The sequence below is a fragment of the Peromyscus californicus genome, unplaced genomic scaffold, assembly GCF_007827085.1.
Source record: "Peromyscus californicus insignis strain IS unplaced genomic scaffold, ASM782708v3 Scaffold_5__1_contigs__length_169319896, whole genome shotgun sequence".
Taxonomy (NCBI): domain Eukaryota; kingdom Metazoa; phylum Chordata; class Mammalia; order Rodentia; family Cricetidae; genus Peromyscus; species Peromyscus californicus.
Genome location: NW_026294573.1, coordinates 4,086,620 through 4,322,249, shown reverse-complemented (window position 1 = coordinate 4,322,249; position 235,630 = coordinate 4,086,620). Strand labels below are relative to the sequence as shown.

Below are 235,630 nucleotides of genomic sequence, written 5' to 3'. Positions count from 1 at the left end.
TGTTTTAGAACAGGATGCTGACGATTCTGATTACCCAGACTGGCTGGGTGGGGGATGGGAGAGTGCCATGGACTTGAAGGCCTGGGGCTACCAAACCAAGAGACCAGAAGTGAAGGATGTAAGGGCTGGTGGGTAGATAGATGCTCCAGTGCCTTTGTCCAAAGAGACGGTATCACCACGTGAACAAGGACATTGGGAAGTGCTTGAGGGTCCAGGCAGGTCCAGTGCTTGAGGGTCCAGGCACAAACCACCCTACGGGCCATGGCTGGAAACAGGTCACAGGAACTGGAGGAGGCAAGGTCTGCGGGACCGGAGCAAAGGCTCCAGGAGGGGATATGCAGGCTGTGGGAGCGCAGCTAGCCTATCGGGCAACCTTGAAACAGCTTGCGTTCTTCCTCTTCTCCCCCACGCAAGCGGAGGTCTGTCGGAACCCAGCCCCATTCCCGGCCGATGTTTCAATCCGTGCCGAACTCCTACCAGCCAGGGAGGTGCTGGAAATGTAGAAGTTGTTTCCAGAACGCGGAATCCTGGAGTTAATCTCCTGGGCAGTCTCAGATACCGTTTCCGTTTTCACCACACGGTGGCGCCATGCACAGTGCGCTCAAATTTCGGGGCGCGCTCAAGTGAGTTTCCAACCACTTCTGCCCACATCCGCCTAGCTGGTGAGGCCTCATTCCACCATAGGACCTGCTGTTACTTTCCAGATTCCTTACTGTGTCATAGCTATGCCTGAAGCTATATCCAGACAGGCAGGGGCCCCCAAAGGGCAGGAGTATCCAGACAGGCAGGGCCCCCCAAAGTGGCAGGAGTATCCAAACTAAGATGGCTGGACTCGGCTTTCACTCCCCTGTGCCTCCTTCGTGACTCCTTCGTGACAAAGCTCCTGCAGTCCTTCCACCCTGTGAGGTCGCTGCCTTGACCCTAGACACCATTGCTTCTGAGTCATTCCCAAACTCAGCTGTGTGACACGCACACAAAGCCACGTGTTAATACACACCCTTGCTAACCAACACTCAGACTGGGAGCCAGGGCTTTTCAGCTGTGCCTGTCTGTCTGTCTGTCTGTCCTATCTGGGCTCTTCCACTCCACTGAATCCTCTCCAGCAGTTTTTGTTTGTTTCTTTTTTTAGATTTATCTATTTATTCATTATGTATACAGTGTTCTGCCTGTATGTACTCCTGCAGGCCAGAAGAGGGCACCAGATCTCATTATAGATGGTTGCTGGGAACTGAACTCAGGACCTCTGGAAGGACAGCCAGTGCTCTTAATCTCTGAGCCATCTCTCCAGCCCTTCCCCACCAGTTTTAAAGAGCCCCATCAGTGATGTCCCAGGTATAGATCCCTTACCACTAACCAAGCATGGTGTGATGCTCTTCATTAAAATTGTTAATTTTTTTTTGTTTTTCAAGACAGGGTTTCTCTGTGTAGTTTTGGTGCCTGTCCTGGATCTTGCACTGTAGACCAGGCTGGCCTCGAACTCACAGAGATCTGCCTGGCTCTGCCTTCCGAGTACTGGGATTAAAGGTGTGAACCTCCACCGCCCAGCTTAAAATTGTTGATCCTTACAGGAGGTTTTTTTTTTTTGTTGTTGTTGTTGTTTTGTTTTGTTTCGGTGGCTGGTTTTGAACTTGCTGTTCCTCCCAGGCTGGCCTTGAACTCCTGAATCTCATTTCTTCTTTATGATGCTAGGATTACAGGTATGAGCCACCACAAGTGGTTCAGAAAGGGATTCAACTCTCATTTTATAGATGTGGAAACAGAGGCATGAGGAGTCTGTATTTATTCGTGTGTGTGTGTGTGTGTGTGTGTGTGTGTGTGTGTGTGTGTGTGTGTGTGTTGGTCCCAATGTGTGTGGAATGTATGTGGGGTCAAAGGACAACCTGCAGGAAGTGGTCCTTTCCTCTCACCAGGTACATCCTGGGAGCTTACTCAGGTCATCATGATAGCGGCTGGTGCCCTTACCCATTGAGGCATTTCACAGTCTTTGTTTTTTAAAGCCTGGGGTGACACAGATGGGAAGCAGCAACTCAGACTGTCCAGCTGTGCTTTCTCTCTCTGCATCTCAGGATGGATTCCCTCTCCCCACAGTTCCCTTCTGGCTGCCTTAGGGGCTCCATCCTCTGAAGGCCTCTTCTCATCCCTCTGCTGGGTGAAAACCAACCCTCAGGCTTCTCTCCCAGCCAAAGACTAGCACATGTCTCAATACCCCACACAGGACAGGGAGAGAGTGTGTCTCCATGGCACTGTAGGTTGTCCCAGAGAACCTGAGCATCACTCTCTGAACACCCCAAGTTCTGCTTTTAAAGGACTCCATCTTCCAAATCTTTTTCTTCTCAGAGTCTTTTGGTTGAAGGGAGGGGTGCATCACCTGGTTAAACTCCTTTACAGTGGGGGTGGGGGAGAGACACCCACTGTAAAGTTGAGGTAAGCGGCATAGCAAAGGGGATTTGCTTCTCTGTCGTCGGGTCTTCAAATAGTGGTCTCCAGCCCTGGAAAGGGATGTTCCCACCCTTCACCCTAGGGGCGAGTGTCAGTCTGTCTCCAGGAATTTGGTCAGTGTAGGGTGAGCTTGGGGACACTGAACCGAATGAACCAGCAGGGGAAGGGACTCCACACTGTCCTTTTTATCTTTTTCATTTTTTATATTTTGTTTTTTTGAGGTTTATCTTATTTATTATGTATACAGTGTTCTGTCTGTCTGTATGCCTGCTTGCCAGAAGAGGGCATCAGATCTCCTTATGGTTGTGAACCACCATGTGGTTGCTGGGAATTGAACTCAGGACCTCTGGAAGAGCTGCTAGTGCTCTTAACCACTGAGCCATCTCTCCAGCCATATATATGAGACACGTGTTTCCCTGGCTGTGGTTGATCTGGAACTCACTGTGTAGACCAGGCTGGCCTCAGACTCAGAGATCTGCCTACCTCTGCCTTCAAGTGCTGGGATTAAAGGCATGCGCCACCACTGCCCTGCCACAAAGTCCTTTTTTAAAAAGAGTTTTTAACTTTTTTTTTTCAACTCTGTGTGTGTGTGTGTGTGTATGTGTCCATGTGTAGGTTTGTGCATATGACTGCTATGCCTGAGAAGTCCAGAAGAGGGCATTGGATGCCCTCAGAACTGGAGTTACAGATAGTAGTGAACCATCTGTCATGGGTGCTGGGAACCAAACTTGGGTCCTCTGCGAGAGCAGGCTTACTCTTAACCACTGAGCCCTACAAAGTCCTAAAGTCCCTTTTAAGCGCTCTCTCTCTCTCTCTCTCTCTCTCTCTCTCTCTCTTGTTTTTGAGACAGAGTTTCTCTGTGTAGCCTTGGCTGTCCTGGAACTCGCTCTGTATACCAGGCTGTTTTTGAACTCACAGAGATCCGCCTGCCACCACCACCCGGCCGGTTTTAAGCTCTTAAAGAATAATTAATGACTGAATGTGGTGGTACACGTCTCTAGTCCCAGTACTCGGAAGGCAGAAGCAGGCTGATCTTTGTGAGTTCAAAGCCAGTCCGGTCTACATAGTGAGGGGCTAGCTCATAGACATGCTAGACTAGCCTGTGGGAGAGAACCAGAGAATCAGACATCCCAAGGCCTGCTAGGACAAATCCTCATAATTAGGACTGTTGGGTTGATGGACGTGAAGAAATAATGGTCTGAGCTTGCACAAAGTAACCCCTTGGTGGTGGTCGTGGATCCTTGTATTCCATAGATAGAAGAGGGAGGGCTGAGCTTTCCTGTCCAGGCTGCCCTGGGTCCCCTTCCTGGTGCACTATAGTTTACGAATGCCTGCTGTGGGAGCGCTTCCAGGGACTTGGGGCTAGCGAAAGGAATGGGGCTCAAAGGCAGGAAGGAGGGGTCTTTCCAGTACCCTGGACAGAGCCTACCCAGGCTCCGCCCCACGAGCGCCTCCTACTGGCTCTCGTTGTGCGGGCCTCGCTTTCCGTGCCTGAGACTTCCCCAAAGCTGCAACAGGGTCGGAGGAGCCGGCCGTTGCCCCGCCAGCCGACCCAGGGAGGGGAGCCCGCAGCAGATGGGCGGGGGACGCCTGCCAGTTTGCGCAGCAACGGCCACGCGTTGTGGAGGCGTGTCTGGGCCCGCTGGGACACACACCCCGGACCGCCCCCCTCGCCTGTCATGTGACCTCCGCTGTCCCACAGGTGGAATCCGGAGCCCAGAGCCGGTTGAATTGAAAATGAACTCCGAAGATCCTGGGTTGCCTCTTCTTGGGGAGTGGAGCTCAGGTTTCCTTTTCACAACCTAGGGCCAGGGAACCAGGTGATTTTTGAGTCAGTGGGGTGCCCTAAATCCTATGGAGTGTTAAGCGATAGGTGTCCAGTGACGTCAGTCCTGGTTCTGGCAGCCAGGCCAGAGAAAGAGTGGATCTTGCTAGGACTGGTTTGCACGTCCAGCTCGGAGCCGTTGGTGGAGCGAATCTCTCCTTTTAAACCTTGTTGGACCTCCCTGAGGTTCGGGCTCCGTAGCTCTGCTAGAGCCCTTGCGGCCCAGGGAGGGGCGCGTAGCCCAGTGGGCGTGAATGAAGCCACAGAGTGCTGGAGAGGAGTCAAGGCCTGGCCCCACCCACCCTTCCTGTGCGGGGGTCAGCGCCCACACGTCGCGCGACCCCACCACAGATGGGACTCTAAGGCCAGAATGGCATCTCTGGGGGACAACACTGGCTCGTCCTCTCCAGCCCCACCCTGTGCAGGGACGGAGGCGGGAGGTGGGAGTGGCGGCTGGCGGGACTCCGGGGGGCGGGGCGGAGCAGGGACACAGCCTCCTTAAAGCCCTGCCGCTGGCTGGGCGCGCACTTCTTTGGCGCGAGCTTGGGCTAGGCTTTGAACTTGGTTCCTGGCTTCGTTCTTTGCTCTGCCTTGCTACAGGGGCAAGGATCCTCCACCCCGCGGTACCGAACCCTGTGAGCTCTTCGCTTTCCCTCGGAGCATGAGACTGCCTGGAAGAGTAGGGGACGCGGCGGAGCTGCGCAAGGTAGGAGCGGGGAATAGGGACTCGTGGCGTGTCGGGGTGGGCGATCGCGACCCTCCTAACTGCGGCCTCTGCGCCCATTCTCTTTCCGACAGAGCTTGAAGCCGCTGCTGGAGAAGCGCCGGCGCGCACGGATCAACCAGAGCCTGAGCCAGCTTAAGGGGCTGGTATTGCCGTTGCTGGGTGCGGAGGTGTGTGTCTGGGAGCTCGGAAAACCGAGGTGGAGAGTCCTGGGGCACCCAGTGAGGCGGGTGGGCCAGCATGGTTCCGGGGCTCCGTGGGGATCCGAAGACCTCCTGGTGGGATCTGAGAGGTGGAGTGGACCGCGCGACTGGCGAGCACCTGGGTGCAAGAGCGAAGTGCCCTGCTGCCCGGTTTGTTATGGGGTGTCTCTCTTGTCTGGTCTGGCGCAGACTTCCCGCTATTCGAAGCTGGAGAAGGCGGACATCCTGGAAATGACCGTGCGCTTCCTGCAGGAGCAGCCTGCATCCCCTTACTCCACTGCAGTGCCGGGTGAGTGACCAAGCTCCCCGCTCCTCGTGTGCCTGGCAGTTTGCACGGTGCTCAGCACCTGAGCCTCACGTTCCTCTCTGTCCACAGGGCCCTTGGATAGCTACCTTGAGGGTTACCGAGCCTGTCTGGCGCGCCTGGCCCGCGTGCTGCCCGCCTGCAGCATCCTGGAGCCGGCCGTGAGCGCGCGCCTGCTGGAGCACCTGCAGCAGAGGACTGTCAGTGGTGGCCCGCCCTCACAGACGCCAACACCCGCCCCTGCTCCAGCTCCCTCTCCGCAGGTGCCTCCTCCCGGCAGCCCTGGCCTATGGCGGCCCTGGTAGAGTCCTGGATGTTTCAGGTCAGGGGCCTGGATGGGCTAGCTGACCAAGTAAGTTCACGGTGGTGACAGCATCTCCTTCACTTTGAGAACAGTCTAGCATCAGCACCCCAGCAAGAATCTGATGCTTGTGACCTATCTGCGTAATGAAGACCTCAAGGGCTCGGCTGGAGGGAAAAGAGAGTTTCTGGGCAGGGAGAGAAAGAACAAATAAATGTCTGCAGGGTGAGGAAGAAGCCCAGGCTTGGACTCAATGGTTCTGGCACTGGGCCAGGCAAAGCTGCCTCATCAGGGACACACCTGCCCTAGTGTGGGCAGTAGACCAAGCTCTGGCCTTAGAGTTCACCGGGCCACCTGCTCTGATGGGTCGCTGCGTTCCCAGCCACACCTGGATATACTTCCAGCTCAGCTGGGCTTGTGAACCTCCCCATAAACAGAACAATGACCTGCAAAGCACTGAGCAGGGAAAAGGGACACCTAGGGCTTGGCAGTCACCTCCTCCATCCTAGGCTTCCCCTCCCAGTGATCTCTTCTGCAGGTGGTGAGGACTTCCTAATTTAACGCCCCGCAGCATTATTTTTCCCACACAGCAGGCCCGTGGTCTTCAGAAGTGAGGAAAGGGTGAGACAAGTGTGAGGCTTCCCTGTGGCTTTAAGGAAGCTGGTGGCTTTGGAGGAATGGAAGCCAGCACAGACTGCAGAGCTAAAGCCTCGGAATGGCAGGGACCCAGGAGGTAGCAGCAGGTGAAGGAACATGAACCACCTCGACTGCTTTGTTTGTTAGTTAAATCACTCCCTGAACCCAGGCAGTTTGCCTACTAGAAGCAACCTGTTCGAAAGTTATTTCTCCCAAATGGAAGCGGGAAGCCCATGAAGACTCAGGGAAGAGGCTTCAGATCCCAGGAGTGGGTGCTCCAGAGAAAGTAGGAGAATTTGAACCATGGTCATTCCAAGTCCATGGGGATTTGCTGAGCACTGCAGCGAGCCTGCTTCTCCCTCTGCCTGTGCTGGGGACAAGGACACTAAAGCCAAGAAGACGGACTGACCAGGGAAGGGGCAGTCACTGATCTGCCTTGAGCATCTGTGGTAAATCTGGGCACTGATTTGGGTGGCAGGAGGTCGGGAAGTCGGAGGCATTCTTCAAAAAGAAAGAAAATCAACGTGAAGACGGCAGGGGCTCCCAGCAAGGCGGTGCTGGACCTGCCTGCCTAGACTGTAATTCTGAGAAGCAGGCTGGACAGAGTACACCTGTGTGTCTGTGAGGCCCTGGGCACACAATGGTGCTCAATAAACATGATGGATTAAAGGGTTTGATGTGACCGACTCACACTGTGATAAACTTTGGACAGCTGGCTTTTGCTCTGACCACCACTCCATGTTCCTATCACAGTGGTTCTCAATCTTCCTAATGCTGTGACCTTTAATACAGTTCCCCATGTGTGGTGACCCCCAACCCTAAAATTATTTTCCTTCCTACTTCATAACTGTAATTTGGCTACTGTTATGAACTGTAATATAGATATCTGTGTTTTCTGATGGTCTTAGGTAACCCCTGTGAAAGGGTCATTTGACCCCCAAAGGGGTTGTGACCACAGGTTGAGAACTGCTGTCCTAGGTTCACCAGATGTTTGTCCCACCAGGGCTCGTGTGCAGTCTGTTTTCTCGTTCTTAGTGTAGCCCGTAGAGGCAGAGGAAAAGGCAACCCTGGCCTGAGCTCATCAGATAGGCTCTGGGCTTCTCCTTGGATCTAAAGGGACAAGGAGATCTATCTGTCGCCACACATAAGAACTCTCAATACTGGTTTGTTTATACAGTGAGTCCCACTCCATATTTCCCCATGGAGTGAGGCTCTGTCTCAAAGGTCCAAAACCAAGGGCAGCAGCAGGAAACAAAACAAAACAAAATCCCTAAAAACCTCAAAATGAGCAGGCACAGTGGTACAAACCTATAATCCAACACTGGGAGGAAACGAGAGTATGGAGTTCAAGGCTAGCCAGGGCTACCACAGCATGACCCACCTCAAAAAAGAAAACAAAACGCTCTCAACACAGATGCTTTATTTTATTGAGATTCACAGTTATCCTCCTTCCTCCACTTCCTGAGTGCTAGGATTAAAGGTGTGCACCACCACCCCAGTTTATATTTGCTTTTGTTGATTTATTCATTTTATGTGTGTGGGTGTTTTGCTTGCCCCACATGGGTGCCTGGTGTCTGAGGAAGTCAGAAGAAGGCTTCAGATCCCCTGGAACTGGATACGAGTGGTTGTGAACCACCACGTGGGTGCTGGGAATCAAACTCCAGCCTCTGCAAGAGCAACAAGTGCTCTTAACTGCTGAGGCATCTCTCCAGACCCCCATTTTTATTTTTGAAAGATGATCTCACTATGTAGTCCTGGCCTGTAACTCACAGAGATCCACCTGTCTCTGCCTCTCTAGAGTGCTGGGATTAAAGGTGTGTGCCACCCCTCCTGGTCCTCCACACAGGTTTAAACTCTATGGGAACTGACGGACCAGAGGCCTCCTTTAACCTCTACTTCCTGCTTCTGAATGTCCATCTTGTTTTCTAGTTCCATGATGTGTGTTGACCTGGCCTCAAGTTATCAGGCAAGCAGCTATGGAGTGGTGTGTGTACGGATAACTGGTGACTCATAGGGTCAGGTGCTCTGGAGAACCCCGGGCCCTGGCATGCCCAGGTGGGTGAGGTCCTCAGCCTGAGGCAAGAAGTCAGCTTCTCAGTGGAATGTGCTGGAAGACATGGAGGGTTTAGGCTGGTGTTCCCAGCTGGGCTGGGGAAACAGGATACTCTCCTCCTCCTCCTCCTCCTCCTCCTCCTCCTCCTCCTCCTCCTCCTCCTCCTCCTCCAGAAGATGCTGTGACTCCTCTTCCTGGCAGCTCCTTCACTGTACCCAGAGACCTGTCTGTGGTGGTCCAAGGTGAGCAGGGCTGTGGCTCTTTCAGTGTAAAGAGGTTGCTTCAGAGAGGCACTTGTGTGTGAGTGTGAGTATGCACATATACATGTGGAGGTTGAGGGTCACTCCTCAGGTGCCTTTACCTTTTGGTTGAGATAAGGTCTCTTATTGGAACTTTTCCATATGGGTTAGACTAGCCAGCTGCCAGGAATCCACACTCTCTTCCATCTGGCTGATTATAAGTGCCTGCTATGGATCACAGCCAAGCAGACATTTCATGACCCTAAACAAGTCCATAGCTGACCAAGAGCCTTTCAGATGCCTGTTCTGAGCATGTGGCTGCATGCTGAATCTGACTGGACATCTCGCCAGCTCGAGAAAAGGTCCCTAATGTCTCTCATAAGTCCAGTGGCAGAGATGAGTATGACTCAAGGGTACTGAGCTGCCTGGGAACCCACTTTTGCTGAGATGCACACTTCTGAGGAGACCCAGGCTTTGCACAGAGCCTCACTTGCCCCTCTGGCACCAGGCAGTGAGAAGAGGTGGTATCTGCCTTCCGTATGCATGAGGGTAAAGGGCTGTTTGCTGTGGATGAAGCCTCTCCTGCAGTATTTGAATTGCTCTGCCCCACCTGTGAACTGATGCCGCACCAGGGAGATGCCACTGGTTCACTTGGGATGAGCAGAATGAACAGAATTTGCAGGAACACCTGGAAGAATCTGGGCCCTGTAGAATCCCGCTAAGCCCTCTCTGTGCTGTGGGGTAAATGGGCTTGCAACGGAGGCTATTGAGGTTGGACCCAGTACCCAGGCAGCCCTAAAGAGCCAGGTTTAACCATTCGTCCTCAAGCCAAATAAAGGGACAATCAGCTCACTAAGCAAAGGCTTTTGCACGCAAGACTGGTAACCTGAGTTCGATCCTCAGATCTCATGTAAAGGTGAACAGAGAGAACCAACTCCACAAAGTTGTCCTCTGACCTCTACATGCAGTCCATGGACACCCGCACTCTCCACATAATAATTAATAATAACCACCACAACAATGGTAATAACATTAAAATAGACTAATAGTGCACACCTTTAATGCCAGCACTTGGGAGGCAGAGGCAGGTGGATCTCTTGTGAGTTCAAGGCCAGCCTGGTCTACAAAGTGAGTTCCAGGACAGCCAGGACTACACAGAGAAACCTTGTCTCAGACAGAGAGAAAGAGAGAGAGAGAGAGAGAGAGAGAGAGAGAGAGAGAGAGAGAGAGAGAGAGAGAGAGAGAAGAGGAGAGGAGAGAGAGAGATGAGCACGGCAGTGTGGACACACTGGGAGAAGCAAAGCAAACCAGTGACTTGCAGTAGTCCATCTTCCAGGTCATAACATGAGGGGAGACAAGAGGTGTGTGAACTGCCAGGCGGTGGTGGCGCACACCTTTAATCCCAGCACTCGGGAGGCAGAGCCAGGCGGATCTCTGTGAGTTCAAGGCCAGTCTGGTCTGCAGAGCGAGATCCAGGACAGGGACCTAGGTGTGGGCCCACCCCACCATAGTCTCAGCTCCTGTCTCTCCAGTAAGGTGGTCTGGTGTTGTCAGAACTGTGTGGAATCGTCTGGCTGGCACCAGGCTTCAGCCCTTTCTGCCTTCCAGGCTCAGCATGAGATGACTGGGGAAATTCTAATTCACTGGGTCCATTGTTCAATAGCTGGAGAGCCAAGGGGTGTCTGTTCACAATTTCTGCCCTGGGAGGTAAAGTCTCAGGCAGTTTTGCCCAAGCATACACTTACAACTTGTACGCCATCCCGATTCCGATTATTTTTAACCTTTTGCATATTGACTTTCCAGAGCATGTCAGATGGTTTGAATTGGTGCAGAGAACAGCTGGCCCGGCCTATGGCCTTCTTTCCCCAAGCCTTAATTCCAGTGCGGGCAGCCGACATGTGTGGCATTCTCTGCCTGCACATCTCTGGGCTGGGCCTGCCTCTCTAAGAGCTGCCTGGGCATGTGATATCTGAGAGAAGGCAGCCACCTACCGAGGCTTCCCAGTGAGTAATTAGTTTCACTTGGGGTTTTCAGAGCCCGGGCAAAGCCTCGAGCATTGAAAGCAGCTCCAATAAAGCATGAATAATAATTTTAGGAGCGTGAGAAAGGTGCTGGGGGACACACCCCACGCACAGGGCAGCTTGTTGTGGAACATCCACTAGGGGGCAGCAAGGAGCAGAGGCCTGTGGATTGTCACAGGACCTGGCGGCAGGTTTGGCGGCATAGGAATGAGGAGGGTGAAGGGAGAGGACGACAAGCTGAGTGTGTGCCTGCTGAGGTTTCTGCTGTAGGCGGTTTGCCCAGAACTCTATCTCCTTGAGTTCTTTTTAAAAAAATAATTTATTTATTTCTATTTTATGCGCACTGGTGTAGCCCAGACTGGCCTGGAACTCACAGAGATTCCCTTGCCTCTGCCTCCTGAGTGTTGGGATTAAAGGCTTACATCACCATGCCTGGTGGTTTTATTTTTTAATTGTGTGTGTGTGTGTGTGTGTGTGTGTGTGTGTGTGTGTGTGTGTGTGTATGAGAGAGAGAGAGAGAGAGAGAGAGAGAGAGAGAGAGAGAGAGAGAGAGAGAATGGGCATGTAAGTGCAGATGCCCACAAGAGTCAGAAGAGGGCATCAGAGCCCCCTGGTGTGAGCTGCCCCAGGTAGGCTGGGAACAAATACAAGTCTCCCCAAAGGGGCTGTTAGCTGCCTAGATGTGCCCCCATCCCCTAGAGATTAAACAAACCCAGCCAACCAACTAACCAGCCAACGGAAAAAACAAACTGCAGAATGCTATAGATTCTCAGCGGTGAATGGTCACTACGAGTGATAACATTACTAAGAGGGCAAATAAAAATTATAAATGTGTAGGTGCTGAGTAGGTGCTGAGTAGGTACTGAGTAGGTGCTGAGTAGGTGCTGAGTAGGTGCTGAGTAGGTACTGAGTAGGTATTGAGTAGGTGCTGAGTAGGTGCTGAGTAGGTGCTGAGTAGGTACTGAGTAGGTATTGAGTAGGTACTGAGTAGGTGCTGAGTAGGTACTGAGTAGGTACTGAGTAGGTGCTGAGTAGGTACTGAGTAGGTGCTGAGTAGGTGCTGAGTAGGTGCTGAGTAGGTGCTGAGTAGGTACTGAGTAGGTATTGAGTAGGTACTGAGTAGGTGCTGAGTAGGTGCTGAGTAGGTACTGAGTAGGTACTGAGTAGGTATTGAGTAGGTGCTGAGTAGGTGCTGAGTAGGTACTGAGTAGGTATTGAGTAGGTATTGAGTAGGTGCTCAGTAGGTGCTCAGTACTTGGGCTTCAAAATGCAAGGTGCAGCCGGGCGGTGGTGGCGCACGCCTTTAATCCCAGCACTCGGGAGGCAGAGCCAGGCGGATCTCTGTGAGTTCGAGGCCAGCCTGGGCTACCAAGTGAGTTCCAGGAAAGGCGCAAAGCTACACAGAGAAACCCTGTCTCGAAAAAACCAAAAAAAAAAAAAAAAAAAAAAAATGCAAGGTGCAAAAGCACAACTGGGGACTGAGGCTGCAGCTGGGGTAGAGCATGTGCCTAGCATGTGCTCAGCCTCAGGTCTCAAGTACCTCACCCCTGCTCAGCCTCAGATCTCAAGTACCTTACCCCTGCTCAGCCTCAGGTCTCAAGCACCTCACCCCTGCTCAGCCTCAGGTCTCAAGCACCTCACCCCTGCTCAGCCTCAGATCTCAAGCACCTCACCCCTGCTCAGCCTCAGGTCTCAAAAGTCTTTATGCCACAGCATAAATCCCCAGTACTCCTTTTGCCCAGTACAGAGAATATTTAACTGGAAAAAAAACAGTTAAATGACGGGAGCCATAAGCCTAAGTGGCTCTTGACACACATGCCGCCATATTTGGGTTTCTCTCCTCTTTTCTTAGATCTAGGCCTTGCTTAAGTCTCCATAGCACCAGAACCTCTTCCCACAGGTACCAGAACCTCTTCTCAGATATCAGGTGAATGAGCTGCAGTTAAGCAATTAGGCAGTTAGACAAGGGTAGATAGATAACCTTCAGAGCAACATTCCCTGCTGGCCGAACAGCCCATAATTAAGTCCCTTCCTGCTTGCAACCCCCATAATCAAGTCCCTTCCTGCTCTCAACCCCCTTTGCCTACCTATATATGCCTTGAGAGAAGAATAAAATTTTAGAGCTTGATCAGACGTCCTGTCTTGCTCTCATTCTTTGTGTCTCTTGTTCCTCTCATTCGCCGGCCCTCCCTTTAGGTCCCCATTGAAGACCCCGCTGGCTGGGGCAGTTAAATGCATAATTATAGTTGAAGATGTAAACCTTTTTCTCTAAGTGATTGATAAACACACGCAGAAAATCAGTAGAAGACTGGAAGATTATCAATAAACTTAAACCAACTGGTCCTCTGCAGCCATCAGCAAAATAAACATCATGTCAAGAGGTCATAGAATGGTTGTCAAGGAGACCATCTGCTGGGATGTAAGACAAGGGTCTGTAAATCTAAAGGAAATGAAATTATAGAGTCCTTCAACCACAACAGAATTCAGTTAAAAATCAACAACAGAGGGGGATGCGGGCGGCCAGAGAGGCTGTGGATGCTGGGGCATAAAGACTTTTGAGACCTGAGGCTGAGCAGGGGTGAGGTACTTGAGGGGCTGCGTGTCTCAGGTGAGAAGGGCAGTAGGCTGGTACTGCAGGTGCTGGGCTGTGGAGGCAAGCAGGATTTTCCTCGCAGACTTGTACATAGATAGGGTAAGCAGGCAAAAGGAGCAGATCTGGGAGCCGGAGAGGTGGCTCCAGCCATCTGGTGAAGAGCACTGGCTGCTCTTCCAGAGGCACCAGTCCCGTTCTCAGCACCCACACGGTGGCTCACAACCATCTGCATCTCAGGTTCCAGGGGCTTCAACGTCCTCTTTTTTCTTTTTTAAAGATTTATTTATTGATTACGTATACAACATTCTGTCTGCATGTATGCCTGCAGGCCAGAAGAGGGCGCCAGATCTCATTAAGATGATTATGAGCCACCATGTGGTTGCTGGGAATTGAAAGAACAGCCAGGGATCTTAACTGCTGAGCCATCTCTCCAGCCCTTCAACATCCTCTTTTGACCTCTTCCGGCACACACACATTTTATGAACATGCACACAGGCAAAGCACTCATACACATAAAGCAAAATAAATCTTTAAAAAATCTGAAGCCTAAGCCAGGTGTGGTGGCACATGCCTTTAATCCCAGTACTTGGGAGGTAGAGGAAGGTGGATCTTTGAGTTCAAGGCCAGCCTGGTCTATCAAGTGAGTTCTAGGACAGCCAGGGCTACACAGAGAAACCCTGTCTCAATCCCTGCTCCCCCAACTCCCACAAAAAACCCCAAAACAAACAAACAAAACCAAAAAAACAAAAAACAAAAAACAAAAAACCCTGAAGCCTGAGAAGTAATCTTGAGATTAGCAGATGGGATGGAGCTGGTGTATGGGTGTTGATATATAACCTGGTTGGCCTTAAATTTAAGATATTCCTGCCTCAGCATCCTGAGTTTGAGGATTATAGACATCACTAGACCCAGCTATGACCTAACAATTCTACTCCAAGATATACACTCAAGAGAAAAGAAATGTATTTACACAAAGCCTTGACATGAGTGGTCACAACAGCTTTATTATAAAGCCAAAGGTTGGAAAAAATGATCACCAGGTAGTGACAGATAAGTCAACATATCTGGGTGAAAGGCATTTAGTAGTCCTTTGGAAAGTTATGTATCAGTCCTCTGGGAAAAAGACTTCACCAAAGACACACGTTCCCTGTCTGATCAGGGATGGAAAGGCTGGTGGGGAGCAGGTACCACTTACTCCACTGCTGTTCCAAGGAAACGAAGATTGTGGAGAGCATGTAGAAGTGACACTAGCCATCTGTAGCTAGTGACCCACCAGAAAGGCCAACAGAAGGGTGGGGTATGGTGGTACACACCCTTGGTCCCAGCGCTTGGGATACAGAGGCAGGCAGATCTCTCTGAGCTTAGGGTCAGATCGGATCTATATATTAAGTCCCAGGTCATCCAGGGTTACATTGCCAGATCCTGACTTAGGAGAGTAGGGAGGGAGGGAGGGAGGGAGGGAGGGAGAAAATAAAACCCACCAGAGTCAACAAGAAGGCTCTTAAGGACCATTAAGAGGTAAGCAGCCGGGCTGGAGAGATGGCTCAGCCGTTAGGAGCACTGGCTCTTCCAGAGGTCCTGAGTTCAATTCCCAGCAACCACGCGGAAGCTCACAACAATCCGTAATAAGATCTGGTGCCCTCTCCTGGCCTGCAGGTGTACATGCAGGCAGAACACTATACATTGTAAATAAATCAAATCATCAAATCATCAAAAAGAGAGGCGGGGGTGTGTAGCTTGAGTTTTCCTGACTGGCCCACAGTCAGGACAAATCTCTGTCACCCGCCAGTCCCACAGCCACTCAGACCCGACCAAGTAAACACAGAGACTTATATTGGTTACAAACTGTATGGCCGTGGCAGGCTTCTTGCTAACTGTTCTTACAGCTTAAATTAATCCATCTCCATTAATCTATACCTTGCCACGTGGCTCGTGGCTTACCGGCATCTTCACATGTTGTTTCTCATCATGGCGGCTGGCAGTGTCTCTCTGACTCAGCCTTCCACTTCCCAGTTTTATTCTCCTCCTTGTCCTGCCTATACTTCCTGCCTGGCCACTAGCCAATCAGTGATTTATTTATTGACCAATCAGCAACACATTTGACATACAGACCATCCCACAGCAGGGGTGCTAAGTGTGAGGTTTCCTGGTGGCTGGACCCAGCAGGACTGCATAAGAGGTTGACTGGACCCTGGGCCTGGGTACCAGGTGACTGTAACTAGCAAGGGGGAGGTCTTTTGCCCCTCCTCTTGGCATTGTTATAAATGGACCTTTGGAATAAAGTTCTGGGCCGGTGGATAAGGATCCAGGCCCACTTGAGTCTGTCCTGTGTTTTCTTTCTGTTTTCCCTCCCCTCTCTATTTCTAACTAAGTCTCTTGTCTCTCATTCCTCAAGAGTTCCTGGGGTATATAATGGTGGGGGCTGGTCCCCTGCAGGTAAGCAGCCCGGCTAGTTGGCTGATCTGCAACAGTTCTCAATTTATAATTGACAGCCACAGTCAATTATAAATTGAATCCAGGCAGCCTGGGGTTGTAGCTCAGTTGGGAGTACTTGCCTAGATGCATGAAGCCCTGGTTTCATCTCCAGCACCGAATAAGCCGACGGTGGTGGTGCAAACCCGTTATCCCAGCACTCAAAAGCTCTAGGTCTTCCTTGGCTAAACAGTTTAAGGCCCAGCCTGGGCTCCATGAGACTGTCTTTAAAGAAGAGAAATGTAACGGCTAAAGTGAGCAAATCCCCAAGGTCTCCACAGATTAAATCAGCCCAGTGTACACAGTGTACACAGGCCCGGGGGACCAGAGAGATGAAAGAAGGGACATCTCAGTCCTCATAATGATCTGTTCTTACCCGGAGGGACCAGCAGCGTGGAGCAAAGGAATTATGCCAGTGTGCAGGGAGGAAGGTGTGGAACTCAGACACAGAAGTGAGCTTCCTTGTTTAGATCTGTGTTTGGTCAACGGTGTTGGAGTGAAATCTTCACAGCCTGGTGGCAGCCATGTCAGCTCTGCTGAATCCCAGAGTAACTGAACTTAACTTCACTTGGCCGACCTCCAGCTTTACCCTACTGGGAGCTTGACGGCTCAGCTGCAGCCGTGCATCCCTGTCAGCCTCCTACAGAAAGGAGAGGTAGGAAGCAGATCCCTGCTCAGCCACAGCTCGGGTCCCTCCTTTCTCCTGTCTTCCAGCTGCAGTCATCTGACCCTGTCCCGGGACCCTTCAGAGACATCTTCTAATACTTTTTTTTTTTTGGTTTTTCGAGACAGGGTTTCTCTGTGTAGCTTTGCGCCTTTCCTGGGACTCACTTGGTAGCCCAGGCTGGCCTCGAACCCACAGAGATCCACCTGGCTCTGCCTCCCGAGTGCTGGGATTAAAGGCGTGCGCCACCACCGCCCGGCTAATACTTTTATCTGACCCAGATATCACTCAGCTTGGGGGAGGAGGGGGTTATAACCTAGTAGATCCGTAATAACTTGAGAAACCAGCAAGTCAAAAATGTATTAAATATTCATACTAAGCATTTGAACTTAGCCCAGACCACGTTAAATGTGCTAAAAACAAACAAACAAACAAACAAATAAACAAACCCCCAACATTAGCCCAAAACTGAACAAAATTATGTGGCATAAGCATTTTTTAAAATCAGATTTATTTTAGCTGGCTGTGTGGTGGTGTGCGTCTTTAATCCCAGCACTTGGGAGGCAGAGGCAGGGAGATCTGTGTAAGTTCAAGGCAAGCCTGGTCTACACAGTGAGCTTCAGGACAGCCACAGCTATATAGAGAGACCCCATCTCAAAAATAAGTAAATAAATAAACAAACAAACAAATAAATAAATCCCACCCCACCTGTGGTGATATACTGTGGATCAAAGAAAGCTTGCCTGAGGATCAGAGGACAGAGCCAGCTACTAGATTAAACATAGAGGTCAGGCAGTGGTGGCACACACCTTTAATCCCAGTACTTGGGAGTCACAGGCCTTTAGTCCCAGCACTTGAGATCTCATGCCTTTGCTACCAGTATTTGGGAAGCACACATGCCATTCATCCCAGCACTCAGAAGGAAGTGATATGGCTGGGCAGAGAAAGGCATATAAGGCACGAGGAGACAGGAACTAGAGGCCTTTTTGGCTGAGGACTCAGAGGTTTTCAGTCAGAGGATTCATGGAGATAGAAGTTTCTCTAGTGGCTTGTTCCTTTGTCTCTCTGATCTTTCAGCATTTACCCCAACATCTGGCTCTGGGATTTTACTGTAAGACCATTTAGATTTTGAGCAACACCATCCCCCCCAAACCCAGGTCCTCTGCAAGAACAAGTGAGCCATCTTTCCAAACCTGCAGTCGCTCCACCTTATATTTTGAGATAGGGCCTCTCTGGAGCCTGGGGCTCACTGTGCCAGCTGGAGTGGCTGGACAGTGATCTACCCGCCAGTCTCCATCCTTGGCGCTAGCCACAGACACACATCTGAGGTTTTGCTGATGATATGAACTCATGCTTACACAGCAAGAGTTTCACCCACTCCATCTCCCCCAGAGCCTATTACCCTCATTTCACTGAAGCACAGAGAGGTTAAGGCACTTACCTGAGGCCACACAGGTAGGAGGTACCGGGAGACGGATTCATGCTGCATGGCTCTGGATTTTTTTCTGTCTTGTTGTCTTTTGCTGGGTATAGAGCCCAGGACCTCTCTGAATGCTGGGTAAGTGCCCTGTCACCAAGTGACACCCTATCCCTCTCATCTTCTCACTTCCTCATCACAGGAAGTAACATCTTTGTGGTTTCTATTCAGAGGCGGGAACAGACTCCCCAGGCTCTGGGGTTCCTTCTGCTGCTTTTCTTTTTCCTCGGTTTACCCTTCCCTTCTTAGGTCTCTCTTTTTGTGGGTGCAGGCCAGAAGTCAGCCTCATTCCTCAGTCACAGCTCACTTTTTAAAAACGTGTAGGAGTGTTTTGCCTGCATACAGGAATGTCCTCCACTTGGGTGCAGTGCCCTCAGAGGGCGTTAGAGATGGGGCACTGAGGATCGAACCTGGGTCCTCTGCAGGAGCAACAACTGCTTTTAACCACGGAGCCATCCCCCCAGCCCTACAAAAGTCTTTTTTTTTTTTTTTGACTTGAGGAAATGTTTCTTCTGTTTGCTACGCCATCCGCAGGTGGGATCTGGCCTCAGTGTGCTGCCAGATGTGTGGAAATTTACTCTGCCTCTAGATGGCACTACAAGGCCACAAACCCAGAGCCCCGCTGCTTTGAGATTCTAAATCAAGGATGTCAAGGAAAATGGACCTTGAAGCTGTCTCCTCTGTCAATTTTCAGGCACCAGAAATGACAATAACTCCAGATTTAAAGTCTGGTTTCTATTTTATTTTACTTTATGCATATGGATGCTTCGTTTGCATAAATGTAGGTGTAACAAATGCATGCAAACCTACAGAGGCCAGAAGAGGGCGTCAGGTCCCCTAGAACTGGAGTTACAGGGTTGTGAGCGGCCATGTGGGTTCTGGGCACTGAACTCGGGTTCTCTGGAAGGGCAGTCAGTGCTCTTAACTGCTGACTCAAATCTCCAGTCCTAAGAAGTGATGTCTAAAGACTTCTTTCAGGAAATGAATATGCTCCCATTCCAGACTCATGGCTGTTTTTCCTCATGTAATACCTCTTTATACTTCTCCTCTTGGCAACAAGTCTTATTTTGAAGAGTCCTTTATTAATCTTAAGTTTCTCAGGGTGGTTTGTGCTTGGGGCACAGGATGTGACTCTAAAGATTAAGTTAGGAGCTGGGTGACATGAGGTCGGGGTCCTCCCTCCCAGCAGCGTGTGTGGGGAAGTCCTCCAATGGTTACATAGATTTCCTGTTGGCAGCATACTCGGGGTCTTGCCCAGTAAGTACTGTGGACAGGAGGCACAATCTCGAAGCAGGGGTCTTTCTGGGGTCCAGCTCCCTTTCAGTCACTCATACTCTCAGAGTTCAGTCTAATTTGGTTGTTGGCACAAAGTCGTGCACTCACCTTGTGAAGCCAACAGCGTGGCCGTATTCTGCAGTTAGGCCTCTGCCTTGAGGGTGAGCTGTTGAACCGCACAGGTAGGCTAAAGACCTCGTGCTCTGGAAGGTAAAAGTGGCGCTGGCCAGCTCATTGTCTCAGCCTCAAGACACTCAGCAGGTTCTCAAGAGAATGATCCGAGGACGAGAATAAACAGACGTCATAGAAGCTGCACAGATCCGAATCTGGCATGCCCAGGAAGCTCTTCGTGGTGTTTACACAAACAGTTGAACATCGAGAGTGTGCAAGTGGGAGGGTTGCTTTTTGAAGTTCCTCAGTGCCGGAACTCTTATCTCAAATGCAAACACCAGCGCTTGAGCAAGGGGGCTTCAAACAGGTGTGGGAAATCGCGTTTCAATAAATGTTTCTTCCCGTGTGTCTCCATTCCCTCCTCGTTCTCCACCTCATCCCAACACATAACTGCTCTGAGATGAGAGAAAAAACAAACCTACAAACTGAAGAATACAACTTACACTGAATAAGACAGATAAGCAGCATGTGGGCAGGAAGGCCAGGGCCCCTCTCCTGGCTGCCTCCTCTGACACGCAGGACATGGCAGGTCCTGGGAGCCTGCAGCATCCTTCTCCCTTCTGAAGCTCAGCTTGAATCAGGCAGCATCAGGGAGGGTCTTCTTCCTGGCCTAGGCTCTTTGAATCCCATCCTTTATCAACACATCCCTGCGGCTCCAGACTTCAGTGCAGCCAGGTTTACCAGCAGGCTCACATAGCCCCATGGTTTCTCTGTACCAGGTCCCTTTCCAAGCACCTAAAAATGTCCATCCAATTATCCTTAGCACAACCCTATGGACAGGTCCTCTGGGCTCTCCACACACTAAGGGAACTGGGGTGCAGCTGGCTGAGAGCTCTCCCAAGGCTACATACACATATGTAGGGCTCATTTTCTCTTAGTTCTGTCCCTGGTGAAATCTTGGTTCCAGAAGGTCTCTGGGCTCTCCAATTGTTTGGCTCCCCAGGGGGCCTTAATGAGACTTTCACACACAGGCTGACTGGGTGCTCCTCTAGGCTCTCAGAGGTCCTGCACTCCAGTCAAAGATGGAAACAAGCTGAATGGAAGGATCTGCACACATTCCTGGAATCCCTTCTTGGGTCCTGGAGCTTGGCTGTCACTCAGGTCAGGAGTGGATCAGATAGACATGCCACATGGTCACACTGACTATTCCCAGGACACATGCTCATTTGGTGTTTTCTATGGCAGAAACATTGTGAGTTCAAACTTTTACAAGGACCAAATCTTTGGCCTACAGTATCTACTGGTTACAAGTATAGTTTGGTGGTAGTAGGCTTGTCTTACACACTCTTGACACTGGGTTTGAGCCCTATCAGCACATTCCAGAGCACGTGTGCACACACACACATCCTGCTTAATGTAGTTAAGTATGTGTTAATTGTCAACTTGATGGGATTCAGAATCGACCTGAGACACACACCTCTGAGTTGTGTCTTCGAGGGCACTCCAGCAGGGCAGCCCAGATAGTCCAAGGGAAAAAAATTGATGTTGCTGGACTGTTTTCACTTCTTCCTGGGAGAGGAGGGTATGCTTCTGCTGCTGCCACCCTCCAGTGACATCAGGCTCCAGTGACATCAGGCTCCAGTGACATCAGGCACCAGCTTCCTCAACCTTCCAATGTGAACCCAAGACTGGCAGCTTTGGATTGGGACTACTGAAGCACCCAGTTTCACGGAGTGAGCAGCTCCCAGGCTCTCTGCTCCTCTAGCATGCAGACAGCCATTGGTGGACCATCCAGGCAACCCCCATCACAAAATCGAACCCAACAAATCTCTTTACACATTATTGAATGTATGGGTGTCTTCTGGGCATGTCAGTAAGCCCACCAAGTGAGTGCGATGCATAAGGAGCCCAAGAGAGGGCCCTAGATCCCCTGGAACTGGAGTTAGAGATGGTTGTGAGCCACCCCGTGGGGGCTGGGAACTTTGGAAAGAGCAGCAAACGCTGGTTGCAGCTGAGCTCTTTCTCCAGGCCCAACAATGTGGTGTGGGCCTGGGTCTCAGCATTTGGAAAACTGACACAGGAGGATGGAGAGTTTGATGCTGGCCTGGATTACATATTGATACTGTTTCAATACTTAAAAAACATAAAAATTGTATAGTAGTACTTTTTTTTTCTTGGCACTGACAGCCCACAAATAATGACATGTAGACTTATTATTAATTGTAAAAGCTCGGCCTTAGCTTAGGCTGGTTCCTAACTAGTTCTTATTACTTAAATTAACCCATATTTTTTTTTAGTCTACATTTGTCCACAAGGCACGTTACCTCATCTCTGTACTGCCCATTCTGCTTCCTCAGAGTCTGGCTGGCGACTCCTCCTTTCTTCTTCCCAGAGTTCTCTCTCTGCCCAGAATTCCCACCTATACTCTCCACCTAGCTATTGGCCATTCAGCTTTTTATTACACCAATCACAGCAATACATCTTCACACAGTGTACAGATATTCCACAACAAAAATGGAATGAAACACCTTTCCCAATATAGTCATATGGATCTGGAATTTGGTGGGGACAGGCTAGGCTGGCTGGAGCTATGTGCCATGTAGAGGAGAGTTAAATCGTGCGACAGGGAGAAGCAGAAGGCTGTTCTGGGGCGGGAGGAAGGAGAGGGAGCAGAAGACAGCATAGCAGAAGGAGGAATTTGGCCATGGGGGGATGATACAAGTGTGGGGTGTGGGGAGAGCCTGGAAGAGACAGAAGTGCTCCCAGAGCAGAGATCAGGGCTCGGCTCTGCTGAGTCAGGAAGATGGCTTTTCACAAGGAATTTTAGGGCTTATCGAATGGGAAGCAATTGAGGAAGTGTTCTGGTAAAGAGAAAATCTAGATGACTGATCCCAGTGGAGACTGGGAGGAGAGGAGGGCAGGGACTGAGTTTGCAAGCAGCATTTCTGAGAAGTTCTGCTGACACTGAGGGATAGAAAGGGTCTAGGAGTTTGAGAAGAAAACGGAAAACCATCTCAAGAGGAAAGTGAGGCCACAATGACCAGAGCACACCCACCAGCAGCACTGTAGCAGCAACAGAGGGCGTTTAGCTCAAGGATGGATCCCCTACAACTGTCCTCGCCCCACAGACACGTCCACAGACCACTGTGATGGAGACCATTCCTCAACTGAGCATCCCTCTTCCCAGGTGACTCTAGTTTATGTCAAGTTGACAAAGATTAACTAGCATGCTATCTCTATACCCACCCTGGAATCCTTTATTTCTTTGGTGCATTCAAAGTGGGTTTAAGCTGCAAGAACAGTATTCCAGAGTGTAGCTGTGCTAGAATCCATATCTGCTCACAATACTTTTGTGTGCCAGCAATGTGACAATTTTTTTGAAAAGTTTATACACAGTTCTAATGATATATATGTATGTATGTATATTCTTTGGATCTATATTCCGTGAGCTTTGAAAAACTTAAAACCCTATGTGATGGCTACTCTTGGTTGTCAACTACATCTGGAATTAACTAAAACTCAAATATGGAAGGCACACCTGTGAGGGATTTTGCTTCATTTGCAGTGGGAAGATCCACTTCTAATATGGATCATTGAGGTAGGAAGACATGCCTTCAATTCAGATCTTTTGAGATGGGAAGACCTACCTCTGATCCAGACCATGCCTTTTGCTGGTAGCTTATAAATATGGACATTGAAGGAGGAAGCTTTTGCTTTGTCTGCTTGCTCTTGCCTCGCTATCAAGTCCATTCCTTCACTGGCATTAGAGCCTACTTCTTTGGGATTCGGGTATATACTGAAGGTCAGTTGAGACATCCCAGCCTCACAGAGTGAATAACTACTGAATTCTTGGACTTTCAGTTCATGGGCAGCCATTGTTGGATTAGTAGGACTACAGCCTGTAAATCATTCTAGCAAATCCCCTTTCTATATACAGAGAGGGCTTCATTCTCTAAGTTCTGTTACTCTAGAGAACCCTGACTAACATACTCTAGAAAGTCATGGACTATTATCATCACTCCAGGGACTGCCCTCACACCTCTTTCCAGTTTTTTCTTCCTCCCTGGCAAGGCTAGTTCTGTTTCCACCATAGCTTACAACTTTTAGAACCTTATATAAATGGCACTACGCTATTTTGTACTGTATAATTGCACATAACAAAACCCTAATGTATTTACATTTTATAAAATTTTTGTGTATGTTAGTGTATGTATGTGCATGAACCGGAAAAGCTCAAAAGAGGCATTGGGTCCCCTGGATCTAGGGTTGCAGATGAAGCATTATTTGGGCACTGGGAACTTCATCTAGGTCCTTTACAAGAAGAGCAGTGAAGTTCTGAGGCATCTATCTAGCCCAGAAAACCCCACTCACTGTATTATCCAGCCAGACCCTGTATATTCATGAGGTCACTTAATGCTCACAGAGGTTTTGGGGGGAGGGTGTTGTCAGACCCAGTTAGTAAATAAGGAAAGTTCTATGTCTAGCTACAGCTTCTTCTCAGATCTGGTCCCTGTAAGGGGAAGTAGTGATAATTTAATAGTACATAAACCCTGGAGAGCTTGTTGAATTCATACTGGAATGCTGGGAGGAGAATAGAGGGTGGAAGCCTCCACACTAACCCTCTACCTCCAGCCCTAAAAACTGAATTCTTTGAATAATAGTTGTGAAATCCCAGGGAAGGCTGGGGTGCGTAAACATGGCTGCCAGGCAAGTCCCGTATCACTAAGCTCCTGCTGGCACCTGCTAATGCAGGGATGACAGCCCCCTCTGGGCCAGGGCTTTAGTGTAAATGGGTAGAAGTTCCGTTAACGGGTCGGGGTTAATTTCAAGAAAACCGCACGGGCGGCAGAAGCTCTCTGCAATGACAGTATGTAGGAGTGTCCCAACTTCCCTTCTTTGGTGGCTTCTGTGGCCTGCAACGTGGATGGACTCGATTCCCAGGCATCGTAGGCAGCTCTGGGGCGGCAGGTGCACCCAAGCTTGCACTTGGGGTTCCCGGGGTGGGGGAGGGTCTGCGGCCGGCAGGGGTCGGGGGTCGATGGTCTTCGGCGTCTACCGCCATCAGGGTCCCATGGGTTCCGGGTCGGAGGCCTAGGCCGGGCGCCGGGGTCGGCGCGCGGCTCGCGGGCACCGTTCCCGTCCGGGTCGGGCCTCCCCCGGTGACCTCATCGGGTGGCCGGCCCGGCCGGGCAGCGAATCGCCGCGCGGGCGCGCAGGACCGCCCCGTAGACACCCGGCCGCCGCCAAGGCCACGCACGCGCTCCGGGGACGCTCCGCTACTCGGCCTCCGTCCTGCGTGGTCTCTCGGCCGCGGGCCGCTGGCCTGTTCCGCGCCGGCGCGTGCGGTGTGAGCGCGCGCGCGTGCGCGCCCGCGCGCCACCCAACCGCCATCGAACCTTCTGGAAGTGGAGTCCCACAGCCGCCCCCGCTGCCGACCGAGCTCGCCGCCCCCGCCGGCGCCTACCGCCCTGGAGGCCTCTGGGCAGGGCAGGGGGGAGGGGCCTAAGCGTGGGCGGGGCCTCCGGGGGGCGGCCCTGTGTGATTCGCCGCCTCCGCGCAGGCCCCGCCTCACCGGCGCCATGGCCCCGCCCCCTTCCTCCCCCTCCATGGCGCCTCCCAGGCTCATTCATTCGGCGCCGGGCCTGCTAGACACCTGTTCTCAGCTCCCGCTGCCGTCCACCGTCGCAGATAAGATGTCAGGCCCCGCCACGGACACACCGTCCGCCATCCAGATCTGCCGGTAAGATGGAGGCATCCGGAGCAGACCCTTCCCTGCTCGCTCGCACCGGAGCCGTACTTAGGCTCGGCTCATCTTGGGCGGCCCTGCCCGGCTCCACGCTCCCGGGACTCCGGCCCTGGAACCCGCCCTGTCTCTGGACCAAGGCCCAGAACTCTCTCCCGGGACCCCGCCCTGGATCCCTTTCCCTGGACACCCGCGTACCCTCTTCAGGGATGCTCCCCGCCATGCTGCAGAATCCGGCCGCCTCGCCGGCTCCTCCCACCGGCCTCTGGCTGCATCCCAAGGGCGGCGGCCGCAATCCTGAGGAGGCTCGGTTTAGGAAGCCCGGCAGGGACATTGGACGTTAGACTGGCAAAGGGTCTGTCCGCCGTCCTCTTGTGCGTCCTACAGGGCTCGCCCCACCCCGGGCTCGGCGCCTTATAGTCTGAGCCCAGCCTCCTGCGGGTTTCGGAAAGGATAACTCAGGCTCAGAGGGTGGTGGGGAAGATGCCTGAGCAGTGGGAGCATAGATGGGTGGGTGCCTCGGTGAGAGCAGGCCCAGACCCTCTGTGCCCTCAGAGCCCTGCCTCAGCTGTGAGGAGAGCAGGTGTTGGAAGGAAGAACTCACCCTTTCAACGCTTTATTGTCCAGGAAGGGAGTGAGTGGGCCAGCTCACACAATAGGGGCAAAGGATTGTTCTAATCTACGCACCCTCCCCAGCCTTGCTCCACTGGGGGTGCTACTTAGATGTGGGTCCCCAGAGGAAGCTGGAGCTGATGAGCAAGCTCATTTCCCGAGAAGGCAGAGAGGGCAGCCTCAAGGTTACCCTGCGGTTTCGTTCATAGAAGTGGAAGCATAGGCAAGCTGACATACACCAGCTCAGTAAGGGGCGGGAATGGGGGCCACTGTGCCCGCTGGGCATCTGCCCTGTCTGACAGGCTGCCAAGAGTGAGAGTTTGGACGTTGGGCATCACACTGACCTTGTGTCCAAGCCATACTCAACAGAGGCAGGCTCCTTTCCTGTGGATGTTGCTGCTGGATAACTGTAGCTCTTTGCTCTCAACCTCAAGTTCTGGCCTGACAGAGGCCGTTTCCTGACCTCAAGGTCAGTTTTGACCTCCTAGAGAGAGTATGTTTAGGGGAGCCCTGCTTCTCTTGCTTCCTTATTGGCTGTGTGGCTGCTGCACTGGGCCTTGCACTTGAACTCTCTGGGGACCAAGAGTGCATGTTACTGATATTTGGAGATAATAGAGGTCTTTGAGACATGCTGGCTGTTGGGGCTCTTGGGCCTCATTGAACAGGAAAGAACCTGTTCCTGTCCCATCTTACCTTTCCTGGAAGGCTGGATGGTAGTATCCTTCATCCTGCTGTGTGGAGGAGAGAACTGAGTAACTCAATAAAGCCGTCCAGCTCCAGGAGTTTCAGAGTCAGCTCCTCCTTAGGTCTGCTTAAACCAGCATGGCTCTTACTTAACATCATCGGCATGGTTGACTCTTTTTTCCCACTAGCTTCTAACAGCTAATGGATTTTTATGTAGCTTGGGTACATACATTCATATGTTTATAAATGTCTTGTGTGTGGCTTTTCTGATTGTACCCCACAGGGCCATCTCTAGCTGTTAGAGTCACAATTGCGTATTTTTCCTAAGTGACAAAAGGGGTTTGTGGCCAGGAAGCCTGGCTGAGATGTGACTGCCAGCGGAGGTGGGGCTGTGAAGTGGACTGTGGTCATTTGGGTTTGGAGAGTGGACCTAGCAGAGTGGAGAGCCCTTTAAGGACATGTGAGCTAACACATTGAAAGAGGAGACTTCTGGCCTAGCACATCCAAGCCATGAATTTAACAAGACTTCACCAGACACCTCCAAGGAGCAGGCACTGGGAGGGACACTGAGCAATGGAAAGTTTTGTCCTCATCTTAGGAGAGACACAGTGTCGCATCGATGGGTGCCTATCATCCTAGACTAGTCGAGCGACCATCGGCTTTCAGTTCTGAAGCTGTTGAAGGAAAGCAGCTTTAAAGACAGAGGCTGGGGAGATGGGACCTGAGTTCAGGACCCATGTGAAACCAGACAAGATAGTGTGTGCCTGTAACTCCAGTGCTCCTACAGCAAGATGGGAAGGGGAGACAAGAAAATTCCCGGAAGCTCAGGTGCCAGCTAACCCAATAGACATTGTAGTGACCCTGATACTGCAGTGAGACCCTGTGTCAGTACAGGTGACATGTGAGGACTGATGCCTGAGGTGATTCTCTGACCTCCGTACTCATGCTATGGCATGAGTACACCTGTGCACACACACTCTGAAAAGATGAAAGTAAGTGTGGGATGTGGCTATAGGTCTGGGGTGAATTGGCCTCTGCCCTTGGTAACTGAGTGACCTGGAAGCCACTGCTTAACTTTCCTGTGTCCCTGTTCTCTTATGGGTCTGAGTATTGAATAAGAGTCAAGCCGGGCGTGGTGCTGCACACCTTTAATCCCATCATTTGGAAGTAGAGACAGGCAGAAAGATCCTGAGTTCAAGGCCAGCTTGGTCTACAGAGTTCCAGTGCAGCCAGGGCTACACAGAGAAACCTTGTCTCAGAAAATGAAATAAGAAAGAGAGAAAGAAAAGAAAGGAAAAGTATAGCCAGACCTGGTAGGATGGCTAGCACCTCAGTCAGTGTGCAGTCTTTATGTGGAAATTGGGACACCAGCTCAGGAGGCTGCCAGCCCGGGCTCCACTCCCATGTCTGTCTCTTCAGGTTGCTTGTGTGGTTTACATCATTTCCCTAATCTCACAGCACCTTGATTTTCTTATCTGTAAATTGGAGATAGTACAATGCCTATCTTCAGGTCACTGTGAGGACTGATACCTTTGTCCCATTTCCTGGTAGTATAAACATGATCTTACAAAGGGAACCCTTTGAGAACCAGCTCTTCGAGTGCTCACTCAGGCCACAGCGGGTCACTGTCATGCCCTGTCCTTTGATCTGCTGCAAATAGTCAGTCAACTTTCAAGCAGTGTACTGGTGCAAGATGGCCTAGCAGGCCCATAAGCTTGGAACCTTCTGCATTCGTTCATGTGGGTACACATGCTTGTGTATGTGGAAGCAAAGACATCCATACTGGGTGTCTTTCTGAATTACTCTCCATCCTATTTATTTCTTACATTTTTGTATTTATGACATCTATCTTTTAGTGGTCTTTGGTTTTGTTTTGTTTTTTGTTTTTTCAAGACAGGGTTTCTGTGTAGCCCTTCCTGTCCTGGAACTCACTCTGTAGACCAGGATGACCTCAAACTCAGAGATCCACCTGTCTTTGCTGGGATTAAAGATATGCGCCACCACTGCCTGGCGCCCTTATTTCATTTCTTTACTTCTTTCCTTTTTTGAGGCAGAGTTTTACTTTGTAGCCCATGCTAGGCTTGTCCTTGGCATTCTGCCCCAGCCTCATGAGTGCTGGGATATCGTGGCTTTGGAATCTGTTTGGGGTTAAGAATGTGACGTCTGCAGGTCTGTCTCACTTTGCTTTTCCTGCTCTCAGATACTGATCTGCCAAGCATTTTCCTGGGAGCTGGGATGCTTTGTACCGTGAGGACAGTGAACACCTGCAAGGCTCCAGCCGATATTAGTTCAGTGGATGGGAATTTCTCCCCTTGCAGCTTGGCCTTTGGCTTGAAGGTGGAATTGATGAAAACATAGAATCTGTTCTGGCACATTCCATAGAACACAGTGCTGGCTCTGTTCTGGGAAGATGTGTGGACCCTGATGAAGAGGCCTCTCTGCAGCTCAGTGGCCTGTGGTGGAGGTGGCCTAAGTCTACCATTGTCCTGTTAGTGTTCAAGGTGGCCTGCTGTCACTCTGGCCAGTACCCTGGTGTCATCCAGGCCAGAAGGTGCCTTCTCTTATTTATTTAAATTTTATTTACTTATTGTTATGAGTATGGATGTTTACCTGCATATATGTCTTTATACTGTATGTGCCTAGTGCCAGAAGAGGGCATTGAATCCCCTGGGACTGGAGTTACAGACAGTTGTGAATTTCAACGTGGTTCTGGGATCCAAATTCAGGTCCTCTGGAAGAGCAGCCAGTGTTCTTAACCAGTGAGCCATTTCTCCAGCCCAGGTGCCTTCTTCTGAAGAGGACCCATGTGCCCATGTGAAGGGTTGGCCCTGTTCAAGTGGGTTCTTGTCAGGGCTGTCGACACAGGTGCCTTGACCTCCCATCTTGGTGTTCTTTTTCACTCTTGGAGGCTTCCTGGGAAGGGAGTTATTATGTCACCCTCCTCAACAGCTACCTGTTCGCAGATCACTGGGGAGGCTGTTCACCATTGCAGATGGCAATACCTGAAAATAACATTTCAGTAGAGAGTCCACAGAATGCAGATTTTAAGTATTTAGGGATAGTTCCTTGAAATCTGGGCAGTGTAGCCTTTAATCCATAGACATAGTCATTCCCTCAATTGAAGATGAGGCAGGAAGATTGAGTTCATGGCCAGGCTGGGGTACATGGTAATTCCAGGTTCATCTAGACAATAGGAAGACTGTCCCACAAACAAACAAACAAACACCCTCTTATACCAGAGAGAATCCTTTTTTTTTTCATTTTTCTTTATTAAGAAATTTTTCACTCATTCTACATACATCCACAGATCCCACCTCCTCCCTCCTCCCACCCCCCAGCCCTCTCTCCCAAGCCACCCCACATCCCCACATCCCCCAAATCAAGGTCTCCCCATGGGAGAGAGCCTGGCACACTGAGCCTAGGCAGGTCCAAGCCCCTTCCCACTGCACCAAGGCTGCACAAGGCGTCACACCACAGGCACCGGATTCCCAAAAGCCTGCCCATGCACCAGGGACAGATCCTGATCCCCCTGCCTGGGTGCCACCGGAGAGAATCTTAGAAAAGAAAGAAAGAAAAAAAAAATCTCTTGGGGCTAGAGAGAGAGCTTAGTGTTAAGAATGCTCGCTGAGCTGGGCGGTGGTGATGCACACCTCTAATCCCAGCACTTGGGAAGCAGAGCCAGGCGGATCTCTGTGAGTTCGAGGCCAGCCTGGTCTACAGAGTGAGATCCAGGACAGGCACCAAAACTACACAGAGAAACCCTGTCTTGAAAAAACAAAAAACAAAACAAAAAACAAACAAAAAAAGAATGCTTGCTGCTTTTCTACCCAATGCTAGTTCATTTCCTAGCAGCCATGTCAGCTCACAACTACCTCTAACTCTCTACCTTGAGAAAAACCAATGCCTCTGGCCTCCTCTGGCACCTACATTCACATGCAACCCCCCACATATACACATAAAAAATATTAAAATAAATTAGAAAAAAAATCTTTTTTTTTTTTTTTTTGGTTTTTCGAAAAACCAAATTCAGCCCAGGTGCCTTCTTCTGTGTAGTTTTGGTGGCTGTCCTGGATCTTGCTCTGTAGACCAGGTTGGCCTCAAACTCACAGAGATCCGCCTGGCTCTGCCTCCCGAGTGCTTGGATTGCCACCACCACCCAGCTCTAGAAAAAAATCTTAGTGTGAGGTGATGCACACCTGTCATTCCAGAATGTGGCAGGCAGAGGCAGAAGGCCAGCTGGACTGTGTGATGAGACCTTCTCTCTCCCTTTTTCTTTTAAAGTGTAATTAATGTTTTAAATGCTAGGGGAGACCAGTGAGGTGGCTCAGCTGAAGAAGGTGCTTACCTGTTAAACCTGAGTGATTTTAGTTTGGTCCTTGGACCGAGGAAGGAACCAGCTCTTGTAAATTGCCCTCTTACTTCCACTCACCTGTGATATCCAGGCAGTGGCGAGCCCATCGCTTTTCTATAAATAAATGTGTGGGAAAAAATTGCTCCCACACCCCATGCTCCACCAAGAGATTAAACCCAGGGCCTTATGTATGCAGGTAAGCACTGCCACGGAATCACAGCTTGCTGGTTGTCACTTATTTACGTGTTTTCACACACACACAAATCTATTTTTTATTTAATGTGCTTTAGGTGTGTTTGCCTGCATGTATGCTTGTGTACCATGTGCATGCAGTGCCTGTGGAGGCCAGAAGAGGGCGTCAGATCCCCGGGGACAGGAGTTACAGATGGTTGTCAGCTGCCATGTGGGTTCTACTAACTGAACCGAGGTCTTCTGCAAGAGCAAGTGCTCTTAACCACTGAGCCATCTCTCCAGCCTTCTCAGTTGTCGTTCTCTTGTCCTTTGCTGTTAAAAAATATTTATTTTAAGTATTTATAAAATAGTTAATGTCTTTCTGCAGGGACTCAAGCTCAGGGCCTGTACCTGGCAGCTGAGTGCTTTCCCACAGCGTCAGTTCTAGCTTGAGCTCTGCTTTTGTAAAAACCTTGTTGGCATATAGATACAATTAAAAAGACACACACTCCATAAAACCATTCTGTATAAAATGCATCTGCGTTAAATGTACATTTCACTGAAGTTTGTTTTGTTTTGTTTTGAGGCAGTCTCATGTAGCCCAGGCTAGTTTCAAATTTGCCGTGTGTGGAGGATAGCCTTGAACTCCCGATCCTCCTGCTTCCATCTCCCAAGTCCTGAGATTACAGGTGTGAACATTTCATTGTGTTTTGACAGGTGTGTGGGTGCCTGTGTATGACCATCTGATTATGACACAGAATATCCTCATCACATCTGATAGGGAGGGGCTGTTATTCGAATCTTAGATGGTCTTTTAATAAAAAACCCAGAGCCAGATATCAGGGTGAAAGTGAAAGATCAGAGAAGCAGAGCAGCCAGCCCCTAGTTCTTACCTCTACGACATCCTCAGCCTAAAGAGAGTGAGTTCCTGTTTCCTCACAATTTATATACCTTTCTCTGCCCAGACATCACTTCTTGGGATTAAAGACGCGTGTGCTCCCCAAGCAAAGGCATGAGATCTCAAGTACTGGGATTCAAGGTGTGTGCCACCACTGCCTGACCTCTGTGTCTAACCTAGTGGCTGGCTCTGTCCTCTGATCTTCAGGCAAGTTTATTAGGGCACACTGTTGGTTATGCCGCCGAGCTGCCCCTCGTGGCTGGTCACCGCCCGCGGCGGCCGTGCCCGCGGAGGAGCGTGCTGATTGAAAGAACCATAGCCATGGTTACCTTTTTAGAGCTTTATTGGGGTGGGGGAGAGACAGAGAAAGACAGAGAGAGAGAGAGAGAAGGGGGGAGAGGGAGAGAGGGGGACCGACGGGGGGAAGGAGCGCAAAGGAGAGGGGACAGAGAGAGCCCACAGAGGGCCCAACCGCTTTTTAGGCTGGGAAGCCGGCGAAGGCTGATGACGTAATTAAAGGACGTAAATAAGGACCAAAACCTTACACACACAATACATCACCGCAGGGCAGTTACTTCCTTCCTTAACCATTGGCACCCAGAAGCAGATCAGTGGTTTTCTTTCATGGAGGTTTGTTCTCCGATTGCCTGGGGAGGACATCACACTTAGCATAGTGCCCGTGAGCCTCACCCGGGTAGGTGCTGAACTTGCCCTGCACATCCAGCTGGCTCATCTCTACAGTCAGTGAGCATCTGGGATTTTAGCAGTTGTGAATGTACTTTACAAATGTGATTTCACAGGCGTTGGGATGTAATCCAGGGCATGGGAACAGCCACTGGATGTTTGATGAGGTGGAGGGATTTTTGTTATATGTTCTAGATGTATTTACTTATTCATTCATGTATTTACTTATTTAAAAATGGGAAGCTAGGCCTAGTAGTGCATGGCTATAATCCCAGCACTTGGGAAGGCAGAGGAAGCCTGGGGAATCTGTGAGTGTGAGGCCAGCCTGGCTTACATCGGTGAGTTCCAGGTGAGCCAGGGTGACATAGTAAGACCTTGTCTTTAAAAACCAAACCAAACCATGTGTGAGGCTTCACTGTGTTGCCCAGGCTATCCTGAAATTCTGTGCTCAGGAGAGCCCTTTCTCTGCTTCCTAAGCTCCCTAGCAAATGGGAGGTCAAATGCCACCTAGCCTGTGGTGGATTTGAGAAGGAGCCTGTGTTTTAGAGAGGATGCTGAAATGTTTATGGATGCCAAGCCATGTTGTCTGGTATTTGCTGCAAGATAACCTGGCATTGGAGAGTACTTGGAGCAAAGAGAAAACCAGGGGTGGCTAGGAGGCAGGTGAATTGACTTTTTGTTTTGGAGCCACAGGGTGGGGACAGGTGACTAAACTGGGCCTTTGGTTCTTTCCACAATAGAGTAGAGAACACCACCTCTGGAGCCTCCTCCCCCTTCAGAATGTGAGGGCGGAGTCCAGCCCTGTGTTTGCCTCTGTGGTCCAGCTCCATTGCAAGCACTTTCTTGTCCTCCGGAAGAACTTCCGCTGCCTTCGTGCTGAGCCAGGACCTCTGCCCTACTTGGCCGCCCAGCCTGACTGAGGATCTTTTGGCCCAGGTGCCACAGCAGGGACCTGTGCCTGAGCTTGGCAAAAACCACGCAGGCGAAGCTTGGCTTCAAGTTCTTGGAGATGGGGGTCCTAGAGGGAGCTCTGTCACCCTGCAGACAGGCGGTGCCTTTCTCTCTCCTCCGCATTTCCTCCCTCAGAAGTAAGGCAAGGCTGAGTGACTCCACACACCCTCCTGAGCTGCTTGCATCACTGGGCTCCAGGAGCAGACCCACCAGCTTGCCTGCTTGCTCATCAGTCATTTGCAAACTCATTGGTGGTGGGAAGAGGAGCTGGCTGGGTCCCCTTGAGTAGGCCCCTTTGCTAAGCTGGGTACTGGCGGGTGCACACAGCAGCTAAGTCTCTTGCCGAGACGGAGGATAAACGGGTTGTCCCACTCCCAGGATGAAGCTGCTTGCTAGCAGCCTGCGCCTCTGGGAGGCGGGCAGGCAAGTAGCCTCCTGGAGCCTGGTGACAGGCCAGGGGTGTTTGGGGATCAGGGAAAGAAGATGCTGGGCTTCCATGAGGGCTCTCGGAGCCAGAGCAGATCACCAAAAGTCTGGACATTGCCTCATCGCCATGGGAAGGTAGGGATGACTGTCGATATTCTGTTCCCTCGGGACTTTGCCCCAGGGCCTCAGGCTGGGAAACAGAGGATGTGCTGTAAGTCCTTAGGAATGGGGGTTGGGTGAGCTGCCTCGTGTCAATAGGTAGTTTCAATTGAGGTTTGTCATGCTGTTCTTTTGGGGACCATGAGGCTCCTGGGCTCCAGGCTTGGCATCTCCAGGCTGTAGGAAGCCAAGCCCTTTCTAGTCATAAATTCCTTTGGGTGTGGTTGGAGATCACCACCTCCTATGAACTAGCAGCTGTGCTGGCCCAGGCATTCTCCCAAGCTGCTGTTCCAGGTGGCTGAGAGACGCTGCAGCTTCTATCTGGTTCCGAATGAATGGGCTTTTATTTTCCCTGAGCTTTGCAGAAACTTTGTTGGGATGTAATTCACATGCATACATTTTATCCATTCAAGTTCACAACCTGGTGGCGTTAGCACCTTCCCTGAGCTGTGTCACCATGAGTTGCCTCAGTCTCCCCCCCCCCCCCCCCCGCCCCCCAGGGTTTCTCTGTGTAGTTTTGGTGCCTGTCCTGGATCTCCCTCTGTAGACCAGGCTGGCCTCGAACTCACAGAGATCCACTGGCTCTGCCTCCTGAGTGCTGGGATTAAAGTCGTGCACCATTGCCACCCGGCTATAAGTTGCCTCGGTTTTGCAAGCTATGACAATAAAGGGTGTTTGTTGGAATGGAGGTGGTGGTGACAGGAATGTCTTTGTATGCTAATGAGGTGACTGGGGGCTGGCCTCTTGAAAGACTGCCTGAACTTTTGGCTCCCTCCCATTATATGCTACTCTGGGGGTGGGAGAGGTTCTTGGCTTGAGTTAATCACCCATGACCAATGACTTGATCAGTCATGAAATCCCCTTAAAAGCTCTTGATGCTGACTGAGGTTAGCATTTATTTTTGAGCTTATTGGCAACCACTACATCAATTTGGCTGATCCTGGTTGTGTCCTTCATTTAAAAAAGAAACCTTTTTTTTTTGAGATAGAGCCTTACTGTGTACTCCAGGCTGTCTCCAAACTCTCCATTTTCTGCACCTGTATCCAAAGCACCAGGATTGCAGCAGAGTGCCCAGTGCCTGGGGTCCTGGCCTTGGTAATGAGCCTGTAGTAAGTCAACCTGTGTCCCCCACCTCCCACCCCAGTTAGTAGATGGAGGAGGGGCTTGTGGGAACACTGATTTGGATGACTGTGAGGAATGGGACTTGTATCTGGTGTCTGAAGCGGGTGGTCTTTGGGGACTGACCAAACCCTTTTGGCCGTTGGGGTTGGTTGCAGACCCTCACTGAGTTATAGGACCTGAGCTGAAGAAGTGGAAAGATCACCTGATGTTTGTCAACAGAGGTGGTGTGCATGGAAACAGCTCATTTGGGAGCAGACTTTGAATCCCCTGGTAACTCCCAGTTAACCTTGGAGGCATGCAGGGTGGCTTCCACAGGACCCAGGTGTATTAACGCCTCCCAGCATGTAGGAGGGTTCAGTGTCCCACATCCTGTCCAGCACTTGCTTTTTCATGGGTGTGAAGTATTGTCCACTGCAGGTGTGATTGGCACTCCCTTGAGGACTCAGACTTCCCTTCTTTCTTTTTCTGAGACAGGGTTTCTCTGTGTGACAGTCCCGGCCTGAAACTTGCTTTTGTTTGTTTGTTTGTTTCTTTGACTTTTTGTTTTTCATGACAGGGTTTCTTTGTATAGCCCCGGCAGTCCTGGAACTAGCTCTGTAGACCAGGCTGGTCTTGAACTCCCAGAGATCCGCCTGTCTCTGCCTCCCAAGTACTGGGATTAAAGGTGTGCGCCACACTTGGCTTCTTTTCCTTTTTCAAGATTTATTGTTTTTAATTTATGTATATATGTGTGTGTGTGGGGGTCATGTGTGTAGGTCATGTGTGTAGGTGCCCACAGAAGCCAGAAGAGCTGTTGGGTCTCTTGGACCTGGTGTTATAATAGGTTATGACTGCCATGTGGTTGCTGGGAACTGAACTTGGGTCCTCTGGAAGAGCAGCAAGCATTTTTAACCAATGAGCCAACTCTTTATCACACTTCCCCTGACCCCTCCCCACCCTTTGAGAGATCTCACTATATAGCCTGGGTTGTCCTGGAATTAGTTAGCTGTGTAGACCAGACTGGCCTTGAAATCACAGAGCTCCCTCTGCTCTGCCTGTGCTGGGACTAAAGGCGTGTGCCACCACTGCCCGGCTCTTTTGGCTTTCTTGAAATAGGGTCTAATATCACAGTCGAGCCTCAAACTCACTATGTTGTGGAAGCTGGCCTTGAACTCCTGATCTTTCTGCCTCCACTTCCTGAGTGCTGGGGTTGTAGGTATGCACCACCACACTTGATCTTAGCCTGCTTTCTGGTAGGCTTGTTTTTCATTAGTTGAGTCATAAAAGTTCTTTATACATTCTAGATACAATTTCCCTTCTTAGACATTTTTTTCAGCTCCCAAAATGTGTTAAAGTACAGGTAACATCACATTTGTGAACTTAACTGTTTCGGAGTGTGCGTTCAGTGATGTTAGTGACATCCATACCACGTTGTCTGCAGACGAAAAGCTAGTCTGGCCTATCAGACTGTCCCCATCCGCCTTCCCCCGTCTCTGGTAGCCTCTTCTATGGTAGAAGGCTGGACTCCGAATCTGACTGCTCTGGGGCCTCAGGCGGGTTGTACAGTGTCTTGTGATAGTGTGTTTATCAGTCAGGGCCTTGTTCCTTCATTCCTGGACTGCACTCTGCCAATGGCACTGGGTCGTCTGTCCTCAGCCTCTTTCTTCCTCTTTTGAGACAGGGTTTCTCTGTGTAGCTTTGGAGCCTGTCCTGGAACTCACTCTGTAGACCAGGCTGGCCTCGAACTCACAGAGATCCTCCTGGTTCTGTCTCCCGAGTGCTGGGATTAAAGGCGTCACCACCACTGCCGGGCTTCTTTCTTCCTCTTGTAAAGGCGGGGTAATGTTCTTCATGAGGCTAGGACACACTTCCTGTCTACTTGCCTGGTGATGGGCTGACTATGACATAATGCTGCCGTGAGCATGCCCCATTGGGATAGTCTTGTGTGACTGTTCCAACCGGATGTACACGCAGAAGTGGTTCACCAGATAATAAGGTCATCAGTTCCATTTCTAATTTTTTTTTTTAAAGATTTATTTTTTTATTTATTATGTATACAGAAGAGGGTGCTAGATCTCATTATAGATGGTTGTGAGCCACCATGTGGTTGCTGGGAATTGAACTCAGGACCTCTGGAAGAGCTGCCAGTGCTCTTAACCTCTGAGCCATCTCTCCAGCCCTCATTTCTAATTTTTTAAGGAGTACACCATTTATTTACCAAGCCTCTGAGCAGTGCGTAAGTCCCAGCCTCCACACCAGCAGACTCGTTATTTTCTCTTGTTTTTAGGGGGGCAAACTTTGGTCATGCTGTGTCACCGAGCTGGTCCTCTAGCTCCTGTTTCTTTCCTCTTGAGGCAGCGTCTCATTGTGTCTTCAGACCATACACTGCACAGGCCTCCTCTGCTTTGTGAATATTGGGTTTAAAAGTGTCCCATGCCTGACTTGCTTACTTATTTGTTTATTTATCTATATTTTTATTTTATTTTTTTATCTATAAGGTTTATTGCACAGTTTTGGGGGAGGTAGCAAAGTTAACAACAAATTCCTTGTCATTGTCGTCATTCCAGGCAGTAGTGGATGGACAGGGCATGACAGCCTTCTGTGGTGTTGGTGTCAAGACTTTATGTGCTGGAGTCTCCCATGCTTGAGCCAGTTACTAAGCAGAGAGGAAAAAGCTGTTCCGTGATGTTCTGAGTGGACAGTGTCTTCAGTTTCACTTGGTGTAGTGGTCTTGCTGTTCACTCTCTGGTCCTCTGGTGTCCACAAACACCTGGGACGCAAGGAAGAAGGGTCAGGTAGCCTATCACCCCATAGGCTTCTGGGTTCTCTCTTCTCCAGCAGCCACGGAAGGATGTTCCATAAGACATGACTGGGGCTCATGGGATGCTTGAAAAGCTAGGCCAGAATAAACCCCTCAAGGCAAACTTTGTTTCTGCCTCCCTTCCATAAACCTCTGAGGATACTGCCCGGTGCTGGTGGAGGGCACTCGGGGAGACTGCTGTCAGTAGCCGTGAGAAGCAAGATGTGTTAGAAAGCACCAGGAGCTGGCCAGTACAGGGTGGACCTTCCAAACCTGGGGAAAGGCTTTTGGCATCTTTTCCCTGCAGCATGAGTGACGGGGCCTGGGCAGCCCGCAATCACTTTTGAATGCAGGCATGGCCTATTTCACGTCCATTGCACGTTGTGCAATGTCTCATGTTTTCTTTTTCCCGCCCCCCCCCCCCCCGTATATATATACATATATATAATTTTTTCCCCTCTCCCTCCCTCCCTTCCTCCCTCTCTCCCTCCTTTCCTTTCTTTTCTTTCTTTCTTTTTTTTTTAAATTTAGCTGGCCTCCCATTTATTGTGTAGCTTGGAATCCTTTATTCTCCTGCCTCAGCCTCCAGAGAGCTGGGATTACAGGTGTGCACCATCGTGCTGGGCTCTTGTACTTTTGATTTGTCTTTCCGTTAGTGTGTGTCTATTGTATAAAAAAGTGACACATTATTACGCAGTTGTAGCAGCAGGGGCCTTGTACACACCAGGTGCACTTTGCATGGCTGTGCTGCACACTCAGCCCTTCCTAGTGTGCTTGTTGGTCACCCGTGTGTCCCTTTGGAGGAGTCTACTTGGTTTTGCATTTTTTTTTTAGATGTGGCCGTGTTGGCCTTGAACTCACTATGCAGCCGAGGAAGATCTTGGACTCCAGATCCTCCTGCCTCCACGTTCCAAGTGCTGGGATCGCTGGTGTACCCCACCATGGCCAGATATTTGCCAGTTGAAAAGATTATGTATTCTAGCTATTAATCCCCGCACAGGGGAGGCAGAGGCAGGTGGATCTGTGTTCAAGACCAGCCTGGTCTACAGAGTGAGCTCCAGGACAGCCAGGGCTACACAAAACCAAAAAAGCTGCTCTGTGTTTCGGATACTAACTCTTCATTGGGCACATGATTTACAGATAGCTTCCCCTTTTTGTGCCCTGGCTTTAGATTCTGTTGATACTATTAGTGTAGAAAATATCTAAATTTTGTGAGTTAATTTGCCTACTTTTTCATGCACAAACCCCGTGTCAGGAATTGTCCTTGCATTTTCTCCTCAGGGCTCTTACATTTAGGCCTGAGGTCTGTTCTGAATGACTTTTCATATGCTCTGTAGGTGAGGGACAGCTTTATTCTTTGCATACTCTCCCATTACTGCTTAAGGCTGTTCTTTCCCTACAGTGTTTTTGGTGCCTTTGTGATAGATTGTGTGTGTGTATGTTGGGGTGTGTGTGCATGTGGGTGTATGCATGTGTGTGTGTGTGTGTTTGTGTGCCTGCATGTGTGAATGTGTGTGCACGTGTGTGTGTGTGTGTGTGTGTGTGTGTGTGTGTGTGTGTGTGTGTGCCACTCCCTTTGGGGGCCATTTTCTTTCAAACCACCACAGCCAGACTCAGTTTCTCCTTTTGAACCTTGACTCCGCAACCTTGTCTTCAGCAGATGGTGACTTTGGAACTCATGCTGGTGCTTCCAAGGTGGGAGGAACCTGGCACAGTGTTGGGTCTCACCCTCCAGGGACCATCAGCTCTGCCATCACCTCTTACAGGCGAAGACACTTTGGTTCCAGGGGTTAGTGATGACGTGGGGTGTGGTTGTGTCACCACTGGAGCACTGGCCGGGCTGCCGGACCCCTTTGCTCTTGGCACTTTCTCCTTGCCTCTCATGGAGGTACCTGTTTGTGTGTGTCAATCTGTCTCCACAGGCCATTTCTCTGTGTGTCTCTTGATACTCAGAGTGAGACTGGGTGACTTCATACTTGAGATTGTTCTGGGGATACACTCCAGCCTGCTGCTTTGCCCATGGGCCATCCCTGCCTGTCCACATGGTTGTAGGTATATAAATATAAATATCCCTTACCTGGGACAGCTCTCCCTAAGTAGCCCTGGCTTGCCAGCAATTTGCTTTGTAGACCAGTCTGGCTTTGATGGGCCTGCCTCTGCTTCTCAGCTGCTAGGATTGCATGTGTGTACCACTGTGTCCAGCCTTCTGGGGGCCACGTACCAACGTGGTGTCTGTTAGTGCAAAGCTGCATTGTTCTCAATCATGAGACCCAGAGGGCTTGGAACGCTCTGCTCCCAGCCCAGGTACCCAGTCTCAGTCCCTGTGACATAATTACACTTACTGAATTGGGCTGAATTCTGGGAGCACACCCAGGGTTAGCGTGTCAATCCAAAGCCAAAGGTTCCTGCCAAGAACATAGGATTCTGTAAACGGACAGTGGGAGTGGAGTTGGCACTTGTTTAAATTACTTTATTGAGGTGTGTAGCTGAAGTTTTCCTGCCTGGCCCACAGTCAGGATAAATCTCTCTCACCTGCCAGTCCCACAGCCGCTCAGACCCGACCAAGTAAACACAGAGACTTATACTGGTTACAAACTGTATGGCCGTGGCAGGCTTCTTGCTAACTGTTCTTACAGCTTAAATTAATCCATTTCCATTAATCTATACCTTGCCACATGGCTTGTGGCTTACCGGCATCTTCACATGCTGTTTCTCATTGTGGTGGCTGGCAGTGTCTCTCTGACTCAGCCTTCCACTTCCCAGCTTTATTCTCCTCCTTGTCCCGCCTACACTTCCTGCCTAGCCAATGGCCAATCAGTGTTTTATTTATTGACTAATTAGCAACACATTTGCCATACAGAACATCTCACAGCAGAGGTGTGTAATTTGTATAGTTGCACCGACTTATTTGCTCAACTTTGACCCATATGCATACATGCCTGCAAGACCAGGCCATTGTCAAGATGAGGAACAGGCCGTCACCCTTGGGAGTTTCCTCCAGTTACATTTTATTCCTCACCACCTGTGGTGGTTTAATAGTAACCCTCATAGGCTCATGTATTTGAATGCTGGTCATTGGGGAGTAGGGCTAGGTGAGAGGGGTTAGGTGTGGCCTTGTTGGAGGAAGTGCGTGGCTCACCTCTCTCTTCCTCAGCCCTCAGATGTAGAACTCTCAGCTTCTCCAGCAGCATGTCTGCCTGTGTGCTGCCACGCTTCCTGCCACGACAATGGTGGGCTGAGTCTCTGAAACTGTGAAGCAAGCTCCAATTAAATCCTTTATTTTCTAAGAGTTGCTGTGAAGAGACGCCATGACATCTGACCTGGACACCACCCTCCAGCCCCCACCCTCAGCATCTGCAGGCTGGTTTTCTGTGCTGTAGTTTTGATTTTCTAGGATTTTATAGAAATGGAGTTTGGTGATGTGCATCTGTAACTTGGCCCAGGCAGCAGTGTCACAGATCCAAAGCTAGCCCAGACTGCCCAGTGAGAACGGTCTCAAAGACCAGCTAAGACCCTCACTGCTTTTGCAGAGGATCCAGGTTTGGTTTCCAGAACCCACATGGGACACCTGGCAACCACCTGAAACTCCAGCTCCAGGGGATCCACTCCCCTCTTTTGGCCTTCACAGCACGCGCGCGCGCGCACACACACATACACACGCACACACACACACACACACACACACACACACACACACACACACACACACACTACCTAGCCCCTAGCATGTGCAGGGGCTGAACTTCATCCATGTGGTTTTGTGTCTGTATTTGTCCTTCTCTGTGGCTGGGTGGCACTGTACCATGAATGTACCATTACATGACAGATGAATGGATTCTTCCGGGGGTTTTGGCTCTTGTATAGAAAACTGCTGCGAATTCTTGACCTCAGACTCATCAGTGCTGTGAGTAATTGTAGGGACAGGCATACAGCAGGTGGATGGAGGTTGGTGTATTTAGCATTGGTCCTTGAATAATACACATGCTCTCAGGACTACATCTGCTCCTTACATAGTCACTCAGGGCTCCCTCAGCTCCCCACAGTCTTGCTGGCCCTAAGCTTAGAGCAGATGAATACATTCAGATGTCTCTGCAAAGACAGAATAATTAAATACGCAGTGCCTGGTATCCTTAGATGTGTGTGTGTGTGTGTGTGTGTGTGTGTGTGTGTGTGTGTGTGTGTGTGTGCGTGTGTGCGCACGCGCGCACCACATAACAGGTTCAGCACTGTTTCCCACATTGACCTATTCAATCTGTAAGCATCAGGTCTCATCTCTCCCTTCAAGTCACACTGCTGAGGTTCTTTGCTTAAATGTCCTAACAGTAGCTAGGGATGAGCCAGGGATGATGGGGATTCCAGTCCAGGTGTTGGGGTGTTCTTCTCTATGGAAGGCTGTAAGAAGTGCAGAGAGGTGAACATCTCAGACTGTAATTCCATTTTCCAAGTCTTCAGTGTTCTCACTGTTTTCCTTAACCCTTCAGGCAGTAGCTGGAATTTTCTGGGTTAGCTTGCTGAGTTCTTATGAGTCTGTGGCCTCCTGCCACCTTGTGCTCAGCTTTCGAAGTCTGATAATTAGCTGTGGTGTACACATGGTGATCTCTCATAAGCTAACATTTTTCTTGGAACTCAGATTCAGAACTTAGCCCACTGTCCACTGGGTGGAAAAATATTGGGGAACTGGTCACGCTTGTGAGGGACTATGTTAAAGATAAGTGTGGCTTCCTTGCTGTTTCTTTTTTTTTCTTTGTGTGTGTGTGTGTGTGTGTGTGTGTGTGTGTGTGTGTGTGTGTGTGTGTGTAGGAGTTCTTTTCACTTATTTCTTGCTTGGACAGGGTCTCTGGAGGCTCACGGACACAGTTTCAGAGGTATCAGCCCATTGTTGCTGGGAGGGCAGAGCAGAAGAATTATGCCACCATGATCAGGAAGCCTGAAGCACAGGCTCTCAGAGGTCATTTTATTTGTTATAGTTAGGATATAGAATAGTAGGTTTCATTATTCATTTTTCTTTTCCTTTTTGGTTTATTTTATTGTTTTATGTGTTTTGCCTATATGCATGTCTGTGTACCATGTGCATGTCTGGTGCCCGTGGAGCTTAGAAAAGGAGTCAGATCCCCTGGGACTGGAGTTACAGGCAGTTGTAAGATACCATGTGGATGCTGGGAATCGAACCTGGGTCCTCTGGAAGAGCAACAAGTGCCTTAACCACTGAGCCAACTGTAGCCCATCATTAGACTTTTTTTTTTTTTTTTTTTTTTTTTTTTTTGGTTTTTTCGAGACAGGGTTTCTCTGTGTAGTTTTGCGCCTTTCCTGGAACTCACTTGGTAGCCCAGGCTGGCCTCGAATTCACAGAGATCCGCCTGGCTCTGCCTCCCGAGTGCTGGGATTAAAGGCGTGCGCCACCACCGCCCGGCTCATTAGACATTTTAATACACATGTACCATTGTATTTTGTTTGTATTTGCACACCCATCATCTTCCCGTCCCCTTCCGCCCTCTGCTGCTCTCCCCTTCCATCCCACAAATGGTTCTTCTTCTGTTCATGCGTGCGTGCACGCGCGCGCGTGTACACACACACACACACACACACACAGAGTTTCTGAGATATCTTTATGGGGTCTGGATCAAGCTTCCTCTGGCAGGAGGGGATGAGCTGTAGAGGGAAGGAGCATGGCCTGTGTAGGGGATGTGGGTGTGTCATGTCCTGAAAGTCCCTGCCGAGGCCCTCTGTAAGCTAGCCTATTGTTCTTTTGAGTTACAGGTGCCTGGATGGCTCACTACCCACTTCTCTGTGACTCTAGACCTTGGTGCTTGGTGAAGTCTCTGACTTTTTGGGAAGAATGCTTTTCCATGCTGTTGAAAGCTGCAAAAGGCAGTGGTCTATATTCTCTGGAAAAACACCAAACACAAAGGGAGGTATGGGTTTGGCCTGTTCCTAGGGCCCTAGCTGTTTCTCCTTTGTCTGTTAGTCTAGAACCACCAACACCAGCTAGCTGGGTGGGTCTGTCTGTCTGTCTGTCTGTCTCTCTTTTGAGACAGGCTCTCTTGAAACTTGCTCTGTAGACCAGGCTGGCCTTGAGTTCTCAGAGATCTGCCTGCCTCTGCCTCCTGAGTGCTGGGATAGCAGTCATATGCCACCATGCCTGGCAGCTGTTTGTTTTGCTAAGTCTTGGGAGTGCCTTTCTGAGTCAAGGGTGCTTTTTTTAGGGGTTCTCTCAGAGCATTGTTCACACAGCCAGCTCTGGAATGGGGAGGCCAGCTTATGTCCATGTGGCTTCCTATATCCATTTTGCTGTTTATGACTTTTTTTTTAAAAAAGTGTTTTGAGACAGGGTTTCTCTGTGTAACAGCCCTGGCTGTCCTGGATCTCATTCTGGACCAGGCTGGCCTCGAACTCACAAAGATCCACCTGTTAAAGGCGTGTGCCACCACCGCCCGGCTATTTATGACTTCTTTGAAAAGACTTATAAACCACAAAGTTTACCCTTCAGGCTATAAATACAGTCCCTAGATGTTTAGTAAACCCAAATATTGTGCAACTTCCGTTCCCCTGGCACTTTTATCATCTACAGAAATGGACCTGTGCTCCATACAGTTGCCTTCATCCCCCTGCCCAGGCCCTGGTAGCCATCAATCTACTGTCTGGCTGCTGCTGCTGCTTCTGCTGCTGCCGCCTCCTCCTCCTCCTCCTCCTCCTCCTCCTCCTTCTTTTTGGTTTTTCGAGACAGGGTTTCTCTGTGTAATAGTCCTGGCTGTCCTCGAACTCACTCTGTAGACCAGGCTGGCCTTGAACTCACTGAGATCCACCTGCCTCTGTCTCCCAAGTGCTGGGATTAAGGGCATATGTCACCACCTAGTACTATCTGGTTTCTTTTACTCTATTCTTCTTTCTGGTTTTTGGTGATATAACCCAGGGCCTATGGATGCAGGATGAGTGCTTAGTACTGAGTTATGCAGCCCTTGGCTGCTGCTGCTTCTGCTTCTTCTGCTTCTTCTGCTGCTTCTTCTTCTTCTTCTTCTTCTTCTTCTTCTTCTTCTTCTTCTTCTTCTTCTTTTTAAAAGATTTATTTATTTATTATGTATACAGTGTTCTGCCTGCATGTATGTCTGCAGGCCAGAAGAGGGCACCAGATCTCATTATGGATGTTTGTGAGCCACCATATGGCTGCTGGGAATTGAACTCAGGACCTCTGGAAGAGCAACCAGTGCTCCTAACCACTGAGCAATCTTAAACCCTTTGTTTCTCTGAGAAAGACTCTCACAGTATAGCCATTAGCCTTAGAGTCACGCTCTTTCTGCCTCAGTTTTATGAGTGCACAGGCTGGCCCACCACTGCCACCTGCTTACGATACCTTTGGTGTGTTCATCCTCATGTGTGTAGTTCCCTCAGTCCTTTAAAAAATTCATTTGTTTATTTATTGCTGTTGGTGTGTATGTGTGGCATATGCATGTGTGTGTACATGTATATGCAAGTGTTTGTGCCTGTGTTTGTGTGTGGAGCCCAGAGTCCCTGTTAGGTGTTTTCCTCCATAACTCTCTGTAGCTGGAGTTTTCCTGGTCCTGCCTGGCCCACGGTCAGGACAAATCTCTCTCACCCACCAGTCCTGCAGCCACTCGGACCCGAGCAAACACACAGAGACTTACATTATTTATAAACTCTATGGCCATGGCAGACTTCTTGCTAGCTAGTTCTTATATCTTAAATTAACCCATTTCTATTAATCTGTAAGTTGCTCGTGGCTTACTGGTACTTTACATCTGGCTTCTCATCACGGCTGACAGTGTCTCCTCCCTCCTCCTCAGCCTTCCTCTTCTTAACAATTCTCTTCTCTGTTAGTCCCACCTATACTTCCTGCCTGGCTACTGGCCAATCAGCACTTTATTTATTAACCAATCAGAGCAACACATTCAGAGCATACAGAACATCCCACAGCAACTCTCCACTGGTTTGTTGTTGTTTTATTGGACAATGTCTACACTCAGCCAGAACTTCCTGATTTGGCTAGACTGGCTTGCTCTGCAAATGTCTTGTGGTCCTCGGGCCTGTTCCTGCCAGCTCTGGGATTACACCACCACTGAGCCTGGCTTTCTGTGTGGGTGCTGAGAATGCAACCTCAAGTCCTCTGAGTCACCTCTCCATCTCCCTGCCAATCCTCTTTATGGTCAAATGATGTTCCATTTATGGACTTAGCAGGAGTGATGGACATGAGGGTTGATTCCACTTTTTGGTGCGTGAGTGCTGCTGCTGTGAATGCTCCCAGACATCTGCCTTTGTCAATTAGGTGACTTCTGGCTAACTTAGCAGGTAGAAGCATCAGCTCTGACTGTTCATTTTTGGAATTATTCACTCATGTGGCTGAACCATGGGCCAGTCATCCTCTGTCCATGGCCCAGCCACCATTACTGTGGAGGTGCCTTACCTCTTGGGGTGGGTAGTGTGCCTGATACAGCTGGGGCTGGGGCCAGGCATGGAGAAGCTGGGGTTGCTTAGGGAGGGAGCAATGCCTACCTGGAGTGAGGGGGGCAAGTCCAAAGGGCATAGCTTTGGGTGCCAGGACTGTTCCCTCACTTGCTTTTGGCTTCGGCTTCTGGAGGGAGCAGAGAGGGAGAACATGCTCCTACTGCAGCGAGCCTTGTCTCTCCAGGTCTACAGAAAGGGAGTCACCGAGGCCTGCCTCAGGGAGAAGGTCAAACAGTGAGTTAGGAACTGGGGGGAGCTGGGGGTCCCCAAGTGGTAGAAGGATGTTGAGACTTACTTTGATACCTGGGTGGTCAGAATCGTGGTGTCCAGCCATGGGGTCCCGGGCTGCTTTCGTGTCCTTTCCTCTGACTTGAAGGTAAGAAATGAACTAGAACCAGTGAGGCCCTGGGGTCTTAGGGTGTCTGCTGCTTGTAGCCTTGATGCCTGGTCACAGGTCCTTTGGAAACAAGGCTTCTGTCTCTTAATTCAGGAGAGGGGAGTGGGGTAATGGCCATCCTTGCATGCTGGCCAGGTGCCAGAAGATTTTTGACTGACTCAAGGGGACCCATCTTGACTAGTGTACAAGGTGTGGGGGAGACTTGTGTGGTCCTGTCTTGTATGTGACTTACTCAGATCTGACACATTCATGGTACTTTGCCTGGATAGGCTACAGTCAGGTCTGGGGCATCACAGACTTGTCCATGGTGCTCTTGCCAAATGAAGGCATTTCTCCTCAGGAGAAAGTGCCCCTTGGCAATCAAAGGCCCAGGTTCTGCATCCCAGGGAGGACTCCTGGCAGGCTGTGTGGGTGGGGAAGGCTCTGAGGGCTCTGGTCCCTTGCTTCCCCTCTGGGGAGATATTTGGTGTAGTTGGGGAACCTTGTTTAGAACCCTCTGACCTCTGCTTCCAGGCATGCACTAGCCCTTGGCTGTCAGACCAGGCAGGGCCAGGGAGTCCAGGGAGGCAGGGCTGCACACCCTCTCCCTAGGGCCTAGTTCTTGTGGTGATCATGGGAATAGGGTTACTGTCCTCCTTCAGGGCGGCTGGCTCACAGTGGCACCTGTAATAATTTACCTTGGCTGCTTTTATCAGGTAGCTACTAAATGAGGAAGTCCTCCAGGGCTGTGTCTGTCAGGAGTGGACGTTGGAAGCAGGTCCTTTGATAGGGGCAGTCTGCCGGAGCAGGACTGGCTGCCGCTCTTTGACTGCTGGGCTCTCTGGCCTCAATCCCTGTGACAACAGACCCAAGGCCCAGGGCCAAGTCAGGATGCTCATCCTGGGAGGTCACTGTAGGAGTAGCCTACAGGTGACATGTCCACCAGTCGTGGTACAGCCTCGTCTGCATGGCCTGGCGGCGGTGTGCTGGAGTTTGCATTTCAGGTCTGGTTGCAGATTTATGGAAAGCAGTGCTGCTGAGGGTGGTTTGGGAAGTCATGTGAGGTCTGGTCACCTCCCCGGGGACCAGCATTGCACTTGTCTCTGGCCATTGTGGCTTTTGACTTCACCAACCGGTAGAGAGAAGGTGGGAGAAGTATGGTCATGGTGGGGGGCACTGGGGGACTTGGGGTGGCTGGTAATTCTAGAGCTTTCATGTCTGAGGAGTGGTAGGAGGAGATTGTGAGGCCCAGATAGTTACCATGATCTCTGGCAGGTGAGGGGGGCTAGACATCTGTCTCCTTCCAGCTGTCCCTTAGGCCCTGGTACTAGAGACAGAACTTAGTTTCAGTGGCATGCAGGCTCAGCCCAGGAAGGCTCCTCTCTGCCTTCAACCGTCCTAGCCTCTCAGGAGGTCTAGATGACTGGCAATAGGTTCTGGCTGCGGCTCATTTTGTCTGAGCAAGGCTGGGGAAGGGCAGAGCCTTCAGATGTCCTCCTGAATACTGCTCAGTGGTGACACCTCTGCTCCCCGCTCTCCTGGTAGAGTTGCTTCTGTTGTAATGATCTGTAACACAGTTTCTATGACAACTGGCTTTGGTTGCTACAGCCTCTTCCTGTTTAGATTAAGCAGTTCAGGAAGCCAGCAGGTGGTCTGGTCAGTGGTTTGCTGAGATGGTGCTGGGCCAGGCCGGGCTTGACAGGCTGGGAAATTCTGGCTACCGTTATCCTGTTTTCTTCTTTTCTTCTTTACTCTTCTTCCCTCCCTCCCTCCTTTCTCCTCCTCCTCCTTCTCCTTTTTTTTTTTTTTTTTGAGACAGGGTTTTTCTGTGTAACCTTGGCTGTCCTGGAACTCTCTCTGTAGACCAGGCTAGCCTTGAACTCATAGAGATCCGCCTGCCTCTGCCTCCCAAGTGCTGGGTGGGATCAAAGGCGTGCACCACCACTGCCTGGCTATTTTTCTTCTTCTCTGAGCTTGTAGCAGGGGAGTGTAGCTACTCATATACCCTTGACTGAAAACAGGTCCTCCTTTATTCAGGGAAGCTCATTCTCTTCCATCAAGAGCACTGAGTGCCTGGCTTTGGGGCGGATGCGCATGAGGCAGTGAGGAGAAAGAGGACACCTACCAGCCAGATCAGCCGCATCAACCCTGGTGATGGAGTGGGTGACAAATGTCACAGCCAGATTGCCTTCATATCCTTTTTTTTTTTTTTTGAGACAGGGTCTCACTTTATAGCTCTGGCTGGCTTGGAACTCGCTATGTAGATGGTCTCGAACTCACAGAGATCTGCCTGCTTCTGCCTCCTGAATGCTGGGACTAAAGGTATCTTTCACCATGAGGGCTATCTTGACCCCTTCTGAATCCCATTTTGGGGAGTCCTGGTTTCATGGCTTCCTTGCCCAGCAGGTTTCATCACACACAGCTCTATCCAGTGCCAGATTGAATGTCTGGGGGACACTTGGATGTGTCTCCTGTGCCTGGCAGCTTGACTAGCTTTGTGTAGCCAGGGAGGCCATCAGGAATACCCTGGTCCTGTGTCTACTTACCCTGGACATTAGGTGGTACTCAAAGCTAAGATAGGAAATGAGAGGACCAGAAGTCAGCACAAGACACCCCAAGACCAAGTTCTCAGCACAAAGGAGATTTATTTGCTTCAGAGGGACAAGGGCAGGGAATAGAGACAAAGACAGGGATAGAGGATGAGGGAGAAGGGAAATAAACAAGGGAGAGGGATGTTTGCCCCAGAGGAACAAAGGACTGCCTCTGGACAGAGAGGAGACAGGCGTGCCCCATAGGCAAATGAGTTTATAAAAGGAAAAAGGGAAACCCGTGTTAGGATGAGGTGGTTGATTTTGATTGGATATGTTAATCAGGGTAGTCATAAGGGGGCTTTTGAGTGCTGGACTTCAATATTCTGATAGCTGGACCTTGGTAGCCAGCCTCAGGGGGAGGATGTGGCCAAATAAGGGAATAGACCTTGGTGGCTGGCTTTATCAAGGCAGAGGGAATGGGGGAGAAGGGCAAACCTGTCAGGGACATGTTTGCAGTGTTCAGGCCTGCTAGAGCGCTTCCGGAGTCCAACCCCAATGACCTGGCTCTGGACAGGGGTCAGAATGTTCCCCATTTAGAGCCTCTGGGGATGTGGATGGGTCTCTAGTCCCAGCCTCACCCCTGCTCCCTCTCTTCCCCACACCCGCTGGAGTGGGAACCCATATTCCTGGTTGATTGCTGGAGGCTGTTGGGTTTCCCACCTGCCTGTGTCAGACTCTGTTCTTGATGTTGTGGGTGCTGGTCCTTGGGCCACCCATGGAGTCTGTGGTTATTTCTCTTCCCCAAGCATGTGTGAGGTTGGGAGTTTGGGAGGGGATTATTGGTTCCTTTCCCCTCTGCTCTGGGGTCTAGAACGCCCCTAAAACTTTTTCTTGATTTAGATGTTTCTCCTATCCCTGTCCTCTTATGGGGTGTGTAGTGTTGTTTCTGGCTGTGGCTGGGAACACACACATCCTCTACTTGTTTTCTGGGCACCTGCTGAGACCCAGGGGGCTTCTGGCCCATCTGTGCTGTTCTTGGAGCTAGTGTGGCTCAGCCCCACCCACACCCCAGGCAACAGGCTCAAGGGTCCTGTCTGTCTTTGGGTGCCACCCAGACCTGACAGTGCTTGGTGGGACCACCTCTGTTTTAGTCCTTTCAGCTTTCTCTGTGAAGTGGAGGGAGTCAAGCACACTCCTCCCCAGTTGCTATGGTTTCCACATAGCGGTGTTTTAATTTTAGCACTGACATTTTCAAGGCGGATTTAGAGATACTGGCCGCATTCTTAGTGGGCTGCAGGAGGAGGAGACAGTGGTCATCTCCCTTCCCAAGCTGCTGCCAGAATGGGTGGTGGGGTCACTACCATTCTGAATGGCTCACTAGTGCCACACACTGTTGCCTCCCAGGATGAAGGAAAGGCATCTGAAGCGGGTAGGACAGGATGGATGGGGGCGTGGCACTGCTGGCAGGAGTGACTTAGAACAGCAGAGGTGACAGGTCTCAAATCCAGGAGTCAGTGGCCGTGAGGGAGCTTTCCTGCCTCCTAGTTTCTACTGGCTTCCGGGATCTCTGGTGTTTACTCTATCTGCAGTGGCTTTTCTTTGTGTCTCACTCAGAATTCTCTGTTCCTGTAAGGGCATTAGAGCCCATTTTGGATATGAGCTCCAAAAAGCTCATGTATTGAAACCTGGTCCCTGATGCAAGAGGTGGGGCTTTGGGGAAGTGACTGGTCCTGAGGGCTCTGCCCTCATCAGTGAGTTAGTTCATTGATGGATACAGACCTGGAATAGAAGTGCGTGCGTGTGTGTGTGTGTGTGTGTGTGTGTGTGTGTGTGTGTGTGTGTGTGTGTGTTGGGGGAGCATCTGGAGCAGCAGGTCACTGGCTGTGTGACTCTGAAGGGTCTGTCTTTCCCTCATCCCTTCCTGTCTTCTCTCTACTTTGTAGGCCACAGTTCTTGACACACAGGAGGGAAGATTGGGTCCGGCTCCTGGTTTCTTTCCTTCAGTCCATGTTGGTGGGGAAAGCAAAGCACTTATTAGTGGTGGGAGGGAGCATGCAAAGGAGGCTGTTCATATCATGGTGGCCCAGGAAGCAGAGAGTGAGGCAGAACCAGGCCTACCCCTGGTTCTGCCAAGGCCGTCCACCCCATTCTCAGAATCTCCCAAACTACTGCTCTCCGCTGGGGAGCAGCGTCTAAAGCATGGGCCTGCTGAGGACATTTCATCCCCACTGTGACAGGTGAGCAGCCTCTGCGGGCTGCTCCACCCACATGGTGCTCTGCCACAACTTGGCCTCTAAGCCTTGGCTCCTGATGTCCCTGGACTCAAACCTCTGGAGCCATAGGCTGAAATGCATCTGCCCTGTTTTTAAATTGGTTCAGGTATTTCTCACAAAGTTTGGCCACAAGCAGTACGGGTTAATTAATACCTTGGAAGGTCTAATTTCAAAGACAGCCACTTTCCTAATTACTAGGTGGGGCTTGGGCATAGAAGTAAACTAGGTTCACCGCAGGTTATGGGTTCCATGCAGGCCTCTGGCCTGGGGTCTATCTACCTTAGAAAGATTCCAAGGAGTTTGTGACCAGGTGTAGTCAGGACAGGTGTGGCCAGAATGCCTGCTGTGAGGCTGTGGGTAAGAATGGCTCCCCCTTGGCTGGAGAGATGGCTCAGAGGTTAAGAGCACTGGCTTTTCTTCCAGAGGACCCAGGTTCAATTCCTAGCACCCACATGGCAGTTCACAGCTGTGTATATAACTCCAGTTCTGGGGGATCTGACACCCTCACACAGACATACATACAGGCAAAACACCAATTTACATAAAATAAGAATAAATAATTCCTTTAAAAATGTTAAAAAAAAAAAAAAAAAAGGGCGGGGGACTGAAGAGATGGCTCAGAGGTTAAGAGCACTGGCTGCGCTTTCAGAGGTCCTGAGTTCAATTCCCAGCAACCACATGGTGGCTCTCAACCATCTGTAGTGAGATCTGGTGCCCTCTTCTGGCCTGCAGGCATACATGCAGGCAGAACACTGTGTATGTAATAAATAATTTTTTAAAAAAAGTTAAAAAAAAATAGCTCCCCATTCCCCTGGGGTGATGGCACATTCCTTTAATCCCAGCACTCTGGAGGCAGAGGCAGATGGATCTCTTGAATTCAAGGCCAGCCTGGTCTACAGAGTGAGTTTCAGGACAGCCAGGGCTATACAGAGAAACCCTGTCTTGAAAAACAAAAAAGCAAAAACCAAAACAACAAAAAAGAATGGCTTCCTCGACCTTGGTCCTTCTCACTTACTCTGATGCCTGCTTTTTGCTTTAGAACAGCATTCTCCTGCCTCACATCTGCCCCCTGGACTGCAGGGAAGGTGGGCTGCACACTGAGAATACATCTGTAGAGTGCTCCAGGAATGCCTGGGCCCTGGCCAGTTCACAAGTGAGGAGGAAATGGCCAAGGATGCCAGGAGAAGTTATTTGTTAGGCTGTTAGGCTGATGTGATTTCAAACTGAAACCAAATCCCCATCCAGTTGACATTTCCTTCTCCGGGGGCAACCGAAGCTCCTGGTTGGTCACTCTCCAGTGTGCTTCCAATTCAGATTGTCCCCATTATTATTATTCATTCTTTCTGAGACAAGGTCTTGCTATGTTGCCCAGGCTAGCCTTGAGCTAATGTTAATTCTCCTGCCTCAGCTTCCTGAGAGCTGGGATTACAGATGTGAGCCACTGTGTCTGGCTTTGTACCCATCATTCTTTTTTAAATTATTGTTGTGGGTATGGAGAAATGATGTAGCAGTTGAGAGCACTTGCTGCTCTTCCAGAGGATGTGAGTTCAATTCTCAGCACCTACATTGGGTGGTTTACAACCATCTATAACAGCTCTAGGGGATCTGACACCCACTTCTGGCCTTCAGAGATACCTGCACGCATGTGGCATACACTCATAGAGACACATAAGTACAAATAAATCTTTAAATTATTGTGCGTGTACACATACATGCATAAATAGCTTTTTATCAGCTATATGTGTGTAGTCATTTGTAGGGAAACTTGCTAAGTCTGACTCCCTCTGCTTAGCATCCACCAACTGCCACTACCGCCTTCAGCTAGGCGTGGGGATCATCACCCCTGCCCAGGTCTCCCCTTGGCTGCGGCGCTGACTGGCTTGATCTTGTGATGCAGGTCTGGCAGGCACCTGAGGCTGCTGTGAGTCCCAGCATGTCTGGATGACATTGCTTTGTCCAGTCTTCCTCAACCCCTGCGTCTTACAGCCTCTCCCTGCCTCTTCTATGATGCTCCTTGAGCATTTGGGAGAAGGACTATGATGCAGCTGTTCCAAGTTTGGCTAATTTTGGCCAGACACTAATTTTTTGTACTTTGATTATTTAGGAGCTTCTGAGAAAAACTCAAATGAAGGTTCTAAAAGCTACCTTCCTAGTCTGGGACTCCGTGTGCATGTTTGTGCACGCTAAACCTCACGTTACCATGACGGTGTGTGTGTAGCCACCCTGTGGCTTCTCACCCTGGTGTCAGGCAGGATTGGTTGCTGTATACCGTTTTGCTTGGTGAAGGAGTGACTTTGAAGGTGGGTGGCATCAAAAGTGTTTGCACATACTGCTTAACATGTGCTGGGTGCCAGCTGTGCACAGTCACCTGGCTGAGCCGCATGGCCCTGGCATGCTTCCAGGCTCTTTGTCTCCCTGTTGTCAGCTGAGGCATCACTGCTGTGACATCTGTCCATTTTACAGGTGAAGAGTCGAAGGAATGATTAATCCAGTTAAGTCATTGATTGGCAACTTGTCCTAGATACCCAGAGCTCAGAGCTGGGGCCAGACCTGCTCTCTTAAGAGTCTTCACTTGCTGTAAGAAGACTTGGCAGCTCTCGGCCTGAGCATGCTGGTCTGGGACCTTACTCAACAGGAGTGAACCACAGACAGTGTTAGACACATAGGCATGCACCCATTACCTGTCACCTGAGAAGGGACATGTTATGAGTGACATGGGTATCTGGGATGTGGCCAGTGCTGCCGGGGCAGCTTGTGGTAGTACCAAACTGACTTGTTGAGAGCCCTAAGGTTTTGTGTAGCCTGAGTGGCTAGCTGCCCACAGGAAGTACAAAGTCTCTCTTCTGGAAGAATGAGCTAGTGTTTCTATTCTCCTGGCCCTGAGAGCTCTCAGCTCCCAGCTCCCAACCTAGGGTCCTTGGTACTACCTTGCACCTCTTGAGGATCTCCCTACTCGTGGGCAAGCGAGAAAAACAGTGGGCCTGTGAGTGTTTAGTCTAGAGATCTTTTTTTTTTTCGAGACAGGGTAGCTTTGGTGCCTGTCCTGGATCTCGCTCTGTAGACCAGGCTGGCCTCAAACTCACAGAGATCCGCCTGCCTCTGCTTCCTGAGTGCTGGGATTAAAGGCATGTGCCACCACCGCCCGGCAGTCTAGAGATCTTGAAGCTGTGGCCTATACCTCATTTTCAGAACAGCTGCAGCTACCCTCTGCTCTGGGTCTCCTGATAAGTTCTGCTCTGGGATTTGTTCCTGGGGCTCAGTCTGCCTTTTGTGCTTGCTCAGCTCAGCTGTAATCAGAGCTCTGGCCCATGGTGGCCTGACACATAGGCTCTGAGGGACTTCAGCAGCTCAGCCACCTCCTTGCCTAGTGGTCTTGGGAAAACTGCTGCTGTCAGTCCTTTGAGGACAGGTGGGCTTCTCCCTATGGGCACCTGTGGCCTCAGGAAGGGAAAGTCCTCTGTTTGCCTTCTATCCTCTAGAAAGAGGACTGTGAAGCCCTTCCGTGCCTGTTAGATTAGCCTTGACGGACACACTATATTGAGGGAGAGCCAAGATGTATGGGAAGTTCTTGTCCTTCCTGTGGGAGCCAGCCAGCCTGCTGGGGCTCTTGCTTCTCTCCCCAGGGGTCACTGTCATAGTAGTGTCCTCTTGAAAGGCTTATCTCATTTCTCTTACCTGCTGTAGGATCATGCGGCCAGATGATGCCAACGTGGCTGGCAATGTTCATGGAGGGACCATTTTGAAGATGATTGAGGAGGCAGGGGTCATCATCAGCACCCGGCACTGTAATAGCCAGAATGGGGTAAGTGCCTGGGCCCTTGTTCTTATATACTGGGATTACCCATAAGATTCTGGACTCCATAGCGCTATAACAAGTGTGGGGGTCTGGAAAGCAGATCACGTGGAGGCCAGATCTGTAGCATACTTGCCTTGCCTGCTAGGTCTAGGTCTCTGGAGGCTCTGGCGTGGTGAGCCCTGCTTGGGGCCCCAGGGAATAAGGTTTGGCTTTGGCTTCATTGTGGAGGTGGGAAATCAGCAGAGACAAAGCTGCTAGACAGCTGAAGGGCCCTCTCACCATGCTGGATCCTTCAGGAGCTGTGGCTCGCACAGGGCCCCGTCTTGAGCCTTGCTAGCTCCTTGGTTGTGGTCAGAAATATGGTATGAAATGTGGTGTGGATGTGCTATCATATTTAAGAACTGATGTGTGGGTGACAGGCTGCCTGAGTCCCTTTCTGTCCCTGACTGAAGTCTGGTGCTTGTGGGCAAGGGCTTGGCTTTCTGTGTTTCTGCATCGTGCTGGGGCCAGTGTGTCACTTACTCAGGAACTGTGCAGTGGGAGGTGTCTCTGCAGCTATTTGGGGGCCTGTAGGACAGGCTCTCTGGGTTTAGAACCTCAGGGTCTCTGTAGGCTGTCATAAAATGACAGCCAGAAGGACCTGACATTTTTTTCTGAAGGCCAGCCAGTGACAGATAATCCGCCTTGACAGCTGCATGTTGTGATAGGTGCAGAGATGGGCCTGCAGGTAGTCTGCAGTGCACAGAGGTGGGTCTGCAGGTAGTCTGCAGTGCACAGAGGTAGGCCTGCAGATAGTCTGCAGTGCACAGAGGTGGGCCTGCGGGGTGTCTGCAGTGCACAGAGGTGGGCCTGCAGAGAGTCTGCAGTGCACAGAGGTGGGCCTGCAGGTAGTCTGCAGTGCACAGAGGTAGGCCTGCAGAGAGTCTACAGTGCACAGAGGTGGGCCTGCAGGTAGTCTGCAGTGCACAGAGGTGGGCCTGCAGAGAGTCTGCAGTGCACAGAGGTGGGCCTGCCGGGGGGGGGGGGGGGGGCTGTCTGCACAACCTCTGTGGACTGTGGGTTTCAGCTAGTGCCCTGGGCAGAGAGGAGGAAGACCCCACCTCACTTAAAGAAAAGTGGGTAGATACACAGGACCCCTCTATTAGCTGATGTGAACATAGGGTCTATTCAAGCCAGGGAACCCAGAGAGGCACCATGTATTTTGACCTGGCCAAGCTGGCAAGCTGGAATAAGAGACGTGCTGGCCTGCCTGTGCAGCCTGCCATAACAAGGCACAGATGCCTCATGCTGCACTTTGTTTATTGTACTCCATATATATTGTCCTTTCTTCAAATGAAGGCCTGTGGCAAACTTGCATTGAATAAATCCATTGATGCTATTTTAGCGGGAATGTCCTGGCGTAGGTATGTGTCTGTGGCACGTTTGATAATTCTTCAATTGTTCACATTCTTTGATAACCACATCTGCTATGAGGATTTATGCGCAGTGGTCCCCCCACCCCCACCTTGCTCCCAAGCACCCAGTACTGATGAAACCTTGGTGTTTTGTTGCTGTGTTTAAGATTTTTAAATTTTAAAAAAATGTATATATGTGTGCCTATGTCTTGATATGTATACATGAGTGCAGGAACCATGGAAGGCAGAAGAGAGTGTCAGGTGCCCTGGAGCTGGAGTCGTAGGCAGTTGTGAGCTGCCTAACATGAGTTCTGGGAACAGGATTCTGGTCTTCTGTACAAGCAGAACATGCTCCTAACCATCTCTCCAGCCCCAGTACCTGGGTCTTGTGTACCCAGGTCTTAGGCAAGTGAGTGATACTGCAATTCTGATCAGTTATTACTATGGTAATTGTTTTAGGGTGTTGGGAACTGTTCTCATCGAGGTCAGTCCTGCTGGTTCCCTTTTCTCTCTCCCTCTGTGGGTCTCTTCATTCCTTGAGACACAACATGATTGAACCTAATTCTATAGTCACCTCTCAGTACTCAGCCAAAGGGAAGAGTTTTGTGACTCTCACTTTAGTAATGTTTTGGTTTTTGAGATAGGGTCTTACGTAGAGCTTGGGCTGGCCTGAATTTCCCATGTAGCCAGTGATGAATTTGAACTTTCAGTATTTTTTACAGTTATTTATTGGCGAGGGGAAGTGTGTACTGTGGACAACTTGGAGGAGTGAGTTCTCTTTCTTCACTGTGTAGTTCCAGAGAATGAACTTAGGTCACTGGGTTTGTTAGCAAGCATCTCTACTGGCTAAGGCCTCTTGCTGGCCTGACTTTGAACTTCTGATCTTCCTGTCTTCACTTTCTAAGTGTTGGGATTGTGGGTATGCACCTGGAGGCTCTGGCACAGTGAACCCTGCTTGGGGCCCCAGGGAATAAGGTTTGGCTTTGGCCTCAGTGTGGAGGGTGGGAAATCAGCAGAGACAAAGCTGCTAGACAGCTGAAGGGCCCTCTCACCACACTGGATCCTTCAGGAGCTGTGGCTCGCACAGGGCCCCGCCTTGAGCCTGTGGTCAGGTGAGCCCTAGCCTCAGGTCAGAATAATGGTGCCTGTCTGGGGGTTCCCTGTCCTGAATAGACCCTGTGTTCACATTAGCCCACAGAGGGGTCCTGTGTATCTACCCACTTCCTTTAAGAGAGGTGGGAATCTTCTTCCTCTCTGCCCAGGCACTAGTTGGATGTAGTTATGTATCACCATGTCTGGTGTATGTGGTGCTGAATACTAACCCCAGGGCCTCATGCATACTGGGCAAACACCCTACCAGTTCCTAAAACCCTACATGGTTTTTTGTTTGTTTGTTTTTTTGAGACAGGGTTTCTCTGTGTAGTCCTTGCTGTCCTGAAACTCGCTCTGTAGACCAGTCTGACCTTGAACTCAGAGATCCACCTGCCTCTGCCTCCAGAGTGCTGGGATTGAAGGGGTGCGTCACCACCACCCAGCTTCCAGTGACTTTCATTAGATATCAAACATTAGAAATGGGGAAGCTTTATGAGGAAGGAGCATCAAAAGCTGAGACAGACTAAGGCCGAGCCAATCTGTGAGCTAGAGGAAGGATTCTTGGCAGGCTTTAGAACTATTGCTCCAGTGAACATGGGATGATAAGAAAGACAGCAGCTTGATGGTTGATGCGCAGGAAATTTCCTGGTCTGGAGATAAGATCAAGCTAGCCACAGCAGTCAAAGCGTTGTCCAGAGCCAGGCCTGCCCCGACTCTCTTTAGTTCCCTCCAGGTTGAGGGAGCAGAGTCAGCAGAGGCTACTGCAGAAGGGCGGTTGGAGGCTGCTGTGAGACCTAAGAGAGGACACATTGCTGCGACATAGGTGAAGCAACAGGTGCCACTGGTGACGCCTCATCGAGTCACCCAGAGGGTCTAGAGCAGGGTTCTCAATCTGTAGGTCTTGACTCTTTTAGGGGTCAAATGATCCTTTTATAGGGCTTGCCCAAGACCATTGGAAAACACAGATATTTACATTATAGTTCATAACAGTAGCAAAATTACAGTTATGAAGTAGCAATGAAAATAATTTGGTTTTTTTAAAAATAAAATATTTGAGGGTTGGGGATCACCACAACGATAGAATAATTGGGGTCACCACAACATGAGAAACTGTATTAAAGGGTTACAGCATTAGGAAGGTTGAGAGCCACTGGTCTAGAGACCTCTGGTAGCAAGTGGCCCCAGCAGATAGCAGACTTATGGTGTAGATGAAACAGCCTTCTACTGGACAATGGCATCTGGGACTTTGACAGCTGGAGAGGAGAAGCCAGTGCGTGACTTCAAAGTGTTACAGCACGGGTGGCCTCTCCTGTGAGGGCTGAGGCAGCTGGTGACTTTAAGGGGAAGCCAGTACTCCCTGACCATTCCAGAACCCCAGGGCTCCTAAGAATGAGTGTTCTAAGTCCATTCTGCCTGTGCTCTCTGAAGGCAGCAAAGCTTGGGTGACCACACACCTGTTTCCTGAGTGGACTGCTAAATACTGTAAGCGTACTGTTGAGACCTGCTGCTCTCAGAAAGAGATTTAAAACAACCCTGGCCTACCATCTTAGCTACTTGTGAGGCTGAAGCAGGGGTGAGTTCAAGGCCAGCCTAGATAATTCTGTGATATAGCATCTCAAAATAAAAATGAAAAAGAAGACCTGGGCCATAGTGTAGTGGTAGAGTGTTTACTTAGAATGTGAGAGGCCCTAGGTTCAATGCTCAATACTGCATAAAACAAACAAAACTGCTTTTCATTGGCCATGTACCTGGCTACCCAGGAGCTCTGATGAGTGTGACTGTACATCTGCTGACGGTGGGTCAAGGGGTATTTCCAGCTCTCAGGTGCCACCTGAGAAGCATATTTCAGTATCTGTGTCTGCCACAGTGATTTGTCTGATGGATCTGGACACTATAAACTGGAAAATTGGAGAAGACTGAGTCTTCATTGTTGGTGGGACGAGGGTACAGCATTGGAGTGAACAGGGGTCTGGAAGCGGTGGAATTCGCCATCTTGGATGACTTAGGGATAGAGACTTCTGTGGAGGAAGAGCCTGTACGTGTGATACGAACAGCACGAGAAACTGAGTTGGAAGTAGCATCTGAGGATGCCACCTCAGGGCCACATTTAAGGCGGAGGAGTTGACCCTGTGGATACACAAAGCCAGTGTATGTCTCCATGAGTGGGATTCTCCTGGTGATGATACCAGGAACAGGGCTGTATCACCATGAGTTTGGATGTCACAGAAACTGAGCAGCGTGATGGCAATTTTGGGCGGTTGAGCCCAGACTTGAAACTTTTGCTGTGGGTGTTATTTGATTAGAGAAGGGCGGTTCTACCTCAAGCTTCATTATCATACTTGAAGAGAGTCTTCAGTACTTACCATCCTGGCTAGCCAGCAGCCATCCACATGGAGGCAAGACCCATCAATAAGTTAGAACTTGCTGAAGGCTTAGGTAATGGCTAACAGATTTTCAAGGCAGTACCAGACTTTTGAACCAGGGTCTTGCTGTGTAAGTGTTCCTGGAGTAAGGCTAGTTTTGGCATCATACTGTCACACACTTGGTACGCTACTGCAGTGTGAGCAGTTTCTCACAGAAAGTCTCCGGGTTACTTGCCTATATTTGCTTGGTTATGGTGTCCTGGCACCTGCCATGTCTGATAGGCTACATAAACCCAGGACAGCCGATGAGCAGCAGAAGCTGATCTCCCACTGGCGAATTGTCTGGTGAGGGCCTGCTCCCTGGATCATTGTTGGTGTCTTCTCATGGTTGAGTCCGTGTGAGACCTCTGTTTGTCTGAAGAGCACTTGCCTCATTTGAAGGCTGTGCTCACAGGCCTCATGACCCAGTCACTGCCCAGAGGCTCTACTCCCTGGTCCTATCACTTCAGCAGGTAGAGTTTACACGCATGAATTTTGGGGCTCACCGACATTCAGACCACAGCACAGCATTCAGTCTGATCGGGGAGCCACCTGTCTCAGTGGAAAGGCAGGAGCTTGGGTGTGAAGAATGAACCACGCCAGCCACAATGCGTAGGAGATGGAGTGGGACTACCCTGTGAAGCTGGCTGCCTTCTGTAGGAAGGTACTGCCCTTGGATCTTGGTGCATCAGGGTGCCCTCTGGTGGCTGTAGGTGTGATGTGACAATCTCAGAGGCTGCCCTTTCTGTAGAGGAGCTTTAAAAGCAGTGTGCATCTCAGGAGGGCATGACAAGAGAGTGGACTTGGGAAGAAGCTCCCCGGGCTTGGGGATGAAGGAAGAGGAGGACTTGGGAGGACAAGTGGGCAATGATGCCAGTAAAAATTGTAGCACTCAGGCTAGGCATGGTGGCACATGTCTTTACTACTAGCACTCAGGTGGATCTCCATGAGTTCAAGGCCAGTCTGGTCTACATGGTGAGTTCCAGGGCAGCCAAGGCCCTGTTTCAAAAAAAAAAAATTGTAGGAATAACGACCGTCATCCAGTAAGAAGCGCTTTAGCTCATGTGATCCTTATCTCACTCCTAAGAAGTGTGGTGGTGACATTGTCACTGCTGCTATCTTTGAGGGGCTGTGTCATAGAGAGGTATGGGCCGCCTAAGGAGTCTGGTGGCAAGTCTGGTCCATGGATCTTGAGTCCCTGCTTCCTCAGGATCCAAATCTGAAGCTCTGTTTGGATATTGTTTTCTCATGCCATTGACACTGGCCATAGGTAAATCCTGGCCTGAACAACCTGATCAGTAGTGACACTTCCTGCCCTGGGACTGCTGGGACAGCCTCTTGGCAGAGTGCCTTTTTGGTCATTGCCCACCTCCTGTGGTGTCTATACCCTTTAGATGTAACTGGAGTACACCATTCACTCTGCAGCAGGCACTAGCTCTGGAGTCTAAGCCCAGTCCACCCATGTCTCCCTACTCTGGACCTTATTTCCTGTGGCTCTTTCTCCTAGCCTGCTCTGGGTGTGCTCCTGCCTCAGGGCCTTTGTTGTGCTCTCTTCCCCTGTCTGAGCTCCTCTTCCCTAGACACCTGCAGGGTTTTTTCCCTCTGTGGACAGGGCTACTGGGGACAGAGAGGGAGCAGGGGCTGCAGACTGGGCTAGAAGCAACCAGGAGACTCCTGAGGTCCATCCTGGGGACAGCATAGGTGGAGGTCTGTGTTTTCCTCCTGCTTCAGGGCTTCAGTTAGCATCCTCCTTCACTGAGGAGACTGTCCTTGCTGAGAGCTTGAGGGAAGATTCAAAAGGGAGGCCAGCCTCTGTGCCTCCCTCCCCAGGGGCGCTTGGTCTGCCTTGGACTCCAACTCTCGTGACTTCGCTTCTGGCCTTGGGTCTCCCTCAGGACTGCTATCCTTGATGATCTGGTCTGTCCCTCCCGACCTTCTGTCTCCCAGCTTGTCATCTGGGTTTTAGTCTAGTGTCCCCTCATCTGACCTTGTCTATGTGCTGCATCCCCACTGGGACTTCTGAACACCTAACTCTGGGTGTGTGGCCTCAGTTACTTATGTGTCATCTTCCCTACTAGCCCCTGGGCCCCAGGACAGGCTCTCTGACCTGTCCCACCGGAGGTGGCCCTGAGGATGGGGCCTACCTGGTCTCCATGATTCAGGTGAGAAGTGGCCTTGGTATGCTAGGTAAGGAGTGGAGCAGTTGAGCTTTGAGGCTCCTGCCTGTCAGACATGAACATGTGTGCGAACTTGGGCCCATGTTTTGTCTGTGTTGAGATCTGAGTTAACCTTATTCTCCAGTAATTCTACTAACAGTGCATGGGTAGTTCCACGAGGTAGTATTGTCACACTCAAAGTGGTGCCTTTGCTTTCCTGGCTCAGCCTAGCCTTTGCCTTTCCAGCTTCTGCCAGTGGGTGGTGCCCCAGTCATGAGAATGAACTTGAGGGCACACTAACTCCTCCCTGGTCCTTTTTCATTTTGAATAAGTAGGCAGTGTAGTGGGTGGGAGGGCATGACGCCCTGCAGATCCAAGTCGGGAAGTCCAGGGTGGGAAAACATACACCCTCTAGAACTTTCTGTTTAATGCCCAGTCTCAGTTGCTTTGCTGAGATCTGTCTGTGTGTGTGTGTGTTGTCTCCAGCCTGTTCGTGTGAGAATTACCTGGGAAAGCGTTGAGCAAGGTTCTTGGTCATGTTTCCAAAGAGGTGGGTCATAGGAGGGAGGCATGCAGCTGACTCCTCTCCTCATCTGCCAGGGAGCAGGTGAGTTCTCAGGCAGGTAGGAGATGGCAGGTCGGAGAGGCAGGGCTGGGGAGATGGCTCAGCAGGTAAGAGCACTTGCTGTGCAAACTGGAGGACCCGAGTTTGGATCCCCAGCCCCCACATAAAGCTGGGCCTGGCCACATGCGCCTCTAATCCCAGTGCTGGTAGGGGTGCAGAGTAGGGAGGCTGGTGCTTCCTGACCAGCCTGCTCCAAAAACAGTGAGTTCCAGGTTTGGTGAGATAGCCTGTCTTGAGGTAAAAGTTGGAGAACCATGTGCTGCCGGACTTGGATACTGAAACCCTGACTAGGGGCATCGGGAATGAAGAAAGGACAGACACATGTACAGGAAAGCTAGGGTCAGGTGGGGACGTGCTCACTCTGATGGAAGGCACCTCTCCTCCCCACAGCATGTTATTAGGTACAGCACAAGGGGAGTGGCTAGATAATCTCTGGAGGAGATCTCTGTTGGTGAGCAGTCTCAGGCATGAACATCTGGGAGAGGGAGGAAGAAGCTGTAGTTGTTAGTCTTTGCACACACTGATTACTCACTCACACTTGGACTCTGGAGGGAAGCTTTGTCATCCCTCCTGAACCTCTGCTGGCTTTGCCACTCCTGTAAGGCTGAGGAATGCAGTAGTCGTCGACGTGACTGTACCCTTGACAACACTACTGTTCTCTCAGGGCTTTAGTCATTCAGGGGCTCCTCCGTTCCCTGCAGTGGAGACTGATAGAGGATGCCATGCCTTCCTCTGACCTATCCATGTGTGCACACATTCATAAAGCATATATACACACACGGGGGATACAGCAAGGGCCGGAACTCTTCCCTGCCTGCTGGGCAGCCGTTGGCAGCTGTCCTTCCATCGTGGCTCTTGGCAAGGGCTATTGTGAGGATTGGCTGAGAACTGACACCAGAGCTGCTTATGTCCTCGTCAGCCTAGTGGCAGCCCTGGTGCTGCATCCCGAGAAAGCTGCTTGTTCCAGTGGATGGTCACAAAGTGCCAAGGACTCTATGGAAAGTGATGGCTCACAGTGCCACTGCGAGGCACCAGACCATCTTGCCATTGTATTAGCAAGCATGGAAGATAAGCTGATTCAATAAGGGCACTCTGAGGTGCCTGTGGCCATGTGGCTCACTGCTAGCCTTTTGAAGAGGTCTTTGGGAATGTATATGAAAATACTGACTCTGGAAGTGCAGACCATGTTGGATGTGAGAGGTTGTCCACACAATATTGCTTATACTACACCACAACTGAAGTTGGCACGTGTCTAACAAAAGATAGAGAGTCCTATTCTGTCTGAGCATTAAAACACTTGTGCAGTGGGATCCTGGGAACAGGTTGAGGAAGTTCCTCCAGTACTGCCATGGACTCAGTTCATCCTATAAGGTGAGGGTTGTGGAAGGCCAAGCTCTTCAGGTGACTGGGTGGGTCTTCAGCTTTCATGAAGGGCTCAGCCGCCCTATTAATTAATTAATTAATTAATTAATCTATCTATTTATTTATTTAGTCTTTTTGAGACCGGGTCTTGTTTTGTACTCTAAGTAGACTTCAAATTCCCTGTGTAGCCCAGGCTTGCCTTAAAACCCTCCCCTCCCTGCCAAGTCCTCCTGTCTTACTTAGTGCTGGGACTGGAGGTGCGTGCCAGCAGGCCCTGCTCAATGGCCTTATGTTAAGAGACAGTAGTGTTTTCTTGGTCTTTCAACTATGAACCCGGAAGAAGGGCTTCATCAGACTTGAGTACACCTGTATCCTTATCTTGAACTTACAGTCTGAGAAATGGAGAGATGAACTTCTGTTGTTTATAGCCCAGCCAGCTTTTTTTCTGTTTCAGCAGCACTAACAGACTAAGAAAGAGCCTGTAGGGCTGTCTAAATGAGACTGTGAGGGATGGCCTTTTTGGGGTGAAGGGCAGTTAGTCAGCATGCTTGCATTACTATCTGGGCCTCACCATGGGGTTGAGACTGTGTCCCCAGGGCTCGCAGGTGACTCAGGGACAAGATGACTGGAGGCCACCTGGTGCCAGATGCTCTTTTAATAATTTTGAATCATGAGACTGGGTTATCTGTTTAAAGGTTGGGTGAGGAGAGGAATGAGTGTGTGTGTGTGTGTGTGTGTGTGTGTGTGTGTGTGTGTGTGTGTGAGAGAGAGAGAGAGAGGGGGGGGGGGGGGGGGGGAGGGAGGGGAGAGTCTGTTAGTGTCTAGTGCCCTGGAGATGCCATTTCCCTAGGTGGCCTCTCCTGTCCCCACGCCCCCTGTGGGCTGGCCCTCCTGGCAGCCACATTTGGCAGATGGATAACGTAGTGACAGTAGGCAGGTTATTCTCCCTGTGGAGTGAGGAAGGTCAGAATGTGAAGGTGTATCTAGGAAGTGCACGGCCACCTGAGACTAAAGCTTGCTCAGGAAGAGACAAGGCAGCCAAGCCCTGTCCTGAGGAAGATGCCCGGAAAGACCCAGGTGGTAACTGCTTCTCTTAGGAAGGGAGTGATGTTGCCCCTCTCCACCTCTCTGTGTGCTTTTTTGATATTCCTTTGGAAGCAGTACGTGTTACTATAGAAAAACAAGAAGAAATGACCCTGTCCGTGTATGACCCCAGTCCAGTCAGTGGCCCCTCTGAGGTGTTTGCTGCTGTTCCTCCACACTTAGGCCAGTGCTGTCAATCAGCCACATTCTTTCACAGTGAGGAACCGAACAGGCAGTTTTGAGGGAGGGGCTCTATGGTAGGGACTTGCTGGCCTGGGCTGATGGCTTTCTGTGGTCTTTGCAGGAGCGCTGTGTGGCTGCCCTGGCCCGGGTGGAGCGCACTGACTTCCTGTCGCCCATGTGCATCGGTGAGGTGGCTCATGTCAGTGCAGAGATCACCTACACTTCCAAGCATTCTGTGGAGGTCCAGGTCCACGTGATGTCGGAGAACATCCTCACAGGTAACTCCCAGGAGTTTCTCACCAGGCCACCTTGGCTCAGTGTCAATGTTCTGCTTTGCTTTTTTGTTGCTGTGATGAAACATGAGCCAAAACTAACTTGGGGAAGAAAGCCTTTGTTTCAGCTTAGCCATCACCTGGGGGAAGCCATGCCAGGAATTTAAGGTAAGAGCCTGGAGGGAGGAGCTAAAGCAGAGATGGTGGAGGAACGCTGTTTACCAGCTCCCCATCTCTGGCTTGCACAGCTACCCTTCTTACACAGCCCAGGCCTACTGTCTACATCAATTAGCTGCTAAGAAAATGACTCCAAGACATGATCACAGGCCAGGCTGATCTGGGTAATTCTGTAGGTGAGGTTTCATCTTCCCAGGTGACTCTAGGTTTGTGTCAGGTTGACAGCTGAAGCTGACTGACACACAGCTTGCTTATTCTTGGAGGGCTGGCCATGCCCAGGGGCTGGCTACATCTCTGTATGACCTCTTTGGTCCTTATGCACCTGTGGGCAGATTTTTCTTTACCCATGTTTTTGCAGTTTGCAGATGGAGCACTGGTGGGTTACAAAGTATACCTGAGTTCCTCTCCAGCCAGAACAGGATTCCTAGCCTGCTCCCCCTCCTTCTTGAGACCAGCTAGTCCATGGCCACCATCCCCTGCCTCTGTATCTACCTGTTCTTCTGGACCATGGCTTGTATGGCTATGCAGAGGTTGCTGGAAAAATCTGTCCTTGCCCATCTAGAAACCAGGCTTTTTTTTTTTTGGTTTTTTCGAGACAGGGTTTCTCTGTGTAGGTTTGCGCCTTTCCTGGATCTCGCTCTGTAGACCAGGCTGGCCTCGAACTCACAGAGATCTGCCTGCCTCTGCCTCCCGAGTGCTGGGATTAAAGGCGTGCACCACCACCGCCCGGCCGAAACCAGGCTTTTATAGATGCTGTTGGGTAAACCTTTGCCTTGGTTCTTCTGAGTCTTTTTCCTTGGCTATGGTAACCATGGAAACCCTTCTCCTCTTCCCCATTGGCACCACAGGAGATCAGAGCTCCTTCTCATGAAGTGCTTATGTTTCTTTTATAACCTGGCTGTTGATTGGAAAGACAGGCCCTTATCGCACTACCACCCTATGGTCCCACGTGCCTTAGAGGCTGGACTGGTTTCTTCCTTTTCTCCTTTCCCAGGTCCTCTGCAGTGGTGACCCCATGGAATGATGGCTCAGGGCTGATTAAGGGGCTCAGGCCATCCTGGGAAGGGCTAAGAACACAGTTGTCCATCTGGAACATTCTGATGACCTCAGCAGGGATAGATTAGAATGGGCTGTCATCTCAGCCACTATGAACTGAAAGACTGTGAGTGAGGCTGCTCTTGCTCCTCGGCCTGTGGGACCCTTTGGCATTAGAGGGTGCTTTGGATGCTGGTCTCAGGCTGTGGCACAGGAAGGGACAGCTGTGCACCACTAGGGGAAGGCAGGCCCAGTGCAGGGGGGGCCGCTGTCTGTCCTGTGGGCCCTCCTCTGTTGGGCCTAGCTGGGGGCTAGTCACCCTGAGCAGGAGGGAGGCTCTCGGAGCCTCTTGGTCTTCAGGCTGGTAGCCAGCCAGCAGACCTTTTCACTGCTAGAGTCCTCAGCTTCAGAACCGTGGGGCCCACTTAAATGGGATCCTAAACAGGCGGTGGTGGTGAGAGCTTTAATCCCAGCACTGGGGAGGCAAAGGCAGGCAGATTCTGTGAGTTCGAGGCCAGCCTGGACTATAGAGCAAGTTTTAGGACAGCCAGGGCTGTTACATAGAGAAACCCTGTCTTGGGGGTTGAGGGAAGGATTCCTAAGGGCTGGATAGATGGGTCAGTGGTTAAGAGCTCTGACTGCTCTTACAGAGGACCTGGGTTTAATTCCCAGAACCTACATGTTGACTCACGTCTGTCTGTCACTCTAGTTTCAGGGTATCTGGTGCCCTCTTCTTGCCTCCAAGGGCACCAGATGTACACATGGTACACATACATACATGTGGCAAAACATACACACAAAATGAATTAAAAAACAAGAGCATATTTCTGCCTCATCTGAAATAAAGCTTCAGCCCCGTGGCCAGAGGACACTGCATTATGAGTCAGGGGAGCGGCAGAGCACGAAGGTATTCTGCAGCTTTTGGAACTGTGAGGACGTGCGTGTGGTGCACAGACATACGTGTAGACAAAATACTCATACACATACAATAAATATTTTAAAATAATACAAATAATTCTTAAATCAAAGAGCCGGATGCAGCAGCCCTGCCCTTTGCATTTACCCCCATAGACCTTCCTTCCGTAGAGTCCCCTTCCCTGAGGGGTGGGTACAGAAGGCCTGGCCTGCCAAGGAGGCAGAGGGACCAGCCTTGAAGGGCAGACACAGTGCTGGTACAATCTCCCAGGACATGGCACAGGCATGTTTACTCTTGGTGCTCAGGGGAGGCGGTGCATGGCAGCTTTTCTCAGTGGGGCTGGGCCATTGCCTCGGGTCCTCCTGTTCCCTCCTTCCTGGACCATGGATGGGGACAGTCTGCTCTCAGAGCAGGAAGGGCTTCGAGTCTTCTCTTCATGTCTTGGTTGTCTTAGCCCAGAGCCCACTGTTGTAGACTGGACTCTGGCTCTCCAGGGTTCTCTGCTGTTTCCCTGCCCATATGTCGGCTGGAAGGAGAGCCTGTGATTCCTGCTTCAAGCCGTCTGATCCACACCACCCTGACCACATGCCCTGGCCGAGTGGATGAGTGACGGGAACACTGGGGCTAGGGGAGCTAGGTGCATACCCAGGGCTGTAGCCCATGGGAAGGCCAAACTTGTTATTAGCATGACCTGACCACAAGAGCAGGGACCCCAGTCACCACATTCCCTTTTGTTGGGTTGAGCTACAGTCCAGAGTCCACTGCACGAGCACAAAGCTGCTCAGTATCCTTAAATCTGCCCTGGAGATGCCACACATCCATTCATCTCTCGGACATTAGAATATTAGGCTAATGGGGGTCATTGCTGCGGGCTGCTTTGGCGACTAGCAGAGGTGCTTGTGCGCTTTGAAGATATTTGTGATGCAGCAGTCCTGACGTGTTCCACGGGAGGGTGGAGATTGCACAATTAGTGTGTTTGCCTCATTTTGCTCAGTGCTGTTCATTTAGGTTTAGCAGGCCACTTGGGTTTCCATGGAAACCAGCTCTTCATGCTGGCTCTGAGTCCAACAGGAAATTGTTATTCCCAAAAGCAGGTTGTCAGATTCATTCAGTCAAAGTGTGGGGAAAATATTTTCCCATCGTGTCTGGGTTCCCAGGCATGGGAGCCCACAGCCTTGTTCTAGGGGTGCCATGTGTCTGGGTGGGGTTGTGAGCCTGCCTTTTTGGAATAGGAGGGCCCTTGTGAGCCTGTCTTTTAATCCCTGCCCCCGCCCCCTCACCCTCCTGCCCCCCGCCCCCCGCCCCCCGCAAGGGGGAGCTTGACTGGGAGCCTGGGCTGTGTTTGCTGTAACCTTAGGGGTGCCCTGGGTGCCTATGGGAAGGTGCTCTAGAGGTAGCTGGAGGCAGCCTCTTCTCCAGGGTGGCGGAGACCACCGCTGCTGCTCCTGCCCCCCTTGTCTCCTGTCTCTTACTGTCCCTGCACTACCCAGGAGTCTTTCATGTTGTCAAAGCCACTTTTTAAAGGCACATTCACATATTTTCTAAAGTGCCTGGAACTGGAGAGCCCGGGTGTGTACTTAGGTATCACCAAGTTGCCAACTGACCTTGGTCAAAGCTCTTGACCTCTCTGGGCTTCTAGCTTCCTACGATAAGCAGGGGCATAGGCCAGTGGACTGTGAATTCCTTTGGCACCAAAGGCCATGAGCTGTGGCTCTCCACCCAGACAGCTTTCCTGCTTTGGGAGCTTCAATCTGCTCCATGTCTGAACTCAATGTCCCAAGTGAGTCTGAGCCCATTGCCCCTCTTGTGGCAGAAGCTCTGGATTGGACTATATGGGGGAGAAGATGGGGAGAAGCAGCCTGCCTGTGGGCACTGGGCCTGAGGAGCTGACCCAGGCCTCTATGCTTTGGGTGGTGGTTGGTCTCGTGCCGCCTCAGGGCCTGCTCTGCTCTGCAGCCTCCATATGCCATGAGGTTTGGCTGTATGCACCCTTCAGGCTGTCTACCATTTATTTATTTATTTATTTATTTACTTATTTATTTATTTATTTATTTATTTATTTATTTATGTCTCCTGCTGGCGAGAGAATTCTTACAGCATCTGGACAGGTGAACAGAATCTTCTGAAAGATCTGTACTAGTCGGACTGAGGATGTCAGATCCTCAACAGGCAATGGCAGTGTCTGCTGGTGGGGACTTGGGCCAGCTAGCAGCTTGGCCTGGCCTCATCAGCCTCCTGCGTCTGACAGGTCCTTGCTCTGCCGTCTGATTCCTTGCCACACCGTTTCTGTGAAGCCAGGCTGACTTAGCTTAGAGCCTACAGTCTGAGGTCCTTCCTCTGTAAGGGGGAGGCTACCACAGATGCAGCTCCTGGGACTACATGGGACTCTGGTCCCATACATCCATGATGGCAGTGCCCTCAGGGCAGGAGGCTAGACAGGACCTTGGGGGTTGGGAGCCAGGGGTGACGGCATTGCAGCTCTGGCATGCTGAGGGCTGGTAGAAGTACCTACCCAGTGTAACCAATGAGGCACCACTCATGTGGTTTTCTTCTCTTAAGGTTCCAAAACGCTGACCAATAAGGCCACCTTGTGGTATGTGCCCCTGTCACTGAAGAACGTGGACAAGGTCCTCGAGGTGCCTCCTATTGTGGTAAGATTTCCTTTCACTTGTCTCTGGGTAAATGCAGAGGCTGGGCCTCTCCGAGTTGTGGGAGGCCCATTTAGCCACAGAGCAGCCCAGAGGATCATGGGCTAGACTGTAGCTCTAGGGCCCCTTGGGAGCCTGGCAGGAAACTCCCTGGATGGGTGAAGGAACATGAACCTCATGCCCTGGGGAGCACTGGTTTTGCAGTGCCTGTAACTCCTGGAATGCCCCTGTCAGTGGCCCACATCCCACGGTAGGGTGTCCCTCTGTGTCACACTTGCTCATGGAAAAAAAGCCCATGATAGGACTGTCTGTAATGAGTGCTGGGTCCTGCTGAGAGCAGGCTGACTGGGCCAAGGCAGGCCACTCCCTGAAGCTCATGAGAACAGGATTTCAGCTCAGCCTCTGAGGCACCTGTGCTAGGACTTGGTCTTATGTGAGCATTTCTTTCCTCTCTGCGGCCTCTACTGGCATCTGCCTCTTCTTTTGGGTGTCTCTCAGTGTGTGTGTGTGTGTGTGTGTGTGTGTGTGTGTGTGTGTGCGTGCGTGCATGCGTGCGTGTGTGCGTGTGTGTGTGTGTGTGTGACTTAGTAAGATGAGAAGAGTCTGTGGTGTTTGTCTCTGGAGGGGTCCCACTACAGGCAGGCTGTCTAGGGCAGTGTTGTGTGACAAAACTTTTGCTGAGGAGGTGCAACAACACACAGATCTGCTCACTCCAGACAGGGATCCCATGACGGACCAAAGTATGGATAACCCCCAGAGGCCAACGTAGTGAACCAGGGAGTTTTATTGGGGTTACTTACAGGAGCAGAAATGACTCAGACAGCTACATCACCAAAACCTACCCCAGCATGTGTGATGGCTCACAAAGCTAGGAACCTGGAGCACACTGCACAGCCTGCAGGCTCACAACTCTCAACAGGTTGGAGAGTGTCCTTCCCAAGTGACTGGGCTGGTGTAAACCTCTCCCGAGCAGCTCCGCTGGTTTCTGCATCTTTCAGGCAGCTAGTCTGCTGTCAGAGTTGTCTTTGCTCAGAGTTGTCTTTGCAGCTTGGCTCTGCCCTTCTGAGGAGGATGTTCAACGTTTATTGCTTCTTTGGCAAGGAGGGGCCTAGTGAATCTAGTCAGTTTCAGGGACTTCCTGAAGCTACTTATGTTGTTTACCTTCCTGTTTAGTGAACTTCCCTGTAGGGTGGCATGTTTCAATGTCAGAGGAAACTGTTACGCAACTGGCAAGCCCAGTGGATGCTGTTAGAGACTCAGGTATCCGTGACCAGTTCTTCCCAACTGTGTTGGCTGCCTTCCTGTACCAGGAAAGAGTGTTGACACTTAGGGGCTTCCACCTGTGGTGAACATTTATGTAGAATGTGCCTTTAAGAAAGATGAACTGGGAGCCAGGCATGGTGGTGCACGCCTTTAATCCCAGCACTCGGTAGAGCCAGGCAGATCTCTGTGAGTTTGAGGCCAGCATGGTCTACAGAGTGAGTTTCAGGACAGGCTCCAAAGCTACACAGAGGGGAAAAAAAAGATCAACTGGGAGTTGGATGGTTAGGATGGGCCTGCCCTCGGCTTGCAGACCTACCAACCAGAGATGGGCAGCGTTGACACCCACAGCCCTTATTCCTTTTGGGTGTCTTCTCGTCTTCACAGGTGCAGGGGGGCTTCCCATGGGTGAGACAGTTCTCCATCTGTTTTCTTTCCACTGGATCTGGGTAACTTGGGCCAGTGGAGACTTACTCCTCATCATCACTCAGGGGTGTCCCCAAAACTGGCATCTCTCCCATCATTGCTCAGTGGCCAACTGGGCTTGGGTAGCAGGTCAAGGTGTGGTTGGATACATCTGTGATTTGATATACCCTTTCCCCCTGCTCTGTAGCCTCACCATCCTCCTGTCTCAGCACCACTCCCTCTCACAATGTGCTAGCAGTACTGGTATGCACCACTACACCTAGCTACTCTTTTTTATTTTTATTTTTTATTATTGTTGTTTATTTAGTAAGGGTGTTGTGGACTGGAAGGCTTGAGACAGGATCTTATAGTCCAGGCTGACGTATAGAAATTGTTATGTGGCTCAGGATGACTTGAACTCCTGATCATCCTGCCTACACCTCCCAAGTGCTGTGATTGTAGGAGCTACCAAATGCAGCTTTATTTAGTTTTTTTGAGACAGGGCCTCACTCTATAGCCCATGTTAGCCTATAACTTTCCATGCAAGCTAAGCTGACCTTGACCTTGCCATCCTCCTGAGTGTCAGGATCCCAGGCATGTTCCATCAGTTTGACTAAGCTAGGGATTTTTAAAAATGATTTATTTGTGTTTATTTTATGTGCATTGGTGTTTTGCCTGCATATATGTCTGTGTGAGGGTGTGGGATCCCCTGGAACTAGAGTTCCAGTCAGTTGCAAGCTGCCATGTGGGTGCTGGGAATTGAACCCAGGTTCTGCAGAAGAGCAGCCAGTGCTCCTAACCACTGAGTCACCTCTCTAGCCCCCAGTCTAGGGTTTTGTTGTTGTTGTTTTTGTTTTTAAGTCTAGGTATTTTTGAGAACACTCTGGTGACAGAACCTCCCTGCTTCTGAGAAAGGGCAGCTCAGCCTCGGCCTGGCTGTGCTGGTGCTGGTCACCAGCTGTGCTAAGCAGGTCTCTCCCTGTGAGCAAAGCAGAGGAAGGTGGTCCACAGTCCTGTCTGGGTCACTGTCCTGAAACTGCTGTGACCAAGTGGTTTAAAAACTAAGAAGAGCTGGGTGGTAGCAGTGCTCGCTTTTAATCTCAGTACTAGGGAGGCAGAGGCAGGGGCAGGCTGATCTCTGTGAGTTCAAGGCCAGCCTGGTGTACAGAGTGAGTTCCAGGACAGCCAGGGATACACAGAGAAACCCTGTCTCTAAACACCCACCTCAGAGAAAAAGTAAAAATAAAAACTAAAGAAGGCCAGGCGTGGTGGCACATGCTTTTAATCCCAGCACTTGAGAGGCAGAGGCAGAGGCAGGTAGATCTGTGAGTTCAAGGCCAGTCTGGTCCACATAGAGAATTCTAGGACAACTGGAATAGAGAGACCCTGTCTCAAAAATAAAATAAAATAAAAATTTAGAACTATAGAAGATTATTTTTTCACAGGTCTGAACGTCAAGCCTCAAATTCATGTGCGGCCAGGGTCGCATGCCCCGTGGAGCTCCAGAGGAAGTTTCCATGTCCTGTTTTAGCTCCTAGTGGTGCAGGCCTAGGGTGGCATCACTCAGTCTCTGCCCATCTTTCTCACCTTCCCTTTGGTTGTGTCTTAGAGACCATACAAAGGCTTAGGACTTAGGGCTGCCCCACTCCAACTGCATTTGCAAAATCCATTTCCAGAACTGTCCCCACTGAGGTTCCAAGGTTCTCTTTCATAGCCCTGTTCCACCCTGGGTGTGCTCCTGGGCCGCTCTCCCTTGTCTTGCTTCCTCCCACCCTCCTAGGCTGGGCTTCTCTGCCAGCTTCTTAGACTAAGCACATGACTGCTTTTTCACACGCCAGGCCCCTAAAGGCTCTGGCCAGTTGCATGGGTGATCCAGAAAGTCCTCACCACAGGGACCCGCCCTCTGCACGCTCTTCTGCAGTCCCGAGTGCCCACCATGTGCCGAAGGAGTCCTGCAGCCTTCTCGTTTGCTTTGTGTGTTGGGGTTGATGACGCATAAGTACTAGTTGGGCTTCACAGAGGAGCGTGTTGAAACTGGGCCACCAAGCTGAGGCCAGGGGGCTGAGGAAGGAAGCACACCAGCCCCAGCTGCAGCAGCTGCTGGGGTGATCCGGATTCTTCCCACAGATGCCAAGTGCGCAGAGTGGGACCCGTCAATTCCCTGGGGGTGTAGGCCCCTGTGTGCCCTGGCAGGGTCCAGCAGAGACCTGTCCTGACCCTGGAAATGGTGGCTTCCTTCCTTGTTCTAGGAGGTCTATGTACTTGGAGCTTGAGCTCAGGCTTCAGATGCCATGAGCATCCTCCTACCAAGTTTTCACAAGTAACATTCGTTCAAGAAAGTGTATGGCTGTCTGTAGCTATGTGTAGTACACACACACACACACACACACACACACACACACACACGTTAGTTACCAGGTATGGCTGCTCACTGTGGTCACTTTGTCACTTTAGAGTGTGACTTGTCCCACCTCCCTCCTCAGCCTAGCAGAGCACAGCATTCCCCATGGTTATTCAAAGAAGTCAGCAGGTGGTTGTGCCAGGAGGCCCTGGTATCGAACAGAGCAGCTTTTCTGGAGGGTTTTGGTGTGCTTCCTTTAGGAGGCCCATAGGTCTGAGCATTTGAACTGAGCTGTCTGCTCCTTTGAATCAGCTGGGTCTGCAGGCCCTTGGGGTAGGGTGAAGGGCCAGCCTTACATTAGAATGTGCTAGCAGTTTGCCAGCATGTAAGGCAGCTGGGCCTCTGTCTGTGAGGCTTGGGTCCAGGACTAGGCCCTCGGGCTCCATGCACACATAGCTCAGACAAGTCTGCGGGCACTATGAGGGTTTGAGATGCAGTTGTGTGTGTGTGGGGCGGGGGTTGGGTGAGGGGGTGGCTCTTATTAAACAGCCATTTTTCCTCTTTATTTTTGTTTATTTTACTTTTTAAATCATGTGTGTTATATTGTATACATGTGGACATGAGCATGTACGTCATAGCATGATTGTGGGGCTAGAGGACAAGCTGCAGGAGTCAGCCCTCTCTCCCTCCCTGTGGGTCTAGGGACCAGACTCAGGTTGTCAGGCCTGGCAGCAAATGCCTTCACCTGCCAAGCCGTTCTCTGCCTTCTTGGTTTTGTTTAGGGTAAGATCGTGTTCTGTAGCCCTGGCTGGCTTTGAACTTGGAACAATCTTCCTGTCTCAGTCTCCTATGTTCTGAGATTACAGTTGTGATACCTTTGTGCTTGGCCTAAAACTTGGTTTTTTGAGATTTTATTTTTATTTTTTATGTATGAATGCTTGCTTGAATGTATGTCTGTGCACCACATATGAGCAGTGCCCTGTGTAGGCCAGAAGAGGGTGTGGGATCCCCTGGGACTGGAGTTACGGATGCTTACGGGTCCTCCTCAAGGGCAGCCAGTGCACCTCCCCTGAGCCATCTCTCCAGCCAGTGCTCGGCTTTGTTGTTGTTTTTCTGGTGTTGCGGAGGGAACCCAGCGCCTTGTGCGCTGAGCTACAGCACCGTCCCCTCTAAAGTCTCTGGAGGGCATTTTTTGAGGATGTGGGAGTCCGGCCATTAGTTCTGGGTGATGGGCCAAATACAGGCAGATGCTGCTCTCGCCATCGAATGCTGGGCATGAGCATGAGGAACTAATCAGCTCGTGGAGGGGAAGGTTGAGTACCTCCTGCAGTGTCAAATGCTCCTTGCAGTAGGGGTTGGCTTTTTTCTTTTGAGCAAACCTCTCAGCTCCCTCCTTGGCCTACTTTGAAGAGGCATATCCAGTTGAAGGGGATGGGTAGTTAATCCCCACAGTCCTGCTCAGCTGCTCAGCCAAGCCTGAAGCAAGAGCATGTCTTTAGAAAGGAGGTCTAAAGCTGCCATCTGACGTGAATTTATGGTCAGAGAGGCTTTGACAGGTAGAGAGGAGCCAGAGGGCTTGGCCAGAAATGCAGGCTGAGTGAGGAAGCAGAGGTGAGGTTGACTTCTGGAGAATGCTAGGCAGGGGTCAGCATGGAGGGCTGGGTTGAGGGGAGAATGGTCTGCCTCTGGTGGCTCAGCACAGGAGGCTTCTGAGGGCAGGTAGACAATAGACTCGGTACACACCTAAGGCTAGCACCCAGCACCCCTAGGATCCCAGGGAGGAAGTGAGGCGGTGTGCTGTGTCCCCTTTATGGCCAGGAAGTGTTGAATGTCCCATTGATGTTGCAGTGAAAAGCCCATATCCCCATCATTCTGGGCTTGTGGAATAGATTTTATTTTTATTTATTTGTTGGTTTTGGGACAGGGTTTCTCTGTGTAGCCCTGACAGTCCTGAAACTCACTCTGAGAACCAGGCTGGTCTCTAACTCTGAGAGACCTGCCTCTGCTTCCTGAATGCTGTTGGGATTAAAGGCATGCAATATAGTAGATTTTATGTTCACACTTCCCGGACCAAAACGTCTATGATCCATCAGGAGTGCCTTGTGGGCTGACATCCTTGGCTTCCGGGCTGCAAAGGTCCTGCGTGCTGATTGGCTGGTGATTAGCAAAGATGGCAGGAGGGGTGGTTGCACTTGTGACAGGATGTAGTCAAGAATCTTCTGAATGGTGTCATTGTAAGGGCAGAGAGGGCCATTGCTAAATGACCATCAGTCTCATGGACTGTGTTGCAGTGAAATAATGAAGCAGTGTTGTTCCAGCTCTCATGTCCAGTGGTAGTACTTTTTTTTCTCTTCAAGACAGGGTTTTTCTGCATAGCTTTGGAGCCTGTCCTGGATCTTGCTCTGTAGACCAGGCTGGCCTCGAACTCACAGAGATCCACCTGCCTCCACTTCCCGAGTGCTGGGATTAAAGGCATGTGCCACCCCCACCCGGCCAGTGATAGGACTTTTTATATATCCACAGATGTACAGATATCTAGCTTTGAAGATTGTCTCTGGTGAAGGGCACACCGAGAAACTTTCATCTGGCCTGTATTCTTATTATGTAGCAGTCATGTCATCAGAAGAAAGGGGACAGTTCCTATTACAGAATGCTGGAAGGGAGACCTGGAGTCCCAAGGGTATGGAGGAAGGCTGTGTTCCCACCGTACCTGACCCTCTATCTGGCTTCCTTTCTACAGTATTCACGGCAGGAACTGGAGGAAGAGGGTCGGAAACGCTATGAAGCCCAGAAGCTGGAGCGCATGGAGACCAAGTGGAGGAACGGGGACATTGTCCAGCCTGTCCTGAACCCAGGTAGAAGCAAGCTGGGGAAGGGGAGGGGGAGGCTGATACTTGGGTAGATGCCATTCCTCAGGGGCATCTTCCTGACCTACCCAAGGGCTCACCAGTATACTTCACTATCCTCTGGGCTCTTGGGTGTTGAGTTCTCTCCTGGAGTCAGGCTTTGTCCATTGTCCTGCCCTGAGCACAGCTGGCAGGGAGAGGTGGCATTAACAGCTCCTGAGAGTGAGTCTGGGTGGGTCCTGCCATACTAGCTCCTTCCGGTCTCAGCAGAGGGCCACTGGCTCGTGTAGAGCATTTGTTTTGTTGACACTCTGAGTTTGCTTAGGAGCTTGTTTTTGAGCAAATGTCCATATCAGTAGCAAAAAGGTCTAGGGTCAGGAGATGGTCACAGATTTAAGTGCCATTTCTTCTCAGGCTCCCATGGGTAGACATTTGCCTCTGAGTAGCTCTGTCATCCTCACTATGCCAGTGACAAACTTCAGCTCTCCTTGTGGGAGTGTTCCTTCCCTTCTGCTGTCCCCTACCAGGCTGGTATGTGTTTTCATGCAGTGTCTGTCCAAAAACTAAACAAGGCCTCCCCAGGTTCCTCAATGACAGCCAGGGCAGGAGTCTTGGCGTGTGTCTGACCCTTCAGGAACTCGTGAGGGATTGTGTGGACCCACCTTTAGAGGGAGGTTTTCCTGGTGATGCTTGTGACTCTTTGCACCCCTGCACATACAGTTGCCATAGTACGCAGAGGATACGTTCTTTCTAGAATGTACTAGGAGCTTCTCCATCTTGTTGGAAACAGCCTAGATTCATTGTAATACTCGTGATTCTGTGCTGGGTTCCATGATGTCCCTGAGTAGAGGACTTCCTGACCTCCAGTGCCTCAGGCCCCTGGGGGTGGTGGTGGAAGTTTGTCTCTTGGCTCTCTCAGTCTGTGTGGCCTGAGCACACTCTGGCACTGTGGTGAAGTGGCCCTGCTGGGCACAGGGCGTCTCAGCCAGTGTCTACCTGAGTGTCTAGCGGTTTGCCTGTCATTCATCCTCCTTCCGCAGCTCCCTCAAACTGGAACTCTCGTCATCTGAGGCCGGTGGGGTATGCAGCCTCTAAAACCTTTACAGTTTGTTGGGCTATTTCCCCTACATCTGCTTTTAACAAAAGAGAAAGGCGGTGGGGGGTGGGGGGTGGGGGTGGGCAGTGCATGACGACTGAACTGGGCGTGGTGGTCCATTGTTGGCTGACAGTGACCGAAGTTGGCGTGTGAACTCGGGGCTTTCTGGTGGAGTTTTACGATCTGTTTTTCTGTGTCTTGTAAAATACATCTCCCTCAGCTGATTGGACTTGAGATGCAGCTCTGAAAAGTGTGTAACAGGAGTCACATGCCCAATCGTTACTTTTTTTTTTCCCCTTGGGTCGTGAGGATTGAATCCAGAGCCTCCCACAAGCTAGGCAAGTGTTCTGCCATCAAGCCCTCCTCACAGTCTCTGATAACTGCGTTTCTGACTTCATTTCCTGGCAGAACCATCCCTGTTCTCTTGGGTCCCCTGTGCCTGTCCTTCTGCCTGTGTGGTGGGCTCTCCTGGGTGAGCGGGCTGGTGGGGTGCTGTGTCCACAAGGAGCAGTGTGGACAAGGTTTGTGTCTTTCCAAAATGTAGCTGTGTGTCATCTTTCCTGGGGAGCTAGGAACACACATCTCACCCTAGATAGAGTACCAGCAGTGGAAGAAGGAGAGACTTTCTCCCACGTCTCGCTTGGTGAGCCAGTCAGTTTGACTGAAGTTGCTTCCAGGAATGTAGGTGATGGATTGGTGGTTTTCAGGAGTATTAACAGCTATACCCCTCTCTCTCAGCAATTGTTGTATACCCTGGCAGGAAGGGGCCACACACCACCTAGTGAACAGTCTTATGAATTCCCTCTCCCTTCACTAGGGAACTTTGTGGGCAAGGGTCCAATGTGGGTCATTAGAGCTACTTTTACTTCAGGGTGGCCGTGCCCATGTCATTCTTGGAGGACAGAGCTCTACAGTGTAGCATTCATGTTTCCCTTCCCCCACTACATTCACCTTTTGGCCTCACCCCTAACCACTTGTGCAGCTAGAACCTGGGCTCAGACAGTGTTGCCTAGCAACCTCTGGGCCACCTGTCTTTAGGTAGGTGTCCTTAGGGAGTCTGATACTTCTTTAGAAGGCAGCTTTCTGTGTGGTTTTCTCTGTCCCACAAGAGACAGGTTACTTTTGAGCTGCCAGGTTCATGACCATCAGCTGCCTAGCTTTAACACTGTGGTGATTCAGACCACAGGACCCTGTTTCCAGGTCTGTTGGGTTTATGATGCAATCAGCATCACCTCAGACATGACCAAGTGCTGTCTTCACATGTGCTTGAAATAGTGTCCACTTCCAGGCTGCCTCAGGCAGAGCAGCAGGGAGCCTCGGCAGGCCAACAAGCTCCTGTCCTGGAATGAGATCTGCCTTCCAGGGTCAGCAGTGCCCAGGCAGGTCTGCCTAGAGCCACCCCCTGGAGAGCAGAGGCAGGCCAGCCTGGCTTTTGGACCCAGTCCTGAATCTGAAGTGCCTCTCTGATGTCCGTGACCATCCAGCTTGGCCATGATCCTGGTTCCTTCAACTCTAGTCTTGGGGGAATTTGGTATGTGAAGACAGGGAGGGAAGGTTCTGGAGCTTGCTTGGCTTTCTATCCCAGTTCTCTGGGCATCTGATCCTCACTTTCCTTGGTGGAAACAGACAAGGCAGCCACTGAGCTGCAGGCGTGTGGGGTGAAAGGGCGCTGGGTGTACATGGAGCAGGGAAGGACTCCTGGCAGGTGGATGGGCTCTGAGAAGGGAGTGTGTCTGGAACCTATGAAGCCTTGCCGGAGCTTCCCTGGGAGCTTCACTAGGGGTCCCCACATAGTTTGGAAACTTCAGGTTTAAAGGTTAGGGTCATAGTAACTGCTGCAGCAGGTAAACCCAATATGTTAGTGCATAAATCGGGGTGCAGTTCTTGCTTAGGCAGACTTGAAACTGGGTTCCCCTGAGGGTGGTTCTCCTCCAAATGGTGGAGACTGGGGGACTCAGGCCCTTTGTTCCTGTAGCTTCGTCATCTGTTTGATAAAACTGAATGTAGTTATCATATACAATTCAATACTGTGAGTGTGTGTGTGTGTGTGTGAGTGTGTGTGTGTGTGTGTGTGTGTGTGTCTGTCTGTCTGTCTGTATGTATGTATGGTGTCTGTCTTTGGCATCCATGGGGAGGGTTTCCAGAATCTGAGGATGCATAAAATCTCATGTATAAAATGGAGTGGGGCTTGCATATAACCTCACACACTGTATACACACAACCTCCTGTGTACGTTAATTCTTTGAATTACTTATAATACCTAACATAATGTAAATGCTATTAAACAATAGTAATTAACCTCTGTTATTTAAGAAATAATGACAAAAGCTCCTCTATGTATGCACATACGGACATACTCCCCTCCTCCCAGTTCTTCTCAGACAGGGTCTCACTGTGTAACTCAGGCAGTCCTTGGACTCAGCAGCCTTCTGCCTCAGCCTCCTGAATGCTGGGATCACAGATGTGCACGGCTGCTTGTGCTGCAAGTGTGTTTTGGTTTTTTGAGACAGGGTTTCTCTGTGTAGACCTGGCCATCCTGAAACTCACTATGTAGACCAGGCTGGCCTCAAACTCAGACATCTGCCTGTCTCTGTCTCCTGAGTGCTGGGATCACAGGTGTGCACCACCATCACCCGGCTGTTGCAAGTATATTTGATTGGAAGTTGGTTGACTCCATAGATATAGAAGGCTGTCTGCCTATTGTGGAAGCTAATTGAACTGTTACCGTTCACCATCACTAACAAGTGGCTTTGAAGATCCTCTTGGAAGGGTCATTGCATGGGCTCACATTCCAGATGTTGGATAGGTCAGGTTTAGAAGCAGCCCACAGCTCTTCTGAGACTCATGAGTAGTGTGGCCATCCCCCTTGCCCCACAATGAAGCTAGGCAGGCGTGGTCCTCTGTATGTGTATGTGTGTGGGACAGGGAGAAAACAGGCCTGACAGTCAGTTGGCTCTGCTTGCCCTGCCTTCTGCTCCCATCATCTCCATCTCAGTGTCTTTGCACATGGAGAAACCTTATCTCAAGGACAGTCATGAGGTCCTGTCTAGCCTTGGTGGTGTGTAGTCCTCTCCACAGTGTTGGCATGCAACACCTCATGGTCCTACATCTGATGCACTGGGAAGATGGGTTGATTATGGTTGATGAGGGAGCAGAAGCCTGGGAACAGCAAAACGACAGGCACCTGATCCTGACTGAGCCACACAGTGATAAGCCCTCCAGTGTATCAGGCCAAGGCCATGGGGATAGCCCTTAATTGGATTCTGTTTCTTCTCTTGGGTATTCCAAGATGCCACTGCTAACTGGAAGCTTCTTCCTTGTTCATTATTGACACTGGCACCATTCACAGTGGACGCAGGGAAATAGGACTCACCACCCACCTGCTTGTCTGCATGTGAGGTTCCGAAGTGATTGTAAGACTGGACCAGTCAGAGCATCTTCAGTCCCCCTGTGGATCTGGTCACTTCTAGCCAGTTCTTAGGACAGTGACCACACCCACAGTTCTTCCCAGGCTTACTTTCCAAGCCTGTGCATTTTATCCTTCCTTACCCACTCCACTATTCCTCCATGGACAGACGTGGATGAGAAAGCCACACTATCTCAGGGTTCTTGATTCAGAGCTGAGCCCTGACAGGCTTTTGCTCTCAAGTTCCCTCAGCTCCAGGTCTGGAGGCAGAAGGTGTATCTGGTCTTTGATGTCCCAAGTGTATGAACTCAGCTCACTCTGGGTTCTGCTTAAAAACTGGCTGCTTCTTTCTGGAGCTTGTGTCTTTCCTGGTCTGCCTGCCCAAGAGCAATGAAAGCAAAGGTCTCCATGACCCTGCCTCTATTCAGCCATTTACCCCAGCACCATAACTCAGTGGGCATTTAATTTAGACATGCCTTATGCCCCGCCTTAACTCAGTGGACATACAGTTTAGACATGTGTGCCCTTGCCTTAACTCAGGAGGCATGCAATTAAGACATGCTTTTTGCCCTGCCTTAACTCAGGAGGCATGCAATTTAGACATGCTCTGCCTTAACTCAGTAGGCATGCAGTTTAGACATGCCTTGTGTCCTGCCATAACTCAGTAGGCATGCAATTTAGACATGTTTGCCTTGCCTTAACTTGGTGGACATGCAAGTTAGACATGTGTGCCCTGCCTTAACTCAGGAGGCATGTAATTTGAACAAATATGTCCTTCCTTAACTCAGTGGGCATACAATTTAGACATGTGTGCCCTGCCTTAACTCAGTGGGCATACAATTTAGACACGTGTGCCCTGCCTTTCATGCTGGCAAAATGGTATTACCCCCTTGGACTCTGAAAAAAAAAAAAAAAAAGGCTCTTTGGGCAGCACCTCATTGGTGTCTGTATTCAAGGCATTCCCATTTCTGTGGATGAATTTGCTCACAGCAGACCCCTTTCACGTGTTCTCAATGTCACTTAAAATGTAGACTGTGGGGGACACGGGAGTGGCTGTGTTGGACTCACTGCCCAGAGAAGGAAGCACTCACCCCAGGAGCTGTGAACCAGCAGAAGGAAAATAGATACCAGCTGATCCTACAGAGCCCCAGGGAGTTCGCTAATGGCCAAATGGGGGAGGAAACCAAAGAAGCACTGGTGCTCCTGTCCACTGAAAGCTCCTGCTCCTAGGAGCGCTGACACTGGCCTAACCAGTGTTCTCAGACAGGACAGCACAACAGTGGGGTCTCTGACCTGGGCACCTCCCGTTGCTGTGTGAACAGTCAGTTCTCAATGTGAGAAAGAAGGGAACCAGGCAGTGGCTTGGGTGGTAGAGAGCTTGTTTAGCATAGTTAAGGTTCTAGGTTCGATCCCCAGCACCACATAGGTTTTACATGGTGGTTCCCACCTGTTATACAAGCAGAAGCCCAACATCACAGATACAGACTGAGTTGGAGACCAGCCTGGGACACATAAGACCTGCTATCAAAAGGGATAAAAACAAGCTGGGTGTGGTGGGTCCACACATAGTGAGTTCTGGCCCAGCCAGGGTATGCCGTGAGACATAGGCATAAAATAAAATAAAACAATGAGAAAGATTTTTGTAAAAGACTGTGTGTGTGTGTGTGTGTGTGTGTGTGTGTGTGTGTGTGTGTGTGTGTGCGTGCGCGTGCGCGCGTGTCTGTGTGTATGTGTATACTCATGTGCCTATGAAAAGGCACAGGCATGTCATCTTGAGCCTTATAAAAGTCAGAGTACAACTTGTTGGAGTCAGTTTTCTCCTTCAACCATGTGGCTCTAGGAATTGAATTCAGGTAACTGAAGTTGATTGCAAGGACCTGTACATTGAGCGTACTGTTGAGTTGGTCATGTGAGGAAGATTTTTTGTTTTGTTTTTTTGAGACAATATTTCTCTGTGTAGCCCTGGCTGTCCTGGAACTTGCTTTGTAGACTAGGCTGGCCTTGAACTCAGAGATCTGCCTGCCTCTGCCTCTTCCTCCCAAGTGCTGACATTAAAGGTGTGTGCCACTACCACCTGGCCAAGAAAGGTTTTGTATGCAGTTTTCAATTTGTTTTTGTGTACTAGGGAATCAACTCTGTGCCTTGTGCATGCTGAGCAGGTAATGCTGCCCCCAGCTCCATCCCAGCACTAGGTTGACGTTTAAAAATATCCCTTTGGTGTTCACCACACGCAGGTCTCTTCGCTGGTAGAGCAGGTCTGAGATGGGCCACATTGGAGGTTGTGGGTGTCCAGTCCTGCTCCAGAACACACCATTCATGTCATTATGAGGCAACCAAGCAAGCAGAGGTAACACAGTGAAGTGTTGGCAGCCTCGGCCTCTCAGTGTCCTCTCAGACAGCCAAGGAGATGCTCGGCATTCAGGACTGTTGTTGGGGCTTGCTTTCCACCCAGCCCCCTAGGCAGTGTCCTCAGGGCAGATAGTCAGTGTGATACTCTTCTCAGCAAAGGGCTTTCCAGGGTGTGGGCTTCACTGCTCACTTCCCACTCCCAAATCAGAGCAGAGCCACGCAGAGCTGGGGAGGTGGGAGGAGCCCTGGAGAGTCAGGGGCCTGGTCTTCGCCCAAGCTCAGATTAGTGTCCCATGTAGCCTTTCAAGGTGTAAAGAAGCTGCCCTGAGGCCCAGCACCATCTGGGTACTCCTAGGTCCTGGGAGGTGACATTGAAGTGGCATAAGATAGATAAGTAAGACTCTCAGAGTCACAGGTCACCTCAGCTGACTGTAGTCTGCTGGCCGTTGGGGGCCCTCACTTGTCACCTGACAGCCCCACACAGTGGCCAGTAATGAAGGTATCTTGAGAGTCATATGATCAGACACCATGACAAAACTAAGATGCCTTGCCGAGCCAGAGCAGATTGGTGTCCAAAAGGACCTCTGGCTGGAGGCTGTCTTAGGCCTCCCACCTGCAGTGACCCCGAGGACCTGCGTTCCTTGTGTGAGTCTGAAATGAGAGCCTGTGCATTCTAAGCTGTCTCAGGCAAACGCTCTTGAGTTTAGAGTAAGTTTCTAAGCCGAGACCCCAGCTTTCTGGCTTTCTTGCTGACCGGCAGCTCAGACACCTGGCTTTACTGTGAATCCCAGGTGGCTTGTGCTTGCTCAAGCTACACAGGGCCCGCCTAGTGGGTAAACAGAAAACCGATGTCTGCCCTCTGGAGGCTGACGTCCGCAGTCACTGTTAGCGGTGGCGTCCTAGCTTGTGGATGTTGGTCTCCCCGTCTCTTCAAATGAGCTCCCCTCTCTGTGTTCTCCTACACGAATGCTGGCAGTGTTTGATTGGTTGCACCTTAACTATTCTATAACTTAATCACCTCTTTAACGGTCCAACTCTCGATAGTGTTGTGTTGGAAGGACAAAGGAATGGTGGATGGACTCATTCATCTGGTAACAGGTAGGGCCATCCAAATCTCAGGTGACAGCTGACACTTAGAAGACCTGGGTCTCTGGATTAGGACCACCCTTCATGCCACCAGCTGTTTTGCCGCTGAGAAATATTTTTTAAGGCCAGACGAGGACAATACCTTTGGGACCTGACATGTGCCTATTATTTGGACCTGGTCCAGCAGTTCCTTCAACAGCCAGGGCAGGGATAGGTGCCTCTTACTGATCCCAGCATGGTCTGAATGAGGGCTTCTCCAGGACCCAAGCTTTTGGCAGGATGGGTGTGCAAATTGGGCTGGGTCACACCTTCGGCCCTGACTCTACCTGCTGAGGAGAGGGAGGCTGGAGGAATGGCATCTGCCCCCAGGGACAGGATTTGGGTCCTGTTTTTTTTTTAAAGATTTATTTATTTATTATGTATACAGTGTTCTGTCTGCATGTATGCCTGCAGGCCAGAAGAGGGCACCAGATCTCATTACAGATGGTTGTGAGCCACCATGTGGTTGCTGGGAATTGAACTCAGGACCTCTGGAAGAGCAGCCAGTGCTCTTAACCTCTGAGCCATCTCTCCAGCCCTTGGGTCCTGTTTTAAGTGAAGCCTTTCCCAGATAGTTGGCAGCAGCGCTGAGTGACTGGAGCTGTGCTGTGGTCTCCTGTTCTTGGAAGGTTTGCCCCGACGACGACAGTCGTGCATTGGGGAGGCTGCTCAGAGGGAAGCCAGCCCAGACACCTGTCAAGGCTGAGACCTCCGGGCTGATTTGGGAAGTAGAGAAACACTGTCCTTGCTTTTTGTGTTTTTGGAATGGAAAGTTATCTGGATGATGACATCCTGTGGAGGATCAGAGATAAGTCTGGAATCGTCTAGCTGAGGGATGTAATGACTGCCGTGGGCAGGGTCTAGTGGGCACCACCATACCCAGAGTGCACTGTGACTCACTGATAGAGGCTCCTTAGTACTGCCTGAGACCTCCATTATCTCAGAGAAACCTGCCTAAGTGACTGCAGGCAGACACTTCTGGTGACAGAATGCTGGACAGTAGTGGCCTTGCCACTGTTGGGATGTGGAGACCCATCTGTGTAACAACCGATCTCTCTCCTGTTCTTTTCTAGAGCCGAACACAGTGAGCTACAGCCAGTCCAGCTTAATCCACCTGGTGGGGCCCTCGGACTGCACCCTTCATGGCTTCGTGCACGGAGGTAGGGATAAAGTTGCTCTGGCCACTGTTCCATCCTCTTCCAGGGCAGCATCCCCAGAAGGCCCCTCCCCTGCCTGCCCTGAGCATCCCCTGGGAAGTCCTTCCCCTGCCCACTTCCCCTGCCTGCCCTGAGCATCCCCCAGGAGGCCGTGCTGCTTACTGACCTAGTTTAGACTTTCATGTCTGGTGAAGTATAAATTTAAACTTTTAAGAGGTTGCATAAGAAATTACTGAAATACCATTGGTGTCTGTTTTTAAAACTGGAAATGAAAGTTGGATGGATGAGGACATCCCAGCAGAGGGTCACATGGAATCTAGGGACCTCAGAGCTATGTGGTGTCAAGGGTTGGCCTTGCAGAGTCTGGGAGAATACCCTGTAACCCACTGTCACTTGCTATTTAAAAATGTTCTTCCAGATGATCGCCTTTACTATTTTCAGTTATTGGAGATCTTACCTCTAACGCCATAGGCCTTAAAGGTCCTGGCCGGGCTCCTCTGACTGTGACACTGAGGACTTGGCCCTTGGCTCATGGAGGACACTTTGTACTTTAGTAATATACAATTATTTCTTTGTTATATAAGACAAATATAAGGAACACATCAGTTCCTTATCACATCAGCCAGGAACTGGAGACCAGCCTGGGCTGTTCCCAAACAGCCGTAAATGGATCTGGTTTAAGGAGACATGCCAGGCAGAAGCAGTGAGGCTGTGCAGATGACAGCAGGCGTTGGGAGGTGACGTGTGGTGTCAGGGTTGGGGCGCGTCTGGTCCTCAGTCCTCGGGTACGAGAGGTGCTTTTGTGCATCCCTGTCCCTTCTGCCCTCGTTTCTCAGCCTGGAACACTGCATTCCCATTCGTCCTCGGGCAGAAGACACCTGTTTTCTTGTCACCCCAGCTTGGATGGATGGCTTCACTGCAGGTTGACGTTGGTGTTTCTACCAGGGGTTCTCAAGAATGGGGACCAGATTCTGTCTTTACCTGGGAAGGAGTGCCCCACACAGACGCAAAGAGGCATGACTTACTTTTTTTTTTGGTTTTTCGAGACAGGGTTTCTCTGTGTAGCTTTGCGCCTTTCCTGGAACTCACTTGGTAGCCCAGGCTGGCCTCGAACTCACGGAGATCCGCCTGTCTCTGCCTTCCAAGTGCTGGGATTAAAGGCGTGCGCCACCACCGCCCGGCCTATGACTTACTTTTGAGTCGAAGGATAATGGGCCCTGGGCCTGCCAGAATCAGAGTGGCCTCTAGTTTGAGAGAGGTTTGAAGCCTCGTTCCTGTTTTCAGCAGCCCCGCTGTGTGGTTCTGTCTTCAGTGCACGACTGTTTGCCTCGCTTCACTGACTGCTGTCTGGATGCTCTTTTGATCGGCAGAGGTCCCACCCGGGGAAGCTAGTCTACTTTAGAGCAAGTGGTGCTTTCCAGACCCAGGACAGTCTGTCTGTCTTTCCGCCTCGAGGGCAGCTGTGTCCTTGCTGATGTCCCCACATCCCTTCCTCACTAGCCCCAAGTTCCAGGTAGATAGCAGCCCTCCCTGTCTTGTAAACACAGGCCTCTCCAAGACTCGTTCTCCAGCTTCTCAGAGCCCTGTTCTGTGAGGCTGGGTAGCTCCATGCTGCAATGCAGCTTGTTTGGTGTGCATGTTAGAGGTTTCCACCAGGACTAGCGATTCCATCTTACTGCCTCCTTGGTGAAAGTACACATCCTAAGTGGGTCCTCTTGGCTTGGCTTGTGAGAACCTGTTAGCAAGAGTGAAGTGAAATGAAGGAGTGAAGAATTCTTGGAAAACCTCTGAGAAGCTATGCTTGTTTACAGAGTGCAAGCAGTCCTCTGGTCTAGACACTGTTTACTGTGTGTAGGAAGCATTTATAGTAGCTTTATGATGTTTAATGCCTATTTTCTTAGGAGTTCTATGTGCCTGATTTATAAAAATATGTCTCCTAATTTTTACAGACCCCAACATTTCTTGTGTGCCTGTGAGTTCACCAGAAGTGGGTGAATAATAGTACCAGCAACTACTGTCCCATTGTGTTTCCTGTAGAGTGTTACAACAGGGGTATCTAAAACCACTTGAATCAGTCTTAAGCCATAATGCAGTCACATGAGGCAGCGGTGAACCCGGACGGATGTGAATGTGGCCACAGTCCCTGGTTCTGTGCTGTGGTATTTTGGAAAGGCGCTGATTGAGTGACTTGGTTGCTGGCTGGGCTTGGCCCTGATGTGACAGGGCTGTGGAAGATGCATTGGAAAGATGACCTTTCTGTTGAGAACCACAGTGAAACCCAGGTATCGGCTCCCCAGCACCTCAGCCCCATCCAACACATGGACGGAGCCTCCTCTGTGCCTGAGTGATCAGAGTGGCTGTGTCTTGTAGGAGATGGTCGTTTTCCTCTCTAGTGGGGAGTCCTGAGTTGGGGCACACTAGGAAGCATGTACTTAACCTTGGCTTCTGCTTCTTCTGAACCCCAAATGAAACTTCACAGCCCCTTCCTTCACTTCCTGGAAGTGCCTGCCAGGTGTCAGCCTGTAAGGACCCATTTCCTTTCTGTCCCTTTACTGCTCCCCCCCTTATACTTCCTGGGATGAGTGACAGGTATTGGGATCAGAGTGCAAGGGAGGGAGATTCTGAGGGGCCAGCCAGTAGCCCCATCAGGGTGGATCCTCGAGGAGTTGTCAGTTTTCAACTTCCAAGGCTCTAGCCTTTTTGTTGATGCTTTATTTCTTGAAGTTCATTATTGGGAACCTGAAGGACGACAAAGTGTCACTCCCTCTTGTCCTCTGCCCCCCCCCCCCCACTGCCCCCTTGTAACTACTTTAGGTACTGCGTCTGTCCTGAACGTCAGAGGCGTCCCCTGTCCTAGTGTGTAAGGTCAGGCTGTGACTAGAGGAAAAGGCCCCATTGCACCAGCAGGTCTGCACTTGCCTTCTGGGTAAGGTTTTCCACAGCACTCATGATTGCCTGGTCGTCTGGTCCAACCGTTGCTCTGTGTCACCATTCAGGGTGCCTCTCATCTGGGTTAGATGTGTGACTCCCGGGCCTTGGGGTTGCCTCTGCTGGTTTTGGTGGGTTCCATCCTCCATGGCTCCCTACGACAGATAGCAGGTGCCCTAGGATGAAGATCTGTGCTGTGCAAATGCCCTCAATGGCAGTAGCTTCCATAGGGACAGTATGGCCATGAGTGACTAGGGCTAGACTGGCAACTTGGTAAAAGTTTAGTGGGGCAGTCCTACAAAGTTGTGGCCCTCTGGATGGTATGTGGTGCCTGTCACAACGTTGTTACTCATTTGCCGACATATTCTCTGTTGTGGGGGTCAGAGGATATTTTCCTGGGTTTTGCGTACCTGAAAACATGAACTGGCTAAGTGTGGCACTTTTGGAGAGTCCTTCTACCCATAGGGCTCTGTTCTCCATCTTCAGCTCCCATGGTTTTAGCCAGCAAATGCAAGGGCTGGATTCCTTTACACCTGTGCATTGTGGCCCCACCTGTCTGCTGTCTGCTGACGTGGCCACACTGTTGTTCAGACCTCCGACCTGTTGGCTCCCCGAGTCTTCATGTGACTCCCCGTTGACCCCAGGCACCGTTCTGCTACCTGATGTATAGTCACACTGGACAAGAGCTATTGAAAGCTGTGTGAGGCCTCACCAGTAATCAGCAAGGTTAGGGGCCGAGAAATGGGGTTTCTGTCAGGCTCCATGGGGAGTGAGGTCTCACTACTGCTCTGGAGCTCCTCTTGGGAGAATGCCTCTCCAGTGAAAGTCCCTACTGCATCTGTTGGGCTCATGATTTCTACAGCTCTGACCTGCCCAGCATCCTCATGAAAAAAATTGCATCCTGTCCGTGGTCAGCTTGCTGTGACCTCCCTCTTCTGCCTGGGAGCCTTACCTGTATCTCTGTCTTACTAGGAGGAGATATCCGTTTCCTGTCTCTGCCCTCTTGGCCCATTTGTGTGGTTGGTAGTACCTCTTTTCAGAGCCAAGCCACACTCCTTCTCTGCCTACATCTTTAGGGCTGGGCATTGTGCTTTTTTCTGAGGACTGCAACTATGTCCTTGGGCCTGCTGGGCCCACCCAGATGGCTGGTTGTGGATAAGCTGTCTGGGTGGTCTGGGTAGCCAGCCTGGAGTCCAGCACGCACTGTAGTTGAGAGTACATAGCTGCCCAGAGCCCATTTCTCTGCTGTCGGGAGAAGCTGGGTGGAGGAGAACCTCATTCCTGCAGCGACTCTCTGAAGATACCAAGGGGACTGCAAGAGAGTGGAGAGAGTCATAGTCGAGAATGAATTGGGGACAGCAGCAGCTCCACTCCAGGTGTTCAGTGGCTCCAGGCACATTTCAGTCATGCCTCTTCATTTCAGCCTAGACGTGGCCATAGTTAATGTAGAATGAACGATCTGGTCACCTCTGCAGTTCATGTTCCCGGCCTTCAGAGGACAAGAGGTGTGGAGGGTGGGTGTTCTGTTCTGTTGGAGAAAGGAATCCTCTTGTTTACATTCAGGTCTGGGTAAAACTGGTTCTGCTCAGAGATGCACCAGGGCTGTAGCTAGAGTTTTCCTGCCTGGCCCACAGTCAGGACAAATCTCTCTCACCTGCCAGTCCCACAGCCACTCAGACCCGACCAAGTAAACACAGAGACTTGTATTGCTTACAAACTGTATGGCCGTGGCAGGCTTCTTGCTAACTGTTCTTATATCTTAAACTAATCCATTTCTATAAATCTATACCTTGCCACGTGGCTCGTGGCTTACCGGCATCTTCACATGCTGCTTATCATGGCAGCGGCTGGCAGTGTCTCTCTGACTCAGCCTTCCACTTCCCAGAATTCTCTTCTCTGCTTGTCCCGCCTATCCTTCCTGCCTGGCTACTGGCCAATCAGTGTTTTATTTACTAACCAATCAGAGCAACGTATTTGACATGCAGACCATCCCACAGCCCAGGGCCTCTTCCTGGGGAGAGGACTGATCACTGCTGAGAGTAGGAGATGAGTTCGACCTGAGGCTCAAACTTAGGTCGTCAGTCCTGGTGGCAAGTGTGCTTAGCTGCTGAGTCAGCTGGCCGTGTTTATTTTTGAGATGGGTCTTGCTGTTGTGCTCAGCTGATCTTGAACTCCTGGCCTCAAGCGGTCCTCCTGCTTGAGCCTCCAGAGTTGTGGGACCTCCAAGTGTGTTCTTCCATGTTCATCTCCACTTTCAGAGTTTTTCTTGTTTACTTACTAGTTTTTTGTCATGGGCAGAGGGAGAGGATGCCTTGGACAGTTGAGAGCATTGTCTGTTCGGAGGGGCATTTATGCAATGTGATCATTTGACTTTTTGACTGTAAAGAGCATTTTAAATAAAAATGCCCTGAAGCAAGTTTGGTAAAGCTTGAGCATCCTTGACAAGAACACTGCTGCCTGAAACCAAGCTGCCTCCCTGAAGTGCTGGGCCTGGGTGGCACGTGCACTGAAGTGATGAGAGGAAGTGCTGCCCCCCAGTTGGGGGAGAGGGCCAAAGATGTTCTTGGAGGAGAAGTGGGCGGCGTTGAGCCTGTGGGATTTAAAAAGAAAAATTAAAAATACCAAAGTGTTGGTGCTGGAAAGAGAATAACAGAGTCTGCCCGTAGAAAAAGAGGAGGGTGGGCCTGACGGGGAGGCTCCTTCCCACCGCTGTCTTGGTCCTCTGTTCCCTGTGCTCCCTAGATCCACATTCCATACACAGAAGCATGACACCTAAGTTCATCCCACTCTCCAGTGTCCTGTACTGTGTGTCCCCCCAGGCCATCGTTCGTTTTTAATGAGTGACCCCATCCCTTTCTGTAGAGCTGACCCTCCTCTGCAGTGGCTGTGGTGACTCTTCTGCTTGGAGCTACTTGGCCCATGGTGTGTAAATGCATCCTCAGGCTCCGTACCTGGTTGATTCTGCTTCGACCAACAGGCCAGGGTCCTGCCCTGTGCCCCAACCCCAGATCACAGAGTAGACACCAGCCAGGGTCAGGAGAGGGAGTGACTGGTGACCAGCCTAGTCTATGGAGCATGCTGTTATTGTGGGACTATTGGCCAGGGCATGGTCAACTTCTATCCTGTGCTGTCTCAAGTCTTTGGCTCTGATGTGGCTCTGATGGTCCACGGGAGTAGAGGGAAGTTCCCATATTCCCAGGGTGGTCTCATGGAACATGGGTTTCCTTGACTTTGCTGTTAGCTCACTTTTGGGAAAGAGTAAATTTAGGTAGTAACTTCGAGGAGGCCTTTGTGAGGTAGGAGGCAGGTACTTGTGAAACTGTCTAGGTAGATGTGACCCCAAAGACAGCAAGTGGGGCCAGCCTTCTCCCTAGCAAAGGGGTTCTGCCAGCCACTTGGGGGCCTCTACCCTCTCAGCCTTGGGCTGTACTCTGGGCCTGCTTCTCTCTGGAACCTGACACCAGATGCTTCTCTCTTGTCTGTACTAGGGGTCCAGCAAGCTCAGGGGCTTCTGTAGGACTTGCTGCCTGCTGCTCCCCTGCACACATCCGTCCCGGGCCATGTCTTCATCTAGCTGCCACCGTCCTTCAGTCCCCTGCTGTTCTCTGCACTCCCCACCACCTCAGGCCTCAGTGCCTCGGCTTTGCACACTCCTGCACTGCCTGCTCTCTCTGGCCCCCATTCATCTGAGGCCAGTGGCTCCTGTATCCATGGCTCCAGCCCTATCCTCTCCCCTGGACTCTGGCAGCAGCTCTGTCATGGAGCTGTGGCCCTTCCAGCAGTCTCCATCTTCTGTCTGGCCAGCATTCCTGCAGGTGGCCCTGACTCAGATCCATCCCAGAAAACCTCCATCTCCTCTCTTGGTCCACCCTTCTGCTCTACTGTCTCATCATGTCAGAATCTGAGCACGTGTGCCCTGTTTTCTCCTGGCTCAAACCCTGGCCGCTGCCTGCACTGGCCCCCTGTTGACCGCCCCCCTTCTCCACATGCCCTCCCACCATAACAGCACCATCCTTGCAGACGTGAGCCACACCCCGCTTGGGACCCGACAGCCAGAAGGTCAAGGTTCCTTACTTGACCGTTTCTGTCGCTATGAGTTCAGTCATCTCCCCACTGCGGCCAACTGGCCTGCCTGCCACCTCTCCAAAGCTCAGACTCCTGTTGTGTCAGGGCCCAGGAGAGTACAGGCACTACCCTTAGCCTCCCTCTGCCCCCACTTCCCTCTACCCCATTACTGTCCCTAGACAACTGACTCCCTCACATTCCCTCTTAACCAGTGCATGATCCCTCTTCAGACCCAGGCTCTACATCCTTCCTTTGGCACCACATGAGTGAGCCTTTTTTCCCTCTTCGGCTGGTTCACCTGATATTGGTCACCTCATATTCATTAGGGTGACCAGGGCAGGTGGCCTCTAACAACAACATTGTCCTGTCCAAAGTGACCAATGCATTTAAATTAGTCTGAAACAGTAGCCTATCTCTGCTCCGGTCCTGAGTCCTTGTAGGAGCCTGCCCTTTCATGGCCTCTAGTCGAGGCTTAGACTGTCCTCTGGCCTACGTCTCCTGGGTCTGGATGTGGATTTATACTGCTGTTGTTTCTCCACCAAGTCCCCAAGGCATTGGGTGACAAATGCACCCTACTGCTTTGACGCTGCTCCATTGACCCTTGAGCAGTAGTCGGCTGAGGGAGAGTAGCTACCCTTGTCATCCTGGTCTGTGATACTCCAGCCACAGGCGTCACCACCTGGGACTTTGCCATAGTATCTACTTTTTAAAACATTCCATTTCCTGTGCACTGTGGCATGAATGGCTGGCTGTACAGGACAACTTGCTAGAGGTGGTTATTTCCTTCACCGACGGTCTGCCTTGGTGACAGGAACTTTACCTGCTGAACTGTGTCTGTCTGTTCCTGAAGTTCCCACTTTTGACATTTTGTTACTGTCTTTAGAAATTTGTAGTTGTCTGTGCACTCATTGCCAAAAATAACCTGTATGAGCTGCCTTAATTAAGACTCCTGTGCCAGGGATTCCTTGGTCCTATCCCAGTGCTGCAGGGTGATAGGACCCAGAGGAGCCAGGGTCATGTGGGAGCTCTCACTCACCTGCGTCTCATAATAGCCTCTTGTCATCACCAAAGGGTAGGATGTATAAAATAAGATGAAGTTACTATCATTTGCTTAATATAGGAAGCTCTTACCCACGCTCCGTCAGCTGGGGTTAAATTTAGAAATGGGGGCATCTCGGATCCCACCCACAGAGCAGGCGGTGCTGCTCCAGCTCTGAGCTGCTAGCTGCTGCTGTGGGTTTGTAGGCAGGCCTGGCCCAGCCAGCCAGCCAGCAGGCCTTAGGAAAAGAAAATTAAGCCTTTATTTTTAATCCAGTCAGCATGTTGTCAATACTTAAAGAAAAATCAAAACAAAAATCTGTAAGCAGTTAAATGTTAAGATGCAAAAATATCTCTACCACCCGGTGTTTATCTACGTGGTAGTGGCCAACAAGCCTGGTTCTTTTCCTTCCCATAATTCCTGAAGTGAATGCAGTCTCTAATGAGAGCAAATCCTACAATTTTGTTGTCATCTTTTAAAATTACCAATCTTGAGTAGCAGCGACAGCCAATGATGGACTGTATCATTTGCCAAAGTTATTCTTTTGATGTTGATACCAGCCATGTCTGAATGGGAAGCGAGTGAGGAGGCTTTCCCTGGACACCGAGGAGAGGCGCTTTATAGAAAACCTGGCACTGGCCAGTTGTGTGAAGGCGAGAAAGGGGGGTGGGGTGGGATGGTGACTTCCAGGGTAGAAGAAGGGACGTGGCTTCTCTGAAAGAAGCATCCATCTAGGCTGCACCGACAGCCCGGGCACTTGGGAACCAGGCTGCAGGCTTCTGTTTGGACACAGGTCAGCAAACACAGCCTCTGTGCCGACGGTGATACCCAGGCGTCCTGGTGTGACATGGCGGTGGTGTTTGTGATGGAGTCCTCTAAGGCTGTGCTGGAAGAGTTAGGCGTGCTTTCAGTAATTCCTGTGTGACACGTGACGGCCAGCCCTTCTCGGGTAGGGCCTCACACAGCTCTGCTGACTTCAGACTCGCTGTGTAGCGGAGGATGGCCTTGAATTTCTGATGTCCCTGCCTTCACTTCCTGAGTGATGGGTGTCTGGTCTCTGTGGTGCTGAGGATCAAACTCAGGACTTCTTTGGTATCTCTGTCTCTGTCTCTGTCTCTCTCTGTCTCTCTCTCTCTCTGTCTCTCTCTCACACACACACACAAAATTAAAAAAAAGAACTTAAAACCTTCAGTCCATGCCTTCCCTTCTGCCTTCCCTGTGGGGAACAGTTGCACTGTCTGAGGTCTGAGTTGAGACCTGCTTGTTTATGCAGTGGTGAGAGAAAATGAGGAAGACAAAGACAAACACAGATTAGAGAGACAAGTGAGGGGTGGGGATGCTGCTCAGTAGCGTGAGTGCTCCCTTCGATGCACATGTGTGCACACATGCACGTGAGTGCAGGCCTCTGGATGCACATGTGTGCACACATACACGTGAGTGAAGGCCTCTGGATGCACATGTGTGCACACATACACGTGAGTGCAGGCCTCTGGATGCACATGTGTGTACACATGCACGTGAGTGCAGGCCTCTGGAGGCCAGTGACATCAGATTGATCTAGGGCTGGAGTTATGGGTAGTGTGAGCTGTCTGATGTGCATGCTGAAAACCAAACTCCTGACCTTGGAAGAGCAGTTCCTGCTGTTAGTACTGAGCCAGCTCTCCAGCCCCTTGAATATTTTATACTGAAACACGTCACCATTCTTTGTGAGATCAGCTCCCATGATGCTTGTTCTCGCTTATGAGCAAGCACAGTTCTGGCTGTGTCTAGGAGGCCGTTTCCCCTTTCTGGGTGTTGTGGTCACAGAGATGCCAATGTAAACAACACAGAAGATGGTATTCTTCCACCCAGATTTCAAAGGAAGGCCTGAGGTGCAAGGCAGTGTGTGGTAGGTTAGGATCCTTGCAGCATCTCTCAGAGCCGCACGTGAAGCCATGGGGCCGAAGCCTGTCTCACTGGAGACCTTGGGGTGTTAGAGAAGCTAATACAATGGAATGTCTGTGGAAGAAAGCCTGAAGGGATAACTAGAGCCGGTCCAGGAGAGACCGTGTGGTTACATACAAGATAGAGGAGTGGGTTCCTCAGACCTCCCATTGGTCCTGTTGGGAACAGAAGTGGACCCTGAGCCATTACATGTTGGGAGTATGTGACTTTCTGGTTTTTACAAGGGTTGACAATTGCCCTGAGTCTGCAGGGAAACTTAACTTTTGGCTTTTGAGCCTCGTTAGAACTCTTAAAGCTTTGGGGATTCTTGGACGTCAACTGGATGCATTTTGAATAATGAGATGGACATGAGTCTGTTGTGGGTTCAGGGTAGAATGTTGTTGTTTAGAGTGATACTCTTTGAGTGTCAGGTTAACAAGGAATGGACATCTTGACTTAGGATCTTCAGTGTCTGTTTCTTTATCAGTCTGTTCATATCCAGCAGCCATCTCTTGAGCACCAAGATCCAGGATCTGTCTTGGGCCAGGAAAACTGAGGCACAGCTCAGATATCCATGTTACACATTATCCAGTGCATTCCGGGGTGCCTTGTGGGGCCCACATATGGGCCAACATGTCATCTATGAACCAGAAGCTCACCCAACCATGCTTGTTCCTTCCGAAATCTACTGGGGATCACAGCCTTGCACATTAGAACTGTCAGCATTTTAGAGACCATGGCCTCGTAGTAGAGTTGATGTTAACTAGCTGGCATTTTCAGTAAATGAGGCCAAACTTCATTTAAAAGTGTTTGCATCAATCTTTTCCATTTTATTCTTCCATTTTTAACAAGTTGTGCTCGTAAACAAGGGGCCAGTTACAGATATAGTGAGTTCTGGATTTTTGTTTCGTTTCGTTTTTTTGAGACAGGGTCTCTCTCTATATCCCTGGCTGTCTTAGAACTCACTCTGTAGACCAGGCTGGCCTCAAACTCAGAGAAATCGGCCTTCCTCTGCCTCCCAGGAGCTGGGATTAAAGGCTGTGCTGTCACCACTCTGCAAATTCTAGATTTTAACACAAACCCTTCCTTTTCCTCTTCTTTACCCCTCCCATAATGTAACTGTCTAGAGGCCAGGGAGGTGCTCTGGGCCATGACCCCTCTACACACACAGTAATTTTTCTGCCACCCTACCCTTCACCATGATCTTGAAATCTCTCATCACCCTACCTAAGAATTCCACTTCACTCTTGATCTGGCCAACCACGTTGGAAAGGCAGCATAGCTTGGCCTCAGTACCCCCCTGAGCAGTGTCTGGACTCAGTTCCTGCTGTGTGTCTGGGACACACAACTCCTGTCTGTGCCCTGATTTGTAAGACAGAGAACAATGTGCCTGTCTCCTGGGGCTGCTTTCCAGGGAAGCTCAGCATCCTTGTCTGTATTTGTTGAGAGGTATCTACCGGGGACCAGCTCACATGGACAGAGGCCTGGTCCTTCCTGGAGCTGCTCTCCCACCAGGTCTCTGAGCTCTGCCGAGCTCCAGTGCTTCTGCAGTGTAGCTGGTCCTGGGCATCCAGGTCATGGGCGGCTTTGTGGACTCTCCAGAAAGCTTCGATTTCTGCTCCTTTTTTACTTTCTTCTGGAAACAGCCAGCTTGTCTTTGGCAGACAGACTGTCTCCTAAAGAGGACAGCTGTTTTGAAGGCACAGTGCTATGAACCCAGCATCTAAAGAGTATTGTCCCAGTGAGGCCGGCAGCCACAGTTCCTAGACTCCTGTCTCTTAGCCATTCTGTGCTTGACTGACGGGTGTGATCTAAACCCACATTCTGATTCTGGGCACATCTTTTCTTTGTGTGCACTGTCAGTGTTCTGCAGCAAGTGTTCTTGATATTAACCTGAGCCAAGGGAGCTTCTGTGGCCACCAAGGCCGTTGCTCATGGTATGAGGATGATCTATGGGAAAGTACCTCTCCATATGCCAGGGCCTCATGCTGATCCTCTTGTGAGTCTGGCCACTGCCCAGCTGTTGTCCACTCTGGTTTTTATGGAGAAAATCCAGAAGAACTCAGCCTGTGAGCACCTTCTCTCCATCCTCTCTGAAGTCTTTAGATAAGTGTTTGCACAGAGACCTGCCATGAAGCCACAGCCAAATCAGGAGGTAGTGAGTGGCATGGCCCGGACGTGCCTCCATGTGAGTGGCACCTGGCCAGGGGAGGTTGACGGTCTCTGATCCCTGTGCCCACTTGAGCAGAGTGTGTGTGGTGCCAGATTTCCCTGACTCCTCCAGAGACATTTTATTTCTTTTTACTTATGTGTTCATCTCCAATCCTAAATCGGCATAGACACACAGGAAATTGGTGTTCAGTTCAACAACAACATGAGGCATGTGGCTGCAGTAGAGCCTGGACCTCGTGGGTGGGGTGCCTCCCAGTTTTTCTCCTCTCTCTTCCTCTTTAGAAGCCAGCACGTCCGAGCATAGTGAGCGCTCAGCTTTCTAAAGTTCCTGATGTCTGTTGGGTGGATCAATGTCACTTTGATGCTTTTATAGGTTATAATTCCAGTGCTTGGGACAGCAAGGTGGGAGAATCTTGAGTCTAAGATCAGTCTGGGTTACATCAGCAAGACCTTGTCTCAAAAATAAGCAGGCAGGGGACCCACAAAAATGGCTCAGCTCAGAGAGAGAGAGAGAGAGAGAGAGAGAGAGAAACGTGCATGCTTAAATAAAGAAAAATGGGGGGGCTGGAGAGATGGTTCAGCGGTTAAGAGCCCTGGCTACTCTTCCAAAGGTCCTGAGTTCAATTCCCAGCAACCACATGGTGGCTCACAACCATCTATAATGAGATCTGGTGCCCTCTTCTGGCCTGCAGGCATACATGTAGGCAGAACACTGTACACATAATAAATAAATAAATAAATAAATAAATAAATAAATAAATAAATAAATAAAATGTAATAATAAATGTAATAATAACTAGGCAGGCAATGTGCTGCTATGATTTCCTGTGGCTCTACACCAAGGACATAGATGGCTGCATTGTGCAGTAGTTATATTTCCAGTATTTTGAGGACCCTTTACACTGTTTTCCACAGTGGGTCGACCAGTGTTACATTTCCATTGTACCATATATATATATATGTATGTATGTATGTATGTATATGTGTATATATGTATATGTATATATGTATATGTGTATATGTATGTATGTATATATGTATGTATATATGTGTGTATATATGTATATATATTTTTTTTGAGCTGAGGACCAAACCCAGGGCCTTACGCTTGCTAGGCAAGCGCTCTCCCACTGTGCTAAATCCCCACCCCTGTACTATTTTTTTTTTTTTTTTTTTTTTTTTTTTGGTTTTTTCGAGACAGGGTTTCTCTGTGTAGCTTTGCGCCTTTCCTGGAACTCACTTGGTAGTCCAGGCTGGCCTCGAACTCACAGAGATCCGCCTGGCTCTGCCTCCCGAGTGCTGGGATTAAAGGCGTGCGCCACCACCGCCCGGCTATATTTTTTAATAATTCTGTGTGTTAAACAGTTTCACAGTATAATATGAATTTGCTGTTGTGCATCACATTGGTGCTCAAAGAGTTTGGCTCTTGGAACATTTCAGTTTCAGATTCTGATTGGGAAACATTTAATTCCCTCTAGAAGAGAAGCCCTGTGCCCCCTGGCAATCACCCTCATTACCCTCTGGTCTGCCATCGCTAGGGACCCTGGAGTCTCCTCCTACAGCACAAGAGCCTCTTACTGAATGTGGCCCTCAGCGTCTGTCTCGCTTCCCTCTGTGCCTATCTTTAGGTTCACCCATGTTAGTGTGGGTGGGTAGGCCACATCTTCATCACTTGGTGGGCGTTTGTGTTGTCCCTTGCTGGCTGTGAGGAGTGAGACTGCTTCCTGAATTTGCGTCTCTGGGGCATCTCTGTCCCTGGGTGTGGAACAGTTGAAGTACACTGTTTCTTTCTACAAATTCCAGACGTTTCCCGGAAATTGCCCCTTCTCTGGTGATGCCGGGCAGTGGTGGCGCTTGCCTTTAGTCCCAGCACTCGGGAAGCAGATGCTGGTGGATCTCTGTGAGTTTGAGGCCAGCCTCGTCTACAGAGCGAGTTCCAGGGCAGCCAAGGTTACAGAGAAACCCTGTCTCTAAATAAACAGGAAGGACTGGTGATTCTGAGCCACCCTTTGCCTTGTGTTACCTGATTTTGTCCTTACTGTTTTGAGACAGGACAGGATGGCCTCAAACTCAAGATCCTCCTGCCTCAGCCTCTTGAGTACATGGGTCACTGAGTGTGTCGCCTTATCTATCTAACCAGCTGATGTTTTGACCGATGTCCTCCCAGGGGACATTGTTATGAACTTTGCCTGGCAGTGAGGTTTGTGGAGAACTTTGTCACTTGCCCAGAATGTCACCTAAGGCCATTTTCAGATGCTCCTGAGGAAGTCACAGCATGCCACAGCCCGCTCCCGCTGACTGGAACCCTTGCTGGTGTGAGTGGGAGGACTGATGTCCAGGTGTGAACACGCTCTCTTCCTCCAGGTCTCACCAGCCGTGTGCCCTTTTCTGTGCAGGTGTCACCATGAAGCTCATGGATGAGGTGGCTGGGATTGTGGCTGCACGCCACTGCAAGACCAACATAGTCACAGCTTCCGTGGATGCAATCAATTTTCACGACAAAATCCGGAAAGGTAAGAGAGCTCTCCCCGTGAGAATGGGGGCGGGTAGCACTTTAGAGTCCTGGGTGCTTGGTCCCTGGAGCTCTTTCCCTTTGTGCTCACACCTGGGGTCTGCCTGTGTGCACAAGAAGCAGGGAGACACAACTGTGTGCTTTGTCCTTTACACACATCCGTGAGGCTGGTGTTTATTGATCTGATTTCAGCTGGAAACTCTGGGATGACAGAGGCTTTTGTCCCTGAACTCCAGCATTAGGATCCCTGGGATGCTCCTGCTTCAATAGCTGCCACCAAACCTTATAGGTTTCCTTCTTGTGGAATAAGAGGTGACCCATGGCAGGATGGACAGTGATGGCAGGACAGTGCTGAGGCGCCTCAGGCGCTCCGTCCTTGGCTAGCCCTGCTCACCTTCCTTGAGGGTTTTCACAGGACGGAGATGGAATTGTGCAGCTGCAGCTGGTAGGGCAGGTTCATCCGCCTTGTTGTTTCAGGCAGAGGGTGAGTCCAAAGTTGGGCCTTGGCCCTGGGATGCTGCACTGTGAGAGCAGCTCATGAGAGGGGCAGTGGATGAGGCTAGGCCTTGCTACAGATTATTGATTACAGACTAGGAGCCATACAGTTTAAGCCACTTCACTGCCTTGCACTCCTGGTTCTGAGGCCAGAGCCTTGTGACCCTGGGTGCTCCCCAGCACCTAGTAGGGGGGCCACTACGTGGTGGATGGAAGCACTCTGAGATTGGGCAGATGCAAGACCACCCCCTTTGCCATACTGGAAGTAAGTGGGCTTTCCTGCTGTGGATGTGGGGCTGCCAGTAAGGAGAGCCAGCGTGACGTGGTTCCCTCTGCTTCCAGGAATCTGTCTTGATTGACAGGTATTTGCCGCCAACACAGACAATAGTTTCGTTTTAACAGGTGATGGTGACAAGTGGCTCCTGTCACTTTAGCTTGCTGCTCGGGGCCTTGTGTGTCAGAAGCCTGGAATGCTGTGCTCCTTGTAGCTCATTCCTTGAGCCTTCAGGAAAGGAGAGTCCTTTTTCTAGAGTTCCTGCCTGGTGACATGGCTACTCAGCACTCCATTGTTAAATATAAACCCAGACCCCCCGTGGAGAGCAGGCTCGTGCACCACAGAACTGGTCCCGCTCAGCCATCCCTCAGTGGCCCTAGAACAGTGAAAAAGCATCCTGGAGAACAGCTTTCCTCCAGGTCCACCCAGCAGTAGACATATCAATAAAGCCTTGCGTCAGAGAGCCCTTAAAGGAACTACACTGTTCTCAGAAGGAAGGCACCAGAGCAAGACCCCCAATTCTTCACCGTTGGCCTCCTGCATGGTCAGGAGCTTGGCAGGGGCCGTTCAGGAGGCGGTGGGTCTGGACTGGAGGAATGGCTGAGAGTCATGCAGCTTGTCTAGGGTCGTTGCTGTCACCAGAGGATGTGGGGCTGCATTATCTGCAGCAAGTGTCCTTGACAGTGGTCTGACACACTGCTCTGCTGTAGCTTCCTCAAAGGGGTGGGCTGGGGGGGCCTGGGGACTTTGTGCAGAACCTCCTGGGATGTCCTGGTCTTTGTAGCTAAAACAGTGTGGTAGTGCACATCTTTAATCCCAGTACTTGGGAGTTCAAGGCCAGCTTAATCTGCATAGTGAGTTCCCAGCCGCTCAGGGTTGCATAGTGAGACCCTGTCTTTAATTTCAAAAAGAAAAGTCTGTGATGTGACGGCCCTTCCCTAGGGCCCCCTCCCTCAGTGGCTGCTGCAGCCTTGTCTTTGTCCTTGTACCGTTACAGCCCTCTGGCCTAGAGACTTCTGAGAGAGACATTTGGCTCCTCCCAGGGAGCGGCAGATGATGGCTGCTTGCTGAAATGGGGTCTTGCTTGGGCTTTGAAGGAACTGAGGCAATAACAAAATAACAGTTGTAGAGTCTGGCCTACTTCTGTGCCAGAGTCCTCAGGCTTTTACACTGTCACCTTGTTTGTTGTTTCTAACTAGATGTCCCCTGTGAGGTCCCCGTGTATGTCCTTTTACACAGGAGCCATCCTGGGTGTGTCCAGGGAGGAGGGTCCCTCTTCAGGTGGCACAGGCTGTGTCTTCCTCACAAATGTGGTTGTGACATTCCATCTTTGGTTCCTCAGTACCGAGGCCTCTGCTTCTTTAGACCAGTGCACTCTACTCTTCGCCAGAGGCGCAGGGGTGGCAAGTCCCTCCTGCCTCTGGGGTTTGTGGTGATGCGGTCCAGTGTGTCAGCCGCCATGAGGAGGGCGGGGCTGACAAGCTGGTTCTGATCAAGCTGCTGAGGTCACTTTAGCTCGAGGCTGTGGCACCTCTTGGGCCACCGTTCCTGTGCTTGTCTTTGCCTTACACCTCAGCTCTGGCATGGAGGAGGCCACAGGGGACAGTTTTGCCACCTCCACAGAAGAGGTGTGACATGCATCAGTGTGTACAGGATAAGGCAGCGTCTACAGAGCCCTGGGAACCTTGCCTGCAAGACGGGCCTGGCACAGGAGGACTCTGTGAAGGAACGTTAGCTCCCTGGGGCTGCGGCGTCTGATGCACACAGACTGGGATGCTTAAAATGACAGAAACGAAGTCTCTCCTGATTTTGGAGGCTAACATCTGAGTCCAAGATGTCATCAGAGCTGCACACCCTCTGAGAACCATACTGCCTCCTCTGGCCCCCTGTGTCCTTGGCCACACGCCATCTTGTGGGTCTGTTTCTCAGAAGATTTTTTGGTCACTCAATAGGATGTCCATCAGAAAGTTTTAGCAACAGCTTTACGTGGTCACAGTACTGTCCCCAGAAGGTCAGAAGAGAATGTGTGAGTTTGAGCACAACAGGATATGCACTAAAATACAGTTAGCTGCATCTGGGTTTATAAATATAGGCTGAGTTTTCAGAGCCAGACTTTCCATGTGGCCACTCGGGCTACTAGTTGCCTCTGCTCTTGGCAGACTAGCCAACTTGTTTACGAACTTGGTTCTTTGAGGATGACTCTTCACTCATACTGAGAACAGAGAGGACACACTCCATCCCACCTGTGGCTCACAGCCTCCAGGGCCACCTGCGACACCCTATGTTCAGGCCGCTCAGTCTGGCCTCCTGGTATACCAAAGGCCAGCTGCCACCTGTGCACACTAAAGGTGTAGTTGAGTTAACTCTCCAGTGGCTTCATCCACACACTAGATTGGTGTCCAGCCCTGTGTCACTGACCACTCCTGTGTCACTAGCCCCTTGCCCAGGAAGAAATGAGAAGGACAGAGATCCAGCTCCTTAAGCAATGTTGGCCCAGCAAGAGCATCTCAGGCTCTCCATGCCAGTATCATGGATGCTGGGGACAGTAGGAGCCACGAGCCGTGACAAGCCCATACCTACTCTTAGAGGACCTGCTATGACCATACCGAGTTCAATGAGGATCTTGGACAGCACACAGCATGGAAGCCTGACGTGGACAGCAATGCCTTTGCTCAGTACAAACAAGAAACCTCAACCATATGAACATAATGTATCCCATGGGTTACTGTCTCCCTTCCCCCCTCAGTTGAGACATGAAATTCCAACCAGTTTCCTTGAAGAGATGGTTTTTGGCAGTGCACTTTTCTTGTAGATAGCCAGTCTTCCAGAGGGACCCTCCCAGAGGCTGCAGTTTAATGTCACCACAGTTCACTGTTCTGTGCACTTGAGACAGTTCTGTGCCCGGCTCTCTGGTGCACAAAACACGGAGCTCTTTGTAAACTTCCGAGTGCTTAGCAGGTCTCAGGCTTGGTAACAGCTATTTTTCTTTATTAGTTTGTTTTCATTTCCAATCCCTGGCATACAGTTGTAATCTAGCTGCTGCTGCCTGGGGAGTGATGTTGTCTTCAGGGGAGTCAGCTGGGGCAGCTGCCAGCCTTGTGGGGTACGCTCTCCAGGTGGGCTGTCAGTGGCTTCAAAGCAGACAGCTCGCAGCTCAGCCCACTTGATGCGTTTGCCCTGGACATTGGTGGCTTCAGGGTCAGGCCGTGCTGAGTGCCTTCCTATGAGCCGTCTGCAGTTTGTTATCTCAGGGTTCTAACCTTCAACTTGAGAGGTTAAGGAAGCTGCCCATAGCCACTGGGGCTCAGGCGTGGTTTTGGTGACCCCTTACAGGACACGGAACAGCAGCTGCAGGGTGGATATGGGTGAGGGGTGCTACATGTGATCTTCACAGGTCAAATGCAACATCATCTACCTTTGATGTTCACCTTGGATGTGATCTGACTTCAGCTGCTTCTCACATCTGAGTAGTAACTTCTCTCTTCTGAGACTTCGTGCAGTGAGTGGTTTAGCCTAAGAAAAACACTGCTCTGTCGTGCCCTCATCAGCCTTTACCAGGGTCCTTTTCCTGTTGAGTTTGGAGAGCATCAGGGGTGGATAGTTGAGTCTCCTGTCTCCAGCAGCTCCCTACACTCCATTCTATTGGCTTTGCTTAAAAACAAAACAAAACTACAAAAAACCCTTTCTTATATATTTTTTAAACTCTGTGTGTGTGTGTGTGTGTGTGTGTGTGTGTGTGTGTGTGTGTGTGTGTGTGTGTGTGTTGCCTGCATATATGTGTGTGCATCGTGTGTGTGCCTGGTGTTTGCAGACTGGAACAGTTTGGATGGTCGTGAGCCACCATGTGAGTCCTGGGAACTGAATCCAGGCTCTCTGCAAGAGCAGCAGGTGCTCTAAACTACTAACCACCTCTCCAGCCCCTGAGCTTTCACTGCTGTGCTGCCCACAAAATAGTCCCTGCCCACACATGGCTATTCAGAGTATAATTAAAATGAAAATTAAAGCTGGGCATAGTGGGATGTGCTTATAGTCCCAGTGTAGCCTGACCAACACAGTGAGGCCATTCCTGAAAGGCAGAAAGACTGAAGTCCAAGGCAGCCTGGGCTGTGTCCTGAAACCTTGTCTAAAGAAGAAAGACCAGAAGGGGGACGGCAGGAAAGAAAGAAGAGGCAGGGAGAGAGAAGGGATGAAAAGTGCCGATCCTCAGTTATCCTCAGCCATCTCAAGTGCCAGAGCCCTGTGTGACAGGGGTGCAGGGCAGTGCAGATGTAGACTGTTTCATTATATAGCTAGCACATTATGTCCAGCCTTTCAGTTCCAGATACCTGTAACTGAGCATGGATGGCCCAGGTGTCACGTCCTGGCATGAGCTGTGGTGTTTGCTTACCCACCAGGCCAACACCCTAGGCAGAGGGACAGCACTGCAGGGGCTGTTGGCACTGGGGCTGACCTGCTCCTCCACCAGCTTAATATGTCTCCACTGATGTGTCAGAGACTTCTTCCATGTAGTGCCGTGTTCCGCAGTCTGGGTGTTGAGGCCTCTTTGCTAACAAGTGTGCCAACACCTATCCATAACCACAAGGGTCACTGTGAACCTAGACTCTCCCATTCTCTCTTCACTTCGCCCCATGTGCCTGGACATTCTGGGGACTTAGAGAATGGTGGAGCATGAAGAAGGGCCCTGCTTCCTCCTGGGAGAGGCAGGTGGGTAAGAGGTGGGGAGATTCCAGGGCAGCCATTCAAAGGATGGCCTTTGAGTTGAGGAAGGAAGTGGAAGGAAGCATTGGCTAGCAGTGTTTTGATGGAAGCCAGTGCCATGCTTCTGAGCCACTCAGTTCAGGCCTGTGCAGTGTCTACTCCAGGGTAATGGCAGGGTCTCGGGCTCCCCTGGGCTCTGGGGCCTGCAGGGTGCTAGGTCTCTGTGGTCAACTGCCCATGTTTAAAACCCTTCTGTAGCCCTTGTGGGTCTCTTTGTTTACTCACCACCTAATGGGGACCCCTGCTTTGCCCTTAGGCATTCCAGACTGGGAGACAGGTAGGTGTTGGTCAGATCTGCAGTGGAACATGAAGGCTAATAGAAGGAGTGCCATGGAGGAGGTGGGCTGGTATTGGCAGCATCCCTGGAGGAGAGGCACAGGGTGAGCTAGGCAGCCATTATAGGAAGTGTGTGGGATGGGGAGGCCATCGTGGAGTTTGGACCACTTGTTAGCTGCCTCTCCCCACCTAGTTGGATCTGGTTCCCCAGGCAGACTTTGACACTGCAGGGACTCTGGGTGCTCTGTGCCTCCCCTGTCACCAGAGCTGAGGATTTTCGACATGGGGTTTCAGTTTGATCCTGTTCTCTCAGTGGCCCAGTCAGGGGCCAGCTCCATAGTGGATTCCTTCCTCTATCTGTGGAGATTCCCCCTGAGGCTTGTGTGTGGCATGGTGATGTAGTTCTCTTGTGAGTGAAAAAGTCCAGATTTGGGGTGTTTATCGTGTTGCATGACATCCCTGGCTCTCCAGACCCTTCCATCTGCTGATCTTCTGGTCCAGTTCTCAGAACCAGCCACTTCTGACTTAAACTTGGAGTCAGAAGCTTTGGGCTTCCAACTCAAACATTACACCATGAGCAGCCAGGGTTTGGCTGTGACCCTTGGTAGGAAATGGGTTTTGTGGTTGACAGCAGAAGGACACACTTCCTGTTGTCTCTGGAATTTACAGTGTGTTTGGAGACCCTGGAATTGGCCTCTCAGACGGTGTGATATAGGTGGCACTTCACACAGTGGCCCTCACGAGCCTTGGACTTGGGGGAAATCTTGCCCGCTTTCTCTTTCCTGCGTCTCACCTGATAGCCCAGCTCTCAGTGGCATTTAGGAGAGGACAGAAGCATGGTAAGACCTGGGGTGACTAGTCTAAGCTTCTAGTCCTGAGCTGGTAACAGTCCAGGGTGTGGCCCAGGTGTGTTCACCTGTCAGGTGCTTGCATGTGACTGAGCACTACAGCTCGTACCAGACCACCTGTTGCTGACCCCCTGGCTCCTTCCTTCCTCCCAGAAATGGCCATGTCCTGCACTGAAGCGTCCTGTGTAAGTATGAAGTTGAATGTGGAATGGAGCTTTCTGGAACTTCTTAATGGAAAGCCCTGCTACCTCCAACGTCTTTCTCTCTGGCTGTCTCAGTGTGTCCTGCAGGGCCTGTCTTGAAGCTAGGATGCTAGATATGTGTTGTAGGGCCCTGCCGCCAGCACTGGTCCCTCCTGAGTAGGCTCTGTGACCCACGTACCCTGGCCCAGAAGACTGTGCTGGAGCTGGGAGGAGGGTTGTGGTCACACATCAGTCAGCAGTGGCAGCAGCCAGGAGCCAGCTTTTCCCCAAATCCTCCACAGGCCAACACCCCTGTGGCCAAACCCGTCATGGCTGGGAAAGATGACCCTTGGCAAGCACTAGACCCGGCACTGGGTCTTCTGCCTTTTCTTTCACAGTTCTCTGAAGGTCAGGTTCCTGTGTGTCCATTTGTAAGAGCAGAACTGAGCACCCTGAGACTAGAAACTGCCAAGGGTTGAGAAGGGCAAGGTCCAACAGTGGTGGGGTCTGTGTGGAAGGGTGGGTGGTGGCAGGGAGAGGCATTAAGCCCGGAAGCAGAAGGCCAGGCTAAAGTACTGTGTGGTATCGTGCACTGATGGTAGTATGCACTGGCTTAGAGTTGAGAGGGGTCACTCGGGCCATTTACAGAGACACTGACTGTGGACTGAGGTCATGACCACCTGACACCATGTTGGTGTTGAGAAGAGGTGAGCCTGGATACTATCCTGGCATGATGTCCAGCAGCTCAGAGGATGAAACTTCAGCAAACCTGACAGACAGTCACATGACCCCACCAAAAACTTGATGCCATGGCTTGTGCCAAGCCAACATAAAGATTGTAAGCCTCTGGGATATTCTTCTCTGGTGCTCAGAACATCACAGTGGGTAACTGTGTGGCCTGGAGGACAGGGAAGGCGGCAGGACTGAGCAGCCTCACCCATAGCCTGGCTGAAGCTGCCACTCCTGGCCTGTGTCAGTGGGGCTGGACCCAGTGGCGGCCAGAACTGCAGGAGACAGATGACTCACATCGACTAATAATGGCACACACTAATAGTTTGTTGTCGTGATGTCTTTGTAGTTGCTGCTGCCTGTGCTGCCTAACCCAGTGTCTAAACTGTCCTCAGTAACATGGGGTTCTCACTGACCTGCTCCTGCCTACTTGTGCCCCTGTGGTAGAGACCAAGCTGGCAACCACTAATGCAGTGGCTCCGTGTCCTCTTCAGGCTGCGTCATCACCATCTCTGGACGTATGACCTTCACGAGCAATAAGTCCATGGAAATTGAGGTCCTGGTGGACGCCGACCCTGTGGTGGACAACTCACAGAAGCGGTACCGGGCCGCCAGTGCCTTCTTCACCTATGTGTCCCTGAACCAGGATGGCAAGCCACTGCCTGTACCTCAGCTTGTGGTAAGTGTCCTCGGGAGCACTGTCCTGTCCTAAACAGGGTAGGACCCAGGCCTGTGTCATGGGCTGTGCTTAGGTTCAGTGAAGTCCTGCGAAGAGGTACCTTGTAAGCTGCAGGCTATAGGGTGGGCAGATGGGTCAGACCTCTCTGAGCTCATCACCGTGGTTGGCACAGTGCCCGGGACTCCTGGTATTGTGTACATTGTGCCGGAGTGGGGTCTTAGAAACATCTCAAGCTTTGTGTTCTCCAGTTCATCAGGGGACCTGGGAGGACAGAGGGGTGCGCTCTCTCAATTGGACTGGCATTTTATGTCACCTGATGAAAAGCAAGCTTCAGTTCTACACTTCTAGTGGCTCATGCAGATGAGGAGAGGGGTAGCCCACTGATGAACTGTGTGATCTTAGGCACATACCTTCTGTGTAGTGGTGACAACCATAGTATGTGTCACATGAGATAGGTAAGAACCTGAGTCTGTCCACAACTTTCTGGAGCCCTCCTCCCGACGGTCATCAGGTGAACAAGGAGATGCCTGAGAACATCAAGGGCAGGGAGTGGGGACACGTGGTAGTGCTGATCAGCAACTACAGGGTTAAGTTCCTTCACAGGAAGGCTTTGACCAGAGGCCTGGGAGTGGGAAGCAGGGAGGAACCATCTCAGGAGGCTGTGCAAGGCAGGGACATGCAGGAGCAGAAGGCAGGAGCTGATAAAAAAAAACCCAGGCCTAGGACCAAGTTCTTTCTGTTCCGTGAGGGCTTGGGGTCTCCAGGACTACTCACATGGGCACAAGATGAGGCGGCTTTAGTGCTGGGTGGGTGTTCTGCATCTTGACAGGGCTCTCAGTCTGTGAGTAGAGAAGGCAGATGCTGCTGTGGGCGTGGTCACAGACCCCTGCACAGAACCATGAGTCCTCCTTCCCAGCTACATGGTCAAGTGCATCCTGTAGCACCTTCTTTGGGGTTCCCAGGATGGTAAAAGTCCAGGGTGGGCTCTGGAAGATAGGCCTGGCTTTTTACCCCATGTGCCCTATTTCTGTTGAATCCAACCCCAGGGGTTGAGTCTGGGGACCGGGCCCATGACCTCCACTGATCCAGTGGAAAGCTGCATCCTGGGCAGCATAGGAGCTGTACTGACCCAAAGAGAGGAGGCACCAGGACAGGCAGGACCAGGCAGAGAGTGGGAGGTTCTGCTCCTGATGGTGTCCTGTGGGTCCAGGCACTCCACACTTGTTGAAGACGCTCTTGGCCCTTCACTGAGGTGTGCTGGGGCCCACTGATGTGTGTGAGAGCAGCTGGCAAGGACAAAGGAAAAGATTCTGGAGACAAATTCTCTGGACTTGGGTGTGCTTGGGAACCAGTCACCCATGCACAAGTCCTAGCCCTCGGTACAGACACATGTACTGCACACGGCTACACGAGTGTGTGCACTGCCCTCCTGCTCCCGCCTGTCCCCTACCCCCATTGCTAGCCATCTTCAAGCTCTTGACTATTTTTAGCTCCCTCCCCAGGGCCCTGCTGACATGGAATGCAGCCGATTGCTTCTGTGGAGGTGTTTCCTGGTGTGGGGAGGGCTTGTGTGCCAGGGTCCCCGCAGCTGCTGTCATGTCCAGGCTGACTGTTGTTAGCATAGGCCAGCCTGGCCTGGAAGCATGGCCCACACCTTCTGCCTTTCATCCTCCCTGTGGCAGTGCCCTCTGACCTTGGGGTGGGAATGAGACCCCGGCTTCTGACTAGAACTGTGGATAGTGGCCAGTGGGAAGGCATTGTGGGAGACGCTACCCTGGTGGTTCAGGATCTGTGGCTTCCTCGGCACCCAGTGTCTGCCTCTGCTGTATGATTTTTTTTTCTCCCTTTTTGGCCAAGGTAAGGGAAGTTCTTTCAGAAAGGTAAGAACCATATAGAGTTGGTGTTGGGCTGAGGATACCTCTGACCCCTTGTATAGGCAGCACTTGCCCCAGTTAGAGTGCCACACCCAAGACACCCTCCCACCCCCACCCCGCTCCAAAAGATTGCACTCTGTAAACCAGAGAATGCCCAACCTGGGTCTAAGGAGGGAGGGGGCACACAAAGCAGATTTGATTTATGTGTTCTCAGAAAATCTGGATTCAACTCCAGAACCAGCTGCTCTATCACAGAGTGTCCTAGCCCATGCTGGGTACACCTAATGCCTGGCAGGGTATACCTAGTGAATGGCAACTGGCAGGCAGGACCAGACCCTGCCTTACTCAGCAGCCATAAGGTGATGAGAACGTGTGATGTAGGTTCAAATGGAGACAGTGAAGATACAGGGTTGTGGCCAACTTTTTTCTCCTTCCAAATGAGGCTTGCTCATAGCCAGAGGAGCTCAACCAAGGGTCGGTGAAAAGTGCGGTATTTGGTCTTCTCAACTGTAAGGTGCCTCTTCGCCCAGCACAGCAGCTCGGATCCCTGGGGCAATAGGCCAGGTTTGCCAAAGACTTGCTGTGAGCCTGATAGGAGTCACTTTCCATGGCTATGACAGAACACCCGAGGAAAAGAGCTGCTCCTTTTCGTTTTTTGGGGGGCTTATGATTTCAGATGGTTCAGTCCATGGTGCCTTGGCTCTGTCACTGTGGGCCTCAGGAAGGTAGAGCATCCTGCACAGGGGAGAGTGTGGTAGAATAGACCTGCTTCTCTCATGGCAGCTAGACAGAGCTTGCAAGGGAGGACTACACAGGGCACCCTCCAAAGGGCATACCCCGTCAGCCATGTCCTCCGAGGAAGCCCACCTTTCAAAGATGCCACCGCTGGAGACCACATGTTCCCTATGGGATGATCCTCAAAACTGTCCTCAGCAGGGATGCTGCCTGCTTGGAAAGAGGGTGGCCACTGAGGCTAGGCTGATGCCACAGCCATTCCTCACCTCTGGGAAAGCTGGAAGGGCAGGTGGTCAGGGTCCTTGGTACTGGCCACAGAACATGGAGTCTTCACCACGCACCTCACACTTGTCATGAGTGGCACGTCTGGAGTTAGGAGATGTCATTGTCATCCTTACAGGAAGACCCTGAGGCAGGGTAGGACAGTGACTTTCCAGACGTCCTAGCTGTCTGTCAGGCCAGGAGAGGGTGGCTCACTGCTTCAAGACCTCACTGTTGAATCAGACCTGCTGATTTGGTTCTGGGAGTGTTGGCCTCAGTTCAGGTTCTAGGACAGACATCTGAAATAGGGCCTGCAGCCAGAGCCTCCAGAGTGACCGAGAACCTGTTGACTCTCCCAAACACTGGCTCTGCTCTGCCTGCTCCATGCACGGAACTTGGTATCAACCCCAGATGATTTCAGAACCACATTGCCTTTCAGTACACATTGCTTTTCCCAGGGGGCTGCACTGTACCAGCTGGTACTGACCTGTCTAGATGTTTAATCCCATGGCCTCTGTGATTGCCACAGAGGTTTTGAAATCTAGTTTCTCTCTAGCCTATCTATCCTGGGTTCAGCATAGACACCCAGAATGCACCCCCAGTTCCTACCCTTGTGACTTATTCTGCCGCTTTATCCCCCACCTCAGTGAATACATCTGCACAGTGGGTACAGAGATAGCCGCATAGTCTACCTCTGCTAGCCGTTGAGGTGTGACATGCGACAAGGGCCTGTCAGCCTTCTGCCCCAGCCCTGGAGCTGCCTCTGGGATTACCTGTCTGCAGTGTGGTGTCAAAGCTGTGTGGTCGTCGTCGTGGTGATGTGGGGTGGGGTGGTGGGTAGAAGAGCCCTTGGCTGTGGCTGTCCCCTCAGTCTTAGGGCCTTGGTTCCTGTACCATTACCAGCCATGCTGCTGCTCTCAGGTCCCTCTGTTTGGGACGCACTAGAAAGCCCCTCAAACCTTTGTGCTAAGGAGACAGGACAAGACTTTGTGGCAGTCAGCTCCCCTCCCTGTGGTCCCCAAGTCTGACCCCAGCCACACAGCAAAGAGGGGCCAGGGCAGAGGGGGGCTGCAGGTCCTGGCCCAGCACTGCAGAAGCACTGATTCCAGGAAACGGGCAGGAAGGAAGGTTCTCACGTAAGGCGCTTACCCTGGGGCCGGGAACAGGGTCTCCAATCTCTGTCATGGACACCTCAGTCCACAGGCTTTTGCAGGCTCTTGAGGGGCCATGTTCAAGCCTAGAGAATTCTAGGTCCACACACAGGACCATTGAGCACTTTTGTGGTTGGGATACTGTCATACTGTCCCTTGGCTGTCCGAGGCTATATATGTGCCTCCTTCATTTGCTTAGGCACAGTGTGGTTCTCAGTTTCCTTTGGCAGAAACAGGAAGCACAGCAGTTTGGTGCATCTCTTCTGAGAAGGCATGGGTACTGCCCAGCCTCAGGAGCAAGGCAGACCCCCACTGTGCCAGCTCTCAGGAATGAGTCACGGATGAGGACATCCAGGATATTCTCTGTCCAGTATCTCTCTGCCTCTGGGTGTGCAAGATGACTCTAATGATTAAAAATGCCAGACCCTTAGAGCTGACTGTTGGGAACATAGGGGCTTGTGAGCCCTGCAATCCCCAGAGCCAGTGATGAGTACAGGAGGTTGGCTCAGCTGAGAGGACACATCCTCCTCCCCAGGCCTGCCTCTGTCTCCATCCCAACCTCTTCACCCACCTCTTTGTCTGCCAAGCTGTAGGTGTCTCTTGAGGACTCTCAGGTCCAGGCTACCATACACACAGTGTGTGCTGAATTGTGCCTGGCTGTCTGCTGAGGTCCCACCGAGGGGGTCCACTCAGGCCAGTCCAGTGGAGTACATTGGAACAGGGGCCTGTCACCTCCAGTCATGATGCACAAGAGGCATTGGCCCCAGAGCAGTGGAGGATCAAGGATACATACCCACAGTGTGATGGGGTGAGCCCTGCCAGCACAGGGGTAGGAGGGCAATCAGACAAGGAGGCCCATCATTCAGGTTTCCAGAAGGCATGGGAAGGAGAATGTGTCACCGCCCACTCACTCCACTGCCTCAGGAAGAAAGTATTAAGGTCAGGAGGCAAGGTGAGGCCTGGACCACTAAGACAGATTTTATGGCGGCCAAATCTGGCCCCTCGTATATTCTGGGGCAGGATACCCCCACCCCCAGTCTTCAGCCTACAGCACACTGTTAGTACTCCATATTAGAGTGCTGTGGCTAAGGCCCTCAGACAAAACACACTCCTGAGCTCTGTGTGCACAGGTTCAGAGAGCGAGTTCTGGGAGCCTGTAGTGGGGAGGATGCGGGGAGGCCCTCCCCACTTGTGTGCATGTGTACACAATGCAGAGTCAATAACACACACCAGTGCCAGGAGGAAAGCTGGTTCTTAGGCAGTTCCTGGCTCCATCCACTCACATCTGTGTCATCATCGTTGCTGGCTCTGCCAAGCCTTCTGGAGTCGACTGGCAGATGGTATCAGTGTTTGAATCTGGACATGAAGGCCAGACCCACCTGTGCAGATTAAGGCTTCCTAGCCTGGCAATTGTGATGCACGCCTTTAATCCCAGCACTTGGGGAGGCAGAGGCAGGCAGATCTCTGTGAGTTCAAGGCCAGCCTGGTCCAGGGCTACACAGAGAAACCCTGTCTCAAAACAAACAAACAAACAAAGACTTCCTTGTTTTGATTAGTTATTCATTCTGCTGGGCCCAGGTCCAGTTCTTGCCTCCACCAAGATGGAAAGGACCACAGGGCAGAGCCTGAGATGAGACCATAGCTCTGTCTGGGACCTAGCCAGTGAGCTGCCCTTGTTATCTTGGTTGTTGTGGAGACAGCTAACATGGGAGCTATGAACGTAGCTTCAGAGACTAACAAGCCTGTGCCCGTGGGAGAGGCCCTCCCAGGGGCTGACTCCTCCCCTCTGCCCAGCTGATCCCCTGCCAGCAGCCTCCTGGTGGCCTTTATACAGGGGATTTCTCAGCCATGTGGAAGCAACGTATGCTAGGTGTGAGCCCATCCCTGCAGATAGGAGGGGCCCCTGGTGAGGGTTCTCCATCGTGAGGTTTCTGCAGGAGACCCTAGAATTGGCAAAGCCAGCTGTTCAGGCTGTAGTGCGCGTTCTGCCCTCCAGGTGCCTGGCCCGGCCCTGCAGTGGTCAGACTCTCAGGCAGACCTGGACTGTGTTACTCTCGCCATCCTTCTCACGGGGGGCAGTGAGTCCTGTGCTGAGTCTAACTGTCTGGCCTGATGCCCTTCCACACACGGCGGTCTCTCAGACCACATTAATCAGAAAAGTTTCCATTGATTTTTGTGAGTGTCCCAAGACCCTCATGTCTCCCAGTGGATCATGGGAGAGAGTGCACTGTGTGGCTTCCTAATTAAGGTTTGTGTCCCTCAGGCTAGCAGAAAGGTGTTTTGTCACCACTGGAAACCTCCTTTGACCAGACACTCACTAATTACAAAAAGGACAAGCTGAGGGTAGATCTCAGCCACTCAGCCTCTGTGCCTCTGTGCTGTGCTCTAAATGTGTGTTCTTGAAGCACAGAAAACACAGAGTGGAAAACACTTGGTTTGCAACATGAGGCTCCGAAAGCCACAAGCTCCCCTCTGGTGGAAGCAGGCCCAGAAGATGGCACTTGGCAGGTCTGCGGAGGAGGGAAGAAAACAAGCAGATTGAGGCCTGGAGCTGCCAGGCAGGGGGAAGGGCTTGGCACTCAGTGCCAGGCGGAGCTCTGAGCATCCAGAAGGCAATGTACCCTTAACCTATGGCTGTGGGGCATCACCTCTGAGTAGACAAGCTGCCCTCAAGGCCTTCCTCCCAGGCTGCCTTGAGCTAGCAGTGGTTGCCTCCTCGAACACCCTCCAGCCCCAGGAGCACATGTGGCCTCAGGATGACTCTACAGATGCTCATGCCTATGAACACATGTGAGGGACACATATGCTAGGCCCCACCGGGAGTACTGCAAGTATCCTCCAGAGTTCTTATTTCATGGTGAGGAAGCCTAGCAATAGTTCATGTGAGACTTCCCAACCAGGTCCATTGACCCAGACTCCTGCTGGGTCACCTCTCTATCCTTCCCACTAGGCAGGTGCCTTCCATTCTCAGTCCCCTTTGTCTCACCTTCTGCCTTTGGCATGGCATGGGAACCTGCTTGGGGCTGTGGGTAGGTACTCTAGCAGCCGAGAGCTGCCCATGGCCCTGTGGTCACCAGCTCCTTTCTTCCCACTGGCAGCCTTAGGTCTCCCATGGAAAAGCTTTTGCCTTCTCCCCACCTCCCTAGCTCCATGAAAAATGGCACAGCCAGCACCGTATGGGTTTATTTACTTAGCCCATGGAGGGGTCAGGCTGCAGGAAGTGGCAGCTGTGGCATGGTGAGGGCTGTGCACAGGGAGCCGTCTGTCTCATTCTGTCCGCTCCAGACCCAACAGGGACACGGGGGTTCTCTTAGTCACTGGGTAGGAAAGCCCACCAGCCCCTCTGAGCAAGGGGCCTTGTTTCCATACGAGATAGACCCTGCCTGCCTGCCTCTGTGGTTTCCTCTAGCTGGCAAGTGAAAAGAGTCCTTGGCTCTGGGACTGATTCTGCATAGCCAGGACCTCTGGGGGAGGGAGGCCTTTGTCATCTTGGGATGGTGGTGAGGCAGAATTTGGCTCTGGCCTGCTTGGATTCTCGTCTCTGAGCACAGGATACTGAGTGCGAGCCACAGTCCCTAGAGAGAAGAGCAATGGGGCGGTCCTTCCTCATAGGCTCCCGCAAAGCCTTGGCCATGCTCTCCTGGCCACCCTCCCACACATCCATCACCAGGCAGCATTCATTTTGGCTGAGGGCAGATCCTGGTGCTGAGGTCACTGCCAATATTAAACATCAGAGACACATCAGAGCAGCCTCGAGGCCCAGTGCTGACGGCTACAGTTCCCTACACTTTGGCCCGTACCCTCCTTGGGTCCTACCATCAGTGCCCTAGTGAGCCACCAAGGCCTGTTGGCTGTTGAGACTGTGATAGAGAATGACTCAGTCTCTGTCCCTGCACTGATGCCTGTCACCTCCCCTGTCCCTGCACTGATGACACCCAACATGGCGTCTGCATACTGTTTCAGTTGGCAGATTCCACATGAAACCCTCCCTCAGTCCCTCTCAAACTTCATAACGTACTCAGGGGGTGTATGTAATGAAGGATGTGAGATGCTGGTCCAGGGTCTGGCTTTTCCTGGTGTGTTGTAATGTTTGCTGACTCTGGGGATCCGAAGGGCCCGGTATTCAATAGTACTGAGGTGAACCTGGGCTCTGCTCCCCGCCCGGCCCGCGTGCTGAGACTGTAGCCCATTGTACTGTAAGGGCGTTCTGAGCTCTAGGAGCCTGGAACTCCTGGTGACCGGCTCAAGGAGGGCGCTGCCTAAGTGACGGAGAGTCGGACCTGGGGCCAGGAACTCAGTGGGGGAAGCCGACAGGGACTGGGAGAGTCAGACTGGCCCCAGGTGGCCAGCACCTAGGAACCTCTGCCTTTATGTGCACGAGAGTCCTCCTGCAGTTAAGAGGAGCCAGTTCAACTGGGAGAACCTTAAGATCTAGGAAACCAGCTCCTCTCCCACAGATACAGGTGACCAGGGGGCCCCAAAGAGGGGCTCTGTCTGTGGGACAACAAGGCGCAGATGGCAGACACAGGCAGGCCATAGCTCAGGAGTGACATAACCCCCACATGCCTTCATTAGATGTGCTGAGGGCACACTCGGGTCAATTCTCGAACATTCCAGTCCAGCTCCCAGATGTGCAGTGGGACCTCGGCTCCATGCATGCAGCATGGCCCGCCCGGGTGAGGGCAGTGCAACCATCTCCTGGTGTCTCTAGCTGAGGACAGCCACTGGTAGTGTCGTGTGGAACCTGAGTGTAACTGCACCAGCTCTCAGCACCTTTCGGCCCCTGGAAACCTGTAAAATTAAATCCTGACCACCCTTTTACCCTGTGAGGACTAAGGGTCATGTGCTGTTGTTAACTCAGAGTATGGATGAGAGTGATAAGGGTCCTGCCTTGGAGTCCCTGTACACACTGGGAGCCAATGCAAGTACAGCAGCCTCCATAACAAGCTGGAGGCAGCACCGCTACAGGGAGGTGAGAAAGTGAAGCCCAGAGAGGCTGCATAACTGCCCAGAGTAACACAGCAGGTGAGTGGCAGAGTCCCCACCTGGACTCCTGCACTGTAGCTGCCTGCTGCTAGATCAAGGGTAATCAGCGGGAATGTGTAAGACAGGAAGCCCAAGGGTCTCTGTGGTGGGGAATGAGGTCTGTCCTCTGAGAATAAGCCTAGAGCCCTTCTGGACTCCCTGCTGTCTCTTGGGTGTAGATACCCTCCCGCTGTGGGCACCGGCCTGCCCAGAGACCAGGGAGGATGGTTGGTCTGGAGTCACTTGCCTTCTGAGGAGTGCAGAAGCTCCTGTGCAGAAGCACCAGGCCATGTGCCAGGGCTCGTCTGTCCAGGTGCATACCGGGAACTAGTGCCCCTCCCCAACAGAGTTCTTGGTCCTGGGTCCCCCCTCTTCCTCACCCGGGCAGCTTCCTCCTTATGCCAGAGTCATGAGAGATCCCAGCCTGCTAGAAAGCAGAGGTAGTGATAACTCAGAACACCCATAGCCAGAGCCAAAACCATAGACCGGGGGCTCCTAACCGACAACACGGTATCCCCTGGGCTGTGGAGGCCAGCAAAAAGAGCGTGTGAGCCGGTGGCTGGGCTGGAACAGTGCTTTAGCACTGGACACACTGGAGTGGGAAAGCCTCAATTTAACCAGTTTAAGAAATGATTTTACATTGAGATTTCAGATCTAGCGTCAATGTGCATTGTTTTCTGTGAGAGACAGTGTGTAGGTGCTTACGCCATGGGCCCTGGCTGTCAGGAAAGCAGTGCGTAGCACGGGCATTACTCTGTGCTTTTTAATTTGGCACCCTGTGTCCTCTAGGAGGAGCATTCTCCCATGTACGGTAACCGTAATTCAACTTTTGTATGCTTGGGCGGTGGTGGCGCACACCTTTAATCCCAGCACTCAGGAGACAGAGGCAGGTGGATCTCTGTGAGTTTGAGGCCAGCCTACTCTACAGAGCAAGTTCCAGGACAGCCAGGGCTAAGTTCTGTGTATGCACTGAACAGTGCACACAGGAACCAGAACCCCCGTGGAAAGCATGCCCGTGTCTTTTTTTAAAAAATATTTTATTTATTATGTATACAGTGCTCTGCCTGCAGGCTAGAAGAGGGCACCAGATCTCATTACAGATGGTTGTGAGCCTCCATGTGGTTGCTGGGACTTGAACTCAGGACCTCTGGAAGAGCAGCCAGTGCTCTTAACCTCTGAGCCATTTCTCCAGCCCCACATGCCCATGTCTTAATACCTCGTGTCCCATTGGCTCCCAGCTGGCACAGCCTGGACAGTTTACACCTGGTGACATTTAGAGAGCAATTTTGGGGAAGGCTGGAGGAAGGAAATACTTAGTGTGATTTGACATTAAGTCCTCTGGCTGGCGGTTCTCCTTTGCCAATATACCGAAGGTCTGTAAAGTGTGTAGGCCTAAAAATAGCTACCAGGACTTGGTGTCATTCTGGATGAAGGGCACCTGCCCCATTTCCTTGGCTTTTAGATACCCTCATAATGTCACAATGAAATTGCATCCCAGCAGAATTAGTACAGCTCATTAAACCCAGCTCCGTGGCCAGGGCAGTGCCAGATGGAACTTTAGGCAGGACAGATCAGACTCAAAAGTGACCACCCAATTGCTGCTGCCATGACATCTGCCCAGGGGTTCGTAGTGAAACCAGGCCACTCCTAAAAATGAAATCCCAGCAGCCAATAGACACAAATCAGGACCATCCCTGAGGAAAATCCAGCCTGCAGCGAAATCCCTCTGGCCAGTTGGTCCTGCCCACTGATGCTGCGACTCGGCTCCAGCTGCTTAAGTTGCTCAGCCCCAGGTGCCACTTCTGAGGATCTCACAGTCCATGCAGGGTGAGGGTGGTAGGGTCCCTCCCATTAGTATAAAGCAAAGGTTTATCTCAAGGCAACAGCCCACACAGCGCCCCCGCCTTCCCTTTGTGACAAAGGCTGGTCAGTTGTTCCCTGGAGTGGCGACATCCCTCTTTGCTGACACTTGGCCCCCACACAGAACTTCTAACCTCACAGTCCATCCCCAGAGACTGGGCTTCGGACTCCACAGACTGTGGGAGGTGTGTCGGGATACTAGTGCGTGGCACCTGGAAGCCCCTTGGCAGAGGTCCTCGGCACTCTCCAAGGACAGTGCAGGCAGCCCTGAGCTCTCTGGTGTCTCTAACACGCCCTTCTTTGTGTATGCCACAGCCTGAGACTGAGGATGAGAAGAAGCGCTTTGAAGAAGGCAAAGGCCGCTATCTGCAGATGAAGGCGAAGCGGCAGGGCCACACAGAGCCTCAGCCCTAGGTGTCGTCCTGCTGCCCGGGGTCAGCAGTTGAGGCAACAGCCCATGTGCAGTCACTTAGAAGTAACCCCCTTGGCCAAAACCCCATTTTCCACTGAGAGCTGGTGTTGTGAAGTATTGTGTGGCAGTGTTACCTGTGCCCCATTCCCAAAACCTGTGCACCAAAGCTTTATTTATACCCCTCCAGTAACTGCTCCCCAGTGTTGTCCCAAAGGCCACCACGGACACCAGAGCACTGAATGGTCTGTGAAGAAACCAGCACCACTAATAAAGCTGCTGTCTGGCTGGACTCATGAAGCCTAGTAGTCATTTGTCTGGGGTGGGGGGCCTGCCTCCTGTGTGCAGCCTCAGCCCTCCATTCTTGGGGGCCCACTGCCTTCCTCCCAGGCCCCACCCCTCCCAGCATCAGCTCTGGAAACTCAGAGAGGTACACTTGGGGCCTTGCATCCTAGTGGGAATCGTGGGACCCCACTGCCCCTATAGCTTCCATGGGATGCTGCCTCAGCCTTGTGTGCATTCCCTCCTTGGCCCTCTCCATGCTTAAGGGCCTAAGCAGGAGATGGGTGGAGAGAATCTGCACGGCCTGGTTCGAGCTCCTGGAAAGAGGGCCCAGATTTCACATCTGCTGGGAGACTCCCAGCTGCTTAGGCAGGGGCTACTTGGAGAGGCCTGTGCGGAATGAAGATCTGGGAGGCAGTGTGTCCATGGAGTAGATGTGCATGGTGTGTGTGTGTGTGTGTGTGTGTGTGTGCGCGCGCGCGCATGTTTTACTGTATGCATATGTGGTGTGAGGTTCTGTGCCCATGCATCCATGCTGCTGTATGTAGCAGTGGATGTTTGCTATGGAGATATCTGTGTCATCAGGATATATGTGTGCTTGTGTACAGCTGCCTAGGGGTGGGGGCCCGTACAAATAGCCTCCAAGGCCTCTCCAGGGGCCAGGACTCCACCCCCTGCCCACCAAACAGCCAGAGGTGGCGCCTGGGTTTATCCCTAAAGCCCAAACATCTGTCCCACCACATGGAGAAGGCAAACTGTCCTGCCAGCAGCTGCAGCCTATCACGCAGCTCCCTGAGGCCCTTGGAGGAAGAACCCGACTCCAGATGTGCAGAAACACCCGCCAAGAGCTCCAGCTTCGGAATCTGTCTCGGCCTGGATCCCAGAAGACGTGTTACTTCCTGCCTGGAAGTAGGGGAGGGGACCAGCTCTCCCACATACAGCCATATCAGCTCTGCCTGTCCCTCAGGTCCCTAGACAACTTTGAGGTCTCCAGTGTATGCCACAAGGATACCCTTGATGTGGTGATGAGGCCACTCTCAGGGTGTGGCCAGCAGAAAGGACACTACCAAGATCTGTGAACCCAGACCCAGCCACACCATCCTTAGCAGGACCCAGACCTGGGGCACATCCTTCGTAGACACAGCATTAAAATGCCACACTTGATGACAACTGCCCTCTGCTGGCAATCTATTTATAACCAGGGTTGCCCGCATGGGAGCCCTGACCACTCCCAGAAACCCTGGGGAGTGTCAGAGGGCACACGTGGAGCCATCCCAGGCCCTGCATATTAATACGAACCGTTCCTCTATTAAAAAATCAAGACTTCTGTCTCAGAGGACTGACCCTAAGGCCCACCTGACACCCCAGGGTACAGAAGGTAAGCTACAGAGTGAAGGTGGATTGCAGTTCATGTCGGTCCTAGGTATCCACCTTCCTGAGAGCACACAGCTCTCTGGCCCAGGGAGGCTAAAGGATGGTCCTGTTCCACATAGCCCTGAGTGGCCCAGAAGACTTTGTGCCATCGTGTCACCTGGATGGGGCGCCAGGATGTCAGCTGCATTCTGACTGGAGAACAGAACATTTCCCTCTGCGTAGGAGCAGGGGACTGTAGCGGTGACAAGCCTGTGCCCCACCACAGATGTTGACAGAAGGTGGGTTCCAGGAGGGGAGGAAGAGTCAGGAGTCAGGCTTCAAATCCTGGCTTTTACCCATCAACTTGGTTGGTCAGAGTCTCAGGACAGGGCTGGGTCCATGTTGTCACTCTGCACAGGTAATAAGTTGGAACCTTTGGCTGGCAGAACCCTGCCTCCTGCTACTCTGATTCCTAGAAGCCGCTAATCCTCAGGCGCGTGAATCCCGTCCCTCTTGTCAAGGATGCTAACATCTGACATGGCTTCCTCCCTGACTCCCCACATCCCCTGTCCTGTGTCCTCTCCGTGACCAAGCCCCCCTTTCTCTGGCCTGCGAGCCCCGCCCCTCAACTCCAGGCGGCTTAGAGGAGGCTGCGCGAGTGACCCGGACCCAAGAGGCCCCAGCGTGGGCGGGTCCTGTCGCGCGCTCCAAGGGGCTTCACTGCGGCTGCTGGGGCTACGTGGCTGCCCGGAGTGGGGGGCCAGCGCGCCGCGCCCGGGAAGGCGGGGCGCGGCCAGGGGGCGGCGCGGAGGCCCCGGCAGAGGCATGCGCCCTGGGCCGCCCCCCGCCCCCGGCCGCCTGAGCGCAGCCAGCCGAACGGCGAGAGCCGAGCGCGGCCGTGGCGGAGGCGGTGCCCAGGGAGGGAGGGCGGCGGGGCCGAGCGCAGCGCAGCGCTTTGGCTATCGGCAGCCGCCGCCAGGATGCCCCGGCCCGCGGGCTGCTCCGCCGCCAGCCACCCCCGCGGCCCCTGGCGGCGGGCGCTCAGTGCCGGGGCGTGGGAACCGCAGCCGGAGCCGGAGGCGGGAGCAGCGAGCTGGAGCCTTGGGCGCCCGAATGCTGGGTGAGCGACGCCGCCCCGGCCCAGGGACACCGAAGGGGAAATCCGGGCGGGAGGATTGGACCAGGAGGCGCTGTGACACCTGGTGGGACGCGGGGTCCGTCGGAGTGACCGTGGGTAGCCTTTGGGGCTGGAACGCCCCACCACCATCAACTTGGGGACCTTTCAGGGTAACTTCTCCGAGCCAGCCTCTTCCTCGGCTCCCCGCCTCCAGGGCTGGCAGCGCAGTCCTTGGCGGCTGGCAGCGGGCAGGCGTGGCTACTTTGTGGGTCCCAGGCCCCCATGCCCAGCGCAAACTGAGGTGCGGGTTGAGGCACAGTCCCACCCCTAATCTGGCTCCCCAGGCCATCGCTTGGACGCGCCCTCGGGACTGGAAACTGGAAGACCTACAAGGGTCAGACCGGCAGGGCTGCGCCTTTTAGGGGCGGGCAGAGAAACCAACTGAGCCCCGGGAGACCGAGACCTATAAGTGGGGTGTCAAGGGGCGTGCACTGCGCTCTGTGCTCTGGGCCGTCGTCCAGCTGGGCCTTTGGAGACCTTTTGGCAGACCAGAGGCCAGCTAGGAGGCGAAATCACGAAGCGTAGGCTTCTCAGAGACGGGTGGGCGCAGCCCGAACCCGGGGAATCCTTTCAAGTTCTGGGTTCTCTTTGTTGCGCAATACAGCCCTGGGGCTGCGCGGTCTCATTGGCCCTGGGTCGTGACGTCAAGAGCTGGCCCTGCCCGCAGACCCTGCAGAGGGAGGAGGCTTCAAGGCCTGGGAGGGTCTCTAGATTGTCTCACCTACTTTGTGCCCTGCCTTGGGGAGGGGGAGTTGTGGGGTTCCTGATAGGGAGGTGGGAAGCATCCTGGAAATGTTGGAGATGCTTGGAATCCATTGCAGAAGGAACTTGCTGGCTAGAATAGCCAAATCCCGATGGGGCCCAGTGGGGTCTGGCCCCCAGTGACTGCTTCTCTAGGATATGTGGGCATCAACAGCGTGTCCCCACCGCCTCCCAACACTCCAGAACAGTCCTCCCCTCCCAGAATACAGCCTTCAGGATTCCTGGGGTCAAGTATGGCCTGCCCTGGCCCTTTCCTCTCAGCTGCCCTCAGCTTGGAGGCGGCCTTGTTGCCAAAGTTAGGATCTCTCCTGCAGGGATGAGCAGCTCGGACAGACCTTGCTTCTAGGAGCTGTAAAGTACTTGTTGGGGACTTTTTAGAAGGGCTTGAGACCACGACTCTGGTGTTTGGTGCCTGCAGTTTGAATCCTGGCTCGGGTACATAAAGATGTTGGCAGGTGATATCTCTCTCTCTCTCTCTCTCTCTCTCTCTCTCTCTCTCTCTCTCTCTCTCTCTCTCTCTCTCTCTCTCTCTCTCTCCTCTCTCCTCTCTCTCCTTCCATCAAAATGCCTCTCTGTAATGGGGATGGCATTTAACTACCCATTAAAGATGCTGGAGAAGTGTGCCTCCCTCCCTTCCCCACCTGTATCCTTCTGTCCTGTAGACCACTGAATTGAAGCCTGGGTGAGGGCCCCAGGCTCGGCTATACTCCATGCGATCCTTTAATCTAGGAAACTGACTGCTCACCATGCCTCTGACTCCACTCTAAGTACTTTGCCAGCTCTTTTCAAGAAAGGCACTGTCATGTCCGATCTTTGGATTAGAAAACTGAGGTGCAGAAGTATCAAGTAACCAGCCGGGAGCTGGGGCTGGACTCCAGCTTCCTGGGTCTAGCCCACAAAGTGCGCTCTCTCTCTCTCTCTCTCTCTCTCTCTCTCTCTCTCTCTCTCTCTCTCTCTCTCACCTTGTAGCCTCCAGTCTGCAGCTGAGGAGGTTGGCTCAACCCAGATGCTGTGGTGGTGGAGGGTACAATCTGATAGCGCCACCCTGCCACCCACACTAGTTCCTGCAAGCATGGACCTAGTAAATGTTTGGGCAGAAACTGCCCTTCCTGCAGCAGGCTACAGTAGACCCAACCCTGGGTCAGAGTCTGGGCAGGCCTGGGGCAGACTCACAAAAGCGAATGAAAAGAATAATCCACAGCAGGCTGAAAACTATATAGACAAGAGCTGAGTGTGGTGCTTTGATACCAGCACTGGGGAGGCAGAGGCAGGCAGATCTCTGGAAGTCTAAGGCCAGCATGGTCTGCAGAGCAAGCTCCAGAACAGCCAAGGCTACATAGAATGACCTTGTCTCAAAACATTTTTTTTAAAAGAAATTATAGATAAGACCAGCAGAGAGTGTCTGCTCAGTTGGCCAGGACAACTTGGTTTTCCCTGCCTGAGAGCTGGGAGTCCTGGTTAAGGCTGCAATTGCCCATCTGCCCCCAGCTGGAGGTGCTGTGTGAGGCTGGATGTATGGTAGTCCTGAGTAGCTAATAGGACTGCAGGTAGCCTCCTCAGCATGGGGACCCTCCCCAAGCTGCCTGCTTCCATGAAGCAGTCTCAGCACAGGGAGCTGGAAGAGCTGACAGGCTAGTAGAGGGAGGGGTAGGAGGGACTGCCGATCTAAAATCAGCTTTCTAGAAGGGTATGGTACCCCTTCATGTTTAACCTCCTGCCTAGGATCCTGTGTCCCTCACTCCCAACTGAAGGCAACTGGCAGTTAAGGTCTGGGCTCTAGGGTGACTCCAGGCCAACACTAGTCCATAGAACCCTCTAGGTGAGATCCAGGCCCAGGACATGGTCCTAACTAACCTCATAGTACCCACTGTGTGTGGGACCTAGCTCCCAGCATGCTGCTGTCCTCTCTCAGCACCCATTGGGTATGGGACCTAGCTCCCAGCATGCTGCTGTCCCCTCATAGTACCCACTGTGTGGGGGACCTAGCTCCCAGCATGCTGCTGTCCCTTCACAGCATCCGCTGTGTGAATCCTGGGCCCTAGGCTTTAGAGATGTGCTGTCTATCCACTTAGCTCCCCCACAGAAGCAGCATAACTCTGTTCAGGTGGGGGCCCGCCACTGGCCCCACCGCAAGTGATGCAGTCTGGTCACAGTCTGGCTGTGCCCACTATGCGAGACTGTTGACCCACTTCCAGGGTGGGTGTGAGAGTGGTGGCCAGCTCATCTCTACCTCACAGGTCACCTGGGGGATCAGAGAAGGCAAAGGGAGGTATGGAGGGGGGGGGCTGGAATGAACGGAGGTCTAAGTGCCGGGATGTCTGTGTGGCGATGTGGGACAGAACTGGGACATACCTGGTCCACACGGCAAGTCCCAGGCTCACCAGGGTTGCATAGTCCCTGTCCCTTAGAAACCCAGACTGAGGATGGAGAGATGGCTCAGTGGTTAAGAGCACTTTCTGCTCTTGCAGAGGGCTCAGGTTCAGTTCCCAGCACCCACATGGTGGCTCACAACTGTTATTCGAATCTAGATGGTCTTTTGATTAAAAAAACAAAAACAAGGGCTGGAGAGATGGCTCAGAGGTTAAGAGCACTGTCAGCTCTTCCAGAGGTCCTGAGTTCAATTCCCAGCAACCACATGGTGGCTCACAACCATCTGTAATGAGATCTGATGCCCGCTTCTGGCATATGGCAAACTTGCAGGAAGAACACTGTTTACATAATAAATAAAATAAATCCTTAAAAAAAATTCAGTGGTTTCTATCTACTATTTAAAAAAAAAAAAACAAACCCAGAGCCAGATATCGGGGTGAAAGCTGAAAGATCAGAGAAGCAAAGCAGGCCACAGCCACCACCTATTACCTCACCAACTCCACAAATCCTCAGACTGAAAGTCTCTGAGTCCTCACCTGAAAGGGTCTCAGCTGAACTGCTTTAGATCCTGTTTCCTCAGGCCTTATCTACCTTTCTCCGCCCAGCCATGTTACTTCCTGGGATTGAAGGCGTGAGTGCTTCCCAGTACTGGGATTAAAGGCGTGTGTGCCACCACTGCCTGGCTCTGTTCCCAGTGTGGCCTTGAACTCACAGAGATCCAGACAGATCTCTGCCTCCTGAGGGATAGTATTAAGGGTGTGTGCCACCACTGCCTGGCCTCAATGTCTAATCTAGTGGCTGGCTCTGTCCTCTGATCCTCGGGCAAGTTTATTAGAGTACACAATATATCACCACACACAACAATCTGTAACTCCAGTTCCAGGGGACCAACACCCTCTCCTGGCCTAGGAACACATGTGGTAAAACATTTCATATGGTATGAATAAATCCAAAGAGAGACAGTCCATATGGGCCCAGCCTGGCCTGAGACTGTAAGTGAACAGGTGGCCTCAGATTCGGGGCTAGAGAGATGGCCCAACTGTTAAGAACATTTGTTGCTCTTCCAGAGGACCTGGGTTCAGTTCCCAGCACCCTCATTAAGTGGCTTACAGCTGCCTGTAACTCCAGTTCCAGGGGATCTGATCCCATCTGCTGGGCTCTGGAGGCCCTGCATGCACATGGTGCACATACTTAACATTCAGGTACACACAAGTACATAAAAAATATTAAAAAGAAAGGGAAAAAAGGAAACTCAGATGGTCAGAAGTGAGTGGAAATGAGGGAATGTGCACTTACCCTGTGTACCACCCCTTGGGCCTCCTGCCCAGTCATAGATTCTTCTGAGACAACAGCAGCCTGGTGTAAGCCAGGCCCACACAGGTCTCCCATCCGAGAGCGCCAGTCTTGCTGTTCTCTGATCTCTCACCGAGTGCTCATTGCTCCCTCCCCAGCTGCTCGTCGTCCCTGGCCTCCCTCACCAAGCCCCCACATGTGAGAGCTGCTGCACTGTGAGGAGGAGGAGGGAGGAGGAGGAGGAGGAGGAGGAGGAGGAGGAGGAGGAGGAGGATGCCACAGCCACTCGCCAGCTCCGGTCTGCACCATGGGTGATGAGCGGCGGCTGCCTGGCAGTGCGGTAGGCTGGCTGGCGTGTGGAGGCCTGTCGTTGCTAGCCAATGCCTGGGGCATCCTCAGTGTGGGTGCCAAGCAGAGGAAGTGGAAGCCACTGGAGTTCCTGCTCTGCACACTGGCAGCCACCCACATGCTCAACGTGGCGGTCCCCATTGCCACGTATGCTGTCGTGCAGCTCCGGAGGCAGCGTCCCGACTACGAGTGGAACGAAGGCCTCTGTAAGGTCTTTGTGTCCACCTTCTACACCCTCACTCTGGCCACCTGTTTCTCTGTCACCTCCATCTCCTACCACCGCATGTGGATGGTCCGCTGGCCCGTCAACTACCGGTGAGCATGAGACAGTGCGGTGTGTCTGTGTATATGGTCGTGCCATGCCAGGATGGGTGAGAGGGCCCAGGGCTGGTGCAGTCCAGGGCCGCTAGGGGCGTGGGTGTAGAAGATGAGCGTCACAGTACAGAAATGCCTGAAGAGAGGGAGAGGGACAGGTGCATGGACGGCTTTCCGCTGAGGGGCAAGGCCCTGCTGTGCTGGCTGGGTCGAGACTACAGTGTCAGTGGAGAAGGGTGGTCAGGACCCTCTGTGGTCCCTCAGAGGCCGGTGAGTAACACCAGGATTCTCTATCCTGCCCTGTCCCATGCCAGGCTGAGCAATGCCAAGAAGCAGGCGGTGCACACAGTTATGGGCATCTGGATGGTGTCCTTCATCCTGTCGGCCCTTCCTGCCGTTGGCTGGCACGACACAAGTGAGCGTTTCTACACCCACGGCTGCCGCTTCATTGTGGCTGAGATCGGCCTTGGCTTCGGAGTCTGCTTCCTGCTACTGGTGGGTGGCAGCGTGGCCATGGGCGTGGTCTGCACAGCCATTGCCCTCTTCCAGACACTGGCCACGCAGGTGGGGCACCGGGCTGACCGCCGTGCCTTCACTGTGCCCACCATCGTGGTGGAGGATACACAGGGCAAGCGTCGCTCCTCCATTGACGGCTCGGAGCCTGCCAAAACCTCGCTGCAGATTACGGGCCTGGTGGCCACCATCGTGGTCATCTATGACTGCCTCATGGGCTTCCCTGTGCTGGTGGGTGAGGTTGTTGGGTAGGGAGCCTGTCATGGATGTGGCTTCTAGGACAGCCTAGGGACTGGGCATCAGGTGGCTGAAACCTCAAACCTGACTTCCGAGCTGTGAATTATGACTCCCATTTTATAGATTTGGAAAGCAGAGTTCAGAGAGGTACATGACTTGCCCAAAGTCAGGGTAGATGTGATGAGACTTGAACCCTTGTCAGCTGACTAGGATCCTTTGGTCACACTGCAAGAGGTACATCCTCCCCTCTCCCAAGACCCTTTCCATGAGAAGCAATGCCACTGCCCTCCCCTGCTCAGGCCCCAGGATGTGGCAGGTAGGTAGGCGACATTGAATTGGCATAGGGCAGCCCCTGAACGGCTTCTCCGAAGTTGCACTTCATTGTAAGGACTGGAGAAGGTCAGATGAAAGGGTCCCTGGATGAAGGCCTTGCTAACCCCAGTCCAGTGGGACTGCCTGAAGTCCTCTGACCAGCTTGGACTAGGCTGGCTCAAGACTGAAGTCTACACTTAGTAAACAGCTCCTGTCTGATTGGGGCTCCTGCCACAGACGGTCTGGAGAGACAAGAGCCTGTACCAGAGCCAGCCTGCCTACACAGCCAGGAGGTCATGTCCTCTCAGGCTGTACCCCCGGCTTGCTCTGCCACCCTGCCCCCAGCAGGCCCAGCACCCTCCCACTCTACGGTCCACATCTACAGCGGGGCTTGATACCCCCCTAGTCCTTCATGCCAATGGTAAGAGCTAAGAAACGGCCCTGAGAATGATGAAGTACTGTAAAGACAGAGTGGGGCCTTGGAGGGGCCCACCCCAGCATCGCTTCCCACCTCAGAGCTGGGAAGTGGGTGCCATTGATGGAGCCTACTGCTTGTCATAAACATTATCAACAGTTCTTACCTCCGGGCTGGAGAGATGGCTCAGTAGTTAAAAACGCTGGCTGTTCTTGCAGAGGAGCTGAGTTTGGTTCCTAGTATCCACATGGTGATTTACAACCATCCACAGGCATGCACATGGTGCACGTACATACGTTCAGACAAAACACACGTAAATAAATGCTTAAAAAATGAAACTATATTTTTTTTTAAAAAAAGGAATCCTTACCTCGCCTTCTGTAGTGTGGGTGTTTTTAGCCCATTTCACAAATGAGGAAATGGAGCCCCAGAGAAATTCAACAGCTTTCTAAGGATCGCACAGTCACAGAACAGATACAGCGTGCCCAATTTTGCTCTGTTGTGGTATCATTAAACACTTTCCAAGCTGATGGGGGACCTGGGAAGAGCCCTTTGGCTGCTGAGTCTCCTCTGGGGTCTGAGCTTGTGGGTAGGGGCAGAGCTAAGGAGCCATTGGCCCAGGAAGATAGGGCAGTGACGGAGAAGTGTAGGCCTCAAGCAGCCTACAAGTGGCCTGTTCCTTTGGAAGTGGTCCACAGAAACCTGTGTCACATCACCCCCTGGGCACCCATGAGGCTGCTGCCCAACACACTGAGGGGTGACATACACAGCGGAGCTCTACTCAGGGTGGACATGGCCTTGCTGTCACTCACTGGGTTGGCCCTTCCTTCGCCTGGAGCTTTCTATAACTACCTTCTACCCCTTCTTTTCCTCTGGGCAGTGAGTGGGTTATGGGCTCTGCCGTACAGGTGTAGCAGCTGTGGCTAGGAGGGATGTTGTGGGGAGGGTCCTGTAGGTCAGGCCTAGCCCTGTGCCCGCAGGTGGTGAGCTTCAGTAGCCTGCGGGCTGACGCTTCAGCGCCCTGGATGGTGCTCTGTGTCCTGTGGTGCTCTGTGGCCCAGGCCCTGCTGCTGCCTGTGTTCCTCTGGACCTGTGACCGCTACCGGGCAGACCGCAAGGCAGTCTGGGAGAAGTGCATGGCCCTTATGGCCAATGATGAGGACTCTGACAACGGTAAGGATGGCCTCAGGGTGGCCTCTGGGGAGTGCGGCACCTGGGTGAGGTCTGGGTGTCAGCCGAAATAGTCATTTGGTGTACCCCCACCACATGGCACTTAGGTGACCCTGTTCTGAGGCTGTGTGTCAGGAGCTGTCAGCCTGTGTGGGTGCTTAGTCCCGTGGAGTCCCCACCCCAAATCTCAGAGGAGCGAAGTGCTCAACATGTCAGCCTTCAGACTCACAACTGAGTGTGTTGTAGCTGGGATTTGAACTCGGACCCCTTGCCTGCCCTTTCTGCAAACTAGTCCCTTCCTTATGGGGATTCCTAAAACCTTCCTGATGCCCCCACGTTTTCATTGTGCTTTTGTCCTATCCTGCAGAGACCAGCCTAGATGGTAGCATCTCCCCCGACCTGGTATTGGAGCGCTCCCTTGACTACAGCTATGGAGGTGACTTCGCGGCCCTGGACAGGATGGCCAAGTATGAGCTCTCTGCCCTGGAGGGAGGCTTACCCCAGCTCTACCCTCTGCGGCCACTGCAGGAGGATAGGATGCAGTATCTGCAGGTAGGTTGAGGCAGAACAGAGGGACCTCGTAAGTCTGTGGTGGACTATTCTCTCTCTTCCCCTCCCTGCCCCCTCGATTTCGCTCTCCCTCTCTTGATCACTCGCTTCAGGCATGCACGCATGCATGCACGCAAGCACGTACAGATCAGTGGCAATGGATGGCTGTCAGCCCCTGGCTTGCCTCGAGGTCACAGTCCGTGCGGGTGGGCCTATCCCCGTGCTCTGGAAGAGGGGTCCATTGGTGTCTGTACTGTGAACCTTCCCATGAGACTTCTCTCCAACTGACCCAAGCTTCATTCAACACCGAGGTTCAGAGAGGTTGTCACTTGCCCCAAATCTCACAGCTCCGAATCAGGGGGCCCTAGTCCCTGACCCACACACTGCTCTGCAGGGCGCGGGGAGGCATCAGTGCGGGTTTCCAGGAGGGCAGCCCCGTTTCAGCCCGGCCGGGTGCTCGCAGGTCCCGCCCACACGGCGGTTCTCCCACGATGACGCCGACGTATGGGCGGCCGTCCCGCTGCCCACTTTCCTACCGCGCTGGAGCTCCGGCGAGGATCTGGCAGCCCTGGCGCACCTAATGCTGCCCGCGGGGTCCGACCGGCGGCGCGGGAGCCTTCTGGCTTTCGCCGAGGACGCGCCCCCATTTCGCCCGCGCCGTCGCTCGGCCGAGAGCCTGCTGTCTCTGCAGCCCTCGTCCCTGGACGGCGGCCTGAGTCGCACCCACGACTCGCCTCCCGGCAGCCCGCGTCGCCGCCCGGGGCCTGGCGCCCGCTCCGCCTCGGTCTCGCTGCTGCCGGACGCCTTCGCGCTGACCGCCTTTGAGCGCGAGCCGCAGGCCCTGCGTCGTCTGCCCGCCCCAGCGCGGCCTTTCCCCGCCGCCTCCGACGGGACGGAGCCTGGTGAGGTCCCGACCCCTCCTGGCGGCCGTACGCAACGCAGCCACGGACGCCGGGCCACGCGCGCACACGCGGGGCCCCTGCAGACTGGCCTGAGCGCATCGTGGGGCGAGCCCGGAGTCTTGCACGCGGCGGGCGGCGGCAGCACCAGCAGCTTTCTGAGCTCGCCTTCCGAGTCCTCGGGTTACGTCACGCTGAACTCGGACTCCCTGGGCTCTGCGTCCTAGGGCCCTCTGGGTCCGCCCGAGGGACGCCATGCAGATGAGAGAGGCACAGCACCAAAGATGCCATCGCATGTGTTAGGTGCGCGGACAAGTACCACCCACCCTAGGGGTGAATGGATGGTGGACTCTGCGCCCCTCTGCGCCTTCCTTCTGATATCTCCTGGAGGGACGATGGCCGCCTTTGATGGCTGCATAGGACACAGACCTGCTGCTGGGCACCGCATCTCCCAGGAAGGGACAGGCTGTGCCTTTGTAGTGAGTGACATCTGCACATTTAGTACACCTTCCCCAGCCCTCTGAGGCTAGGCTGGGGTGTATAGGAGACCCTGAGACCTGACCACCATGAGAAAGGACCAAATCCCTTCTCTAAGAAGCTTAAGCCAGAAGCTACTGGACCGCGTTCAACTTCACTCGTACTGCCTCTGCCTCACCTCAAGGGTGTGGCATGTAGAGCGTCTGTAAGCACAGGGGTCTTCAAAACCCAAACAAGTTCTACTGAGCAGGCTTCCTTGTGACCTGCCTCAGTTTCCCTGTCTCTGATGAGTGAATGACCGACCATGATCCATCTCTCAGGGCTGTTTGAAGAACCCTCCTGGTCTTAGGGCCCTTTGTGAGGGTCAGCCTTCAGGAGTTGACCCCCAGATCTGAGGCCTCCCCATCTTGATGACCTTTGCCGTCTTGGAGACTCACTTTAGCTAAAGCACAACACCATGGGTATAACAGCCACCTTGACCCCATTAGTGTCCCCATGCTCGAGACTACACCATATTGCCTGTCTCCCACTAAGTCGGCCATTCTGTGATCCTGCTGTGAAGACTGCGGGTACCTGGTGCACAGAGCTAAAGCAAATGGAAGTGGGGTTCCCTGTCTTGGTGCCCATCTCCAGCTCTGCCTCCCACCCACACAGGCAAAGGTCCCGCAAAGGGTGTCCTGTACCCCTCCTCCCCTGGAAAGAAGGGCTTTGCTCTCCCGGGTAGACCTCTCTCTGGGCTGTGGCAGGGACATAGGTCTTCCCAGGAAATACCCAGGCTGTGAGCTGGGGTGGGTAGCACCACCACCGTACAGCAGAGCCTCTGTGTTGGGACCAGGAGATAGTCTCAAAGGCCAGCACAGAGCAGCCTGTGCCCCGTTCTCACTGCCCGATGGCCAGGCCCATCTCCTCTCCCTCTCCAGACAGAGTTCCAACTCCAGATAAGGATGGGGATGGGTGACTGCCCTGTCCTAGGCCTCAGAGGACCCCTGGTTGTGGGGTAAGTGAAAGATTAGACACCCCAGATGAGCAGGGGGCTGCAATCAGTCCATCTTTGGACATGGGAGAAGCTTCCTCTGGTTATTTGCTGCTGTGCCTTCAGGGACTGATGTCATGTGGGGGCAGAGGCCACCAGCTAGCCACTGTCTCCCTCACCGGCCTCAAATTGTCAATTTATCACCTTGGGTTTTCACTCTATTTTGTATTCAACGGCAATACTTGTAGTGGGGACCTTGTGTCCCTAAGTCACTCCTACTTTATACAAAACTTTAAGGGCAAGCCCCAAGCAGCTGACCCTGGGCACCAGGGCTCTTCCCCATCCCTGTTCAGCCTCCTTGTTTGCTGATGCCTGTAAGGACCTTGGCCGTGAGTTACTGATAAGAGCACTATCTGTATACCACCGCCTAGCCCAGAGTCAGGGATGTGTTTGTAGATTTTTGAAAAACATTTCTCTTCTGTACAGGACCCAATAAAAATTTCCTCATGGTTTGCACACAGCCTTCTGAGGCTGGTTCACGGAAACCTGTTTCCACAGGGCTAACCAGCTACTCCCCAAATCTCTGTCTGTCTAGAGCCTGAAGTCCAGGCCAGTGTATCATTCCCTTGGGCTTGCCGTTTCTCCAAGCAGGTGCTGCGGTCCCACTGGCCAGAGAGGTAGACCTGGGCCCACAATAGTAGGCAGCAGTGGGTGGGCCCCAAAGCCCACTGGTCAGAGAAAAGGTCCCCTGTCACGGGCGGCAACCTGGCACCTGTGGCTGGGGCAGGATTTGATCGTCACTGTGAACTTGACTCGGTACAGCTAGGACTGGGTGTGCCCCTGAAACCTCACTCAAATTCCAGTGGAATTCACGCACTGTTCCTGGTCCTCGCTGAGAGGTCGCCACCTAGCGGTAGAGGAGAGAAAAGTCTTGGCTTTTCTCCCACCAGGCGGGCTGACCAGAGGCCGCCTTGAGACGGCCAGGGCAGGGCTCTGTACTGGTCCTTGCTTCAGAAAGCCCGCTCTGTGGGGTGGGTTAGTGGGAGAGCCAAGTTGCGGAGAATCCTAAGTGGACCAGAACGTGTTTATTGGCAGGGCAAGAGACGCCCCAAACTAAGGTAGTTTGTGGTGCACTCACGTCTCAGTCTGTACTTAACACCCAGTCTTTATTCAGAATTGCACGTTGGTACTAGGAGGTGCAGGGATTTCTGACTGGACCCCAGGCTGGCTCACGACAGGAGCCCGGGAGCGAAAAACTGATCTCTCCCCTCCGTAGTCGCAGCGCATGGCACGGTGACAGCAGCAGAGTTCTCCGAGTCTGGGGCTCAGAAGGCACTGTGTGGTCCCGGGTACCGGTCTTTGGAGAACACAAAATGCGCAGATCTCAGCGGAAGTCCCGAGGTTCGCGCTGGCAGTGCCACGCAGCAATTGTGGCGAGGCGAGGCGAGGCGGCGGAGCACTCAATGCACTTTAGGGGCGGAGGCGGTGCTCCGCGCCACGACCCCGCAGCCGTGAGCATCTGCGAAGGGAGGGCCTTGGAGAGCGCCACCGCAGGGTGGGCCCCGTGCAGAGGGAGTGGGCTGCTGATGGTCGTGAGAAGGTCTTGGGTGGGGGTGAGATGGGATGGGAGCTTCTTGCTGGAGGGGCGGGGCCCTGCGCGCTTTGTGCCCGTGGGAACAGAGCGCCCGAGGCCGGTTGAATGGGCCAGGGCGGGGCAGCGATTCTCCTCGCTGCGAGGGGTCCGCTCTGCGCCGCTGGCGACCGCGACCTTCCCACCGTGACGCAGCCGTGGAGAGGGGGGCGGGGGCGGAATGCCAGCCCCGGGTCCCTGGGAAAGGGGCACCGTCCACACGTCCCCTCCTAGCTCCACTAGAGGTGGGAGGAGGGGAGCTGGTCTGGCTGGTGGGTGGGGCTGGAGTGGGTGAATTCACCTAGACCCCATCCGCAAGTGGCTGCGTGGATTTTCCCGCAGCCCCACCAGGCCACCGATTGAAAGAGCTCCTGCAGTCACCATGGGTGCGTCCCAAATAGTTTCTGTGTCCCCAGACTAGACGGCGGGTGATGGGGCGGGGGGTTGGGGGGAAGGTGTCTTGAGTCTGAATCCTTGCCTAGGCCTCACCAGGGCCGCCACACCCCAAGCCCGGGTCTCGGGCTCTCGGTCTGGCAGTTCGACACTGGTTGTGGTGCTGGAACGCCGGTGGAGGACTCAGGGAGTCCTCTAGGGAGAGGGAGCGGGGACAGCGGGGACTGGGAGCCACCTGCAGCGGAAGCAGGGGCCCAGTTGGCCGGGAGGCAGGGGCTGAGAACAGAGACCGCCTGCGGGCTGGCGCTGTCCGTGGTGCTGCCGGCCCTGCGCTCCAGCACCAGGGGGCAGCGCAGGCCGCTGCCATCCTCTCCGCGCCGAAGCCGCTGGCTCACGCCGGGCAAGCAGCCCTGGAAGCCAGACGGGTAGTCGACCCCACTGGGTACTGGCCAGAGTCCTGGAGAAGGGAAGGGAGGAGAGGAGGGGATAGAAGAGAAGAGACGTGGAGGATAAAGGGAGGGGAGAAGCATAAGGACTAGGGAGAAGACTCCCGGGTGGGGCAGACCTATGCTCACACTAAGGCTGCAACGCCACAGCCAGTCCAGACAGGCCTTAGCTGCTCTTCCCCACATCCACCCCAGCTAGGTGATGGACCCTTCTCACCTCGCGGTTCACTTCAGCTTTCCTCTCTACTCAGTAGCTCAGACTACTCTCCAACTCTCCATCCTCCTGCCTCAGCTTCCCAGGTGCCTACCCCAAGACCCCATGGCTAGCTCCCACACATCCCTCCCAGTATTGCATTGCAGCTCTTCAAGTCCTTACTTCATACCTTGCAATGAATTCTGAAGGCTTTTCATGTACTTGACACTCAGCTCCAGGATGTCAGCCTTTTCCAACTTCCGTTTCCGTATCTGCCGAGCCGTAGTAAGACACTTTTAACAGGCAGACTGGGGAAGGGCTGGACCTCTGGCTCCCCTCCTCTCCTGTCTTACCTGATGCGAGTAGTGTCTCTCCAGAAGAGACTTGAGCTGCTCCAGGGACATGTTGATGCGTGCCCGGCGCTTCTTCTCCATCAGAGGCTTGGAGATCTGCAGGCCAGCCAGTAGTTTTTAGAGGAAGGCCCCAGCTTTCCAGGCCTCCACTCCCTCCAGCCCAGGGGTTCCCACCCCAGGAGTTCTCATCCCATACCCTTCAGGACCCCAAACCTTTCGGAAGCGGCTGGCTGGACCACTGGGGCTGCCCCTGGATGTGGGCTCAGTGCCCATTTTGTGATGTCTGCACAGACAGTAGGCTGCATTGCCTTTATAGGGGTACCTCGTTTACATGTCAATGAGGCTCTAGGAACTGGAAAAATCCAGAGGGGGAGGGGATGGAAAGGGCATGCAGGAGAGCTGCCCCTATATATCCCTCTATGAGGCCCCTTCCAATATCCCAGGCTGCCTCTGGCTTTCAAGATGCTTTCTGCAGCTCTAAGGATTCCTTTCCTTTTTTATTTTTTTAAAATTTCAGCCGGGCGGTGGTGGCGCACGCCTTTAATCCCAGCACTCGGGAGGCAGAGCCAGGCGGATCTTTGTGAGTTCGAGGCCAGCCTGGGCTACCAAGTGAGTTCCAGGGAAGGCGCAAAGCTACACAGAGAAACCCTGTCTCGAAAAACCAAAAAAAAAAAAAAAAAAAAAAAAAAAAAAAAAAAAAATTTCTTCCTTGACTCACCACTGCTCCAGTATGAAGACTTCCCCCAAACCCATCCTCTCCAGGCATTGTTGAGCCAGAAACTGTAGGTTCTGAACCTCACCTCTGTCTCTACTTGCCAAGTCCTGGCTTCTTCTTATCTCCCAACATTCCTCTGGTGGTCCTCCAATGTCACAGGGAGCTTTGTGTGCTGCGTGCCACCCTAAATGATGATGATGGTGCCCTAGGTGTCCCGAGGCCTGATGAAGACGCTGAGGCGAGGAGTGCTAGCCAGGGATGCCTTTCACGCTCTGGCCACGCTGAGATGCTGAATTAGTCGCCCTAATGTCGGGACAATGTAGCAATTTTCTGCCTGTGGCTGCTCAAAGCCAGTCGCAAGCAGGGCCTGTGGGGGCCATGCAGCAACATGTGTCCCATTAAAGCATGCAGCCCGCCCGCAGGGCCACAACGGGCCTTCTCTTTCCAAGGACCCAGAGACTGGAGTACTGACTGATAGAACCCAATATAGAGACTTCCAGCTAGGAGGCAGACCACCCCACCCCCAGCCCTGGGCTTCCAAGCTTGTGACTCTGGTGAAGAACCAGTCTTTAAGAGAAAAACAACTGAGCCGGGTGTGGTAGCATGTGCCTTTAATCCCAGCCCTCAGAAGGCAGAGGCAGGTGGATCTCGGAGTTCGAGGCCAGCTTGGTCTATAGAGCGAATTCCAGAACAGCTCGGACTACATAGAGAAACCCTGTCTCAAAGAAGAGAGAGAAAGAGAGGAGGGAGAAAGGGAGAGAGAGACTGTGTTCGGCTCCTGTGGACCTCCTCTTAAGTTCAATGAGTGGGGAGTCGGGGTGGGGACCACTGATGCTCTGAGGAAAGTCCAGACTGCATTGTATGTCCCTGTACACCTGTCCATTTTCCGTGTGTGAGGACACAGGAGGCCCTGGGACCACCTGCTGTAGGACAGGGCTGCAATCCCCTCACACCACTCCCATTGGATCAGGAAAGTTGGAACCACAGCTGTGACTGACAAGGCAGACCCCCAGGGAAACTCTTGAGTTCAAACCTAGAGAACTCCTTTCCTTTCACTCTCTTGTTTTCGTTTGGGGGCCAGGAGACTGAAGCGACAATGCCTATGAGGCCATAGGAAGTCGAGCAAGTCCTACAGCATTCTCTGTGGTCAAGTATTGAAAACAAGGGCTTCCGTATGGCCTCAAGAGGATATTACTGGGTCAAGATGCCCCCAAACCGGGCATCTTTCTGAACCCTCCACTTCCCTCCTCCCTGTTCTGGGCATTGGCCGGCCTTGTCGGTGCGCTCCCAAGCGCCAAGCAGCGTGGAGAATCGAGCCCCGCCCTCCGCCTTTCAGGCCTGGGCAAAGGCGACCAGAACTCGGGAACCTTCTCCTGTCCCCCCGCCGTAGGGTGGGTGGACCAGATCCGGGTGGGTTTGTATTCTGGCCTGGTGACGGGGCTGAAGCCCAGTGGTGAGCGCTGCCACACGCCGGGTAGTTTTAAAGCTCCCGGGCCAGCCGGGCCCGGACGGCCTCAGTGCGCCTAGCTATCGCTTTGGGGAGGTGGCGGCACGGTACAAAGGCGCCGCGGGGCAGGCGGGCAGGAGGTTCCGCACAAAGGGAGCAGCCGAGTGTTAAAGGCATTGTGCGGTTTGCACAAAGCGGCGCCCGCGCCCGCCTTCTTGGGGCCAAACTCCCCGGCTCCCCGCGGCGCACGGGCTTCCAGCTGCCGCACATCTGTAGGGAGGCCCGGCGCGCGCCTCACCTCGACGGGTCCCCTCCACTCTCCTCGCTCTCAAGCTAAGTCAGAAGCGGGAGCAATTTGTCTTGTAATTACAATACTTCCCCATAAACTGCTGCCTAAGCCTTTCAGTCCAGTGAATTAGCAAACCAATGGTTCTGCGCACAGCTTTCCTGGAGCACTGCGGGGCGCGGGGCACTGGTCCCGCCCCCTCTCCAGAATTACAGTCACTATAAAGTCCCCCTCTCTCGCTCCCGCCCGCACCCCAGTACCTTCCACTGTCTGAGCCATCACCTCACAAGCCTACCCAGGAATCCTGGCTGCACTGGGTGGGGCCGTTCATGTGGGTGGCTAAGTGTTTCTTAGGTAGTGGAAAATTGACCACAAAATGTACTAATATGCAATGTTCTGCTTTGACTGGGGGAAGTGAGGCCCGCCACTGGGCGAGGACCGGATTCTCAGCGGTTGCACTCTGCTAGGATCTGTTTAACAAGCCTGTGGCTGAGCTGCACCATGCCTCCCACCGCCCTTTCCCGTGGGCCTGTCCTTGGGCAGGGGTCTCTCTCCCTGTGAGAACTTCCCTGCTTTTCCTTCATTTACCGCTACAAAACACCCCCCCCCCATGCCTGTTCCTGTGGCTGAGGGTTGTGCAAGCTCACGACCAGGAGGGACCCCTCCATCTCCCCCTCCGAACCCCAGCTCTGAAACAGTCCCCTTCCTTCCACTACAGTAGCTCCCATTACAGCTTCGTCCTCTAGGCAACCTCTTCCCCCACTAAGTTAGAGCCAGACCTGTGCATCCGGCAAGGTCATTGGAAAAGGTGACAGGTAAAGAGATGCAAGCTGAGGACTAGTGTTCCATCTGTCCATGAGAGACGTCTTACCTGCACCAGCAGGCGAACCCACCAGGGAGAGAGACAAGCTTTCCCAGAGGTGAGGAGAGACAGCTGCTCACCTTACCCTGTCTGAGCAAGCTGGGCAGAGTACTCTCTTTTGGACTGCTGGGAAGGTCATGGACTAACTTAGAAACGCTGCTTATGCAAACCAGGATGTAGGCCACCAACTCCCTTCCTATCTTTAGCACTCAGGGTCCCCAAGGTACCCGGAAAGGAGTACAGGCCCAGGAAGAGCAAGGGGAAAACCCAGGCCCCTTTTGGTCATTCAAGGAAAAAATGTTTGCTCTCAGCCCACCCTCACTCCCACCCTTTCTCACACGGAGGAATTTAAGGGTGAAAATGGCAGGTGCTTCTGTGTCTTTCCCATTCGATTTCTTGACTTTGGCAAGAAGCACACACAGTTCTGGAAACAAAGTGGGAACGGGGCTTGAAGCCCCCAGACAAGGGCCCCACCTCCCATCCCAGGCACCAGCCCTTGGCTGCCCAGGGTCCTGAGTGGTGAGCGCCCTTCCTGCACTTTCAATGCTAAATGATGGGCCTGGCACAGATCGCGGTGGGTGCTGGTGGGAACTGGAGGAAGAAGCCTGTCCGCCTCTGCAGATGTGTTTCAAAGTGGGACGAAGCGATTGCTGTGTGTAATTAACTATCAGGGACACAGCAAAAGCCCTGAAATGACTCCGTCGATTGTCTCCAGATGGGGTTGGAGAGGCTGCAATTGTTTAACTCTCTTTGGCTGTGTGAGGACTTTGAATGGCACAGCAGCCAAGGGCCCTTCAGGGGATAAAGGCTGGGACTTCAGTGAGTGCATCAACACTGACCAGGCCAGCCCAGCTCAGGAAGAGTGAATTCAGAGAGACCCTCTTTGTCCTGGCCTTTTGTGTCTCCCCCGAGCTAGCTCTAATCTTTAAATATTTACCCGGCCCCTTTGTTCACATATGACTTATGCACCGTGGGCTGATGTACTCATAAATCACGTGTCATTTACCAGACTGGAAAGAGGCGCTTTCATTCCTCCAGCCTGTGACTGCCAGAGAAGAGGAGAGAAAATTTTCTTTTGGAAGGCCCGCCTGTCTCCAGTGGAGACCCATAGCCACGCTGGACAGACTCCTCCCCACTGCCCTCTGGATAGGCCAGAGGCCCTGAATAACCAGGAGCTACAGGGGGCAAACAGCCCTCTGCAAATGTCTGATCTGGCATCCATCGCTAGGGAGGGGGATGTGAGCATCCTGGGCTTTCCTCCTGCTTGGCCTCAGGCTTGAATGAAATACGTGAGCCAGCTCTCACCCTGGGGATTTTCTGTGTAGGATGAGTGATGTGTCAACACTTGTCTCATTCATATACCTGCGTACCTGCCTTGGGCTTGCTCTGCTCTCCCCTTCACAATCTCTCTTGCTCAGTAAAACCATGCTGTTTAAGAAACAAAAGTCTGGGGGCTGGAGAGATGGAGGCTCAGTGGTTAAGGGCGCCTGCTGTTCTTGCCAAAGACCGCTCACAACCACCTGTGACCCCAGCTTCAGGGGTGCAACTCGGAAAGGCTGGGGCCGCTCACTGTTCTGATAAAGCAGTCTCAGTCTGTCCAGATCAAGTCTGTCTGCTTCTCTGCCTCAGTTTCCAAAACAGGACAGTTCTCCAGCTGGGCCCAGCCAGGAAAGCTGCTTTAGCCTGTGATGGTGATATCTAAGGAGTGATGAAGGTGTGGGCTGCAGAGGGACCCTACAGCCTGAGAAAGAGCTCCTCCTTTTGTGCTTGCCTGGAAGCTGCTGGGACAAAAAACATTCAAATGCTTATTTTCAAGAAAAGTCGAGCAGCGCATCACAGAACTGGCACCCCCTCCCCTTTTTTTCTTTTTTCTTTTTCTTTCTTTTTTTTTTAACTGTTCTGGAGACCTGTCACCTCCTGCATTTGGATGAAGAGCTGGGTACCCAGTGAGACTGTTTGGCCAGACTCCTTTCCTCTCTGTGCGAAAGCAAGCCTGTGTTTCCCTGTGCATCTGGATGTAGCCCTCTCCGTGGGTGACTGTCTTCCTGGGTCTGTGCATGTTCCTTGACTATATCCCTGGGTATATGCGTGTTCTCCATGTGACTGTTCCTCTGAATGTCTGCACTCTCTGTGTATAACTGTTTCCTTGGCTGTGTATACTCTTCGTGTGTAGTTATATATCTGGGTGTATGTGTGTTGTGCTGGGTATGGCTGATTCCCTGGGTACATGCACTCTCTGGATGCGATTGCTTCTCTGGCTATAGGTACTCTGTAACTGTTTTCCTGGGTATATACATTCTCCATGTGACTGTTATGTTCTCTGGTTATACACATGCCCAGATGTGTATATGTGTATAAATCTACCTGCTTGCCTCTCCATCACTGTACTATGAGTTCTAGGCCCTGACAGTTTCAGCAATCCCAGAAATCCCTAAAAGTTCACATCCCCTGGAGTGTAGCCCCATCTGGCAGAGCCCATCTTTTCCTTTCTCCCACCTCTAGGATAAGGCTGAAGAAGAACTGGGGCCTCAGCGGAGGTGACAGGCAGAGGATGGAGCTGCTCAAACTCTCTGGTCAGTTACACTTTGTTGGTTGCCTAAGAGTGGGGGTGAAAAGCTCGGGCCTGAGAAGGGACTTTGCCAGAAAGGGTTTTGTGCCCGGGTCAAGGGCCCTCCCTGAAGTGAGGGGCAACAAGCACCCTCTAGTGGCTCTGATGTGTCCTGCTCGGGGAGAGGGCTTGAGTCTGGGGAGCTGTGAGGAACAGGCATTAGCCAGAACTCCTGCTGTCAGCCCTGAATGGTAAAACCCAGGCCTTCGTCCAGTATGGCAGCACAACTCAGTCACCTTTATGCCCTGCTTAGACTTTACTGTCAAACGGACACAGCCTCGTTATCTGAGAAGAAAGCCCGATTGAGGACTTGCCTAGATCAGCCTGAGCATGTCTATGGGGGACAGCATTCCTCAGGCAGGCATTACGGTCTGTATGACAAAGTTAGCCAAGGAGGAGCAGGTGAGCCAGCCAGAAAGCAGCGTTTCTCCATGGCTCCTGCCCTGACTTCCCTCAGTGATGGACTGTGACCTGGAACGGTTAAGCCAAATGAACCCTTCCTCTTCAAGTTCCTTTTGGCCTGAGTTTTATCACAGCAACAGAAAGGAGACTCGGAAGCCTTATTTGGTGTGTGTGTGTATGTTGCTGGGGTTTCATCATAACTGAACCATTAAATCTCCTTCTCATTCCTATTACCTCACTAACAATTGTATCCCGAGCACGGTTGCAACACTGTGCTAGGCTTTGTAAATGATCCTGTTGTCATTCTTCCGGGTCACTGTCCGCCACTGAGGGAAGTCCGGGTAGGAACTCAAGCAGGAGCTCAGCAGCAGTCATGGAGGATGCTGCTCTACAGCTTGCTCACTTGCTCATGCTTAGCCTTCTTAAACAGTCCAGGACCACCTGCCAAGGAACTGTGCCGCCCACAGTGGACTGGGCCCTCCTATATCAATTAATAATCAAGACAATACCTCATAGGCATGCCCATAGACCTCCTGATGTAAGCAATCCCTCAACTGAGGCTTTTCTTTTCAGATGACTCTAGGCTGCGCCAAGGAGACAATTAAGGTTAAACAGGACAATGGATGATTGTCAGTCCAAGACTGAAATAAGGATTCCATTTTACAGGAGGACAAGGTTCACAGAAGTTACCTGCTTCAAGTCACCAAGATAGGATGTGGATGGAGTACTGGAGCCTGGGACACCAGCCCATGTTGTTTGAATCTTAGATGGTCTTTTAATAAAAAAAACCCAGAGCCAGATATCAGGGTGAAAGCTGAAAGATCAGAGAAGCAGAGCAGCCAGCCCCTAGTTTTTACCTCTATGAAACCCTCAGCCTAAAGAGAGTGAGTTCCTGTTTCCTCATGCCTTATATACCTTTCTCTGCCCAGACATCACTTCCTGGGATTAAAGGCATGTGTGCTCCCCAAACAAAGGCATGAGATCTCAAGTGCTGGGATTAAAGGTGTGTGCCACCACTGCCTGACCTCTGTGTCTAACCTAGTGGCTGGCTCTTCCTCTGATCCTCAGGCAAGTTTATTAGGGCACACAATACATCACCACAAACCCAGGTTCTCCATCCCCTCCTGTTAGGTCCTGCTGCTGTGTTCATATTCAGGGTTCACCACAGCAGCTGCCCCACCTTCTCCTGGGGCCTGTCTCCCATCCTGCTTAGGCTTGCCACTTCCTGCCTCTGCCTTTCAAATCCAGCGCCAGCTCTTGGTTCCTCAATGACGTTCTCATTACCAGCTCCTCAAGTCTTAGCATCCTTCCTATCCTGTAGCCCTTGTATCCCAGGGTCTCTCTCCTGGACTCAAACCGAACCAACCAACCAAACCCCACGCTTCATGGACTGAGGATATACTCAGTTAGTAGACTGCTTGCCTATCATACAAGAAGCCTTCCGTTCAATCCCCAGCCAGACAAGATCTGGAGTCATGGTTCACACCTCTTAGGACAATTCCTGTAGAGCTGCCGCTGGTTTGTTTCTGGAGTGTTAGCAACCAGCTTTGATCTGCCTTTTGTGATTGCTACCTTTTGTCTCCTGGTACCTTCTATGTGAATCTTATCTGAGAATAGATAGGAGGTTTTTGGGATACGGAAATTAACTTGCTAAAAGGTGCAAATTGGAGAACAATAAAATAGCCCTTTGCTAAACTACCAGTGAGTCAGTCCAGAGAGATTGATCCCCCTGCAGCTGGAAAAGGCTCATCCTTAGAGTGCTCTGTGCCTTCTTTTCACTGACTGGCATGAACCCACACCCGATATACAACACATGCCTGTAATTCAGGCCTTCCGGATGGGAGAGGCTGGAGGAGTTGAAGTCCCAGGGCATCTTCCAGATATCAAATGAGTTCAAAGCTGTCCTGGGCTGCAGAGGATACAGTCTCAAAAGCAAAACAAAGCTGGGTATGTGGCCCGTGCCTTTCATCCCTGTATTAGGGAGGCAGAGGCAGGTGGATCTCTACGTAGAGGTGGATTCCAGACTGGTCAAACCCACACTGTGTTGTGCCACATAAATTTGTACAAGTACTGTATAAATTTAAAATGACCAAAAGTGAAGGACTTCTGATTTCAACACTAACATCTTCATTATAGGCAGAATGGAAAACACACACACAAAAAACCTATAGGTCAATAAAAATCGTCCAGAATGCTGCCCCCTAAAGGTATTCGCCGACACAGGTTTCAGTCGTTCTCCCAGGCTCACTCGTGTTTAGCTTCGTCCCCACATCAACCACCACAAAGTTTGGCACGCTGCCTGTAAAAACCGTATTTATTTCCACTTCGGAGGGGGGGGTGATCCCGTTTCTTGAAGGCTCGTCGCCCGGTCCGCGGACCCCGCTCGCGCCTGCGCGGGGGCGGGGTCTGTTTTGAGGCCGAGGCGCGAACGAGTGGTCGGTTTCGCCCCGTTGTTTCTGGGGATCAGGGCTCTAAACTTGGGACTAACTTCTACAGAGCGACGAGGCCACTTCCGGGCTGATCCACCGCCCCTCTGCTGACGTCAGGTTGTCCGGCGACTGCGGGGCGGGGCCTGCGGGGCGGGGCCTGTGGGTCGCGCCGCTCGCTCCAAATTCCGGCCCTCAGCCACGCGCGGCATCACTCTCGCGAGAACTCGCAGGCTGCACACAGCTCCGGGTACCTGCCCTTCCCGAGCCGGCGTCGGCGGCCGAGTGCGCAGGCGCGGCCTTCGGGTTTCCCCGGCTACAGTCGGCGCTTCGGCCCGCTAGTCCGCCGCCGGCTCTTCCGCCGCCCTGCGCCATGGCGGGCTGCGCGGCGCGGGTTCCGCCGGGCTCCGAGGCGCGCCTCAGCCTCGCTACCTTCCTGCTGGGCGCCTCGGTGCTCGCTCTGCCGCTGCTCACGCGCGCCGGCCTGCAGGGCCGCACCGGACTGGCGCTCTACGTGGCCGGGCTCAACGCGCTACTGCTGCTGCTCTACCGGCCGCCGCGCTACCAGGTGCGGGCCGGGTGCGGAGGGACCGCGGACGGGGCGGGCGGGACGGGTTGACTGGTTGACCCGGACCAGGGACAGGGCGGGACGGACAGGGTGGACCGGTAGACCCGCACCCCACACCCGGACCGGCGACGGGGTGGACCGATAGACCTGGACCAAGGACGGGTGGACCGAGACCAGGCGAGCAAGGGGCAGAGTGGGTTGAGTAGGTAGGGACCAGGCAGGACCGAGCTGGCTGCGATGGGGCAAGGCGGGCCGGGTGTGCTGGAACCGGAGACAGGACAGATGAGTCCGGGTAGACGGGAATCAGGGACCGAGCAGGCGGGGACCCGGCAAGGGTAGGCGGGCCAGGTACGTTAGAATCAGGCAGACTGGGCTCGGGGACCAGGATCCGGCAGGCAGAGCTGAGTAGATGGGCTAGGGACAGGGATTGGAGCTAGTCTAGCCGGAGTGGGTTATTGCCGAGCCTGGCGGTGGTCGGTTCACCTTTTTACCACCCCCATCCCGGCACCACGTTGCAGGTTGCCTCCCACAGGCGTGTATCGCAGCCATAAGTTGAGGTCACAGGAGGGACCCACTTCTAGCTGTGGGTGTTAATTGCATTTCCTGCCGATCAGCAGCTTCGGCAGATTCACGTCAGGTGGGAAGTGAGCTAACCCACGAGTTTTTAATTTATGTGATGACAGGTGTGGTGTTTTACCTGCTGGTCAAACGCCCCATTTTACAGAGGTGACTGGGCTCTGAGTTCCGAGTGTTTTCATTAGAGTCGTTGACTTGCGAGTATAGGCCATAAACTGGGCTTAAACAGTTTTCTATAGATGGCCCTGCTAATGCTAGCAGTACTAATTATTGTGGCTGTTAAAATTGGTTATTCTTAGGTGTATGTGTGGTAAATCCTGTGTGTTGTCCTACAGTACTGTTATTTCCATGGTGTAGATGAGTAACTTGCCGAAGGCTAGAGAGAAGAGAGAGGGAGAGGAATGTAAGAACACAATTCGAACCCAGACAGCCCCATTTCATCCTCTTTATCTCTTGAGCAAGTGGACTCTGCTCACTGATGGCCTTGCTAATCCAGGACAGTCTGCAGTCTGGGTTTGGGCCCTGCAAATGGAACACCGCATGATGGAGGCTCTTTTGGGTGTGTTTTCAGATAGCCATCCGGGCTTGTTTCCTTGGCTTTGTGTTTGGCTGCGGTGTGCTGCTAAGTTTCAGCCAGTCCTCTTGGAATCACTTTGGCTGGTAAGAAAGACTTTGGGAATGATGGTGTTGAGGTGAGGGTCCAAAGAGTAGTGGGTGAGTAGGGGCCTCTCCTCATCCCTGTCTGGGCTTTGACAGAAAAGGAGGCTGGTTAGGATTCTGAAGAAGCAGCCACCTGCCTTCCCTGAATCCCCACATTTCAAATCTTGTGAACACAGTTGTGCATGTTAGTGGATTCTGTGGTGGATGGAAAGGGGTCTCCCTGTGCCCTCCAGAGGTCCCTGTCCCCCGAAACTGCTGTGATGAGCCATTTCCTGAAGGGGAGCAGGTCCGCGGTTTTGGGAGGGGCAAGCTCCCGCTGTTTTCCTAAGCCTTCTCCGTCTCGGTTTCCATCAGGTCCCGGCTAGTGCTTCCCCAAAGCAGTGTAGGACTTCCCCCTACACTATGAGTTCAGTCCCTTGAGCCTTCTAGCCTCTGACTTGGATATGAATCGTGGCTTCAAGGTAAAAAGCTTTATCTCCTATTATCAGTATGCTGAGCCATCTAATCCTTCTTTGCTGGAATTATTTTAGTTCTGTTGAATTTTGTTTCCAACATGCGTCACTACTTTGTTGATATCCCCCCCTTTCATGTTAAAATGTGAAATTGTCATATTAAAAGGAGTAAAGGGACCATAATTCCTCCTTCACCTATGGAGATTTTTTTAATTTTGTCTGTGACATTCAGAAACATAACAGCACCACTCAACCCCACTTTCTGCAAGCTCCAGAGGGAATGAATGGCATGTGTGCGTGCCTGGTGTCACTCAGGTGGGTGATGGCAGCAGCGCGTGACAGGGTTAGGGACAGCTCAGCAGACCCAGGTCTGTGCTTTTGCCTAACTTGGTTCTCTTGCCTAGTCTACCCCTTTGTTTCTGTTTTTGAATAGGTACGTGTGCTCGCTGTCATTATTCCACTATTCTGAGTACTTAGTGACAGCTGTCAATAATCCCAAAAGTCTGTCCTTGGACTCCTTCCTCCTGAATCACAGTCTGGAGTACACAGTGGCTGCTCTTTCTTCCTGGATAGAGTTCACACTTGAAAACATCTTCTGGCCAGGTGGGTGTGCCCTCCTTTCTCTCTGGGAGAGAAGGGTGCCTTCCCGAGGCCTGAGGAGAGTGACATTGGTTCAGCTTTCAGGTCTCATCTCCCGGAGCAAGTCTCCCCAGCCCTCTCTCCTCCCTGAGCTATTTAAAGGGCAGACTCCACTCGCTGGAGAATTCTGCTTCTGGATTTCAAATCCAGGACGCGTTGACCTTTTGCTCTAAGCCTTGCAGATGCAGGGCACCGGCACCGCCTAGGACGGAGCCCCACCTGCTGCTTGTAGTCTTAACTCTACCATTGGACTGGATGAAGTTTGGGCCTGAGTACTTTTCTGTAACGTGAGAATTTCACAATGGTTTATTATTTAAAAAAAGGCCAGGTGGTGGTGGCACACACCTTTAATCCCAGCACTCAGGAGGCAGAGCCAGGTGGATCTCTGTGAATTCGAGACCAGCCCGGTCTACAGAGCAAGATCCAGGACACACACCAAAACTACACAGAGAAACCCTGTCTGGAAGAACAAACCAAAAAAACAAACAAAACAAAAAAACCCCAAACATCTAACCTCAGTATTGGGAACGCACCTAAATCACACTTCCCCAAAGTCAGATATAGGTCCTTGGACTGACTTTGGAAATGGGCGTGTCTCTTTCTCTCAGAGGTACGTGTTCCCTCGAGAAGGATGTGAATGGAGCCCATCAGCCCAGGAAGGGGAGAGCTGCTAACAGTTGACTTGTTGGCACTTGAAACAGGAAACAGTGATGCTGGGTTGGGGGGTATTTTCTTATCATTCAAGTTTAATGTGATGATAGATGCTGATTGTCCACAGGGTGTTTTCTGATGTTTCTCTCTTGAGGGAAATAGGTCCATTTCAAATGGGGAAGGGGGCGATGAGCACCCCAGGGTCCCCACTCGCATTTGTTCCCTGTGTCTGTTTCTGCAGAACTGAAGCAGATCAGTTGGCTCAGTACCACTGGGCTGTTGATGGTGGTCTTCGGAGAGTGCCTGAGGAAAGCCGCCATGTTTACAGCTGGCTCCAATTTCAACCACGTGGTGCAGAGTGAGAAGTCCGACACCCACACTCTGGTGACAAGCGGGGTGTATGCCTGGTTCCGGCACCCCTCCTATGTGGGCTGGTTTTACTGGAGTATCGGAACCCAGGTATGGTACCAAAGTTGACATGGTTTCCTGTGAATTCACTTTTCTAAGTTTTTCTTTTTTGGTATCTTGACACGGGGTCTTATGTGTAGTCCAAGTTTACTTGAACTTGTAACCCTCCTGTCTAGGCCACTCGACTTTTTTACATTTCTTAAATTGAAGTATAATTGGCACACCATAAACCCCACCATTTCTAAGAGTGTGCTTAAGTCTCTTTAGTGTCCACACAGGTTGCCTGCCTGTCTCTTCATGTGTTCCCTGGCGTGTCTCAGGTGGTGACTGATAAAAGCCAGGAGACCTAATCCAGTCCTTCGGTGTTGTTCTAAATTAATTCATTATTTAAACTTGAGGACAGTTTATTCTTTAAAGGGAAAACGCCAGGGCAGGCAGGCGGGTGGTAAGTCTGGCACTACCAGGAGGATGGAGGTGAGCACAGAGGCCAGGCACCTGCAGGGAGGGGCAGGCTTGCCTTCCGGAGTGCTGTGTGACCCCTGGTGGCAGTGGTGGTGTGCTGCCCTGTGCCCCCCCCCCCTTTGTGCCACTCTGACTGGAATCTGGAACACCTTGGGCAAGGGAAGGTAGGCTTTGGGGAGGGAGTGTCCTCAGCCACCCTGTGGTGGCTCAGTGGGTTTTCATCAAAAAATAGGTCTAAATGAGGCCAAGGTCCTGGCAGGTTAATGAGAGCTGTGGGGTTCGCTCTGTCTGGGGATGCAGACCAGACCGTGCTCCTTGACAGCTGTCTCTGGATTCCATACTTAGTTCTAGAACAGCTTGGCCAGAGAGTGTAAATAGAGCCTGGGAAGATCATCTGGGGATCCCAGACATCCCATCAGTGGTTCGTGGTCCATGGGGATTCTGGTGACCCCATAATGGAGTAGGAGGTGACTCTAGCATCTCTTTTAAGCTGTGTGTTTCTGAGACATCATACAGCTCCGCTTACAGACACAGCCCTGGGATCGCACTGAGAGAGAGCTGATAAATGCAATCTGTCTTAAGTGCTTATGCGTGCAGTCTAAGTAAGGGCTTTAGAGCTGAAGAACCTTTCATACCTTTTAGATCATAGGCATTTTCTTTTTTTTTTTTTTTTTTTTTTTTTTTTTTTTTTTTATTTATTTATTATGTATACAATGTTCTGCCTGTATGTATGTCTGCAGGCCAGAAGAGGGCACCAGATCTCATTCTAGATGGTTGTGAGCCACCATGTGGTTGCTGGGAATTGAACTCAGGACCTCTGGAAGAACAGCCAGTGCTCTTAACCTCTGAGCCATCTCTCCAGCCCTCATAGGCATTTTCTACAGTGTGCCCGTGTGTGCCCGTGTGCCCGTGTGCCTGTGTGCCCGTGTGTGTGTGTGTGTGTGTGTGTGTGTGTGTGTGTGTGTGTGTGTGTGTGTGTGTGTGAGAGAGAGAGAGAGAGAGAGAGAGAGAGAGAGAGAGAGAGAGATGAGTCTTTCCTGCAGCAGGACTTACACTATTTTTTTGTCTTGACTGTTTGGAATGGTGCTGATGACACACTGAAAATTGGTTTTCCTGGCTCAGTAGAAGGTTGCCACTGATGATTAAGAATCCTGCCGTCAAGGCTGCCCAGAAAGCTATACACATCTGCCAGGTGTGATGGCACAGACTGGTGCTGCCAGATGGGCCAGGCCTGGTCACCGAGGCCTGCCTTCTCTACCCTAAAAGCCAGGACAGTAGTGTGGCGATAGTGCTTCAGAGTCACAGATTGGATGAAGGTCGAGTGGCTTATCATGGTGCTGTGAACACAGCAGTACTTGTGAACAGTGCAGGGAAGCAGTGGGAAGTTGGGGGCATACCGGTTCACTGAGTGGAAGCATCACTGGATGGGTCCTGATGCCTGTAATGGGGATGGGTGGGTTAGTGGTTTACATGGCAACAAAGGAAGCTTCTAGGAGCTGGGGATGCTTTCAGCTTTGAGGGTCTTTTTGGCTGGAGGTTGGAAATGGGGTAGGGATAAAAGGCAGCTAGGCACAGCTTTTCTGACTTGTCGACACTGCCACTTTCTGAGCAGAGTGATCTCTGAAATTTTTTGGAAACTCAGATGGTAGCCTTTGGTTCATGTGGCCTTGAGAACAGGAAGCAAGGGTCTGAGACAAGTCGGTCTGTCCAGGTGGGTAGGAGAAGTCGGGAGGACAGAGACATAGGCCTGAGTTCCCACATCAGGGAATTCACACAAGTTCAGGTGGGCACATGTGTCATCCATGGTGGGAACCCCAGAGTGCTGTCTTTCATTGAAACCACAGTCTTGCTTACTCAGAGAGTCGCAGACAGGTACAAAAAGATGCAGCCGTGAGGTGGCTCCAAGGAATGTTAATGGCTCTCACAGTGTTGTGAGAGTCTTCTGGGCTCCGGCAAGAAGTCCTGTGGGGAGCAGGTGCTTGGCCATCAGGCCACTCTGACCTTTGACCTTGTGCTTCCTCTGCAGGTGATGCTGTGTAACCCCATCTGCGGTGTTGTCTATGCCCTGACGGTGTGGCGCTTCTTTCGTGATCGCACAGAAGAGGAGGAGATCTCGCTGATTCACTTTTTTGGGGAGGAATACTTGGAGTATAAGAAGAGAGTGCCCACGGGCCTGCCTTTCATAAAGGGAGTCAAGGTGGAGCTATGACGGGCAGAGGCCTGTGGGGCCAGGGAATCTCTGGCCTTGCGCAGCCTAGGACAGAACTACTTCGAGTTGGCCACTGCAGAATGAGTTTCTTAATCATTTTATACGTCACTAATTACTCCTCAGAATGTCACTCAAAACCCAATGGTCAGAAGGCCTTAGGACCAAAGGACCCACTGCAGCTTCCTCTTCCTGTGTGGGATGAAGGTAGAACATGGATAAACAGTGAACAAGGAGCATGTCACAATGGTTCATCAGTGCCCTTTCTACAGTGGCGGGGTGAGGACCCACGCCAGTCTCATGCCCCCTCAGGTCAGAGTGTATTTGCACGGTGACCAGGATACTCAGGAGAGGACACTGCCCTCTGAAGCACTTCGGCCAGAATATGTAGTCAGAGTTGCCGCACAACAGCATTCAAATTGCATCAAAAAAACCTTTAACCGAAAACACAACATAGCTTTAACTTTTGTCTGCCGTAAGTGCGTGAATGTCCCTGTATTAACTCTAAAGGCCGCGACACTTCGGCTCATCATACATTTACTCGTATTCACATACCAGTTCCCTAAATAGCAGTGGAGATTCAAAGCGACACCGATGCTCCAGGTTGTTTTTGGCAACAGGTAGCACAGACCCCTCAAAGTGCTCTGTGGCTTTGAACAGCCCTTGCACCTGGGCCTGAGGATGCGGGCCCTGGGGTCTCCTGCAGCCCTGGGGTCTCCTGCAGCCCTGGCCTCAGCGAGTCTGGTCTCCAGGAAGTATTTACCAGGTGCCTGTGCTAATGTCGAGAAATACTGCCCTCCGTGTGTTTGGGATTTTTAGTCTCATTTTATCACAGCTTGTGTTTTGTATTTTTTGTGTTGCAGTGCAGTGTGAGCCTGTCACATTGGTTTTCCAGAGGGTAGGCACAGCTCATGCCCCTGCGAGTTCAGGCGGGTGACCCTTAAACAGCCGTCAGTCTGGCAGCGCAGTCCGGGGTCCGTTGGCGTCTTTGTTCTGCGGGTCTGAACATTAGCTTTTTCTATGTTGCCCATAGAAGCTTTAAGAGGTGCAATCCCTGATTGATCTGGGCTTGGTCTTGATGGGATCCTTCCAAACTGGGGGTTTTGTTTGCTCTCCAAGCTTCCACTTCAGATGTGGAAGAGTCGTAAGTATCCAACAGACAAGCGTGAGCACGTTGGATAAAGAATCCATCCGAAAATTGTATGTGTCAGCCTGATGACGGGCATGCTCCAGTGTGCCTCGCCTGCCCTGCCGTCTCCACCAGGTCAGCCCGCAGTGCTCTGTACAGCCAGGCGCTCTCAGACTGGAGAATAGCCTGCCTTCATCCTTGTCCCAGTACCACTGAGCAGACACTTTAACTGACACACTGCAGGCCTGAAAAGACTGGATCCTTAGTATCCTGGCATTCAGTCTAGCCGTCTGGTAATCCTCAAGGACAGCCATGTCCTCCCAGGCCTCAGAAGACTGTCCCTTCATGAGCACACCAGTGCATAGAAGCACACTTGGCAAACATTAGGTCAGGTGAGCTCAGGCCCCAATGTCCATGGTGTTGCTAAGCATGCTGGCAGCTTGTGGTACCACATTGTGGGGTTGGTAATTAATGCCAACCTTGAAGCCATTGGGACACCAGCCCACAAGTCCCACAACTGGGACTTGATGTTGGCACCGGTGGTGTTGATACCTTTGGGAACCGTGTCACAACAGTGCAGCTAGCAGGGACACATCCATTGACCTTGGTGACCCACGTTTCCCTGGTAGGCTGGCTCAAGGCAGGGTTGATGTGCTCTGCCACAGTGCTCACAACAGGCTTTCTCAGCAGAGGTAATGGGCGTGTATGGCTGGTGGGAAGTAGATGCAGGGATAGGGTACCTGGTGGGACTGCAGATGTGTCCTGTGCATACTCAGAGGCCCAGCAACTCTGGAGGACTCAGTGATGGAGGGTGTTCTGGCCAAGAGGGTGGCTAAAGTTAATATGGGTTGAGTGATGAATATTGAGATATCCCAGGACCTTGTCAGACAAGGAGGAACAGTCAGGTGGGTGGTTAGTATTGTGCTGTAGGATTCAACCAGAGTTGTTGAAACCTTGGGGGCTGTATAAATGGGGAATTCTAGCTTGTTCTTGCCATAATAGGCATTCCAACAACAGGGAGGTGACCCCAGTACCTGCTCCCCCAAAACTTCTGAGAATCCAGAAACCTCAAAGACTTGTGCACTGGTCAGTCAGCTCAAGAAGCCAGGGAAGCAGGCAGAGCGGAGAATTCACCCAGCGGGAAGCGCTCTGGGGCCAGCCTGCAGGCTTCATTCACTGCTCAGGAGTAGGCATCTGAGATTGGCTCACACAGTGGCCTGCAGGGCCTGAGTGAACCACCAGACTGACTTCCTAATTGGCCAGAGCCTGCAGTGGCACTAGCAGTGTGAGGGTGAAGGTGGTGGGAATGTGCCCAGCGCTGCCGCCTCGCTGCCTCCTCGCCCTCACGCCCTTCTGGGCTCAGGCCTCCCCGGCGGTAGGAGGGGGCCAGTACCTCCTACCTACCTCACAGGGTTGTGAGGAACAGTGTCGGCTTTGTTTTTTGTTTGTTTTAAAGATCAAAGATTTTATTAATTCTTTGGCAATTTCATTGTATAGTGTATATTTTTCATATTTAATCTCAACCCTTCCCAGCTTCTCCCACATTCATGCCCCCTTCCAGACCCATCTCCTTTGTGTCCTCTTTGTTTTTCCTTGAAACAATTTTTTGTTTATTTAGCTTTTTTATTGACTCATGGGATTTTCACATCATGTACCCCAATTTTTCTCGCCTCCTGGTCTCCTCCCAGTGTCAGGCGTTTTAATGCTTAGGGGAGCCGGATGGCATAATGAAATCTTTCAGTATGAGAACTGGGTTTCTATGTGTTAACTGAAGGTAGCTGATGTATATTCAAAAAACAGTTAGCCAGCTCAGAAGTAATTTATTTTCAGATTACATGGCTTAATTTTTTTTTTGTTCTATATACCAAAGAGGCTTACAGGTTTGCCAGTATCGGCATGAGGCCAGTTGCTTTAGGAGCTGCCAGCCCTCAGGACCTCCTGAGGCATGCAGAGTTCTGTGGTAGCCATGACTATTGTCCACACCTAGCTGCCCAGGAATAACCGTGTTGGGACAGCAATACTCAGTTTTGAAATGTGAGTGGATCCAGACCACACCTCCCGAAGCTCACCCCACTCACCAGGCTACAAATGGGAGGGAGGGATGTTTGGCAGTCATACCCAGCCCTTTCTCAGCCTGCATCCCCCTTGAGGGCCATGAAGTCGTCTTTTTGATGAGTGGAGAGCAGCCCTTGGCATTGTGGATGGTAAGGCTGAATGTTGGCATTTGATGTCACCCTCCACCTGCCAGAGGCTGGAAAGCTCAGCCTTGTGGCAGGCCAGGAGAGAGGGAGCCCAGGCTGTGGGATCTCTTGGTGAGAGGCTTCATTGTACCCTAGGAGACTTAAGGTTGTTTTTTTTAAGGAATAATTCCAAGGTGTGAGTGGAGGAAGAACAGGCCCACTTTCCTGAAACTTGTGGGTGGAAGTCAGTAGCCCACAATGGAATATGAGCTCCTTAGTGGTAGGATTTGGCCGCTTAGTGCTTTCCTCTGGTGCCGCAGTCCAGAGATTATCCTTAACTTTATAAATGTAGCAGGGACAGGTGGTGGTAGAGAATCAGGCTAATGAGGCTTTTCAGGTATTAGACAGGCCGCCATGTCCTAGGACTTCCACAGATTATAGAACCGTCAGGAGATTGTTGTCTAGTTTCAGGCTTCAGATTGGAAGTTCTTGGGTGGAAAGTAGGTACCACACAGAGAAAAGGCTACTTGGCAATCATGGAAACATTCAGGAGGCTCTGCAGTTTGCAGAGGAACAAACCCTTCAATCAGGGCAGAAAACAGACAGTGGTGGCCTTGGTGGGAGCTGCTGCTTGGTCCTAGGATGTACACTTTATTAATTCTCCCCACGTAGTTGCTGACTTGGGGGCTGGTGTGTCAGGGAGGCCATCTTTAGCGCCAGGTCCCTGAGGGCTCAGCCAAAGCTCCTAGGTCCTGTTCTCCCGCCATCTCCCTGCCTTAGGTAGCTCCCCTTTTACAGTGGCAGCAAGGTCAGTGCCCTCAGCCTTCCTGATGGGCGGGCAGCTGCACAGCTCTGGGAAGCTTGTACCTCGCTCTTCCTGAGCCTGGCCAGCCTCCATCCTGAGTGAGTGGAGGCTGCTTGTCTGACCCATCGACAGGAGGGGGAATTACGGAGTAATTACTGTACTCTTCTTTTTACACACAGAAATGTTTATTTAAATATATTAAATGGGATTTTCTTTCACAGATACTGATTATTCTTCTTAAATAAAACTGTACTTGACCTCACTATGAGCAAGTGTGACTGTAGGATGTGGAAGCTGTGTGTGATAACTGTCTAGAGAGTTCAGCACCGCCAGTGTCAAAAGAGGGGTGCTTCGCCTCTGGGCGCTCTTCTCAACTCCTGCCCCTACCAGAGTAGTTCTCAACTTTTCTAATGCTGCCACCCTTTATAAAATACTTCCTCATGTGGTGACCCTCAGCCATAAAATTATTTCATTGTTGTAGCAGGAATCTTAAAAGTTCTTATTAATAAAATCAAATCACCCCAGTTATTGGGGTGAAATGCTGGAAAATCAGAGAACCAGAACAAGCCACAGCTAACCTCACCTGGCCAACTTCTCAGCTGGTCTTGTTTCCTCAGACTGGAAGCCTCTGAGTCCTCATCCGAATGGATCTCAGCTGAACTGTGGTCCTCACGCCTTATATACCTTTCTGCTTTCTACTACCACTCCCTGGGATTAAAGTCATGTGTCACCATGCCTGGCCATTTCCAATGTGGCCTTGAACTCACAGAGATCCAGAGGGATTTCTACCTCTGGAGTGCTAGGATTAAAGGTGTGAGTGCCACCATTTTCTAGCCTTTGTATCTAGTGGCTGTTCTGTCTCTGACCCCAGATAAGTTTATTAGGGTGCACAATATTTTGGGGAACACAATACCACCACACATTGCTACTTCATAACTGTAATTTTGCTACTGTTATGAATCAGGTATCTGATATGCAAACCCAAAGGGGTCACGACCCACACGTTGAGAACCACTTCTCTGGCGGGTTGTAGTGACAAATTCCTCTGCCCTCAGAGACAGCAGTGCAGGGTATCAGTAATTATTGTGTCTGAAGTGCCAGCCTCTCTGGTACATAAAAGCAACATTTGCTGTTTAACTTAATCAAGCTGTGTATTTTCTTAAATTGTGACTGGAAGGGCGTCATTTAGTCTCCAAAACTTCAATTTTGGGTCATGAAGCTTAAATTTCTCCCTGGAGACAGGGTTTCTCTGTGTAGCCATGGCTGTCCTGGAACTCACTGTGTAGACCAGGCTGGCCTTGAACTCACATCTGCCTGCCTCTGCCTCCTGAGTGCTGGCATTAAAGGTGTAAAAAATAGGCCAGGTGGTGGTGGCACATGCTTTTTTTTTTTTCCAGCTTAAATTTTTTAAGATTTATTTTTATGTGTATTTTACCTACATGCATGTCTGCACCACATGTATGTGGTACCCACAGAGGTCAGAAGAGGGTGTCAAATCCTCTGGACTGGAGTTTACAGGTGGTTGTGAGCACCATATGGGTGATGGGATCCAAACCCTGGGTCCTCTGAGAGAGCAGCCAGTGCTTTTAATCTCTGAGCCACATCTGGAGCCTGTGTGCCAGACCTGAGAAAGTGACATTTGAGTCCAACTCACCAGGACCCAGTTACTAAGCTGCTGTCTCAATATGGGGATGCCATCCTCATTGAGAAGATCCATTACTTCTTTATTGTGAATGTGTGTGGAAAATTAGTTCTTTCCCTGTGCCATGGCGGTCCAAGGGGTCAGGCTTGGTAGCAAGCCTCTTCGGGTCCTGATCCACCTTGCCATCCCCCATCTCCAGTTTCCTACTTGGGCCTGGGGTGGTCTTGGTTCTTTAATGGAGGCCCTTCTGGGAGGCTGCCCAGGGCCCAGCTGCTTCCGTGGGGCTCAGATGCCCTCTCTCTCTTCTCAAGGATGCTCTCTGTGTCGATCCTAAAGGGTAGTTTGACGTGAGCTGGATGACTCCACTCCACCTTCACTGTGTCCATCCTGTCAGCTTTCATGATGGAAGACCTTTCCACACCCACAGAAGTGTGCCTCTCACGAGAGCTTTGCCTCCTCCAGTGAGAGTCTCCCCACAGGTGACAGCTGTTAGTAGTTCAGGCATCCGAGTATTCAAGCATTTCAATAGCTCGGACTGGGAGCCTATAAGCTGGGGCTGCCCTAAGCACAGCCTTGTATGGAAGGGTCAGCCCCACCTGCTCTGTCGTTAATACACTGGTTCTAGACCGCTCTAGAATTCCCAGCTGCACAGAAGACCTCTTCCAGGGACTAACACTTTCCTGTTTTGTTGTGTTTTTATTATTGTTTTGATTTGGGGTTTATAGCAGTGTAGTCCACCTGGCCTCCAATTCACTGTGCAGCCCAGTCTGGCTTAAAGCTCTTGGCAGTCCCTCCGTCCGTCTCGCTAGTACAGTGATTACAGGTGTGGGTATGTGTGTGTGTGCTTGTGTGTTACATATGTACATGTGCGTGTGGGAGTCGGAGGGCAGTATTGTTCCTCAGCGCCGTCAGTTCACAGGGATTGGGTTCCAGCTGCTCAGGCTCCCTCTTAGTTCTCACAGACTGCTGTGGGAGCCGCTGGCTGGTGCCGCAGGAGAGCCCAGGTGCCTTCTGTCTCCTTTATTCCTGATTGTTTACCCTTTTCAGGAGCTGTCCCCGGCACACGTTATTCTCTCAATAAGAACCTTGCCCTTAACTTGCTTCCAAGGATGCCAGCAATATGTGGGTGACACTCACAGGGCATTCCTTTTTGAACAGTGCACATCCCCTTGATGCCTACATCACCCTGGTAAATTGGTTATATGTGGCCAAAGGAACGCTCCATGTTCCCAAAGAGGCCTGTGAAACAGCAGGGCCTCTCCTCTTTCCCTTTGTTTGCCATTTTGGTGAATCACTGGAAGGTGTGTTTGGGTTTTTTTGTGTGTGTGATTTTTTTGCTTGTTTCTTTTAAGACAGGATCTCACTTTGTAGCTCATCCTCTGCTCAAACCTTGTTTGTCCTGAAGTCTGTCATTGTGTTAGTCTCTAATCGTATCACACACACACACCCCATGCTCATGTTGGGAAGATGCTGTTTTACCTGGCTGAGGTCTCGTGGTCCCTGCCGTCATCAGTCATGCTCTGCTCTGTGTGCTCATCCACGGGTACCTGGAATCTGGATGGCAGAGACCGCTCGAGGGCAGTAATGTCCCTGCTGGGGGCCTTAAGCTCACACTGCACCAAACCACAGGGCAGCAGACCTTCCAGGGCCCACCCACCACTTCTCCCTCGGTTTGGGACTGTTTGCCAAGCCCAGTGTGGCTTGTCAGAGCCACTGTCCACAGTAGCATGCAGGCCCTAGTCAGGCCTGGCTTTCACAAGCTATCTTCTGGTCAGAGGAGACACCTCAGGGAACAGACGGTGGGGCCAGGTGGCGTGGAGTGACAGCTTGACAGGCTTTCTTCAGTTGGCAGTGTGGTGTGGAGAGGCCCCGTGAGACAACCTGCATCATGAACCATTCAGGCCTAGGTTCGTAGTGGGAGGTAGTGCAGCTGCCTGCCCCAGGGGAGCGGAAAGGCCACTGTGACCAGGGTGTTGTGTAGTCTGACAGAGGTGGGTAGGGAGGGGCCCTGGAGATCTGCCATGCCTTGATGGGATGGGAATTGCAGATTATTTAGAAATAGCCGCAGGGTATGTTGAAGGGCACAGTAGGGTTGACTTGGGGGGTCGTAGCAAGTGACAGAGTAGACAGGCTGAAATGGGGAGTTCAGTCTGGGTCTTGGGGTGGGTTAAAAATGGGAACGAATAGGTGGTGGTGGCACAAGTCTTTAATCCCAGCACCCAGGAGGCAGAGGCAGACAGATCTCTGAGTTCAAGGCCAGCCTGGAATACAGATCAAGTTCCAGAACAGCCAGGGCTGTTACACAGAAAAAACCCTGTCTCAAAAACAAAACCAAACAAAAAGGGAACAAATGAGAACGGAATCAGGTCGACTCCCAGGCTTTGATGACACACGATGCCACTGACCAAGATAAGGGATTGGATGTGGTGGGGTGCTGTCCAGAGTTCTGTTGGCCACTGCGGAGCTGAGGAGCCTTAGACACCCTGACAAGAGAGCTACCAGGAAGGATGTAGCTGGAGTGAGTCTAGAGCACAGGAATGCTGGGGTGCATGGGAAGTGTCTCTCACTTTAAAACCAGAGAACTGGGACTGGGGTGGGATAGCTCTACATAGTACACGTGCTCGGAGTACTCCAGGTTGGGTTTAATCCATACATGCACGCAAGTTTGAGTGTGGGGGGGAGAGAGAACGAGCAAGCACAGGGGGATTAATGGGGTCACTTACGGAGAGAGTAGAAGGTGAGGCATGCCTGGGATGAGCCCTGAGAGAAGCTGTTATTCAGGCAGCTGACTGCGGAAGGAGCAGCCAGGAACCAGGAGGATGGCTAGCTACAGGGGACAGTGTGTAAAAGACGCACACTTAAAAATGCCAGAGCCCAAGGTGAGAAGCATGCACAGCTCCACACAGAGGCCTTCCTGGAAGGGAACGGGAAAAGGACCGAAATCTGACAGGGACATTTCAAACACAAGAAGACCTGCTGGCACACGGGGAGCCTCGCCTTGGAGGCATCCCCCAGGCACACCCTGCCCACCTACAACTGCTCTGCTCTTGCTTCTGGCTGAGTAGGTCCATGGTCACCTGCAACATGGAAAATAAGCACCTGGACAAAGACTGACTCAGAGAAAGCCTGCCTCAGGGGCAAGCGGCCCAAAGAAACCAAAGCCTTCCACTCAGCCTCAACTGGTGAGAGAATCCTCAGGAAACAGCAGGAGCTAGGAACAGTCAGAGCACCAGAGGGAACTGGAAAGTCAAAACAAGATGGGGCCTGTTTCCAAGCAGGAAGACCTAAGTTTGATTCCCAGAACCCACAGAAATGACTCCTGTGAATTGTCCTCTTTCCTCCACATATGCTCTGTGTGGCATACGTGTGTGCCTACACATACATGTACAGAGACACAAAACAGTAAATACTTTTTGGAGATAGGGTTTCACTATTTAATCCTGGCTGGACTGGACCATATAGACCAGGTTGGCCTTAAACTCACAGAGATATACTTGCCTCTACTTCCTGGGTTCTGGCATTAAAGGTGTACAACCAGCACATTCAGCCAAAAAAGAAAAGAAAAACCACCAAGATCAGCAAGAAGATTGGAAGAGATGTGAGAAATTGTCTAGAAAGCACACAACAGAGGGAAAGGTAAAGTGGAGGCCAGTGTCCCATCACAGGAGCGCTGGCGGAGACTTGGTCAAGTCGGCAACTGATTTCAAAGAGTGTGCCAGATCCCAAACCAAAAGGTAGGAACTTCCAGAGTATGCCAGATCCCAAACCAAGAGGTGGGAACTTCCAGAGTGTGCCAGATCCCCAACCAAAAGGTGGGAACTTCCAGAGTGTGCCAGATCCCAAACCAAGAGGTGGGAACTTCCAGAGTATGCCAGATCCCAAACCAAGAGGTAGGAACTTCCAGAGTGTGCCAGATCCCAAACCAAAAGGTAGGAACTTCCAGAGTGTGCCAGATCCCAAACCAAAAGGTAGGAACTTCCAGAGTGTGCCAGATCCCAAACCAAGAGGTGGGAACTTCCAGAGTATGCCAGATCCCAAACCAAAAGGTAGGAACTTCCAGAGTATGCCAGATCCCAAACCAAGAGGTAGGAACTTCCAGATTGAGAGAAACTACTGTTGCCCATCCCAGTGGCTGGAAACACCTCACTTTGTGAAATTCAAGGCAAACTTCCAAGAAGAGTGAGTAGATCATAGTACATGGTTAGGGATCAGAAGAATTCAGCTGGCTTGGAGACATCACTGGAAGCTGGAAGGAATAGAGGCCCCTGCCTTCAAAGCACAATTGTCCCCAGTCCAGAATTTAAGACTCAAACCATCAGTCAAGTGAGAGGTAGAATGAAAGGAATTTTCTGACCCATGATGCCTCCACACAGGCCTCTCTCCAGAAGCTAATTTACACTCTAGCTGGAAGATGGGATCCACCACATAGAGGAAATGGGAGGAGACCGGAGACAGGTAGGGCACCTGGAATTCCAGCTCCTGGGCCCAGTAGAACATCTGTAGTGAACGTGTGTCACTTTGACTGAACCTAGGGTCTCACTCATGCTAGGCACGAATAGCTGAGATTTCAGGCCTGCACCATCCAGTCTGGTGTGATCATAATAACACTCTGGTGCCTGAGAGAGCCTGGTCCAGACCTGGCTGGTCAACCATGAGTGGATGAAGGTGCTGGCAACGTGGAAGCCTAGCCTCAGGCTCATGGCAATCCTCCTGCCTCAGCCTCTAGAGTACACCACCACTTCTTTGGCAGACTTATAGATTCTAGTACATGCCTGGCCTGCTGGCACGTTTCCCACACATTCTCACCTGGGCTCCAGTCGCTCCTTCACCCTGGCAATGGAGCGGATGTAGGGCGTGATCTGCTTGGTGATGGTGGTCAGGTAGGCATTCTCCTGCTTCAGCTGGAGAAGGTCATGGAGCTGGGCTGTGAAGCCAACGCCAAAGTGTTGGTTGTTGGTGTTAGACTCTTGCTCCTAAGCCTGGTACCATCTAGAGATCCCAACTGCCAATGACTGTGATCAAAAGGAGCAGCATGTGGTGCTGAGATGCAGGTGTGAGATCCAAGCCAAACACTAGGAGGAGAGCAGGGCATGCACAGGCATGGTTAGTGGCCACCCTCCCTCTCCAATGTGGATTAACACTGAGAGCCACTGCCAGGGACCTTCATAAATCTCCTGCTGGGTAGCTACTCGTTGGTAGGAGTCCTCCCAAATCTGAAAGAGAAGAGTGGCATGCTGTTTGAGGTGGGCGGGAGTAATTTCACCGACAGTGTTTCTGCTCTGGGAGCTGCACAGCCACACACACCGATCTGGTCCACATTTCCCAAGAGGAAAGCCTCCAGGCACAGAACCCACAGCGTGAAGGTCTGGCAGAACACCATGCCAGATGCTTGCCTTGGGGTAGCCATGTGCCTTCTGCAGCCGGGAATTGATAGAGCTGGGGCAAGTTACCTCCTGGAAGATTGCTCTCATGCCTTCCATGGAGGCATATTCAGAAGCAATCTGTGTGTCCAACAGTAGGGACCTGTGCAGGATGTCCCCCATGATCTCCGCCTTGATGAGCGAGTGGTGCTTGGTGAGGTCTCGGTGTAACTCCTGGACCTGGTCCTTGAGGTTCTGCACCTCTACTTGCAGACCCTGTTGCAGAATGTAAGTGAGGGCATAGAATACTGCCAGGTCCTCCAATGGAGAAGTGGATCTTAGTGAGGAAGGGGTGGGGTTCCACTCCAGTGCAGATGCCCAGCCCCTCACCCGATAGGAATCCTCGTAATGGTGGCAGTGCTCTGTGAAGGGTGTGTCCTCGCCCTCGGCCAGGAGAACCTTCGTGCTCATGGAACGATGTGGCGAGGGTTTGGGGACGGGTGACCCTGACATCTTTCCCACTGGGGAGGGACAGCTGGGTGTCTTCAGCACCTTGGGGCTTGAGCTCCCTGCCAACCTGCCAAGAAAGCCAGTCTGCAAAGGGTAGAGGGCCGGTGTCCCCCCCCCCCCCCCCCAACGCCCTGGGCTGCTCAGGGAGTCACTGTCCCCTCAATCAGCTGCAGAGTAGAACTACTGGAAGCTCTCAGGGGTCCCAGGCAAGGCCAAGGTAAGAGCGCCCACTTAATTTGGTGATTTCTAAAAGGCTCCCCCCAGGTTGGATCTGGGCACACCGACGTGCAGCTCACTCCCATGCTGGGCACACAAGGTCCGAACTAAAAATGGTCTTTCTTGGTCTCACACACTGGTTTCACTGCTTCTAACCCTTCCGAGTCTCTGACTTTCAGCTGGGTCGAGAACTCTGATTCACAGTGACTCCGGGCACCCCGAAGGTGTCCTGCCCAGCCTGCTTGAGGAGACTGTGGAGGAGGTGAGGAGCGCCCGGTCTCTCAGCTGTCTAGGGCTTCCTGCCCCAGCGTCCTCAAGGGCTGTTCCCTGTCTCTCCCTCCCTCTCAGACTGTCGCCTGGCCTAGACATCAAGTGCTGAGCTGGGTGCGCTTGTGACTCAGCAGGGAAGAGTGGTGCGGGAGCCGGTGACCCCGTCCGCCCGCCTGGTTGGCGCTCACGTGTTGGCGACGCCAGCGGTGGACACAGCTCTGCGGGGTCCCAGCAGCAGCAGCGGCTCCAGGCAGCGCGCGAATTCTGCGCGGTGGTCGCTGGCGATCTGGACCGGAGATTGGGTCATGAGCGGCTCTCCCCTTCCCCGGCCCCGACTCCCGACAGGGCGTCCACACACCTTGCTGCTCTGAGCCGGTCTTAGGCGATGCGGCCGCGTGACGATGCCTTGCAGCCTCTCCATCAGCTCCTGCCGCGGGGGAAGGGCTCAGGACGGGGGTGTGTGGCAAGGAGGTGGCAGGCAGGGCGGGAGAGAGAAGTGGAGGACTTCAAGGCTCTGGGGCTAGTCTGTCATTTTACCTGTCTCCCTTAGAGGCCTCAACCCTCCTCTAGGACTGGTCCATACACAGGCACCGCCCACATCTTTGAGAGGGGAGGTGAGGCTCGCGGCGCAGACCCTGCAGTTTGGTGGAGTGGAGGCTTATGCTCACTGTCTTTTAAAAGGTATTCACTTGCCCCCAAAAGGGCTTGTAGTGGAAGGGAAGAGAAGTCCAGAGACCCCCAATCAGGCCCGCAGGTGATGTGAGACAGGAGCCTCTATGCAGGACTGGGCTCTAGGTGGGCAGAGAGGGTCTTGAAGGAGCTGGGGACACTCACATAACCCAGATCCAGAAACTCAGCCTTGCTGGCCAAGCTGAGGAAGGAGGAGCAGATGACCAGGTGAACCTGCAGGAGGGTGCCATGCTCAGTGCTTGGACTGTGGGCTGGGTGTCCAGCCCTACACACCCTCAACACTTACCTGCAGGGTGGGCAGCAAGGAGGCCAGGTGGGCAAGCTGTTCCTTGAAGGCTTTGTCCTTTTCTTCATATTGGCTGGGGAAAGGGCAGGCTAGGCTGTTTGGTCTCAGGGGAGCGGTGCCTGTCCCACGTGGAGGATATTTGGCTCTGCAGCTCTGTATCTTCACTAGTGAGCATGTGTGAGTGTACATGTGAGTGTGCGTGTGTACGTGCGTGTGTGCGTTCATGTATGTCCATATTCATATGTGTGCATATTCCTTTGTGTGCCTGTGTGACAGCGTGCATATGCACACGTGTATCATGTATACATGTACATATGGAGGGCAGAGGTCTACATCAGGCATCTTCCTCAATAACCCATCACCTTATTTTTTGAGACAGTCTCTCACTGAACTTGGAGGTCACCAGTTGGCTAGACTGTGACCAGTGAGTCCCAAGGATCCTCTTGTCTCTGCCTCCCCAGGGCTGAGATTATAGGCATGCCCACTGCATGCTGGGGATGTGCTTTGTGTCTTTGTGTTTCTGTGGCAGGGGTTTTACTGACAACCATCTCCTCAGCTCTGGGTTTTGTTAGTTTTGATTGTTGAAACAGAGTCTCCTGTAGCCCAGGCTAGCCTTGAACTCCTGACCCTCCCACCTCTACCCTCCGAGAGTTACACTTGCAGGCAGACACCATGGCTGTTTCCTCCCAGCTTTGTAGTTCCTTCCCTGTGAACACGCTGACCACTTTTGGTGGCAGCCACCTGTGTGTCTTGTCCACCGTGTAAGGCAGAGCCAGGTCGGCCAAGGCTCAGGCTCAGAGCAGGGAGTATGGAGATCAAGGTAGGGGGCAGGGACTTGCCATCACTCACCTCTGCACAGTCTGCAGCAGCAGGGCTTTCCTCTCAGCCAGCCTGTCCTGGGAGAGACAGCCCATCACTGACCTGCACACCTGGCTCTGTCACCTCCTACCATAATGCCTTGGGGCATAGACACAGGCAGCATGCTTAGGACAGGGCCCTGCCATGTGGCCAAAAGGCCTTCCTCCTCCGTGCATGGAACTGCCTGAGGGCCTAGGTGCCCGACCTTAAGTGTCACCAGACTAGGATAGCCTCTGGCAACTCTCCAGGCACCTGTGGCTAACCCAATTTGATGTAACACCTGGCACTACACTGTAAACTCCGTGAGGGTACCTGGGAAGTTACTGACCGCACCCTCACCTGCATGCTGCCGAAGAGGGCGTGGATGGCTGCCTCCTCCTCAGCGGCACTGTGCCTCACCTCCTCCACCATGGCCTGCAGCAGCGCGATGGCCTCTTTCGTGGCTGTCTGCAGGGCTTTCACTGCCTGGGGACAGCAGGGTCTCAGCCTCATTCCCGCAGGTTCTCACAGCTCCCACCCCCACCCCGCTTCAGCTCCTTCTGCTCTCACCAGCACTGCCTGCTCCAGCCGCTCGCAACCTTGAACATAAGCGGACTCCAGGTCCACACAGTGGGCCCGGCTCTCCCTGTCGAGAGGCACCTAGTAAGACCCGATCCATCCCCACCCCACCCACTCCCTGCCTGCTCCCTCTACCCACCCCTGCATGTCCCGAAAGCAGCGGATGCACAGCAGCGACTTCTTGTCGGTGGAAAACATGATGTAGGGCTCCGAATGGAGCGCTGTGGAGCGGGCGGGGGCGGTGATGAGAGCCTAGAGACATTCCCGCCTGGTCCCCACCCCTGGCCACGGTGTGCCTCACTCACCACACTTCTGGATCACGTCGCGGCTGCGCTGGCCCAGGGCTACTATGTCATGCCTTGCGAACATGCGCGCACGGTGCGTTTCTTCGCGGCAGCGTGCGCACAGGGGCTGCCCGCAGGTGTTGCAGAAGTACGTGGTCTCTGCGTCCTGAGGACCGAGAGCTGGTTCAGGCCAGAGTTCTAGAACTCACTGAACCCAATGATAGAACCGCAGCCACCGCGTGTCACTGAGTGCATCAATCCTAGTCCAGGCAAGTGGTCCGGCTAAATGCAGCTCCTTCCTGCAATCCCCAGCAGCTGAACTCCAACATTGTAAAAACTACATTTATTGATTCAGTTGTGCATGTGGGTGAGTGCCCAAGTGCCGCACCATGAGAGTGAAAGTTGTTTCTCTCCTCCCCACCCCCACCCCACCCCCCCACCCCCCCCACCCCCCCGTGCGCTGAGTCCAGGGCTTAGGGAAGTGACCATAGCCATGGCTTCCATCCAGCAAATCCTACTTATTTTTAAAGGTTTTATTTTTATTTCATGTGCTTTGGTGTTTTGCCTGCATGTATGTCTGAGTGAGGGTGTCGGATCCCCTGGAACTGGAGTTACGGACAGCTGTGAGCTGCCATGTGGGTGCTGGGAATTGAACCTGGGTCCTCTGGAAGAACAGCCAGTGCTCCTAACCACTGAGCCATCACTCCAGCCCTGAAGCCTCTTACTCTTTACATCGGCAGTCAAGGCCATTTCTTCAGAGCCCCCCACCCCCAACTCTCTCCCCTCCTGCCTGTTCTCTTTACTTTCATAAGGTTTCTCAGCTCTTGCTCAGCATGCCGGTTTGAGGCTGTGTGCTCCTGAGCTTCCTTCCTGCCATAGGGTCATCAAACCTCTACTGGCCTTTGCATCAGGGGCTGGAAGCCTTGTCTTCGGCTCCCTGCTCTCTCTCCAGCTACTTACAGCTGCACAGTATTAGCTTTAGCTGCTTACATGTGCTTAAGTAGTAGGGGGTCCTCAAGGGTACCCCAGGTCTGTGAGCTGAACCACTACTCCCATGACAGCTCATAACTCCACCCTGACCTGGGGACCCAGTTAGCTCTCCCTAAATTGAATGGCCTCTGCCACTATCTGGTTATTGGCTCAAATCATTTTTTTCTGGACCTTGGTTTCCCCACCCATATGTATGATGGGGGCATGGTTGGAGGCTGAAGGATCCCAGGCTGGAGACTTCAGTGCTGGATGGTTATTGTACATCGGGCAGGCTGTAAGTGTTGGGCATCCACCGCCTTCTACTTCCTCACCTGCTTGCTGCATTCCAGGTCGCAGTTGGCACAGTGCACAGCCTCCACACCATCCCCAGAGCTATCCACCAGGAACTGCAGCAGCCGGTCCACCGGTGGGAGCCCGCTAGGACCCTTCACCAGGGTCTGGTGCCTGCAGAGAGGCTGCAGCCATGATCTGGACACCCTTGCAAGAAGCTCTCCCCACTACCCTTCACATTCCAGGCAGGAGCTAAAAATAGCAGTGTCAGGGTAGTGGGGTCTGCTATAAATACAGCAGCCAGCTTGTCCTGAGGGCCCGACCCTGCTCAGTGTGTGTGTGTGTGTGTGTGTGTGTGTGTGTGTGTGTGTGTGTGTGTGTAAACCTCTTGGCATATTGCATTGTGAAAGGCCATGCCACCCCAGTGGACCCTCTCATCTCACTAGAACATTATGAGCTATTTTAGTAATTGTGTCAACCTAAGATTTCCGGGACACGCCCCTTCCAAAGGAGTTGCTGGGAGTGTCCTCACCTCTTCTCCAGCCCTACCCTAGCACCCTGACTCTGGGAAGCTTGTAATGATCATCTAACTGCCTCAGTTTACCTGACTAAGCTACAGGGGGTTCGGTTGGTTCCCATACGTCTGCTTATGACAGCGGACTGTTTCCACCTCCTCAGCCTAGGCTGGGAACCTCCCCATCTACACTTGGCCTCTCAACCAGGACTAGAGCCAACTTCACCCTCTCTGGGCTTGGAGCACTTACTGGCACAGCGGACAAGACAGGCGGCCATCAGTGGCCCGGCCGCGCAGGCAGCCAGCGCAGAAGTCATGGAAGCAGTCCAGCAGGCATGGGCGCTCGTACTGTGTGTGGCACAGCGGACACACGAGGGGATGGCCACTCGCAGCATCCAGGGTACCCAGGCCCTCCAGAGGCGCAAAAATTGCTCCAGACATTTGTGTGGATTGACAGCTCAGGACGGTGACTCGGATTCCTGGGGCCCAGGCACCTTCCTCCTACCCAGCCCTCCTAGACAAGACTTAGCTAGTGGCTTTGGGACGCTGGAATGCCGGTAGCGCTCCAGCAGGGACGACGGGGTGCGGGGAACACTGTTTGGAGAGGGGCCCTGCCACTGGTCACCCACCTCTCTCACAGTCCCTCTGCTGTGGCTCTGCCGGGGAGTGGCTGGCCCTGGAAGGTCAGGTCGCCAGGCTGGGCAGTGCTTCCTTCCCTCGTCACTTCTCCCACCTCCTCTCCCTCCCACCCCTCTGCGATTCTCCGCCCTGTGTCCTCTGGGTGACCGGGAGTGAGGTCCCTTGGTGTTCCTTCCTCAAGGTGTTGCTGCTTTGCTGAGCCTGGTCTGCAGTCTCGCCGCTCCACCCTGCCCAGAAGCAGTGAAGAACACGGTTGCGCGGTGAGCGTCCCAGACACCACGACACCTCTCCGTGAGATTGGAGCGCAGAGCAGAGGTCGAGGATACCGGCTCCCGGATCTTCAGCCAGCCAGACCAGGCCTCCCTGGCTACAGCTGGAAACTGACTCCGGACCTGAGAGGGAACAGTGGTCTTCACAGCCCCATTTCCCCCATGGCCAGCTGGGGGCTCCAGAGAGCAGCAGACGGTCCACAACATTCTACGGCTGAGATGAGGGTGCGCTTTGGGGTCTTAGGCCTTCCTTAGGTGGTGTGGTGCTCAGTCAAGTTACCGAATTCTCTGAGCTGGTCTCCGTGTAATGGGGTGAGACGTGTATGGATCAATGCATGTGAAAAGCCCCATGTTCAAAGAGGGTGGGTTTGGGTGGGAGGTTGGGACCGAAGGGTCCCTCTGACCCGGCCTGTTCATCCACTCTATCCGGTGTACCTGCTCTTCCGAGACGGCGTCCTTAGCTTTCCACTTTCTCTACTCATGTTTTCCTAAACTCCTCGACAGCAGCTCCTTTTGCTCCTTTTCCATAAATCAAGTCCAGAGTTTGACCCCCAGAAGTCTTACTCACTGGCTAGAAAAAACAAGGACATGGCACGGAGATGAGCCAGAGTTTGCCAGAAGGGGGTAAATTCTGTGGAGAATTACCCATTCTCCTTTCTGAAAAGTTCCTAGTACGTTGTTTATTTGTGAGCGTGTGCAGGGGTGTGTGGAGATGACAGGACAGCTTGCAGGAGTCAGTTCTCTCCTTCGTGCATACAGGTCTCGGGATTGAACCGGTCGTCAGGCCTGGCTGCAAGTGCCTTTACCGGCTGGGCCATCTTGCTGACCCCACCTCTGTTGTTTTAAGGGCTTTCCTGGCTCTGGATGATTTATGCCCAGTCATAACTGTACAACAGCAATTAAAGAGTTAATGCTTAGAGGCCAGGATGCTTTCCTTAAACTAGCCTTAGTTTGTTCCTGATACTGATCTTGGCTAAAAAAAAAAAAAAAGTTACCTCTAGTTAAGTGATGGAAACTGGTACACGGGAGAGAGGAGAGAGGAGAGAGAGAGAGAGAGAGAGAGAGAGAGAGAGAGAGAGAGAGAGAGAGAGAGAGAGAGAACAAACTGGGTGTATGCTTTGTTAATAAATGATCCAACAGTTTCCAAGTAGGAAGTAGATGTCAAAAAAGATGTATTTATTTGTTTCTATTTTATGTATATGAGTGTTTGCCTATACGTGTGTCTGTGCACCACATGCATGCAATGCTGGTAGAGGCCAGAAGGGGGCATTGGATCCCCTGGAGTGGGAATTACAGTTGTGAGTCACCACGTAGGTGCTGGGACCCCCACCCCCGTCCTCTGCAAAAATGCTCTTAACCACTGCACAATTTCTCCAGCCCAGTTTTTGTTTGATTTTGAGACAGAGTCTCATTATCTAGCCCAGGCTGCTCAAACTTTGGATCCTTCTGCCTCCACTTTCTGAGTGCTGGGATTATAGGAGTCATACCACCATGCCGACACTGGATATTGTTCCTGACGCCCGTGTTTCTTTAACCCATGTGTTTATATGTTTAATGAGCATCTACCAGTGGCTGGATACCGTGCCAGGCATTAGGACATGGAAGGAAGCACACCAGCCAGGTTGACCAAGTACACAAATAACCACAGCAATGACAGATGCTGTTAAATGTAAATAACATTGTGATAAGGGGTATGTGGGGGAGAGCAGGTGGGAGGGAGAGGGACTTGGGGCCACACTAGTGAATCAGAGGCAGAAAGGAATCCTGAACTTAAGACTTCAGAGGCCAGGGAATATTTCAAGCAGAGGTAAAAGCAGGTGCAAGGTCCTATGACCTTGACTAAATTAAGAGAAAAGACCAGAGTGGATGGAGATGAGAGAGGCAATATGGGATGAGATGAGACCCAGGAGAATTCTGGGAGACCCAAAGAATGCTGGATACTGGAAGCCCTGGCATCAAGCCTGGCAAGGAGGAAGGAATGACCAGTGGGGTCAGGTCACTAAGAGATTCAGGAGGAGCAAGATGGAGAACTGGGGCTGGAGAGATGGCTCAGCGGTTAAGAGCACTGGCTGCTCTTCCAGAGGTCCTGAGTTCAGTTCCCAGCAACCACATGGTGGCTCACAACCATCTGTAGTGAGATCTGGTGCCCGCTTCTGGCCTGTAGGCAAATATGCAGGCAGAATAAATTAAAAAAAAAAAAAAAAGATGGAGAACTGACATGGTAGTTAGCAGAGGTGGTCAGGTGAGATTTTTGTGGGAGCTTTTTTTCAACAGAAAAAGTGAGGAGACTGAGGAGAACACTCGGAGCTATCCCCCACCCCAAGCTTTGTGTACAGAGGAAGGGGGAGGGTGGTACATGAAGGGACATGGAGTCATGGCCTAGGAGATGTTGGAAGCTGGTTAGATGGTGATGGGAAGGGTCCAGAGAAAAGGAGGAGTTGGGGGAGGGGAGACCTGCAAGATGGATGATGTTGTCTTCCATGAGTAGTGGCTGGTGACACCTCTTCTAAAGCAGCAGGCAGAAATGCAGAGTCTGGGGTGTGGCTGTCCCAGAATGAAGGTGGCTGCAAAGGCTGGGTATCTGCATGGCCAGAGCAGTCATTACCTATGAGGAAAGGTTGGCTAAGTTCTAGTCAGTAGACATCACACTGCTACTGTGGCGGGGTCACAGCCCAGGGAACCTGTAGCTGAAAATATAGTGAGTTTGGGCTGGTGAGATGGCTCAGAGGGTGAAGATGCTTGCTGCCAAGGCTGATGCTCTGAGTTACACACACACACACACACACACACACACACACACACACACACACACACACAATTATTATTTAAAGCAGCTTCTTTGTTGTCTTATTAATAAAAATGGTCAGGAGTTAGATATTAGGGTAAAACCTGAGAGATTCACAGAGTAATGGAGAAAACGACCAGTGACCATTACTCTCAATGCTTCCACACTCGAAAGGGCCACGCTCTTCTTTGGCCCATCCTTATGCCTCTTGTGTGTCTGTCTATCTCCTCTGAGTCCACCAGAAAACTCTATCATCCACTCCAACCAGCGGAATGTGGACCCCACCCTCTGAACCAAGGCCAGACTCCATTGGTGGTCTTAGAGCAACAACACAAATCTCCTGCAACATTTCCCCCTTTTTGTCTAAATAAAAAAGAAAGGTTTTTAACTTTAACATAGTAAAACTATGTACAATAGGAACAATTATCAGGTAAAAATTACATTCACAATGACCAGTTCATTTGTATTTGGCAAATTTAGAGAAAATATTCCATTATCTATCCTCTCTTGGTGAGTCCAAACAAAAGTTTTGTACCTAATTGAATTTCTATTATAACTAAAGAAAACTATAACTATCTAGTCTTCAACCTCATCAGAGATCCGAGAAGGCTATATTACCTGAGTAAACAGGAAGTGCAGAGAAAACAACTTCCAAAACTATAGTAATGACAGAGACATATGGCTGCCTGGATAGTCACCCAAGGTTCCTCTGCAACTTTGGGGCATCCATCTTTGGTCTACAGGACTAGAATATCTGACAGACTTTTTGTGAAGCAGGAAATTTTGAAGGACTATCCTACCTTGGGTCTTGGCAAAATTCAGCAATTGCTTTCTTTTGTGTCCTGCTTGTCCAGTTTGAACAGCATAAAGTCAGCAGTTGAGGTAATGGCAGTTTCTTGCCCAGTGGCTAACTTTGTCACAAAGAAAGCAAACTCCATATGGAGGTTCTTCAGTGCCCATCATTTTTTTTGAAGTAAATTGGTGCTGCCAGGAGCAGACATGCCTCACTGTCATGAAAAGCCTTATGTTATTAAAATATTTTAAATGTCATATTCTGTAGGCCTTTGAAGTGTTTGAAGACCATCTATCTATTTAAAATTTATATATTTGACCTTGAAAACATACCTAACATGATTATAAGTTTGATTGTTATAGATGACTAACTACATACTTGTCTTTATTATCCTAATAGTTTTCAAGGACTAGAACTTTACATTTTTTTTATTGTTGTTGTTGTTGTTTTTGTTTTTTGGTTTTTCGAGACAGGGTTTCTCTGTGTAGCTTTGCGCCTTTCCTGGAACTCGCTTTGGAGACCAGGCTGGCCTCGAACTCACAGAGATCCGCCTGCCTCTGCCTCCCGAGTGCTGGGATTAAAGGCATGCGCCACCACCGCCCGGCGAACTTTACATTTTTAAATGAGCTGTACAGGTACAATACTTTAAACAAGGGTAGAAACATATATACAGTATAATAAAAATTATCTTAAATTTGTATCACTATACAAAAATATCTTAAACAAGAATAGACACACACATATATAGTATAACAAAAATAACCTTAAAGTTGTATCAATATACAAAAATCTATACCAATGTAAAATATTTGAGACTAGTAGTTGCATTTTGAGTTTAAAAATAGATTGAATAATCTACCCTTTTATCCTATCATTCCAATATCCCCCTTTTTTCTTTTCAGAACAAGATCCCTGAATCTAATCTCCTTTGCTTAGTTTCCTCCCTGCCCATGACCAATAACAACTTGTCACCAGCCCCCCTACACGATGGTAAGCATCCAAAACCCACCAAATGACCAGAAATCACCCACCCCACCTCTTGAGAATGTGGGTGTCACATTCTTAAAATTACTTCCTGTTGTCTGGGGGCAATGCCATTTTTAGGGGACCCTGAGGAAATTGAGATAATGGTCAAGACCTGGGAGAGCTAGCTGTTGTCCAGTCTTGGTGGGATGGGAAAGTGCAGGGCTTATCTGAAGTCCTGGCTGGAGGAGTCTATGAGACCGGACCATCTCAGCTAACCACCTTGAAATTGTCCCGAGCAGTTTCTCGTCCAAAGCTGATCTTGGTGTGGTGTTTCTCAGCTTATTCTCGAAATCACAATTCCGGTGCAATTGCCATTGTGGGGCCCCATCATCCTTTTGGAGACTTCAAAGGTCACTGTTAGGCATGATCATGGTTCACTTCAGAAAACTTAAACATTTTAAATGTCATACGCAGCAGATCTTGGAGAGGTTAAAGGACCTCTCCTTTGTACCCACACAAACTTAATTCCTAGTTACTTGCTTCAGATTCAAACCTGAAATCATGTATAGGAAGCTAGATGAAGCCTATTTCTAGAATTAGTTAGTACTCTAAATGACCATTAATATCATGACAGAAAGTTAAAAAATATATATATAAATCTTGCCAGGTGGTGGTGGCGCACGCCTTTAATCCCAGCACTCGGGAGGCAGAGCCAGGTGGATCTCTGTGAGTTCGAGGCCAGCCTGGGCTACCAAGCGAGTCCCAGGAAAGGCGCAAAGCTACACAGAGAAACCCTGTCTCGAAAAACGAAAAAAAAAATATATAAATCTTATAAATTTTGAGGTAATATTTATACCTTAAGAAAAGTTTTAAAGAGTTGGGCGGTGGTGGTGCACGCCTTTAATCCCAGCAGTAGGGAGGCAGAGTCAGGCTGATTGTGAGTTCAAGGCCAACCTGGTCTACAGAGGGAGTTCCAGAACAACCAAGGCTACACAGAGAAATCCTGTCTCAGAAAAAATACAGTTTTAAAGAGTCAAAATAAAACCAAAGGATTATGACAACAGAACAGTACCTTAATTTTGATTTTTCTTCTGTCCCACATTAGTTGACTCTTTTGACATGAGACAGAGATCTTGGATTTTCCTTTAACAAGCATGCTTAGGCTTTGAGAAGGAGAGAGCCATGCTCCAACTCCAACACTAGCTTTAATTTTTAATTGAATTGTAACTACAAAAGGACGATTTGCCTTTTATGTCTGTAGAGAACAGTAGAGACAAACATTTGGGAAGATTTATGAGATTTTTATCCTATTGAAAGTGTGCTATAAGGGCTGGAGAGATGGCTCAGAGGTTAAGAGCACTGACTGCTCTTCCAGAGGTCCTGAGTTCAATTCCCAGCACTCACATGGTGGCTCACAACCATCTGTAATGAGGTCTGGCACCCTCTTCTGTGTACATAATAAATATATAAATCTTAAAAAAGAAAGAAAGAAAGAAAGAAAGAAAGAAAGAAAGAAAGAAAGAAAGAAAGAAAGAAAGAAAGAAAGAAAGTGTGCTATACCATTAGGCCAATTTACTTTTTCTTGGGACATTTTCTCTTGATGATTCTTCCTTCTTCTTCAGATGTTTCATTTGTCCAGTGGTCTTCAGATTCCTTAGTTGGATACTAAGGAATCTGAAGTTTTATTCTCCTGGAAAGGCAAAAAAAAAAAAAAAACAAAAACAAAAAAAAACTTTGCCCCAATCTTAACTTTGGGGAGTTTTCCTTCTTGGCAGGTTGAATGGTCATGCTGTTTGACATACGATCACCTGTCCTAATCAAGAGGTTTCTGCTGTTCAAATCTAATCTTTATTAATTTTGATGGTATCCATAGTTTTTCTTCTCCTGTGGATATGAAAGCAAAACCTCTTCCCCAACATAACACACATCCTCATTCCATTCTGAGGTCAACACATCTTTTCTTCTTCTTCTTCTTCTTCTTCTTCTTCTTCTTCTTCTTCTTCTTCTTCTTCTTCTTCTTCTTCTTCTCCTCCTCCTCCTCCTCCTCCTCCTCCTCCTCCTCCTCCTTCTTCTTTTCTCTTTTCTTTTTCCTTTTTTTTGCTTTTCAAGACAGGGTTTCTCTGTGTAGTTTTGATTCCTGTCCTGGATCTCACTCTGTAGACCAGGCTGGCCTTGAATTCACAGAGATCCGCCTGCCTCTGCCTCCTGAGTGCTGGGATTAAAGGTGTGCACCACCACCATCCGGCTTTTTTTAATTAATTAATTTATTTATTATGTATATAGTGTCCTTTAATTATGTTTACAGTGCTCTGTCTGCATATATCCCTGCAAGACAGAAGAGGGCACCAGATCTCACTACAGATGGCTATGAGCCACCATGTAGTTGCTGGGAATTGAACTCAGGACCTCTGGAAGAGCAGTCAGTGCTCTTAACCACTGAGCCATCTCTCCATCCCAGTCAACACATCAACAACTTAAAGTATATGGGTTGATTTAATTCAGCAGTTTTTTTCTATTATCTAATGTCTCTCTGCTGCTGTTGTTCCTTTCTCATTAGCATTTAAAAAATTAAAGTTAATAAAGTACTGTGTAATCTATCTCTGGGGGTCTTTATTAACCCTTTCTGTTTATTAAGCATATCTTTTAAAGTGAGATTAGATCTTTCTATAACTTCTTGTCCCATAGAATTGTGTGGTATACCTGTAATATGCTTTATGTTGTAATATGCAAAAAACTGTTTCATTTTACTAGAGTCATATGCTGGAGCACTATCAGTCTTAATTTGTACAGATATCCCCATGATGGCCATAACTTCTAACAAATGTTTGATTACAGAACTAACCTTTTCAGAACTCAAAGCAGTTGCCCATTGAAATCCTGAACATGTATCTATGGTATGGTGCATATACTTTAATTTTCCAAACTCCACAAAATGAAACACATCCATTTGCCAAATTTTATTTCTTTGAGTACCATTTGGGTTACTTCCTGAAGGTAGTAGAGTCTGGTTATACAAAGAATGAATAGGACATTTCCTTATAATTTCCTTGGCTTGTTGCCAAGTGATTGAAAAATCTTTCTTCAAACCCTTGATATTAACATGGTGTTTCTTCTGAAATTCTGAGGCTTCTAGTACATTTCCTATCAATAGCTGATCAATTTCAAAATTACCTTGTGCTAGAGGGCTTAGTAGACCCATAATGGATCTGATATGTGTTATATACAAGGGATGATTTCTATTTCTTATTATTTCTTGTAATTGAATAAATAACAAAGTTAATTCTGAATCATCTGGTATAAGTTCAGTGGTTTCAATATGTAAAACAACTCTTTCTGCATGTTGAGAATCAGTGACTATATTAAGTGTTTCTGGAAAATTTAACAATACTGAGAAATAGCATATTATTCTGACTTTTGAACAGAATCATAAGGGCTTTGAGCCACTTTACTTAAATTTCCTCACTTGTAACCTGTCTTTTCTGATTTATTTACATCTGTATAGACTATAGGGGCTCCAGATATTGGTGTTTCTCACACAATGTGAGGTAGGATCCAATTAGTTCTTTTTATAAACTGGAGTCTCTTGCTTTTGGGATATCTGTTGCTAATCTCCCCCAAGAAATTACTGCAAGCTCTTTACCAATGTTTATTTTCTGCCCATAATTTGTCAATTTCATCATTAGTTAAAGGTACCACAATTTCTGCTGGGTCTATTCTTGATAATTGACAAAGTCTCAATTTTCCTTTCAGAATCAATTCAGAAAACTCTTCTACATAGGTCTCTCATTTTTTACTCTGTTTGCATGGCAAAGATATCCATTTTAAAATATTATTTTCTCTCTGAATAAGAATTCCTGTAGGAGAATGCATAGAAGGTAGTGTGACCAGGATTCAATCAAGCTTTGGATCCAAGCAATCCACATGTGTATCCTATAATTCTTTTCTATCAGAGCCAATTCTCTCTTAGCCTCAGATGATAATTTTCTTGGATTATTTAAGTCCTTATTACCTTGTAAGGTTTAAACTAAATTACTTAGCTCTTCAATTGTCAATCCAATTGTGGGCTGTAGACAGTTAATATCTTCCAGCAATTTTTGAGAATCATTAAGAGTTCATAATTGATCTCTGTGATTTGTACTTTCTGTGGTTAAATTCTCTGTAAGCCTACCTTATATCCTAGGTAATTAACAGAATCTTCTTTTTGTATTTTTTAGGAGCAATTTGTAATCCCCAATAAGGCAAAATTTTCCTTACTTTTGTCAATTTTTCTAAGGTATCTGTGTCTGAATTAGTTAGTGAGATATCATTCTTATAATGGTAAATTATAGATTGAGGAAACTGTTTATGAATTATTTCCAATTGTTGTTGCACAAAATATTGACACATGGTGGGGCTGTTTAACATCCCTTGTGGGAGAATTTTCCACTGATACCTTTGAACAGGCTGCGAATTATTATAAGTAGGCACTGTAAATGCAAATTTTTCTCTATCCTGTTCTTGTAAAGGTATAGTTAAAAAAAAAAGCAGTCTTTTAAATCAATCACTATAACAAATTGTCCTTTAGATAATAGAGAAGGCAGGGGAATTCCAGGCTGTAAAGAGCCCATTGACTGAATCACCTTATTTATAGCTCTTAAATCTGTTAAAATTTTTCCAATTTTTTAACGTTTTTCGAGACAGGGTTTCTCTGTGTAACAGTCCTGGCTGTCCTGGAACTTGCTTTGTAGACCAGGCTGGCCTCAAACTCACTGAGATCTGCCTGCCTGAGTGCTGGGATTAAAGGCAGGTATCACCACTGCCGGGCTCCAGATTTCTTTTTAATGACAAATATAGGAGAATTCCAAGGAGTGGTTGATTCTTCATTATGGTGAGCATTTAGCTGCTCCTGTACCAGTTGTTCTAATGCCTGTAATTTTTCTGATATCAAAGGCCATTGTTCCACCCAGAGAGGTTTGTCAGTTAACGATTTTAAAGGTAGGGCTGTTGGTACCTTGGGAAGATCAGCTGCTGTTATGCCCTGTTTATGTACAACCTGAACAGTCAGTGACTATTCTTTATAACACCTTTTAATATTTCTCTCAGAAGCATACGTTAGTTTATGATTTGTTTCTGAGATTGGAGGAATGTTAATCTGGGGATTCCATTGCTGCAACAAATCATGTCCCCATAAATTCGTTGCTATGTTAGCCACATGCGGCTTTAATTTCCCTATCTGTCCTTCTGGCCCTGTACACTTGGCCCATCTTGTACTTTGTTTTACCTGAGATAAAATTTCAATCCCTAGAAGCTAAACATTTACCTCCTGAAGAGGCCAATCTGGATGCCATGATTTCTTTTGAAATTATTGTTACATCTGTACCTATGTCTAGTAAACCTTCATTCACAATGCCATTTATTTGTATTTTTAGCCTTGGTCTTTGATCATTTATAGAAGTTTTCCAAAATACTTGTTTTATAGTCTCTCCTGAAAATTTTGTTTTATGTAATAAAGTTGTCTTGTCATCCAGAGCAGTATGGTTTTTAACAACAGGCATTAAGTCTTTTAATTGCTATGTGGATGGGTTTCCCCAATGCTGACAGGGAGTGATTGAACCAAATTTGACATTGGAGCCTGAAAGAGGCCCCCTAAGGCATTTCTCCTTAGCAAAAGGTTACTTTGCCTGTCCCTTGTTGATTCTCATTCATTAGTCCAATGCTGGCCTTTGCCACACCTTCTGCAAATTCCAGATGGCTGGGGCCTTCTGTTTGGATTATCTCTAGAAAAAAACATTGTTTCTAGGCACCTCTTGCCTACAATCCCTTTTCAGGTGATCCAGTCTACCACACTTAAAACATCTAGTCTTCTGATTTTTCTTAAAACTTTTAGAAATCACTTCTACCCAAGTGTCATCTTAAGTGTGAGATCCAAACCAAGATCAGCTGTATTTCTAATCCATTCTTCAATTGGTGTCGATCTTGCCTAGTCTTAATTAAAGGCCAAATCACCCCTTTGCATTCTAAATTAGCATTTTCAAATGCCAAAAATTCAATTAACATATTTCTAACTTCTGGATCTGATATCATTCTATTTACAGCTGAAGTCAATCTTTGTAAAAAGTCAGTGAAGGCTTCTTTTGGTAATTTTAGTAAATGACTCAGTCCTCTTTCCTGATTCTTCAACCCTGTCCCAAGCATTCAAAGTTGCTGTATGACATAGCACCAAGGTGTGATAATCAAATCTAAACTGTCTTTATAAATCAGTATCCTGGCCTTCACTGAGTAGCTAGCTGGTCTTGGAAAATTTCCATACCTCTAACCCTATTTCATTGTTCTATGACCATAGCTTCCTTTCTCCACCATGTTTTCCATTGTAACTGAGGACCAGCTTCCAATATTGTTGTATCTAAGTCTTTCCAGTCTTATGGAATAATTCTGTTCTGAGTTGCTCATGGATTTAACATCTGCTTCACAAAAGGTGGGTGCATACCATATGAAACTACTGCTTCCTTAAATCTCTTCAAATCTAACATTTCTACAGGATCTCAGTTAACTTCTGAACAGCCTTGGGGGTGCCTATCATCTGGTGGTCATTCTTGAATGATAACTGGATAGATTAAGGTTGACTTTCTAATAACCTTGGGCAGCTCCTCTTCAGCTTCATAAAGCAATGGTGTGGTAGGTTCTGCCCTAAACTCCTCTCTGTGTGAATGTTTTTCTTAGCTTCATTAGTAGGTCTTTCTAAGGATGGCATCTTATCAGTCAATTTTTCATATTTGGCACCAATATCAAACCACTCTTTAAAAGATAAACAATGAATTACCAAACTGATAATGGTTATAATCAACATTATGTCAATTCCAGCTAAGTTGATTATCCCTTCATTTAATTCTTCCATTTCCAAACCATCCATTGTGAAACCATCAGAGACCTAACTCCCTGTATTGTAATGTTCTTAACATGGGAAAGATATCTATATGTACGTATGTACGAATGTACGTATGTATGTATGTATGTATGTATGTATGTATGTATGTATCTATCTATCTATCTATCTATCTATCTATCTATCTATCTATCTTTTTTAAACCTAATTCCCCCTTTAAGAATTCCTGGTGTCTCACCAGATCTGCTGAGGACTACAGTAAAGGTGAAGCTGTGTGATAGTAGCCAGCAGTGCAGTGGAGGTTGTCTGGCAGGGGGTGTGGGGTGTGGGGTGTGGGGGCATGGGAGTTTGAGTTGGGGGGTTGGTGGTGGGGGGTGGGAGTGTTGCCAGGCAGCTGTACTAGCTCCACCCTGTAGCTAGAGTTTTCCTGCCTGGCCCACAGTCAGGACAAATCTCTTTCACCTTCCAGTCCCACAGCCGCTCAGACCCAACCAAGTAAACACAGAGACTTATATTGCTTACAAACTGTATGGCCATGGCAGGCTTCTTGCTAACTGTTCTTACAGCTTAAATTAATCCATTTCTATAAATCTATACCTTGCCACGTGGCTCGTGCCTTACCGGCAACTTCACACGCTGTTTGTCATTGTGGAGGCTGGCAGTGTCTCTGACTCAGCCTTCCACTTCCCAGCTTTATTCTCCTCCTTGTCCCGCCTACACTTCCTGCCTAGTCACTGGCCAATCAGTGTTTTATTTATTAACCAATCAGAGCAACACATTTGCCATACAGACCATCCCACAGCACCACCCCCACCCTTGTACCAGGCCATGGAGGACCGGCCTGGGAGGGGAGCTGTGGGCTTGCTCTGCTCCCCCCGGGCACTTATGCCAGGTCAGGTCTAGCAGGGAGTGGGAGGAAGAGGCGAAGGGACATGATGATGACACACACAGGTAGGAGGAGCCAGAGCTTGCTGTGGGAGGGCTCCGGGCCACCTGCATGACAGACTGAGCCAGTAATGTGCAGCTGTTTCAGGCCAGGCAGTTGCAGGGCCAGAGGCCAGGCTGCGACTGTGCTGGAGGAGGGTGGGGGGAGGCGGGGCAGGGTGCTGTTGCAGGGAGGTCGCAGTGTTAGGGAAAAGCCCTTGCAGATGACCTGCTGAGGTGTGGTGACTTTAAATTAAAAACTGCCTAGTGTTCTTACCACACGTTGGGTGCCAGATAAAGCAGCTTCTTTTATTGTTTTATTAATACAAAATGGTCAGGAGTCAGATATTAGAGTAAAACCTGGCAGATCTACAGAGCTACGAGAAAACGATCAGCAACCTCTGTTCTCCACGCTTCCTCACTGGAAAGGGCTGCGCATCCCCTTTGGCCCCTCCTTATTCCTCTTGTGTATCCATCTATCTCCTCAGTCCGCTGGAAAACTCTACGTCCACTTCTGCCAGCTGAATGTGGACCACGCCCTCTGAACCAATCCTGACTCTATTGGCAGTCTCAGAGCAACAACACAAACGAATCTCCTGTAATAATTGTTTAACTTGAAAAGGGGCTGGAGAAATGGCTCAGTGGTTAAGTGATGCTCTTTCAGAGAACCTGAGTTCAGTTCCCAGCACCTATGTCAGGTGGTTCATAACTGACTGTAACTCCAGCTCTAGGGGATCCAACGCCCTCTTCTGGTCTCCAAGAGTACTGTACTCTCCATACACATAGCTTAAAATTTTTTGAGGAAAAAAAAAACAAAAACAAAAGAAAGCTAAGCTCAAGATGCATTTACTATTCTAAACCTGTTGAAAACCAGAGCCCGGGAACACAGCACAATGGAGAGTTAGTGGTTCGGCCCTTGCAGTCTGAGTGGACTGTGTGTTTCAGCAAGTAAAATCGTGAAAGAGAACCAGATGACTTTCCCACCATTGTGGAGTCACTGAAGGAGGCACCAGTCTCTGTCTAACTGACTCTGTTTTGTTCTCCTTTGGTTCTGCTCTTGGCCTTTCATATTTATTTCTCCTGAGCCATTGTCTCTCCTGCAGTTACGTTGGATTGCAGAAGAAAACAAGACTGATAAATGTTATATGATATTTTGTTTGTGTTCTGACAAATAAAGCTTGCCTGGAGATCAGGGGGCAGAGCTAGCCACTAGTTAACCATAGAGGCCAGGCAGTGGTGGCACACACCTTTAATCCCAGCACTTGGGAGGAGGAAGCAGGAAAATCACGGTTCAAGGCCACCCTGGGCCACATGATATTGATTTAGTCTAAAAGAGAAACAGAACTGGGAGGTGGTGGCTCACACCTTTGATCCCAGCACTTGGGATTTCATGCCTTTGATCCCAGCACATGGGAGGCTCAAGACTTTGATCCCAGCACATGGGCGGTGGAGACAGGAAAATAAGGTGGGTAGAGTCAGGATCTCAGGCCCATTCAGTCTGAGGATTTGTGGAGACAGGATGAGCATTCATAGAGGTAAGAAGTGGCTGGCTGCTCTGCTTCTCTGATCTTTCAGCTTTCACCCTGATATCTGACTCCAGCTTTTTTTTTTAAATTGTTAAGACTAATTAGGATCGTGTTTCAGATAAATACTTTTATGATAGGGGTCCAAAAGTACCACACATACCCCCAGCAACAGTGAGCCTTGAAGGACAGATCACCCCATGAAGAAAATCACCTGGGATGTGAGGAGCTGGGAGAGGAGTCATCTCATTGGAACTGGATTGCTATTCTCAAGGAATGTCAACAGTGGCTTCCCCACAGCCCCTCCCAGAACATCGGTGCTGACCAATCAGCCTGCCCGCCTGTCCGCTCGGAATCACCCAGGCCTCTGCTATCTCCTTTTTCTTGTCATCCACTTAAAGACAGACTTGAATTCATAGGCTCCTTTATCTGTCTTCCCAGTGCTCCCTGTTGATTAAAGAGCCTTTCTTTATTATTTGTCTTTTTTGCTAGTGTATTGGGCAGGTGAGTGTCTAGGCTGTTGGGACTTCTGGAGCTTGGGGCTTTGCCCGAAATAAATCACATGTTGAACCTTTCTAAGGTAGGGGCTGAGTTTCCTTTCTCTCTCAGACAAGCTAGCCATAAATTTGTAGTAATTCTCCTGCCTCTGCCTCCTGAGTGCTTTGATTACGGGTGTAAACCACCATGCCCAGCTTTCGTCTGTGGTTTTTAACAGAAAATTTAAGGGATTGCTTAATTTTTTTTCATGGCTCTCAGGATGGTGCAGAGAGGAAAGATACCTCTTATAGAGCCTAAAAACCGAGTTTGGTCCCCAGGACCTGAACAGTGGGAGGTGAGAATCCCAAAGTTTGTTCTCTACCTCCACACACGAGTGTGGTATGCCTCCCCCACCAAAAAACGATAAATAAATTTATTTTTTAAAGTTTTTTCAGGGTTAGCCAGGTGGTTCAGCGTGTAAGGGCACTTGCCACCAAACCTGACAGCATGACTTCTTGGGAATGAGAGGAGTGACTTCTGCAAGTTATCTTCTGCTCCCCACATGTACACTGTAGCATGTACACACACCACCACACACACACACACACACACACACACACGCGCACACACACACACACACACACACACCACGACATGATGCTGTGGTCTACAGATGTGTTGGACTGAATTTATAACTATTCTGGAATATATGCAGTCTTCGAGCCACAGGCTGAACATCTGAGGAGGGATGCTGATTAGCTGGGGGCTATGATGAGAAAGGAAGTATTGGAATAACTGTAACTATCACTGTTGCTTCTGGAATATTGCAGCTGTCAGTGACAGAATGAAGCAAGAGCAGACAGCACCAGCAGGCATGGAGGAAGCAAAGCCACGTCTTGTAGGACTTAACTGGGAGGGCTGCCAAAGCAGAAATGTTTGCAGAGCCCAGCCTCAGCACTGCAAAGGCAAGATCAACAAGATGCCCCTGGGTATGTTGGTTTATGTCTGTAATCCTAGAATTTGGGAGAATGAGTTAGGAGGACTGCTGAGTCAAAGGCCAGCTTGGGGAACACAGTGCTCTCCAGACCAGTCTGGGCTACAGAATGATATAGAGTGAGGCTCTGTCTCAACCATACCAAACAAAAACCGAAGATAATCAAACCAAACAGGAAAGAAAACATCAGCCAGCATTGACGCCCGATTAGGGGGCATCAGACACTGACTTTAAACCTGACGCATCAGCATGGTTTGTTTCCGCCCAAGATTTTAAGTCAAGACCGGGCTTTTAGGGAACTCCTGGCAACAAAACTGGATTGTGCAGTGATCACAATTCAGGATCCTAGAGGATAACTCTAGGAACACAAGGCGTCATGCCAATGAGCTGTACAGCTAGGGAGGAAACCCTCACTTTGCTACCGTTGGTTGATGAGCATCAGCAAGGGCAGAGAGCTGCTGAACACGACCCTGCATGACCAGATCTGGGAGGTTCTAAAAAGCTGGCGTTGGCTTTTGGAACTGGGGAATTAGAAGGCAGAGGGCGCCAGATTGAATTTGTAGACTCAAACTGGAGCATGCTGCTCCTAGCTGCAGAAGAAAGGACAGTCACATGGGTGTCATGAACTTCCAAGCGGGGCGTTTTATTTAGGATGCAGAAATACAGTACTGGAACTTTTTTTTTTTAAAGGGGTTGACTATGTGCCTTGGTAGGCCTGGAACTCGATATTGTAGTCCAAGGTGGCTTTAAACTAGCTACGCTCTTGCGGCATCCTCCTGCCTCTGCCTCCCAGTGTTGGGATTACGGGAGTGAGCCAACAGGCCTGGCAGACATTGGGAATTCTAATTTTCTCTGTGGTCAAAAAGAGATAGCCCCAATCTCCTCAAGTTACTGCGTTCGATTATCATCTGGCCAGCTGGTAACTTCCTGTTTAGGAAACGTTTGTCTTAATTTTTCGAGACTTTTTTTTTTTTGGCTTTTCGAGACAGGGTTTCTCTGTGTAGCTTTGCGCCTTTCCTGGAACTCACTCTGTAGCCCAGGTTGGCCTCGAACTCACAGAGATCCGCCTGCCTCTGCCTCCCGAGTGCTGCCACCACCGGCCGGCGAGACTTTTAAAAGTAGAGCTAACCCCTTTATTTCTCTTTGGGTTCGTCCAGTCTTCCTCCGGTAGTTCGCAGTGGGACCGTCCATCTGGACTCCTCCCTTTCCCGTCAGACGACTTTGCCCTGGGAAAACCAATAGCTGCCCGATCGTTACATAGGCGGCTGGGAAGCGGCGATCTAGAGGCAGGGCTGATCGATTAATGCTGCCTGGCTCCTTGCGTGCCCTGTGCGCAGCGGGCTCTTCGCGCCTGCGTAGTGCGCCCCCCTCCCTTTCTGCCTCCTCTGCCGCCATGGCGCCCGTGGTTAGTATGGCTCCGCGTGAGGCCGCGGCTCCCGGAGCGGCACGTGGGCCTGGTGGGCTGGCTCGGGCTCAGGACCGCGTGGGGGGCTGCGCCCTGCAGCGTCAGGCCGGGATGGCCTGGCGGGAGGGACCGAGGAGGCCGGGGTCGCGGCCGGGCCCAGCACGTTGTGGGCGGAGGAGGCCGCGGCTCGAGGCGGTCGGGAGAGCCGGGAGTGCTCGGGGTGGCGCATCGGGCTTCTGCCCGGAGCCCGTGGGAACTTACGTGCTGCGGGCTGGATATCATCCGGACCTCGAGTCCCGCCTCGGGCTTTGTGTACCGGACCCGGTTACTTTGGCGAGGGGCGGGGAGGACGAATGTGACCTGCCACCCTGGGCAGCAGAGTGGAAATGGCCCTTCACGGGGTGGCAGGTTTCAGAGCCTCGGTTGGCCTTGAGGAGGATTCTTCTAGCACCCCTGGGGCAAGCTGCTTTCATTAGGGTGCAACTGTACACAGTTTACTTTCTGATGTTGGCGAAGAAGGCCGGGTTTCATTCTCTTGGCTGAGGTTAGGCTGTACGGCGCCCTCACGTCAGGCTCTACCTGGAGGTCGCTCCACTTGGACATAAGGTTTTAGCTGGTGCTTTATCTGTTAGTTGGGGCTCTTAGGTGTATTTCCGGTTGTCTTAGCATTTCTAACTTGGCTACATTGTGGTTTTGGCTTTGGTGTGGTTTTGGGTTAGAATCCTGTGGGAGCTTTGGGGGTCCATTGTGGGCAGGTCCTCTTACTGATCTGTCCTTTCCCCGGGGCTAGATTTAAAAGCAGTCATTTTGATTGGTAGTGGGAAGACACATTGAATGTAACAGTTTTGTAGTAACTGAGAAGTTGACTCAGTGCAAGTTGTGAATGGTCTCTTGAACATGGAGATGAATGCCGTGTGTGAATGCAAAGCCTTTTTTTTTTTTTTAAACATTTATGTATTATGTATACAGTGTTCTGCCTGCATGTATGCTTGCACACCAGAAGAGGGCATCAGATCTCATAGATGGGTGTGAGCCCCCGTGTGGTGCTGGGAATTGAACTCAGGACCTCTGGAAGAGCATCCTGTGCTCTTAATCTGAGCCATCTCTCCAGCCCTGCAAAACTTTTATTAGTAGAAATGCATGTAAGTTCTAACAAGTTTCAGGGGTCTGTAGAGAGACGATTGATGAATATTACTTTGTAAAAGTGAACTGGACCCTCGGGTGTAGTTTGGAAGTGCTAACTCACGGATTAAGGCAGTCGAAAGGCTGAGAATCGTTGACTACACCTTTCCCCTTTAGTAAGCTGGGGTGGATAGCAGCTAGAATACTGTCAAGTTCCTCTGCTGTTCGTGGTAAGGTCCAGGGATTAGGTGCTAAGCAGCACGGTGAAGTGTGCTGTAGTCTGAGATGGAGGCTAAGGATTTCACAGTGAGTGTGCAAGGCACTTGTATGCTCGTGTTGACAGATGAGTAAAAACTAAGGAGTCTTTCTTGGGAAAACACTCATTGTGGTTCATGTGCTAACAGACCTTCATGCTTGGAAAGATTGGGGTGTCTGGAGAGGTTGAATGGGACAAGAGTGTTAATGATCCCCCTTCCCTTGGCATGTAGAACAAGTCCCTTGACATTCTTTTGAAAGGAACCCTTCATCTCCTTGGGTTTGTATTTGTAAGGACTTTTATACCTCTGACATACTTTGTTGTTTTAATTTTGGAGGGGGTGCACTACCTGAGGCTTCATCTTTGTTTTCTGTGTACCCTTAGAAAAAGCTTGTGGCGAAGGGGGGCAAAAAAAAGAAGCAGGTTTTGAAGTTCACCCTTGATTGCACCCACCCTGTAGAAGATGGAATCATGGATGCTGCCAATTTCGTAAGTGACATTCTATTGCTCCTCTGGGCTGGGAAGCAGTGAGGTCTGAGAGAGTTGGGAACCTCTTGGAGTAGGTCTCTGTTGGGTTTGTAGGCAGTCCCACGGCTCTCACTTAACCAGAGGGGTGCAAGTTAGGTATTTATTGCTGAGTCTTGAGCTCAACAGGCTAAATGGAAGTGTAATGGGCTGTGGCATGTGGTGGCACAGCTAGCATCCTAGCTTCCTCCTCTCATGATTTCCAAAGACGATTTTACCCAGTCTGGCAAACTCCATGGGTCCAGCATTGCTGTTGGACTTTGTTGAGTTTAATCTGTTTGGGCAGCCTCGTCCTAGGCCTCTGGATCCTTAGGCAAATGGCAACAGCTCACCACAGCATTGAGGCCTGTGTGGGTTTGTTTAAACTCCTTGCTGAGCTGTCTTTGGGGTTGTTTTTTACAGATTTGGTGCTGTCCTAAGGTCCCTCTCATTTAAATTTTGTACATGCATGTATGTCTGCACCGGATGTGTGCAGTGCCCATGGGGGGCCAGGACAGGGCCAGGTCGTTGGGTTCTCTGGAACTAGTTCCAGGTGGTTGTCAGCTGCCGTGTTGGTGCTGAGAGCCAGCCATCTCCAGCCCTGCCTGTCCTGACTTTTTTGCCCCTCATTCCCATTATCCCTAATGCTCTCCTTGTCTAGAATTATTGTCTCTAGAGCCCCCTTTTGGCAAATGGAATTAGCCCTGTGGCTGCTAACCTTGTATGACTGTCTGCCCCGTCTGTCTCAGATGTGCCTCGGTTGGCTCCTGAGTCCTTTATCCAGTGACTTCTCCGTGGCTTTGGTTCTTTCTCCTTTTTTGTTTTTGTTTTTGTTTTTCGAGACAGGGTTTCTCTGTGTAACAGCCCTACTTGTCCTGGAACTCACTGTGTAGCCCAAGCTGACCTTGAACTCAGATCCAAGATCCACCTGCCTCTACCTCTGCAGTGCTGAAATTAAAAGTGTGTGCCACCACACCCAGCTTGTTTTTTTTCCCCCTCTTAATTAAAAAAAAAACAACATTCATTTATTTATTTGTTTGTTTGCTGTGCGTGGTGGTGCATGTCTTTACCCCAACTTTTGGGAGACAGAAGCAGGTGGATCTCTTGAGTTCGAGGCCAACCTGGTCTATATACTGAGTTCCAAGACAGCCAGAGCTACATAGAGAGACCCTGTCTTTCAAAAGAAAAAAGCATTTTTTTTGTAATTGTGTGTTTTGCCTGCATATATGTCTGTGTACCACATGTATGCCTTATGCCCTTGGAAGTCAGAGGAGGGTGCCAGATCCCCTGGAATTGGAGTTAGAGATGGTTGTTACTGCCTCGTGGGTGCTGGGAAACGAACTCGGTCCTCTCGAAGAGTGGGAGTCTACAGTCCTTGGTGGCTTCTTTCTCTGTGGCATTTGTGTATTGGCCCTGCCTGGTGTCACCACTGTGGCCTTCAGCAAACCCTTCCCTTTGCACTCATGTCTGCTAAGAGTAGAAGACTTGTTAAGTAAAGTCAGGCTGTGTTTTCTCATCATTGTCCCACCGCAATTAACAGTTTCTATTGGAGTTTTTAAAAAGCTGTAGAAACTTCCTTTTGAGTTGTCCAGGGTTGAACTCAGGACCTCACACATGCTAAGCGAGCATTCTGACCTATCACTGAGCCACGTCCTCAGTCCCTAAAATGGTAGTTTTGAGCTGAAAGGGACTTCATCTCATTGCAGTGGCTACAGAACAAAACAAAAAAGTCCTTTTGGACGGAGGTCCCTGAAGCCTGAGGTGAATGGCTTGCCCTGGCTCACATGGTGCTTTGCAGAGTATGTCTGGGCTCATGGGTCCCTGTCGCTTCTGCTGTACCATGCAGGTGATTCCAGGCAGGTCTGTAATTGTTTTTGTCGGTGTTTGTCTTTCCTCTTTCTACTGGGTGAAGACTCCCTCTCTCTGTAGTGCTCAGAACTGTGCTTCCTGCTCCTTAGGCTCAGAGGGTGCTTGCAGCTTTGCATGTTCATATAAGTTTGGCTCTTGGTTTCCTGCTTACTCTTGACCCTTTTGGTTTGGTTTTTATGTTGAGATAGGTAGGATCTCATTATGTTCCCTGGCTTACTCTTTACCCTTTGACTATGAGTGTGCTGCCCTCTAGGCTTTCCGTGTGGCGCACATTTCATCATGCATGGAACCAGTCAAGAATGTTTGTGCCAGCACATCTTCAGATTGCATGAGATTCTGTTGAATAGTGTCATCTTCATGAACTTGCCTTATAAGCTTCATGACCTGAGTCTGATCCTTAGAGCCTGCTTAGAGAAGTGACTCTACAAAGTTGTCCTCTGATAGTCAGACACACACCGTGACACACACCCTCACATGCAGACTGAAGATTTTAAAGATGCCTGTAGTTTAGTGCTGGGAGAAAGTCTGAACTAGTCTGCCTTGAGACCGGTAAGCTCACTACACTCACTGGCTCATTTCTGTAGGAGCAGTTCCTCCAGGAGAGAATCAAGGTGAACGGGAAAGCTGGGAATCTTGGCGGAGGGGTTGTGACCATCGAACGGAGCAAGAGCAAGATCACTGTCACTTCTGAGGTGCCTTTCTCCAAAAGGTATGAGGGGGGCTTCCTTCCCTTTTGCTGTGCAGCTGTGTAAAGGGCAGTGAATGAGTATGTGTGATATGTGTTGTATATAAAATATATATTTTTGTTTGTTTGTTTCGAGATAGGGTTTCTCTGTAGCCCTGGCTGGCCTCGAACTCAACAGAGATCCGCCTGCCTCTGCTTCTCGAATGCTGGAGAAAGTTTTTAAGATTTATGTTTAGTTATGTGTTTGTATATGCAGGTGCCCTAGAGCTGGGGTTGCAGGTGGTCATGAGTTGCCCAGTGTGGGCGCTGGGATCTGAACTGTTCTTAACTGCTGAGCCTTCTCCAGGCCTATTAAGTGTTTATATTTATTTAGCTTGTGGTCATTTCTAAATTTGGTTCACAGACTACAGTATTTCAAGCTTTGAAAGGGACTCAGACTTCGGCTGTGTTTTGTTCGTTTTTTGTTTGTTTGGCTTGTTTGAGGCAGGATCACCATAACATAGCCCTAGCAGTGCTGGAACTCAGAGATCTGCTTGCCTCTGCTTCCCCAGTGCCGCCAGTGCTGGGATTAAAGGTGCGCGGCCACATCTAGCTATTCTTAAACTGTTTGCTTCCACTGCTGTTAGATCATAGTGGTGAGAGTGCTCCCCACCCCAGCGTAGCTCAGGCTGGCTCCACCTCACTATGTAACTGAGATTGCCTTGATGCCTGATCATGTCCCTGTCTCCTGACAGCTGGGGTTACAGGTGCTGCCACCACACTTGGGTGAGAGCATTCATTTTTAATTCTAGTTTTGTTTCTTGTAATTGCTCCTATGGTATTGGGTGAGAGATCTGATGCTATTGTGGAGTCTTTCCTTGCAGGGGTATGACACCGATTCTTTAGCCCCTGATATGTGAGGATGTGGATGAAAATGGTGACCTGTTGATTTAGGAGAGTTGGACATAATTGGGCCTGCCTCCCAGCTGGGGTCTGGAGAAGCTTTTCAAATAGAGGGAAATTTTAAGAATGTGCCAGGCGGGGTCTGTTGATTAAGACCTTGTCAGCAAATAGATGATGGCTGCCCGCTGCGGTGAGTGGGGCAGGCTGTGCACCACAGACATCTTCTTGTGGCCTTTTTATCCAGGTGGTAGGACATTCCCCCACTCCATGGACTGTAGTCTGAGTGGAGCTTCCTTGTCTTTTTGGGATTTTGAGGGTGTTCCTCTGTAACTCGGGCCGGCCTTGCCCTTGTGAACCGCTCCTGTGCTTGTCTCCCGGGGACTGACTGGCAGTATGATTCCCACAGCCAGGTGCCTTCCTTCTCTTTTGGGGAGACTTAGAGTTGAGCCCTAGGACTTTGTATACACTAGGCATTGAGGTACATTCTCAGGTGCCACTGTCCCGTGGTCCCTTTTGTTTGTTTGATTTTGAGTTGGTTTGTGATACCACTCTTGCTAAGTTGCCTAGGCCAGCTGTGAGAACTTGGGGCGTAGCTCAGGCAGGCCTTCAACTTGGGATTTTTCTGCCTCCATTTCCAAATGCCTTCCTTGCCTGCTTGCTTTGCTTTCTTTTTTTTTTTTGCTTTGCTTTCTTTTTTTTTTTTGCTTTGCTTTCTTGATGACAATAGCATTATTTTTTTTGAAACACCCAAGGGTGTTTCTGAGTCTGGGACATCTTTATTTCTTGCCCCTGATCCTGTTTTACTGTGAGTTTTGAAACTACCTGAAGTTTGGAGTTCAGCTCCTCATTGCAGCACATTCTAGGGAAGCAATGACACTGGGTCTTATGTAGCCCGGGCTGACCGCAGACTGTGGATCCCTCGGTTCTGAGATGAAATGCATGTGTTAGGACAGCTGGTGATTGCCTGCTGTGTGTCTGTAGGAAAGACTGGGTAGAGCCGAACCATCGTGCTTTTGGCTGCTGGTGAGGTTGTTGGTTCTATCTGGGTCCTTGTTGGTGAGCTGGTGTTTACCTGTGTAGTATTCCCAAGAGTCCAAAGAGTGGGCATCCTTTTTTGGCTTGTTTGTTTGAGGCAGGGCTTCTTTATGTAGCCCTGGCTGTACTGGAACTAGCTTTGTAGACCAGGCTGTCCTGGAACTCAGAGATCCCTCTGTCTCCTGAGTGCTGGGTTTAAAAAAATAAAGACATGTACCATCTCTCTCTCTCTCTCTCTCTCTCTCTCTCTCTCTCTCTCTCTCTCTCACACACACACACACACACACACACACACACACACACACACACACACCTCCCCCCAGCAAAGATGATGTATCTTGAGTCCCATTTTGTAGTGGGAGAAATGGAGGTGTGGTGAAGTTAATTTGCCAACCTCCCTTCATGGTATTGGGAATAACTAGCCCTCAGGATCTCACATCATAACATCTTCAGTAGTGAGATAGGTAGTCAGGCATGTGGAAGGAGCAGGTTTTGAAATGCTAATTCAGGCTAAGGCAGCAAATAGATAAAGAAAATTATAATATGGCTGAGAAGGTAGCTCAGGTGTGGGGAATGTTTGTCTAGCATGTGCAGCACCTTTAGGAGGGAAGAGACCTGAAGAAACTTGAGAGGCAGGACAGATCATACCAGATTGTACCAGAGTTTGAGGCCACTCTAGGTAACAGTGGGACCCATCTCCTAATAAGAGTCTCAGCTCTGGAATGGCTGGGTGGCACATGCTGTGCCCATGTGTTAGATTATGGCCATCCCATTGAAGAAGTTAGGGGACTCAGAGCATTGGTAAATAGCCCTGACAACCCCTATCCGCCACCTCAGGGAGGCTTGCAGAAGGATGTGGGAGTGCTTGGATTTGGTTGGGAAGTTAGTGGTTCTCAGCAAAGGTGTTAAATCATGGGTAATTGTCAGCTGACCACTGTGATCTTTCTCCACTGTGATCTTTCTCCAGTGGTCACTGCAGACCATTTGTAGGTGTTTGCTGTTGTTTAGGGGACCAGCTGGTGTGTGCTGATACGTCCTCCCTCACCTTTGTTGGCAAGTTAGGGATTTAGGTAGACGTTAGTCTTGTTAGAGTATTGGCTTAGGTGTACACTTGGCCTGTCCTTGGTTTGGAGGGTTGAAAAAACATCCTAAAGTTGTTTTCATTGTGTTTTATGAAGTTAAATGTTTCAGAAACATTGTGGCAAGAAAGCCACAAGTCTGGTGTAGTTCTGAAGTGTTCTTTCTCTGCAGGTATTTGAAATATCTCACCAAAAAATATTTGAAGAAGAACAATCTCCGAGACTGGCTGCGTGTTGTCGCCAACAGCAAAGAGAGCTACGAGCTGCGTTACTTCCAGATCAACCAGGACGAGGAGGAGGAGGAGGATGAGGATTAAGACACATTGGTCTGGAATGTTTTGTATTAATTCATAAATAAAATTTAGGAACAAAACCTGTGGTTTATCATTGTATCTCTACAGTGTGGGTTGGACAGGAAATTGGAAGTGACAGGGCCTAGCTTTAAATGGTTGCGGCTCATTTGTATATAGACACTTTTCTGCTTGAGAATTTCAGCTCTCCAGTAGTGATGCCCAAGCAGAGCTAGGGTTAGGGGACTGTGTCTGACCCTGGGTGGTAGATGAGAGGGTGGGTTGCTCATGGCAGCCAACCTGAGGCTTAAAAAGCCTGGTACCTCTCAGAAAGGTTTGAGAATACAGTGTGGTATGCTTGCTCCCCATTAGGAACAAGCAGGCGATGTCTTTGTGGGACTTTCCTGGGAAAATGGCAGTCAGTACAGGTTTCAGGGACATTGGTTTGGATGACAAGTTGCTCACAGTTGTGTGCATTAACCTTTTTCCTTCCTGTAGAAATAAGAGGTGATATTTAGTGTCACCGCTGCATATTCTGCTCTTTATAAAAGGATTTGTAAATATGCTGGACGTCCTGCCTTTAGGTGGCTTTCCATAGGATATCTGTGAGTCAGAGGTCAGCAAGGGCTGGTAGTGAGACTCGGGGAAAAAAAAAAAAATATATATGAAACCACAGCTTGTTCACCAAGTCTTTGTAACAAGCTGTTTCTTTAGCCTCCAGCAGAGGGTGCTGAAGACAGCTTCCAGATGTTCCCAGTAGGGGGAACTCTTCCATGACCCGGCTCAGGAGGCTTACAGAGAGGGGAACATAGTGATGGTGGAGGTGAGTGAATGAGGCAAAGGTGGAAGTTGCCCAGGAAATTGCTGCTAAAGCTGTCACTTAAGATCACAGCTGGACTTAGTGATAAAAGTCTTAGTCTGGGGCTATAGTCCAGTGGTAGAGCTCTTACTTAACATGCTCAAAGCCTTAGGTTCAATCTCCATCACTGCAAAATGTCCAAGCAGTGTGCACCTGCAGGGCACTGGGGCAGAGAAAGGCCTTGTGGGGTGTGCCTGGAGAACTGACCGGTGGAAGAATTTGAAAGGCAGGAAGATATCTTTGTCAAGGGTTACTTTGAAAAAGTTCCCGACACCTTAGGGACTCCTTTGAAGTCTGAATTCTGTAGGAGCATCTCATCTGCTATGCTTTCTATTAACACAGTATGAACTGTTGGAAGGGCTTGCTTACAGCTGCTGGCCACACCGGAGGCCTGTGCTCCGTCAGTCAGCTGGAAATCGAATGTCTGAGCCCTGCCCCGGCTGCACCTCCAAGTAAACACATGGTTCTTGGGTTGAGTTTAACATGTTGAGGCTTTGCAATCTCACTTGTAGCAAAGGTTCCAGCATTTTCTATTTCTATGCAAATTTCTTAAAGCAGAACTGTATTGGTTTTCTTCTCTGCCCTTGCAGGAGGCAGCAGTTCCTTTAGACCTATAGGTGCGGCCCCCTCGTGATTAGAATTTCTCAAATTTGTGACTTGGGTTTACAGATCTTGTTTGTTGTGTTGATGTTCCCATGTGGTAATTTCTAGTTTGGCTGTAAAAAAAATTAACCCTGGGTTGATTTAGCATATGCTTCTAAAAAATGGTCCCAGATTCTGGAACTGTAATAAATTAAATGGAAACTCCCTGGGTTTTCTATGCCTTTCTAAACTCCTGTATTTGAATGTTGATCACGTTTTGTATTAAAGTGGCTGACACGTGGGTACTGTTACTGTGCAAGGCTTGCTTTCTTTTTTTCTACTTCACACAACCTGTTAACCTTCTCTTTAGTGGTTAGTTGCCTTGGGCACAGAGAAAAGTCTCCTGTCTCTCTGCTACCTCCCCTCTGGGCCTGGAGAATCGCTTTCCAAACAGATGCCTTTTTCCAATGGGCACCGTGAAGAGTAAACTTGAATTATATTAAGCGTGCCATAGCATCTCTGTGTCCAGGGCCCCTCCTAGACCTTTACGTCTGGCCTTGTGCCTTACCTGTCTATTGGAAGTGTTGGCACAGAAACACTGGCGTTTTAAGCTGTGACTTCAGTTCATGGAAGTTATAAAACAGTGCTGGCACAGGCTTGCTCCCTGCCAGTTACGGTGGCTCCCGGTGCCCCTCCCTTGAGTGTTGGTGCAGCCCAGGAAGTATTTACATGGGAGGCTTACTCACTTCTAAACTTAGTTTAGAGAGGCCTCCACAGCCCCAGCCTTTCAGGGGTGAAGGTGTATTTGCCCTCCCAGCAGTAGGCAGTCCAATGGACAGGTTGGTCTCCCTGCTGGTGCCTTGCCAGAGGTGCTGAGATTCAACTCTGACCAAATACCTGGGATACTTGCCGTCTGGGGTGATTAGCCTTCTGTGGGGGTGGGGGCACAGCTTAATGGAAGGTAAGGATTCTAGCAAGGGGACAATTGTCCCTTTTAAAGTCAGAAAATTTCAGGAGAGCCTGGAAGTCAGTGTGGACACCTGGTGATGTGATCCCTTAGACTGATAAATGCTAAAGCAAGCAGGGACTTGATGCTGGTCTTTGTAAGAGGCAACCACTGTGGGGATTGCATCGCAAGATGATGGGCTGTTCATTTCTCATGGACATGGCCAGTTGGTAGAAGCTTCATTGTAGGGAACCCCGTTGGCTGAATCAACAATTGTCCAGATTGGGGGTTAGACTGGTGGTTGCTTGCTTGGGGAAGAAGGGAGGGACTGATTGCAGGGTGTCTGCTGTCTCCATAAGGCTGCAGGTAGAGGGGACTAGAGAGATGGCTCAGTCAGGACTGTGCCACAGGAGCATGAGCACCCACATAGCCTGGGGCTGGGAAGGCAGAGACAAGGATCCCTGGGACATACTGGCTAGCCAGTCTAGCTGGTTAGCAAGCTCTAGATTCAGTGTGAGACCCTGTCCCAAAAGTTGAGGGGAGCTGGAGAGAGTGCTCCGTGGTTAGGAGCACCTGCAGCTCTTAGAGTGGACTGGGCTCATTTTGCAGTGTCCACGTACATACACCCATCTGTAACTCTAGCCTGGCCTCTGGGCACTGCATGCATGGAGGCAAAACACAAAATAAATGAGGTGGGACTCACAAGATGGCTCAGCAAATACACTCCATCAAACCTGGAGAAATGAGTTTGATCCCTCAAACCCATATGGTGGAGAGGATTGACTTCCATAAGTTGTCCCCTGGCCTCCACATGCATACCATGGCCTTCTTGTCCCCTTCCCTTAAAAAAAAAAAATGTAAAGCAAAAATAAGGTAAAGAGCAGTTGATTGAGGAAGACTACAGTGATTTGGGCTTCCACACATTCACATTCATGAACTTGCACCCATAAAATGAAGCACACATCTTAACCGATGCCAAAATACTACTGATATTTGAGAACTGAAACTGAGGACGTCTAATCCAGCCATGTTCCAGTCTAGTGAGCTGCTCCCTAGCCAGAGCCCAGAAAGTGCCCATCAAGTGCTCCAGGCTGATTGTCCAGGCTGACTGTCTCCACTTAAGGGCCATGGCCCCAAGGTTCTCTTCTGAGAGGTTCTGGCTTTCCCCATGACCTCCGGTAGTCTGAGATCTACTCTTGGGGGCAAAAGCGTCCAATCTGAGCCAGGTCTACAGAGGAGCACTGACCTTCCACTCCCAGGATGACTGACCATCCCAACTGAGGTCCTCTGCCAAGTAGAAGGTATCCAGCAGTTCTGATCTCTGTAGGCAAAGGCTGTCCACTGCCCCCAGAGTCCAATAGCAGGAAGTGACCATTGGTGTGGAGACATTGTTGAAGTTGCTGTCTCTACACAGTTCATGGGGGTGTTCACACAGCCCAGGACTGGAGGTAGTACTGTGTATGCAAAAGGGGATCAGCTATTCAATTGTTTTTCAAAAACAAAATTTCATATTTGTTTCAAATTTCAGAATGTTTCATAACCACCATAGTAAAAATATTTTGATTTGTGAAGTGTCATTGAGGTAGAATTACAAGTCCAGCAAACAGGAAGGAGACTTGTCTCCTGACACTAACCTTAATGATTGACTTGTTTTCACAACTGCAGCTTACGGAATGTTCACCTGTTCTGAGATCGGGCATCTTGGGTCCATAGTCATGAAAATGCACATTTAATAGTTTAATAAGGAGGGGTATCTTTTAAAAATTACTGGAGATTAAGCCGGGCGGTGGTGGCGCACGCCTTTAATCCCAGCACTCGGGAGTTCGAGGCCAGCCTGGTCTCCAAAGCGAGTTCCAGGAAAGGCGCCAAGCTACACAAAGAAACCCTGTCTCAAAAAAAAAAAAAAAAAAAACCGCTGGGCGGTGGTGGCGCACGCCTTTAATCCCAGCACTCGGGAGGCAGAGCCAGGCGGATCTCTGTGAGTTCGAGGCCAGCCTGGACTACCAAGTGAGTTCCAGGAAAGGCGCAAAGCTACACAGAGAAACCCTGCCTCGAAAAACCAAAAAAAAAAAAAAAACCAAAAAAGAAAAAAAAATTACTGGAGATTTGCAGTTAAGCCACACACACACACACACACACACATACATACACACACACACACACACACAGTGTTTTTTCCCCACCATCCCAGCTTAGGTCTTTGGTCATTAGCGAATGCTACCCCAGTGCAGTAATTGGGAGGGCATCCCGAGTGCACATCCTACATCTTGACTCTAATTTCCTGCAAATTAAGCAGTTGGAGCTGTTCTTGAATATCTTGACTTTCTCAGCCTCGCCTTAGGAATCAGAGCTAATGTTAATGGTATATGTGTGCATCTGCATGCCTGTGCACACGTGTGGGGATGTGGGAGGCTTTCTGGTGTTGAGAAATATGTCACAAGTTTCTCTGAGGTGGGGCAGGGGACCTTTGAAAAGGTTTAATGTCTACTGACAGAGAGGTTTTGGGGTGCTGGTAATGGAGGGTGGGCATATTTGGTGGAGCTTGGATTTTTTTTTTTTTTTCTTGGATCATTAGCAGACAGGGAAACCAGTGGTCTGGAGAGAGCCAGCAAGCCCTCCCGGGGAGGGTGCAGGCTCGGGTCTCAGCAATCTGGGGCTCCCCTCGGCAGGAAAACAGTCTTGATCCAGAGAACTATTGATCCTCAGCCACCTTCTTCCTGCTGGCTGGGCCTCTTGCCTTGTGCAGGTGGCCTCCACTGTTGTAAGAGTGATCTGTGAGATGGGGAGTCTTAGTGCCCTGCCTGTCGATCCTGAGAGGCTGGACAGACCTGCCTTTGCTCACCAGCAAACAAAGACACGGTTTTCTATGGAGTGGGCTCACAATTTGTGTAGCAGGAGGAGGAAGCTTTAGTAATGGCTCTTCCACCTCGACGCCCATCAGCTGCTTTGGGCCAGCCCAGTGAATGCAGCCACCTCCTCAAGAGGTCTTGTGCTGGGGGATTCTTAGTGGTTCTCCAAAGGCGCTAAGACAGGGAGATCCCTCCTGGTGACAGGTCCGGACACTGGAAGCTGGTGGTCTATATGGAGTGGAGGATTTGTGCTAGACAGAGCCCCTTCCTTGCTTTTACTGCTCTTATCCTGAGGTCAGGCCAGGCAGGTCCTGCCCTCGCTGGCAGCGGTGAGGTCCACTCCATCAGTGTGTGGTCAGAGGCATGCCATGAGGATGACTCTCCCTTTACTGGACTTTGTGGGACTGGAGAGCTGACGACCTCCTGCTGGACCCTGCAACTTCTGTGTTCTTAAAGTTGCCGTTAAGACTTGGCTGCACCAGGCTGAAAGCACTCACTTAAAATTCCAGTCTTGCTCCCCGGGGCTTAGGCATCCAGCTTCTCCTTTAACAAGCGGGGCTGGCAGCCATCAACCCTTACGCCTGGCGACAGGTGTCCTGAGTGGGAGTCCGGGGGCACAGACCATACCGAGCCCCAGGGACCTGGATGTGTTTGAGCTGGACACAGCTCAAAGGAGTGTTTTGGAAAGGGCACATGGGTGGTGGGAAACCACGGGTTTTTCTGGATCAATCATACCCACTGTCACCAGAGTGACCTTCCCTAAGTGCGGAACACATTTTCTTCTGCTCTTTTGAAAAGGGTAGCCTGAAACCGAGGTGGGGTGAGTCCGGTGTGTAAAAGGCTAGTGGGGCAGCTTGTGGTTTACCACCCCGGCTCTCGGGCCCAAGTGCCTTCGCGGGCAGGGTGGCGACCGCTGGCCCTGCATGGGGCGCGCGCGGGTAGCACTGCCTCGCCTCCTCCTGCGCCCGGGCCACCGAGCCCCCGCAGCCAGCTCGTCCGTCGTGTCTCGGCTAGTGCCTCGACGGCTCCCGGACCCCTCCCCCCCCGCGCCCACCAGGCAGCTCAGGACTAGTCCCCCCAACTTGTTCTCTGCTGTTAACTAGTCGCGCTGGCGGAACGATGGGATGGGGTTGCCACAGCAACCAGACTGGACGTCACAATCCGGGCATGTGTGCCGCCCCCCCGCCGTGCCGCCGTGCCGCGGGCGCTGCCGCCGCCACCCTCGGCCGGCTGCGGGACTCGCGCTGCGGGGCGCGGTGGGCGGAGCGGCCCGGGCTTGGCGGGTGCGAGCAGAGGCGGCCGAGAGCTTGAGGGGTCGACACGGGGGGGTGGAGGTTTGGGGGGGGCGGGGGGGCCGGCGGCCGCCATCTTCTCGCCGAGACCGCCTCGCCCGCCGCGCGGGTCCGTCCGGCAGCTCACGGGTTAAGGCTGGCACCGCGCCCGGCGGGAGGGGGGCGCCCACCTCCCCTCCCCCCCCGCACTGGGCATGCGGGGCCCGCTGGGCACCGAGGAGGAGCTGCCGCGGCTGTTCGCGGAGGAGATGGAGAACGAGGAGGAGATGTCAGGTGAGGGGCGCGGGGACCTGCCGGCCCGGGACGCGGGAGGGGCGCCGCGGCGCTGCGGGCTGCGTTCCCGCCCTGCTGGCGCCGCGCGGGCCAAGGGCGCGGGGCCGGGCGAGCTCCGGGGCGCGGCGCTCGGGGCGGGGTGAGCCCGGGACCCCTGGGCGAACCCGCGGCGGGGGCCTGCGCGGGCGGCGAGGCGGGAGGGGGCGCGGCGGCGCCGCCGGGGTCAGCCCGCGTGCCCTTGAAGGCGGCGGGAAGCGCGCGCTGCGGGCGGGGCGAGGACGGGCCGCGCGTGGGGAGCTGGCGATGCCCGAGCCGGGGTGCGCGGGCTCCGACTCCCGGTGCCTGACAGTCGCTCCCCAGCACTTTGCCCAGGCCGCCGTGCGTGCTCAGCGCGCTAGTGCCAGCCGTGTTCCCAGACCACCCCGCCGCCTTGCCTGTGGGCCTGACGCCCCAGGGCCACCGCCCCTGCCCTTGCCAGTTGCTTCTTCGAATTCAGCCTCCATCGTGCGTGCTTGTGTCTCAGGGGTTACCTTGCAGGAGGATTCTTCAGTTAACTGCTCCCGTCCTGGCACAGTCTGGCAGGGCCTCACCCTGTCGGCTGTCCTCCCTCCCTTCTGAGGGGTATCACTTCTCAGCTTCCCAAGTCTATGGCTCCTCCTGGACTTCTGAGGGACTTGTGAGAGGCCAGAAGGTCCTCCTTTGCCCAGGAATCTACATCCCTATGGATGAGACTTTTTCACACACTTGAACCCCAGCTCCCGTTCTTCGGGAGAGAGCAGCACCTCCCAGGCCATTCGGGTATCTTCACTAGGGGCCACACCCCCTGTCCCCAGTTTCCTCTCCTGCGGACTGGCTTGTTTGTTAGTAGATTTAATGCTGTCACTGGGGCCCCCTGCAGGAGCCTGCTGCTCAACCCCTCCCCTTCCATCCAGGCCAAGAGCCTTCCATGGGGTGAGGTTTGCAGAGCTATGGTTTCCAGTAGTTGACTGCTGAATCCCAGGCTGAAGGAATTAGATCCTGTCTCAGAGGGGAAATCAGAGGCCAAGCACATGCCAAGAAACCTGTAGCTGTTTTCTGCCTAGGAGCCCTAACTCTTCAAAGATCCCTGGCGGTGACTGGGGCGTGGTCTTTTGTGGTCCTGACAGGGCCAGTGGACAGCTGAGTGTTATCCACAGCCCTGTTTCTGGGACTTCAGCTATCCCAACAGTGTCCTCTTCTCCTTCCTGCCTGACCTTGCTTGGTCGGAGAGTAGGGCTTGGTGAGGTCTGGAGTGCCCCTAGGATGGTGGACACCCAACTTCATTGTTGGGGCTGTAAGGGTTCCTCCTAATCTGTGCCTTCCCTTCCTTCCCTGCAGGGCAGGCAGGGGACTGTTCCCCTGGGGCCTTCAGGAGCACTTCCAAAGCCACGTGAAGGAGACCCTGCTCCTGTCTCTGGCTGGGAATTCTGGGCCCTGTCCATCAACCACTATAAAACTACTTTGTCTCCAGAGCCTTCCGGGGCTCCAGCACCTTTCCAGGTCCCTGGTGTAAGCTTCCATCCCCTCCCATGGCCCCTGCAGAACTTCCCGGCCAGTGGTCAATGACCTTCCCTACTTAGAACCAGACCATTGGTCCATCCAGTCTTCCCAGGGCTGCTTGTTCACACACAGCCTCGCTGGGCTCTGATTCCTGGTGTCTGCTGACAGTATTTCTATGGGAGACTGCAGGAGGTGCCCTGTCCTTGGGCCCTGGTTCTGACCTCTGCTTGGCTCCTGTCTTTTGCTCACACGTTTGTTCTGTTCATGTAGGTCCCAGCTCCAGTGCATTATGGGACACCCCCTTTCACCCTCAGCGCAGAGTCTCAGACCCATTTCAAGGGGTTATTTGCTTGTAGCACTTCCTGTTCTCTGGAACCTTGTTATTCCTCTGTCAGTACCACCCCTCCCCCCAGTGGAATCCCTAACTGCAATTTGGAGGGACACTTGGAACTGAGGGTACCCGAGAGATTGTGTCTAATGGTGAGGGAGTTTCGAGGTCACCCCTGGCTCCCTGCATGTGGGGACAGTCCTATCCGGGTCCTCATGTCTGTCTGCAGTGTGGGGCCCTGGCCTACTAGCTGCCCCTCATGGCCCTTTGCAGCTTGCAGTGGAGCTACTCTTAGCTGAGGAGGTCATGAAAGTGACCTCTTAGGCCCCTGGAGCCTGGGAGGAAGAGCCAGTGTTCTTGGAAGACTTCACACTAATTCTCAACCGGCAGCAGCTGACCTTTGGGCAGTTTGCTTCCTACACGGGGCTTTTCCTTGGCCAGTTCTCTCCAGCTTTGTGGCTGGGGGGTGAGTCTGCCGTGAAGAGGAAAGTGGGGTAGGCTCCCATCTCTTCTGGCTTAGAGATTGGCAGCTGCCAGGTTCCCAGGGGAGTGTGCTGGTCAAGGGGAGAACTTAAATCCCGGCCTGTTCTTGTTAGCCCCGTGGTCTTGGGACAAGCCCCCCAACCCTCTGCCTCAGTGTCCCCACTTGTAGAATTAATCCAGCGGCAGCTACCTCATAGAAGGCCATTATGAGGCCTCGTGGGATAGTACACGTAGAACATTCAGTCATAGTGCCCAGCACATCACACACACAGCAAACCATGGCAGGTGTAATTAGCACCATCCAAAGCGGGTAGCCGTCCTGCCTCCCCAGGAACATGCTTCTGAGACTTGCCCTCTCATCTAGTAAGTGTCTGCTGGGGACCCGGGCTGGAGACAGGATGGGAGTGAGAAGCCCGAGGAGGGGCTGAAGGCAGAGAGTGAAGGGCCTGGCCCTCAAGGCTTTTCCTCAGAGGTGGGTTCTGCTGAGTTGGAGGTCTCCCTGCCTGGCTAGCCTAGTCCTTTCTCAATCACTGTGAGCCCAGACTCTCTTTTGGCTGGATAGGGTAGCTACTGTGGTCCTAGGGAGACTTGACTGGTTCCTGTCTCTGCTCACGGATCTACCTCTACCTTAGCATCCTAGGCTTCTTAGGTTCAGAAGGGAGGAGAGAATGACTGCCATGATTCCCAAAGGCCCACGCTTTCTAAGCTTGACCCCATGGAGTGGGGATGTTCCAGGGAGCCTGACTGTATTGAACACCCACCCAAGCATCTAATTATCAATCCACAATACCAACCAATTAGCCATCCTGCCATCCACTCATCCATCATCCTTCCATCCGCCAGCTATCTAACACTCGCCATTCATCCACCTATCCATCTGCCATCTACCCATTCTTTACCATCCATCCACTATTCATCTACCCATCCACCTGCCACCCATCTGTCCACCAGCTCTCCATCCGTATACCCGCCACGCTGCGTGTCCATCCAGTCATCTACCATCTTTGTCCACTATACCCACCCATTATCCATCCACCTCTTTCCTTCCGTCTGCCCAGTCCATTCCATTTTCTACCATCTCTCCGCCCACCTGGTCAACACAGATTTCTTGAATATCTTTGACCCAAGTACTGAGCAGTGTATCTTAACTTTCTGGGGACCTTTTTTTTTTTTTTTTTTTTTTTTTAGGTCTCACTATGTAGCTCTGGCTGTTCTAGAACTCACTCTGTAGCCCAGGCTGGCCTCGAACTCACAGAGATCCTCCTGCCTCTGCCTTCCGAGTGCTGGGATTAAAGGCGTGCGCCGCCTCACCAGGCTTCTAGGGGCTCTTGCAGAGGAACTTCTCAGACTATTCCGTCTCTGTCATTCTGTCTCTTTCTCCTGCTCTGTCCCCTCCTCAGTCTTTATCTGCTCTGCCTGGCATCCCTGCCTCTCCCTTGTCCCTTGTCCCTGTCCTCCCATGCCTCCATGTCTTCCTCTCCTTGCCTCTTTCTTCCCACCCACCCATGCTCCGCATCTGACTGGAGGTTTCTCCCTGCTTCCCTGGGTCGTCCTCACTCTCCAGGTCCCAGTCACTTAGGGTAAGAGACCCCCCCCACACCATTCCTCTTCTCCCCTTGCTTCAGGACTGCTGCCCGCTTTCTTTTATGAGAGGCCAATGAGGTGATGTCTGGGTTTTGTTAAATGTCATAAATAAATTATTAATTACCTCTTGGGTTACGGTAGCACTGCTCTGGGTCGGCTGAGGGCCTGTGCCATGGGGGGAGGTTCAGAGATTAGTGAGAACTTCAGTTAGGCTTTTCCTTGCCCAGAAGTCCTGGCCCCAGAATACCTCCACCCTGTGACCCCTCCTGGGTTCTGTTTGCATGACTGAGCTGCACCCAGCATTGGAGTCTCGTGTTTACAATTCCGAATCTCTCCATTGCCCAGGAGGAAGGCTGCAGCTTGAAGCTCATTTCACAGATGAAGAAATGGCTAGTGGGGGAGGCTTTAGGGCCCCTGGTCAGGAAGGGGTGTTGGTTTGAAGCCGGTGTGCTTCCCTGGCCCTCTCCCCTCCTGACCACTAGATGGCCCTGTTCCCTACTTGGAGATGGGTTGGGGGCTGGAAACAGAAGGAGCCCCTACTCCCTGGGTTCTGGGAAGGATGGTGGACTAAGCTGGGTCTCATCATTGCTGATTTACTCCTGAGACTTTGGTGATGGAGGCCTTGTCCCAGCTCCTGCCTCTGACCCCTTAGTCCTCCTACTCAGTGACTCAGATGACATAACTTCTACTACAGCCCTGTTGGAAAAGCTTCCTGGCATCTTGTTCTTCCTCAGAGGAGGCAGGGCCTGGAGCCTGCAGGATTTCACCCTGGGTGTAGGTTTCTGGATCTGTCCTGATTTGCCCCCCACCTCCATCTCTCAGGCTCTGGCAATCCTGATCCAGAGCCGGCCTTAGCCACTTCAGTGGTCCTGGGGTACACTCCTGAGCTTGGCACACAAGGGCACACTGTTGAAATACTGGGCTCTGGCAGGTCCAAGGCCTGGAGGGCGGAGCTAGGGGAGGGCTCACATACTGGTATGTTGCCACCTGGCTGTAGGGGGACTGAGATGTGGGCAGGTGACGAGGTCCTCAGAGTCCCATATCTGTAAATGGGGGCACTGCAGAGTTTTCTTGTTTCTTCAGGCAAGGCCTTGCTGTGTGCCCAGGATGTCTTTGAACTTTGACATCACCCTGCCTCGGACTGAGATTAGAGGCCCGTGCCACCACCCGTGGCTCAGTGCCACTGCTGTAATTCACTAGCCGGGAAGGGTCACCCGGCTTACCCAGCTGCAGCAGGAGAATGCAGGCCTGAGGGAGAGGGCGTGTGACCAGCTAACAAGGGGCTGGTGGAGATCAGAAAAGACTTTGGAAGTTGTGCCTTGGCCCTGCCGGATTCTGTCCCCCGACCCCCACGCTGTCCCACCCCAAGTCCCCAAAGCAGCCCCCCTTGCTTCTCCTCAGGCCTACTCTGCCTGGGACCACTTAAGACGTGAGGAGTTACCGAGCTAATGGTCCTAATTATAGCTGACTGGGATCGATGGAGCCTCGGGCCTTGGGGCGGGGCGGGGCTGGTGTTTGAGGGTACTGCCGGATGGGCCAGAAGGGCAGTGGGGCAGCCTCCGGGGGCTGGGAATTGGCAGGACAAATTGTTTTATGGGCTGGCTGCCCCCACCCTGAATCCCCTCACTCCAGGGTAGTGGAATTCTATCTACCCCACTGGCCACATGCTCGGGTTTTAAAAACTGCCTCTGACCTGCCCCTGGCAGATGGGGTCGTGGGAAGGAAGCCTGAGACTTGGGCGTGGCTGAGGGTGGGGTGGCTTGGACGGTGACTCCCAAGCTTGATTTTAGAAGGTTCCAGACCTGTTGCTGAAGAGGGGTATGGCCCATTTGGGGAGAGAAGGCTGGAGTGCCAGTGAGGACCTGGTGTGTGGGGTGATGGGTAGGATCCAGTGTCACAGAGGGTCAGGCCTGAGGTGTCCTCAGGGCTACCAGAAGCGAAGTGGGACAGGAAGTGCCTGCTAGAGATAGGCGTGGTCAGAGCTGGGTCCCCATCCTCCTGTGCCAGCTCTGGAAATTTCCTGGAGGAAGATTTATTTATTTATTTTTCTTTTTAATTAATCAGGCAGCCTTGGACTGGGGGGTTGTCTTGTGGAGGAAGAGGGGTGCTGTTTATGGACATGGGGTCTATGTTTGTTCTGGATGAGTTACAGCTAGCCTGGGGGCCCCTTCTTGCCCTCTTCTGTATCCACGAGTGATCACAGGCTTCCTTCTAGAACATTCCCAGCAACCTGTGGACCTCTGTCTCCTGCTGGTCAGTCGGGGAACATGTGCTAGGCTGGCTTCCTAAGTCTGGGGATTCCCCTGCTGGGTGGAGACAGAGGACTGCCCATGGGAGGCAGGAGGGAGAAGGGCCCCCTTGAGATTGCATCAGCCTGGAGCCTGTTACATAACTGGTGTGGAGCACTCCCAGGGGATGAGGTGCTTCTGTTTGGGTGGGTGTCTGGGATGCTGCGAGAGTACACAGGTGTGGATGGGTATCCCGTTGGCCACTGTAGCCTGGCCTCCTGCCATCCTCGGCGTTATTGCCAAGATTCCTTCACTCCAAGATGACACTGAGGGCCTCTCTGTAGATTTTCCCTGCCTCTGGCTCAGAGGAACAGGATGTATTACTTCCAACATCACCGGGTCTCAGCTTGGATTCCTGGCCCATGTAAGCTCAGGTCAGGATTGGCCCTACTACCTACTGTGCTGTGATCTGGAGTCCCGCCAAGACCACAATAGCTGTACCCCCCACAGGGACCCTGCCTTAGCAGTGCCCCTCTCTGTAAGTTGGCATGTACTTCAGTGGTCCTCCAAGGATGACCTGTATTTGGACTATATTCAGGCCGCCTCCTTGTAGCAACTTCCAGTCCTGCCTTGAGTCTGCCTCCTCCTCTCTGTATTTGCTTGCTGCTCTTCTGGGTTCCACTCTTACAATAGGGAGGGGCTGGAACCTTGGCACACTCTGTCCCTGCCCTGGAGACTCCGGGGAGCTGTGTTGGCAGGCAGGGCTTGTCCCTTGGATGGGGTCCTAGTGCTGAGGGGTACCTTGCCCCCAAAGAAGGGTTGTATATATGCAGACTGACAGTGTAGGGTTCAGGAGGGGGATCTTAGCTACTGGAGCCACGAATTGCCTCTGAGAGTGGGATATGTGTGACTGAAGTTAGCCACCATGTATAGGGAACCAGACAGACCCAGTGGGAACCTGTCTTTCACGGGGCTCTGGGCTTGTGTGGGACCTGAGAGAAGCACGTTGCCTCTCTATTCACACATGCAAGGCACAGACTTCTCTCTACTCCTCTGGCCACCCCTAGCCACTCATTGTGCGTAGAACATGAGGTTGGGAGCACAAGGGGCCTGCCAGGGCACCCAGGCTAGGGGCTGGTGAAGTAGGCTTGCTCTCTTGTGGTCTTGGAGCTATTTTATTCTGGGAGCTTCCTTTGCCCCTCTGGGTGGCCATCTCTCTGTCCTTTGCCCTTCTGGGTGGCCATCTCTCTCTCTCTCTCTCTCTCTCTCTCTCTCTCTCTCTCTCTCTCTCCTCTCTCTCTCTCTCTCTCTCTCCCTCTCTCCCCTTCTGGGTGACCATCTCTCTACTCTGGGTGGTCTAGTTACCATGTCCTTCAGATGACCTTTACCACCTCACCTCTGAGGTCATATCTGGTGAATGGGCATATTGGCTTAACTGGGTTTCCCCAGTGGGTAGAAATCAGGCTCCAGCTCACCATGTCTCTCCAGTACAGAAGTCCCTTTTAGGTTGAAAGTGAGCTGGGGCCAACTTAACTTTTCTCCTTTTGGGGTGACATGGAGCCAATAGCTTAAATGACCCCAGACCCTAAGCCCACCCTGCTCCCTCTTGGTCTTTAATTTTAAAAAGTTGTGTATGTGGTGTATAAACCTGAGTGTGTGGGTGTGTGCACATGTGGAAGCCGGAGGAGGACAGAGAGGCTTTCTCTACCACACTCTGCCTTGTTACCTTCAGACAGGATTTCTTGCTGGACCATAGGTCTCCCAGTTTGGCTAGATTGGGTGGTGAGCAAGCTCTCCCCAATGCTGGGCTTCTGGGCATGCTCAGCCATGTCAGGCTTTTGGCCTTTAATTCTTGAAGACAGTGAGGGAATTTGGGACTCATGGGCAATTTCTGGAAAAGCCACATGTGGAATGGGCTTAGCATCCTGCTAGCCCTGTGCATCTAGGTTGGTCATGTGTCTCAATTCCCTGCACAGGGCTGGGCAGGGGAAGCAGTGTAGTCTTGAAGCCCACATTAAGAGGGATCCTATCAAGTCTTGGGATGGGACCGGGTCTCTTCTTGTATTGCATTCATCAGGCATATCTCAGCTATACTCGAACCTCTGGAGATAAGGCTAGGCCTTACTCAGCTTGGCCTCTCTATTGGGCCCCAGCCTTCCCCGGGCCAGATAGCGATGATGACTTTGATGTCCCATGAAGCCACTTCTCCCCCAGGTCAGTAAGGACATCAGATTAGATCCTAGCTTTTGCTTATTGGGTTCAGGAGTAGGTGATTATTTCCTCCTCCTCCTCCTCCTCCTCCTCCTCCTCCTCTTCTTCTTCTTCTTTTTTTTTTTTTTCGAGACAGGGTTTCTCTGTGTAGTTTTGGTGCCTGTCTTGGATCTCGCTCTGTAGACCAGGCTGGCCTCAAACTCACAGAGATCAGCCTGGCTCTGCCTCCCGAGTGCTGGGATTAAAGGCGTGTGCTACCATGGGCCTTATTGTCACTTCTTAGAGAATAGGGAAGGAAGGGCCAGAGAGGGGAGGTGACCTGTGCTGCCCACTAGGTAGATGTGACAGTTGTCACTTGGCCTAGGACTCTGGTCGCATGGCTGTGGTCTGTCACTGTTGGATCTGAGTGGTGTGGGGAATCCCATGGCCTCTGGTTCTGTGTTCCTGGTTCTGGCTAAAACTGAAGATGACCCCTCTCCCTTCCAACCCCCGCAGAAGAAGATGACGGTGGCCTTGAAGGCTTCGAGGATTTCTTCCCTGCAGAGCCCGTGAGCCTTCCCAAGAAGAAGCCTAAGAAACTGAAAGAGAGCAAGTCCAAAGGCAAGAGGAAGAAGAAGGAGGTGAGGCGTGGGGTGTGGTGGGCTCGACCTTGTGTTTGCGTGATGACTTGTGGAGGAGTCATGCAGAAGTCCCCCAAGATGGAAATGGCATGTTCTGCTTCTTAAGATGGTTGGAGGGTCAGCTGTCCTTCTGTCCTGAGCGGGAACACCAGGATGCTCTCTCTCACTGGTTGGAGTCTCAGCCTGGCCCTGGGCAGTGTTGCAGTCTGCCCTCTCTCTGGCTGCTCTGTAGGAGCCTCTGTCTCCTCAGTGAATCCTACTGAGTGCAGAGAAAGTCAGTTCTGGTTCTGATGGCTCTGTATTTGAGATGCTGGGACTCTCTCTGTCCGCACTATCCAGAGGAGGAAGTGGAGGCAGGATGTGGGAGCGGGCCCAGTGCTTGGAGCCTCCCTGTTGAAAGCAGTGCTGGGAACCAGCTCTCTTGACATGAGCCCCAGAATCTCCTATGGCAGCCACTGCCTCCTTCTGATAACAGCCCTTGGCCCTGCAGATCTGTCCATGGCAGGGCAGTGGAGAGGTTCTGGGAGGCCCTGGGACCCAGGTCCCCAGACTTTCTGCTTGAGGCTGTGAGGTCTCACTCTGGTGTCACTGTTCTCAGACTCGGTTCCTGGGCCTCATGGCAGAGGACAGGGGCCACCTCTACTTGCTCTCTAGTGTCAGGCCATGCACTGGGACCATCCACTTGCCCAGCCGGGTTCCCAGGGGTGGGGTGGGTGGAGAGCTTTCGTTCTAAGCAGGACTGGCTTTTTTCTCAATCCTTCCTGGGCACAGGGTCGACACCACTCTGGCTAGGAAGGAGGCTAGAGGTAGGGAAGGTGTGGAGCTGTAGGGCTGGGGGGGTGGGTGTCTGGTGGCCTCCAAGGCCAAGGAAGGCTGTTTTTTTTTTTTGTCTCTTCCCGGGACCACAGTCACAGGTGAGGATGTTTGTTTTCTCTGTACTGCCTTCCTCTAGTTCTGTCAGGCTCTTCCTCTGGCTGTGTTTCTTTCCTCCGCCTTATTAATCTCTCCTCTCCATGTCCTCTCCCTCCCCTTTCCTCATTTCCCTCCCTTCTCTCTTCCATTCCCTCCTTCGCCCCTGCCTCTGTCTCTCCTTGAGATGCAATGCTCCTTCTTTAAAAGGATTTCCAGATGCTGAGCACCAGAGGTGACCCTTGGACTAGGGGTGCTCTCTCCCCCTTTATCCCCGCCCCCCAGAGCTTGGCTCTCACCAGCTGCAGGATCTGGGGTGGGGATGGCAGTCTATAGCGTGCTATTTACAAAGAGGAGGATCTGTCTGCCCACCCACCCACCCTGCAGCCCTAGATCATGGTGTGGGAATCTCCTTCCTCCCCAACCCCACCACCGCATCCCCCACCAGGTGACTCTGAGGCGCAGAGGGGGCCGGAGCAGGTGGGCTCTAAGCAGTGGTTTGGGCGGGGGTTGGGGGGAGTGACACAGGCAAGCAGCAAGCCGTGGATTCTGATTTACATAAAATAACCGGGCTGCAGCCGGAACCTGAGCATATGTAGATGAAGCTCCCTGTCAGACCGGAGCGCAGGAGGGAGAACTGATTTCAACCTGTGCTGCAGCGGTTGCCATAGCAACCAATTATTCAGTGCTAAATTATAACTGTTTATAACGCTGGTGAATGGGAAAGGCTCACATTTCATTCTTTCTTTTCCCTCTCAGTCGTGAAGGACCCCAAGTCGAGAATGACCAACTCCCTGAGCTCTCCCTTTGAGTCTAAACGCTCTCTTTTTCAGGAGATGTGTGTGCTGGGCATAGAAGGGCAAAGAGTGAGACAGGAGGCCTGGATTCAGAAACCGCGGCGTGGGGAGGAGGAAGGCGGTGTCGGACTGCCTACTGGGGACCCTCCAGCCGTGGCTGGTATGCTGTGTCCTCAGCAGGCACAGGGGCTCCCAGCAGAGACCCCTCTTTGCCCTCAACCTGGGTGTGGCATCTGAGGCGCTCTGCGTGTGTCTGCTAAGGTTCTCCTCACGCCACTAGTGCCCCACGTGCAGTCACACCCGGGGTTGTCTTCACCAAGGGCAACGCCAAGGTTAAAGGCCCGGCTGCCGTTCTGATTTTCACAGCCTGTTATGTGCTTCGGTTTCTCTCAGGACCGAGGTTGGTTTGTGGCATTTATTAGACTTACTGGTCTGTGTCTCCTTCCTGAATGGGGTGTGGCCCACCTCCTCATCCCCCGGCCCATTTCTTTAAGACAGGGTTTCACTAGATGGCCTGGAATTTGGTATATAAACCAGGCTGACCTCAAACTCAGAGTTCCACTTGCCTTTGCTTCCTAAGTGTTGGGATCAAAGGTGTGCGCCCTAGTAAGTTCCGAGACACTGAGTGGTCCCTCTTCGTCCGGTTCTTGGCCAGTTTTATCCCTTTTCTCTAGTGACGTTGCCACCCTCAGGTCTGCCCCTCTGTAGATGGGTTTCAGATCCAGCTGTAGCATTTCCCTGCCCCCCCCATCATCTTTTCTGTTAGGCAGGATGTTTTTATGACGTGTGTCGGGGGAGGAGGGGCCCAGTGGTGGAAGTGTGGGAACAGCTGGTCCAAGTGCTGCTGGGATGCAGACTCATTCCGCCTGTACTGCCGTGTGAGGGCATGGGTGGGGGCGGCCCGGGCTCTGCTGGCTTTATTTGGAAGAGGCAGGGCAGGGGAGAAGAGAGGTGGGCTGAGGGCTAGGGGCTGGAGGTCAGTCTTCTCTCCCCATGGGTGGAATAAGAGGTGGACATCAGGCCTATGCTTTGGTGGAGGGCTGGAGGAAAGGGGGCGCCAAGTCCGAGACTCACGCCGCCAGGGCTCCATCTCAGTCCACTGCCCTCTCCAGCTCTGGAGTGTACCTTGGCTGAATCCTCCTATCCAGGCCAGGCTTTCAGCTTCAGCCAAGCCCCGCCCCCTATCAGTGCTGTGCACAGGCGGCCGCTGCTGGAGGCGCCTTCCTGCCTCCCTCTGTGCTGGCCACTCCTCGTCTCCCCTGAACCCCGGATATGGCAGTGTCTTCTTCCCAGGGAATGCTCTGGCCAGCTACCAGGCAGAGTTATGTTGTCTACCTATACTGCCACCCAGCTGCCGTGACCCATGTGGCTGGCTTTGGTCCTTTCCCGTGGATACAAGTGGGACAGGACCTATGCTACCTCTGCTGGATCTCTGCTCCACAAGCAGAGGCATCCGCGTTTTGGGGTGTTGTCACCGGGAAAAGCCTCTGCCTGAGTGTGGTCCAGTTGTATCAGGAGCGAAGGGCATCGTGGTTCTGAGTGCAGACTGCTCTGGCCTACGCATGTGCTCCCTGCCAGTACACATGATGAGCAAGTGGCTCTCCTGCCCTCCCAGTCTCTGAGCATGGCATCTCCACTTCAGGGCCTCCATGTGCACGGTCCCCCCGGTTCCTCTCATCCTTGCACAGATGAGAGAGTTGGAGGTTTGGGTTGTTACAATGACTTGCACATGTTCCAGGCTAGCAAGGACCCACAGGCAGGCCATGTAAGCATCTACCCTGGGTCTTTGGGCCTCTACTGTGGTGGGGAGCATGGGTTTCCTTCCCTAGGGCAGGCTGCAGCTGCTGTCTGTGGTGCTGAAGTGTCTGGTGCCCTCTATCTCTCCTCTAGACTCCTTTTGGGTGAGGGCTGGGGCTCTTAGAGCTCTTGGACACTGGTCTCTGTCACCTGGGGGAAGGGGATGTCCCATCTGACTCCCACTTTTCCATGACATAGCCTGGGAACTGGGGCTTCAGGGTCCCATGTCACTGCTAGCTGTGGGAGCTGGGAGCTGGGAACTGTCCCTTGGCTGAAGACCAGAGTCAGTATTCTGGGAAAGCCAGGAGGCCCTGGCAGGGCGCCGATGTGATGATTGGTTAGCAGGTGACAGGTTCAAGAGCAGGGCCCCTAGGGGGAGATTGAGCTGAGCTTCCAGGAGAACATATGGGTGGTGTCTTCCCAGCTGGACTGCACGGAGAAGCCCCTTCAGTGACATGTCCAACCTCAGCTAAGTGACTGGGAAAGGCAAGAGAATGTTGAGGGGCCCCTAAGATTCTCCAGACAGACCCTGCTGCCCTCCTTCCCTGTCTCCCATCATCTCCTTACCTCTCTTCTGCTTTTTTCTCCATCCCTCTCCCCAGCTGCTGTTTTCACAGTGCATTCCCTGCATTTCTGGCTCTCCCCATCTCTTCTCATGCCTGTTTTTGCTCACCTTGAAAACACCTCACAGCAGTCACAAAGGTGACAAGCCCTGAGCTGGTAATTGTAGTGGCAGTGACAACCTGTCCCTGCAGACCCACGTAGGAGGGGACAGGGCTCTGCCTGTTCACTTGCCTCCAAGTCACAGGCAAACTGTTTCCTTCCAGGGACAGTGTCTTTCTGGTGGGCATGCTATGACCGTGAACACCCTCATCTCCATATAAATGGGCCATTTTCTGCTTGTACAGACAGGAGACAAAATCATGGAGTCAATCTTAAGAGCTGCCTGATTTACCTTTTCTACCAGTGAGATGGAGTGGCCATCCTGGAGACAGGCTTGTACCGTGGTGGCCTCTGGAGAGCTGGTCCTCAGTGCGCTCATTAATGCCTGGCTTCACTAGGAGGAAGGGTGCAGGGTGGGTGCTAGTGGATGGGTCCGCTCCTGTTTGGAACTTTTCCTGGACACTTTGGTTTTCTACTCCGGTCATCATGGCCTCTATCAGGAGTTCCTGGAGGGCAGCGCCATCGTGCTTCCATTACAACCAAAGCAGAAGCTGAGCTTGCCCCGGGCTAGCCACACCACACTTCACCTGCCTGGGGAATCCTGGTTTCACTCACGGTCACCTCACCATTCGGTCACTCACCTCTGTTCATGCTCGATCATCAGCCCACCATGGATGACAAAAGATGGTGGCCGAGTAACTTATCCAGGTCTTTGGCATCCCGGGGTGTCTGGCACCCTCACCGTTCCCCTTTCTCTTCCAGGGGAGCAATGATGAGCTGTCGGAAAATGAGGAGGATCTGGAAGAGAAGTCGGAGAGCGAAGGTAGCGATTACTCCCCGACCAAGAAGAAGAAAAAGAAACTGAAGGAGAAGAAGGAGAAGAAAGCCAAGCGGAAAAAGAGGGATGAGGACGAGGATGACAATGACGATGGGGGCTTGAAGGTAATTACCGGGGCCAGGGCCGGGCAGGAGGACGGAGGTGCCCTCAGAGCCCGAGTCAGGCAGGCCCCCCAGAGCTCTGTGCACATGCATGTGAAGCCTTAGCTTCTGAGAACTTGGGAGTCTGTGGCCGCAATGGTGCAGTGTCTTGTTGACGGATTGGGGCTGCTCTCGGCAACAGCTTGCCCGCCTGAGCATGCAGCTGTTTCTGGAGAGAATGATACATAGTGTGAGCTCAAGTTTGGTGTCGGGAACCTCTTGCCTGAAGCAATTTGGGAAAATAAAACAACAAACGGAGTCTTTGCCACAAGCATCTGCCGGACAGCCCCGAGTGGCCAGCTCTGCCTGGTACTTGGCGCACTCTGCAGTTCTGCCCATGTGGGCATTCCTCCAGTCTCTCGGTGAACTTGGAGCTGCATGGCTGTGGCTGTGGCGGGCCTGGCTGTCCTTTTGGCATGAGCATCTCTGTGACAAAGCAAGTCAGGGCAACCCAGTTGAACTGAGGCCATCCCCTGGGCTGTGAGGAGTGGGTGGGTGACCTCATGTCATCAGGAATAGTTTGTGAGCTACGATGTGGCACCATAAACATCAACAATCACTGCTGGGCAACAGATTGCTATGAATGATTGAAGACTGGAGTGCTTAAGGAGCAGTTCTTCCTTGGGGGTGTCCTGACACCCAGTATGATCCCATTAGTCACTGGGGGCTGTGTTGGGATTCAGCTGTGACTGGAGTATCCTTGGGGACAGTTTTGAGAAATTAACTCCAGGGGCTGTCGAGGATTACCAGTCAAGGACATCATCACCTGCTTGTTTCTGTGCTCTTTGGAGGTGCCTTCAGGAATGGCGGGGTGTGCCTGAGGGGGCAGATTGGCCACGGAAAGGTGTCCCCGATGGAACCATCTCTGAGCTGTTGTGGAACTGGGTTCCTAAGCCCTTTTGCTTTGCGAACCATTTCTGGGACATAGGTAACTGGGGACCCAGGGAAGGTTTGTGCACCAACTGTGTGGCCTTCCACTGAAGTCAGCTTCCAAGGGGACTTGAGGGGTCAGGGCAGATGGTTCTGTGTGGCATTCACTGGTGTCCCCAAGGCTGTAAATGTTTCTTTCTCTGCTTCTGTGGATGGGGGTCTGTGTCCCCTGGCTGGTCAGAAAGGCCAGGAATTGTGGCAGAGACTGCGTGCTGACGGGCTTAATGGGTGAAGGCTTGGGGTTGGTGGGGACAGCTCAAGGTTACCTAGAAGAGGTAGGGTATGGGAGAGGGAGGTGTCTGGGTTCTGTGATGACAGTCACTAGAATATTCATCCCTTTCCCAAGCTCCTATGCTAATTCTCTATGAGGCAGAATGAGGAAACAGAGGCAGGAGGGTGAACTAATTTGTCTACCTCTCACTGCTGGGATCAGGGAGAGCCATGGTTAGAACTGACCCAGAGCAAGGCTGGAGGATGGGTCAGTGCTTAAGAGCACTGGCTGCTCTTCCAGAGGACCTGAGTTCAATTCTCAGCACCCACATGGTGGCTCAAAACTGTAATTCTAGTGTGTGTGTGTGTGTGTGTGTGTGTGTGTGTGTGTGTGTGATCTGATGCCCTCTTCTGGCCTTGACTGGCACCAGGTATATGTGTGGTGCACAGACAAACATGCAGGCAAAACATTCATATACATAAAAAGAAATACATTAAAAGTAGCTGGGTGTAGTTGCAAATGCCCTTAATCCCAGTAGAGGCAGGAGGATCTTTGTGTGTGCTGCACAGACAGACCCTCTCTCAAAAAAAAAAAAAAAAAAAAGAACTTCTCCACAGCCAGCCCGTCATCTGATCCCGCACCACTAGGCCGTCCTGTCCTCTAGCTCTCTGACCCATGGGATGGCCCTGTTGAACACTCACAGGAGCCCTTAGGGATATCACACACTTCCCTTAGCAGCACATCTGGGAGGTGGCTGAGGGACTCTTTCAGCACTGCCCTTGCTGGGCCACCACTTCATCCCGCCACTCTGTCCCAGCCTGTCCCCCCAGCTGCCTGCCTCCACTCTCTGGAGAAACACGTGTGACCTTTCCCCAGTCTCAACATTAAAACTCATGGCATCCCGTGAGCTGGCATCTGAGACGTGCCACTGGTGGAGTTGGCGGGATAGGTGGGTGTGGCATTCCGCTGTCTCAGTGGTAGGTGAGAGTTGTTCTTCCCCTGTTCTCAGGGGAAGGGGGCAGGTCAGAAGGCCCTGCCCCTGATCCCACGCTGGGACCCCATATCTCTGCAGGAGCCCAAGTCCTCGGGGCAGCTTATGGCGGAGTGGGGCCTTGACGATGTCGACTACCTGTTCTCAGAGGAAGACTACCATACGCTGACCAACTATAAGGCCTTCAGCCAGTTCCTCCGGTGGGCCCAGGGGCTGGCTGCTGTGGCTGGGTGACCATGGGGCTTGTGCTTGCCTGGGGCACCTAGTCAGGGGAGGTGGACAGAGAGGCAGCCGGGCTCCTTAGTGGATGAGAACTGTAAGAGCAGCCACTGACCTGGGAAGGGCTTGAGGTCAGGTTGGGCCTACTTCCCTCACAGGCCCTGTCCCGGGTCCTTCTGTGGGGGATGGCCTGCTGTAGGCCCTTCTCTGGTCTGCAGCCCAGACAGAAACATACAGGAGTCAGGAGTGTGCTGGGGTGTGCTCTGGTCTCATCTTTGCCCTTTCCCTGTCCCACTTTCTGCCAGGACTATGGGGTTGGCCACACCTCACAGGTGTGAGAGAAAGGGCGGCCGCTCCCTCATCTTCCTGTATTTCTCCCACAGGCCGCTCATTGCCAAGAAGAACCCGAAGATTCCCATGTCCAAAATGATGACTGTCTTGGGGGCCAAGTGGCGAGAATTCAGTGCCAACAACCCATTTAAGGGCAGCTCAGCAGCAGCAGCTGCGGCGGCTGTGGCCGCAGCTGTGGAGACGGTGACCATCGCTCCTCCACTGGCCATCAGTCCCCAGCAGGTGCCCCAGCCTCTGCCCATCCGCAAGGCCAAGACCAAAGAAGGCAAAGGTAAGGCTGTGGGTGAGTGGGCGCTGAGCCCTGTCTGCAGATCTGCCCCCACCCCCGATCCCACAGGTCAGCTGGGGGCTCTCCTCATGGAGGACCCAGTGTTTTACGTGACCTCAGGCTGACACCCTTTTTCAAAGCTTCTGTCCTGTCTCCTCCGGGGGAGGGTGGGGAAGCTGAGGATGTGAGTGGACCTTTGGGAGTTAACGTCTGCCCAACTACCCCCACACTGTGCCGTGGAGGGGTGTTCCATGGCATGAGCTTATTCCAGCCCACCTCAACCCCTACTGGCATGGAGGTGGGGGTCCACAGAATGGAGTAGTTCCAGCCTTGGACTTGGAGAAGTTTGAGGCAGTTTGGGTTAGTCTGCTGACCCTCCCATGTGAGCACCTCCTCCAGCATGGTCTTTCTGTGTCAAGTCCTTGGGCAGGGACCTCACAGGCCTGAGTATGACCAGGGCTGGAAGGACAGCAAAAGGCCCAGGTCCAGCTGGGTGGTGGCGGGGCACGCCTTTAATCCCAGCACTCAGGAGGCAGAGCCAGGCGGATCTCTGTGAGTTTGAGGCCAGCCTGGGCTACAGAGCGAGATCCAGGACAGGCACCAAAGCTACACAGAGAAACCTCGTCTCTAAAAAACCAAAACCAACCAACCAAACAAACAAAAGGGCCAGGTCCAGTCTGACCCCACGCAAATGGGACTGAGAGGGGAGGTCAAGCAGGGCCTTCTGCTTTGGAGGGACCAGGCTGCAACCGGGGGGATGTTCTGGCATCTGAGAGGTTGGGGACATTGACCTTCCCCAGTGGGAACATTAACTCCTCTGATTTGCAATTTGATGGGCTGAGAGGAGTCTGGGGACCCCATGTGTCAGCCCCAATAGTTTTAGTGTTTAGGACAACGCCTGGCACTTCTATTTTATGTCTCAGGTGTCTGATGGGTGAGTGCCATGGGCTGCCCGATTCATCTTCTCCTGCCCCATCTCTGTACACCCCTCATTTCCTATTTTCTCACTTCCACCTGCCCAGGAGCTACTGCCAAACTGTTGATTCCCTGAGCTGCCTAGTCAGAGCTCAAGAGATTGAAATAGCTTTTCTGTGGCATGCCCTGGGTGCAGCTGGGTCCCCATATTCATGTCCTTGTGTGTGGTGTAGTCATAGGAGAACTGGGCAAAGCTACCTAGCAAGGGTGTGAATCTATCACCATAGTTGGGGGCTGGAGCCCATGGTTTGGGAGGCTGGTGGCCTGGTTTTTGGTTCCAGGATGACTCTCTAGGAATCCAGGCATGGATCACAGGTGGGCAGTGTTGCTTCAGCGGCCCACCCTGCTGGTACAGAAGCCACGGGGCTCCTTGGAAGCAAGTCAGTTGGATAGTGTAGAGGCTGTTCCTAAGTTGGTAGGCATTTCTAAGCGTCCATAGCAGATGACCAGCATGGTGTCCTAGACAGCCAGACTTGAGTCAGCGTTGTCTCCTCATTACTCCCCATGTAGCCTAAGCAAGAGCTTCGCCTCTTAGACCCCCTGTTTTCTCACCAGGAAAGGGGTGGTGGGACACGTGACGTGAGCCATTCCTCATTGGAGTCTTGGTGGCTCAGTGAAGTGGCAGGGGAGAAATGGGCCACCGGTGGCAATGTTGGTCATTTCAGTCCTTCTCACAATGCCCAGGGCCTGGAGTGAGGAAGAAGACCAAAGGCACCAAAGATGCCAAGAAAAAGGGGCGGGGCAAGCGAGTGGCAGGGCTCAAGTTCCGCTTTGGCGGGATCAGCAAGAGGAAGAAGGGGTCCTCGGTGAGTGTGTGTGCATGCATATGCAAAGGGCTGAGGGGAGGGCTGTTTTGCAGAGTGGGCCACACTCGTTTCCCCGAGCTAACTGAAACAAGCCCTGCACCCTTCTCCCAGTCTCTGTGTGTACAGGCCTGCCAGGTCTCAGTTTCCCCATTTATTGGTGTGGACAGGACCCTTCCAAGGGCCCATCTAGCTTGGACTCTGGCCATCCTGCTGACCTGGGAGCTTAGCTGCGGCTGCTGCTGCCCACAGTGTGGCTCCATCAGGCCAGAGGATCAGCTGGTCTTTCACAGGGTGTGCTTGTAGGGTGGAGCCCTGGGAAGCGGCCTGTTTGACCAGGCTGGCGGAGCCATGATTCCTCTCCTAGCCCCATGTCTCATCCTTCTCTCCTCACCCCTGCTGGGCAGATGTCCCTTCTCCCGGCTCTGCTGAGCTTTTCTGTGTCACTTGGTGGGGGCAAGTGCCAGGTTGTGAGGTTGGCTGCTCTTGAAGGGAGCATGGTCCTGCCCTAGATGTAGCAGATCAGCTCAGCTCCTAAGGAGCCATTAATCTATCAGGCATGTCCACTGAGAGAGATCTGTGGAGATTCCCTAGGGGAGGGGTTCTTTAGGGTGGCCCTTGAAGGATATGTAGGAGTTAGGCAGTCAGTGGTCAGAGCCTGGGGAAACTGTATGGAGCAGAACTGTTAGAGGCGTCAGAATTACTCAAGAGCAGGAGCTGCGGGGATGGTGGGACCTGCAAAGTGCTGTACACTAGCACAGTTTCTAGCTGGGTTGGGCGACAGAGCAAAGCCACAGGGAGTCTTCAGAGCTTCCTGACCCCGCCCTACCCAAACCATTGGGCCGACCTCCTTTCCTGCAGAGCGAAGAGGACGAACGTGAGGAGTCAGATCTGGACAACGCCAGCATCCACAGTTCTTCCGTGCGCTCCGAGTGCTCTGCAGCTCTGGGCAAGAAGAACAAGAGGAGGCGCAAGAAGAAGAGGAGTAGGGCTCTTCTCCAAGGGGCGGGGCTCCTCTCCAAGGGACGGGGCTCCTCGCCAAGGGGTGGGGCTCTTCTCCAAGGGGTGGGGCTCTTCTCCAAGGGGTGGGGCTCTTCCCCAAGGGGCGGGGCTCTTCAAGGCGCGGGGTTCCTCTCCAAGGGGCGGGGTTCCTCTCCAAGGGGCGGGGCTCCTCTCCAAGGGGCGGGGTTCTAGCTGGTCTAGAACTTGCTATGTAGACAGGGCTGGCCTTGAACTCAGAGATGCCCCTGCCTCAGCCTCCCGAGTTCTGGTCCCTGCTCTTCTTTCTCCATGTTCGATCACAGTCTGTCCGTCCTTCCTTCCTTGTCTCACCCATCTCTGTCCATCTTCACACCCCCCGCCCCCAGTTGTTCACTGCCTTGGTCTGTCTATCCACCCACTTGAAATCATTTAAGCACCTATCATGTGCCCGTCTGGCCTGGGGCGGTGGAAATGGTTGTGTGTGGCAGGCCGTGGTCATTGCCTCTCTCCCTATTCCAGTGGATGATGGCGACGGCTATGAGACAGACCACCAGGACTACTGTGAAGTGTGCCAGCAGGGCGGGGAGATCATTCTGTGTGACACTTGCCCGAGGGCCTACCACCTGGTCTGCCTGGACCCGGAGCTGGAGAAGGCTCCGGAGGGCAAGTGGAGCTGCCCACACTGTGTAAGCCGTGGCCGGGGTCCGGACTGGAGTTGGTGGGCCATCGCCTGGGGACGGGTGCCTGTGGGAGGGGCCCCGGCCCAAGCTTCACCCACCTGGACTCCCCCTGCAGGAGAAGGAGGGGGTCCAGTGGGAGCCGAAGGACGACGATGAGGAAGAGGAGGAGGGCGGCTGTGAGGAGGAAGAGGATGATCACATGGAGTTCTGCCGCGTGTGCAAGGATGGAGGCGAGCTCCTGTGTTGCGATGCCTGCCCCTCCTCCTACCATCTGCATTGCCTCAACCCGCCGCTGCCCGAGATCCCGAACGGTGAATGGCTCTGCCCGCGCTGTACAGTGAGTGTTACACCTCCGGCCCCGCCCCGTCGCCACGCCCACCAGACCCTGAGCCCGCCCCCGCTGGCCCAGGCCACGCCCCAAACAAGCACGTACTCAAAGGCCCGCCCACCGTCTCACTGCGCCTGCTCTCCCCTGAATCCTCTTAGGACTTTTTATTGAGAATTTATTCTGAGCTAAGAACCTCTCATTCCTACTGGGAACTGAACCCAAGAGGCCTCACATTGAGCTGTAACTCCATCCATTGACTTTTAAAAATTGTTTTGGGGTTGCTTGGGCGTGGAACCCAGGGCCTATATGCCAGGCAAGCTCTCACCAATGAGCTACACCCAAGGCTCGTCTTCAGCGGGAAAACGAGGCTCAGGGAGGCACCACACTGCAGCAGAGCTTTCCACTTGGATTCGGGTTCCTGAGGCACCCTGGACCTGGTGTTCCCAGGCTGGATTAGTGACAGAGTGGTGGCCCCACAGCCTGGAGTCCCCATGTCCCTTGACTCAAGTCACTGTGGGCACTGAAGGTTCCATGTGTGGAGGAGTTGCTCTGTCCTCCAGTACTGGATATCCTGTCCCACAGGGTCCCCTCTGTCTTGTGCATATGTCTGTATCGCGTGTGTGTGCATGTCCTTGTCTGCGTGAGGGCTGGAGAGACCCCTCTGATGGGTGCGACCTTAGCTGTTCTGAGAACACCCCTCCTTGGGGTGGTACCTAGCTCTTCTGGGTTCCTCCCTGCAGGAGGTGAGGCCAGGTGGGCCTATGGCCTGGGAAGGGAGTCCTTCTACATCCCTGGAGTCCAAGAGACTCACTCTGCCTTTCTCTCTCGCTCCTCCTCCTTGCTCTTTGCCCTCAGAGGCCAGGGTGTGGTTGGTTCTGGGGTGTGTGGTGCACAGGCAGAGGAAGAGAGGCCAGTTTTACAGGCAAGGGGACAGATTGACAGGTTGTGTACTGAGGTACATGGATGGACGATGGCAGAGCTGAGACCTGTCTCCTACAGAGCCATCTCCCTAAACTGATGGTTTTACCTCATTCCATCTGGGGCTCAGATCTGCCCTTGGGAGGGTCACAGCCACACCAGGCTATCTCGGAGTAGCCCAGAGCATAGGTGCTGAGGTGTGACTGTTGGATTGCTCTGCTCTGCCAGACAGCAGTTCCCTGGAGTCCCACGGCCCTTGGGGCCTGAGTGTGTGTGGGCTGAGGGAGACTTGGCCTTCCTTCCCCAGCCAGCTCAGGTGCACAGCCTGCATGTAGCCCTGCTCAGCATGAGGGACATGGCCAGGACAGCAGTATTCATGCGTGTCAGGCAGGGCTCCTATCCTGTGGCTGCTTGTGGGTCAGGATGTGATGTGATTGTTCGTAGGGTTTCGTAGGGCAGGGGGTAATGTGTGGACGCGTGGATGGGGAAGTCTGGAGTTTTGTTTGTCTCCTTGCTTAGTGGATTTTATTGTCTACTTCTGCCCTCTGTGTGTCGTGGGCTCTGTCACCCTGATTTAACTTGCCAGGTTCTGAGGAGGCTCACTGTCAATTTATCAAGTACAAAGGTCCACTTGGACCCACAAGCTCCGTTGCTCATCTCCTGCATGCACAGCATATGTGGACTCCTGAGGAACCTGTGTGGCAGTCTACTGTCATGGGAGCTTCAGGGTAGGACCTTGTGACTTGACCCTGAACTTGCTGACATCCTCTGTTCACAGTGTCCTCCACTGAAGGGCAAAGTTCAGCGGATCCTACACTGGAGGTGGACTGAACCCCCAGCTCCCTTTATGGTGGGGCTGCCAGGACCAGAGGTGGAGCCAGGCATGCCCCCGCCCAAGCCTCTGGAGGGCATTCCTGAGAGAGAATTCTTTGTCAAGTGGGCTGGGCTCTCTTACTGGCACTGCTCCTGGGTGAAGGAGCTACAGGTGAGACTCCCGGGCAGCGTGGTTATACTTAGCCTGGTATAAGCCTGGGGCCCTCCAGGGTGGGCAAGAACAGGCTGGCATGTGCTGTTTAACCTCCACGCCCCCCCCAAGCGTGGGTGGGAGCTGGGGATGGCACTGAGGAGGAGGCTCGTCCCACCTAGGAAGGGACTGGGACCTGAAGGGCTGGGTTGGGGTCCAAGGCAAGCATCCATCTCCCTTTCATAACTTGGACTTCTCTGTGAGCAGCTGGAGCTGTACCACACCGTGATGTATCGCAACTACCAAAGAAAGAATGATATGGACGAGCCACCCCCCTTCGATTACGGCTCTGGTGATGAGGACAGTAAGAGCGAGAAGCGGAAGAACAAGGACCCTCTCTATGCCAAGATGGAGGAGCGTTTCTACCGCTACGGCATCAAGCCAGAGTGGATGATGGTCCACCGCATCCTGAACCACAGGTGAGGGTGGCAGGCTTGCCTTTCAGAGCCAGGGATGGGTGCAGCGGGGCAGGGGGAGGGGCAGAGACACAGAACTGCAGAGGATGGATAGGGCTGCCCAGCCAGGAGGGTCATTCACCTGCACAGGGGTGCCCTCACGCTCAACATCCTCGTTTACAGTAGGGCAGTCCCAGAGGCGTGCAGATGGAGGGAAACGTGATGAACAGTCTGTGAAACTTGTGCAAAGCAGCTTTTCTGTGGGGCGGGACATGTGCTGTCTCAGGCTCCTTCCAAATTAGGGATTGAGGTCATCAGGATGATTCTGGGAGCCAAGCAGGTCCAAGAAAGGATCCGTGGGTGTTAGGATCCCAAGAGGCACATTCAAGGAATATACACGGCATGGGGCTGGCCATGGTGGTGCACACCTTTAATCCCAGTGCTTGGGATGCAGAGGCAGGCAGATCTCTGTGAGTTCAAGACCAGCCTGGTTTACATAGCCAGTTCCAGGACAGCCAGGGCTGCATAGAGAGGTCCGGGGGCTGGAGAGATGGCTCAGTGGTTGAGAGCACTAACTGCTCTTGCGAAAGACCTGGGTTAGCTTCTCAGCACCCATATGGCAGCTCACTACCTCCTGTAATTCCAGTTCTAGATAATCAGATAGCTCTCCTGACCTCTGTGGGCACTGGGCACACATGTGGTACACATATATATGTGTAGGCATTTACATGTTCACATTTTTTCATAAAATAGACATTTCTTTTTGAGACTAGGTCTTGCTGTGTAGCCTTGACTGACCTGGAACTTACCATGTAGACAAGGATGGCCTTAAACTCAGAGATCCACCTGCCTCTGCCTCTTGAGTGCTGGTATTAAAGGCATGTATCAGCATGTCAGACTCAAAAAAAAAAATCTTAGAAAAGAATGTTTTCAGCAAGGCCTAGTTACCTGCCTGGATCCACAGAGCTGAGGCTGCAGGATTGGGACCTGGACCCAATCTTTTGGTAGGACTGGTGTTTTCTTAGCCAGGGTTCCTAACCCCTATGCCACCTCTCATTAAAGTCTGGCATTCCCAGGTGCTTAGTGGTCAGAGAAGCCTGGGCAAAGACGCCCAGCAGGAGGGCGTAGGCTGGGGGAGCCAGCTTCTGAGCAGTGGGTGGTGTGACCCTCTGCTGATTCCTAGACTCAGGGTCTGGAGGACAGGTGGTGGCTGCCAGAAGGCCTTGGGAAGGGCCCTGAGTACCCGTCACAAGGTGGCAGCTTAGAAATCTGAACTCCCTCCCTGTTCACAGCTCTCTCTCCTCCGACTTGGGATGGGTGGCCTTCCCACTCTGTCTCCGACCACAGGCCCTATTGACAGTTATTGTGAGCACAGAGGAGGTGAAGAACCTCTATGGCCATGGACTTCTGAGCTGGTCGTCACGTGACATTGGTGCTGGGCAGCCTTAATGGGGTGGTTTGGAGGGAACAGGAAAACAAGAATAATGTGTCTTATTGACTGTGAAGCACCCTGCCCATTCCCAGACTCCAGATGGTACCTGAGCTGCGCCTGGGGTTGACTTGCCCCCCTTTTCTTTTATTAAAATGCATGCTCAAGTGAGAAGGACAATTTCCTCTGCACCCTCAAAGAGGAGCCGGTGAACCTCCCAGAGTGTGTATAACAACCAATTATTTATTGAAAATAAGCCACTGGTTTCCATGGTGACTGAGAATTGGCCTTGCTCTTTGTGGTCCCCAGGCCACAGCTCCCCAACCCATTTGGCCTCACCCTTGCCATTTAGGGCTGCCACGGTTCCCTGGCTTTGCTGGGCTCTCCTGGCCTGGCTGCTGTGTCCACTCAGATCCAGCAGGAGACCTCGAGGGTTCTTTCAGTGGCCACTGTGGGGTGTGGTCATTGGGTTCTCATGTCCCTGGGGACCTTTAGAGGCTGTCCACACCTGCAGAGACTGTCTGTCTGTCTGTCTGCTTTGTAGGGAGAGAGCTACACTCTGGATCGATACTGCAAAATGCATTGAACTTTTTATGTTGGAAAATGAGGTCTCTGAGCAGGGGAGAGATTCATGGTGTCATTTCCTGTGTTCAGATTACGTAGAGCGTGGACTCACCCCTGCAACAGAGACTGGGAAGGACCCCAGTTGCATCTTCTTAGCCCTCTGTTAGCACAGCCTCCCACTGTCCCTGTCTCCGTGTGTCTGCTGCTCTCTCCACACCTTTATCTCTTTTTGCAAGCGGTGGCTTGGGGCAAGCTACTAAACCTCTCGAGGGCTCTTGCCCTGGCGCCCTCCTCCTGGTTGGCCCCGGGATACTAGGACACCATGGACATGAGCGCATTGGCATTTTATGTGGGGCCCTGCCTGGAAAATATGCATGCGCCTCCCTCATCTTCTGCCTCTTGTGTTGCAGCTTTGACAAGAAGGGGGACGTGCATTACCTGATCAAGTGGAAGGATTTACCCTATGACCAGTGCACCTGGGAGATTGATGACATCGACATCCCCTACTACGACAACCTGAAGCAGGCCTACTGGGGCCACAGGTGTGCTGGCAGCCAGGTGTGGGGTGCTGGGGTCCCTCCGGGCTTGAGCTGTGCTCTTCTGAGTCTGATGCTTCTACCCAGGGAGTTGATGCTGGGAGAGGATGCCAGGCTTCCCAAGAGGCTGGTCAAGAAGGGCAAGAAGCTGAAGGACGATAAACAAGAGAAGCCACCGGACACGCCCATCGTGGATGTGAGCAGAGGGGGAGGAAGCGGGAGTGTTGGATTGCCAGGTTCACCACCCTAGCCTTGGCAGTACAGGGAGGCCTTTCCTCAGGGACCATTCCCTAGGCTCTCATGGCTGGCCATTTTCAGTGACACTGAGGCTGTATGGGCCAGTGGGAAGAGCCTACTGGTCTGGAACTCAGGGATTGGCCTGATTCTACCTCTTGAGTTCTGGGATTAAAGACAGGCACCACCGTGCTGGATCCCTTGGGCATGTTTTAAGAAGCCTGCCTTAGGCTGGGGATAGAGCTCAGTTTGTAGATTGCTTGCCTAGCATGTCCAAGCCCTTGGGCTCAATCATTAGTGTGGCTTAAACTGAATGTAGTGGTACATGCCTTTGACCCCAGCACTCAGGAGTTGGAGGCAGAAGAATCAGAAGTTCAGGATCATCCTTAGCTACGTAGTTGAGTTGGAGGCCACCACGGACTATAGGAGACTTATCTAAAAACAAAAAACAAACAAACAAAAAAAAAACCCAACCCAAACCAAAAAACCCAGCAGCATCAACAACAACCTCATACCAAAAAGACCAGGACCCATGGTGGGGACATAGTCTGCTGGGGGTACCTTACTGGGAAAGTGACCTGGAGATAATGGACAAAAGGGGCACAGAGTGATGTACTGGGTAAGAGCTGTGCTTTGGGCAGGTGTTAGAGCAGGGGGCCAGCAGGTGTTTCTTGGAAGGAGAGGCATCCTAGGCCAGACCTCAAGCAGAGTGAGGCAAGTCAACCTGGTGGTCCAGGACTCAGGATTCAGTGTCTGATTCTTGCCTCCCCTCCCACAGCCCACAGTCAAGTTCGACAAGCAGCCATGGTACATCGACTCCACAGGAGGCACGCTGCACCCTTACCAGCTGGAGGGCCTCAACTGGTTACGTTTCTCCTGGGCCCAGGGCACCGACACTATCCTGGCTGACGAGATGGGTTTGGGCAAGACGGTGCAGACCATTGTCTTTCTCTATTCCCTGTACAAGGAGGTGGGCAGGCCGGAGGGCAAGTGGGTCTGGGTAGGTGGGTGCTGGGCAGGCGGGGTCTGGTGCCATCTACTGGCAGCCAGCTTCACCGCCTCAGGCTCTCTCTGCAGGGCCACTCCAAGGGGCCTTACCTTGTCAGCGCGCCCTTGTCCACCATCATCAACTGGGAACGTGAGTTTGAGATGTGGGCGCCTGACTTTTACGTGGTCACCTACACGGGGGACAAGGAGAGCCGCTCTGTGATCCGTGAGAACGAGTTTTCCTTCGAGGACAACGCCATTCGGGGTGGGAAGAAAGTATTCCGCATGAAGGTGAGCGCTGTCTTTATCCCCAGCCCCAGGAAGGCATATCTGCTATGGGGCCACTGAGCCCTGCAGTGTTCAGGTTCCTGTGCCCAGCCCGAGTGGGCCAGTATCACAGTTGCTCTGTACTGATGTAGTGGAGCATCATCAACTGAGGGTTAGCCCACAGAGCTGCTTTTGACTGCCTGGAAGCCAGCTGGCCAACTAGGCTCCCTCTGAGGCCCCAGGAGGGGCCTTTTCTACCTCTTCCAACTTGTGGTATCTGAAAATCGCCTGACGTTTCTCTGTTCCTGTCTCTGTTGTTACCTGGAATCCTTCTCCTTGGGTGTCTTCCTCTCATAAAGACATCACTCATGCTGGATTGAGAGACACTCATATCTTAGCCAGATAACACTTACCTGCTAAGTCTTGTCTCAAAAAAGGAATCAAAGCGTTCAGGTGGATGTGAATGGAGAGGCGGTCTTCTTCCCAGTACCCAGCTGTGTGTTGGGTTACGAGGCTTCCCTGTGCCTCAGAGCCTGCTCAATGGAACGTGGCCCCGGCTTGAAGAGCAGAGCTTCTGGGAGGGCCAAGAGTTAGTAAACAGTGGGCGTGGCCAAGAGGTGTCTTCTTTGTGCTTTAATCCCCAGGGGGTCTTTGTCACAGGGCAGGCCGTGACCCAGAAGCTCTTGGGAGCAGGGGGATGACTGTCTGCACTGGTAAAATAGCCAAGCCAGGCTCATGGGATGACTGAGTGCAAGCCTGAGCGTATGTGTTTCATCCTGGGAACTCATGTAAAAAGCCAGATATGGGGATGTGTGTCTGTGGTCCCCGCACTCTTAGGACAAAATGGGAGGCAAGGACAGAAGAGCTGCCCAGGCTTGCCTTCAAGGCTCAGGTGTGTGTGTGTGTGTGTGTGTGTGTGTGTGTGTGTGTGTGTGTGTGTGTGTGTGAGGGGGCGGGGTTTCTAGGAGCCAGAGGTGGTGGATGACTTCAGGCAAACAGCCTGATACAACGGGGCAGATCCATAGAGAACTCACAGGGACTGTGATAGCATGTACAAGACCTACACACACTCTCGAGCCACACAAAACCAGCACAGGGGAGAAGTAGGCGCCAAGTCCCACCTCTAGCCAGGAAGCTAGCTGCAGTTAGCAGCTGCTGGAAGAGGGACACTGAGTGTATGAACCGCAGGTCAGGCTTCAGCTCAGGAGCAGCTGGCCAACCAGACTCCATGTCTGTTTAAGAATGAAAGAACAGGACACTGGGTGGATAGGGTGGTGGGAGGGGATCTGGGAGGAGTTGGGGGATGGGAAAGAATATGATTAAAGTATATTGTGGGAATTCTCAGAGTAAGTAAAAAGATCATTAAAAGAAAGAAGGTTGCAGGTTACCTAGTCTGGTGTACGCAGCATGGCAGGAACAAAAGAGACCATTTCAACGAGCAGAAAACTGACTCCCAAGGTCGTCCCCTGTCCACATGTTCACCATGGCGCACACACCCACACTCACACCACATACGCTGTTGAGACAAGGTCTCATCATTGTGTATACCAGGCTAGCCTTCGGACTCCCGCCTCACTGGGATTGCAGGCCTGTGCTACTGTGTCTGGCTTTGTGTGGGTTCTGGAGACCCACACTCCAGTCTTCCATGCTTACCCACTGAGCCATCTCCCCAGCCCTGGCGACAATTATATCCTTAAACATTTTCTGCCCAAGACTGGTTGAATGCCTGGATGTGGATCGTGCAGTCATAGAGGGCTATTATTTTTCACCTTCTGCAACAACACCTTCTCCAGGGCACTGAGCTTTGTCCACTGAAGTGCCTCGTGCCAGCGTCGTTCCTCCAGGACTCCCCAGATGCTCGCGGGGTTCTCACTCACACTTTCTCCACTCTCCCTGTCCCTTTGGTCTACCCTGTCCCTGCAGCCTCCTTCACGTTCTTGTCCCTCCCCACAGAAGGAAGTGCAGATCAAATTCCACGTGCTGCTCACCTCCTATGAGCTCATCACCATTGACCAAGCCATCCTGGGCTCCATCGAGTGGGCCTGTCTCGTGGTGGACGAGGCCCACCGGCTCAAGAACAACCAGTCCAAGGTAGGAGGCACTGACGGAGGGACTGACGGTGGGACTTACCCTCGCTGTGTGGCCGCTGCTCTGTGCCTCCTGACGGCCCTTCTCTTCTCCCCAAAGTTCTTTAGGGTCTTGAATAGCTACAAGATCGACTACAAGCTGCTGCTGACAGGGACCCCCCTCCAGAACAACCTGGAAGAGCTATTCCATCTCCTCAACTTCCTGACTCCAGAGAGGTTCAAGTGCGTCCCTGGGCTGGCAGGAGTGATGGGTTGCCAGCGTGTGAAGGCGTGGCAGCCGCCTACTCTGGCTCTGAGAACTGCTTGGGGACCTTGGTTTCCCCATTAGTGAAATGGGAGCATGGGCAGTGTTCTGTGGTGATCCTGTGTGGGAAGGTCTCGGCATTCTCCTTCCCTGGGGAAATCACAGCTGTCCCAGCAAGCCATGGCTTTCTTCAGCACTGTCCCAGAAGGCCCTGGGGCTTCTCTGGGTTCCTACCTTGTGTCCCTCAGCCTACCCCTGGCTCATTTCACCCACAGTGATGGCAAGCAGAGGCCAGAGCTGGGGTGGGGTGGGGATGGGAGCGGAGATGGCCCTGCTTCCTAGGCCTCCTCGGTTTAATCTGGGTTCAGATTGCTCAGAACTGTGGAGAGGGCTCAGGGAGGAGGGGCCTGTTTTGGACGCTGATTCAAGGGCAGGGTGTAGCGTGCTGAACCACATGACCTTGAGTTCTCATCCGCCTTGGTCTCCTTTCCTGTAGCCTGGGTGTCTCTGGGAACTCATGTGCAGAATAGCTGTGAGGATGGGGAGGGATCCTGTGTGGCAGAGGGCCGTGACATGTGTCCTGATGCAGGCTGAGATGGAGCCTGAGTGGCTACTCAGCAGTTCCAAGGCTCTCTGGACCACTGGCCTTTGGGTTCTGCTGGCCGGGGGCCCTGTCCTCTCCCTCATCCTCCCTGGTCCTGATTCCTCTGCAGAGGGCTGTGGTCTGCTCTGGCTCTTATCCCATATCTTTGTTGCAGCAATCTGGAAGGCTTCCTGGAGGAGTTTGCTGACATCTCCAAAGAAGACCAGATCAAAAAACTGCACGACCTGCTGGGGCCGCACATGCTCCGGAGGCTCAAGGCTGACGTGTTTAAGAACATGCCGGCCAAGACAGAGCTGATCGTCCGTGTGGAGCTGAGCCAGATGCAGAAGTGAGTGATGGAGGCTCAGCTCCGTCCTGCAGCAACTGGCCCATCTCCTGGTCTAGTGTCCTCAGCCACCCCCTTCCTGCAGGCCCCATCTGGCTCTCCGGACCATTTCCTGGGGTTGGCAGGAGTGCTCACCTGCGAGGCCTTGCACACTGCATCTCCTTCCCCCTTTGTGGGCTAGAGTCAGGCTGCCCAAGTTCTACTCCTGTCTCCCATTGGCTTGCCGGGTAACCTGTGCCCTGTGCCACACGGTGCCTCGGGACACCACCAGTCTTCCTGAAGGTAGAGCCTACCCCTTTAGGAGTGTGGTGGGGCCTCCAGCCAACCTTGTCCCACACCCTGTTGCAGGAAGTACTACAAGTTCATCCTCACACGGAACTTCGAAGCACTCAACTCCAAAGGGGGTGGCAACCAGGTGTCTCTGCTCAACATCATGATGGACCTGAAGAAGTGCTGCAACCACCCATACCTCTTCCCTGTGGCTGCCGTGGTGGGTTCCCCGTGGCCGGTTCCCTGTGGCCAACGTGGCAGGTCCCAGTGGGCACTGTGTTGGGTTCCCTGTGGCCGTCAAGGCATGTTTCCATGGCTGCTGTGATGGGTTCCCTGTGGCTGCCATGGTCGGTTCTTCATGACCATCATGGCAGGTCCCAGTGGGCACTGTATTGGGTTCCTCGTGGCCATCGGCATGTTTCCATGGCTGCTGTGATGGGTTCCTGCTCTAGTAGGTTCTCTGTGGCCATCATGGTAGGTCTCTACTGCCTGTTGTGTTCCCTGTGGCCACTGTGATAGGTTAACTCTGGTCATCATGGCAGATCTCAAATGTGGTAAAGTTCCCTGTGGTCATGGTGGGTCCCTGTGGCTGCCATAGTGGGTTCTCTATGACCATCATCCAGGCCCCGAGTGACTGATGTTGTCCCTGTGGACAATGTGGTGTGGTCTCTTCCCTGTGGCCATTGTATAGGTGCCCATGGCTAGGTGCTTTGGTCCCCAGTCCTCCATTCCTTCCTGACAATGAATGCCAGAGGTGACATGTATCTCCATCCTGTCCCTTTGGTGCTGGGGGACATTTTTGGAAACTGCCTCTGCCCACTGCTTGGCCCCAGGTCATTTCTTCCTAACCCCTCCCAGTAGCCCCAAAGCCTCTCCAGCTTCAGCACAGGGCCTCCAGGGAGCTTTGAGGGCTGACCCAGCTTCACTTTGTCCCCGAGGGAGCTTATCCTGGGTGAGTCTGAGTGGCAGCGGTGACTGAGACACTGGACTCTGGAATTTGTCCAGCCCGGTGCTTTGATCATGGGAAGTTGATGCTCCTTGTGGAGCCTCGGGGCTCTTCTTGTTAAGTGAAGCAATAGTGATACCTTCCCAGAAAGGTCCTGGAGAGATTCCGAGGAGAAAGTTCACAGGGAGCTGAGGACTAGGCTCTCGGTGGGCATGGCTGGTCACCACCCCCAGCACTGCCCTTTGGGTTCAACTCATCCTCTGCTGTCACCTCTTCCCCATTACTGCAGAGCTGGGCATGCTGGCTGTGCTGGGGTGACCTCACTGTGGGCCACTGGAGGTCCTTGTGACTTGGTCTGACTCAGGAATCTTCTGGGATCTGCCTTTAGATTGATCTGCCTATCTGGGGTCAGAGATGGATGCACCTTCCAGTGCCCATAGTGACCAGGCCAGGTTTCTGTGGGAAGGTCCCTGGGCTTCATTTCAGCACTAGGCTGAGAGTGAGGCTGGCAGGCCTGTGTCTGGAGTCAGGCTCCCTGTGACCCACACTAGTGAGCCTGCTTGGGTTTATACTCTGTGCTCAGTAGAGCAGATGGGCAGGTGGCCCACGGCCAGGCACTTGTCCATCACTACAGTCTCTTTGGTGCCAGAGCCAGAGGGAGAGCCCACCAAGACTCTGCTCTGCTGTGCCCACAGGAGGCCCCCATGTTGCCCAATGGCTCCTACGATGGCAGCTCCCTGGTCAAGTCTTCAGGGAAGCTCATGCTGCTGCAGAAGATGCTCAAGAAGCTGCGGGATGAAGGACATCGAGTGCTGATCTTCTCCCAGGTGGGCTACCCCGGAGCCAGCTCACACCCACAGGGGAGGTGGGCTACCCCGGAGCCAGCTCCCATCCACAGGGGAGTCAGCTGACTATGGGCTGAAGGCCTCTGAGCCCCTGTATGACACATCTGGGTAGCTCATGGAGACAGGGTCTGGTTGCTATAGAGACCAGCATCTCATCTCCCTATACCTGACCCTCTGGCCCATGTGTTCAGGCTGGTATGATAGCCCCCTCTTTTGTTCAGCCTCTTTTCACCCCTGTGGCTTGGTTGTTAAGGTAGTCCTGAAGTTGGTCTGGGAGGACCCCACGATTGGGGGCAGCTCCAGGAGCCCCTCTCCGTGGCTTTGCTCCAAGGGCACACTGGTGACATTGCTTTCTGTGTGTGCAGAAGCAGGCCCACCCAGCTCAGTGGTTCTCTCCCTCTTCCTCTGCTCTTTGTTCGGCTCATCATGTTTCAGTCTGGTTTCTGGGCACAGACAGGAATGTATAGGCTCTTCCCTCAAACTGTCCAGTCTGGAGGGAAAAAGATAACTCATGAGACACTCGCCCAAACTGACGGTCAGGGCTGTGTTGGAGGTTATAGTGATGAGGGTCCTAGGGCTAAAAACACTTGCCTGGGATGAGACGGAGCAAGGCTATTTCTCAACGTGAGTGTGGGGTTCAACTCTCCTGTGTAAAAAGTTGAGTGAAAAGGCTTGCTGGTGCCTGCCAGCGGCAGGCTGGGGTGGGAAGTGGGTGCAGAGTCTGGGGAGGCAGGCCAGGCCCGTGACTACAGCTGGACCGGGTGGTAGCTGGCAGGCTGCATCCATTTTTCTCTGATGACACCATTTCTGCCACAAAACACGAGTCGGGGTGAAGGCCCTAGGAGCCCAAGTTGTGGAAACTGTTGTGATAGAAATGTACCGGAGGAGAGATGACAGGGATGTGGCCCTCCCATCTAACTGACAAACCCAGACTCCCCAAACTCTTCAGGAACTCATCTACATCCATCCCATAAAACAATAATTAGAACTGAAATGAAGAGAGAATACCCTGGAAAACACTGTAAACATTTTGGGATTTTCAAAAGTTACGGAGTGACTTGTCCATAAAGGAAGGAATCAGACACAAGCAGGAAGAGATAGCGTAAGAAGCAACAGCTCAGAACGCCGGCGGCTGGAGAGACGGCTCAGCGGTGGAGAGAGCCTGCTGCTCTTGCAGGGGACTGGGGTTTGGTTACCAGCACCCACAACATGCAGCTTGCCACCTCCCATAAGACCATTTCCAGGGTATCAGACGTCCTCTTCTGGTCTCTGCAGGCACCTGTGTACATGTGCACACACCCACACGTGGACCCACATACATGTACATAAAAAAAACCAAACAAAAATGCAGAGGAGTTTAGACACTGAAAGAGAACACTTTGTAAGACTGGATAAATAAACTCTCACCATTGAAAAAACACTGATGACCTGGAACCCGAGGCTGAGGAATTTCCCAGCATGCATCAGAAACAGATGAGAAAGCGTGGAGGATGTCTGAGACGGCACTGCCAGGAACTGCAGAGAAAGCACCAGGAAATTGTGGAAGTCGTATTTGCAGACTCAGAGAGTCTCAGTGGTCTCAGATCTGCAGTGCTCCATGAAAGACTAAGCAGGGTCCGAATCAATAGGCCAGCCCCTGGACACCAGCTAGGGAAAACAACTCAGCCTCAGACCTTT

At 51.8% G+C, this 235,630-nt stretch overlaps 8 protein-coding genes and 1 non-coding gene across 16 annotated transcripts in view; 6 read left to right on the top strand and 3 right to left on the bottom strand.

Annotated features, from left to right (window-relative positions):
• The first annotated feature begins 4,792 nt into the window (after positions 1-4,792).
• Positions 4,793-7,149, top strand: Hes2 (hes family bHLH transcription factor 2). Its single transcript, XM_052717815.1, has 4 exons — positions 4,793-4,970; positions 5,063-5,158; positions 5,381-5,480; positions 5,568-7,149. Exons 1-4 carry the CDS (start codon positions 4,926-4,928, stop codon positions 5,798-5,800), a joined length of 474 nt encoding a protein of 157 aa, XP_052573775.1. The 5' UTR covers positions 4,793-4,925; the 3' UTR covers positions 5,801-7,149.
• Positions 7,150-24,822: 17,673 nt separating this feature from the next.
• Positions 24,823-121,167, top strand: Acot7 (acyl-CoA thioesterase 7). 2 transcript variants are annotated; one of them, XM_052718542.1, is made up of 9 exons: positions 24,823-25,077; positions 55,239-55,356; positions 65,769-65,925; positions 70,607-70,698; positions 77,442-77,556; positions 86,597-86,683; positions 101,204-101,320; positions 109,376-109,560; positions 120,782-121,167. In XM_052718542.1, the coding sequence occupies exons 1-9, from the start codon at positions 24,917-24,919 to the stop codon at positions 120,878-120,880; spliced, it is 1,131 nt and encodes a 376-aa protein (XP_052574502.1). In that variant the 5' UTR covers positions 24,823-24,916; the 3' UTR covers positions 120,881-121,167. The 2 variants fall into 2 exon arrangements, with proteins under 2 accessions (XP_052574502.1, XP_052574501.1); XM_052718541.1 differs by lacking the exon at positions 24,823-25,077 and adding an exon at positions 33,696-33,992.
• Positions 38,143-38,272, bottom strand: LOC128098050 (small nucleolar RNA SNORA71). The gene has a single exon (XR_008214085.1). It is a non-coding gene; the product is annotated as a small nucleolar RNA SNORA71 (small nucleolar RNA).
• A 2,223-nt stretch (positions 121,168-123,390) lies between the features above and the next one.
• On the top strand, positions 123,391-134,836 carry Gpr153 (G protein-coupled receptor 153). Of its 3 annotated transcripts, none has more exons than XM_052717413.1 (6): positions 123,391-123,630; positions 128,271-128,775; positions 129,090-129,270; positions 131,233-131,425; positions 131,790-131,974; positions 132,366-134,836. In XM_052717413.1, exons 2-6 carry the CDS (start codon positions 128,420-128,422, stop codon positions 133,095-133,097), a joined length of 1,647 nt encoding a protein of 548 aa, XP_052573373.1. In that variant the 5' UTR covers positions 123,391-123,630; positions 128,271-128,419; the 3' UTR covers positions 133,098-134,836. The 3 variants fall into 3 exon arrangements, with proteins under 3 accessions (XP_052573373.1, XP_052573372.1, XP_052573371.1); XM_052717412.1 differs by having other exon boundaries at positions 123,392-123,630; positions 129,090-129,519; positions 132,435-134,836; XM_052717411.1 differs by having other exon boundaries at positions 123,392-123,630; positions 129,090-129,519.
• Positions 134,837-136,346: 1,510 nt separating this feature from the next.
• Hes3 (hes family bHLH transcription factor 3) lies at positions 136,347-137,996 on the bottom strand. Its single transcript, XM_052716360.1, has one exon. The coding sequence runs from the start codon at positions 136,973-136,975 to the stop codon at positions 136,436-136,438; it is 540 nt and encodes a 179-aa protein (XP_052572320.1). The 5' UTR covers positions 136,976-137,996; the 3' UTR covers positions 136,347-136,435.
• An 8,332-nt stretch (positions 137,997-146,328) lies between these two features.
• Icmt (isoprenylcysteine carboxyl methyltransferase) lies at positions 146,329-157,079 on the top strand. The gene is made up of 5 exons (XM_052716359.1): positions 146,329-146,649; positions 147,797-147,885; positions 148,771-148,940; positions 149,869-150,086; positions 152,524-157,079. Exons 1-5 carry the CDS (start codon positions 146,455-146,457, stop codon positions 152,704-152,706), a joined length of 855 nt encoding a protein of 284 aa, XP_052572319.1. The 5' UTR covers positions 146,329-146,454; the 3' UTR covers positions 152,707-157,079.
• A 1,438-nt stretch (positions 157,080-158,517) lies between these two features.
• On the bottom strand, positions 158,518-170,380 carry Rnf207 (ring finger protein 207). Its single transcript, XM_052715305.1, has 18 exons — positions 170,231-170,380; positions 169,516-169,613; positions 168,801-168,925; positions 167,513-167,689; positions 167,347-167,428; positions 167,199-167,274; positions 166,989-167,114; positions 166,641-166,687; positions 165,792-165,864; positions 165,650-165,718; positions 165,174-165,242; positions 165,004-165,101; positions 164,210-164,396; positions 163,910-164,095; positions 163,621-163,672; positions 163,266-163,383; positions 159,939-160,013; positions 158,518-158,789 (listed from the first exon to the last, which is right to left on the bottom strand). Exons 1-18 carry the CDS (start codon positions 170,378-170,380, stop codon positions 158,663-158,665), a joined length of 1,935 nt encoding a protein of 644 aa, XP_052571265.1. The 3' UTR covers positions 158,518-158,662.
• Positions 170,381-186,790: 16,410 nt separating this feature from the next.
• On the top strand, positions 186,791-196,376 carry Rpl22 (ribosomal protein L22). Its single transcript, XM_052717554.1, has 4 exons — positions 186,791-186,902; positions 188,665-188,769; positions 191,238-191,362; positions 194,507-196,376. The coding sequence occupies exons 1-4, from the start codon at positions 186,801-186,803 to the stop codon at positions 194,649-194,651; spliced, it is 477 nt and encodes a 158-aa protein (XP_052573514.1). The 5' UTR covers positions 186,791-186,800; the 3' UTR covers positions 194,652-196,376.
• A 4,824-nt stretch (positions 196,377-201,200) lies between these two features.
• Chd5 (chromodomain helicase DNA binding protein 5) overlaps positions 201,201-235,630 on the top strand; it is a 51,229-nt gene continuing 16,799 nt past the window's right edge. For 3 of the 5 annotated variants that reach the window (XM_052718732.1, XM_052718730.1, XM_052718728.1), the window contains exons 1-20: positions 201,202-201,425; positions 210,273-210,397; positions 215,326-215,505; positions 217,755-217,873; positions 218,276-218,514; positions 220,171-220,292; positions 221,151-221,274; positions 221,790-221,956; positions 222,066-222,287; positions 223,975-224,181; positions 224,428-224,639; positions 227,019-227,150; positions 227,232-227,340; positions 228,157-228,348; positions 228,456-228,656; positions 230,586-230,723; positions 230,820-230,941; positions 231,722-231,895; positions 232,241-232,382; positions 233,804-233,935. In XM_052718732.1, coding sequence (XP_052574692.1) covers positions 201,347-201,425; positions 210,273-210,397; positions 215,326-215,505; positions 217,755-217,873; positions 218,276-218,514; positions 220,171-220,292; positions 221,151-221,274; positions 221,790-221,956; positions 222,066-222,287; positions 223,975-224,181; positions 224,428-224,639; positions 227,019-227,150; positions 227,232-227,340; positions 228,157-228,348; positions 228,456-228,656; positions 230,586-230,723; positions 230,820-230,941; positions 231,722-231,895; positions 232,241-232,382; positions 233,804-233,935 — 3,138 coding nt within the window. In that variant the 5' untranslated portion in view covers positions 201,202-201,346. Of the gene's footprint in view, positions 201,426-210,272; positions 210,398-215,325; positions 215,506-217,754; positions 217,874-218,275; positions 218,515-220,170; positions 220,293-221,150; positions 221,275-221,789; positions 221,957-222,065; positions 222,288-223,974; positions 224,182-224,427; positions 224,640-227,018; positions 227,151-227,231; positions 227,341-228,156; positions 228,349-228,455; positions 228,657-230,585; positions 230,724-230,819; positions 230,942-231,721; positions 231,896-232,240; positions 232,383-233,803; positions 233,936-235,630 lie in introns of all 5 variants that reach the window. The other 2 variants (XM_052718729.1, XM_052718731.1) reach the window with 2 other exon arrangements.

Coding starts and splice junctions, on each gene's coding strand:
- Hes2 (XM_052717815.1), top strand. CDS start 4,926: ATGAGACTGCCTGGAAGAGTAGGGGACGCGGCGGAGCTGCGCAAG. Junction 4,971..5,062: donor ACGCGGCGGAGCTGCGCAAG/GTAGGAGCGGGG, acceptor TCTTTCCGACAG/AGCTTGAAGCCGCTGCTGGA. Junction 5,481..5,567: donor TTACTCCACTGCAGTGCCGG/GTGAGTGACCAA, acceptor CTCTGTCCACAG/GGCCCTTGGATAGCTACCTT.
- Acot7 (XM_052718541.1), top strand. CDS start 33,811: ATGAAGCTGCTTGCTAGCAGCCTGCGCCTCTGGGAGGCGGGCAGGCAA. Junction 77,557..86,596: donor CCAGCCTGTCCTGAACCCAG/GTAGAAGCAAGC, acceptor GTTCTTTTCTAG/AGCCGAACACAGTGAGCTAC. Junction 101,321..109,375: donor TCACGACAAAATCCGGAAAG/GTAAGAGAGCTC, acceptor TGTCCTCTTCAG/GCTGCGTCATCACCATCTCT.
- Gpr153 (XM_052717411.1), top strand. CDS start 128,420: ATGGGTGATGAGCGGCGGCTGCCTGGCAGTGCGGTAGGCTGGCTGGCG. Junction 128,776..129,089: donor CGCTGGCCCGTCAACTACCG/GTGAGCATGAGA, acceptor GTCCCATGCCAG/GCTGAGCAATGCCAAGAAGC. Junction 129,520..131,232: donor TCATGGGCTTCCCTGTGCTG/GTGGGTGAGGTT, acceptor CTGTGCCCGCAG/GTGGTGAGCTTCAGTAGCCT.
- Hes3 (XM_052716360.1), bottom strand. CDS start 136,975: ATGTGGGGAAGAGCAGCTAAGGCCTGTCTGGACTGGCTGTGGCGTTGC.
- Icmt (XM_052716359.1), top strand. CDS start 146,455: ATGGCGGGCTGCGCGGCGCGGGTTCCGCCGGGCTCCGAGGCGCGCCTC. Junction 146,650..147,796: donor ACCGGCCGCCGCGCTACCAG/GTGCGGGCCGGG, acceptor GTGTGTTTTCAG/ATAGCCATCCGGGCTTGTTT. Junction 147,886..148,770: donor TCTTGGAATCACTTTGGCTG/GTAAGAAAGACT, acceptor GTTTTTGAATAG/GTACGTGTGCTCGCTGTCAT.
- Rnf207 (XM_052715305.1), bottom strand. CDS start 170,380: ATGTTGTGGACCGTCTGCTGCTCTCTGGAGCCCCCAGCTGGCCATGGG. Junction 165,243..165,649: donor AGTTTCTGGATCTGGGTTAT/GTGAGTGTCCCC, acceptor CCCCCGCGGCAG/GAGCTGATGGAGAGGCTGCA. Junction 160,014..163,265: donor AAGGAGCGACTGGAGCCCAG/GTGAGAATGTGT, acceptor TCTGCCATCCAG/ATTCCAGGTACCCGTGGATG.
- Rpl22 (XM_052717554.1), top strand. CDS start 186,801: ATGCTGCCTGGCTCCTTGCGTGCCCTGTGCGCAGCGGGCTCTTCGCGC. Junction 186,903..188,664: donor CTGCCGCCATGGCGCCCGTG/GTTAGTATGGCT, acceptor GTGTACCCTTAG/AAAAAGCTTGTGGCGAAGGG. Junction 188,770..191,237: donor TCATGGATGCTGCCAATTTC/GTAAGTGACATT, acceptor TCATTTCTGTAG/GAGCAGTTCCTCCAGGAGAG.